General features: G+C 44.7%; 1 protein-coding gene across 1 annotated transcript; it reads right to left on the reverse strand.

Moving 5' to 3' along the window:
* Positions 1–531: 531 nt before the first annotated feature.
* On the reverse strand, positions 532–218996 carry stac (SH3 and cysteine rich domain). The gene is made up of 11 exons (XM_078540102.1): positions 218601–218996; positions 140590–140863; positions 137369–137469; positions 124393–124474; positions 124162–124277; positions 119159–119243; positions 118692–118759; positions 54012–54106; positions 40666–40717; positions 22545–22682; positions 532–2459 (listed from the first exon to the last, which is right to left on the reverse strand). Exons 1-11 carry the CDS (start codon positions 218796–218798, stop codon positions 2361–2363), a joined length of 1308 nt encoding a protein of 435 aa, XP_078396228.1. The 5' UTR covers positions 218799–218996; the 3' UTR covers positions 532–2360.
* Between the last annotated feature and the right edge of the window lie 69362 nt (positions 218997–288358).

A 288358-nucleotide genomic window follows, 5' to 3' on the forward strand; every position in this document is an offset into this window, starting at 1 on the left:
AATCACTATGAACTTGGAATGACATTTAACTTAACTGTATTCCACCAGATTATGAACACTAACGTCAGCAATAATGTTAATGAGAATAGCAATGTGGACTGGGAAACGCTTCAAAGAAAAGTCATTCTGGTTTATTCAACATGTAAAATTGGGTCTTTAGTTCGAAGTATTTTATTCCATTTGTTGTTTTCTTATTGGGTTTTTTTGTGGGGGTATCAAAATGACTATTTTCTTTCACTTTTGCTTCCATAAATTTTCCATAAACCATTAAGTGTAATCATGTGAGCTCTCTCATTGCTACAGAACCAGGGCTGCCAATTCATTACCCTCAAATCATTTACAGTTTTTATCCAGTTATTGTTTAACAAGGCTTAGATTAGAATCTTCAAACTGCAACTGTGGAAAAAAAATTAGAATCTCTTTCTTTGGACTAGCACAGAACAATCACAAAGCATAATTATAATATGACTGTTGAATAATAAACATTTTTTCTTTTATTGATTGATATAGTATTTGATTTTGCATTTTTTTTTATTAACCCATAAACATGGGGATATTTGTAGCGAAATGACTGCCTCCATGGGTTGGCCAGTTCCACTGATTTTCAGATCATACATTGTGAATGGTGAAACACACAGTAAATTATACAAATAAAGCTACTAAACAGTCAGGAGTTGTCTTATTACATTCATTCTACAAAAATAATCACAAAACACATCTTCAAATAAAAATATAAACACTTGAATTCTGCATAACTTGTTCTCTTTTTTTAAAATTCTTTTATTTTTTCTCACATTTTAATGAAATGAATGAATTCAATTAATTTTAGCAGTTTTCTAACTTTAAGCCTTTTAATTTTTTTGCACATAATTCCTATCCTCCATTTTGTAAATGTTAGTTTCAAATATGTGACCTTTCATTGGCTGCAAGCAAGCTTTAAAGACAGGTTTCACAGCCAATAATACGTCTCTAAATCATAAGATTGACATGGCTTTGTAAAACATATGACTCGTTTGACCCCTGATGAAAAAAGGCATCATATCAGGACCAGGATCTGCCAAACAATTTTATTTAATAGTGTCTCCCAAAGCCCAGAAGCTCATAGTTGTGCTTTTCTAACACTTTTGGTTAGAATGAGGCTGCTTCTTTTTAAATACATCTTTTTTATATCTGTCCTTTGATTTGGCTTTATTTAACTCAATAGGGCAGTTGGGCAGCCTGTTCCTTGACCTCTACCAGTGCCACTCTGAAGTTGACTACTAGGAGGTATATGAAGACAGTTCAGGGGATCACACCGATTGTTTCAGACTCCTTATGAGAAAGTGCCTGACCTTTACAGTCCACAGTCAGCAACATGGCTGAAATCAGATACTCATCATGTGAGAGAAAATTATTTTTGGTTTGTAGATTTTATAATAATTTGTAGGCAATCGGCATCTTTATTTACACCAACCCAGACATAAATTTTAGATGTAATAAAAACTTAAAGCATTGTGTGCATTTATGTCTAATTGATGATAAACTACGTTCAGCTAACCATACCAAAATGCCCTGCAGCATCAGATCCAATAACAAAGAAACACACATCTTATATCTTGTGGTGCCTTATTTGTTATAAAAGTGGCCACCAGTTTTCTTCTGGGTTATGCTGCTATTAGTCACTGAGACATCAATTTAGATAAGAATGTCTTCAAAAACTGCAAGCCACTACAAATGATAATTGATTTGTTTTCTCCTTTCTCATAAATTTTTTTTGGTCAACTAAAATTGACAATAATTACGTTGCTGGACTTGAATATTCTGAAGCACATCCCACGTAAATGTGTACCAGGCAGATGTGTGATCCTGTGAGGTGTTCAGACACCAGGAAGGCCAATAATTTTGGGGTTAAACCACAACTAACTTTAGCCAAGAAACTTTATGCTGGTAACATGATAACATAACCAGCAAATGTGATGCAGAGACAGCTGTCCTTTGAAAACACACAGCACAGCACATACTTCATGAAAACATACGCAGTTTAAAAAAAAAATCCCTGTACTCGATTAGCTACTTTCTATTTGGATGCCAATAATGGGTAGATGACCAATTTAAACTGTCCTTGCCATTGTCAGATTTTATAGGGATAGGATATCGCCAAACCCTATACACAACTGCAGATTTCACTGTCTCCCATCTGGGAGAGGAATGCTAAGATCTGGATTTTATGAAGCAATTATGAACTCCTTCATTGATTCTTTTGGTAGTCTGACTGTCCACAAAGGACCACAAGACAGTTCACCTTTGCTGATAACGTGAGACAAGGATGGCAAGTACCACAAAAAGTAACATCACCTTCACTACACAGACCCGATGTAACATCAGATATTGACAAGGATATCAAGTGGCACAAAACCCTTCTTCTTCCCACTGCGCACTTTAATGAAACCATTAATTTCTTCACCCTTGTCCACACAGATCTGCAAATAGAGGGAAGCGTTAAATAGCGAGCCCCAGGAGATTCGTGTGGCAAAATTAAAACCCGCAGCAACACTCTAGAAGCTAATTTTCATGAGCTGTGACAATGGAAGCGTGTATGTGATGGATAGTTTTAATGAAAATCAAGTCTGTCTGTCTTATTTCCGATTTGGACATGCAACAACACCAAAGCCTAATCGCATGGTCTCAAGAAACTATGAGTAATTTTGCCTGTCGGCAACCTGGTGGAGTGGAGAGACTGTCCTTTATACAACCTGCCTGATTTTTGTTCCATTGATTCACTTCTCCAGGTTAACATCCAGGCCATGAAGTGAAAAATTATCTGCTCCAGTCTGCCCCTAACCCACCCCCACCCCAGGAACCATTGAAGGTGAGAGTACTATTTAAACATTTGTGCATATAGCATGATGATATTAAGGTTTTCAGTAGATAAACCAGCATTCAATGTTGCCTTGGCACAAGTAACAGAAAATAAACTGATGCATTTCTGTCATGCAAATATTACGGAAAATGGTGCAGGGGCAGGCATGGTGGCAGCAGCAAAATAGGTAGGTTTCTATCTATTTCCCACCTCAGTTCCTTCTTAGCTTGTTATGATATACTCCTTAAACCATGAGGATTCACACGGCGGTATTGTGAACCAGGATATTAAGCCTACATCTAAGGCTAGCCACAAGCTAAAAAAAAGTAGGGCTGGCTATCTCTCAAATACCTAAGCAGAAGTGAGTTTCTCCAAAGAGAAACAGGCAGATGTTTATCCTTGGAATCTTTTCCCAACCGTCACACAGCTTGCAATTTCATAGGATTATTCAGGATACTAGCTGTGCAATTTATAGAATGTTCCATACAGGTTCTGTTCAAAACACTCTAAACCTGTAAGGAAACAACCCTCTTGTTTCTGATATTTGGAAAGTGCATGTATTTGGAGGACCTTATCTCTAGTGTTTCTGTAATCTCCTGCATCCAGTTGGACATGACGGACTGTGAGGTGCTGATGCAACAGGAAAACCAGGAGGAGATTATGGTGTGAAAATTTAGCATGCCTATTAGTTGGTAATTAAACAGAGCTAGTCATGGGTTAATATGTTGCTGATAACATAGATGAGGTCAAAATGACACAAAGATAGCCTTTGGGCGGAATTTTCCGTACCCTCTGGAGTTGGGCGTGTTTGGGGACGTGAGTGGATAATCTGGCGAGAAGGCCAAAAACCAGTTTCACAACGTTGTGAAACCAGTTTGCAAACGTCTGCTCTGCCCATCAATGGCGGGCAGCGTTTCCCACTGTCAGACGTCAGGAACCTCATTGTAATACATCTGCATATCATTATAAGGCCAGCCCGCCGGAATCATCCCCCCACGCTGGATCATCCGGGCACATTGGTGTGATTGCACGTTGGCGTGTTTCACAACAGCATACATAAGATGTGCACTTAGTGGGCTGCACTTTGAGGCGAACTTGGAGGTGAGTGCCCAGTAACATTGTGCAGCACTTGTGAGGGTCGCCTGTTGGACTTTAAAGTTGAGGCGAGTTGAGGGATAGCAAGGGCTGCACTGCAGTTGAGCTGACTTGGGTGGGGGAGGGGTTGCGGGGTTGCCTTGTGGTTGATATTAGTGTACAAGCACGTGCATGAGGGGGGTTGAGGAAAGAGGCCACGCATCAGGGAAACCTTGTATAAAGTGACCATTCCTCCGCAGCTGCGGCAGTTCACATAAAGTTCACAAACATTGATGTGCTTGGAGTCAGGCCTCCAATTTATCTGTCCACTCAAGCAACACGGAGGTATCAAAGTGCCACCAAATGCTCCAGAGCTTTTCATCCCTTGAACACAGACTGCAAACTAATGAACGTTTTAGTGGACTGCAGAACAGTTGGATGACTGCGCACGTTGTACACTCTCCTTGCTAAAGCTGGCCATGGGGCAGTCACTGATGGAGGGGCTCTCAGCCCCTTGTAATGTCAGCATCCTGGTTTGGACCAGTCTCCCCCATGGTTCAAGCTAACAGTGCAGCCTCACAGTGCGGGTTAGGGGACTGTGCGCCTGAGCTGAGAGCACAGCATGTAGTCCAGTGGGCGAAGCTGCTGACAATCAGTCAAGTGGAATGGGGCAGAGGAAGGTGGCGTTTTGGGCAGCCATGCAGAGCACTAAACTCTGGCCATCCAAGTGATGGCCAGCACTCTCCGGGATGCCTTAAGGGGTCTTCAGACTTAACCAGGAGAGGTTCTTAGTACACCCATACTGATCTACGCATCTGTCCCTTTATCCTGCAGGAGGAGTTCATTAGGAGCATGAAGCCTGGTGAACTTGTTGTATGCTACATGGTACAGATAGTGGAGACGAAGGAGAAGAGAGCAACGGAGGTGCCTGGCTGCGCAAAGGAGGAGCAGCACCCTCAGGAAGAAAGGGCGGCTGAGGCTCCTGCACACACTGTTGAGAGACCACAGAGAGCCGTCGCTGGTCAGCACTTAGCAAGACCCAGCGTCTATAGACGTCGCCTTTCATTCCTGTAGAAGATCGAGAACCAGTGTTGCCAAAGGCTGCACATGTCTAGGAACTGGTCGGTCACATCTGCCAGCTGCTGCAGGATTTGGCGCCATGGGGACATGGAGGGCATTCACTGACAGTGGCTGTGAAAGTGACTGCGGCGCTTAACTTCTTATGCCAGTGGCTCCTTTCAGAGCAGTTGGATTTGCCCAGATCTCAGGTTTCCCACAGGTGCAGGGTGCTATCGACCCTACTCACACGGCGCTCAGATCTCCATCGCAACAAGTGGTTAACTATGTCAACTGCAAGGGCTTCCATTCGCTGAATGTGCAGCTGGTGTGCGACCATAACCACAAACACATCCTGCAGGTCTGTGCACAGTTTCCAGGGAGTGTCCACGACTCCTACATTCTCAGTTGGTCACAGATCCCTGACGTCTTCCAGGATCCAGAGGCTGCAGGGATGGCACCTTTGGGACAAGGGTAGGACGTGGCTGGTGACACCTGTGTGGCGGCCTCAGACTGCAGCAGAGCAAAGATACAATGAGGCTCATGCTCACCTTGGTGGAGCAAAACCATCGGGATGCTGAAAATGAGGTTCCAGTGCTTGGACCAGTCTGGTGGAACCTTGCAATATAGTCCACAGAGGGTGTCTTGCACTGTTGTTATTTGTTGTGGACTTTATAACCTGGTGCTGCAATAGGGAGAGGAGCTGGCTGAGGAGGAGATGGAGGTCTCCTCCGTTGAGGAGGACATCGATGGGGATGAGGGTGAGGAGGTCCTCAAAGGTGAAGCTGAAGGCAATGAGGCCATCGCACTGGCCAGACAAAGCAGGCATACTCGTGAGTCCTTCACAGCTGCTAGATTTATGGAGGATGATGACGACATGCAGTGAGGAGACACCGTAGATCCTCACATTGCATCTGTGAACCTTTGACTCCAGTCTGACTGATGGCAGTGCAGGTGACCTCTGTGATAATGCTCCTGTCATAGAGATGCAGCAGAGGCCTTAATAGTTGCTCGATTGCAGGAGGATGATGACGACGTGCAGTGAGGACACTTCATAGTTCTTCACATAGCCTCTGAGAATGTCTGACTCCTATCTGGCTGAGGGCAGCTCGCTTGCACTCTGTGATCAGGGTCATATCATGGAGATGCAGCCGTTAAACTTTAGAAGTATCTGACCTTTGTCAGACTTCAGCACCTGAGCCCTTCAGGAGCACAGCATCACTGGTCACAGATGCTGAAGGGATGGGGGCCAGCTCCACCTTAAAGGTATTGAGAGCACACAGAGAGAATGACGGAACTCTGTGAAGCCTGCCCACAACATTCTGGCAACAATGACAAGCACCATCGAGCTGCAGGCATCAGTAATGTGTTCAGGGAGTGTGAGGCCCGACCTCACTTTGGTCTGAAGGCTGCACAAAGCACAGGGAAGAGGCCCTGAACTGTGACACCTGCCTTTATCTTGTGCAAGGACCAAGGTTTCACATCTGAGTGACACAAACACTGGTCATCAGAACAAGGAGCCATTGGCAAGGAGAAATTCTTGGGAGTTTATTTACAATAGTGAACATTATGTAGAAGTAATTAACAACCGTGCCCAGGCTGTGCAATTACATCTTCTTAACCTTCCTAACCCTGCTGATTCATCCTGGTGCTCCCTCGAAATCCACAGCGGAGGTGGAGGAAGCCTGCTGTCTGCTTGTCTGTGATGTCCTTTATGGTGCCCTCTGGAGGGCCAAGACCTGGGCCTGTGTTCAGGGTTCTGTTGTGTGGCAGTGGCACCCTCCTCGGCCTGTGGAACTGGAGCTGCTGGGGTCACCGTAAGAGGGGATTTGGATGGACCAGATACTCCCGGAGTCACCTGGATGGATGGCGCCAGGGTGTATATCTGTTTGTCCTCCTCCCTATGGATGCCTGAGGGCCCCTATCTCACACCTTGAGGAGGAGGGGTAGCTGGAGTGAGATTGAGCTGCCCTGCACTCCTCTTGCATTGATACTATTGGAGGCCAACTATGGCATCAGCGATGGTGTTCATCCCGCACAGCAGTGCAGAAGCAATGTCCTGGACCAAGATCTCCATGGTGGACACCATCCTACCAGTATTGACCATGGTGTGTTGGCATGCTGGTACTATCACCTCACGCTGAAGATGGATGGACTCCTCCATCATGCCTTGCAATCTGAGCAGTGCAGCAGATATCCCTTCCAGATGTTCCTGAGCTTGCCTTTGCTGATCCAGCAACTGAGGTAAGACCAAGTCCAGGGGCTCACCACCTGACTCGGACTCAGCAGATTTCTGGCCTCCAGCAGTCCTCCAAGTGCCAGGGACCTGGGGAGTCCCTGCTGCTGTGGATCAGACAGTGCGATGTGCTCACCAGGTTGTGATCCCAAAGTTACTGCAAAGCTGGGTCCCACCGAGGTGTGTGTCTCTGCGTTGATTGAGGGTTTGGGTGAGCGCTGTGATGGGTCCTCAATGAAGATGCCTCAGATTCCTATTCAGAGGATTCTTTGGGGCTTGAGTCAAGGCGCTGGGCCCTGGACCCCCTTGGCTGTTTCCCAGATGTGCCTGCGAAAGCAAGGGGAGATAATTAGTGCATGGCAGTGGCCTGTGAAAGAGGACACATCACTCACGGCATGGTTGTCTGATGGATGTTGCATTGCTGGATCCTCACTTCTTAGAGCACCGCCGACCTCACCGTCAGCACAGGAACGGTCCAGATCCTCGCCAGCCAGCTGGATGTCTCTGTTTTCAAAATCCGTGGGGACCTTGATTTCAGGCATTCCTCCACCACCCCGTGACATCTCCCTTTTATTGTGTGCCAGCTTGTCCTGAATGAATACAGATGGAGAGAGTGTAAGCAAGACACCTGCCGGCTAGATGATAAATATGCCTGGCGTGAGTGGGTTGTGAGTGATCCCACGGACGGGGTGAGGACAATGAAGGTGTGTGTGAGAGACTGAATGGTGATGTCCCTTGAACTGGCAGTGAGTAAGGGCCCTGTGGATTTGTGGTGGGTTTGTGAGTTGAGAGCGATGAGACGAGGGACTTACCCTGGCAGAATGGAGGAGATCATTCATCCTCTTCGGCACTGGGTGGCTGTTCTCTTTTGCAGGGCATTAGTGCTGACCAGCGCTGCTACCGCTTCTCATGCTGGACCAAAACTGTTCACAGTATTCCAGGTGTGGTCTAACTAGTGCCTTGTATAATTTTAACAAGACTTCCCTACTTTTTACTCCATTCCCTTTGAAATAAAGGCCAAATTCCATTTGCCTTCCCAATTACCTGCTGAACTTGTATGCTAGCTTTTTGGGATTCATCCACAAGGACACCCAAATCCCTCTGTGCTGCAGCTTTCTCCATTTAAATAATATTCAGCTGCTCTATTCTTCCTGCCAAAGTGCATAACCTCACACTTTCCCACATTATGGCCAAGAATTACTGGTCAGCGAATGTGTGGGGGGGTGCCCGCTCGCCGATGCAGGATGACGCCGGGTGGAACTCCCGATGTCACCGTGCCTCATTTCAATTTTCAGGTCGGTGGGGGCTCGGCCGAATCAGCTGTGTGCCCGCCGACCTGTCAATGGCCTATTGAGGCCATTGACATACTTTGTCAATAATTTAATTACTTATTACTTAATTACTTATTAAGGTGGTAAGTGGACCTTAAGGTTGGCAGGCAGGCCGGGAGCCCTTGCAGGCATTGGAATAAGCATGAAACCTCATCCACAGGCGGGATGGGGTTTCATGCAGGTTTAAAAAAATTTAATTAAAGTGTATTTAAAACTGATGGACGTGTCCCAAATCATGTGACAGTGTCACATGAGGGGACATGTCAGGGAAATTTTTTTTTTCTGTTTTTAAGATTTTTGAATTTGGAGCCAACCTCCCTGAGGCAGCACTTAACCTCAGGGAGATGAGTGCACTCTTTTGTGCGCACTCTCGGCTCAGGGAATCCCCCCTCTGCCCGCACAGGGAGCGCATAGCGCTTCCTTGTGGACATCACGGTGGGAGGGCCTGAATTGGCCCGCCCACATAAAATGGCGAAGCGCCCCTGATTGGGGGTGCCTGCTCCTGAACTTCCCTGCAATGGAGGGAAAATTTTGCCCTATATTCCATCTGCCAATTTTTTGCCCACTCACTTAACTTGTCTATAGCTCCCTGTAGATTCTTTGTGTCATTCTTACCACTTGCCTTCCCAACTATTTTTGTGTCACCCGCAAAATTGGTGATAGTACATTCTTAATATTTGTAAATAATTGTGGCCCCAGCACTGATCCCTGTGGCATTCCACTAGTTATAGGCTGTCATCCTGAAAATGCCTCCCTTATCCCAACTCTGTCTTCTATTAGTTAACCAATCCCCTATCCATGCTAATATACTACCCACAACACCATGGGCTCTTATCTTATTAAGTAGCCTTATATGCGGTACTTTATCAAATACCTTTTGGAAATCCAAACTTATTACATCTACTGGTTTCCCCTTTATCTATCCTGCTTGTTACCTTCTCAAAGAATTCTAATAAATTTGACAGACATGATTTCCCCTTCATAAAGCCATGCTGACTCTGCTTGATTATATTATACATTTCTAAATGCTCTGCTATTACATCCTTTATAATGGACTCTAACATTTTTCCAATGACGGATGTTAAGCTAACTGGCCTGTAGCTACCTGTTTTTTGTCTCCCTTCCCAATTGAATAAGGGTATTACGTAGGCAGTTTTCCAATCCTCTGGGGCTTTTCCAGAACCTAAGGATTCTTGGAAGATTACTACCACTTCATCCACTATCTGTGTAGCTACTTCCTTTAATATCCTAGGATGCAACCCATCAGGGGACTTAATCGGCTTTTAGCCCCATTAGTTTCCCTGGTACTTTTTCTCTAGTGATATTTATTGAGTTTATTTCCTCCCCCACCTTTTGCCCCTTGATTATTTAGTATTTTTGGAATGCTATTAGTATCTTCTACCGTGAAGACTGATGCAAAGTATTTATTCAACTCCTCTGCCAATTCCTGGTTCCCCATTATTATTTCCCCAGCCTCATTCTCTAAGGGGCCTATGTTCACTTTGGCCTCTCTCTTCCTTTTTATATATTTAAAGAAGCTCTTACTGTCTGTTTTTACATTACTTGCTAGTTTACCCTCAAAGTTTATTTTCTCCCTCTATTATTATTTTGGTCATCTTTTGTTGGTTTTAAAACTTTCTCAATCCTCTGGCTTACCACTAATCTCTTCCTCTTTGTATGTTTTTTCTTTCAATTTGACCAAAGCAATCAAGTAAATCAAAGCAATCCGACAGAGTTTTATTTTTACAATCACTGAGAGCTTCAGCCAGTTTTTTTCATAGCTTAAAGAGCAAATCAATTACAAAACTTCAGATCATGAAAGTTAAATATACCTTATCTGCCCGTCATAAGCATTTATGCCTGCTCCATCAATTTGTGGCTTCCACACTGCAGGTTAAGGCCCTTGCAACAGCTAAAATGGGGTCTGTTTGAACTCAGTACTAAGTTCAAATGGTTCTGCTGTGTTTGGGTTTACCTCAGGTGTAAATAATGGCCCATGCTAGCTCCCCATGCCCACAAAAATTGGATTTGTCAGAAATGTGGGCAGTACTTCCACATCTGGGTCCCGCCTGCCACTTTAAAGGTCCCCAAATCTTTCCGACTCCAAAGAAATCAGCTCCTTTGTTTCCATTTTCACAAAAAAGAGGGACAAGGAACATTGTAGTTAAGGAGAAATACGAAATATTGAATGGGATAAACATAGTTAGGGTAGAAATATTAACATGTTTAACATCTATGAAAGTGAATAAACCACCAGGCCAGGGTGAAATGTATTCCAGGCAGCTGCCAGAAACAAGGGAAGAAATAGCAGTGTCTCTGACCATTAGCTTCCAATCCTCTCTGGCTGAAGGCGTTAGGACAGAAACTGGAAGACATTTAACATTGTACCACTATTTAAAAAGATAAGACTGGGTAGGCAAACTAAATACAAGCCAACCAGCCTAACCAAGGTGATGGGCAAATAATAAGAAAAAATTCCAAGGACAACAAAATTGTCATTCAGAAAGAGAGAGATTAATTAAGGAGTCAGCATGAATTTGTTGAGGGAAGGTTGTGTCTGACTAGATTGAATTTTTTGAGGAGGAAACAAGGAGCAATGAGATTTGATATAGTCTAAATGGATTTTGACAAGGACCCAGGTGGCAGATTGTTCAGAAAAGTAAAAGCTCATGGAATCCAAGGGAAAGTGGCAAGTTGAATCCAAAATTGATTCAGTAGTAGGAAGCAAAGGATAATGGTCGATGGGTGTTTTTTTGATTGGAAGACTGCTTCTAGTAGGGTTCCATAGGGCTAGGTCTGGGCCCCTTGCTGTTTGTGGTATGCATATAGCTCTGCATAGGTCTTTTACAGTGGACACAAACACAATGGGTCAAATAACCTCCTTCTGTGCTGTAAATTATTTCTGTGTTTCTATGACATAAATGTTGCTGGCCTTCCAGTGGCAAGGGACTTATCCTTGGCCTGTGAATTTGATAATTCCTTGTCCTAGAGTCGTATTTACCTGCTTCTGTTCCCTTTCTGCTTGCCACAGAAATATAAGCTTCGCTCGCTACCGTTCACATAAGTTGGGATAATTTCAGCCATAGTAGAACTGGCATTAAACATATTATACTGCGTAACTCACTGCTACAGATGGGATCTTTGAGCCATTACATGTTCATGGGGAACACTGTCCTTGCAAGTTGGGAAATCATGGGTACAGCGTCCTCAAAAATTACTGTTATCACATCCATAACTTCCTGATATGCACAGGAGGCATGTGAGTATCAAGTAAGAAAAATTAGCCCTAATATTATAGACCTACAATAGTATGCACCTATGTGCAGAATCAGCCCTCAAATTCCTCAGTGAGAGAACTACATTTTCTGAAATATTTAAAACATTTCTTCAAATCAATTATACTGAACCAATGACTTCTTGGGTTGAAATTTCTGCCCTTTTGTCCCAAACGAATCCGCTATTAGTAAATGTGGAATTTGAAAGCACTGGCCTTTAATGATGAGAAAGTGATCCATTAATTACATGAACACAACATGAACTTTTAAGTGAGGCTTCAATTACCATTGTTTTAATTTCCAATTATATGGAGCCTTGCCCACCGGAAGCACATATTATGAAATTGCTCCAAAAGTTTTCTGGACGAAAGCATTGCAGTTCACTCTTAATTTTGCAATATGCTGCCTTGGTGGGTGAGGCTCCATGCTGGGAGCATAGGTTTGGGCAATCACTCCTTAGTGATAATCTATGTCAATCATTATATACTTGAACCTTGGCAGTAACAGCAGTGTGAAGTCTGGTGAACTTATTGATGAAAAGGGTGTTGACTGCAATATGGATTCATTGGAACCAGCAATAGTGTCCTATGGTTGAAGGAGGGTATAAGGCAAATGTAATGTTCAAGTTTTTAATGGTATAAAATTAAGAGGTTTAAAAATAACAAAGAACTGCATGTCCAAGCTTAAAGGGCTCTGGATTGAGTAGGGGATTGGGAAAAAAACAATAACAGCTTGCATTTACATAGTGCCTTTCATGTAGTGAAATGTCCGAAGGCACTTCATGGAGTTGACAGTTTATTGATCTATATTTCTTTTGTTGAAAGGAGTTGGGGAGCCTTATATCTAATAGACTATACTATATTATTATGCTACATTTATTTTTCAGTCTTACAGATGGAAAATGGACACTTGAGGGTCCAATATAGCAGGTTACAAGCATGTGTTCATTCTGTGCCAGAAGTCTGCACCTACCATAATGGTAAAGGCACCTCCATAGACCATAGACCATTTACACTTGAAAGGGATTTGAGGCCTCAATTATGAAAATCATAGAATTATCAAAATATCTGCACAGAAGACAGTCATTTGGGCCATTGTGTTTGTGCTGGCTGGGAAAGAGCTATCCAGTCTAACCTCACTTTCCAGCTCTTAGTCCTTAGTCCTGTAGGATATGACACTTCAAGTACATATCTAATTACTTTTTAAATGCAGCGAGGGTTTCTGCCTCTACCACCATTTCAAACAGTGAGTTCCAGACACCCACTATCTTCTGGATGAAAAAATTACTCCTACTCTCTCCTTTATCCCTTTTACTAATGTTTCAATATATGCCCCTGGTTACTGACCTCTTTGCTAAGGGAAATAGGTTCTTCCTAACCACTATATCTAGGCCTCTCTTAATTTTATACACCTCCATTAAATCTTACCTCAGCCTACTCTGTTCCAAAGAAAGCATCTCCAGCTGGTCCAAGGTTTACTCACTGCTAAGCTTCTCTAGTCCTGGTAACATCCTTGTAAATCTCCTCTGTACCTTCTCAAGCATGGTCACATCCTTCTTGTAATGCAATGACCAGAAATGTACACAGTACTCTAGCTGTGGCCTAACTAGTTTTTAAATAGTTAGAGAATACCCTTGCTGCTCTTATTTTCTATACCTCAGCAATAAAAGGAAGAATCCCTCATGCCTTCTTGTTCAGCTTATTTACTTGTCCTGCTACCTTAAGCAATCTGTGGACATGAATTCCAAGGTCCCTCTATTCCTCTATACTTCTCAGTATCCTATTATTTATTGTGCATTCCTTTGCCTTGTTTGTCCTCCCTGAATGCATTAGTTCACACTTCTTCTGACTGAATTCTATTTGCCACTTTTTTTCTGATTACCTGACCAGTCCATTGAAATCACAATATCTTTACAGTGCAGATGGAAGCCATTTGGCCCATCGAGTCCGCACTGGCTCTCTGAAGAGCATTCCACCTACTCCCACTCCCCTGCCTTATCCCCATAACCTTGCACATTCTCTCTTTTCAGATAGCCATCTAATTCCCTTTTGAATACCTTGATTGAACCTGCTTCCACCGCCCTTTCAGGAAGTTTGTTTTGGACTCCAACCACCCTGTGGGTGAAAAATTTTTCAGCCACTCTGTGTCCTCCAGATCTGGCACCAGGGAGACAACATACTATCTTGCAATCAAATCTGTGGCTACAAACATTTACAGATTTCCTCCTCACTGTCAATCACAAGGCAAACTTTTGTATCATATGCAAACTTCTTAATTGTGCCTCCTGCGTTTAGATCTCAATCATTGATATAAACCACCAAAAACAAGGGACCAAGTGTTGAGCTCTTAGAAACTGCACTGAAAACAGCCCATCAGTCACAAAAACATGTGTTGCCTTTGCTTCTTGCCAATGAGCTAATTTTGGATCCAACTTGCCATGTTCCCTTGGATCCATTGAGTGTTTACTTTTCTGACCAGTTCGGGACTTTGTCAAAAGCCTTGAGAAAATTATGTAGACTACACCATGTGTTACCCTCATCGACTCGCTTTCTTACCTCCTCAAAAGATGCAATCAAGTTAGTCAGTCATGACCTTTCCTTAACAAATCCATGATGACTACCCTTGAATAATCTGTGCCTTTCTAAATAATAATTAATGCTGTCCCTCAAAATGTTTTTCCAATAATTTGCCTACCACCATGGTTAGGCTGATAGGCCTGTAATTACTTGATCTATTTGTTCCTCTCTTTTTAAATAACTGTACAATGTTAACAGTCCTCTGGCACCATGTTTGTAGCCAGACAGAATTGAAAAATGATGGTCAGAACCTCTGTTATGTCCTCCTTGCTTCTCTTAACAATCTGGGCTACATTTCATTTGAGCCTGGTGACATATCCATTTCCAAGAATGCTAAATCTCTTAATATTTCTCCTCTCATGATGTTTATCCTATCTCTCCTCCTTAACTAAAATGTCTGCATCATTTTCCTCTTTTGTGGAAACAGATGCAATTCATTTGCCTGTGACTTCCACCTCCAAACACAAGTGATCTTTTTGGTCTCTTATTGGTCCTATTCTTTCTTTAGTTATTCTCTTGCTTTTTATATGCTTATGAAACAATTTTAGGGTTTCCTTGATGTTACCTGCTGATATTTTTTCATGCTTTCCCTTTGCTTTCCTAATTTATTTTTTTAATTTCACCCCTGCACTTTCTATACTCCTCTAGGCTTTCTGCAATATTGAGCTCATGGTATCTGACAGAATCTTCCCTTAATTGCCACGTCCTACTTTGTATGCACCTTGACATCCAGAGGGCTATAGATTTGGGAGTTCCATTCTTTCTCTTTGTGGGAATGTATTCCTTCTGAACCCCCATTATTGCCTACTTGAACTCTCCCACTCTAATTCTGATTACCTTTAAGTAGTTGTTTCCTGTTCACTTTTGCTAAATCATACCTTAGATTAATAAAATTGTTTTTTCCTCAATTAAGAACTCCCCCTGGTTCTTCTGTGTCCCTTCCTGTAACTTCGCTAAATCAACTGAATTATGATCATTACCTTCAAAATTCTCTCCCACTGATATCCATTCCACCTGTTCAGTCTTATTCCACGTACAAACCATCCAGCTGGTACAGGTCCCTCTTCCCTCGGAACTGGTCCTACTGCCTTAGGAATCTAGAGCCTTCCCTCCTGCGCCACCTCTCCAGCCATGCATTCATCCACATTAAGTTCCTATTTCTGTGCTGACCAGCATGTGGCACGGGGAGTAATCTGGAGATTACTACTGCTGAGGTCCTGCTTAATAATTTCTCTCCAGCACCTTAAAATCTGCTTGCAGCACCTCATCCCTATAACCTGTGTTGTTGGCACCAATATAATGTGGAGCTGCTCACCCTCCACCTTGGGATGTTCTGCAGCCACTCAGTGTCCTCCAAATCTGATACCAGGGAGACAACATATTATCCTGCAATCAAATCTGTGGCTGCAGAAGTGCCTGCCTGTTCCCCTAACTGTTGAATTCCCTATCGCTACTGCTGTTCTGACTTTCCACCTACCCTCCTGAATTATGATCACTACCGCCAAAGTGCTCTCCTTTTGATGCCCCTTCCACCTGTCTAGCCTAATTTCTTAAGACTAAGGGTGGAATTGTCCGTGCCCACTGGCGTCGGGCATGTTCGATGGTGTGAGCGGACAATATGACGAGAAGGCCAAAAGTCGGTTTCACAACATTGTGAAACCAGTTTGTGATCGTCCGCTCAGCCCGTCAATGGCGGGCCGCATTTCCCACCATTGGACGTTGGGAACCTCATTGTAATACATCAGCATATCATTGTAAAGCTAGCCCTCCAGACTCATTCCCCCTGCCCCGCTGTATCATCCGCCCATCACTCCGACATGTTTCACAGCAGCATACAAAAGGCGTGCACTTGGCGAGCTGCACTTTGAGGGGAACTCGGAGGTGAGTGCACAGTAACGTTGTGGAGCACTCACGAGGGATGCCTGTTGGACTTCAAGGTGGGGGTGCATGGGGGGGTTGCAAAGGCTGCCCTGTGGTTGAAGGTAGCACACAAGCATGCGTGGGGTAGAGGGGTGGTGGGTGAGGGAAGCGGGCATGCATTAGGGACACCTTGTATAAAGTGACCATTCCTCTGCAGTTGAGACAGTTCAGGTGCAGCCACATTGATATGATTGGAGGCAGGCCTTTAGCTTATCTGCCCATTCAAGCATCGCAGGGGCATGAAAGTACTACCAAATGCTCCAGAGCTTTTCACCCCTCGGGCACAGTCTGCAAACTAATGAGCATTTTAGTGGACTGCAAAACAGTTGGACGACTGGGCAAGTTGTACAATCTCCTTGCTAAAGCTGGCCATGGAGCAGTCACTGGTGGAGGCGCTCACAGCCCCTTGCAATCTCATCATCCCAGTTTGGACCAGTCTCCCCATGGTTCAAGCTAACAGTGCAGCCTTACAGTGCGGGTTAGGAGAATGCCTGTGCCTGAGCTGACAGCACAGCATTCAGTCCAGTGGGCAAAGTTGCTGCTAATCAGTCAGGTGGAGTGGGGCAGAGGTGGGTTGGATTTCAGGCAGCCATGCAGTGCACTAAATTCTGGCCATCTAAATGGTGGCCAGCACACTGCAGGGTGCGTTAAGGGCCTTCAGACTTAACCAAGAGATGTTCTTAGTGCACCTAAGCTAACCCATGCGTCTCTCTCTCTCTTTCATCCTGCAGGAGGAGTACATCAGGACCATGGAGCCTGGTGAATTATGTCTTGTGGTGTACAGAGAGAGAAGATGACGGAGAAGAGAGCAGGTGCCTGGCTGCGCAGAGAGAGGAGCAGCACCCTGTAGAAGAAGGGGCAGCTGGGGCCATCCACACAGGCCGCTGAAGAGCCACAGTGAGCTGTTTGCTGGTTGGCGCCTAGCTAGACCTGGGGTCTATAGATGCCGATTTTCATTCCTGCAGATGACCGAGAACCAGTGTCACCGAAGACTGTGCGTGTCTAGGGAACTGGTCGGTAACATCTGCCAGCTACTGCAGGATTTAGCGCCACGACACATGAAGGGCATCCACTGCCAGTGGCCGTGAAAGTGACAGCGGTGCTCAATTTCTACGCCAGTGGCTCCTTTCAGGGCTCCGCAGGTGACCTCTGTGGGATATCACAAGCCTCCAACCACAAATGAATCCATGAGGTCATGGATGCCATCTTCGTGAGGACACACAACTTTGTGCATTTTGCCCGGGACCAGGAGAGCCAGGATGCAAGGGTGATTGGGTTTGCCCAGATCTCAGGTTTCCCACAGGTATAGGGTGCGATCGACTGCATTCACATGGCGCTCAGATCTCCATCGCAACACGAGGTCAACTATGTCAACCACAAGGGCTTCCACTGGCTGAATGTGCAGCTGGTGTGTGACCACCACAAATGCATCCTGCAGGTCTGCGCACAGTTTCCATGAAGTGTGCACTACTCCTACATTCTCAGTCGGTTACAGATCCCCGACGTCTTTCAGGGTCCACAGAGGCTGCAGGGATGGCTCCTCGGGGACAAAGGCTACACACAGAGGACATGGCTGATGACACACGTCTGGCAGCCTCAGACTACAGCAGAGCGAAGGTATAATGAGGCTCATGCTGCAACTGGTGGAGCAGACCATCGAGATGCTGTAAATGAGGTTCCGGTGCCTGGACCAGTCTGGTGGAGCCCTGCAACATAGTCCACAGAGGGTGTCAGGCATCGTCATCGCCTACTGCACCCTTTACAACCTGGCACTGCAACAGGGAGAGGAGCTGGCTGAGGAGGAGATGGAGGAGCTGGAGGTCTCCTCCGATGAGGAGGATGTCGACGGTGATGAGGCTGAGGAGGTCCTCGAAGGCGACGATGACAGGGATGAGGCCCTCACAATAGCCAGACGAGGAAGGCATGCTCGGGAGGCCCTCATAGTGCTCGATTTGCGGAGGATGATGACTACATGCATTGAGAAGATACCATAAGATCCTCACATTGCATTTTGATTCCAGTCTGGCTTATGGCAGCACACATACCCTCTGTGATAATGCTCCTGTCATGGAGACACATTGGAGGCCCTAATAATTGCTCGATTGCAGGAGGATGATGGCAACATGCAGTGAGGACACTCCATAGATCTTCACAGAACCTCTGTGAATGTCTGACTCCTGTCTGGCTGAGGGCAGCTCGGTTGCGCTCTGTGATCAGGGGTATATCATAGAGAGGCAGCCATGAAACTTTAAAAAACATCTGATCCTTTTCCACCTTCAGCACCTGACCCCTTCAGGAGCACAGCGTCGCTGATCGTTGATGCTGAAGAGATGGGCTGAGGACACAAACAGAATGACGGAACTCTGTGATGCCTGCCCACGACATTCTGGCAACAATGACAGGCACCGTCAAGGTGCAGGCATCAGTAATGTGTCCAGGGAGTTGAGGCCGGACCATCACTTTGGTCTGAAGGCTCCACAGGGCACAGGGAAGAGGCAGTAGACTGAGACACCTGCCTTTATCTTGTGCAGAAAGGTTTCACAACTGAGAGACATGAACACTGCTCATCAGATCAAGAAGCCATAGGCAGGGAGACATTCTTTGGAATTTATTGACAAAAGTGAACATAATGTTCAAGTGATTAACACCCATCACCAGACTGTGCAACTATATCTTCTTAACCTGCCTAACCCTGCCACTACATCTTGGTGCTCCCCAAACATCCACAGCAGAGGTGGAGATAGCCTCCTGTCTGTGATGATATTGATGGGTGTCCCCTGGAGGGCTGAGACCTTGAGGGCCCTGGCCTACATTCGGAGACCTGCTGTGTAGCAGTGGCACCCTCCTTGGCCTGTGGAGCTGGAGCTGTTGAGGTCACAGGAAGAGGGGATTCGGCTGGGCCGGTCACTCCCAGAGTCACCTGGATGGATGGTCCTGGAGTTGTGCCTGTTGATCCTCCTCCCTATGGGTGCCCAAGGGCCCTTGACTGTTTCTTTGAGGAGAAAGGGTAGCTGGAGTGAGATTGAGTTGCCCCGCACTCCTCTTGTATACACACTGTTGGAGGCCAACATTGGCGTCAGCGATGGAGTTCAGCCCGTGCAGCAGTGCAGGAGCGACATCCTGGACCAATGTCTCCATGGCACCATCATCCTACCAGTGTTGACCTCGGTGCATTTGCATGCCGGCGCTATCACCTCTGCCTGAAGGCGGACAGACTCCTCCACTCTGCCTTGCAATCTGAGGAATGCAGCGGACATCCCTTCCTGATGTTCCCTAGCTTGCCTTTGCAGCTCCAGCAACTGTGACATGACCGAGTCCAGAGGCTTGCATTTTAATGGGACTCAGCAAGTTTCTGGCCTCCATGCAGTCCTCAGGGTGCCAGACACCTGGGAAGTCCCTGCCACCACCTGCTGTGGATCAGACAGTGTGGTGTGCTCACCAGACTGTGATCCCGAGGCTACTCTAAAGCTAGGTCCCACTGAGGTGTGTGTCTCTGCACTGGTGGAGGGTGTGGGTGAAGCTGTGATGGGACCTCAGGGAGGGTACCTCCAGATTCCTCTTCAGAGATTTCTTCGGGGCTTGAGTAGAGGCTCTGGGTCATGGACACCGTCGCCTGTTTGACAGATGTGTCTGCGAAAGCAAGGGGAGATAATTAATGCATGGCAGTGGCCTGTGAAACAGGACACATCAGTCACAGCATGGTTGGATGTTGCACTGCTGGATCCTCACTTGGGAGAGCACTGTCGACCTCACTGTCAGAACAGGAATGGTCCAGATCCTCACCGGCCAGCTGAATGGCTCTGCTTTCAAAGTCTGCGAGGACCTTGATTTTGGGCATTCCTCCACTGGCAAATGACCTCTCTCTCTTCCTGTGTGCCAGCTTGTCCTGCATAAATAGAGATGGAGAGAGTGTAAGCAGGTCACCTGCCAGGCCAGATGACAAGTATGCCTGGCATGTGTGGGCGGTGAGTGGTCCCATGGACTGGATGAGGACAATGAAGGTGTGTGTGAGAGAGTGAATGGTCCCTTGAACTTGCATTGAGTGAGGGCCCTGTGGATGTGTGATTGGTTTGTGAATTGAGAGTGATGAGAAGAGTGAAAAAGAGGAGATCATTCATCCTCTTGTGGCACGGGGTGGCTGTCCTCTTTTGCAGGGCGTTGGTGCTGACCACCACTGCCACCCCCCTCCCAAGCTGGATTGGTGATGTTGCTGCCCATTCTGCAGCCAGAGCAGGGGTAGAGGACATCGCAGTGAGCCTCCACTGCGTCCAAAAGGCTTTTGAGAGACGTGTCACTGCACCTGGGGGCTGCAGGCTTTTTGCTTTTCAGGGCCATGTCTTCCGTGCAGCAGTCATGGGCTGGAAGCACTGAGTGGCGTGTGCATGGCTGCACTTTAAATGCAGCACCCAGCGTGGTTAAGTGGCGAGATGATGGCGTAGAGGGCAAATGAGTGTCCACCTGCCATGGAAACAGCGTGATTCCCAGGAATGCTTAATTAATGTGGCGGGTTTGGAATGATACGGCATGAAAATCTGCCATTGTGGCTGGTGGGTAAATGTTGTTTTACCCGCCTGCTACCGCACTTAATGCAAATCAGGGACGATTCCGCCCAAGTCCAGATTGGTGCCCTATCTTGTTGGGCTTGCTACGTACTGTCTAAAATCGTTCTCCTGAATGCATTTTAACAATTCTATGCCCTCCATACATTTTACACTGATTCTTTCCAAGCCTATATTAGGATAGGTGAAATCTTCTATTACTGTCCTGTTGTTTTTGCGCTTCTCAGAGATTATCCCACATATTTGCTCTTCTATTTTCCTCTGTCTTATGGGGGCCTAAAATTCACTTCCAGCAATTGATGATCTTCCCAGCAATTCATCCCTCTTCTCAGGTGTAACTGTGTTTTTAAAGCAACATTGTTATCCTCCTCCTTATTTATCCTGCTCTCTGTCCCATTTGAAAAACATGCAACCAGGGCCTGAATTTTACATCCCTCTGGTGGCAGGGTGGCAGGCTGTGTTAGGGAGCAGGGGGAGGTTTGTGAAATTGGGCATGATACTAGTGGCGCCAGGAACTGGTGCCTACCTATCCCTGCCTTTACCTGCTGCAGTTTTCCAGGGGTGGGGAAGCCTTTGGATGGCCCACTTGGAAATGGGCCAATTGAAGTCCTTAAGCCAATTAATAGCCACTTAAGGGCCTCCTCCCACCACCACCGGGATTTTATCCTCAGCAGAAGGCCAGCATCAAGTGTCCAACCAACCCTCACTTGTCCAGCCCAGCCTCATGTTCAAGCCTCGTTCCTTTGTAGCTTGCTTCCCCGGCAACTCGCTGTAGTCTCAGCAGTGGCCACTACTCCTGGTGGCGCTGCTGGGACAAACAGTTTTCAAGTATTTCGCAGGCACGACTTCCCCCAATGGGGTGGAGGACCTGTCTCAAGCCAACTAAGCGCTAAGTGGCTGTGGGGTGAACCTGCCAAGGAGGGGCAGACTCGCCCCCCCACCCCCAACTTTTACACTAGGGTGTCTGGGCCCCACCCCTAGTCTAAAATTCAGTCCCAGAAATGTTGAGCTGCCATTCTCACCATTACTTAAGCCATGTTTCAGTAATATCTACATCATTATACCTCCAAGGGTCTATTTGTACCCTCAGTTTAGCTGTCTTATTCATTCGACTCATTGTTTTGAAGTATACACCATGAAGCACTGCCAAACTCCCCCTATTTTTTAGCCATTGTTTTCTCTGCCTTTCACACTGGCTTACTAATTTTCTGCTCTCTATTTTCAAATTTACTTCTTTCCCTTCTGAATCTATGCTCAGGTTTCCATCCCCCTGCCAAGCTACTTAAATCCTTCCTAATAGCTCTAGCAAACTTTCCTGTCACCATTTTGGCCCCTGAATGTTCCTTGACATGCAGAAGGCCCTAGATTTGGGAGTAATTTTATCTTTGTGGAATTATAATTGTTCTGAACTCTCATTATCTTCTCCTTGAACACTTCCCATTGCTTTGACTCTGATTTACCTTCAAGGAGCTGTTTTCAGTCTACCTTCCCTAAAATGCACACCAGCTTAATAAAATTGGCCTTTCACCAATTGAGAACTCTTACTCCTGGTTTATCTTTTTCCTTATCCATACTTTATTAACTAATTCAAACTAAGGGATAATTTGGAGATGTTATTATGTGAACTTTATTTTTCATAATTAATATAAAATTAAAAGAGATTTTAGATGGTAATGACCTGATTTTCTTTCACATTTATCTGTCCTTCTTCTTTAGAGCCTGTGAATGGTTTGGTGCATCTGAAGACCTTCTCACCCACCATCACTTTCTGAACAAACGATGCAGGAAAATATCCAACTCGGTCAGCAATTTTACCCTGGGAAATGGAAAAGAAAAATAAACATTAAAGAGGATTAACTTCAACCAAGTCCACTGTTACACAAGGATCAGGATTGTAATGTTACAGCCCTATCTTTGATCCAGTATGATATCTAGCCAGGCTCCTCACTGGCACTACCATGTCATTACATTACCTCAGGCGGACTGGAGGAGGAGGGGCACACCAAATGGCTTGTGGTCTGTTCATTTTTGTTTCTCATTCAATGCAAATGGATGGGATTAAAAGCTTTCATTGTTGGCTCTAAGGGTGAAATGAGCCCAGTTAGTTTTAACCAACTCATAAAGGGCGTTGTCCACAGCACAGAGTGGTCTCTATCACTTAAAGATACTAAACTGATGGACTGACTTAGAGATGTAATAGATTGGCTGCTCTGGGAATGGAAATATTGTGCAGTAGGTTCTGTTCAGAGGTTGTGATTCAAGTATATTGTTGTGTAGACTAGGGGAGTTTAACTATATGGCCCCAAAATTTCAACACTCCATCTGATTGTCCAACGGGAGAATAGATCAGGTTTGGAGGTCAGTGCACTTGTTTTGCTAGACTCTTGATTTTCCACCAATTAAAATTAATTGGGAGCTTCTGAATCAGGCATGATGGCCTCTGCACTTGGTCTTCCAAACATGCCAGTGCACTTGGTTGCTATTTAAGGGGCTAGGCATCAACCTCATAGTCTAAGTATGAAACTGAACTTGCAGAGACTGAACGGTCAAGAGATATGATGATAACACTGCAGCACCATTTCTCTAACTGCTAATCCCTGAACATACAGCTCCTTGCTGGGTTTACAGGATCATAAAATTAGAGTCTGATTTTGCAGACCTGTGCGAAGAACACGCTCTTTGCTTTTCTGCAAACAGAAAAATGAAGCTTCCATTATAACAATGTTCGAATTCATTTCAGTGACGACATTCACGAGCCAACTGCATTTAAAATCTTTTATCCAAATACCATAACAATTTGAAATGTACTTTGTAATTAGCAGAAATCGTGCAAGTAATCATCCATGATTTCTGTCTTTTCTAACTTCACTGGGACGCCGCCATGTTTATAAGGTAGTGAATATAATTTATGTAATGTCTAATTTGCACTTCACTAATAGAAATGTACTAAATCTGAAGTCTTAGCAGGGGGGTTTCGGTTTCTCTAGTTTTTAACATGATTCAAAATGTGATTACTTAAATGTTAATTAATTTTTTAAAAGTATGGGCCATATTTTCTATTTTAAAAACGGCGGGCCAGGTCCGGATGTGGAAGTTCCATCCCCTTTTCCAACAATTCCAATTTTTGTAGACAGGGGGAAGGGAGGGTGGCACGATTCACACAAGGAGGAAACCCAAACTCTGCAGGGTTATTTGAACTTAATGCTGAATTCAAACAGATCACATTTTGGCTATTGCAAGGGCCACAATCCACAGTGTGGGAATCACAAATTTATGGAGTAGACATAAACACTCTCCAAGGGTGGATAAGGTCTGTATAACTGTCATGTTTGTTGTTTCTACAGGATGTCCATTGGAAATTCTGCAAAAGAGGGCATCTAAGCATCCTGCTGGGTCATATATTCGTCAAAAACTTTGTTCCAAATTTATTTCAGTAGAGTGATTCATATTAATTTGGTTTGGAAAATCATAATAAATATTTTGGAGTAGAATTTCCACAGGGTACTGTGATCTCTCACCATCATTTTGGCAGAAATTTGGAGAAACAGAGCAAACAGCCACTGATGCCATTTCACTGGGGTTTCCTTTGATCTTTCACAAATGAATGGCAAACAGCTGAAAGAACCCAATGGAAATTACTGCTGATGTTATATGTAGCATTACAAACTGAACAAGCACCTACAAGGATTACATAAGGCAAACTTTCTGGTCCTGCTACCAAAGCTAAAGGCCCATTGATATAAGAGTAAATTCTGAAGTTACCAATATCAATGGCACAGAGTTGTACTAGCACTGGAAAATTCTGCTTCAAATCATAGTCTTATCTATGTCTTTGTGATGCAGAAGATGGGGGTTGGATATATCACAGTGACTGCTGAACAATGGGCAGAAATTTCCCCCTGTTGGGAGGGGTTACATGGGGGCGGAAGGGGGCCAGCGCAAACCTGATTGGGGCCGTGCCGCCATTTTACATGGGCGGGCCAGTTAAGCTGAGCGCTCCCTGTGCAGGCTGGGGAGGGGGAGGATTCCCTGAGTCGAGAGGTGCCTCAGGGAGATTAGTTTAAGTTTAAAAATTTAAGTAAAGAAAAGGAAATATTTTAAGACATGTCCCCTCATGTGACTGTGTCACATGAACTGGGACATGTTCATGAATTTTGATAAAAAATTTTATTTAATTAATGAAACCTTCATGAATCCCCATCCAGCCCGTGGATGAGGTTCCATGAAAAATGTGAAGGCTGCCTGGGCTCTTTGCCTGCCCCCCAGCCTTAAGGTTGGATGGGTAGCCCTGTTAATTGTTTTAATGACTATTTAAATGGGCTTAATAGGCCGTTGACAGTTTGGCGGGCGTGCAGCCGACTCGGCTGCGTGCCCACCGAACGGAAAGTCTAAATGACGCGCGGCGACATCCGGACGCCCACCTGACGTCATTTTATGCGTTGGCGAGTGGGCCCCTTGCTGACCCAAAAATTCTTCCCAATGTATGAGGACATGATGGCCTAGCTGGCCTGTTGATAACACACCCATCACTTCATATTTGATTCAAAAATCTATGGATTATAGTATGCAAAATGCATGAAATTAACCAAAATGCCTATGGGTAGCATTGTGGTTATAATTCCTAATCCCACCATATGAATTTGAGAAATTTAAAAAAATCAATATATCTGGGAGTAACAAGATGGTATAAAAGTGACAATGAAGCAAATTGTTGTAAAAACTTGTTCACTAATGTCCTTTGGGGAAAGAAAGCTGCTGGTCTTACTGGGTCTGGCCTATGTGTGACTCCAATTCCACACAAACGTAGTTGGACCCTTAACTACCCTTCAAAGTGGCTGAGCAAAACATCCATTCGTATCAAACTGCTAGAAAGGAACAAAAGAATAAAGCTGCACAGATCATTTGAATCAGGAAATGACAAAGGTCTGCAAAGTCCGTCTCATTAGCACCTGCAAATTGATACCAAAGTTGGAAGAGCTGCCGCACTGATTAGTCAAGTTATAGCCTGACATAAAATCATACCTCACGGCATCATACTTATTCATCAATATCCCAGACTCCTCCTAGTGACATTTGTGGCAGAAAAGGCCCATCAAAGGTAGGGCACAGTAACATTGGAACAGGAGTAGGCCATTGAACCCTTCAAGCCTGCTCCACCATTCAATGAGATGATGACTGATTTGCATTCAAGTTCCAACCCCTGCCAAGGATGCTGGTAATGGGGGATTCAGCGATGGTAATGCCATTGAATGTCAAGGGAAGATGTTTAAGTTCCTTCTTGTTGGAGATGGTCTTGCCTGGTACTTGTGTGGCATGAATATTATTTGTCACTTATCAGCCCAAGCCTAAAGGTCTTGCTGCATTTGGACATGGACTGCTTCATTACCTGAGGAATTGCGAATGGTGCTGAACATTGTGCAATCACCAGCGAACATCCCCTCTTTTGAACCTATGATGGAGGGATGGTCATTGATGAAGCAGCTGAAGATGCTTCAGCCTAGGACATTACCCTGAGGTTTTGTACTCATTTCCCATGTTAATACCTTTCTCTCTTGCCTTATCCCTACTCTTTGGTTTACCACATCTTTCCAAATTTGATCCCTGTCCCCCACTATTCAGTTTAAAACCCTCTCTTCTTCCCTAGTTATGTGGCTCGCTAGAACACCAGCCCCAGCACGGTTCAGGTGTGGGCCATCCTAACGGTACAAATTCCACTTTCCCCAGTACTGGTGTCAGTGCCCCACAAACCAGAATCCACTTCTCCCACACCAGTCTTTGAGCCACGCATTCATTTCTCTAATCTTATTTGCCCTATGCCAATTTGCATGTGGGTCAGGTAATAAACCAGAAATTATTACCTTTGAGGTTCTGCTTCTTAATTTGGTGCCTAGCTCATCATACTGACTATGCAGAACCTCCTTCCTCATCCTACTTATGTCATTGATACCTACATGGACCATAACAACTGGATCCTCCCCCTCTCACTGTAAGTTCCTTTCACCTCTGAGCAAATGTCCCGAACCCTGGCACCGGGCAGGCAACACAGCTGTTTGGACTCTTGCTCTTTGTTGCAGAGAACAATGTCAATCCCTCTCACTACGCTATCCCCCACTGCCACTACATTCCCTTTTGCTCCCCCTACTTGAATGGCTTCCTGTACCACAGTGCTATGGTCAGTCAGCTCATCCACCCCATGGCCCCCAAACTCATCCAAACAAGCTGAAAGAACCTTAAACCTGTTGGACAATTGCAGAGGCTGACACTCCTGCCCTCTGGGTCCCCTTACCTGTGTCAGCTGCAGTCATGCCCTTCTATCCCTGACCACTTTCCAAATCAGAAGAACCCATCCTAATAGTTGTGACCACCTCCTGGTGCAAAGCGTCCAGCTCAATGACTCTGAGCGGAAGCTCCTCAAGACGAAGATACATACTACAGACATGTTTGCCCTGGATCACACTGGTATCCAGGAGCTCCCACATGCAGTAGCTATGACACATCACCTGTCCTGCTAACCTTGTGTGTTTAATTAATTACTTAATTATTTTATTCAATTATTTATTTTCTATTATATATTTTATCAATTTTACCACAAATTCCTGTACTATTTTAGGAATAGAATAGACCTCACCAGATGCTTACAAAATACTCACCAAACAGCTAGCTTCTTCCCCTGTGTTAGAGCAAAAACCAATTCCTACAGAGTGAGAAAGTTAGAAAAAGCAAAGGAGCACCTCGCTCCCCTCCTCACTGAGCACCTTCAACTCATCAAACTCCCAGTACTCCATTGAGGTCGCTCTCCAGTCTGCTGTATCGATGTTCGTGCCGCGTTATGAGAAACATTGTACCTTCCCTCAGATGGAGTTTGTGGTCGTCACATGGGTGTCATCAGCCATGTCCTTTGTGGGTAGCCTCTGTCACCAAGGAGCCAACCCTGGATCTTGTGTGGTCCCTCGAAGATGTCTGTGATCTGTGATCTACTTGATGTAGGAGTCGTAGCAGATTCCTGGGTATTTTGCACAATCCTGCATGGTTTGTTTCTTGTGGTCGCAGACCAGCTATATGCTGAGTGAATGAAGCCCTTTCCTGTTCATGTATTGCAATGCCTGTTGCCAAGGAGCTCTTATAGCCATGAGTGCAGTCGCTGGCACCCTGCACCTGTGAGAATCATGTGATAGAAGCAAAGCCCAGTGCTCTGGCTGCTTGGCCAGCCTGATCTCTGATGAAGTGCATGTAATTGTGGGCTTTGGCAAAAAGGGTGTCCATTACCTCCTGTATGCACTTGTGAGTGGACACCTGAGCAATCCTGCAGAAGTCCCCAGTGGAGCCCTGCAATGAGCCACTCGCATAGAAGTTAAGGATGGTGGTGACTTTGACAACCACTAGCAATGGATGTCACCCCAGGCCACGTGGCGTCCACTCCTGGAGAACGTGGCAGATGTGAACCACCTGATCCCCGGACATGTGAAGGCATCGACAACACTGATTCTCGCTGACCTAGAGAAAAGACGTGTTTTCCGTACACCCTTGGTCTTTGAACCGCCTACATGCAGCGTTTCTGTGAGCCTCATCCTCTGGGTCTGGAGAGGGCCTTGCTGCCCTTGCTCATCAGGGTGATTCCTCAGTTTGGCGAGCCTGGCGCCACCGTAGCTCTCTTCTGTGCCTTTGTTCCTGCCTGCACGCAACGATGCAGCAACATGAAATGCACTTTCCATCTTCCTCAAGTTCTGCTCACTGTAGGATCAATGCAAAAAAACCATGAATGAGCTTCAGCCTCCAAAGGTCCTCTTTCTGTCGCTGACGGTTGACGGCACACACCCATGTGAGGATCCTCCACCGCACCATCGCTCTCTCAATACAACTCTGAGTGCTCTCTCTCCGGCTTTTAACTCTGCTGCCATGCACAAATTATCTCTCCCTTAGTTCACAGGGAGCTCTGCCAATCGAGCGACACCCTCAGTCAGCCAATCACTCAGCTGCATCCACATCCTCACCTCCAGCCAAGAGGACACCACCTTTATTGAAGAACTGGAAATAAGCAGTCTTGAAGACCCGTCACAGTGCTTACCCACACCCTCCACCAGCGCAGAGACACACACCTCGGTGGAACCTAGATCTAGAGCAGGCTCGGGTTCACAATCTGGTGGTCACTGCACGGACACGTATCCGCAGCAGCAGGAGGCAGGTTCAGCCGAGTTCCCCGGCACTTGGAGGGCTGCTGGGGAAGAGGTATCTGTGAGGTCCGAGTCAGATGATGAGCCTCTGGATTCGGCGTTGCAGCTCATCGTGGAGAGTCAGCAGAAGGTGGGGGAACATCACGCAGAGCTGTTGGAAGCCCTCAACAGAGTGGCACATGAGTCAGAAAACTGCGTCATTCTGCTCTCTAATGAAGTAATGCCCACATGTACATATGTGGAGGTCTCCATGGGAAGGATGGCACATGTCATGGAGACCTTGGTCCAGCAGAACGCGGAGATGTGCGCAGACCTGCACTCCATCATGGTAGTCATGGGTGAGCTCCTGTAGTGGCAACGTGAGATGGAAATGGAGCACCTCGATGTCCCTCCAGGTGGTCCTTCCCCTCAAGGAGTCAGGCCTGGGTTCTCGGGCACCCGAAGGGAGGAGGACCGGCAGTGGACACTGCCGGGGTCATCCACTCAGGAATCTTGGAGGCTGTTCTCTCTCTCCAAGTCCCCTTTGTCTCTGACCGCCTCAACCTCATCCTCCGTCACTGCAGAGGGAGCAGTTGGCCTGCAGGAGGACAGCCAAAGCAAGCCAGGGCGCCCAAGGCCTCTGCTCTCCAGAGGACCCACGCCAAAGTCATCAGAGGCAACACGGCCAACCATTGTATAGTCTGTCTCCAACCCTCCTGCGGATATCAGGGCAGCACCTAGAAGAAGTGTTGGGCCTAGAAAAGTTAAGAATTTCTGATCACAAGTGGTCGCACGGGTGAACACATTTTGTTACTTTATAATCTGAAAATATACTAACTTTCACTAAATAACATGTAGTGGTGTCTTTCAGCTTCATTTACAGGCTTCATGAGTCCTCCCCTTGCACCCCACCTCCCCACCAGCAGTTCAGCTGCATGCAGCCGGACCATGAGTGAATCTGGAGGGAGAAGTGTGTGTGTGTGGCCTTTCGAAGTCTTGTGCAAGCACTCTCCCACGCCTGCAGAGCCTTCCTCCATCACACTCATCTCAACGTTCCAGGCATTTTCAATGCTGCCTGCTGGGGTTCTCTTTCAGTTGTCCATCTGAGCTGACCTGCATCTCCACCCACCCACTGATCACACTCCCATACAACACCTGTGCCCATCCAGCATGAGGCTCCTCTCACTTTCAATTTCAGAAACATGGTTGTAGTAAGGTTTGTTTTCAGCTCCCCTGTCCTTTCCCCTCCCTCAGTCACCCATGTCCTTTCCCCACATCACTGTCAGCACCCCCTGGCATTACATTCTACCTCCCCACCATCACCTACCAAACAGAACACCTTTCTTTCCAGGATACCCAGGTGAACGTGCCCTATCTTCCTGAGAATCCCACCCACATCCACATTGACCTCCCCTACCACCTCCTTCCCACCCAGAGTCTGAGTCCTCACCAAGCAGCCTCACTGTCTCTTCTACCACTACCGTCATACCCTCACCCTTCCACGCTTCCAGCTCACTCATACTCTGTATTCCCTCCTACCACTCCGACCCTCAGTTCGCTCCCCTGGAGGCAGTCATTGATCCAAAGGCCCCTCCCTTGCATGTTCACTTGCAAACCCCCTCTTACTTCCTCCTCCACCTTCCTCCCCCTTACACCTGCCTCCCCAGTTGCCACATTCTCCCTGTTACGCCCTCCACCCTGCCATTTTAACTGTCAAGATGTGTTCTGGACCGGTGTGTTTTCCCGCTGACATGGGCGGTAAATTCTTTGACGTGGGGGGATGATTCCAGCGAGCAGGCGGCTGTGGGAAACGCGGCCCACCATTGATGGGCAGAGCGGACGATTGCAAACTGGTTTCACGATGGTGTGAAACTGATTTTTGGCCTTCCTGCCATGTTGTCTGCTCATACCCGCCATGACGCCAACGGAGCTGGAAAATTCTGGCCGTAGTCTCCATTGGCCAGGCCTGGCCTTAGAAATGTAAATTGGCTTTGTACAATTCCCTTTGATTTGACCACTGCAGTCACAAGGATCATTAGCATCTCTTTAATAATGAGGTTTCCGCTTCTCTGAATGCCAGAATGTTCCTTTTGTTTGAGTCATGGCCAGCTATGGCTTTGTCCAGTTTTAAAGCCTTTGTCCGGTTTTTTCTAAATCACAGAATCTCACAGTGCAGAAGAAGCCCTTCGGCCCATTGAGTCTGCACTGACACGTGAGAAACACCTGACCTACCTACCTAATCCCATTTACCAGCACTTGGCCCATAGCCTTGAATGTTATGACGTGCCAAGTGCTCATCCAGGTACTTTTTAAAGGATGTGAGGCAACCCGTCTCCAGCATCCTCCCAGGCAGCGCATTCCAGACCATCACCACCTTCTGGGTAAAAAAGTTTTTCCTCACATCCCCCCTAAATCTCCTGCCCCTCACCTTGAGCTTATGCCCCCTTGTGACTGATCCTTCAACTAAGGGGAACAGCTGCTCCCTATCCACCCTGTCCATGCCCCTCATAATCTTGTACACCTCGATCAGGTCACCCCTCAGTCTTCTCTGCTCCAACAAAAACAACCCAAGTCTATCCAACCTCTCTTCATAACTTAAATGTTTCATCCCAGGCAACATCCTGGTGAATCTCCTCCGCACCCCCTCCAGTGCAACCAAATCCTTCTTATAATGTGGCGACCAAAGATTTTGTAAATTAGCCATGATGATATATATATATATTTATAAAAATGTAGAATGAGGTCTTAGCCCCCAGACATCCCTCGCTGCCCCAGGGGAAAAAAAAAAGAATTAATTTCATTTTTTTTTTTATAAGTGGCCTTAAGAAGGAAGAATAGGAAGTAAAGAAGTGTACATTCATTCTCTCATTCACACTGTCAGACACACAGCTAACATGGGCAATGGCAGCTCCCTGTTGCATTTCCTCTTTTTGAGGTTTAAACCGGGGACAGTGCAGCAGCAAGGACATTGTCTGGTCCTGGCATTCGGAAGGTTTAGGTAACTTGGGAGGATTTGAAATTCATCTGTATGGGGAAGTCTATTTGCGGCTAGAGTTCTGAATTCCCACTGTTGGAGATCAGTCGTATACAGAGCCCTTGGTTTCAGAGCTCTGCCTGTCCAACTCCTGGTTAAGTATCCACAAAAGGGTCTGATGGTTTCGCAGGGTGGTTTAGCACTCAGGGGGTCAGTGATAGCCAAGTTGCTCTGGGCGATCCACAGGGGAATGCTGGGCATCTCACTCTGTAGGTGCCAGGCCTGTAGATCATAGGGCTGAGCTGCTCTTGTCCAGCTTACATCTTCACTTGGGTAATCTGTGGGTTCAGCTGTTCTAACCCAGGGACTACGGTTAGGCTAATGTCAGGAGATTGGGGTGTTTTAAAGGGATTTTGGCCTCTTTAGGGTATTTCAGTTCAGGGTCCAGCGCTAGCACAACTGGAAAGCTCCACATTCTGTTGCTAGATGTCATGGGTCGGCATGGTAACAGGTGGGCAGTGAGCTCCTGAGCTTGAGCCAGACTTTCTGGACCTGGATGATAGGAAGATGGCCTGCTGGCAGGGCGTCTCCTGCATCCCTACCAGATGGGGCTACAGTGCTGTAGCCTGGTGTGTTGTTATGGATCATTTTAACTGCAGAGGCAACCTTGTCCGGTCAACTTGCAATTCTACATTAAGGTGGGTGAGCATGGGGTCCAGTCTGGTCGGGTTCCCTTAGGGGGTCATTTGCATGGTAGGTTCTGTGTCTTTTGGGACACTACTGCCCTCTGTTAGATGGTCAGCTCTCGCTGTACCTCCTGGTGGTTTTTCAACTAAGTGAGGCATCACCCTTATTTTTCCTGGGCCAATTTGGGAACTGTTCTGGTCCACATTTAAATTCGCCATGAAGCTACCAGCCAGGCCAATCAATGGCTTCCTAGCTGGGGCCTTTGGCTTTGGAATGGGCACTCTCCAAACTTGTTCCAAGTCCCCTGGAACACTTCTGCCCTCAAGTGAAGGTGCAGCTCCAGCTACCTTCCCTTGTGGCTTCTCAACTGGGGGAAGCATCTCACTCTCGCTCTGCTCATTGGTTTGGGAATTCCCTTTTGTCCCTATTTAGTATCAAAAAGAAGGTTTTGGCCAGCTATATTTCAGGCAATTCCTTAACCTTTTCCTTTCCTAGTTTAAATGCTTGCCTTCCTCCAGTGCCTTCGACCACATGGGGCATATCCCTCACTATTTCTTTCCTTGCTTTGGGACTTTTCTGGTCCCTATTTAATTCTTGGATACTTGGTGAATCTAATTCAGATTCTAGAGGCCATAACAGACTCGAAACGTTAACTCTGTCTTTCTCTCCACAGATGCTGTCAGACCTGCTGAGTTTTTCCAGCAATTTTTGTTTTTGTTTCAGATTTCCAGCATCCGCAGTTTTTTGCTTTTATCTTCGACAATTTTTGAATTCCTCCAGCAGTACTAGCTCACGCAATCCCTCAAGTGCGTGGGATTTTAGGGATCTTATCTATCAGTCGAATGTGATTTGCTTCAGTCATTCAAACTCGATATAGGTTTGGGTTGGCTTCCTAAGAGCATTGTGGAATTGCTGGCAATCTGCCTCCGGAACTAGCTCATAAGGCAGAATTTTTCGTCGGCGAGTTGGGGGCGGGGTCCACTCGTCGACGTGAAAATGATGTGGGATGATGTTGGGCGGAACCCCCCACGTCATCCCACCCCATTTAAATATTCAGGAAGGCGGGGGGACAGCGCGATCAGCTGTCCGCCCGCTGACCTGTCAATGGCCAATTGAGGCCATTGACAGGATCATTAAGGCAATTAAAGGCCCTGCCCGTCCAACCTTAAGGCTGGTGGGCAGGCCAAGAGCCCCAGCGGGCTTCTGAAAAAACATGAAACCTCATCCACCGGTGGGATGAGGTTTCCTGTCTGTTTTAAAAATATTTAATAAAGTTTCTGTGATATTTATTAACCTGTCCCATCTCGTGTGACATTGTCACATGAGGGGGACATGTTAATAATTTTCTGATTTATCTATTTTTAAAGTTTGAAACACTGTCAGTGATCTCCCTGAGGCAGCACTTAGCCCCAGGGAGCTGTGCGCTCTTTCATGCGCATGTGCGAAAGCGTGCAGACTGACAGTTGGGGAATCTCCCCACCCCCCCCACCCCCCCGCCCATAGGAAGCGCATAGCGCTTCCCGTCGGGCGGCCCGCCCACTTAAAATTGCAGCAGGGCCCCTTTCGGTGGCGGCAATCGGCTGTCCATCTGCCGCCGAGCCTGTGGGGCCCGCCAGCCCCCGCCCGCCCATCAAGGGCAAACTTCTGCCCATTGGCACTTAGGGTGGCAGCCTTGGTCTGCTCATAATTCAGGGACACATCAGGAGGCAATATAGAGTAGACCTCTTGGGCTCTCCCTCACAGCTGCCTTTGAATTAAAGATGCCCAGATATCTGAGGGCCATTTTAGCTGTCCTGCTATTTTCTCAGAAGTGGCAAAAAAAATGACTCCACATCACTCTCTTCGAATTTGGGAAGGAATCTAGCATATTTGAGGGCCTCGGAGTGCTTCCAAGTTAGGGAGATAAGGGTTGCCACTGAGTAGAGAGAGATTCCCCTTCACAGCTTTCAACTGTCGGGTCTCTCTATCCTGTTGAGCTCCTAGCCCCATTTCCAAATTTTGGAGCTGGAATTCTTCGGTCTCCCTTTCTCTCTCCTGTTCCCTTGCTCACTCTCGCTTTCCCTTTCACTTTTTTTCTTTCCTGAAATTCTAGCTGCAATTTCAGCTTTTCCAGCTCGAAATTGGCTATGGGAGGAGATTCGGAGTAATGACTGAGCTCTATTTCTAACTGCTCTACCGGTAATGTGAGATCCAAATGTTCCACTGACAACTGGATCAGCTCACTTCTTTTCAATTTTCTGTGCAATTTTAACCGTAATTCCCTAGCTATAGATTTTTGTTGCTCTCTGCTAAAGGCCACCAAAGTTTCACCCTTTAAATTCCCATGCTGAACAAACATCTGAGCATTAAAGGTTGCCATTTTGTTAGTGTTATGGGAAACGGAATTTACTGTGGTAAATTAGTTGCACTTTAAAATTCATTTCAGCCAACAAGTTTTCCTCTTAACTTCCAATTGGCTTTTATATCAGATTTGGGCATCTCCTAACTTGAACTCTGGTCAAATTCAAATTGCGTTACCCCAGACGAGCCCTCAATTTCTGTTGTGGACAGGGGGAGGATTAATTTAAGCATCCCTGATTTCTCCTCTCACCACTCGTCCGTAAACAGAGAAGTGTTTTGATTTAAATTTCCTCCTTTAAATGGCGGTGTATTTTTTCAGCCCCTCAGTTTTTGTGTGATCCAATTTCTATTAACAACTCCATAGCAAACTCGAGATAGGGTAAACTCAGAGGGATAGTTTATTCACACACACTCAATCACATGAGCATGGGTTACAATGTAGCCTCCGTTTTCACTGATACAATAAATAAAGTGGGAAATAGAGAAAGCAAGGGGTTTATGGGGCAAAGACCACAAAATAAAGAATTATTGTTTCACATGAGCCCAGAGTCCAGAATCAAAAGTGCATTGTTGTATTCTTTCACAGGGGTCTGCAGGCTGAAACTCATGTGGGATAATCCAATTTTCCAGTAGAAATGACTTCCACAATGAGATCAGCACGCAGAGATGAACTAGTCTTCTGGGTACTGGTAGAAAAGTTCAGAAGTTCCAGTACAAACAGTGTAGATGGAGCCAGGCATTTAAACCTGGATGGAGCTCTGGTTCAAGAGCTGCTGCTTTCTAGATAGAAGCTGGCAGTCTGAGCTTTGTAGCTCCACAAGGCAATATTACTGGTTCCAGCAGCTTGGGTAGGGATGGGGTGTCATATGACTCCCATCTCTCCACTTTGGCTTGGGCAAAGGATATATATTCCTTCATGTGGATTCCTGAGATTGGTAATGTTTCAACCATTAATTTCAAAAGCGGTTTCAGGGCCCTTTGTCCTATCAGATTGGTAGTCTCCATTGGCCGGGCCTGGCCATAGAAGTATAGAAATATAGAAACCATAGAAATTGGCCTTTGTACAATTCCATTGGATTTGATCTCTGCAGTCACAGGGGTCATTAGTGTCTCTTTAGAGATAATGAGGTGTCTGCATCTCTGAATGCCAGAATGCTCCTTTTAGATATATGATAAAAATATTGAGAGAGGTCTTAGCCTCCTCCTGACAGTTCCCTAAAGGATATTAGTAAATAATTTGTGTTTTTATTACACTCTCACCATTTCATGATCACTATTTCTTATTCTAGATTTTTAATCCATATTTATTTACTCAATTAACTGAATTCAAATTCCCTGTCTGCCCTGTGGGATTTGAACTCAGATCATTCAATCCAGGCCTCTGGATTACTAATCCAGTAACATAACCACTGTACTACCACACTCAAACATAAGCAGAAAGGCCAAGGCTGAAGAGCTTGCAGAGCATGTCCTAAAGAAAGCCTCAACAGCCTAAACACAACGTACTCTCAGACTTTGATCACTACACCAGTTGCACACGTTGAGTTTAAGAAGAATTGTAAGCAGGCTAAGGCTCCAATAGATTCAATCTGCAGAAACACCCAATTTATGCATGACATAAATATATTCACCAGAGGAATGTCTAGATTAAGTGTTTGTGCAACAACAACTTCCTCTCTAAATCTCCTCCTGAACCAGACCATCTGTCGTCTTATTTTTAGGAAATGTGCAGCATGAAGCAGCTATCAACCCTGGCTTGCTAGAAAAGTTTTGCAGTGAATCTCCTGCTGCTTCTGCTACTGTGAAGCCTGACTAATACCTAATACGTAAATCTCCCAGCAGGGAGAAGCTGGGGCTGGCACCTTGGTAGGAAAGTATGCCACCATTAACTGGAATGGAGGGCGTGAAGAGAGTGTCAGCATTAATTAAAAGTGAGAAGGGGAATGCCAGCCTGAATTGGGCAAGAAAACAATGCCAGTTTGAACAGCATGTGAAAGCATCATTTCACCCTGGGTTGGAGAGGAGCAGAGTGCCAGGTTGGATTGTGGTTGGGGTTGGAGGTAGAGAGGCAGAAGACTGATAGCATGAATTGATGGGTTGGGGAGGGAGGGAGTATTGGTGTGAACAGGACAGGTGAGGGTAGATGGAGCACCTCATACCTCGATAAACTGCCTCCATGAGCTGGGGTGAGAAGAAGTGAAATGTTGGAGAATGGCTGTTGAGTTAGCTTTTGGAGAATGGGTTTGTCTATTAAAAAAACAAATAACATTTTAATGTTCCTCTTTTAGATTAAAGATCTATCCACTGTTGTTCTTAAAGTGTTTCAAACTAAACAAAATGCAACATGGTGAAAGCAAAAATTATAAATTTTCCAGGTAAGACTACCCCCAGAGTCCTCTAGAAAAGCTTCACTAATTTCCATGTTTGTAGGCTTGGGGAGATGGGAAGATCACATTTGAAATGATTGTACACGGTTTTAGTTTGCATGCGTCAGTTCTGACTTGAATGACCTGATAGTCAACATGATGGGGTTTAAATCCTCTATTTGTTACCGAGCAATTGATTTGCAGAATAAAATTAATTTAAGCTTTTCCCCTCCAGTGATAGCTTATTTACTACTGCTGGGAGAAAAGGGTTTTAAACTTGAAAGAAAAATTATTCATTTCCAAATGACAAAGAGAATGGTTTTCAATACAATACTGCCCTTGGGATCAAGACAAAATTTAACCACTAAAGGTGCGATGCTCATTTCATTGCAGGACCCTAAAATATTTGAAAGTGAACCAACTAAAGACTCAAAAATCAGACATGCCTATGATACACCGAGAAAGTAAACGTACATTCAACATTTGTATTTTGCTATAGAATGAGAATAGAAAGACTATTTCCTCTGATTGAGGAGTCAGTGTCAAGGAACGTCAATTTAAAAGTGTCACTGAGAATGAGGAGAGCATCAAATGCTTTGTCACAGGGAAATGTTGAAGCAGAGACATCTGCATCTTCTGAGGGATGAGTAGAAGCAGGACACAGATAACGCACATGGGGAGAGAGTGGTACAGCGGGGTTACTTTTGGACTGTTCTAGCAAGGAGCTGGCATAGCCCAAGTTGGGGTGAATGGCTTGCTATGCTCTAAAATTCGATTGTACTAAGTAAAAGGAAGATTGATGCATAAGGTGCTCAAAACCAATTTTTTTCTGGCATTCTGCACATGGCCCTTACAACAGATGGATTCATTAATTCAAACCTCCAATTTTGTTCAGTAACTGCTCTAATACTGCTTTCCATGCTACAGGCCATCATTCTGATGAATGCATTAAAATGGTCTAACAGTGATCTATAGGTTTTTTCTTATTGTATGTTCAAAGGAATGAGGGACCACGATCATGTTGCCTGTGTTGTGAAATTTGCTTCTCTGCAAAAAAAGTTCATTCCAGTTTAACTTCAGTTAAACAGTTCCTTCCTAACAAGGCTGGTTTTTCACCCTTCACTACAATGGTGGGCAATTTCGTACCTGGTATGTAACTTGAACCAATACATTTCCCATTATGGGGATTTTCTCTCCTCCATAACTTTGTGATTCTATGTGTGATTTCTCCAGCATGCTGGCTCAACTTTTGTTGGTGTAGCGATTCAGGAATCACACTGACTGATGTACTGATTTCGACATCCATGTTTACCGGAGCTCCATTCAATGTTACTTGTTCTACGATGCCCCGCGAATTTCCACTGGATCTCCTTGTGCTTTGGATCGTAAAGGTCTCTCCTTGTGCTTCGGATCATATAGGTCTCAACTGACCCCTCATCGACCTGATGCTGTTCAACAACTGTATGCAGCGACTGCCATTTCCTCCAGCTAACCTTTTCTCGGTTTACATTCTTTCGACATGCTTTAGCAAGATGACCCTTCTTCTTGCAGCCATAGCAGTCTCTGTTTAGAAATGGATAATTCTGTGTCCAATGTTGGCCTAAGCACCAGTAACTGAACCTTTCAGTACCTCTACTACTACTAACCACTGTCACTAGGGCCTTCAGCTTACTCAGCTTCATCTTATTTACTTCAGCAGACTTCTCTCGAGTCCCGTTCTGCCGCGTCAATGGACAATGCTGTTTGGCAAGCTATGTCGAAAGTTAACTTTGGCAATGTCAGCAACTTATTGCAAATGCATTCACTTTTTAAACTGTACACAAATCTGTCCCACAATGCTCTATCTTGAAATTTTCCAAAATTACAATAAATGAACAGCTTTCTCAAAGCCACAATAAAGTCTCCAATGTCCTCACTGGGCAACTTATTACTGATTCCAAATCAGTAGCTTTCTGCAATCTCCAATGGCTTGGGATTATAGTGCTGCTTAAACTGTCAGTGGCGTGTCTTTTGGCTTAGCAGGGGTGAGCAAATTGTGGAGCGTTTCATATATTCTGGGCCAGCTTCCATCAGAAATATCATCCTATTCCTTTTCCCCACTGCCAGATTATCAGGAGCATCGAAGATATTATTAGCAGTGAAATACATCTCAAGCTGCTCCACATATACAGCAAAAGACTCTCTGTCACGACTTAACTCTCCCAGTTGCCCAGTAATACCTATTGATGTAGCAATCTTCGAAGGTCTGCCCACCCATGTGTACAAACAGCCTTTTCACTGAGGCCTGATTTTTAAAACTATTTCTCAGTAAAAATAAAACTCTCAGTTCCTCTACTGGTTGCTGGAAACTTCTCCAACTGAAATTTGTTCAGCTAGAAAATCCAAAATCCTATTCTCATCACCAGACTGTGATATCTTTGCAGGACAGAAAAGAGTGTGCAGCACATGGAGTTCAAAGTACCCAACTGAAAACTAGTTTATTCTTGTTTGGCTATATATACACAACATATATAGACAAATGGCCGCAAGAGGGTGCTATTACAATCTCAAAAACGAACTATCCCAGAAACTATTTTGGAGTGATGCGATTTTGATACATATCAAAGATAATCTTTAGTAGGGAGCATGGGTAACATGAGTCAGAGAACATCTGCCATAGTGTTATAGCCCCACCTTTGGCCTGCATGCACTGTTGGTGCATATTACCTATTGGGAACATGTGATTGTCCTTAATGTTTCCAGACTTTTTCCCTTTCCTAACTACAGACAGATATAGGGAACAATCCTCTACATGATATGTGTAGCAGAAATATAAATGCAACACGCAGAACGTATTCAAAATTTAGTTACACATAACACACAGGGAAGTTTTCTCCTTGACCTTTGACCAGTGATGTCTGACATTACACAACCATGTTCAGGCATGTTTATTTGGATTCAGATATGCTTATAGACCTAACCTCGCAAAGCACAGTCCTGGCCCTGATGCTGGGAATGCGCAGTTGGCAAGTCAGCCTTTATGTATCAGTAACCTTTCAATATTTTTATGCATTATTATTGTGCTTTAGATTTTCTGGGTACTGATGGGTAGAAGTTGTCATAGGGTTAGGGATGGGGGTGGGGGGTGGTGGGGGTGGGAAATAAGTTCCTAATCTCCAGCTGTGGATGCCATTTTCTTGGGATGTCCTCCAGACTTCCAAAGTTATGGTGGGAGATTTACCCCCAGATGTTTATTCATTAGAATTTTTTCTGATTACAACCTCCAAGATAAAAAAATCTTACCTTCCACCATTCCTCATTAGAATCATCTAGCAGAAAAACTCTGTCTCCAGCCCTGTGATTTTAAGCAAAGAGAAAATGTTAGTCTTTAACTGAACTGAAGATTAAAACTTCCTCAAATGATAACGATGAAAGAATCCTGTTAATATATTGCATAGTATTCCCCACAGCAGCACATATCAAGACTCTGCACTCCTTCCCCTCCTCCGCACTCCTTCTCTGTTTCTCTGTCAAAGTAGGATCTTTCAAATTACATACTTGACCACTCAGAATAATGTCAAACAGTATAGGGTTCTCCTGTTCTCCTAGTCAGTAGTTTACCCTTGACCAACACCAACAAAAGTAAATTACTGGGTCATTTATTCAACCGCTGTTTGTGGAATCTTGCTGTGCACAAATTGACTGCTGGGCTTGTCTACAAAATACCAGTGACAGCACTTCAAAAGTGAGCCATTGGTTCTAAACTACTTTGGGAATTTGATAAGATGCTAGATAAATGCATTTTTTACGTGGAGACAAAATGTGAACAGCAAGAAATCTATTTTGCATTTCAGAAAATATTGACCGATTCTGATGACTCACTGATTAAATACACTGTGTCGTGTGAAATTGGTTAAAGAGAACAGAAAGATCCCAGACTTAATCTTGGATAGAAGTTGAGCTGACTTAGCTTAGCCACTGGTGAGACAGCTATAAATAGACTCAGGCCGGGATTTTCCGTGCCCACCAGCGTTGGTAATGTTCGGTGGTGTGAGCGGACAATATGGTGCAATCGGTTTCACGGCGGCATGAAACCAGTTTGCGATCGTCCACTCGGTCCGCCATCGGACGTCAGGAACCTCATTGTAATACATCAGCATATCATTATTGGGCCTGCCACCGGAATCGTTCCTCCCACCCGCTGGATCATCTGCCCACGTCGGCAGGAAAACACGCCGATGTAGAACACGTCATGACAAGTGTGACGTGCAGAAGACAGGACTTACCCGTCAGGGCCTTGCTCACATTACGGACATCCGAGGAGCAGAAGATGCTGGAGCCCGACAGCAGCAACACACTGGAGGAATGTCCATGGCATGGCTGGGTGGATTCTCATGGACATGGTTGTGTTGTGAAGCAGCACATGGAAGTTGGAAAGTCACTGTTAATGCTCACAACGGATGATGATCGAGGGTGTGGGGGAAGAAAGTCTGGGATCGACTGGGAGAGGAAGAAGTGTTGGGGTGAGGTTGGGGGAGTGGAGAGAATGGGGGTAGGAGGGGGTAACAGGGGAGAAGGCGGCAACTGGGGTGTGGAAGAGGGGGAAGATGTCCAGGGGGAGGAAGGGGTGCGGAGAGGGGAGGGTGTCCTGGGTGGCAGGCAGAAGGGGTGGAGAGAGGGGAGGGAGTAAGGGTGGAGGAGGAAATAAGAGTGGAGGAAAGATTCAGGAAAAGGTTAGGAGTAAGGCTGGAGGGAGGGGTCGAGAGGGGGAGGGTCTAAGGGTTTTGGAAGAGGCAAGGGTGTAGGAAGAAGTCAGGAAGGGGGGGGGTGCAACTAAGCCGGGGGAGTCTGGGTGGGGTGGGAGGACTGGGGAGAGGCGGGAGTGGGGGTGGGGGGGGGCAGAAGGGGTAGGAGGGCCAGGGGGTGGGGGAATGTGCAGATGAACATCCACGGGAGGGGTCGGATAGGTCCATGTCTGCTGTCTAGGGAGTGAACTGAGGGTGGGCGTGGTATGGAGGCAGGGTGAGAATGACCGAGGGCAGAGTGAAGCGGTAGGGTGGGAGGGTGAGGGTTCAACAGTTGCGGTAGAAGGGACGGTGAGGGTGGTTGGTGGGAACTTGGAGGCAGACACCCTGGGAGTGGGAAGGGGGAGGTCAGGGAAGTGAATGTCGATGGGGGGTGGGATTTTCAGGAAGGAAGGGAATGTGCATGTTCAACTGAATATCCCTAAGGAACAAAGGGTTGTGGCTGGTAGGTCACGGAGGAGAGGTGGAACCTCTAGAGATTATCACGCTGGTGATGGCGGAAAGGAAATGTGTGGGAGGAGAAAAGACCATGCTTGCTAAACTGAAATTGAAACGAGAGTCATGGTGGGCGAGATCAGGTGCTGCATGGGAGTGTGATCAGTGGGTGGGCGGAGATGCAGGTCAGCTCAGATGGACAACTGAAAGAGAACCCCAGCAGGCAGCATTGAAAATGCTCAGGACATTGAGATGAGTGTGAAACGTGAAGGATTCGTGTACGTGTGGGAATGCTTTTGAAAGCTCCGAAAGGACCTGCCACACACACACTTCTTCCTCCAGAATCACTCGTGGGCCGGCTGCTCCCTCTGCGGTGACTGAGGATGAGGTTGAGGGGCTCACAGGCAAAGGGGACTCGGAGGGAGAGGACAGCCTGTGAGATTTCTCAGTGGATGACCCAGAAGTGTCTAGTGTTGCTCCTTCTCCCTTGGGTGCCCAAGGGCTCCCCTGACTCCTTAAGGGGAAGGAGCACTTGGAGGGACATCCAGGTGCCCCGTTTTCCTCTTGTGTTGCCAATGCAGGAACTCACCCATGGCTACCATGATGGAGTCTGCGTGCCCTGCATTCTGCTGGACCAGGGTGTCCATGACATCTGCCATCCTCCCCATGGAGACATCCATGCACGTACATGTGGGCACCACTTAATCAGGGAGCAGGCGGATGCACTCCTCCGACTCGTGTGCCACTCTGTTGAGGGCTTCCAACAGCTCTGCGTGATGTTCCCCCGCCTTCTGCTGACTCTCCAGGATGAGTTGGAAGGTCAAATCTAGCAGTACATCATCTTACTCGGACCTTACATATGCCTCCTCCCCGTGTCAGGGAGCTTGCACAAACCTGCCTCCTCCTGCTGTGGACACATGTCTGTGCAGTGACCAGCAGATTGTGAACTCGAGCCTGCTCTAGATCTAGATTCCACTGAGATGTGTATCTCTGCGCTGGTGGAGGGTGTGGGTAAGCACTGTGATGGGTCTTCCAGGCTGCTTATTTCCAGCTCTTCACTGGAGGAGGTCTCCTCTTGGCTGCAGATGAGAACGTGGATGGAGCTGAGGGACTGGCTGGCTGAGGGTGTCGGTCCCTTGGCAGAGCTCCCTGTGAACCAAAGTAGAGATAATTAGTGCATGTCAGCAGAGTCAAAAGCAGGAGAGGGAGCAGTCAGTTGCGTTGAGGGAGGGATGATGTGGGGCGGGATCCTCGGGTGGGTGTTCACCGCTGACTTCACCATCACCATAGGCAGGGCCACACCCTCCCAGTTAGCACGATGGCACGCTCCTCAATGCGATTGAGGGGCCTAATGTGGGCCACTCCACTCCCGGTCTAGGACCTCCCCATGCTGATGTGAGCCCGCTTCTCCTGCATGAAAACAGCTGGAGACAGTGTGAGTTGGACACATGGCACTGTGTGGAATGTTTGTGTGTTGAGCGAAGCCATGGACAAGAATGAGGATGCGAGCTTGAGAGGGTATGAGCCTGATGGAGATGTGAGGGTGTGTGAGAGAGTTAGTGGTGTTGTCCCATGTGACATCCCTGTGGTTATGTGATGGATTTGAGAGTGTTCGAGTGGAGAGTGATGAGAAGAGTGAGTTACCCTGGTGGAACGGATGAGACCATTCATCCTTTTTTGGCGCTGGGTGACTGTCCGCCTTTGCAGGGCATTGGCACTGACCACCGCTGCCACCGCCTGCCATGCTGGATTGGTGACCTTGCTGCTGCCCGTTTTTGGCCAGAGCGGAAGTAGAGGGCATCGCGGCGGACCTCCATGGCATTCCAGCGGTGCATCATTAAACCTGGGGGGCTGCAGTCTTTTTGTCTTTCATGGACATCTTCTCTGCAGTAGCTGTGGGCTGAAAGCACTGAGAAATGTGCACGCGGCTGGACTTTAAACATGGTGTCCAGTGTGATGAAGTAGCGCGGTGATGGTGTGGTGGGCGAATGAGAGCCCACCCCCCATGGAAATGGCATGTTTCCAGAATGCATAAGTAGCGTGAGGGGTTTGGTGTGAAAATCACCATCGCAGCCAGTGGGCAAAATGTCGTTTTACCTGCCCGCTACCATAGTTAGTGCAAATCTGGGATAATTCCACCCTCAGTGCCCCTAATCTAAGGATGGATACAACCAGCAGATGTGCCTATTTATTTCCCTAACTATCAAACCTCCTGCATTTATACACTTGTTATGCCCACCCTTGGGCATTCAAGTCTCCCACAGTGCCATGGATTTGTTTTTGAATAAACTACTCCGAGGTGTCATCACCTTCACTCGTCTTCAACACTGAGTGCAGCCTTGTGAATGCCACACTTCAGGGGATTCCTTTTTCTCCTGGTCTGTCTGATAGTCACTCATTCCCTCTTTTCCTGAACTCACTGCAGCTGAGGGACGACAGCTCCTGAAATTTGCCATCCATGAAACTCAGCTTCCCAAAATGTTATTTTTTGAATTAAATATATTGAATTTGCATTTGAATGAATCAATATTAACTCCTTCCACTGTCTCCCAGGAGCATATTTCATTGATTGGCCACTGACATACTCTTTCCATTGAGTAATTTTGAATTTATCATTCCCTCTCCTTGACGCACAGCCTGTGCTTTCTGGTTCCATTGTACTGGTCAAGGTAAAACAGCTCATTGCTGTCTACATTATCTAGTTCCTTTAGAATACTGACAACAGTAATCACATCACTTCTCAATCATCTCTTTTCCAGTGGAAACATGCCCAATTTATAAAAATGTAAGTAACTTATTTCTTCCTTTAAGTGCAGCCAGTGGGTGAGGCTCCTTACTGGTAGTAAACAGATTTGAAAAATTAGTCCTGGTGGCTGGTTATGTTCAGCATCTCATGTATATTGAAGTATTGAAGTAGTTACTGCTCTCTATGAGCCCATCCTAAACCAAACCAGTGAAGTAAACAGTAGTGCTGCATATCTGTCTGTTACTTTCTGCTGACCAATGGAACTTTCACAGACACTTGTAAAGTTTCCATTATAAATCACACTTGGGAAAACAAGCCAGTTACATCATAGAATTGGATATAGCGACAATACATCTTACAATGTAACCTCGCAACCTCCTCAAGCACTGTCTCTGGAAAGCGAGCTGTGCTAGTTTGAAATAGTGCCAAGGGAATCTTTGACAGTCAGAGTTAGAGCTGCTGACGCTTTGGAAAGAGGGGTGATGAAATGCAAAGGATCCAGTCTTGTTTATACTTTGGAAAGAGGGAAGGTGAAATTGAAAGAGATAGACCTCATTTAGATCAAACTGGCGAGCTGCAGGTGCTACCAGAAATTTCAGTGTGGCTCGGCAGATGCAGGCTTGCTAATGTTGAGATAAAAGCAAAATACTGCAGATGCTGGAAATCTGAAATAAAAACAGAAAATGCTGGAAAAACTCAGCAGGTCTGGCAGCATCTGTGGAGGGAGAAACAGTTAACGTTTTGAGTCCATATGACTCTTCTTCTGAGCTAGAGAGGTAGAAAAGTGATGGATTTTACACTGTTTAAGAGGGGGTGGAGCAGGTGGAGCAAAACAGAAGGTCAGAGATAGGTGGGAGCTCAGGAGAGATTTGACAATGATATCATGGAGACAAGACAAGGGGAATTTTAATGGTAGTATTAAAGACTAAAGAAGGTGCTGAAAGTGGCATAAAGATAAGACAGCAGAATGTTTTAATAGCAGGACAAGGGTCAGCACTCTGTGAAAGCAAAATGCAAGAACGAGTGATATGGCTCTGTTTTGGGGGGGAATTGGGCAATAATGGATTTAAAAAAGGGTCAAGATGGAGGACGGAGCATATGGCCTGTAGCTGTTGAACTAGTTTTTGATTCCAGATTTATTAATTGAATCAACTGCCCTGGTGGGATTTGAACCCGTGCCCCCAGGGCATTAGCCTGGGCCACTGGATTATTAGTTCAGTGGTGTTACCACCACACCTCCACCTTCCCTCTGCCATAGCATTAAAAGGTGCCCTAATCAATGTCAGAAGTGATTCTCAAATTTCCAACATGTACTCCAGATGGGTGAAATGGAAGTAGAAATTGCCTTTAGATATTAGCCTGAAATCTTGTAAGCCTGTGGCTCCCATAACCTAGCTGAAATTAACCTCTCTCAGTCAATGTTCCCCATTTGCACTGGTTCTGGTTCTTCTCATTTAGTGATCAGGTCCCTTAATGTTGAATTTTTTGCCAACCTGAACTGAATTTAACCAACTAAAATTAATTAAAAAAAAACATTTGCATTTATTTAGCATCCTGCACAATCTCAGGAAGTTCCATAGTGCTCAGAATCAATGAAATAGTTTAGATGTATAGTTATTACTGTAATGCTGGGAAGTCAACAGTAAAATTGTGCACAGCAAGGTCCCACAAACCACAATGAATGGGATCAATGAACAGGCAATCAATTGAGCGATAAATGGTGGTTAGGACATTGGCACAACTGCCCTGCTCTTCTTCAGATAGTCTTGGGACCTTTTATATCCGTCTGAACAGATAGGCATGGTGGTGGTGTGGCCTCTATCACCAAATCACATTTCAGTCTTACCTTCTCCTCCTTTAACCATATACTTCATACATTACAAAAACAGAATTACCTGGAAAAACTCAGCAGGTCTGGCAGCATCGGTGGAGAAGAAATCAGTTGACGTTTCGAGTCCTCACGACCCTTCGGCAGAACTGAAGTATAGTTAGGACAGAGGTGAAATATAAGCTGGTCTAAGGTGGGGGGCGGGGGGAGAGAGAAGTTGAGGGTGGGGTGGTCGTGGGGAGTTGACGTTTCGAGTCCTCACGACCCTCCCCCGCCCCCCACCTTAGACCAGCTTATATTTCACCTCTCTTCTAACTATACTTCAGTTCTGCCGAAGGGTCGTGAGGACTCGAAACGTCAACTGATTTCTTCTCCACCGATGCTGCCAGACCTGCTGAGTTTTTCCAGGTAATTCTGTTTTTGTTTTGGATTTCCAGCATCCGCAGTAGCTTTTAGCTTTTTGTTTTTACTTCATACATTAGTTCATGGCTCATCTGGAAGGTGGCCCCTTCAATACTACATTGATGTGCAGATGATATGACAGATTTAAGTTTTGGTGTGGGGCTTGAATGAGGAATGAAACAGCGCTGTCACTGAGCCAAAGCTGTATTCACACACATTATGTTACCCAGTTTGTTGTAAATAAGGTAGGAAGAAGTTTACAGGAGCAATAATCACCTCTCCTAACCCACAACACTTATGTTTAAAAACTATATAACTAGAGATTGCACCAAGCAACAAGTGATGATACCTCAGCAGGTGAAATAATTCACTCCTGATGAGGAAGAGTGATCATATTGTTTGGGAGTGATGGCTTCGAAGGTGTGTGGCCCTCACAGATGGCAGGACAGAGCTCATGTTATGTGCAGTACTGCAATTGTCTGACTAGATGCTATCAGTAGGGGGCCCCACATATTGCTTCTTGGGAACAATTTAGGCACATGCCGGGCTGGATTTTCCTAGTCCTACACAGATACATTTGGAGGCAGGGTCAGAAGCAAAATTAGAGAATCTTGCATCAGGGTTGCTCCCCGATGCAATCCCACCTCCAAGCGATCTTGCCAGAGGTGGGGTCTGACTGGCACTGGCTGCCTGCCCAGCAGCTGTGGGCTGCTGATTACGCTCAATTAAATGCCCACAGCTGCTAAATTGGTGATGCTGCCGAGATCTTCCCAATGGCAGGCGGGCCCTCGCAGGGGCAGAAGCCCATCTACTTTGGCGGCGGCAACCTGATGGAACAATAATGGCCTTAAAGCTGTGGTCAAATTTATTTTTCACACTTTTATAATAATGTTTCTAAAGGGAACCCTACCTTGAGGTGCCCCAAGGTTGCTATATCTACATCGACAGTGCCCTCCTCTCCCAATGGTGCTGCTGGTCAGATATCACTGCAGGACCTCCAAGTGGGCCTGCAGGTTCCCTGGTCCGCCCACCATTCTTAATTGGGCAGATCCCCTGGAGGCAGCTTCTTAATTGGCTGCCTTTAGGAGGATTCCCAACATGGCCACTTACAGGTTCCTGACCTGGAATTGGACAGAATATGATGGTCCTGATGATCTTGGTAAAATCCACCCGATTGCGCCTGATTTTATGACCAGAAAAGGTGCAAAGCCAGTTTTGAAAAATTAGCTCTCAGTGAATTTATACAATAGGTTCATTATGTCCACAGTGAGCAAGCGCACATTACGGCCAGGATATTTAGGGCCTCAGAGAGTATGATGGGAGGCGGGGAGCTGAAAAATTGTGTGGGGTGGCAAGGGGTGGTGTGTGTGTCACCTTCATGTCTTTGCTGGCATGTTGGCAGCAGCGGGAAGGCGGCAGAAGGCCCTCCTGCCCAGAGGCTGAGTGAGGCCCTTAAGGGGCCTCTTCCCATGCTGCTGACATTTTACCGGTGGCAGGTTGGCCCTCCACCACGTAGGGAGACCACCATGGCCGCCTCCTTGCAGGCTTTGGTGGTGGCGGAAGGGTGATAGGTGGAGCCTCCTGATCAGACATCTGTGGCCCACAAAGGAACCCCCTGTGGTGAGGGCCAGCCCTGTGGTAACACTACCCCTGCCCTCAGCAACTCTCCCCATGCCTCTGCTTGACCCTTGACCCTACTCACCCGGGTTCCCATGGCGATGTCCAGGCCGCTTTTCCCAGTAATGCTGTGACTGAAAAGCTGCTGACTTTCTGATTGGCTGACATCTCTGAGGCGGGATATGGTCCCTTAAAGGACCTAGTTGGTTAATTGCCCGATGCGCACAAAACACTGTTGGGGCTCCCAGAACTGGGTGAGGCGGGACTACTCCCCCCACTTTCTGACTGGGGAACGGGGCCACTGCCACCTTGTAAAATCCCAGCCTAAAGTTCAGTACCCATATGCATCAACATATTTACTTCTAATGTACCATCTGGTCCTACAGAAAGCAAGAGGGACTCAATCAACTTGTAACTGAACAAAAACTGCACTAAAAACCATCACACTCATTTGGAACAAACACCAGCTTCAATTAACACCATGTAAAATGCTGGTGCTCAGGGTGAGTCACTGAGTATTGGTGAGGAAAGAGCATGAGTGCGGTGATTGATGAGAATTCATCTGGTACAAAGTTGGGGTGTAGCATAATGTATTTTCCCTTTTAGCACACCAGCTTTCACATGGAAAGTGGTGTAGTATAGATCCGTATTGAGAGTTATGTGTCTTTTAAATGAGAGTGTGAGGTAGTACAGATGAGTCCAACATCCACTAATGGATCACATTCGTGGCATACACAATTGGGCAAAGCTGGGAACATTAATGGCACATTAGTACCAGCATACCTATCAGCAACAGTTAACTAGCATTATACTGTCTGTGTCTCGCTATTTCAGGCTCTCCCACTCCCTATCAGTTTTTATCTATTTTATTATATGTCTTTTTCTACTTGTGTCTTGTTTGTCTGCATTTCTCCCCCTCATTTTCATCCTGTCTTTTTTCTGCCTCTTTGTTTTTGCTGTTTTCACCTTCACTGCTTGGGTAGTAACCCGACCTGCAGATTGGGCACTCGTTACAGATCTCACCCAATTCTAACTTCCAAATGGAAATTAGAGAGGTTCCATTCTTCCAAATGGAAACAGGCAGGCGACCACCAACGAAGGTGAAAATTCCCCCTGCCACAGCCAAAATAAGACTGCGCACGGGATGCCAAGATCAAGGATAGTCTTCACATGAACTGGAGTTATGGGGCACAAGATAATTAGACCAGGATGCGAAGACACCATTCAGTCCCTATTATAAAGTCACAATTTCTGCCCTTATTTTTAAATAGTACTTTGATTTTATGTTATTATTTATAGCTAGATAGAAAAATCTTGCAGCAACTTGGACGGCAGAGATACAAGGCAGAATCTTGTCCACTTAGCCCCTGCTGGAACAGCTGGACCATTTCAGGTCAGGAACCAGACTAACAGATTTGCGTGCTTTGTGATTGCTCCAGAAACATCCAATCTAATTATTATCTCACCTCTGGATTCCCCAACCAATCAGGGAGGGCAGGCGGGATGAAACGCCCAGTCAAAAGAAGCATTTCTAATTAAAGGGACCACAAAATGGGTAAGAAAAGCTCACAAGCAATAGGACTTTTTGAGCTGCATCAACCACTGGGATGGAGAGGAGATCTAGGAAGACTGTCCCCTGAGGGACTGCTCTAGGATTTGAAGGGCTCAGTGATATGATCGTTTCCAAGGATGGGAGGAAGAGGCCAAGTTCTTCAATCAAGAAGGATGGGAGTGGCCGAGGAAGTCAGCAGTGGAAGTGTGCTCCTTTCAACCTGGAGACAGGATCATTGGTCTTTGGAATTCCCTTCCTCAGAGAGCAGTGGAGACTGGATGATTGAATATATTCAAGGCTGAGTTGGACAGTTTTTAAAAATTCTTTCATGAGATGTGGGTGTCACTGGCAAAGCCAGCATTTGCTTACCATCCCTTATTGCCCTTGAACTGAGTGGCTTGCTAGGCCATTTCAGAAGGCACTTAAGAGTCAACCACATTACTCTCAATCTGGAGTCACATGTAGGCCAGACCAGGTAAGGATGGCAGATTTCCTTCCCTACAGGACATTAGTGTTTTTATGACAATCAACGATAGTTGTCATGGTCACCAATATTGAGACTAGCTTTCAATTCAGATTTTTATGATTATTAATTGAATTTTTAAAATTCCACCAGCTGCCATGATGGGATTTCAACCCATGGCCCCAGAGCAATAGCCTGGGCTACTGGATTACTAGCCCCAGTGACATTACCACAATGCCACCATCTCCTCCTGATGCACAAGGGAGTGGAGGGTTATAGGGGCAGGCAAGAAAGTGGAGTTAAGGCTACAGTTAGATCAACCATGATCTTATTGGATGGTGAAATGGGCTCGATGGGCCAAATGGCCTACTCCTATTTCTCATTTTCTTTTGAGCACAGGATTGTCGAGTTACGTCTAAGATTTAATTCTTTTGTAACTTGTGCTCCAGTCTATTTTAGTTTGGATTTGTAGATGTTACCTATAAAAATTCAGTTGTGCTTTTTATTTTATTTTTTATTCATTTTAAGGACAAGGGCAACAGATACATGGAACACCCCCACCTGGAAGTTCCCCTCCAAGCCACTCACCATCCTGACTTGGAAATATATCGCCATTCCTAACAGCACTGTGGGTATATCTGCATCACAGGGACTGCAGCAGTTCAAGAAGGCAGCTCACCACCACCTTCTCAAGGGTAATTAGGGATGGGCAGCCTAGCCAGCGACGTCCACATCCCGTGAACGAATAAAATAAAGTCCATCCTCATCTTGTTTTGCTCCCCATAACTTCTTTCATTCCTGGTTAAAAATAGACTGTCGTCTTGCTCTTGGGTATCTGTCAGCTTCACTTTATTACTGCATTCATGTTGCTTTTTTGCTGCAAAAACTCAACCCTAGCTTTTGAGGGGGTGACGGGGTGTGGGAGATGAGTTGGTCACCACAGTAATATATATGTAAGACAGCACTTGTTTCCTTGGCGACATGGAATGCCACTTAAGGAGACAGTGCTCCCACTTTACTGGAAGGCAAGTGCTACCTACTGCAGTGACAAAGACCAGCACTGTATTTTACAGCCGCAGGCAGTCCAAGCTGTCAGCCCCAACATAGACAGCCAGTGTAGTTTACCCACCCTACCATAGAAGATTCTCCAATATCCATTCTGGTGCTATGGCCTCAGTTTGATTTGTTAGCCTACCATAGCATGGTCAATATAACTCAATGTGGAGAATTGCAGATGTGAACCCAGAACCTACCACTTCAAGTAGCTGATATTCCAACCCACAGTGCTCCAAGTCCATTAACACTTTGGGCCAGAAGACCTGGTGTGCCTGCCAATGCAGATAGGATATGCTTACGTCACTACTAACTGTGTGCCAACTGTCTATAGGTTTCATCAAAGCATCATTTGTATGACCTTCTGATCATAATGTGCATGTAATAAACAACCCAGACTTTTATTGTAAGGAAGGGTTATGTAGAACAGGAAAATACATGAATTGGGTAGTTCTAGCCTTCCACTGGGTCACCAGAGTACCTGAGATTTGCCATCAAAAGGCCAATGTGCTGCTTCTCCTCAAAAACTGTCAAAGTTGGAAGTCTAATGCACTTGTACCACTATGCAGTCCTTATATGGTTTTACATTTAATTAAAAATAGTCTTTGATCAGTTCCTGTACCATGGAAAGTAAAGAGTGAAAGGGAAAGCTAAAAGTACTACAAATGTGAAATAAAAAGAAAGAGCTGGAAATTACGCAACAGATCGATCAGCATTTGAGAGAGAAAAGTCTCTCTTGATAGAAGCCCAGTTTGCTTGGGATATTAATTTGTCCTTTCTTAGTTTATGTACTCACTGATGTGGTGGGGCTGATTTTACAGGGGAGGGGCTCCATGGAAGGAAAATTATGGGGTACATGCCTGCAATTTCTCAAAACATGTTCCTGTGAGACGTGGCTCCCTTAAAGAAATTTGGGTCTGTAAAATCCACCCAGTCTTTCCTGTATTAATACCTATTGATAAAAGCAAATGTGGCTCAAATCTTTCAGCTTTGATTTTATGTGTGCCTGTATCTATATATGTAGAGCTGAGTCAAATGAATACCTCATTATTACACCATCTGGTTCACCAACACAACACAGACCTCACTGTCAGCTCATCCTGCTGAGTCTCACATAGAAAAAGCAAAGCAACATGGCAGTGTAATAAATACAGAGTGGAAAAGATGTAAAAGCTCTCCTGTTCCTTCGATCCCCCTCCATTCCTTTTTAAGGTCAATTTAAACTTCACTTATGCACCTCTCATTGCATGTTGCTTTTGCTTTGGCGAATCATAGAATCAGAAATTATAGCACAGAAGAGGGCCAATAAGCACATTGCGACTGTGCCACTGCTAGTCCTTCAGCTGCAGATTCCACTTTAATAACCCATTCTCCATGATAGACTAGTGGAAAGGAAATAAGGTTGTGAAGAATTTTAGCAGTTTAAAGAGCAAAGGTAATAACGTGTGTGGGATCAGTACATTCTGGACAATTATGACTATTTCTTAGACTTACACAAGAGACTGTCTTTAGAACGTGAATAGACAGGCAGCATCTATTCTGGAGAGTATGCTGAATAATTTTAAGCAACAGGTAAATTCTGTTGTTGAGTTCAGACAAAAGGCCTAGTTTGATTGTGTAAAGTTTCTGGCAACTGGATCAGATTGTACCAGATCATACACCTCTTGGACGGAAAATTACAAGAACATTTTACTAGACATGAAGTCAGGAAAGTGACAATAAAATAGCATTCCAGCAGTATTACTTACTGCATTTCCAGATCGTCATTCTCTTGTGGTATGAATCTGTACAAAGCAACATAATTGAAATGCTGCAAGGAATCTTTGTTTTCAGGTTCTTCCAGCTACAGATAAAAACCATGAGAAATGTAAGTAAGTTGGAAGAAAAAAGGTGACTTAAGCAATCATAGTCTCTCCTGTCTGATTTAGACCCCTTCATTTTGTCTCTATTTTCATATCCTTACTAATACATTATCCTACCCACTTTCCCATGATTTCTATACTTCACCCAATAGTTATCTTGCCCAAACAATAAATTGTAATTTCAATTCTCCAACCACTCATGGAAAAAGTGCTTATGTTCATAAATAGCACTCTTGCTGCTGAGCCTGAGTCACATGTATTATATTCCAGAAAGCAAGTTGGTAAAGAATTTAACTGCAACAAATCTTTATAAACTTTCACAAGCATTTACTTACACAGTTACAGATTATCAGCAAGCACCACCTAACCCAACAAGCATAGTTAAATAAATGTCCATTTAAGAGCACAAGTGAATTCCCAGTTAATGCCCACCACCTGTGTACAATTAAATATAATTAATATACAATTAGTAGATTCCTTTCTCTTCAAAATAAAAATTAGAGGTTATGGCCAGAATCTTGTGGAGACAACAAGGATCTCGGATGCCGATTGTAGAGCTGGTATAAGCCCCATGGCCCCTCTTTAGGGTAGGCCCACCACATCTCGCTCCACTTAGGCACTGACAGGTGAGCGGCAGGCCTTCCCTGAGACCAAAGACCCCAGGAGAGGGGAGGGGCAGAAGTCCTGCCCACCAAGAGCTGCTAGCCAACTGGAGGCCAGCAGCTCTATTAGACAGTAGCGCCACCAGGGAGGTGTGTTTGTTGCCAGTATGGTACCCACTCTAGTATTTTCGCTGGATCCCAGATCAGAGGTGAGTAATGGTGAGGGGCGGCGGGGGGATGGGGGAACGGCGGGGGAAGGGCCTCAAGGATGCAGTGTTGGCAGAAAGAGCAGGGCGTGACTCTCAGTGGGCCCCAGCGGGAGCCTGCAAGCAACTCCACACGGGTTTGCTTGTGCTCGCGCATAGTGGGTCAATACCATTGGCGGTGAGATGAGGCCCTTAAGTGGACATTCATTGCTCACTTAAAGGCCTCAATTATCCGTGAGGTGAGAAGGCTGTCCACAGGTCTACCTGCCATGGAATCGGGTGGAGGTGGGAAAGTAGTGGGATCCCCAGCCACCACCCTCCGACCTGATTAAATGCCCTCCACCACTAAACTTGCCATGGGGCAGGGTACAAGATTCCGTCCTATATGTACAAACAAAATTTCAAAAGAAATTAAACCAAAAGCATCCACATTCTGTACAAAGTATTACGTTGAGAGATGCTCCTTCTCTTGGAGGCTTAATGATCTTTTCATACACATATTTCTTTTTGTACAACGATCAGACAGTTGTTGACTTGTACCCTCTTATTCAATTTTTGAGAGTCCCTTTTTCTCCAGCATTTGTTTCAAGCTAGCAAGTTCAATCCATAACCTTATATCACTCACTTTTTGCACAGTGTGAACTATCCCATAATGAATGATTATCTACACAAAATTCAATGGGTGTATTATCTTCAGAACGCCAATTGTACAGAATCTCACTTAAAATATTTGACAAATAGAATCCCATATCCAACGCCTCCACAAGAACCAATGTTTCAGCAGCCAAAGTGCTCCCAACAATTCTTGGGATTTTCTGTCCATATTTCCCATTTTCACCCATAAGAAATATTGTGAAATCAACTGCTATAGAATATCCATTAGGAAACTTAGTATGAGAAGCATCACTAAAGATGATTAGAATACAAGCAGCATCATTGAGGCCATAGACCCATTTGTTTAGTTTCCATAATTTTCCTTCTGTATTTGCTGTGGATTTGGGTGGTTTCAGAAACATTTCTCTCTGAAAAGTATTGCACTGTGGAAATTTAGCTTTTTATGGTGATTGATCTACATGCCCATGAAAATGTGGCCAAAAGAAAGGAAAGGATCTCCAAATTCACTTTTCCAGCTGTGGAAATGTTCACTCTAACAACTGTGTCACTCAGTCATTGTTCCAAACCCAACTAGCCTCACTTTAGCCTTATAAGTTCCATCTCAAAGACATTTTCAGTACAAATCCACTGATGTGACAAACCTGGTCGCCCTGATGCCTGAGAATACATCCCAAACTCTCCAACTATCTACTTTCTATTGCTTTGCCTCCCTTATTCGTTTATTCTCAAGTTCATTAACAGTCACAACCACAAGGCTTCTGCTTCTAGTTCTGTTGTGAGTTTGATCTGTGGCCTTTATTCATTCTCTAATCTTTTCAAACTACAAAAGCTATGTGCACTTTTATGTCTGTCAGGAGTACAACTGCAAAATCTCCCTCGTGCACAACCCTGAGATCTCCCTTGTGCACTATCAGAGGCTCTTTCTCCAGCACAAGATCATTTCTGATGCAAGATTCACTTCTGGACCCATGGTCAATACTTGCACTGCACTTTATTTCCACTCTTTCATTCTTGTGTTGTCCAACAGGCCAATGTGATGCATCGAATTTGTGGGTGGTTAGACTTAGCATGCTTTCTGCTTTTGTGTGGTAGTTTGCTTATCAATTTCACCCACATTGCTGGCTAGCAGCAATGTAAACAAGAAAGCCAAATGTGTAAGTCGCTCCCTGTACACAGCCTCTCCATCGGTAAGACCTCCGCTGTGCCTCCTCATGGCGACACATGGAAACAAAAGCTTCAGAGGAACTCGGTGGAGGTTTGGCACCCAGGCATGCACGGTGCAGACCTACCGGCATGGCACTCTTGAACAAAATTCCCAGATTTGGGTTAATAGTTCCACTACCTTGTGGATACCTCCAGAGAGTTGAAGGCTAAGGGAATAAATCCTGCCAAAAAATCTGGAGTGGAACCCAAAGGCAGCTTGATGTCTACATATGCCACCTTTCTAGCAACTCCTGCAACCAAGCCGGTGCCAAATGTAGTGCTTTGCATTCCTTTGGACTCAGCTGGGGAGGTTGAGAGGGGAACCCTGACATATGGGCAACCTAGGGTCTCCATAAATTTTGTCCCTGGAGAGGACATTCCAGGTTCACTGCAGAGAGTTAACACAACACAGCAGTTACAAGTGATAAGTCCAACTTGGCTGGCATAGAGAATGGCCGATACAGGTTGTCTCTGACGGTAAGAGGAACCATCGTGTCCCACTGGTCAGCCACTGCCCACTTCAAGTTGGGCAGCCCCTGACTAGTAAGGTGTTGACCTGCCATGGTCCATCTGTTTCAATTAGTGCTTGGGAGTCTCTGCTCAACAAGTGGATGGAATCCATCGCACCAGGCAAACAAATGAAATAAAAAGAAAGAAGATGCTAACTCTTCGATTGGCAAACTAGATCATCAGGGCCTTGTGCATGGGATCATAGATGACTTGCAGCTGGTTGATAATGAATGCAAGACAGCTGTGATCAACATGGAACTTGATAGACTGAGCATCAACAAAACATCCCTACAAGAGAGCAGGCTCATTGAGAGCAGATCACTGAAAGAATAACATTACACGTTCATCTGGCAGGAGAAGAGTTCAGAAGAAACGCATGAGGAAGGTGTGGGGTTTGCTGTAAGGAGCTTGCTACCCTTGATGATAGCACCCCCAAATATGGTTCAGAACATGCTCTCTCCATCTGGCTCTCAATCCAAACAGGGCCAGTTAACCTCATGAATATTGATGGTCCAGCGCTGTGCTCCATAACAGAGGTGAAAGACCCAGTTCTATGAGGGGCTTGACACTGCTATCAGCAGAATCCCTAAGTCAGAACACCTTTACCTACTGAGGGACCTCAATGCAAGAGTGGATCATGAGCCATCGCTCTCTTGCCTCAGGCATCATGGCCTGGGAAAGATAGATGAGATCAGGTTGAGACTTTGCTGCTGCCTTGAGCTTTGTATAACTAACATCTCCTTTCAGAACAAACCATGCCACAAGGTGTGCTGGAGACATCCAAGATCAGAGCATCACCAGCTGGATCTGATCATCACCAGACCTGACTCTCTGAACAGCATTCTCAACACACACAGCTACCACAGCACTGACTATGATACAGATCTTTCCCTGGTATGCACTAGGGTGAGGATGCAACCCTAGAAGATTTTTCATTCAAAACAGGAATGCTGTCCTCATATCAACATCAGCCATACTGCCTGCCCAGAAAAAAACCAACAGTTTCTGATGATTAAACAGGTGCTCTCTGGCATTCCCACACAGGCTGCAGAAATGAAATGGAGCGTACTTTGAGACACCATCCACAATACTGCACTCTCAACATATGGGAAGCAAGAATGCTGACTGGTTTGAGCCTGACATCACTGTGACAGAACCTGTTAATGAAGCCAAGCAGTCCCCCCTCATTAATTACTAGAGAAATATGAGTGACAAGACTCTCAATGCACTAAGCCACTTGAAGTAAAGTCAAACAGACTGTCAGGCATTTCGCCAATGACTACTGTTTACTCTGGCAGATTATCCAGATGTCCTTTGGCATAAAGGATGTCAGAGGCATGCATGAAGACATCAAAAAGGCAACAGAGCCATCAGCAAAGAAAATGGGTCTATTTAAATCAAACGCAGAAGAGGTCATCACTGACAGCAACAACCAGTTGGAGGGAAGGGTGGAAAACAACCATGAGCTGTAGACTAGCAAGAACACTGTCATCGAGGAAGCTCTAGACACCATGGAAGCCTGCCTGTCATGGCAGAGCTGGATAACAAACCCACAATGGAGGAACTTAGTCATGCTATTGACCTGCTGGCTATTGGCAACGCTTTTGGTGCTGATGCCGTACCACCTGAACTCATCGAAGACCGGAAACCGGCACTCCTGCAGCATCTGCATGAATTTCTCTGTCTCTGCTGGAGCGAGAGAGCAGTGCGCCAGGATATGCATGATGCAAAGATTGTGACTTTGCACAAGAACAAGGGTCTGCATGCTCAGCACACTCCTCTACTGAGGTGAGATATGGTCAACATATGCTAGGTAGGAGAAAAGGCTGAACAGCTTCCACCTTCGCTGTGTCTGACTTATGCTCCACATCTCTTGGCAGGAGAAAGTGACCAACTCAGAGGGCCTGGAGGATTCTAAGTGTGAACTGACAATGCGCAGTAAGGAAACAGGACATCTGGCGCCTTAATGAACAGGGCACGCAACTGTATATTTTCCTAACAATCAGACTGAAGTATTGTGAAACAAATAGCACCAGGAGTGAGAAGGAAATGCAAATTACAGTGGGTGAATTCAGTATCCAATCAAATACAGAAAAAGAAATATACAAATGGAATGAAAGATTAAGAGAGAGGAATAGTAAAACATAAAAACTCCAACAACAATTAAAACATGAAAGAATAAGTCTCCACACTTCTAATAACTATTTCTCAGTGCCAGAGTTGTTTTCCATTAATACTCACCACATTTGATTTTCCATATGTTTGAGTTAACAAATGGAAAACTAGGGATAGCAGGTTTATGATTTCTCCAAAAGTGCTGTATTGAGATTGCCCAAATGGGGAACCAGCCCAAAGGCCTACATTCTTTGGACACAAGATCAATTTTCTGAATGCTTGTTTCGTTCGTAGATCCTAATGGAAGAGAAAAAGTTTGGAAGGTTACGGGGAATAGGCGGGGGAGCGAGGCTAGGTGAGAGCATGGATATGATGGACTGAATGGCCTCCTTCTGCATTGTAACCATTCTATGCCCTATCCATCAATACCAAATTCAATTCAGGCAATTACTGCTCCATCAGCCAATTCTCAATCATCAGCAATGTGATGGAAGTGGTTCTTGACAGTGTTTTCAAGTGACGCTTGCTCAGTGGTGGTCAGTTTGGGTTCTGCCAGGACTACTTGGCTCCAGACCTCATTACAGCCAGGGTCAAGCATGGAAAGAGCTGAATTTCAGAAGTGAGGTGAGAGTGACTGCCCTTGATATCAAAGCAACATTTGACTAAGTGTGGCATCAAAAAGTCCTCTAAAACATTAAGACCAATGGGAATTGGGGGTGGAAATTTCCACTGGTTGGAGTCATATCTAGCACAAAGGAAGATGGTTATGGTTGTTGCAGGCCAGAATATTGCTGCAGGAGGAAGAAATTCAACAGCATCCAGGACAAAGCAGCCCACTTGATCAGCACCCCATTCACAACCTTAAACATTCACTTCCTCACCAAGTGCACTGTGGCAGCATTGTGTACTACCATCTACAAGATGCACTGCAACAACTTGCCAATGTTTCTATGACAGCACTTTCCAAACTCACACCAAGGCAGCAGACACATGGGAACACCATCACCTGCAAGTTCCAATTCACACACCATCCTAACTTGTAATATATTGTTGTTGTTTGATATTTGTTGGGTCAAAATCCTGGTACTTTCTCCTTAACAGTACAGTAGGTGTACTACATGGACTGCAGTGGTTTAAGATGGCTCACCACCACCTTCTTGAGGGGAATTAGGGATGGGCAATAATTGCTGGCCTAGCCAGAGATGCCCACACCTATTAAACAAAAGGTACGAGATGAAGCCTTGGCAAAGTGGATCCATGAATAATGTTCCATTTGAAAACATTCCTGATCCACTGAAAAATCAGAGGGAGATAGGTGGAAAATTTGGCTCTATTTATTTACTTTCCAAGAACAAACAAAAACCACTTACTGTCTCTGAAAACGTCTCATAAAATTCTTCCAAAATTCCTTTTGAAAGGGAATGGGAGAGAACTGGACATCGCCCTCCACAGATCACGTTGCTCACAACTACAGAGGAGAATACACTGGCCGAGATGCAGAGACAGGGAACTCTCAGTTACCTGGTGACATGATTAAATAAAAGTCACCCACATGTCATATGGCACTCATTCATGTTGACTTGATTTCAACAGGGAGTAAAATGTACTCATCTTCGTAATGACAACTTGCAACATATTCTTACACAAAAGCAAAATACTGCAGATGCTAGAAGTCTAAAATTAAAAAAGGAAAATGCTGGACTCAGGTCAGGCAGCATCTTTGGAGAGAAAGAACAATATATTCTTACCCTGCTGGTGCTCATTCATGTCTGTTATCTTTAGAGTTTTCACATTGTAGCAGAAATCAGTGCACACTGTAGGCAATGAGTCCTCAGAGGAGCAGAATCCTTTTGAAGATGCACTGCCACAGGACTTATTCAGACCATGTACCAGCTCCGATACTTGCACTTTGGTGGGATCAGTTAGTTAGATAGTTGGGTTTTCTCCTGGTGATTCACACTTGACAAGTGAGAAAGGGGAGATGCTGGGGACAGGGGTGGAGAGTTCATGTCAGAGGGCACAATTTCTCCAAGCCCTGTTCAACTCAGCACAGTGATGTACTCAGAGGGTCACTGATGAAGAGGAGAATCATTGAATAGCAACAATGTAGACCAAAGTAGACCACCATGATTGTAGAGAGGTAGGAGAAATTGACCTCAAGCATGAGGGGTGTGATATCATAGGCCACTGCGGTTATGTCTACTTCCAGAGTAGCCAGCGCCATTGACTATCATAAGCTCCAATTAAACGAATTCAATCACACCTTTATCATCAATGTCCAGAATCTGGATGCCAACATGTCTTCCACCTTAAATAGGTTGACAGGTATCTTAGCTTTGGCTTGACAGGGCCACATTGATCCGCACCAAAGTGTTCTCAAGCACAATGCTAGCAGTGAAGTGCACCTGAGTCATGAGAAAGACGATGAAAGGAATCATGGAACTGCAGGCTTACTTCACTCAAAGTGTTTCCATTTCTCACCCACAGCCCCCTCCCAGTCAATAGCCCACATGCTGCATTATGTTCCAATGGCTGAGTCTGCCCCTATACTGCTGCAGGCGGAGCAGCCTTTGGCAGGGTCCTTAAGGGCTCCAAAACCCAGAGGGTATTGGCCACAAGCATCTCAGCAATAAGTGTAGGGATCTGTGCAAGCTGCCTCTACCTCTGCTGAAATCATTCGGACTGCAGCATGTGGAAGTCGCAGAAGAAACAAAAGTGAGACTTGTAATTCAACAAGGGTATGTACATGGGTGCCTGAGAACATAGTGTTTTGATAAGTTTTTGTTCTTTATTTAGCCAATATAAATGTTATTATTTTTCATCACTTTCCTGCTTTGTCCATTCTAGGCTGTTGGGTGCTAAGTGGCCTTCTCACTTGTTTGATGGTGAATGTGAAAACATGAATCATTGGGTCCAATGGGTGAATGTCAAATGATGGCTGGTTGGTTGCAGAGCTACTTTTTAGCAATGGCAGTGGAGCGGGGAGGGACAAGAGTGGCCGATACATTTTCCAGTGCCATTGGTGCACTGCTGCAACTTCAGTCAACTGTGAATTAATGAGAGCATCTATGGAAGCAATGTGAGCAGGTGAGGATGCATTGCCCTCATCACCCTCCTCTTCTTCTTCACCATCTCCTCAAATTGTCAGAGGACAATCTGAGTTCTTTGCCTTGTTCCTCCTGCAGGCCCAAGCGTCACTGCTGTGCAATGTTGTGCGCTCTGCACCGTACACCACAACCATTCTGTAGAGCGTAACATTCATTTTAGCACTGTTGGTCTTCAGTTGTCCAGTTTCTGATTGATGTCATGACGCACACTAGCCCTGGTGACCTAGCAGCCACCTCTCAGGTATGTTTTCAGGATTGAAGACATCAGGGAACTTGCACTGTTGCAGAATTAAAACATTGGGCAGCCGCCCAGGAAGATTGCGCACAAGCATATAAAGATTTTTCATGCACACTGATGGAGGGGGAGCCCTTTCCACTAACAAATAAGCTTGGTTGTTTTGGGGGGGTGCCAGGATTACCACTTTTCTTATTCATTCATGGGATGTGGGCTTCGCTGGCTGGGCCAGCATTTATTGCCCATCCCTAGTTGCCCTTGAGAAGGTGGTGGTGAGCTGCCTTGAATCGCTGCAGTCCAGGCAGTGTAGGTACACCTACAGTGCTGTTAGGAAGGGAGTTCCAGGATTTTGACCCATGTGTGCAGTCAATGGTAACCTGTGCCTGTGGGAAGCCAGCCAGGCCTGCAAAGCTAAATGCCTGCCCATTCTCAATGACATCATCACAGGCAGCATTGACCTAATTGGCGGACCTGAAAATCAACCCTATAAATTGTCCTGTACTGGAAAGCCAGTCGGTGAAGGAAAAAAATGGAGGCAATTTTTAGGTACCTTTACATTTATTTATAAAGTTATACATTACAAGCGTGTAATTCCTAACTCAAAAACTACAGTTTTGGTTTACGTCTATTTATAGAAAGTGAATGTCCACTTAATGCCCACCACTGCAAACAATTAAACACAATTAATATGCAATTAACCGATCCCCTTCTCTGCTACTTGTAGCTGCTCCAACTAGGAGATCTGCTGTCATGGTATGTCACGGTTGTCTTGTGCCATCCTCACACGTCCACTGTAACTCGTCCTGCAACCTGACGTCCGTCATCCAACTACGCCTAGGTTGCCCCTCTTTCTGCTGCCCTCCCCTTTGCCCTCTAGCAGAGATCTGTGCAGCTTTTGAGCTCTGATCAAATGGGTGAAACACTGACATTTTCTTTTCTGGATGTCACTTTTTACAGTTCCTTTTGCTCTTGCAATTTCAAGCACCTCTTCATTTGTCTTAAGGTCTGTATATGGAATTTTAAGCATACGTCTTAGCATCCACATTTCAAAGGCCTCTATTTTCTTCCACAGATCTTTATTTATTGTCCAGGACATCTACAGAACATCTAAAAGCCCTTGGAGAAACAAAAATAGAAGTGGTAACAGAAATTTGTGATCAAATATATATCAAAGGATATATTCCAAGTGACTTGAGACATTCATTATTTGTTAAGGTACCTATGACACCTAAAGCAATGGAGTGTAATCTGTTCAGAATTATAGGACAGGATTTTTACCTCATCGGGCCCACAGTGGGTAGGCCCGGGAGCGGTTGCGAAACCAACCATGATCGGGCCCCGACTGTGATTTCACGCTCGCTGGCTAATTAACGCTGTGAATCACGCGCTGCAATGCTAAGCGTTGCCAGGTGGGGGCAGGAGGAGGACGAGCGCGGAAGTTAGGGCATATGCGTGGGTGTGCACGCCGAAAAATGTGACTGTCACATGAGCAGGGGCATGTTATAAATGAGATTTAAACATTTTTATTGTATTTTTAATTCCTGTTGGAAACCTCATCCCCACAGGCGGATGAGGTTTCATAAAAAATCCAAGGCTGCCTGGCCAATTCGCCTTAAAAACTGCATTTAATTATGACTTTAATGGGCATTAATAGGTCTGTTAAGTGTCGGCGGGTGCGCTGCCGACTCACGTGCTGACTGAAATATTGCACGAGTGCGCAATAACATCGGGATGCTCGCCCGACATTATCGCACGTTATTTTATGCTCGAGATGGTCGGGTGCGCACCCACCCACTCGGCGAAAAATTTTGGCCACAGCCTTAATGAGTCTTTTCATTAAAAGCATCTTGAAAATCATAATAGAAAGAAATAATAACATTTGAAGCAGAAATTGGTGAAACACAGTCTGGATTTAGACCTGAAGTAAGGGAACAGGGGAAGCGATAGAGTCACTGGGCTGGTAATCCAGAGACCCAGGGTGATGTTCTTGGGAACCGGGTTCAAATCCCATCAAGGCAGATGTTGGAATTAAAGTCTAATAATTACCATGAAACCACTAATGATTGTTGTAAACACCCATGGTTCACTAATGTCCTTCAGGGAAGGAGATCTGTCGTCCTTACCTGGTCTGACTTACGTGCAACTCCAGATGACTCAGCAATGTGGTTGACTATTAAATGCCCTCTGAAATGACCTTGCCACTCAATTGTATGAAACTGGACAGATCATCCGGCATTGATCTAGGCACCGGAAACGACAATGGCAATCTCAGCCCTGTCAACCCTGCAAAGTCCTCCTTACTAACATCTGGGGGCTAGTGCCAAAATTGGGAAAGTTGTCTCACCAACTAGTCAAGCAACAGCCTGACACAGTCATCCTCACGGAATCATAACTTACAGATAATGTCCCAGACGCCACCATCACCATCCATGGGTATGTCCTGTCCCACCGGCAGGACGGACCCGACAGAGGTGGAGGCACAGTGGTATACAGTCAGGAGGCAGTTGCCTTGGGAGCCCACAACATCAACTCCAGTCCCCATGAAGTCCCATGGCATCAGGTCAAACATGGGCAAGGAAACCTCCTGATTACCACGTACCATCCTCCTTCAGCTGATGAATTAGTGTTGAGCACTACTTGGAGGAAGCACCGAGGGTGACAAGGGTGTAGAGTGTACTCTGGGTGGGGGACTTCAATGTCCATCACTAAGAGTGGCTCAGTAGCACCACTAATCACTGAGCTGGCCGAGTCCTAAATGACATAGCTGCTAGACTGGGTCTGTGGCAGGTGATGAGGGAATCAACAAGAGGAAAAAACATCCTTGACCTCATCCTCACCAACCTGCCTGCCACAGATGCATCTGTCCATGACAGTATTGGTAGGAGTGAACGCCACACAGTCATTGTGGAGATGAAGTCCCATCTTCACATTGAGGATCCCCTCCATCATGTTGTGTGGCACTACCACGGTGCTAAATGGGATATATTTTGAATGCATCTAGCAATTCAAGACTGGGCATCCATGAGGCGCTGTGGGCCATCGTCAGCAGCAGAATTGTACTCGAACACAAGCTGTAACCTCACAGCCCGGCATATCCCCCACTCTACCATTACCATCAAGCCAGGGAATAAACCCTGGCTCAATGAAGAGTGCAGGAGAGCATGCCAGGAGCAGCATCAGGCAGACCTAAAAATGAGGTGTCAACCTGGTGAAGCATAAGCAGCAAGTGATAGACAGAGCCAAGTGATCCCACAACCAAAAGATCAGATCTATGCTCTGCAGGCCTGCCACATCCAGTTGTGAATGGTGGTGGACAATTAAACAGCTCACTGGGGGAGGAGGCTCCACAAATATCCCCATCCTCAATGATGGAGGAGCCCAGCAAATCAGTGCAAAAGATAAGGCTGAAGTATTTGCTACAATCTTCAGCCAGAAGTGCCGAATGGATGATCTATCTCGGTCTCCTCTGGAGGTCTCCAGCATCACAATTGCCAATCTTCAGCAATTCGATTCATTCCACATGATATCAAGAAACGGCTGAAGGCACTGGATACTGCAAAGGCTATGGGCCCTGATAATATTCCAGCAATAGTACTGAAGACTTGTGCTCCAGAACTTGTCATGCCCTTGGCAAACTGTTTCTGTACAGCTACAACATTGGCATCCACCTGGCTATGTGGAAAATTGCCCAGGAATGTCCTGTACACAAAAAGCAGGACAAATACAACCCAGCCAATTACTGCTCCATCAGCCTACTCTCGATCATCAGTAGAGTAATGGAAGGGATAATCAACAGTGCTATTAAGTGGCACTTGCTTAGCAATAAACTTCTCACTGATGCCAAGTTTGCGTTTCGCCAAGGCCACTCAGCTCCTGACCTAATTATAGCCTTGGATCAAACATAGACAAAAGAGGTGAACTCCCGAGGTGAGGTGAGGTGAGAGTGACTGCCCTTGACATCAAAGCAGCATTTGACCGACTGTGCATCAAGGAGCCCTAGCAAAACTGGAGTTAATTGGAATCAGGGGGAAAACTCTTCGCTGGTTGGAATCATACCTAGCATAAAGGAAGATGGTCGTGGTTGTTGGAGGTCAATCATCTCAGCTCCAGGACATCACTGCAGGAGTTCCTCAGGGTAGTGTCCTTGGCCCAGCAATCTTCAGCTGCTTCATCAATGACCTTCCTTTCATCATAAGGTCAGAAGTGGGGATGTTCGCTGATGATTGCACACTGTTCAGCAACATTCGCGACTCCTCAGATACTGACGCAGTCCATGTCCAAATGCAGCAAGACCTGAGCAATATCCAGGCTTGGGCTGACAAGTGGCAATTAACATTCGTGCCACACAAGTATTTGCCAATGACCATCTCCAACAAGAGAGAATCCAACAATCACCCCTTGACATTCAATGGCATTACCATCACTGAATCCCCCACTACCAACATCCTGGGGGTTACCAGTGACCAGAAACTGAACTGGACTAGCCATATAAATACGGTGGCTACAAGAGCAGGTCAGAGGCTAGGAATCGTGTGACGAGTAACTCACCTCCTGACTCCCCAAAGCCTGTGTACCATCTACAAGGCACAAGTTAGGAGTGTGATGGAATAGTCCCCACTTACCTGGATGAGTGCAGCTCCAACAACACTCAAGAAGCTTGATACTGTCCAGGACAAAGCAGCCCACTTGATTGGCAATACATCCATAAACATTCACTCCCTCCATCACTGATGCACAGTGGCAGCTGTGTGTACCATCTACAAAATGCACTGCAGGAATTCACCAAGGCTCCTTCGACAGCACCTTCCAAACCCATGACCACTACCATCTAGAAGGACAAGGGCAGCAGGTGCATGGGAACATCACCACCTGGAAATTCCCCTCCAAGTCACTCACCATCCTGACTTGGAAATATTTTGATGTTCCTTCACTGTCAAAATCCTGGAACTCCCTCCCTAACAACACTGTGGGTGTACCTACACCACATGGACTGCAGTGGTTCAGGAAGGCAGCTCACCACCACCTTCTCAAGGGCAACTAGGGATGGGCAATAAATGCTGGCCCAGCCAGTGAAGCCCACATCTCGTGAATGAATAAAAAAATAGGGAATATTTAACCTAAGAACAATCTTCAATAAATATCAGGAAATAAAGAAGAAGGTTTACAAATGCTTCATAGATTATGAAAACGTGTTCAATCGCTTTTATCACCAAAAGCTAATAGAAGTATTGTTGATGTGAGACATTGGCAGAAAAGATTTGAGATTTATCCAAAACCTATATTGGTACCAAATTGCGAGCATCAGGCTAGAAGATGGACAATAAGATATGTTTCAAGTAAACAAGGCCATGTACTGACACCAAAATTATTTAATCTATACACAGAACAAATATTCAGAGAGACAGATGTACTCCCAAGGAATAAAAATTGGAGGCAAAAATATAATAAACTTGTTGTACATTGACGACACAGTGCTACTGGCAGAATAAGAGGCCCGACAAAATATTGAGGACCAAATAAAATCCAGCATCTGAGAATATGGATTGAGTATGAACAGCAAAAAGACAAAAAATGGTAGTTAGAAGGAATACATTAAATGAGAGTGAAGATTGAAGTGGATGGTGTCACACTGGAGCAAGTAGATAAGTTTGTCTATTTAGGACAAATGATAACAGAAGATGGTAGCTGTAATGCCAAAATCAGGAGAAGGATAGAGACAACCAGAAGTAATTTTGTGAAAATGACGAGTGTCTTAATAACAAGAAAACTCAAGCTTGGAACAAGGAAAAGTTTCATAAGATGAACATCCTATGCACTTTCCTGTGTGCGTCAGAAGACTAGGCTGGAATTTTCTGCTAATGTTGGTGGCTGGTGCGCTTGGCGACGTGAGTGGACATTATGGCAAGAAGATCTTTAAGAGGCATGCATCTGGCGAGCTGAACTTCGAGGGGAACTCAGAGCTGTGTGTGCACAACTTTGTGCAGTGCTCGTGAGGATCACCCGTAGGACATCAAGGAAGAGGCGTCGTGGTTTCATTGGAGGTCACAGGCAGGTCGCTTTTTCGCAGCTAGCTTTCAGTGCAGTGCCGGGGCAAGGGCTCCAGTCTCCAGTGAGGCTGGGGCCGGAGGGGTGGGGGGGACGAGCTAGAACAAAATGATGGAAGTGCACAAGCACATGCCAGCACAAGCTACAGACTTGGAAAAGCTTGTGAACATTCTTCTGCAGCTGAGACTGTTCAGCTGCAGCTCCATTGACATGCTTGGAGTCGGGCCTCTGAAGCATTTCTGCCCACTCAAGCAATGCAAAAGCATGAAAGTGCCACCAAATGCTCCAGAACCTTTCACCCTCAGGCACAGGCTGCAAATTAATGTGTGTTTTAGGGGTCAGCAGAACAATTGGCCGACTGGGCAAATTGTAGAAACCCCTTGTGAAAGCTGGCCATGGAGCAGTCACTGGTGGAGGCGTGGCTCAAGCTAACAGAGCAGCCTTGCAATGTGGGTTAGGAGAATGTCTGTGCCTGAGCTGAGAGCACAGCATGCAGTCCAATGGGCAAAGCTGCCGTCAATCGTTCAAGTGGAGTGGGGTAGAGGTGGGTGGAGTTTCAGGCAGCCATGAAGCGCAGTACACATTGGCCAGCCAAGCGGTGGCCAGCACTCTCCTGCATGTGTGAAGGGGCCTTGAGACGCAGCCGGGGCCTTAACTAAGAGAGGTCCTTAGGACATACATGCTAACCCACACGTCTTTCTCTCTCTGATCCTGCAGGAGAACATCAGGATCATGGAGCCTGGTAAACTAGAGGTATACTTCATGGTTTATAGGGAGCAGAGGAGGAGAAAAGAGTGTGATGGAGGCACCTGGCTCGCCAAAGGGAGGAGCACCACCCTCAAGATCAAGGTGTGGCAGGGCCCCCTGCGCATGCAGCTGAAGATCCATTGCTCGTAGGCACCTTGCTTGACCCAGGGTCTACAGACGGCGTTATCATTCCTGTAGATGACCGAGTACCAGTGTTGCTGAAGACTGCACATGTCTAGGGAACTGGTCAGTTACAAATGCCACCTGCTGCAGGATTTTGTGCCAGGGGCACTTGGAGGGCATCCACTGCCAGTGGCCATGAAGGTGACTGCAGTGCTCAATTTTTACGCCAGTGGCTCCTTCCAGGCCTCCACAGATGACCTGTGTAGGATCTCGTAAGCCTCGACACACAAGTGTGTCCGGGGAGGTCATGGATGGCATATTCCGAAGGCACAGGACTTATTACATTTTGATTGGGATCAGGCAAGCCTGGAAGCAAGAGCACTGGGATTTGCGGTGATCTCAGGTTTTCCACAGGTGCAGGGTACCATCGATTGCACAATGTGGCGCTTAGGTCTCCGTGGCAACAAGCAGTCCAGTATATCAACTGCAAGGGCTTCCACTTGCTGAATGTCCAGCTTGGTCTGTGACCCACCACAAACGCATTGTGCAGGTCTGCGCACGATTCCCAGGGAGTGTCCATGACTCCTACATTCTCAACAGGTCCCAGATTCTTGACATCTTCCAGGCTCCACAGAGGCTGCAGGGTTGGCTCCTCATGGACAAGGGCTACCCACAGAGGACGTGACTGGTGATACCTGGGCGGCGGCCTCAGACTGCAGCAGAGCGACGGTATAACGAGGCTCATGCCGCGACCTGGACTTTGGAGCAAATGATAGGCATCTTGCAAATGAGGTTCCAGTGTCTCAAAAGGTCTAGTGGAGCAAGGCGATACTCAGAGGGTGTCGTGCATCATTGTAGCTTGTTGCATTCTACACAACCTGGCGCTGCAACAGGGGGAGAACATGGCTGAGGAGGAGATGGAAATGCTGCACGTCTCCTCTGATGAGGCCATTGCACTGGCCGGATGAGGAAGGCGTGCTCAGGGAGGCCTTCATAGCCCAAGATTCATGGTGGATGATGACAAAATGCAGTGAGGTCAGTCCTGACATCTTCACCTGGTACCTGTGAACGTTTGACTCCTGTGTGGCTGATGGCAGCGCACATACTCTCAGTGCTCAGGCCCATGTCATGGAGATGCAGCAGAGGCCCTAACTAGATTCCAGGAGGATGATGTCGACATGCAGTGAGAACACTCCATAGATCTTCACTTTGCCTCTGTGAACATCTGACTCCTATGTGGCTGATGGCAGCTCCCTTGTGCTCTGTGATCAGGGTCATATCCTGGAGACACAGTCGTGAACGTTTATGTGCAGTCTTCAGCACCTGTCCTTCAGGAGCACAGTGTCATCGGTCACATGCTGAAGAGGTGGTGGCGAGCCCCACCTCAAAGATGCTTAGAGCACACAGAGAGAATAACGGAACTCTGTGAAACCTGCCCACGATATTCTGGCAGCAATGACAAGCACCATTGAGGTGCAGGCATCACTGATGTGTCCAGTGAGTGTGAGGCCGGATGATCACTTCCTTCATTCATGTCCCTTCATCTGCAGTCTGACCACCTCTCTAAACGTGCTATCCACGATGCTCTCAGACTCGCGGATGCTCCAGTGACCCCAGCCCCCGCTCCAGCTCTGAAACCCGAGCTTCCAGGAGCTGCAGCTGGACACACTTCCTGCACACATGGTGGTCCCGGGCACTGGAAATGTCCCCGGCTTCCCACATGGAGCACGAGGAGTACATCACGGCTTTGAGCTCTCCTGCCCTGACTTATCCCTTTAAATTAAACCTTTTAAGTCAATTACTCTTGGGCCCTTCTTTCCTGATCCTCTTTACTGTAGAATAAATGAACTATAATCCACAAAAAGACCGTAAACTATAAGCGATAAAAGTAAATACTTACCCGACCTTACCCACAACTTACCAGTGATTCCTCTCTCTTGCAGCCTTTACTGCTGCAGCAGGGCAAGACCACTCTCTGAAGATTTAAGAAGTTGGATAGCAAAGAAAAAATGCAAAGAGCACCTCTTCGCCTCTGCACCAAATTCCCACTGTGCACCAAATTGCCAATACCCACACTCACTCTGGCTGTGTCTCACTCAGGATGAGGTCTCTCCGCTGCTCGTGTGCAAGCACACATAACAAGGAGCCATAGACAAGGAGACATTCTTTGGAGTTTGTTTACAATAGTGAACACTGTGTACAAGTGATTAACACCTGTGCCCCAGCGATGCAACTACATTTTCTTAACCTACCTAACCCTGCCGCTACGTCTTGGTGCTCCCCCAACATCCACAGTCCAGAGCAGGGATAATTAACTGGGGGAAAGCCAACTTTGATGGGATGAGAATGCATCTGAGTCGAGTGAGCTGGAATCAAATATTGGTAGAAAAGATGGTGGCTGGACAATGGGCCACCTTCAAAGAAAAAGTATTGTAGGCAATGTCAAGGTATATTCCCTGGAAGGGGAAAGGTAGGACAAATAAATCCAGAGCTCCCTGGATGCCCCGAGAGATAGAGGTAAAGATGAAAAGGAAGAAGTGCATGTAGGGCAGATGTCAGGGAGAAAATACAATGGAGAATCAGGTTGAATATAAAACGACCAGAGGGGAAGTGAAGAAACTGATAAGGAAAGCAAAGAGAGAGCATGAAAAGAGACTGGCAGTGAACATAAAAGGGAATCCCAAGGTCTTCTATAAGCATGTAAATAATAAAAGGGTAGTAAAAGAAAGAGTAGGTCCGATTAGGGACAAAAAAGGGGACTTGCATGTGGAGACTGCCGAAATAGTGGAGGTGTTGAACAAGTACTTTGCATCTGTCTTTACAAAGGAAGCACTTGCTACCCAGGCCGAGGTGAGAGAGGAGGTAACTGGTACACTAGAACAGCTTATAGTCAAGAGGAAGGAGGTGTTGGAAAGGCTATCTTTACTTAAAGTAGGTACCACAACTAGATGAGATGCATCCAAGGGTACTGAGGGAAGTGAGAGTGGAAATTGCAAAGGCACTAGTCATAATCTTCTAGTCTTCTTTGGACACAGGGGAGGTGCCAGGGGACTGGAGAATTGTGAATGTTACACCCTTGTTCAAAAAGGGGTGCAAGGATAAAGCTGGCAACTACAGGCCAGTCAGTTTGACCTCAGTGGTAGGGAAACTTCTGAAAACTATAGTCCGGGATAAAATCAATAATCACTTAGACAAGTACAGGATAATTAAGGAAAGCCAGCATGGATTCATCAAGGGAAAATCATGCTTAACTAACTTGCTGGAGTTTTTTTGAGGAGGTAACAGAGAAGGTTGATAAAGGAAATGCTGTTGATGTGGTGTATATGGATTTTCAAAAGGCATTTGATACAATGCCGCATGACAGACTTGTGACCAAAATTCTAGGTCATGGAATAAAAGGGCAAGTAGGCACTCGGATAAGAAATTGACTGAGTGACAGGAAACAGAGAAAAGTGATAAATGGCTGTTTTTCAGATTGGAGGAAGGTTTGTAGTGGAGTTCCTCAGGGGTCAGTATTGGAAGCCTTGCTTTTCCTGATATCTATTAATGACCTAGGTTGTGGTGTGCACAGCATGACTTCAAAATTTGCAATGATACAAAGATTGGAAATATTGTCAACTGTGATGGGGATAGTCTTGAACTTCAAAAGGACTTAGACATGTTGATGGATTGGGCAGACAAGTGGCAGATGAAGTTCGATGCAGAAAAGTGAGAGGTGATTCGTTTTGGCAGGAAAGATATGGTAAGACAGTCTAAAATAAAGGGAGAGCATCTAAAGGAGGTGCAAGAGCAGAGGGACCTCGGTGTATAGGCACATAGGTCATTGAAAATGGCAGGGCATATTGAGAGAGCAGTTAATAAGGCTTATAGTATCTCAGGCTTTAATAGGGGCATTGAGTACAAGGGTAAGGAAGTCATATTGAACTTGTATAAGACATTAGTTAGGCCTCATCTGGAGTACTGCGTCCAGTTCTTGGTGCCATACATGAGGAAGGATGTGAAGGCATTGGAGAGAGCGCAGAGGAGATTCACAAGAACGACTCCTGGGATGAAGAACTGTGGCTATCAGGATAGATTGGAGAGGTTGGGACTGTTTTCCTTGGAGAAAAGAAGGCTGAAAGGAGACTTGATGGAGATATTCAAGATCCTGATGGGTATGGACAGGGTAAATAGTGAGAAACTGTTCCCACTCAAGCGAACATCAAGAGCTAGAGGGCACATATTCAAAACAATTGGCAAAAGGAGCAAATGTGATGTGAGGAAATTTTTTTCACCCAGAGGTGGATGGAGTCTGGAACAAACTTCCTGAAAAGATGGTGGAGGCAGGTTCAATTGAGGTATTCAAAAGGGACTTGGATTGCTATCTGAAAAAAGAGAATGTGTAAGGCAATGGGGATGAGGCAGGAAAGTGGGACTGGGTGGAATACTCTTTCAGAGACCTAGTGCAGACTCAATGGGCTGAATGGCCTCCATCTGCACTGTAAAGATATTGTGATACAGTGGAGATGGAGGCAGCTTGATGACTGCTATGCCCTGTCTGTGATGACCTTGGAGGGCATCCTCTGGAGAGCCGAGATCTGTAGGGTCCCGGCCTGCTTTGGGTATCCTGCTCTGGGCCAGATGCACCGTCCTTGGCCTGTGGAGCTGGAGATGATGGGGTCACAGGAAGAGGGGATTTGGATCGGCCGGACATTCCAGGTGTCACCTGGGTAGATGGCCCTGGGGTGTCGAGCTGCTGGTCCTCCTCCCTATGGGTGCCTGACAGCCTCTGCCTGACTCCTTGAGGAGAAGAGGGAGCTGGAGTGAGATCGAGCTGCCCTGCACCCCTGTCACATTCACACTTTTGGAGGCCAACTATGGCGTCAGATATGGAGTTCTGCCCGCGCATGAGTGCAGAACTGATGTCCTGGACCAAGGTCTCCATGCCGGCTGCTATCCTGCCAGTGTTGACCTCAGTACATCTGCATGCCAGTGCTATCACATCAGACTAAGGCATATGGATTCTTCCATCGTCCCTTGCAATCTGAGGAGTGCACCAGACATCCCTTTCTGATGTTTCCGTGATGGTTTTTGCAACTCCACCAACTGATTGAGGACTGAGGCCAGAGACTCATCATCTGACTTGGGCTCAGCAGATTCCTTGCCTCCAGTAGTCTTCCCAATGCTGGACACCTCGGATGTCCCTGCCTCCACATGATGTGAAACAGATTCTGTGCTGTGCTCACCAGATTGTGATCCTGAGGCTGTTCTGCATCTAGGTCCCACCGAGGTGTGTGTCGATGTGCTGGTGGAGGGTGTGGCTGAGCGCTGAGACAAGTCTTCAATGGTCCTGTCTTCAGGGTCCTCATCCGAAGTGCTCTCAGTGTTGGAGCTGGGGTCAAGGTTGCTTGAGGGAGATGTGGCAGATGTGTCTAGGAGAGAAAGTGGAGATTGTTAGTACGTGGCAGCTGCATTACATACAGAACAGTGGACTCAGAGTAGCGCTGACAGAGGGCTGAAATGGTCTAGGGTCCTCATGTGGATGTTGCCGCGGACCTCACTGTCGCCATAGGAACGGTCCACGTCCTCTCCGGCTAGTTCCAACGCGTGACTCTTGAACGGAGTGAGGACCTTGATGTCCAGCAATCCATTCCTGGTCTGGGAATTCTTCTGACGATTGTGCACAATCTTGTCCTGCATAAAGAAGATGGAGAGAGCAAGGCGCATGCCAGACCAAATGAGGACACTAGGCATGCGTGTGTGCTGAGTGGAGCCATGGACGGGATGAAGAGGCAGTTTCCAGAGATGAGATCAGATGGAGATGTGAGGGTGTGTGTGAAAGAGTGACAGGTGATGTCTCTTGAGCTGGCAGTGAGTGAGATGCCAGTGAATGTGTGATGGGCTTGAGTGTGGGTGAGTTGAGAGTGATGAGATGATTAACTTACCCTGGCGGCACGGATGAGATCATTCATCCTTTTCCTGCACTAGATGACCGACCTCTTTTTGCAGCATTGGCACTGACCACCTCTGCCACTGCCTCCGAAGCCGGAGTGGTGAGACTGATGGGCCTCCTGCAGCCAGAGAGGAGATAGAGGACATCGCGGCGAGCTTACACAGCATCCAAATCCCGGGGATGCGTCACTGAATCGGGTGGGTGGGGCTGCATTCTTCTTGTCTTTGGGGCCATATCTTCACTAGAACAGCCCTGGGCTGCAAGCACTGAGAACTGTGTATGCGGCTGCAGTTTAAACATGGTGTCCGGAGTGAGGAAGCGGCGAGGTTCCGGCGTGGTGCGCAAATCGGAGGCCGCTTGCCAGCGTGTTTCCCGCGACTGCATAATTTACGAGGCGGGAAGGAAACGACATGACACGAAAATCTGCCATTGTGGCCGGGAGGGGGGTAAAACATGGTTTTTCATGCCTGCTACTGCACTTAGTGCAATTCTGCGATGATTCTGCCCCTGAACAATAAATAGATTCCCTCATTGTCTTCAAGTAAAAGTTAGAGTTTCAAAACAAATTAAATCAAAAACATCCATACTCTATACAAAGCATTACATTGTGAGATATCTCTCCTCTAGGACCCCTAACAACTTCTTCATGCATGAATTTCTTTTTATGAAACCATCAGACAGTTGATGACTCGCATCCACCCATTTAATTTTAGAGATTTCCTTTCCCCCCAGCATTTATTTCAAGCCAGTAAGCTAAATCCCTAAATCTTTCTCACACTTTTTGTAGAGTGTACATTATCCCACAATGAACAATTAGCTATATAACATTCAATGGGTTCACTATCTTCAGTACATCCCTTGTACAGATTCGCACTTAAAACATTTGACAAATAGAGTCCCATATCCAGTACATCCACAAGAGCTGGCGTTTCACAAGTAAAGCACTGTGAACAACCCTTTCTATTTTCTTAGCTTCCCCAGCTACAGGACAACAATTCCCATTTTCACAGGTGAGAAATATTGGCCCAGATTTTTCTGTTTCCAGATTGTCGGAGATGGGATGTGTGATACAAGATGCACATCAGGACTCTGCAGAAGTCCTGGCACGCTGACTTCTGGCAGGAAATTCCCAAGCTCCCGGGACACTGGACGAATGTCTCCAATTCTGAGTTGGAGCCCGAGACTTTAGACAGTTCTGATTTACTTACCTGAATAGTTACCCATGAAATGTTAGACAGAAAAATCCTAGTCTAACTCCTGGCTAACTACAGAACTGAACCCCTAGTCACTCACACTAACCCCAACTCCCTCGACCACCAGACTACACATCCAACCTGACTTGACTACCCCTCCTGACCAGCCTAACCCCTAATCAACCCCACAATCAGGCTTAGCTACCCCACCATGCTAACCCCAATCTGACCTGAGTAGACCCCAGCCTGACTACCCCTCCTGATCCAACTATCCCGCGACCCACCTGCCACCTTATCTACCTGGAACCCTATTTAACTGCAATCCTACCCATCTGCCACCCTACCTACCTGGAACTCTTTAACTGCAATCCTACCCATCTGCCACCCTACCTACCTGGAACTCTATTTAACTGCAATCCTACCCACCTGCCACCCTACCTACCCGCTATCATGATAAAAGCTGATTGTGGTTGTGGGCTCCAGTATTAAATACTATACAATATTCTGTACTATATATGGGGTCACCAGACCTGGGAGGGTTGAAGGTGAGACAACACATGTTGGAGTCTGTCTTGATTAGAGTTCAGATACTGCAGATATGGGTTCACGTTAGGAAAATGTGTTCCCAATAAAGTTAGCTCAGTTACAATGTTGATGGCCTCTGTGCATCACTAAAAAAAGAAACAAGACACGGGACGGAATTGTCCCAGATTTGCACTAAGTGCGGTAGCGGGCGGGTAAAATGGCATTTTACCCATCGGCTGTGATGGAGGGTTTTTACGCCGTATCGTCCCAAACCAGCCTTATTATTTATGCACTCGGGGGAAACACGCCACCTCAATGGCAAACGGGCTCTCATTCGCCCGCCCGCCATCGCCTCGCTGCTGCATCATGCTGGGCACCACATTTAAAGTCCAGCCGCAAGCACACCTTTCAGTGCTTCCAGACCACAACTGCTCCACGGAAGACTGGATGGCCCTAAAAGGCAAAGTGATTGCACCCCCCACTTCACCGATATGTCTCTGGAACGCCTTTTGGATGCAGTAGAGACCTGCCAGGATGTCCTATACCCCCGCTCTGGCTGTAAGATGGGCAGCAGCGTCACCAACCAGGCTTGGAAGCCAGTGGCAACAGTGGTCAGCGCCAATGCCCTTCAAAAGAGTGCCGCAAGAGGATGAATGATCTCCTCCATTGCACCAGGGTAAGTCACTCTTCTCCTCACTCTCAACTCACACACTCACAAACCCATCACACATCCACAGGGCCCTCACTCACTGCCAGTTCAAGGGACATCACCATTCACTCTCTCACACACACCTTCATTGTCCTCATCCTGACAATGGGACCACTCACCATCGACACATGCCAGGCATACTTATCTGGCCTGGCAGGCATCCTGCTTACACTCTCTCCGTCTCTATTCATGCAGGACAAGCTGGCACACAACAACAGGGAGAGGTCACAGACTGGTGGAGGAATGCCTGAAATCAAGGTCTTCATGGACTTTGAAAACAGAGCCACCCAGCGAGGATCTGGGCTTGTCCTGTGCTGATGGTAAGGCCAGCGGTGCTCTACCAAGTGAGGGTCCAGCAGTGCAACATAAATCAGACAACCATGCTGTGAGTAATGTGTCCTGTTTCACAGGCCACTGCCACGCACTGATTATCTCCCCTTGCTTTCTCAGGCACATCTGGGAAACAGCCAAGAGATTCCATAACCCAGGGCCTCCAGTCAAGCCCTGAAGAAACCTCGGAAGAGGAATCTGAAGGCACCCTTCTTGAAGACCCATCACAGCGCTCGCCCACGCCTTCACTAGTGCAGAGACACTAGTGGGACCTAGCTTTAGAGTAACCTTGGGATCACAATCTGGTGAGCACATCACACTGTTTGATCAACAGCAGGCAGTGGCAGGGACTTCCGAGGTGTCTGGCACTCGGAGGACTGATGCAGGCCAGAAATTCACTAAGCCCAAGTCAGATGATGAGCCTTTGGACTTGGTCATGCCACAGTTGCTGGAGCTGCAAAGACAAGTTCGAGAACATCAGGTAGGGATATCCGCTGTGCTCCTCAGATTGCAAGGCACGATGGAGGAGTCGGTATGCCTTCAGGTTGAGGTGATAGCACCGGCATGTCAACACACCGAGGTCAACGTTGGTAGGATGGTGGCCGCCAATGTCGCTCCTGCGCTGCTACGTAGGCTCAACTCCATCACTGAGGTGATAAATGTGTACGCGAAAGGGGTGCAGGTCAGCCCAATCTCACTCTAGCTACCCCTTCTCCTCAAGGAGTCAGTTTGGGGCCCTCGGCCACCCATAGGGAGGAGGATCAGCAGGTGCACACTCTGGGGCCATCCACCCAGGTGACTCCGAGAGTGTCCGGCCCATTCGAATCTCCTCTTCCTGTGACCTCAGTAGCTACAGCTCCACAGGCCGAGGAGGCTGCCATCACCATACAGCAGGACCCTGAAAGGGGCCCTACAAATCTCGTTCCTCCAGAAGATGCCCGCCAAGGTCATTACAGACTGGGCATTGCAGTCAGCAGGCTGCCTCCGCCTCCGCTATGGATGCCTGGTGAGCACCAAGATGTAGCAGCAGGGTTAGGAAAGTTAAGAATTAACTCTTCTTTTGAGTCAAACAAATAAACTAAATTAACAAAATGAGGGACAAAATAAACATAGCCCCTAAATTAGGGAAACTGATGGGCTGCCTGGACCTGTTAATGGCTAACTTGGCCAGACCCAGGAGCAGTTTCACAAGCAGGTCCTCCTCCCTCCCGGCCCCCCTCCGCACCGGGTGAAGGAGCATTAACTCTTTTGGGAGCCAACCAATTAAACTAAATTAACAAAACGAGGGACAAAATAAACACAGCCCCTAAATTAGGGAACTGCAAAACAAAGACAAAGTTTAAAGGAAACTTACAAACATCAAATCAAAATGTGATTAAAGGGATCAATAAGGCACCCCAGTCCCTGCGGTGCCCACCAAGCACGGAAGCCTCGATGGTGCCGGCAGAAACCGCGCGCTCCCTCTCCAGGGACACCCGGCTGTGAACATAGCCGTGGAAGAGGGGCAGTCAGGTAGGTCGGACGACCCCATCGATCGCCCGCTGCCTGGACCTGTTAATGGCTAATTTTGCCAGGCCCAGGAGCAGGTTCACGAGGAGGTCCTCCTCCCTCCCGGCCCTCCTCTGCACCGGGTAAAGGAGAATTAGTTTTCATAGTCTGGGCAAGGGTGTTAATCACTTGAGCATATTGCTCAGTATTGTCAATACACTCCCAAGAATGTCTCCCTATGGCACCTTATTCTGATGAGCAGTATTCTTGTCACTCAGGTATGAAACCTTTTTGCACAAGATAAAGGCAGGTGTCTCAGTCCAGGGCCTCTTCCCGTGCTTCCAGCAGCCTCTGGACCAAAGTGATGGTCTGGCCTCACACTCTCTGGACACATTATTGATGCCTGCACCTTGGCAGTGCTTGTCATTGCTGCCAGAATGTAGTGGACAGGTGCCATAGAGCTTCTCGTTCTCTCTGTGTGCTCTCAGCAACTTTAAGGTGGGGCTGGCCCGCATCTCTTCAGCATCTGTGACCAGTGACGCTGTGCTCCTGAAGGGCTCAGGTGCTGAAGGTGGATAAAGGATCAGATGCTTTTAAAGTCTCATGGCTGCGTCTCTATGATATGATCCTGATCACAGAGCGCAAGCAAGCTGCCCTCGGCCAGACAGGAGTCAGATATTCTGAGTCTCTGTGAAGATCTATGGAGTGTCCCCACGGCATGTCGTCATCATCTTCCTGCAATCGAATGACTAACAGAGCCTCCACTGCGTCTCCATGACAGGAGCATTCTCACAGAGGGTACGCATGCTGCCATAAGTCAGACGGGAGTCAAACATTCACAGATGCAAAGGTAAAAGCAAAATACTGCGTTTGCTGGAAATCTGGAACAAAAACAGAAAATGCTGGAAAAACTCAGCAGGTCTAACAACATCTATGGAGAGAAAGACAGAGTCCGTATGGCTCTTCTTCAGAGCTAAAGAGAAGTAAAAATGTGATGAAATTTATACTGTTTAAGGGGGGGTGGAGCAGGTGAAGCTGGATAGAAGGCCAGCAATAGGTAGAGGCAAAGGAGATATTGACAAAGATGTCATGAACAAAAGGACAAAGGGGTACTGACTAAAGGAGATGCTGATGGTGCCATTAAGGTCAGAAAGCAGAGTGTGATAATAGCAGGACAAGGGTTGGCACTCTGGAAAGAACAACATGAACAAGTGACAGATGGCCCTAGTGGGAGTGGGGTGGGCGGAGGGGACGGTGGTGGGAATAAAGATCGAAAATAGGATAAAAGGTGGGGTGGAGAGTCCTGGATGGGAGTTGGTATCAATGAGTTGTTGGAGCTTGCGTACCTTTGCACCTAAAAGGAAGAGACAAAGTTCCTTGTTAAGGTGTCGGATGAGATGAACTGGGGACAAGACTGCTTTGAGGTAGGGTGAGTTGATGTTGCTGGACGGAGAGGTCGAGTGTGTTCATATGGTGGTGCATGGCACTGAGTGTGGATCTCAAGATGCAGCGAGACCAGCAGTCCGAGGAACACTGTATGTCCCGGAAATACGTGTAACCCTGGGTGAATTTGAAACATGAGGGATGGAATTTCAGTTGGAATCCACGTGGGGTAAGTCAGAGATGGAGACAGTCACTGAGGAAGGAAGTATGGCTGTGAAAGAGAGTTTTGGTAAACAGCTTGTCAAACACCAGGATAGAAATGGAAAGCAATGAAGGTGAACAGGGCAAAAGAGACAAACGGAAATTCTGTCGGAGAGGAGAGCAGTGCTTCTTCAAGGTAGGCATTCCTGGAAGAGAAGTGGCAGTGAATTAAACTAAGATAAATGCAAAATACTGTGGATACTGGAAATCTGTAACAAAAACAGAAAATGCTGGAAAAACTCAGCAACTCTCTGTCTCCAAGTCTCAGAGTTGCTGAGCGCTTCACTTGCACTTCCTTCAATTTGATCGACCGCATTCGCTGCTCTCAATGCGGTCTCCTCTACATCGGGGAGACCAAACGCAGACTGGGTGACTGCTTTGTGGAACACCTTCAGTCTGTCCGCAAGCATGACCCAGACCTTCCTGTCGCTTGCCGTTTCAACACTCCACCCTGCTCTCATGCCCACATGTCCATCCTTGGCCTGCTGCAATGTTCCAGTGAAGCCCAATGCAAACTGGAGGAACAGCACCTCATCTTCCGATTAGGCACTTAACAGCCTTCCGGACTTAACATTGAGTTCAACAACTTCAGACCATGAACTCTCTCCTCCATCCTCACCCCTTTTTATCCCCTTTTCTCAATATTCATTTTAATTTTTAAATTTTTATTTTTTGTCCACTTATTTTTATTTATTTTCATTTTTATTCTTTGCTTTATCCCCACCTTTTATCCTATTTTTGATTTTTATCCCCACCAACGTCCCCTCCCCCCACCCCACCTCCACTAGGGCCATCAGTCACTTGTTCATGTTGTTCTTTCCAGAGTGCTTACCCTTGTCCTGTTATTACCACATTCTGCTTTCTGACCTTAATGCCATCATCAGCACCTCCTTTAGTCAGTACCACTAACATTAACACCCCTTTGTCCTTCTGTTCATGACATCGTTGCCTCCACCAATTGCTGGTCTTCTATCCAGCTTCACCCCCCTTAAACAGTATAGATTTCATCACATTTTACTTCTCTTTAGCTCTGAAGAAGTCATACAGATTTGAAACGTTAACTCTGTCTTTCTCTCTACAGATGCTGTTAGACCTGCTGAGTTTTTGCAGCATTTCTTGTTTTTGACTCACAGATGCAATGTGAGGATCTATGGTGTCTCCTCACTGCATGTCGTCATCATCCTCCACAAATCTAGCAGCTATGAGGGCCTCCCGAGTGCGCCTACCTCATCTAGCCAGTGCAAGGTCCTTATCCCCATCATCATTGCCTCAGAGGACCCCCTCGCCCTCATCTCTGTCGGCGTCTTCACCATCGGAGGAGACATGCAGCTCTTCCATCTCTTCCTCAGCCAGCTCATCTCCCCATTGCAGCTCCAGGTTGTAAAGGGCACAGCAGACGACGACAATGCGTGACACCCTCTGCAGACTGTATTGCAGGGCTCCACCAGAGTGGCCCAGGCACCGGAACCTCATCTTCAGCATCTCGATGGTCTGCTCCACCAATTTGCAAGCTGCAGCATGAGCCTCATCCTCTGTGGGTAGTCTTTGCCCCGAGGAGCCATCCCTGCAGCCTGTGGACCCTGGAAGACTTTAGGGATCTGTGGCTGACTGAGGATATAGGCGTCATGCAAACTCCCTGGAAACTGTGCATAGACCTGCAGGATGCATTTCTGGTGGTTGCACAACAGCTGCACATTCAGTGAATGGAATCTCTTGCGGTTGATGTAATTTACCGCATTGCGATGGAGATCTGAGTGCCACATGAGTGCAGTTGATCGCACCCTGAACCTGTGGGAAACCTGAGGTCTGGGTGAATCCAATCGCTCTTCCATCTTGGCTGTCCTGGTCCCGGACAAAATGCACAAAGTTGTGTGCCCTCATGAAGATGGAATCCGTGACCTCATGGATGCATTTGTGTGTGGAGGCTTGTGATATCACACAGAGTCACCTGAGGATCCCTGAAAGGAGCCACTGATATAGAAATTGAGTGCCATGTGTGGGAGCCCTAGCCGTCCCTTCTTCCTGAGGTTGCTGCTCCTCCCTCTGCACAGCCAGGTGCCTCCATTGCTCTCTCCTCCATCGTCTTCGCTTTCTTTAGGCCATCAGGCATACAGCCAGTTCAGTAGGCTCCATGATCCTAATGTAGTCCTTCTGCAGGATGGAGGACAGAGACACGTGGTTAGCACGGATGTACTAAGAACCTGTCCTGGTTAAGTGTGAAGGCCTCCTAATGATTCCTGGAGAGTGCTGGCCACCACTTGGATGGCCAGAGAATAGTATGTTGCATGGCTCGCGCATGCACCTCAGTGCCTCCAGCTGCCGCTCAAGCTCCGAACCTCGGAGCTCAAGTAGTTGCAGCTGGTGGCACTTCCTGCACACGTGGTCAGTCAGAGTGCAAGGAGCGTCTAGGGCTTCCCACATGTTGCAGGCGGTACATAACACGGGACTGAGCTGCCCTGCCATGCCCCTAGTTGAAAAAGAAACCCTTAGTTTAAGTTAAATACAGTAAAAAAAGTTAAATTATTTAGGTCCTTTAAATAAAAACTAGAACACTTACCCTTCCTTAGTTTAATCTATTTTAAACTGGAAAAAAACCTAGAGAAAAACACTTACCCACTACTCACCTATCAGCTCTCACCTTTGTGCTGACGTCACTTTTTGAAGCTTCCCCGCACTCCTGCTGGTTCTGATCTCTCCGCCGCTCTCTCGCGCTGCCTTGTGATGTCACTCTTGTTATTTTCAACAAGAACTGACTGCTCTTCCCAGACTGCTTCACTGCACTGCTGACTGTAGGATACTCTTCCCACCTCTCAGATAACTTCTACAAAATGAAGTGGAATGGCACTGGGAACAATGTCACCAGAAAGCTTTGACTAGTCTGAAGAGAACACTGGCCTAGGCGCCAGTGTTAAAGTATTATGATATCAGTCAGCCAGTCAAGATCTAAATGGACACTTCAAAGACTGGCCTGGGAGCTGTTCTCTTACAAAATGAGGCACCAATGGCAAACGTTTCAAAGGTAATGACTGAAATACAGCAGCGGTATGCCCAAATAGAGAAAGAAATGCTAGCAATTGTGTTTGGCCTAGAACGCTTACACCAGTCTGTCTATGGCAAGGATGTGGAGATAGAATCTGATCATAAGTCTTTGGAAGTTATACTTTAAAAGCCCCGAAATTGTGCACCACCAAGGATTAAAAATTACTAATGCATCTGCAGAAGTATCAGGTCAGAGTTAAATACAAACCGGGAAAGGAGATGTGCATCGCAGACACTCTGTCACGTGCATACCTACCCATCACTGAGGAAGAGGATAAAGAAACGGAAGCACAGATTCACATACTGACAAAGAACTTACCCGTGGCTGTAACCAAAGCGGATGAGATCAGGGAAGTGACCAAGAACGATACCCTTAGAAAACTGCTGCAGATTGTGCAAAGTGGCTGGTCCACACATCGGAGTGGAGCCCCTTCTGCTGTACAAGGGTACTGGAACTTTCGTGAGGAACTTCATGTAGCAGCAGGAATATTTTTCAAAGGAGAAAAGATCATAATTTCGGCAATACTGAGGAAAGAAATGCTGCAGCGCATACATGAAAGTCACCTCAGCATAGAAACATGCAGGAGAAGAGCTCGAGATGTAGTGTATTGGCCTGGAATGGGAGCACAAATCAGGGAAATGGTGAATGCATGTGCAGTGTGTCAAAAGTACAGTAAGTCGCAACAAAGAACAATTTCAACCACACAGTGGGCAGAATTTTACGTTTGTCGGTTGGGTGGGCCCGACCGACTCAGTGGCGGGCAGGTGGCCGATTGCCGCTGGTGAAACGGGCCATGCCGCCATTTTCCGTGGGCGGGCCAATTAAGGCCTGCACCGTGGCTTTGCAATTCCCGTGGAGAATGGTAAAATAGTCGCTGGGGCGGGTGGCCTCAGACTGACGGTTCCAATGGGGAGCTGGAAGCCTGTATATAGAGTGGCCGGACGGCCTGCTTGAAGCAGTGCACCATGGCTACTCCGAGAGGTAGAAATGCTCCAAGGAGGACAGAGGAGGACGAGGTGGAGGAGGAGGGGGGCAGGCTGCAGGAGAGGCCAGCGGGGGGCCACTGTGCGCCCAGATTCTCGGATGTATGCCTTGCTGTCCTCCTGAAAGAGGTGGGCCAGCGACGTGATGTTCTGTATCCTGAGGATGGGAGGAGGAGTGCCCCCCATGTTACCAGCCAGGCGTGGGAGGAGGTGGGCGAGGCTGTAAGTGCCCATGATGACATCAGATGCACTGGCACACAGTGCCGAAAACGCTTCAATGATTTGCTGCGCTCCGGACGGGTGAGTACCATGTGTGTCTGGGCTATTCGAGGCAGAAAGCAGCCTTAGCCTTTGCCCCATCCCCCGCCCCCACCATATATGGCTGCCGTTACTGCATAGTACATCTGTCGCACACTGGGTGGGCAAATGGGTACTGACAATGTTTACATCAGCCTTAGTGGTTGAGGAGAAGAAAGGCTTTCCCCGCAGGATATGTTGGTTTCTGTGGCATTTGAGTATTTGGGGGCAAGCTGCAGGGGAGGCCGGTAGACACTCAGAACTCCAACACATGTCATATTGATGGTAATAACATGGTCCAAGGGGTGCCTCAAGGTCTTTTGGGCAAGTCCCATCTGCTGGCATCGGTGCCGCACCTATTTGATCCTCCTTTCCATGGGCGCTAGGACCCGTGTGCTATTCAAGGGGACTTCTGGGGACTCATCACTAGCACTGTGGACAGGAGCCGCTGGAAGCCTCAGATGACCCACTGTGGTTGGGGAGCGGAGTGTACGTACAGAGTACATGAGCGACCTGCCCCAATAAATCCCCTTATGTGTTTTGCAGGCAAAAAGTAATCACGTTGCCCGGAGCGCCTGAGGACTGGTGGTGGGCATGCCCTCCTCCAGCGCCTCACCCCATTCGAGGAGCAGGCCATGGAACTGGGCAGGAGGCAGGGGCGGCGAGGCTGGGGTCCAGTGGCCAGGTATTTGAGGTCCACAGTCCCATCCACTCTGTCTGCCCACCATCCAAACCACCGATGGTTGCAGCAATCGTTAATGCTGCAACACTGCTCATTCACTGACTGAGACACTCAGACGTCTGGGTCATACAGGAGGGACCCTCGTCCTCTTGAGGAATCGCGCCTCCATCACCTTCCAAAGTCACCTTATCCCATTTGTGACTACTACCACCATGGTCTCACATGCCATTGGATTGCTGCTGCACACCCAAAGACTTATTCCATTTTCGGGGGTTTGGGACCTCTAGCACCCTTTCAGCCAGTGCGCTCCACATTACTTTGTCCAGAAGGTCCTCAGCACCTCAGCTGTGATCCTCATGGCACTCAACTTAGATGAATGCCACCATGTTACTCATCCCTGCGCCAAGGGGAAATGTTGCCTTCTGGCCACCCGATCTATGCCCCTCCTTACAGAATGAAGGGCAATAATATGACCTCTCAATCTCCTGAGTTCAGCAGAAAATGACACAACAGTATGAAATGTTTCCTCAGCCGCGCAACTATCCAGGCAACAATGCATCCACATCAGATACTTCTGCACTCTCCCCACTCCTCTGGTTCTTCACAAGCCATGTGCCATTCATGAGGCCATCTAACCAGCTTGTTTGCATGTGCGTTTAAGATTGGGGCCCGTCTTGACTCATTTGGACCTCACCAATATTCTTCTTTTAAGGGTCTTTAAGGGTGAGCTACTTATGAGGGTGGGGGGGAAAGGGATGAAAGGTTGAATTGAATGTATGCTAACTGATGCACTGTCCTTGCTGTTAATTTCAGCATCGCCACCAGGGCGACCCATATGTCCTTAACGCAGCCCCCCCTCCACACCTGAGGGGCAACATGTGCAACTTGCAGCACATCATTTCAGTCAGCCAGGCACCAGCGCAGACACACACACCTCGGAGGGGAATTTACCGTCGGCTAGTGTCCTGGGTCACAGTGGAGAGGGCACATCATGATTGTTGGAGGAGATGGTAGGGGCAGAGAGTGCCGATGGCGCCAGCAGCCGGAGGCCTGCACGGGATGAGGCACATGCTGAGTCCGGCACTGATGACGTACCTCTGGAGTTGTCCCCATTGCAGCAGTTGCAGGACAGGCAGCAGGAAGTGCGTTTGCATCTGGCAGGGTTGCATGAGGGAATGGTTCAGTTGCTCTCTGCGATGGAGGAGTCCAGGCAGAGTGCACGTGAAGGCATGAACCTCAGGGCAGAGCTTCAGGATTCCTTCAATGAGAGATTGGCGACTCTCATAGAGAGGGGCTTCCACCAAATGGTTCAAAATATGATTGGGTTGCGCTCTGACCTGCAAGCCCTAATAGCGGTTCTGGTCACAGGTGGCGTTTTCCATTGTGGGAGATGTTGTGGACACCAAGCGCCCGCACTCGGTGCCCATGCATCTGCGGTGAGCAGGGAGGTAGATTTGGACCTCATGTCAGTGCAGCAGCTGCCTGTTGTCGCTGCGGGCTCCTCTCAGGGCACTCCGGATGAGGGCAGCAGCTCCTCCGCCCCTCTGCCAGTCAACATTGCTTCTGTTGAGGCTGCGACAACTGGGGAGGTGCCAGTTCTGGAACTGGCCACTCCCGCCCAGGCGGGGCCATCACAGGCTACACAGGCCAGAGGACGCCCGCCAAGGTCATCTAGGCCAATAGAACAGCAGAGTCAGCAGGCTGTCTCACAAGCCACTCCAAGCGATGGGGCAGCACCTAGACGTAGCACCCGGAAATGAAAACATAAGGCACCTTAGGCACTCCCTGGGTATGTCACTGGTGATTTTGTGTTGGCCTTAGAATAGGGATCCCTTTTTGTAACATTGTCGAATAATCATGTGGGCTTTAATTGTGGACAGAATAAAGTCCACCTTTGTAACCATGGCTGAGCGTCTTTTCATTGTGGTGCTTTTTTCATTTTCACATAATTATCATGAGTGTTAGAGTGGAAATTGATGTTTCTGTACTGAGGCCTTATTTGCAGCTGATCAGGTGGAAGATGTAGCACCTAAGTGCCACGTGTGGAAGTTCCATGCAATGCTGGTCCTGCTGATCCATGTGTGTGGAGCTGGCTGAAGGTTCTTTGGATTAAATTGTCTCAGGTGTCCCTGCCTCCTTGGTGTAAATGCAGGTCAGCGTTCTGCCCCTCATCATCGCCCTGTCCTTCCTCATCCTCTGAGCCACTGCTGGATTCATCATGTGCAGCCTCATCCAGGGCTTCAAGGTCTTCATCGTCAACTGCATCCCCCCTTTCCAGTGCAAGATTGTGCAGGGTGCAGCAGACTATCACTATCAGAGAAATGCGATCTGGGGGGTACTGGAGTGCGCCCCCTGAGCGGTCCAGGCAATAGAAGCGCATCTTGAGAAGACCGATGGCTCTCTCTACCACAGCCCTCGTGGTGCCCTGGCTCCTATTGTAGCGCTGCTCAGCGTCTGTTCTTGGATGGCGGAGAGGCGTCATGAGACACCTTTGCAGGGGATAGCCCTTGTCACCCAGCAGCCAAGCATCCAGCCGGGCTGGAGCACTGAAGAGCCCCGGCACCTGAGAGTGTCTGAGGATGCGGGCGTCGTGGGAGCTGCCTGGGTACCTTGCACAGACTTGTAGAATCAGCATCCTGTGACTATCTGCACGTTCAAGGAGTGGAAGCCCTTCCTGTTGACAAAGGCACCGGGATCACCTGCTGGCGTCTTGATGGCCACATGTGTCTATAGCACCCTGGACGTGGAGGAATCCAGCTATGGCTGCGAAGTCTCTAGTTCGCTGTACCTGACTTGCGTGGTCGCAGTGGAAGTGGATAAAGGTGGATACCCATCTGAACAGAGCGTCTGTAACCTGTTTGACACAAGTGTGGACAGCTGATTGGGAGACACCGCAAAGATCACCCGCTGAGCCTTGGAAGGAGCCAGCGGCATAGAAGTGGAGGGCAACTGTGAGCTTCAGAGCCACTGGCATGGGGTGTCCACCCACACAGTTAGGGGAGATCTCAGGGCCAATCATCTGACAGATATAGTTGACTGTCTCCCTTGAGAGTCGGAGCCTCCTTCGGCACTGCACCTCAGTCATATTGAGGTAGCTGCTTCGCCGCCTGTATACCCTCGCAACAGGATAGTAGCGTCGTCTGCAGTCTCTTGCACCTTGGATAACCTCTTGGCCCTGCGCCCCTTGTGCCTGTGCCTGGACACCCAAAGATGCCTCCCTTGGAGGCTGATTGTCCAGTCCTGGCCTCCTCCTGATTCTATCTCTCCCTTCCTCCTCAGGGGAGCTGCCTCCACTGGAGAGGTCAGAACCATAGCCCCAGGCTAAATGGAGGCCTCTGGAAAGCTGCAAGCACGAAAAAGAATGCTGTCTGCAGAATGCTTTCACTTTACACAAAAACCTCTTGGACATCGATGAGAACTACTAACAATCACACAGGTATGTTTTAAACATTTTCATCAATTATAACTTTGTGAAAAACATGAACAACCCCTCTGAGTCTACATATCCCGACATTGCAAAAAAAAGTTTTCTTAAATAATCTCCTGCCCGCCTGCCCATTGGGCCCGTGCGCCGACCCGAAGTTCACACGGGCCCCTCAAAATCGTACACAATTGGCAAGTTAAGGGGCTTAATGAGCCCTTCAATTAATGGCGGGTGAACTGATCGCACCCGCCCACCGAAATATCGTGATGGCGCGCGCTGACGTGCGGGCTACGCCACCTGCATGTCAGCCAGAAAATTCTGGCCAGTGTTCCAGAGAGGCCCTGGCAGAAAATTGGAGTGGACTTGTTCACATTTGACAACAGTGAGTACCTACTAGCAGTAGATTATTACTCAAAGTTTTTTGAGTCTGTGCTGCTGAGAAATGATAGTAAGAGAATCACTGTAATAAAACATTTAAAATCAATTTTTGCACCCCATGGCACACCTGAAGTGGTCATCTCAGATAATGGTCCACAATTCTCAGGCACTGGGTTCTGCAATTTTGCACAGGACTGGGAGTTTTGCCACACTATGTCAAGTCCCAAATATCCACCATCCAATGGAATGGTGGAACGTACCATGCAGGCCTTAAAAGACCTGTTGAAGAAGGCGAAGGCAAGGGAAGAGACCCCTACCTGCCTCTGCTGGATTTCAGGAATACTCCATTAGAGGGCCTTGGATCATCTCCAGTACAGCTCCTGATGGAGAGAAGAATGAGAACTAAGCTTCCTACTGCGTCCCAAGTGTTATTTCCACAGCCAGTGAGCTACAGCATGTAGGACCTGCTCAAACTGAGACATCAGAAGCAGAAACAGTACTTTGATCGAGGCGTCCAGCCTCTGCCTGACATGAACATGGGAGAGACAGTGAGGATTCAGCATGAAGGGATGTGGAACTGCTGGATCGGGATCTGCTGTTGTCGCAGGAATCACAGGAGAACCAAGTTCTTACATAGTGCAGACTCCAAATGGACAACAGTACAGGAGAAACCGGAAATTCTTATAGAAAACAAATGAAACGCAACCCTGCTTTGAACCAGAAAGTGTAGCTGAAGATCAAAAACCCAGAATGCACCAGTAAAGTAACAGATAACCAGACAAAGCCTGAGAGCCCTGAAAGCTATCCAAGGGCTGATGGTGACACTGAGCTGGAGAAGGACCCTTGTCCTTCAAAATCACCTGTCACTATTCAGAATATCCAGTGGAAGAATTGTGAAAAAAGACAGAGATGCAGAAATGAGTAAAAGACAAAACAGGCTGATCAAAACAGAGTGAGAAAGAATAGATAAGGGACTTTGTGTACTTGAGTTGTACAAAAGTTTCAATAAAATGAAAAGGAAGTGTCATGATAATAGCTGATTGTGGTTGTGGACTTCAGTATTAGATACTATATAGTACTCTATACTATATACGGGGTCACCTGAACTGGGGGGGTTGAAGGTCGGATAGCGCATGTTGGAGATTGTCTTGATAAGAGTTCAAACACTGCAGATATGTGCTCATGTTATGAAAATGTGTTATCAATAAAGTTAGCTCAGCTACAATGTCGACAGCCTGAGTGCATCATTAAAAAAAGAAACAAGAAGCAAGACACCTGCCACCTGCCCATTTACACAACTCAACCTATCCACTTGCCTTACTTACCACCTACCACCCTGCTGATTCATTCATTCATCCAGTTACCATTCACTAACAGTCACTGATTTACTAACATTCACGTTGCACATTTAAACTTACCTTAAGGCAGCTAGTGCCATAAAAAGGGGGCGTGTCTTCTGTGCTGATCCTCTTTGCTTCTCTCTGTGTGGATTCCTGCACTGAGTGATTTTACTGGATTAGACATCAGAAGTCGAACCCTTTTAAATGTAAACAGGCGAGTGCGCGGTTTTAAATGTAAACAGGTGAGTGCGCAGTTTTAAACGTAAACAGGTGAGTGCGCAGTTTTAAATGTAAACAGGTCAGTGCGCAGTTTTAAACGTAAACAGGTGAGTGCACAGTTTTAAACGTAAACAGGTGAGTGTGCGGTTTTAAATATAAACAGGTGAGTGCGCAGTTTTAAATGTAAACAGGTGAGTGCGCAGTTTTAAACGTAAACAGGTGAGTGTGCAGTTTTAAATGTAAACAGGTGAGTGCGCAGTTTTAAATGTAAACAGGTGAGTGCGCAGTTTTAAACGTAAACAGGTGAGTGCACAGTTTTAAATATAAACAGGTGAGTGTGCAGTTTTAAATATAAACAGGTGAGTGCGCAGTTTTAAATGTAAACAGGTGAGTGCGCAATTTTAAACGTAAACAGGTGAGTGCGCAGTTTTAAATGTAAACAGGTGAGTGCGCAGTTTTAAATGTAAACAGGTGAGTGCGCAATTTTAAATATAAACAGGTGAGTGCGCAGTTTTAAATGTAAACAGGTAAGTGCGCAGTTTTAAACGTAAACAGGTGAGTGCGCAGTTTTAAAGATAAACAGGTGGGTGTGCAGTTTTAAACGTCAACAGGTGAGTGCGCAGTTTTAAATGTAAACAGGTGAGTGTGCAGTTTTAAATGTAAACAGGTGAGTGTGCAGTTTTAAATGTAAACAGGTGAGTGCAGTTTTAAACGTCAACAGGTGAGTGTGCAGTTTTAAATGTAAACAGGTGAGTGCGCAGTTTTAAACGTCAACAGGGGAGTGTGCAGCTTTAAATATAAACAGGTGAGTGCGCAATTTTAAATGTAAACAGGTGAGTGTGCAGTTTTAAACGTGAACAGGTGAGTGTGCAGTTTTAAATGTAAACAGGTGAGTGCAGTTTTAAACGTCAACAGGTGAGTGCGCAGTTTTAAATGTAAACAGGTGAGTGCGCAGTTTTAAACGTCAACAGGTGAGTGCGCAGCTTTAAATATAAACAGGTGAGTGCGCAGTTTTAAATGTAAACAGGTGAGTGCGCAGTTTTAAACGTCAACAGGTGAGTGAGCAGCTTTAAATATAAACAGGTGAGTGCACAGTTTTAAATATAAACAGGTGAGTGCTCAGCTTTAAATATAAACAGGTGAGTGCGCAGTTTTAAATATAAACAGGTGAGTGCGCAGTTTTAAAGGTAAACAGGTGAGTGTGCAGTTTTAAATATAAACAGGTGAGTGCACAGCTTTAAACGTAAACAGGTGAGTGTGCAGTTTTAAATATAAACAGGTAAGTGCGCAGTTTTAAACGTAAACAGGTGAGTGCGCAGTTTTAAAGATAAACAGGTGAGTGCGCAGCTTTAAATATAAATAGGTGAGTGCGCAGTTTTAAACGTAAACAGGTGAGTGCTCAGCTTTAAACGTAAACAGGTGAGTGCACAGTTTTAAAGGTAAACCGGTGAGTGCGCAGTTTTAAATTTAAACAGGTGAGTGCACACCTTTAAAGGTAAACAGGTGAGTGCGCAGTTTTAAATATAAACAAGTCAGTGCACAGTTTTAAATATAAACAGGTGAGTGCGCAGTTTTAAATGTAAATAGGTGAGTGCGCAGTTTTAAAGGTAAACAGGCGAGTGCGCAGTTTTAAATGTAAACAGGCGAGTGCGCAGTTTTAAATATAAACAGGCGAGTGCGCAGTTTTAAATGTAAACAGGCGGGTGCGCAGTTTTAAACGTAAACAGGTGAGTGCGCAGTTTTAAACGTAAACAGGTGAGTGCGCAGTTTTAAAGATAAACAGGCGAGTGCGCAGTTTTAAACGTAAACAGGTGAGTGCGCAGCTTTAAACGTAAACAGGTGAGTGCGCAGTTTTAAACGTAAACAGGTGAGTGCGCAGTTTTAAACGTAAACAGGAGAGTGCGCAGTTTTAAACGTAAACAGGTGAGTGTGCAGTTTTAAACGTAAACAGGTGAGTGCGCAGTTTTAAACGTAAACAGGAGAGTGCGCAGTTTTAAATGTAAACAGGTGAGTGCGCAGTTTTAAATATAAACAGGTGAATACGCAGTTTTCTGACTGAGCATTGGATGCAGCAGTTCCGATGCTGAATGGGAGTTTTGGACCATTATGAAACCAACTGCACTAGAATATCCACCTGGAAGATTAGTATGTGAAGCATCACTAAAAATGACTTGTTTCAGGTCTTTTGGGTTACCTAAGGATGGGGACTTTCAGCAGATTTATTTTTGTAATGTTTAATTTGCTCTTAAACGTGCCCAACTTTAGAGCGTTTCATCAAAGTACATTAGTTAAATCCAACACATCAAAATTGTTCCTGATTTAGTCCAAGTGCCCAATTAGTTCAACTGGCCAACCAAGTTTTGTAATTGCTCTGTCTCTTCTTTAGATGCAACATCATGGGCTGAATTTTGCAGAAAGGCCCGATTCCCTGCTGCCTGGACCAGAAGTGGAGCAGCTTCTGCTTGATCGGGGGGAGCAGCTGCTGCTCGATCGGGGGGAGCAGCTTCTGCTCGATCGGGGGGAGCAGCTTCTGCTCGATCGGAGGGAGCCGCTCTGCTCGATCCGGGGGAGCTACTTCAACTTGGGCAGAGGGAGCAGCTTCCACTCAGGCTGGGGGCATGCCACCCAATTGGAAGTGCTGGCACCATATTTAAATGATTGTCAGCATTTTGATAATTCTATCCATCCACAAAGTCCCGAAGAAGAATGCAGCTCAAGGTAGATCCATGGTGGCCCGACGGTTCAGTGATGCCTCCCTGCATGTTCTCCTCCAGGCTGCTCGAGCAAGGAGGAAAGTCCTCTTCCCCTGGGATGGGGGTAAGTAAATGAGGTCAGTAGAAAGCACATGTCCACACAGTCACTGGCGATGGCCAGGCAGCAGTGTTGCCCTTTTATGAGAGGCTGTGGTCCATCAAAGTTAACTCCTGCACTGCTGCTGCCGAGTGGCCGTATGCAGGAAGCATTCCCACGACATCATCATGGACAGTCAGGCTGTTACCAGCATAGGCATTGTGTGTGTCTTGGGTGAGTGACTGACAATGGATATTTATGTGCTAGCAGGTGAAGGCTGAGCACAACACAAAGGAAAGGGCCATGGCGGGCGGTGGCATTGCTTGCCTGGCCATCCTGATGCTTCCTGATGGAGGAGGTGGCTCTGGAGTGCAGAGGCCAGCATGTGGGCTGATCCATAGTGGATGGTGAGACAGGAGTGGAGCCCCAAGAGGGTGAATGGCCTCATGGATGGGCACAAGAGAGCCTCTGTCGAACATGAGGCATAGTGCTCATGTATCCAATACTAATTGTAGTAGAAGGATCTGTTACCTAAAGGGTTTACATGGGACTGAGTACAGCATTGTCCACACAGTGATGTAAGAATGCACATGACCTAGCTAAAGGCAGTCTAGAGATAGGTAACAACATGTAATGACCTAATATGGGGTCCTCTCCATACCTTAATTCTTTACTGTAAATATGTACATAGTTCAGTAATGTTAATAAAGACTTCTTTGTAACTTCAACAGACTGCTTTATGGTATCGAAGCAGTACACAACACAGGTAGCAACAACAGAACACATCGTAGTGGCAGCGGAGGATGAAAATCCACATCCTCTCTAAAAGACTGAAGAACTCTCAAAAAAAGGATACCAGCAACGATTCTGCACTGAAACAACTTCACTCAAGAAGCAAGACACTGAGAAAACTCACCTGAGAAGCTCCGGAGACACAAGAGCCTGGGAGCAGTAAAAAGGCAGAAGTTAAGCTCAAGCAAAAATCTCCAACAGACTTCAACAAAGCAGAGCCCACGGCCTGCAGGGTGCAGTAAAATCCCTTTAAATTTCTAGGGAAGGCAGTCCTGCGAACCATTGAAAAAAAAAATCCAGTCAGGCAGAAACTCCGTTGTGCATATCGTTGCTAGCCTGAACTCCGGCTCGGTGCCCTTCCCACATGGTGCTCTGAGTCCAGGACATCACAAAGAAAAAATAAAATAAAGAGATCAAACACAGAGGAATTTGTTTTCTAAAAGCAAATCGGGTGCCTTGTGATTCTTCGGCCTCACAGCCAGAGAGAATTCTGCCCTCCTGACCCATCCCGCAGTTGCAACTAAAACGACCCCCAGCAGCAACCCAACCCGCAGCCATTTTGAGGCTCCTTTTTCCTCAGTGGACTGCCACCACCATTTTGAATTTTGTGCGGAAACTGCGAGGCATGTGAAAATCCCTGACTTTTATCGATACTGGCGATGCCATCGTGAAATCCCTTCACTCTTAAAGGAACACTCACACATTAAAATATTTTAAAGATGGAACACAATTCTTCACTACCCCTACCAATGAGCCTCACCTAAGGCCCTGACCAATATTACAACTGGAGTTATTGGACGAAAAGGTTCCTGACATATAGCACTGCTGCAGAATTAAATAAAAAGTTGGAGGCAGAACAAGTTAGCACATTACTTTATTCCACTGGGCTGATTGCAGAGGATATCATCACCAGGCAAGCCATAAATGAGTCATCTGCCACATTTGATGAAAGATGTTTTAACATCTTTCAACCTTTTCATCAACATGAGATCTAACAAGATCCTGGAATGCGGCAAATTTAAGGGTCCAGCAGCTTGGAGAGCTTGTCGATTCCTTTGTCAATGATCTTTACGCATGGCAAAAGGACGTGAATATGGTGACGATCTGAAATATAAACTCATCTGAGGTGCATGAATGGGTGGGTGTACCAGACACCTTGCTCTCCGACCTAATCCAAGCCAAAAATGACCTCGACAAGGTTGTCCAGCTAGTTAGGCTGTCCAAGCTGCGGGGCCAACAGAGGACCATTCTCAGAGGGAAAGGCACTTCATGGGGTAGAAGCCACACCTCGGTCCAGCACATGAAGCCAGAACGAGTGCAGTGACCGTCCGAGCCAGGTAGACCATCCCCCAACTGCCTGGCCAAACGACCCTGCCAGTGTTGTGGTGCGAAGCACACTCACAGGAAGGACCAGTGCCCTGCGAGTGCTGCCAAATGGTTCCACTGCCATAGACAGGGACAGTTCAGTAAGCTGTGCCAGTCACAACCTCAGCACTGCACAGGCAGCCCAAGAGCCATCCACAAAGTCGAGACCACTGACTCACAGTCATCACACAGCCTTTCTTCCTGGGCAATGTCAGATGGTGCGGCTCTTCCTTCTGGAATGCAGAAATTCCAGTGAAAGGCCACTAACCAACTTTAAGTTAGATTCCAGCACTGGAGTGACAGTCCTTTTGGACGAGGAATCATGGCTCTAAGACTGCTGGATCCGAACTCTACAGCACAGGAGGAGTCCAACTCCCAGTCATTGGTATAATTCAGGAGCTATTGAGGTACAGCAACAAACAGACTATGGAGCTGATGTACGTTGTGCGGAATCAGCCCTTTTCACTCCTCAGCAGAGATGCCTGCAAAGCTCTCAATCTCCTTCAAACATCCACGAGCCGGATGAGGTTTCCTAAAGCTAATACAAATTAAATAAAAGCTTTCTTTTGCCATTAAAAACATGTCCCATCTCATGTGACACAGTCACATGAGGGGACATTTCATTACATTTCTAATGCCATTATTATTTTAAAAAGCGCTTCAATCTCCATGAGGCAGCTCCGTGCCTCAGGGAGATTAAAGCGCTCTCTCATGTGCACACGCAAACTGTGCGCTAGACCCCACTCTCCCTCCTCTCCCCGCCCGCACAGGTAGCGCTCAGCACTACCGCTCGCGATCCATGCAGGGCGGGCCTTAATTGGCCCGCCCGCGTGAAATTGCTGTGCGGAGCCAATCGTGGGCGGTGGTCGGCTTCCCGACTGCCCCCACCCACTCCCGCTGAGCCCACATGCCGAATGTAAAACTCTGACCGTAGTCTTGATTGTTGATGTAGTCTTAGCTTTTTTCTCTCTGTCCCTTCTTGCCATTCTCTGGCCCTCATTTCTCATATTACTATTTTGCTCTCCTGTCTCAACTCTACACCTTGAATTGCTACCTTTACCCGAGCTTGATCCCTCAGCCCTCTTGTTTAGTTTAAAGCCCTCTCTACTTCTCTAGTTATGTGATTTGCGAGGACACTTGTCCCAGCAGGGTTCAGGTGTAAACTGTCCCAATGGTACAGCGCCCACTTTCCCCAGTACTGGTGCCAGTGCCCCACAAACCAGAACCCACTTCTCCCACACCAGTCTCTGAGCCACGCATTTGTCTCTCTAATCTTATTTGCCCGATGCCAATTTGCATGTGGCTCAGGTAATAATCCAGAGATTATTACCTTTGAGGTTCTGCTTCTTAATTTGGTACCTAGCTCTTCACACTGACTTTGCAGAGCCTCTTTCCTATTTCTACTTATGTCATTGGTACCTACATGGACCACGACAACTGGATCCTTCCCCTCCCATCGCAAGTTCCTCTCCAGCCCTGAGCAGATGTCCCGAACCCTGGCCCTGGGCAGGCAACATAGCCATCTGGACTCTCGCTCTTTGCTGCAGAGAGCAGTATCAATCCCCCTCACTATACTATCCCCTACTACCATTATATTCCTTTTTGCTCCCCCCACTTGAACGGCTCCCTGTACTGCAGTGCCATGGCCAGCCAGCTCATCCACCTTGCAGACTTTGCTTTCATCTACACAGGTTGTGAGCACCTCAAACCTGTTTGACAACTACAAAGCCTGAGGCTCCTCCCCGAATTGTCTGCTCGGTCCCATTACCTGCCTCACTGACAGTCACATCCCCCTGTCCCTCACTGCTGACCAAAACAGGTGACCCTCTTCTAAGAGGTGTGACTGTCTTCTGGAACAAAGTATCCAGGTATTTCTCCCCTTTCCTTATGTTGTGCAATGTCTGCATTTCGGCTTCCAGATCAATAATCTTGATCCAGAATTCCTCAAGCTGCTTACACTTCCTGACGTGTTTGACATGGATCACCTTGGCATCCAAAGGCTCCCACATCTCACAGCTGCAACATAACATCTGTCCCGCCATTCTAACTTACATTATTTAGTTAATTTACTTTAATTACTTTCTTCCTAAGTATGCTACAATTTACTGTGTTTATTGAATGCGAGTACCACTGACAACTAAGGGTTCTTAACTACAAATGTGTTTTAGATGTTTGTTTAAATAACTTTATTTTTTTAAATCTTTATTGTTTTATTTTAATTTTAAAGTTTTCAAATTTTGGTTTATTATTTTAGAGTTTTAGCTCTTTTTATTTATAGATCTACCTAATTCGCCTGTCCTAAGCTGGTTTCTCACACATTGTCCCTAAGACTGAGAACTTACCAATCATTCAACTTACTAGCTTCCTGTGATGTCACAGTTGCTTTTTTCTTTTTCCGGACTGCAGCCTCACAGCAGCTAAAACAGTGAAACAGTGCACTGCTCAGCTCCTGATTGTCTCCCGCAGCTCCGCTCTGCTCTAACCCCCAGCAAGGTACCCAAACTGAAGTCTCTCCCGCTCTCCAAGTCCTTTTCAAACTGAGGTCCCCGCCACTCTCCACGTCCTTTTCAAATTGAGGTCTCCACCGCTCTCCACCTCCTTTTCAAATTGAGGTCTCCGCCGCCCTCCACGTCCTTTTCAAATTGAGGTCTCCGCCGCTCTCTGCGTCCTTTTCAAACTGAAGTCCCCGCCGCTCTCCACGTCCTTTTTAAACTGAAGTCTCTCCCGGTCTCCACGTCCTTTTCAAACTCAAATTTTCAAATGTTACAAGGCAAGAGGGATTGTTGCCTTGTTCCAGGCTGCTGGACTTCAGCAGTACCTTGGTTCTCTCAAAGGATGTGACGGGAAGGACCACACTGCGTGAGGCTAATGCATTCCCCATGTTGCAGTCTATATCTTAATGGGTGCAGGTAAATGCTAAGCATAAAAAAGGAAATGGTAACGGGGCTATAGAAGACTAAGTTTATTGGGTTGTGTGGATCTGTCATTAAGGATCATCTGAAGTGCTCCTGTATTAGAGCATCGTGATCCTCCCTTGTGGGTGCCTCATTGCACATGGTTTAGAGTCACTCCACTTTGTAGAGCCATATTGTGCAGAAGACAGTACACCATCATAATAAGTGAGACTCTTGATGGGCATTCTGAATCTTGAGCTGATGGATCTAGGTATCTGAATCTCATTTTGAGAAGGCCCATGTTGTCCCACGGTAGGTTTTGTATCTCTTGCTTTGTCTTCAGTGGGCAACTCTTAAGACCCAGTATCCATCCTTGAAGGTGTGGGGTGGGTCTGAAAAGATCTGGCACCTGGGACTACCTTAGTCTGTAGGCGCCGTGGTTATTTCCCGAGAATCATAAGTGAAGGATTATTGGCGGTGGCCACAGGCCAGTTGTATGTTGAGTGAGTGGAAGCCCTTCCTGTTGATGAAGGCTGCTGCGTGGTCTGTGGGATCCTTGATGGCCAGATGCGTGCAGTCGATGACAACCTGCAGCTCAGGGAATCCAGAGATGGTCCTGACTGTAGGATCCTCTCAGTGGGGCTTTCTAGGTCAATAAAAAAGCACACGTATTGGCTGACCCTCTTAAAAATGGCATTAATGGCCCAGTGATGGGTGATGCAGTGATGGGCCACAGACTGGGAGATCCCACACATATCTCTAGACGATCACTGGAATGATCCTGAGATGTAGAAATTCATGCCATGGTGATCTTCAGTGCCACCGGCATTTGGTGGCCACCACTTCCCATAGGGCTCAGCTTATCCTCCATCATGGCACACAGCTTTGTGGCTGCTTCCCTGCAGAGGACAGTCTTCAGCGACAATGTTCTTCTGGCGTTCCAGGAAACCGAGCCTCTGATGATAGACCCTCTCTGGTGTGTAACCTCTTCTGCTCACAAGAAGCTGGTTGAGCACAGTCCTCAGCAGCCTCCTCCAGTGCTCCCTTCCCCCCGCCATGCTGAAGCTCCTTTTGCTGCTGGTCTATGACTGCAGCTTTCTCCCTCTTTGACGCTCCTCTTCACTGGAGGTGTTGTCTTGAAGCCTGTGTGAATGAGGCCTATGGCTGACAGCTGCACACATTGTCCAGAGCCTCTCACCCCACACCCTGCTCTATTCACACTACTGCCTCTTCCAGGATGGCACTCAAGTGGTATGTCCCTGTTTCAGACTGCCATTGTCAATGCCCACACTGTTCCACCCTCCCTGCCAAGCCACACTAGTATTCACAATGGCTGCCATCTGGAGCCAACACTGACCACTTGTTAATCCACTGCCTCCTTATACCTGGTGTGGCTTTGAAGTCCTGTTGTTTCCGTGTATGATTTGTCAAATTTGAAATCCCTGGTAAAATTGCAGCTAATTATATGTGTTTCTGCATGAGGTCCTGCCATCATGCCGGCTACCCTTCGGAATATCTGGTTGTAATGTAAAGGTGTCGCGTTTCCCTCCTCCACCCTTCCAGCCCCTCGCCATAGGGCTGGAAAAGTCCAGTCCCATCTTTCTGTGTTGACATAGCCCAATTAACTAGGGTGGGAGTAACGTGCTCTAAATAGGATTGCTGATTTAAATTTATCCTAGGCTGACTCTGCTTAATATCTGAACCAATATATTTAAAAACTTGACTCCCAATTTTAAACTGCACTCTAATCTTTTTAGTAACACCTTTCTCGAATTCCGTACTACCATCCCATAAGAAATCATGCATCATGGAGCTGCCTGAAAGTTTTCCTTTTGGATGACAATAAAACATTACAGAATCTGCGTTAAGTTGAACGCAACCTATTTTCAGCAAAACTGTTCTGGAAAACAAAGCAAAACAGAACCCTACAATCATTGCCACAGGCTTACTTCATGGATGCCCATAGTTTTCCTTTTACACCTGCTGCCTCTTTGTGTGGTTTCAGAAACACTACTCTTCTGAAAAGTATCGTCCTGCAGAAATGTGGCTTTGATGTCAAATTGACCTACATACTCTTGAATATGTGGTCAAAACATAAGCAGAATGAAAATATTTCTGTCTTTGTCTCATGCACTTGGTTTTGCAAGTGGCACCCGCCCTGATGTGATAGAGCAAGCCTCTAAAGCGCAAACAGCAACCTCTCTGCAAAACTAAGAACAAACTCTTTCCACAACTAGGTAAGAAAGCAGCTGAGTAATTATCAGCACATTTCCCTGAAATTGATTCTGCCCCCCACCACCACCCCCACAACAATCCCCACTATGTTCTTGCCTTGCTTTCACTGGCGAGTTTCAGGGAACCTGGGAAGCCCATGACCTGATGTTAAAGTGAAAGGTGTGTTGAAACATTGCTTTAATTGAGCAATGAACAGCAATTGACAACACACCTCTCCCCAGGGGAGTGTCGGGGAGCGGGGGGAGGTTGCGTTCATGCAGCCTAACTCACACGAATGAAATTGAATCTGGCTTCCTGGCCTGCTGTCAGTTTCACCTAAACCCATATGCTCCGGCAGATTAGAATTCGGCCCAATATATCAAAATTACTTGCCACATGTCACTTGACATGCCACTTCCAATATTTATTTCCTTGTCCAGGGAGAGTTAGAACCCAAATTTCTTTTTGTGTATATTTGTAACTGTGGATCCAGATGTGGTCACTATAATTTTGATCTTTAGTTGTAGAAGAGGGTTTCAACTGCATATGATGCATCCCGTCACCACATGACAGAAGGATTTTGATAGAATAGATCTTTTGCAAAAGGAGGTATGTGAAATGCTCCTATTATTTTGCAGGCCAACTGACCCTGTGACATGAGACAATGTTCTTTTCGAATCATATTTAATCCTCTTGCATGAGACATCCATCATGTCCTGACAGATTCTGCTTATTTATCACAAAACGCTGAAACCCTGGTAACAGTGGCTCTACTAAAGCTGAAATCATACTGAATTTCAAATAAATATTTATCATGTCAAGATACGCATTTACTGTAATTAATATTCTTTTGAAGACTTGAATTGAGAAATATGTAGTTACTGACGTAATCAAGACAGTTAAACAGATGTAATTACAGACCTACTCATGGTACTCTTTAATTCTGATGTTCTTTTAAGAATAAACAATTTTAAAGATGAAGAAAACCAATAAGTCATTATAAGTTACATTTGACATTACACAGAGGAACAATTAAGTTACAGGGTAGAGAGTGTCTTTTATTCACTCATGGGATATTGACATCGCTGAAAAGGCTGGCATTTATTGCCCATCCCAAATGATCTTGGGAAGTTGATGACGAGTTGCCATCTTGAAGAGCTGTAGTCTGTGTGCTGTGGGTACACCCACAGTGCTGTTAGGTAAGAGGTTCGAGGATTTTGTCTCAATGACCGTGAAGGAGCAACAAGTCAGGATGCTATATGACTTGGAGGGGTACTTGAAGGTGCTGATGTTCCCATGCACCTGCTCCCTTTGTTTTTTAAGGTAGTACAGGTCGTGGGTTTGGAAGCTGCTGTCGAAGAAGACATGGCAAGTTGCTGCAGATGGTAGACACTGCTGCTATGGTGCTCTGATGGTGGAGAGGGTGCTGCTACAGTGCTCTGATGGTGGAGAGGGTGCTGCTACAGTGCTCTGATGGTGGAGAGGGTGCTGCTACGGTGCTCTGATGGTGGAGAGGGTGCTGCTATGGTGCTCTGGTCATGGAGAGAGTGCTGCTACGGTGCTCTGATGGTGGAGAGGGTGCTGCTATGGTGCTCTGGTCATGGAGAGAGTGCTGCTACGGTGCTCTGATGGTGGAGAGGGTGCTGCTACGGTGCTCTGGTCATGGAGAGAGTGCTGCTATGGTGCTCTGGTCATGGAGAGAGTGCTGCTATGGTGCTCTGATGGTGGAGAGGGTGCTGCTACGGTGCTCTGATGGTGGAGAGGGTGCTGCTACGGTGCTCTGATGGTGGAGAGGGTGCTGCTACAGTGCTCTGATGGTGGAGAGGGTGCTGCTACAGTGCTCTGATGGTGGAGAGGGTGCTGCTACGGTGCTCTGATGGTGGAGAGGGTGCTGCTATGGTGCTCTGGTCATGGAGAGAGTGCTGCTACGGTGCTCTGGTCATGGAGAGAGTGCTGCTATGGTGCTCTGATGGTGGAGAGGGTGCTGCTACGGTGCTCTGATGGTGGAGAGGGTGCTGCTACGGTGCTCTGGTCATGGAGAGAGTGCTGCTATGGTGCTCTGGTCATGGAGAGAGTGCTGCTATGGTGCTCTGATGGTGGAGAGGGTGCTGCTACGGTGCTCTGATGGTGGAGAGGGTGCTGCTACGGTGCTCTGATGGTGGAGAGGGTGCTGCTACGGTGCTCTGATGGTGGAGAGGGTGCTGCTATAGTGCTCTGATGGTGGAGAGGGTGCTGCTACAGTGCTCTGATGGTGGAGAGGGTGCTGCTACGGTGCTCTGATGGTGGAGAGGGTGCTGCTATGGTGCTCTGATGGTGGAGAGGGTGCTGCTACGGTGCTCTGATGGTGGAGAGGGTGCTGCTACGGTGCTCTGATGGTGGAGAGGGTGCTGCTACGGTGCCTCTGATGGTGGAGAGGGTGCTGCTACGGTGCTCTGATGGTGGAGAGGGTGCTGCTACGGTGCTCTGGTCATGGAGAGAGTGCTGCTATGGTGCTCTGATGGTGGAGAGGGTGCTGCTACGGTGCTCTGGTCATGGAGAGAGTGCTGCTACGGTGCTCTGGTCATGGAGAGAGTGCTGCTATGGTGCTCTGGTCATGGAGAGAGTGCTGCTATGGTGCTCTGATGGTGGAGAGGGTGCTGCTACGGTGCTCTGATGGTGGAGAGGGTGCTGCTACGGTGCTCTGATGGTGGAGAGGGTGCTGCTATGGTGCTCTGGTCATGGAGAGAGTGCTGCTATGGTGCTCTGATGGTGGAGAGAGTGAATGTTTAAGGTGCCGATCAAGCCGGCTGCTTCGTACTGAGAGGATATGAATTTCTTGAGTGTTGTTGGAGCTGCATCCAGGCAAGTGGAGAGTATTCCATCGCACTCCTGACTTGTGCCTTGTGGATGGTGGACAGGCTTTGGGGAGTGGGAATGTGAGATACTCACTGCAGAATTCCCAGCCTCTGACCTGCTCTTGTAATTACAGTGTTTATCGAGATGGTCCAGTTAAATTTCTGGTCAATGGTAACCCCCAGGATGTTGATGGTGGGGGAATCACAGATTGTAATGATATTGAATATCAAGGCTTTTCTATTGTTGGAGATGGTCATTGCCTGGCACTTGTGTGGTGTGGATGTTACTTGCTGCTTATCAGCTGAAACATGAATGCTGTCCAGGTCTTGTTGAACATGGGCACGGACTGCTTAACATCTGAAGAGTTGCGAATGGAACTGAACACTCTGTAATCATCAAGAAACATCTCCACGGCTGGCCTTATTTTTTCTAAATTAATTTACGGGATGTGGGCATCACTTGCTAGGCCAGAATTTATTGCCCACCCATAATTGTTCTTAAACCGCTGCAGTCCATGTGGCGTAGGTACACCCACAGTGCTGTTAGGGAGGAAGTTCCAGGATTTTGACCCAGCGACAATGAAGGAACGGCGATATATTTCAAAGTCAGATGGTGAGTGGTTTGGAGGGAACTTCCAGGTGGTGGTGTTCCCAGGTATTTGCTGCCCTTGTCCTTCTAGATGGTAGCAGTCGTGGGTTTGGAAGGTGCTGCCTAAGGAGTCTTGGTGAGTTTCTGCACTGAATCCTGTAGATAGTACAGACTGTTGCCACTGTGTGTCGGTGGTGGAGGGAGTGAATGTTTGTGAATGGGGTGCCAATCAAGCGGGCTGATTTGTCCTGGATGGTGTTAAGCTTCTTGAGTGTTGTTACAGCTGCACACATCCAGGCAAGTGGAGACTATTCCAACACAATCCTGACTTGTGCCTTGTAGATGGTGGACAGGCTTTGGGGAGTCAGGGGGCAAATTACTCACTGCAGGATTCCTAGCCTCTGACCTGTTCTTGTAGCCACAGTATTTATCTGGCTAGTCCAGTTCAGTTTCTGGTCAATGATAATCCCCAGGATGTTGATAGTGGGGAATTCAGCGATGGTAATGCCATTGAATGTCAAGGCGTGATGGTTAGATTCTCTTGTTGGAGATGGTCATTGCCTGACACTTGTCTGGTGTGAATGTTACTTACCACTTGTCAGCCCAAGCCTGGATATTGTCCAGGTCTTGCTGCATTTGGACATGGACTGCTTCAGTATCTGAGGAGTCGTGAACATTGCTGAACATTGTGCAATCATCAGTGAACATCGTCACTTCTGACCTTGTGATGGAAGAAAGGTCATTGATGAAACAGCTGAAGATGGTTTGCTGACGACACTACCCTGAGAATCTCCTGCAGTGATGTCCTGGAATTAAGATGATTGACCTCCAACAACCACAATCATCTTCCTTTGTGCTAGACATGACTCTAACCAGCATTACAATCGCTGAATTCCCCACAATCAACATCCTGGGGGGGGTTATCATTGACCAGAAACTGAACTGGACTAGCCAGATAAATACTGTGGCTACAAGAACAGGTCAGAGGCTAGGAGCTCTGCAGCGAGTAACTCACCCCCTGACTCCCCAAAGCCTGTCCACCATCTACAAGGCACAAGTCAGGAGTGTGTTCGAATATTCTCCAATTGCCTGGATGAGTGCAGCTGCAACAACACTCAAGAAGCTCAACACCATCCAGGACAAAGCAGCCCGCTTGATTGGCACCCCATCCACAAACATTCACTAACTCCGATTCCCACTGACTCTAGTTTTGCTAGGGCTCCTTGATGCCACACTCAGTTAAATGCTGCCTTGATGTCAAGGACAGTCACTCTCACCTCACCTTGGAAGTTCAGCTCTTTTGTCCATGTTTGAACCAAAGCTGTAATGAGGTCAGAAGCTGAGTGACCCTGGCAGAACCCAAACTGAGTGTCAGTGAGCAGGTTATTGCTAAGCAAGTGCCACTTGATGGCACTGTTGACAACCCCTTCCATCACTTTAATGATGATCAAGAGTAGACTGATGCTGCGGTAACTGGCCGGGTTGGATTTGTCCTCTGCTTTTTGTGTACGGGGCATACGTGGGAAATGCTGCACATTGCCGGGTAGATGCCAGTGTTGTAGCTGTACTGGAACAGTTTGGCTAGGGGCGTGGCAAGTTCTGGAGCACCTGTCTTCAGTACTATTGCCGGAATATTGTCAGGGCCCATAGCCTTTTCAGTAACCAGTGCTTTCAGCCCTTTCTTGATATCCCATTGAGTGAATCAAATTGGCTGAAGACCGGCATCTTTGATGCTTCGGACCTCTGGAGGAGGCTGAGATGGATCATCCACTTGGCACTTCTAGCTGAAGATTGTTGCAAATGCTTCAGCCTTATCCTTTGCACTGATGTGCTGGGTTCCTACATCATTGAGGTTGGGGATATTTATGTAGCCTCCTCCTCCAGTGAGTTGTTTAATTGTCCACCATCATTCATGACTGGATGTGGCAGGAATGCAGAGCTGAGATCTGATCCACTGGTTGTGGAATTGCTTAGCTCTGTCTATCGCTTGCTGCTTGGCATTCAAGTAGTCCTGTGTTATAGCTTCACCAGGTTTTTAGGTATGCCTGATGCTGCTCCTGGCATGCCCTCCTGCACTCTTGGGTTGATCCCCTGGCTTGGTGGTAATGGTAGTCTGGGGGATATGCCAGGCCATGAGGTTACAGGTTGTGGTCGAGTACAATTCTGCTGCTGCTGATGGCCCACAGCGCCTCATGGATGCCCAGCCTTGAGTTGCTAGATCTGTTCGAAATCTATCCCATTTAGCACGGTGGTCGTACCACACAACACGATGGAGGATGTCCTCAATGTGAAGGCGGGACTTCTACTCCACAATGGCTGTGCGGTGGTCACTCCTACCAATACTATCATGGACAGATGCATCTGCAGCAGGCAGGTTGGTGAGGATGAGGTCAAGTTTTTCCCTCTTATTGGTTCCCTCACCACTTGCTGCAGACCCAGTCTAGCAGCTATGTCATTTAGGACTCGGCCAGCTCGGTCTGTGGTGGTACTACCAAGCCAATCTTGGTGATGGACACTGAAGTTCTCCACCCAGAGTATATCCTGCACCCTTGCCACCCTCAGTGCTTCCTCCAAGTGGTGTTCAACATGGAGGAGCACCAATTCATCAGCTGGGAGTGGGGTTAGGGGGTGGTACGTGGTAATCAGCAGAAGGTTTCCTTGCCCATCTTTGACCTGATGGAAGGTCATTGATGAAGCAATTGAAGGTAGTTGGGCCTAGGACACTGCCCTGAGGAATTCCTGCAATGATATTCTGGGGCTGAGGTCATTCTGACCTAACTGAATGGGCTGAGTGGCCTACTCCTGTTTCTATGGGCTGGATTTTAATGTGCAAATGGGCTGATGGCATGGGAAGAGGGAGGTTGGCATTGCTGATAGACACAAAATCTAGAAGGCATGTCTGTCAGTGGTGTTTTAAGAGACCACAGATCTAGCAGATGATTTCTGAGTTTCCTGACCATTTAGCATCAGCATGTATGGTGACAACCTGCAAGATGTGACTGCAACTCCAGGATTTAAAGCACACTCAAACATGCAAATTGAGGCAATTGGACATGGCAAGGAGAGATAAAGTAGTGATGCCATGGAAGGCAGAAGGTCAAAGCTACGCCAGCTACACCACCCTGAGACACTCTGCTGCTGGTAGCTGTAAGGACTCAGAGGGATATACTGTTCCCTAGCAACAGAAGGAAGAAGCTGGCTGGGTACACCAAGAGAACTTAATTAGAAGTGCACAAGAGGCAGGAAAGGAGAGCAAGAGCACATTCACCTATATCCTGATGTGTGTATCACCTAATCCCTTCACTCTGCCTTCTCAAGCATAGACCACCAGCACATCCCTCCTCACATCAACTTACCTTGCAGTTACACCCATCCTTCTCTCTCAATGAAAATCTTTACATCCCCATCTGTCCATTCACCACTCAAACTCACCGCCATCCTTGTGCAATATTCCACCTCTCCCTCATAGTCATCTTCAAGAAAGACTCTCCATCTGCCTGTTCCACACATACCATTATTTTCACTCAAAGGTCTCTTCTTTTGCTCTTTGAAGAAGAGAGCATGGATCAGAAGGGAGAGGCAGAGAATGGAAGGTGGCCTCCAGCCATCACACAAGTAACAGCTTTAGAGGAGGCAGTGCTGAAGATCAGAGGAGTCTGACTGTTAGGGTTGGGGCCTCCCAGCCATGAGGCAAGCAACACTCACTCATATTGACTTGATGTCAACAGTGTGTTAAATATGATCGCGTGCATATTGATAACGTCAAACATTCTTAGACAATACTCATTCCTGTCTTTTATCTTCCATAGGCCTTCTTGTATCTTGCAGAAGGTGATCTAGATCACCAATGGTGACTCCTCAGAACAGTAAACTCCATCTGTGGAGTCACAATCACAAAACTCATGCAGTTAATGCATCAGCTCACACTTCAGTGGGATCAGTAAAGGAAAGAGTTGGTTTTTCACAAAGCGACTCACACATCACAAGTGAGAAAGAGTGGTGACAAGGACAGCAGTGGAGAATCCATATCAGAGGCAGTAAGATTCTCCAAACTCTGTTCAGCTGAAAATAGATGCTGTACCCCAGGAACTGTTAATAAATAGGATATTTCTGGAGCAGCAGAATATGTGAGATGTACTGGCAGGCGTTCCAGCTGCACTGTACATCCTTGCAGAGAGATTGGAGGGGTCTTTAAGTTTGTATGATGCCACATGCATTAGTGAAGATGTCTTCTTCCAGAGTGGCCAACAGCATGGAGCATCAAACATTGCAATCACCCAAGTACACGTAAGCTTTCATCAATTGGTTCCACATTATGTATGCTACCTAAAATAGGATGACTAATAACCTAGCCTTGGTCATTCACTGGCCCATTGACCTACAGCAAAGCACATTTCTAGCGGATAGGCGTGGATCAGCCAGGAGAGGGGAGATGGCGAGGGGGGAGATGGTGAAAGGCGACATGGAAGTGGGACTCTGTTCAGGGCTTGCATTTCTCACCCTTGCTTCCAACCCTGTCCCAATGGCCAAAACTGCCCGAAGACAGGTGGGGCTCTCACAGGCTCCAAAACCCAGAAGTTGCTCAGCAGTTAGAGCAGGCATCTGAATGGCCACTGAAATACTGAAGCCACAAGGGTTGTACTACAGACAGGTGCTAGGAAAAGGAAGAGTAAAGATTAGTAGTTGCACAAAGGTATACATGTGGATCTCTTATACCATATTAGAATGTTAGCTTGTTTTATATTTGTGCCACATAAATATTACTGCTTTGCATCACTTTCTTGTCTTGCCCATTCTTGGTTGCTGGCTGGCATTTGGCCTTTTCACTTGTGTAATGATGAATGGGAAGACCAGAATTGATGCTATGCAATGGGAAGACGGGTGTCTTGGTTGATTTGTGTTAGTGGTGTTGGGAGTGGGAGTGGGAGTGAAGGTGGCATAAGTGGCTTTGCCAGTTGGACACACAAAAGTGAACCTCAATGGGGATGTGAGAATTTCCATGGGTAGAGAGGGAAGGGTGTACCTGCAAGCTAAATTGTCTTAAGTGTGTTGTGCTGTGTTGGGAAGGCAAAGTGGTTGGGGGGGTTAAAGTAATACACAAAGAAGAGTGGCTTAATTGCCACATGTGTGTAGCCTAATGCACTGAAGTGAAATACGGAAGTCAGCAGGTTGCAGCTGGCTTCCCGACACAATGGCAGTTTTCCTAGATTTCGCTCCTCCACTTATACCTAAAAATCATGCGCTTACCCATGTTAAAACTACCCACCCCACAATCCCCCCAACCGTTTTATATTTTTTATCCAAAACAAAAAGTTGAAGGAAGAAATGCACAACCAGTTTTAATCCAAGCAATCTTGAGAAGCTTTAATTAGATTAGATTGAAGGTGCACACCTGAATTGTTAGCAGGCCTGTCAGAGAACAAAGAAGTTGTTTGTAAGATTTCCTGCTTTTGTTTCAGATTACCAGCATCTGTGGCATTTTGTTCTTCGCTTGTGTTGAAGAGATGATCTATCAGCCTAGGCTGATATTCTGTAATCACCTATGTTTTCATTCTTCTAAACTTCAGAGGGATGATCTAATTGAAACATATAACATTTTTAGGACAGTTTGATAGGGGAAATGCTGAGAAGCTATGTCCCCTGGCTGGAACGTCTAGAACTAGAGGAAATAGTCTCAGGATAAGTGGTCAGCCATTTAGAACGGAGATGAGGAGAAGTTTCTTCACTCAGAAGGTTATGACTCTTTGGCATTCTTAATCCTGAGTGCTGCAGATGCTCAGTCATTGAGTATATCCAAGACTGAGATCAATACTGTTTTGTGCACTAAGGGAATCAAGGGATATGGTGAGAGTGGAAAAGTGGAGTTGATATAGAAGTTCAGCCATGATCTTATTGAATGATGGAGCAGACTCGAGGCTCTGTATGGCATACTCCTGCTCCTATTCCTTATGTTTTTATAGAAGTTTCTGGTCTTGCATTATTATTTCTTCCATAAGCAGGTAGGCACTGAAATCCCAAGCTCTTGACCTCCACCTGCCATTAACTTTCATACTAATCCTGCTTGAAATTTTGGAACATTTCATTTCGTTATCCACTGGCAGTTCAGTCACATGGGGATTCTTCAAAATTAGGGACAGAAGCTTTGCGAGGTCATTTTTGAAGCAAGTATTCAAGTGAAGGAAATGGCAGAGGCCCATCGAGAAGGGAGCACGGCATTGCAAGGAGGTAGAAAATAGCACACAATTGCAAGTCTACACTAACACAGCACTTCTCAGTGAATTCTTCATAGGATCTATGAGGCCTATAAATTCTTTGAGAATTAATATTTCATATGGTGTTACCTCCTCAAATGTTGCCTCCCTCGAGTTTTACTCCAATCTGCACTGTTCTTTCTGTTCCTGTATTAAAATAGCAAACAAGGGAACCCCATGGAAATCCCATGCTGCTTTTCACAACATCTTATTATGGAGGGTGGCAAAAATATCCAGTAATCTTAGAGGGTCCTTATGCTGTCAGAAACAAATCCAGTTCCAACTGCAAGGTGAGGGCAATTTAAAAAAAGCTTTTAAAAGTTCTTCTGTAACACAAGGAATGTTAATTGAAAGTTTGTTCAGGCTACAGGATCTAAAGTAAAGCACTTCCACCATTCTCAGCTTATATTCGCGACAGCTATCTCTCATTTTTATTTCTTCTGATTGCCTTGTGCAAACAAGGCATCAGATTCAGGAACTTCCATGCAACTGCCCCTCAGTATAACTGGTAATGAGGTAGCAGAATCATGGAGAAGCACAGCCATGTAAGGCTCAGTCCTCAAATCACAGCACAGTCATTATGGGATAGACATCCAATATAAATGAATTCTGCCCAGCAACCACCTCTAAAAGTGCCAGTATGCTTATTTAAGAGACAGAAATTTGTCCCATTTGGCAAGTACGAGGCCTTTGACTGTGGAAGTCAGAGTATCTACTGCACTTGTATGGCCATCTCCCGGATGTCAACTTGTGATGAGTCAGAAATAAACTGAATGATAAACAGGTCTCAAATGGAATGTGAATGAAATAATCGAGCAGGAATGTGATATAGACGCTTTGAGTATCATGTCTTTTTTTTCCTAAACTTCAGCAAACATATTTGGGGCAAAAAATCAAATCAAATTTAATAGTCAGAAAAAATTGGCTTTAATCTGCGAAACAACTTTGAAAGGAACAAAATCCTTACATAAACACCTACAAATATGTATACAAACTATGATGCTAAGAGGATTTTGCTGTCATCGGCAACTGAACTCTAAATATTCCCTTCAGCTGTCTCTATGTGAAGCAGGGACTGAACTCTCCATGTATGTCTCTCATTGATATGGGCAGTTGTACTCTCCATGTCAAACTGGAACTGCACCAAGACAGCAGTGTGTTAAGACTAGCTTTTCCAGGATTTATTGGGTTTATCACTAACTTGGTAATTCACCTTTTGAGGAAATTGTTGGGTTGCAAACTTAAATCAGAAGGCATCTCTGTAATGGGCGTGTCCTGGTTTCCAATATGAATTCTAAAAATGGGACACCGCCAAAACTTTAATCTGCCTTTTCTCTTTTCAGACGTCACGGGACCAAATTTGTCCAATCAGTATTTTCTGCTGTTGTTTGGTTTCTTGATAAGTATGGTCTGTTAGTGTTAGATGTTCTCTCAGGCAGAGTATCAAAGCATATTTTATTCATAAACACATTTGCAGACTAAGTCAATGGCAAAACTAATCTCGCTACAGCAGTAGAGTGTATCTCTGAACAGGCTTTTCATTTCAAACAAAACCACTTCTATTGTCTTGTCACATGGCCCCGAGGCACCCTGCGCTGTCACACGGCCCCGAGGCACCCTGCGCTGTCACACGGCCCCGAGGCACCCTGCGCAGTCACACGGCCCCGGGACACCCTGCGCTGTCACACGGCCCCGAGGCACCCTGCGCTGTCACACGGCCCCGAGGCACCCTGCGGAGTCACACGGCCCCGAGGCACCCTGCGCTGTCACACCGCCCCGAGGCACCCTGCGCTGTCACACGGCCCGAGGCACCCTGCGCTGTCACACAGCCCCGGGACACCCTGCGCTGTCACACGGCCCGAGGCACCCTGCGCTGTCACACGGCCCGAGGCACCCTGCGCTGTCACACGGCCCCGGGACACCCTGCGCTGTCACACGGCCCGAGGCACCCTGCACTGTCACACGGCCCCGAGGCACCCTGCGCTGCCACACGGCCCCGAGGCACCCTGCGCTGTCACACGGCCCTGAGGCACCCTGTGGTATATGTCAGTCTACTTCTTCATAGGCAGCCCTCAGATCGAGGATCACCTGCTTCCACTCTGGCTCAATGGGTCCAGAGATACTGATTAGTTCAATGTGCGATCCGCAGACTCTGCCACATGCGGGGCAGGTGGTGCTTGAAGGTTGGGGCAGATGAGGTGTTTGGCAGTTTGTGTGCTCTCTCTGACACCTTGACTTTGCCTCTGCGTGCACCCGATGTGATGATTTCGATGTGTTTGGTGCCTTCCAGAATAAACCTTCTCCAATTTGGTCAGTCACAAGCCAGGCACTCCCATTAGTCGGCAGAGATGTTTGATCTCTCCAAGGGTGCTTTCAGTACAGCCCCGAAGCATTTCCACTGTCCTCTGGGGGTCTCCTGCCCAGATTGAGTTCCGAATAGAACAGTTGCTTTCGGAGTCTGGTGTCAGGCTCAGCGGGGCTGGTTTTGAGTGACTGATACTAACATCATGATGAAAACGATCGAGAGATACAGGACCTAAACGAGTACGAACACAAAGCTTTTGCAGACTGGAAACTTCACCACGCCTCAAGAGAAAAGCAGCAGTCCTACACGCAGCTGAAGGCAATGGTACAGCATAAAACCTGAGACATAAATAACAAATGGCAGGTAGAAAGAGCACAGAGATCCAACAATTCACGGACACCAATGACACTGTGCAGTTTCTTCAGCACTGTAGACAGATGTATGCCAGTAGGGCTAAGCTGAAGGCTGAGTTAGATTGTAATGAGAGTTGTGTGTGGCATTTGTGCAAATGCTGTATGCATGCCTGTATCAGAACAGGTATTTTCTAGGGCAAATTTTTAAAAAGTGTGAAAATGTTCCATTTATCACTATGTCTTCCTTATATTTAGATGAATTACCCTCTGTAAATTGGAAAATACAACATTTCATACATGGTTTTCATTTTCCTGTTTAGGTAGTGATCTCGACGTCAGCCTCAATTCCAGGTTGCAAACCCACAAGTGGCCTTAGCAGGAAGTCAGTTGCAATCTACCCAGAGGTGCCAATTAGGAAGCCACCTCTGGAAGCCCCATCCAATTAAGAATGCGGGGCGGACCAGGGAAGTGAGAGGTCTAATCAGGTGGCCTGCAGCAATGTCTGGCTGGCAGCCCACTAGAAGAGGTGAACGCTGCTGCAGCAAGCAGGAGACTGTGGGTGGAGGCGCTCTCTGAAGCACTGCAAAAATTAATTCTCTCACACAGCTGTCAGACCATCATTGTGGAGGAGTCACCCTTCCAGGGTGGCTTGTGGCTGTAACTCTGGCCATCTCACTCCAATGGGTCTGTGCTGGGGTGACGGAGACGAGGTGTCAATGGAACCTTGGCCTGCTGTCAGGAGGCTGCCTCCACTTCAATTCTGGGCTTAATGGGGGGCCCATGCAGCATTGATAAGACCCCAATGTGCCATCACTTTGTCCCCAATTGGTCGATTAATGGGCAAAATTGTCTATCTACCGTTGTGAGGAGGGTAGCCTCTGCTGCATTGAACCCCACCAGTGGCAAGATTTACTTCAGGTCCTTCCTGCCTCCTAACCCACCTTTGCGGAATCAGGAAAATTCAACCCCTTATTTCTAGTTCTGTTATAGACCAGTTGATAGAGATTGATTGCTATGATTAATCAACAAATGCTCTTTTGCTGCATCCCTATAAGAACAGAAACTTAATACTATGTCATGTACAGCATCTGTACAATCTTCTTACCTGTCCCTTTAAGGCCATAAAGGTTTATTGCTGTAACATTTTAAGCTAAGTAGAAGCTACTTGCATTGGGACATCCTGAGGTCAATTCGAAAGTATTTTCTATTGTTGACTACGTTTCGCCAACCATTCCTCTCTTGAATATAGAAATTGGCACGTGTGACAGATATGTTTCAAAGAAATAACCAAGAGTCTTTTTTCTGCCATGTAGGGTAGGATTCAGCCATAAGGCCTTCCTATCCTCAAGCTAGATAAGGTTTTGTTACTTAAGAGCAAAATCAGTGCTTATATTGAAGTCAGCAATTACAATAGGAATGCTATTTACAATTTAAAGAATAAAACATCTCATATTTCAACAAAGGGATTAATGATGGATTACAACCTTTATGGTGCTTTAGCAGCCCCTCCTTCCTCCTCACACAGCTGCCCTTGTCCCCCTGCTCACTGCTGTCCTTGCCACTCTCCTCTACCTGCCCATCACTAAGTAACTTTATCCTGAAGCACTGATTTTTTATCTTTCCCGTGTCTGGCAAGGACAGGATGTGTGGGGGAACAGAGAATGAGGTTAAACTAAAGCTAGCGTGGCACTCACAGGAACCATGCTACACAAGTGTATCAGGCCATTTGAAAAAGTGAATTTCAGGAAAACAGGGAAGGACATCACTGAGATTTAGAAGTTGGGGTCCAATGATACCAGTGAGGCTTCAAAGCTATTGTCACTTGTGACGCGATGCCAGCCTCGCCAAGAAAATCCGGTATCAAAGGGAAACAGTCCTAGATGTGGGTTCAGAAGGTCAGTTGATTTACATTTTTTAGCTTTCCTTCTGGACGGTGGAAGGAAACTTTAGCCTCCCTCATCCCGGTTTTCACTCCACTTCTCCCCTCAATCCCTGTCAACTGCTCCTTAGGCCACACACCTGAATGCCAGGGATAATTCCTGCAGCTTCCCAACTGATGTTTCTTGCCACATTTATCTGTCTCCCACCTGCCATCCTCATGTTATTGATGGCAAGTGCTTAATCACACAAAGGGAGTAAAAATTCTGTGTTGTCCAATCTGTTAGCCACTAGCTAGATGTGGATAATGGAAAATTCAGGTACGGCTAATTGTATTTTTGATTGGAAAATCAAAAAGGAGTATTAGGCACCACCATCGTCCTCAATCCAATTAAATTCACACCATGGCAGAATTTACAACCAACAGCTTAGTAAGCCTGGCAGTGCCATACCCTTTAAAACACAGTGCATTATTCATTCTACCAGAAAAGTGCAACTGAATGTTATCAGATACATCCCTTTAAGACTGCATGGTCTAATTGCTGTGCCTTTCTGGAGTCAGTTAGATGCTAATTGCTCTTAGGCTGTCTCTCTCTCTTCAGTGCTAATTTTTAAAAAAACTGTGATTTGCATTCCTGGTTCCCAGCTTCACTCGCTGGAACGCATATCAGGAAATTAAGGGTGCATTCCCTCTGATTTTCGACCAGTTAATTTTAAGATGCAGAAGATCATTGGAGAGCAAACCATCTCATTCCTAATATGTTCTCCCAATGGTCAAGTTCCATCCTAGGAATGGCAGTTCATAAAATTCAAGAATTATAAATGCAAAGAAAGACTTAATATGTTGGGGCTGTTTTTATTCGGGTGCAGGAGGATTTGGAGGTGGCTTGAGAGAGATGCTTAAAATTACAGAGGGATGCGACAGGGTAGGTGCAAACAGAGTGTTTTCAATGACTGAGATGTCTAGAGAACGGACATGAAGGTATAAGATCAAATGCAAGAGATCTGCTATATGAACAGGAGAAACTTTCTTTTTACATCCTTATAAAGACTGTGAATTGCCGTAATTCCAAAGGATCATCATCTGCCGGAACAATTCACAACTCTTTTTGAAAACACTGAAAAACTGCAGCAATGACACGCAGTTATTGCAAAATCATTTTAATTGCTTCTAAATACTAAAATTTGGAATTTAAAAAGTTGGCACATTATAGGTGCAATTATTTCACAATTGTGTTGAAAATATCAAATATAATAAAATTTGTGACCTTGAATTTACTGAGGCTTTTGCCAGATTCCTGCCCTAACTCTGCCAGGAGTCTGAAGGAACCCACCTAAGAAAGGGAGCACCTGGAATACTGGGGTTAGCCTTTATAGGGGCAGAATCTCCATTTGCCCATGGAGGCATGGTCAGGGGCACGGATATCCTAAGAAGGAGCCTAGCTTGATACTGGAACCCAGTCACTGGGAGAGAATAGACACACCTGCCTCCAAATGAGTGTAGGTGAGTCCAATTGGGGTAGGGGAATTGTGCTCAGCGTGGGGAACTGTGAGCAAGAAATAATATTAGAAAATTGGATCAGCGCACTTAGGCAGACAGGGAACTGAATGGTGTTTCACAGTGGAGGGAAGGGATGGTTCATGGACTTGCAGGTCACTGGAGATGCACCTGAAATCGCAAGGATTCCTGCAAACCTAATTCATTTAGAGTGCCCTACTGCTAACTATCAAACACCAGTGCTGGAGGGCAGACAGGATTCCTGTGTAACTTCCAGGAATGCTGGGAAGTGATGGCATAGTGGTATTGTCACTAGACCTGTACTCCAGAGACCCAGGGTAAGGCTTTGGGGGACTGGGTTTGAATCCATCCACAGCAGATGGTGAAATTTGAATTCAATAAAAATCTGGAATTAAAAGTCTAATGATGACCATGAAATCATTGCTGATTATTGTAAAAAGCCATCTGGTTCACTAATGTCCTTTGGGGAACAAAATCTGCCATCCTTACCTGGTCTGGCCTACATGTGACTCCAGACCTACAGCAATGTGGTTGGCTCTTAAGTGCCCTCTGAACAAGAGCAATTAGGGATGGGCAATAAATGCTGGCCTAGCCAGTGATGCCCATATCCCATGAACGAATAAATAAAAACTAAAAACAATTTGGGGACCTATAACTTTGTACTGCAAACAAGATCATTTTAAATATTGGCAAATCAAGGAGAATGTACAAAAGTTACAGTGCCAGAAACTATGATTTTTGAAAATATAATCAGAGGTGAAATGATTCAGACAGTAGTATGCTAAATTTGGGTAAATTGTTAGTGGAAGGAAAGTTTTCTGGGGCAAATAAATTCCTCAATATTGAGGACCTCAGAGATCATGAATTAGCGGAGAAAACTTAACAGTGAGTTTTAATTTCAATGAAAGTGGAGGGAAGTTATTGGAGAAGAGCTTAGTAGGCAAAACAACTAAGATCTACAACAGTTATACACTTATATTCTGATGAATATTGATGGAGAAACTGAGTGGCATAACGATTTGTGATTGGAGCTGTTGCAACACAAATGGCTTCGAAGATGGCTTTATCAGAATTGGCCTCAGGTTCTTACCAGAAAACTGGAAGGCTTCCTTTCTTCCCTCATGATATTTTCAAGCCCATTCTCTAGAGAACCAAATACTACAAAAGAAAGAGAAACATCACTATTGCTGGCAGCCAATACTCACTCAGTTCTGATTTCATTTTCCACTCTGCATGTAACATGGCACTTCACATCTCATTAAATTGGAAAAGGATGGATTTCAATGCATTCATCATTTTCAATTCTCAAAAAGCAAACTGCAATACAATACAATAAATAGAATGTGAAAACCGGTGAATTGTCAACGATCATGTTCTTGTATCATTGAGGTCTTGTTCAATTACTGACATTAATCAAATGCTGCTTAAAATTTGTAGCGAAAGTTTGATAATAGAACCCAGGCACACTATGGAGAATAGAATGTTCAGATGCTAAACATTCAGGACCCGGAATGCTTCTCACAGACAGATGAAATATATATTTAGTTTCATGCTTACCACTATCACTATACTTCCTGCTCAAACTTGACAGTCCATGTGGAGGATCAGCACCTTCCTCTGGGACTTCAGCCAGGTCAGAAGCCTGAGATAAAATGAGGAAAACAGTAAGTACATGTGGTCACGAATGGAAATTAAAACCAGTCACGTTGATGAGGTTTCAATAACTTCAGCATAAAGTTAGTTTAAAAAAATCTGCTAAAACCTGAAACCGAAACAGAAAAAGCAGGAAATGCATCTATGAAGACTGTCAACAGTCAGAAAAAGGGAGTAGGTTATATTTATATTATATTAAACAAACAGCAAACAGGCACAAGGAAAGACCAATTGAATGATTTAATAGATCATTCAGTTAATCAATAGGCATCTTGTATATTTCCCTCAGGCCTCAATTCCTTGGCTATTTACATAATCTTTGTTTTGCTAACATCCTTGATTTCTTCAATGCTTCTATATATCTCAGTGCTGGCCCCAATTCCTCCACTTCGCGACCTTCATTCTAGGTTACAGCTTAATCTTGCTCCTCAGTTCTTTGCCCTTACACCTGTTGCACCCTCTACAACTCTTTCAGCAGCATGATGACCAGCTACGTAATTTACTGCTCGTAGTGCTGAACTTGGTGATGATAACATATAGCAGGAAACTTGGGTGTAAAAAGAAAATTGTGCCCGCTACAAGTCAGGTGTGCTGACCTCTACATCCAAATAGCTGGTGCAGGCTCTGATTGTAGGATGCTCTGATTGTAGGATGCTCTTCACCTCGAGTGCTGGAATGTTAATTTACCCCATAGTTTCTGGTATTTACTGACCAGTAAACTGAAGAGCTGCCAGGACATGTAAGGGGTTGGGGGGGGCTGCATATTGGAATCATTTCCTGCTACATTGTGTGGGCTGGGGCAGGGGTTCGCCTTATTTATTTTAGCTGCTTCACCAGACTACAATGGCCCAAGGACAAGGCAGAGATAAAGGTGCATCAGGTACCGAGAGCACAGCGAGAGCAGCGGCAGCCTGAGAGCCCGGCAGACACGGCAGCAGAAGCCTGAGAGCCCAGTGGGAGTGGCGTCAGCGGCGGCGGCCCGAGAACCCAATGGCGGCGGCTGTGGCCCAAGAGCCCGGCAGCGGCCCGAGAGCCCAGTGGCAGCGGCGGCGGTCCGAGAGCCTGGTGGCAGCGGCGGAGGCCAGAGAACTCGGTGAGAGTGGCGGCGGCCCGAGAAAATGGTGAGTACTGCAGCAGCCTGAAAGCATGGCAAGAGCAGAGGCCCGAGAGCCTGGTGAGAGTGGCAATGACCCAAGAACACTTTGAGAGCAGCGGCCAGAAAACATGGCGAGGATAAATTGCAAACTGGCATCACAGGACAAGGGCTGCAGGGTTTAGTATTAGAGAATACAGAATACAGGGTTTAGTATTAGAGAATACAGAAAACAGGGTTTAGTATTAGAGGATACAGAAAACAGGGTTTAGTATTAGAGGATACGGAAAACAGGGTTTAGTATTAGAGGATACAGAAAACAAGGTTTAGTATTAGAGGATACAGAAAACAGGGTTTAGTATTAGAGAATACAGAAAACAGGGTTTAGTATTAGAGGATACAGAATACAGGGTTTAGTATTAGAGGATGCAGAATACAGGGTTTAGTATTAGAGGATACAGAAAACAGGGTTTAGTAGTAGAGAACACAGAAAACAGGGTTTAGTATTAGAGAATACAGAAAACAGGGTTTAGTAATAGAGGATACAGAATACAGGGTTTAGTATTAGAGGATGCAGAATACAGGGTTTAGTATTAGAGGATACAGAAAACAGGGTTTAGTATTAGAGAATACAGAAAACGGGGTTTCGTATTAGAGGATACAGAAAACAGGGTTTAGTATTAGAGAATACAGAAAACAGGGTTTAGTATTAGAGGATACAGAATACAGGGTTTAGTATTAGAGGATGCAGAATACAGGGTTTAGTATTAGAGGATACAGAAAACAGGGTTTAGTATTAGAGAATACAGAAAACAGGGTTTCGTATTAGAGGATACAGAATACAGGGTTTAGTAATAGAGGATACAGAAAACAGGGTTTAGTATTCTGGTAAATTTTGAATTTAAATTAATCAACTGTAAGTAAGACTTGATCAATTCATGAATTATCAAATTGGCTTAAGTTTTTATATTAATCTTATTAGAATCAGTGTTCAATTAATTGGGTCTAGGGCTAAGTTTAAATTAAATAACAAGGGATAGTACCACTGAAGAGTTCTGAATTTTTCAGTAAATTAAAATCTGAGATGTATAGATAATAAGGGTTACGTAAAACCTTTAAGCTAACCACCCCATAAAATAAAGTGCTGTCTGCACAAGGGCAGCAGCTGATTAATGAGTAGCTGATACATTGCTCGTGAGTTTTTTTAAAATTTAAGCCTTATGTTTATGTCTGTTGTCAGTTATTAGTCAAATAAATAGACATGTTAGGTCAAATGGGTCCCCTTGAGTGCACATCCTGTTCGATATGGGAGCTCCATGCTGCTTCTTGTGTCCTTGACAACCACATGTCCAGGAAGTGTCATCAGCTAGAGCAGTTCGAGCTTTAGGTTTTGGAGCTTGCGCAGCACCTGACATCACTCCAGTTCAGTTTCTGGTCAATGGTAACCCCCAGGCAGTGGGGGATTCAGCGACGGTAATGCCATTGAATGTCATGGGGAGATGGTTAGCTTCTCCCTTGTTGGAGATGGCAATTGCCTGGCGCTTGTATGGTGCGAATGTTACTTGCAACTTATCAGCCCAAGCCTGAATGTTGTCCAGGTCTTGCTGCAAATGGACATGGACTGCTTCAGTATCTGAGGAGTTGCGAACAGTGAACATTGGTCAACCGTCAGCGGATATCTCCACTTCAGACCTTATGATGAAGGTAAGGTCATTGATGAAGCAGCTGAAGATGATTGGGCTGAGGACACTATCTTGAAGAACTCCTGTAGCAATGTCCTGGGGCTGATATGATTGGCTTCCAACAACCACAACCATCTTCCTTTGTAGAAGGTATGATTCCAACGAGTGGAGAGACTAACCCCCCTACCTCTGCCCGATTCTGATTGACTTCAATTTTGCCAGGACTTATGCCACACTCAGCCAAATGCTGCCTTAACGTCAATGGCAGTCGCTCTTACCTCTGCTCTTGAGTTCAGTTCTTTTGTCCCTGTTTGCAGCAAGGCTGTTACCAAGTTACATAGATGGATTGGAGAAGCTAAGGCTGCTCTCCTTAGAGGAGATTGAGAGGAGGTTTGATAAGAAATGTTCAAAATTATGAGGGGTCTAGACAGAGTAGATAATGAGAAACTGCTCCCCTTGCCGAAAGGGTTTAGAAGTAGAGGACACCAAATTAACATGAATGGCAAAAAAACAAAAGGCACCATGAGGCAAAACTTTTTAATGCAGTTATTTTTTTTATTTATTTGTTCATGGGATGTGGGTTTCATTGGCAAGGCCATCATTTATTGTCCATGCCTAATTGCCTTTGAGAAGGTGGTGATGAGCCACCTTCACGAACCGCTGCAGTGCAAGTGTCATAGGTCCACCCACAACGCTGTTAGGAAGGGACATCCAGGATTTTGATCCAGCCACAGTGAAGGAACTGTGATTTAGCTCCTGTAAGTGGTTAGGGTCTGGAATGTGGAGTCTGAGAATGTGGTGGAGGGAATGGGATAATTATCTAAAGAGAAAAAATTTACAGGGTTACAGGGAAAGGGTGGGGTAGAGGAAATAGCTAAGTTGCTCTGCAGAGAGCCGGAATGGACACAAGGGGCTGACTGGCCTCCTTCTGCGCTGTAACCACTCTTGATTCTATGACCATGTGTCAATTTCAACTACTGGGTGTCTTTCTGATTCCAATTCAGTATCTTTCAACTAATATACTATACATCATTGTTGAATTTAAACAATCGTATCTAAATTAGTGTGCTAGTATGTTGCTGTACCCACAGCTCTCCCTATTTTAGTGCTATAAGCAAGTATGAGTAGCTGACATTTAGCGTAGACATCAATGCTTCAATGAATAAAAATAGTGAAGCAGTCCACGTCCATATGCAGCAAGACCTGGACAACTTTCAGGCTTGTGCTGAAAGTGGCAAGTAACATTCACGTCACACAAGTGCCAGACAATGACCATCTCCAACAAGAGAGAATCCAACAATCAATGTTCAATGGCATTAGTATCACTGAATCCCCAACTACCAACATCCTGGTGGTTACCATTGACCAGAAACTGAACTGAACCAGCCATATAAATACTATGGCTAAAAGAGCAGGTCAAAGGCTAGGAATTCTGGAGCGAGTAACTCACTTCCTGACTCCCCAAAGCCTATCCACCATCTATAAGGCACAAGGCAGGAGTGTGATGGAATACTCCCCATTTGCCTAGATAAGTGCAGCTCCAACAAAAGCAAGATGCTCGACACCATCCAGGACAAAGCTGCCTGCTTGATTGGCAGCCCATCCACCACCTTTAACACTCATTCCCTCCACCACCGATGCATAATGGCAGCAGTGTGTGCCATCTACAAGATGCACTGCTGCAATTCACCAAGGCTCCTTCAGCAGCACCTTTCAAGCCCACAACGTCGACAACCTAGAAGGACAAGGGCAGCAGATGAATGGGAACACCATCACATGCAAGTTTCCCTCCAAACCACACATCATCCTGACCTGGAACTATAATTACTGTTCCTTCACTGTCGCCTGGTCAAAATCCTGGAACTCCCTTCCTAACAGCACTATGGATGTACCTACACCACATGGGCTGCAGTGGTTCAAGAAGGCAGCTCACCACCACCTTCTCAAGGGCAAGGGAAAATCGGCTGCCTTGTGTAACTCTGTCTGCTTGACCAACAACAGGGAAAATAAAAACAGGAGCAAGGATTTGTTCTTAGCTCAGCAATGCATCAGAGGAAGGACTGGGTCAACCAGAGTTATTGAAGTCACAGTTTAACAATGAACAGAACACAATTACCAAAAGGGTTATTTACAGAGTTACGCTGAGGCGAGTCAGATCCACTGCCAGACCCTGACTTCTTGGTTCTTTGAGCCAGGGAAGTTCCAAACCGGAGTGTTTCATACACTGGGTCTATTTTACTGCCGCAAGCTTTATCAGAAAATAAACAGAAAGAGACAAGTGAACTGAGGGAAACTAGCAGCAATGAGCCACACAAGTGAACAAGACATACATCTGCCCTCAATAAAGGAAGTTCAGTACTTACCAATAGGCATCACTTCTTTGATGCACCCATATTGTTCATGAATTAATAATGGGGAGCTATAGTAACGTCGAAACCCTTTTGGCTGTCAATAAGAGAACAAGCATATGAGCAGCGATAAGTAGAGGATGATAACATACAACATATGTTATACAATCATACAACAGAAGGAGGATGTTCAACCCATTATTTCATTTGGGACATCCTGAGATTATGAAAGGCACTGCATAAATGCAAATCCTTCTTTCTTCTTTCTTTCTTCCATGCCCTCAGTAAGTTTCAAAAGGAGAATCCATTTGCTAAAATGTCTGTCTTAATATTCAACAATTAATAAGAATTCATGGCAATTTTAATCAATAAAAGAGTGTCAGAAACCAGGGGATGTGCATTTAAATGACCAGGGAGCTATCAACACCAACATGGTTGACTCACCGCTGCCCTTTAAAGTGGCCTAGCATGTCACTCCAGTCTGTCAAACCCTTACAAATAATAAATATGCTGCAATGGTTCAAGAAAAAGGCCCACCACCACCTTCTCAGGGCAACTAGGAATGGGGCAGAAGTGACAGCCTTGCCAGCGAAGACAGCAGACTAAGAATGAATTTTTATAAACAGGTGACCAGTGGGTGCTCTTCTCATTATACTGGCCCTGAGGCCTGGCTAATTTAAGACCCGGGTCTCATCCTCACAATAGAGTGTTAGAACTATGTTGTCAAAGATGTCCTTTCAATCAAGATGCTAAAATGATATGTTTGCCTATAAGCTGGAACATAACTGTATCCATGGCACCTGTTGAAAAGCAAGAAGTTCCTTTAGTAGGACATTAAAGGAACTAAAAGCCAGTATTCACCTCTCAATAAACACCACAAAAAAGAGACCAACTGGTTATTGTTCTCACTGCAGTTTGTGGGATTTTGCTGAAGTAAATCTGCTGCTGTGTTTGTCTACATAACAACACTGACTGTGCTTTAAAAGTAGTCTGTTGATTGTGAAGCAGTTTGCCACGCCCTCTAGAATTGCAAGGTGTTTCTTTTTCTCCAGAATTGTACTGGAATCATATTTAATGCATTTAAGCTTATGGCGAACTACATACTTGCATTTGTTTTATCTAGGTTTTAGCTAATTGGAATGAACTCAAGTACATTAATAATCCAGGGATGAGGGAGACTTCTGTTACGAAGGATAGATTAGAGAAGCTTGGGATGGTCTCCTTAGTGAAGAGAAAGTCGAGAGAAGATTTGTTGGAGCGGTTCAAAATCATGAGGGTGTGGACAGGGTAGGCAGGGAGAAACTGTTCCCATTGGTGGAAGAGTTAACAACCAGAGAAGACTGATTTAAGGTGAATAACAAAAGAAGCAAAGGCATCTTGAGGAAAAGCTTTTTTTACACAGTGAGTGGTTGGGACCTGGAATGTGCTGCCTAAGAGTGTGGTGGAGATTTAATCGTGGTTTTCAAAAGTGTATGGGATCATTACCTGAAGAGAAAAAAATGTAGGGCTAGGAGGAAAAGGACTAGCTTTTAGGGACTAACTTAGATGATCATACAGAGAGCCAGCATGGACCCAATTGACCAAATGGCCTCCAGTGTCCTCAACTTTATTACAGCATAGCCGATGGTAAAGGCGGAGTTGTTCAAATCCCAGAGGGAAACTTGAAACAACTGTCGTAATCCATTTTTGCAATTTGTAATTTTGAGATGCAGACTTTGAATTCAGTAGGAATAAGACATTGGATCTCGTGGTTTTTATATAAAACTAAATTAAACATTTATTAATTTAACAACAAATTAAACACATACACATGACTACAAATTACTACTATAATAACTTGTTAACAAATCCCTAATTTAATCGCCTCCAGGTAAATTTCCACTAAGGCAACAGTAACCCATAGACTTCAAATAGACACCAGGAAAAGCACATTTAACCTTATGAATTCCAAATGAGGATCCTTTGCAAGTTGGTTGGGGGTGTACAGGCTGGTTAAGTCTTAAGTGCCTCTACCTTACACACACACAAACTCCTTTCTTTATATACCTAGCTTTCCAATTGAATGTAAATTTTCTATTGTATCACTAAGTCTTTTGAACTTCAGCTCTTCTAACAATAAAACACCTTTCATAGCACCAATTTTATTAGTAAGCTGAAAAAATAAACACATTGTTTGGCTTCTTCTAGCTAGGTGCAAGATTTTACCCGCAGTCTTGAGTGGTTTATTTAACAAATGCAAATGAACACTTTACCTTACTGTTCTTCTTACTGTGCACCCAATTAACGCCTCAAAATTACCATACATCAAAACACGCAGGCTAGCTGGTTTTAATCCAATTAAGACACACAGACACACACCTTGACACAGACCCCCCACTAGAATTCTATTTTAAAAAATAATTTCCAATAACATTATACACATTAATATCTCTTCATGACAACTTAAATAAGGGCAATTACAGTGGTATGAAGAAAGAGTTGTTTAAAGCAAGCTGGGAAAATAGACTAAGGGGAAGGTCAATGGATGAGCAGTGGCAGACACATAAGCAGGTATTTCAGAACGCTCAGCAAAAATTTATCCCGGTCAAAAAGAAGGACTCGAAGAGAAGGATGAACCACCCATGGTTAACAAAGGTGGTCAAGGAGAGTGTCCAATCAAAAACTAAGGCATACAAAGTGGCAAAAGCTAGTGGTAGGCTAAAGGATTGGGAATGTTTTAGAAACCAGTAGCGGATGACTAAAAAGCTAATAAAGAGGGAGAAAATTGATTATGAAAGTAAATTGGCAAGAAAGATAAGAAGCAAGAGCTTCTACGGGTATATAAAAAGAAAGAGAGTGGCTAAAGCGAGCGTGGGACCCTTGGAGGATGTGACTGGAGAATTGATTACGGGGAACAGGGAAATGGCAGATAAGTTAAACCAATATTTTGCATCAGTCTTCACAGTGGAGGACATTACAAACATCCCAAAGATATTAGATAAGCAAGGAGCTAATGGGAGGAAAGATCTTGTAACAGTATCTATCACGAGGGACAAAGTATCTGACAAACTAATGGGGCTAAAGGTAGATTAGTTGCCAGGGCCTGATGGCCTGTATCCAAGGGTTTTAAACGAAGTGGCTGCAGATATAGTGGAGGCATTGGTCAAAATATTCTAGAACTCAATGGATTCCGGGAGGGTCCGAGCGAGTTGGAAAACTGCTAATGTGATGCCCCTATTCAAGAAGGGAGGGAGACAAAAAGCAGGAAACTATAGGCCAGTCAGCCTAACGCCTGTCATTGGGAAAATGCTAGAGCTCGTTATTAAGGAAGAAATAGCAGGACATTTAGAAAAGCTTAATGCAATCAAACAGAGTCAAAACGGATTTGTGAAAGGGAAATCATGTTTGACAAATTTGCTAGAGTTCTTTGAGGATGTGACAAGCAGAGTTGATAAAGGGAAACCAGCAGATGTAGTGCATTTGGATTTCCAGAAGGCATTCGATAAGATGCCACATAAAAGGTTATTGCACAAAATAAGAACTCACGGTATTGGGGGGTAATGTATTAACATGGATTGAGGATTGGTTAACACACAGAAGACAGAGAGTCGTGATTAATGAGTATTTTTCAGGTTCGAAAGGTATAACTAGTGGAATGCCACAAGGATCAGTTCTAGGGCCTCAATTACTATCTATATTAATGACTTGGAGGAGGGGGCAGAGTGTAATGTATCCACATTTGCTGATGAAACAAAAATAGGTTGGAGGGCATGTTGTGATGAGGACATGAGGAATCTGCAAGGGGATATAGATAGGTTGAGTGAGTGGGCAAAAACTTGGCAGATGGAGTTTAATGTAGGAGAGTGTGACGTCATGTACTTTGGTAGGAAGGATCAAAAGGCAGATTATTATTTAAATGGAGCGAGACTCCAAAAAAGTGTAGCACAGAGGGATCTGGGTGTTCTTGTACATGAAACACAAAAAGTTAGCACGCAGATGCAGCAAATAATTAAGGCAAATGGAATTTTGGCCTGTATTGCTAGGGGGGGTTGGAGTTTAAAAATAGGAAAGTCTTATTACAACTGCACAGAGTGTTGGTGAGGCCGTACCCAGAGTACTGTGTACAGTTTTGGTTCCCGCATTTAAGAAAGGATATACTGGCATTGGAGGCAGTTCAAAAGAGATTCACTAGGTTGATTCCTGGGATGAAGGGGTTGGCTTATCAAGAACGACTAAACAGGTTAGGCCTTTATTCATCAGAGTTTGGAAGAATGAGGGGTGATCTTATCGAAACGTACAAGATTCTGAAGGGGCTTGACAGGGTAGATGTTGAGAAGATGTTTCCACTAGTGGGGGAATCTCAAACTAGGGGACATAGTTACAGAATAAGGGGACACTCATTTAAAACTGACATGCGAAGGAATTTTTTCTCTCAGAGGGTAGTGAATGTCTGGAATTTTCTACCCCAGATAGTTATGGAGGCTAGATCACTGAAAGTATTTAAAGAGGAGGTAGATAGATTTTTCAAATATCGGGGAATTGAGGGCTATGAGGAGTTGAGGCCTGGGGCAGATCAGCCATGATCTTATTGAATGGCCTACTCCTGCTCCTATTTCTTATATTCTTATGTTATGTTCTGTGCTGTAACCATTCTATTATTCTATAATGCAAATAGGCTACCAGTGATAATTTAATTGCAAAGAATATTAAAATAATTAGGGTGAAATATTCTATGGCATGTACAACCCTCCAGACAAGGTGACATTTGTGTTCCTGAATTTCTCACAGTAAAGATTGATTACACTAATTTTTCTAATTACACGTTCCAGGCCTGCCAGGAATACATAACACATGTGTGCGCACATAATTTCCTGTGTACACACAACTTTTTGATATGTGCCAAAGGTCAAATTCAGCCCCCAGCAGGGTGCGACCTTTGTATGCTCATCAACAAACTGGATAATTCATCTCTAAATTTTCTTACCTCGCTTGTAATATTACTTTTCCAATTGTATCAAAACAGCAACACCAATTAGGCTTGTGAGACAATTAATTTTCTGCTATCAAGATGGGCCAAATGGCCATCTTCTGTGCTGTAACCATTCTAGGGGTGTAATCCTCCCAGATTTGCACTGAGTGTGGAAGCAGGCAGGTAAAAAGGCGTTTTACCCGCCAGCCGCAGTGGCAGCTTTTCACACCTATTTGTCCTAAACTTGCCACATTAATTATGCATTAAACACGCCGTTTCCGTGGTGGGCGGACTCTCATTCACCCGCCACACCATCATCTCGCTAAACACTATGTTTAAAGTGCAGCCGTGTGCACACCTCTCAGTGCTTCCAGCCCACGGCTGCTGCTGGGAAGATATGGCCCTGAGATGCAAAAAGACTGCAGCCCTCAGGTTCAATGATACACCCCTTGAGCGCTTTTTGGACGCAGTGGAGGTTCGCCGTAATGTCATCTACACCCACTCTGGTTTCAGGATGAGCAGCAGCATCATTAATCCGGCTTGGGAGGCAGTGGCAGCCGTAGTCAGCACTGATACCCTACAAAAGAGGACAGACGTCCAGTGCCGCAATAGGATGAATGATCTCCTCTGTTCCACCAGGGTAAGTCACTCTTGTCATCACTCTCAACTCACACACTCACAAACCCATCACACGTCCACAATGCGCTCACTCACTGCCGGTTCAAGGGACATCACCATTCACTCTCACACACACCTTCATTGTCTTCATCACATCTATGGCACCACTCACCACCCATACATGCCAGGCATACTTATCATCTGGCTGGCAGGTGTCCTGCTTACACTCTCTCCATCTCTATTCATGCAGGGCAAGCTGGCACACAAGAAGAGGTCACAGACCAGTGGAGGAATGCCTGAAATCAAGGTCCTCACAGACTTTGAAAAGAGAGTCATCCAGCTGGCCGGCGAGGATCTGGACCATTCCTGTGCTGATAGTGAGGTCGGTGGTGCTCTACCAAGTGAGGATCCAGCCGTGCAACATCCATCAGACAACCTTGCTGTGAGTGATGTGCCCTGTTTCACAGGCTCCTGCTATGCACTAATTATATCTCCTTGCTTTCGCAGGCACATCTGGGAAACAGCTGAGGGAGTCTGTGACCCAGGGCCTCCAATCAAGCCCTGAAGAAGCCTCTGAAGAAGAATCTGAAGACACCCGCCTTGAAGTCCCATCACAGCTTCACCCAGACCCTCCACCGGTGCAGAGACACACCTTGGTGGGACCTAGCTTTAGAGTAGCCGCAGTATCACAGTCTGGTGAGCACATTGCACTGTCTGATCAACAGCAGTCGGTGGCAGGAACTTCCCAGGTTTCTGGTAACTTCTGGGGGCCAGAAATTTGCTGAGTCCAAGTCAGATGATGAGCCTATGGACTCGGTCACGTCACAGTTGCTGGAGCTGCAAAGGCAAGCTCGGGAACATCAGGAAGGATGTCCACTGCACTCCGAAAGCAGGCCAGAGCCTTCCATGTCTTCGCCCTCCAGAAGACGCACGCCAAGGACATCACATTCAGTAGGTTTCCTCCACCTCCGCTGTGGATGTCATGGGAGAACTAAGACATAAGCGGCAGGGTTAGGAAAGTTAAGATGTGTTGAACAGCCTGGGCGCGGGTGTTAATCACTTGTACATAATGTTCACTATTGTAAATAAACTCCCAAGAATGTCTCCTTGCCTATGGCTCCTTGTTCTGATGAGCAGTGTTCGTGTCACTCAGATGTGAAATCTTGGTTCCTGCACAAGATTAAGGCCGGTATAACAGTCCAGGGCCTCTTTCCCTGTGCTTTGTGCAGCCTTCAGACCAAAGTGATGATCCAGCCTCACACTCCCTGGACACCATTACTGATGTCTGCACCTCGATGATGCCTGTCATTGCTGCCAGAATGTCGTGGGCATGCATCGCAGAGTTCTGTCATTCATTCTGTGTGCTCTCAGCACCTTTAAGCCCCCATGTCTTTAGCATCTAGGACCAGTGACGCTGTACTCCTGAAGGGGTCAGGTGGTGAAGGCGGACAAAGGATCAGATGTTTATAAAGTTTATTGGTTGCATCTCTATGATATGACCCTGATCACAGAGCACAAACAAGCTGCCCTTGGCCAGACAGGATTCAGACATTCTCAGAGGCTATGAAAAGATCTGTGGTGTCTCCTCACTGCATGTCATCACCATCCTCCACAAATCTAACAGCTATAATGGCCTCCTGTGCAGGCCTGTCTCGTCTGGCCAGTGCGAGGGCCTCCACACCCTCATCACCATTGACGTCCTTCTCATTGGAGGAGATCTCCAGCTCCTGCATCACCTCCTCGGCCAACTCCTCTCCCCGTTGCAGCACCAGGTTGTAACGTGAGCAACAGATGACGATGGTACGTGACACTGTCTGCAGACTTTATTGCAGGGTTCCACCAGACCGGTCCAGGCACTGGATCATCATTTTAAGCATCCCGATGGTCTGCTCCGCCAAGGTGCGAGCTGCAGCATGAGCCTCATTATACCTTCGCTCTGATGCAGTCTGAGGCCGCCACACAGGCGTCATCAGCCATGTCCTCTGTGGGTAGCCTTTGTCCCCGAGGAGCTATCCATGCAGCCTCTGTGGACCCTGAAAGACGTCAGGGATCTGAGACTGACTGAGAATGTAGGGGTCATGCACACTCCCTGGAAATCATGCGCAGACCTGCAGGATGCATTTCCAGTGGTCGCCCAACAGGTGCACATTCAGCGAATGGAATCCCTTGCGGTCGACATAGTTCACTGTGTGTTCCAAGGAGATCTGAGCGCCACGTGAATGCAGCTGATGGCAGCCTGTACCTGCGGGAAGCCCGAGATCTGGGTGAATCCAATCGCTCTTGCATCCTGGCTCTCCTGGTCCTGGATGAAATGCACAAAGTTGTGTGCCCTCGCAAAGATATCATCCGTGACCTCATGGATGCATTTGTGGGTGGAGGCTTGTGATATCCACAGAGCTCACCTGTGGAATCCTGAAAGGAGCCACAGGTGTGGAAATTGAGCGCCGCAGTCACTTTCACAGCCACTGGCAGTCCCCTTGGTGCCAAATCCTGCAGCAGGTGGCAGATGTGCCTGACCAGTTTCCTAGACATGAGCAGTCTTTGGCAACACTGGTTCTAGGTCACCTGCAGAAATGAAATGCAGTGACTATAGACCCTGGGTGTTGCAAGGTGCCGACCAGTGATGGCTCACTGTGGCTCTTCGGCAGTGTATGCGGGAGCCCCAGCCGCCCCATCTTCTAGAGGTTGCTGCTCCTCCCTCTGCGCAACCAGTCGGCTCACTTGCTGTCTTCTCTGTCGTCTTCACTCTCTGTACGCCACAAGGCATCCAGCTAATTCACCAGGCTCCGTGATCCTGATGTACTCCTTCTGCTGGATGAAAGAGAGATGCATGGGTTAGCATGGTTGTACTAAGAACCTCTCTTGGATATGTCTGAAGGCCCCTTAATGCATCCCAGAGAGTGTTGGCCACCACTTGGATGGCCAGAGATTAGTGCGCTGCATGGCTGCCTGAAACCCCAACCACCTCTGCCCCACTCCACTTGACTGATTGGCGGCAGCTTTGCCCACTGGACTGCATGCTGTGCTCTCAGCTCAGGCACAGACATTCTCCTAACTCAGACTGCAAGGCTGCTCTGTTAGCTTGAACCATGGGGGAGACTGGACCAAACTGGGATGATGACTTTGCATGGGGCTGTGAGCGCCTCCACCAGTGACTGCTCCATGGCCAGCTTTAGCAAGGGGATTGTACAATGTGCCCAGTTGTCCAATTGTTCTGCAGTCCACTAAAATGCTCATTAGTTTGCAGTCTGTGCCCGAGGGGTGAAAAGCTCTGGGGCACTTGGTGGTACTTTGATGTCTCTGTGTTGCTTGAATGGGCAGATAAGCTAGAGGCCCAACTCCAATCATATCAATGTGGCTGCGCCTGAACTGTCTCAGCTGCAGAGAAATGGTCACTTTATACAGGGTGTCCCTAATTCATGAACACTTCCCTCGCCCACCCCCCACCCCACACGTGCTTGTGCGCTACCTTCAACCGCAGGGCAGCCTTTGCACCCCCCCCAAAGTCGCCTCAACTGCAGGGCAGCCTTTGCCCCCCCCCCACCCCGCTCAAAACACGTGCCCACTTTGAAGTCCAACACGCGAGTGCTCCACCTCCGAGTTCCTGTTAAAGTGCAGCCCGCCAAGTGCACGTCCTTTAAATGCATTGGTGTGTTGCGGGGTGGAGGGGGGGGCGGTGGAATGAGCCCCTCGGGCTAGCCTTATATGCTGATGTGTTACAATGAGGTTCCCGATGTCCGATGGTGGGAAACATGGCCCGCCATCGATGGGCTGAACAGACGATTGCAAACTGGTTTCATGACGTAATAAAACTGATTTTTGGCCTTCTTGCCACATTGTCCGCTCACATCACTGAACATGCCCGACGCTAGCGGGCACAGAAAATTAGGCCGTGGGATTTTATGTCCTCCCATCTGGTTTTTAGTAATTGTTTGAATTTTGCATTAGTCATGGAGAAAGATTTTTTCCCTTTTACAGAAATAAACACTCCTTACTGCAAACTGAGAGCATCAAACAAACCCACAGAAAGCAGTCAGTATGGTGGGTAAAAAATGCCTCCAAAATAACCTTCTGTGAGAGCCAACAGAGAGTAAAGATTTGCAACACATGAGCTTCTGACAAATTCAACCCTTGTTCCTTTGGTGAAAGGGCAATATTTCACATAGTTCAAAAAAAAGTTAGTATTTCAATTATCAGCAAAATCAATGCTAATCAGATATTATGCACAAAGGTCTTCAGTATACAGGTATTTAATTATATAATTATGTAGCAGTCCAACATTTAAAATGTTATAAATCTTAATTTCAAATTAGCTGAAAAAGATAAATAATTGAGTTTATGTTATCATCTTACATTGAGCAGTGTCCAGCTGTATTCTTACAGCAGCTGAAATATGCAACACAGAAATGACAGGCAAACACATTGTATTCTGTTAACAGGTCTTTATAATTTAAGTTCTGGCAGGCAGCATGGCCTGATGATGGCCGAGTATCATCAAGCACTGAAACATTTATGAAGTCATCTCTAGGTTTTGTATTTCAAACTGCTATGATGACTAACATTTTACTCTAGTACAATGCAGCCATATGGCATCTTCTTTCATTGACAGGACTGATTGCTCCCCAGCTGCCTTTCACTTACAAAACACAACTTTTGCTATTTTGATTAAAAATTTAATGGTCAGCTTTAAATGTCAATGCAACGAAACATAATGCTGGGTGCACAATGTTCAAGCAATCCAATCTTGCATCAGTGCGTTTAAAAGAATGACGTGCCTTCAGTTATATTGTTTTAACATTTTTGCTCATTTTTCCCTCAGTTCCCCTGAAGGTGCTGATTCCTTGCAGGAATGTGATTCTCGGGTCATCTTTTAGTCCATTCTCCAATTGGCCACTGTTAATATGTGATCATTGCCAATGAGGGATGGCAGATGGCTGGAGGCATTACAGCCGAGCCATACCCTGTCCTTAGCCGAATTATAGAATGGTTACACCACAGAGGGAGGCCATTCAGCCCATCATCTCTGTGCCAGTTCCCCATAGTCCTGTCATTTTTTTTTTCTTTTCAGATAACGATCCAATTCTCTTTTGAAAACCAAGATAGAATCTGCCTCCACCACACTCCCAACTGGTGCACTCCCGATTTCAACCGCACGCTGCATAAAAAAAGTTTTCCTCATGTTGTCATTGTTTCTTTTGCCAATCATCTTAAATCAATGTCTTCTGGTTCTCAATCCTTCTACCACTGGGAACACTTTCTCCCTATTTATTCTATCCATACTCATGATTTTGAACACCACAATCGAATCTTCTCTCAACCTTCTTTTCTCCAAGGAGAACAGCCCCAGATTCTCCAATCTATAAACGTAACTGAAGTTCCTCAACCCTGGAACCATTCTTGTAAATCTTTTCTGCACCATCACTAATGCCTTCACATCCTTCCTAAGTGTGGTGCCCAGAGCTGGATACAATATTCTGGTTGAGGTCAAACCACTGTTTTATGAAGTTTATAATCATTCCCTTGCTTTTGTACTATATGGCCCTACTATAAAGCTCAGGATACTGTATGCTTTATTAACTGCTCTCTCAACCTGCCCTGCCACCTTCAATGATTTCTGTACATATTCCCCAGGTTCTGCTCCTTACTCTTTACTTTATATTTTCTCTCCTCATTCTTCCTGCCAAAATGTACTGCTTCACACTTCTCTGCAATAAATTTCATCTGCCACTTGTTTACCCATTCCACCTTTGTCCTTCTGAAATTTGTTATCCTCAGAGTTCACAATACTTCCAAGATTTGTGTCATACACAAATTTTGAAATTGTGCCCTGTATACCCATATCTAGATCATTAATATATATGTAGAAAAGCAGGGGTCCTAACACCAACCTTTGAAGAACCCCATTATAAACCTTCCTCTAGTCCGAAAAACAACTGTTCGCGACTTATGTTTCCTGTCACTTAGTCAATTTCGTATCCATGCTGCTACTGCCCCCTTTATTCCAAGAGCTCTAACTTTGCTCACAAGCCTGTTGTGTGGCACTTTATCAAATACCTTTTGGAAGTCCATGTACACTCCATCAACTGCATTACCCAAATCTCTCCATGTTAGCTCATCAAAAAATCCAAGCAAGTTATTTAAACATGATTTTCCCTTAACAAATCTATGCTCAAATCCTATGGAATTCATTGGATAGAAAGTATGGGCAAGAACCTTGGTTGATACTCCTTTTCTTAACTTTGGATTGACAAGGTCAACTATGGTGCCTCTATTTTTGGCTCTGGTTGAGATCACTAACTTAGTACAGGTCATGGATAGAAACTGGGTCCTTCCTAACCTGTATCTGCCATAAGACCTGACTCATGTGAGACCTCAGTGCAGACCAGAGTCAGAACTGTGTTGTCACAGATATCATCTTTCAATCAAGGTATTAAATTGGCTTAGTGTTTGCCTATTCAGGCAGATGTAAAGGAATCTGTGGCACTTGTTGAAAAGCAGCAACGTCCATTAGTGTCCTGGCCAGTTTAGCTACTCACTGCCTTAACAGGGTATGGCATCTGGGATGAATTCTGCTATATTTTTAATGAAATTTTGCTTGATACTAATGTCACACCAAAGTTGCGCTTGACATAAAGAATATAAAAATGGGTCCCATTGTTAAACAAGTCACACAGTGTGCTACACCAAGGCTTCTGATAGAGGTTTTCAGGTAACATTTCTAAGTTTTTTAAAGTTGGTTTTATCCTGTTCATCTAAATTATGAGCATAGAGTGTCAACTTAAATTAAATGAATTGCCAAATAAGATTTAAGCCAAAACAGTTAAATTAATTCCTCTTGTCTTTATTGTTGTGCAGGGTAGGGTTTTTAGACCTGCAGTTATGCCAAATAGCCTCCAACTGCAGCTACTTTCAGTCTAAAACCAGTATAAACTCAAGCATTCACTAATTTAACCCTTAGGCCAAAGAGCCAGATATGTCTCTCAATTCTCTTTGTGTCAATCATATTCCATACTGCCAGGAAAAATTTACATGAGTACTTCCCACTGGACCTTTGCCCCAGCAACCTAAAACATTCCTCCCCCAGCCAGCAGCTTTTTCCCCATATTCTTTTAAACATACTGTTGTCACAACACATTAACCTTTTCAGGACCATATTAGTTTTCTATGCCAGGGTGAAAAATACAATTGGCTTTATGGAAAGAATGTTGTGAACTTAGCAACAGTCTACAGTTCTGTTACATTGCTTTTACATATTTACCATTAGCGGGTCCCATAAAATCATTGTTTTTTTAAAATGTTGTCATAGAAAAGCTGTGCGGATTTTAAAAGCTGCAAAGCACAATCAACCCTCAAGGATTAATCTTTGAGCCGGCAGTGTTTTGTCTGTTTCTATGATAACCATGCCAAACACACAGTACTTCTTACCAGTTTACCCATACATCGCTGCTGTTCAATGCCATCGATGCATTTGTGGTGGATACTCATCTTACAAGCCTTGCAGCGCAGCCCAAGTTTGGCATTGGTGCCTGTTAAGTGAATATGCATCACAAGTTAAATCAATATTTTCCATATATTCAGTTAGCAATTAAGTGATCTGAATGAACAGATAGTGCACTTAATGGCCAATATTAACCTTAAGCTATACTATTTCAGACCACTGCAAACAAATAGCAATTGAACTCTTTTAAAACTATGTCAGGTTTGATTTTCTTTAGCTGTTTAGTGATTTTTTTTTGTTCAGCAGTCTTTCAGTTTCCTTTAATGTTGCATTTTAACCCACAAGAGAATTATACAGAGATCACAATGCAGGAATAGTTTATTTGACCCATATAGTCCAGTGTTGTGTTTAGTTTCAATGTGAACAGCAGCCCCAATCATATGTGTCTGTCCTGTTTCCATTTCCCTTCATTCCTCTTTTCCTTCCGCCTCTTATCCTTAAATGTTAACATGATCCCTGCTTCAATCACCAACTCTGGTGGTGCATTCCACAGCCTCACAATCTTATGCATATACAAAATTTCTTGTGCTATCTGCCCTAAATCTCTTAGATTTAATCTCACATCCATGTTCCCAGGTTCTAGACCTCTCAATTATTGGAAACCTGTACCTTCTTTATAGCCTCTCTTAATTTTAAGCACCTCTGTGTAAGTATGGCTTAACCTGATTGCCCCAGCCATCTGCTACAGAGAGGCAAGTATATATTTTAAATGTGGTATGATTTTTCAGGGTTTTAAATCACTGATGGAGAGAAACAGAGTTAATGGGCAGAATTTTCTGCCTGCCATGTGGGTGGGCCCGACCCAATCTCTGGTGGGCGGGGAGCCGATCCCCGCCGGAGAAGCGGGCCCCGCCGCCATTTTACGTGGGCGGGCCAATTAAGGCCCACCCAACGTGATGTCCGCCGGGAAGCGCTATGCGCTTCCTGCGCGGGCGGGGGGATTCCTCAAAAGCGAGAGTGCGCTCTTTCGCGCATGCGCACGAAACAGCGCACATCTCCCTGAGGCTAGGTGCTGCCTCAGGAAGATCGCTGACAGTTCTAAAAACATGAAAAATAGAAAGAAAAAAAATCCTTAACATGTCCCCCTCATGTGCCAATGTCACATGAGATGGGACATGTTCATAATTTACACTAAAACTTTATTAAACTTTTGAAATCCCTACATGAAACCTCATCCTGCCGGTGGATGATGTTTCATGTTTTTTCTATTCCCCGCTGGGGCTCCTGACCTGCCCACCAACCTTAAGGTTGGACGGGCAGGTCCTTTAATTGTTTTGAAGATCCTGTCAATGGCCTCAATTGGCCATTGACAGGTTGGCAGGCCCGCAGCTGATTTTGCTGTGCCCCGCCTCCCTGAAGATTTAAATGGGGCGCGGTGACGTCGGGGGTTCCTCACGATGTCATCCCGCGTCGGCGAGTGGGCCCTCCCCCTTGCTCGCCAACAGCAGAATTCAGCCCAACGCTTCAGGTTGATGGCTTTCCATCAGAACTCGGTCCTGATGAAAGGTCATCGACTTGAAACGTTAACTCTGTTTCTCTCCACAGATGCCGCCTAACCTGCTGAGCATTTTCAGCATTTTTTGTTTTTATTTCAGATTTCCAGCATCCGCAGTGTTTTGCTTTTGTTTAAAACAGTAATGTTCACTGGAGATTCTGTTAACCAAATGGAACTACATTTTTCAGCAAAATAAGGATTAATATAATAATCATAAGGAGCAATACATTTCTGTCAACAGATGTCATCAGTACTACATTTTATAAATATGGAATGTTTTTAAAACATGCTTTACAAATTTACAGGGCTGAAAAAAATTAAACTACAGATATTTCTACCTCACTATTAGAATCAAGCATCAAAAGCCATCGTTCATTACTCACTGTATAAATGGGGTTCGGATTGCACACCAAGTCCTCAATACTTTTAAGAATTCAAAAACTAATCACCAGTATTTTTTGTGCAGCGTTTTTTGAACTGTTTAACATATTTAGGTGGAATCCTTCTGTTGGGTATTTTAACAACAGGTTAATAACCAACATAGATTAAGTGGATGGGCTAAATAATAGCAGATGGAATTCAGTGTGGGAAGATAAATTTGAGTATTTTCTAAATGGAGAGGAACCACCAACTGTACGGTGGCAAATAAATTTGAGAGACACACAGCACAGCTGGCAATAATCAAAAAGATTAATAATATGTTGACCCTTATCTCAAGAAGGCTTGGAATACAAAGAGGGAAAGGTTTTGCTGCAGTTGTTTTGCGGCTTGGTCAGACTGCACCTAGAGTTCTAGGCAACGCACTCAGGAAGGATATTTTGTCTTTGGATGGGATACAGTGCAGATTCACCAGAACGAGGGTTAGATCTGAGGATAAGTTACATAAACTTGGCAGATATTGCTCTGAGGAAAAATCTGGTCATGGTGTTTGAAATGATAAAATGATTTGATATGGTAGTCATAAAGAAACTATTTTCTCAGGTGGGGAAATCAAGTACAAGAGGATATAATCTTAATATCAGAGCCAGACCACTAAGGAGCAAAATCTGGAAGCACTTTTTATAAAAAGGACAGTTGAAATCTGGAACTGTCTCCCCCAAAAGGTTGTGGATGCTGGGACAATTGGAGCTTTCAAGACCGATGATCAATAAAATTCTTTTTATAAGATTATTAAGGGATATTGATCTAATACAGGTAAATGGAGTTAAGATATACATTAGCTATGCTTTCACCAGTATTCAGATGCTGAAACTGGAGCCACTGGAATTTTAACTCCTGGGTGCTGTGCACAATGCCTTCTTTTAGCTCAAAAGGAACAATACTGACCAAAACTTGCACAATTTTGAACCATTAGGTTGGTGTACCCAAGAATACAGAGAAGGGGCTAACTTATTAAAATGCTCCCCCAATGCTATTTACCTATTTAATATTCTTACAACATTGCTTTGGTATTTTCAGAATTTATATTATAAGTTTTATTCTTTCATTGCCTACAAAACAGCTTATATTCAGTGCAGTGGAACTCTGCAATGTATTATTTAAAAGGATGGATGATACCTGCTAATCACAATTATTTGCCAAAAATTCACCCTTATAATCACAAAGCATATCAACAGGCTTGCACACTTCATTGCATAAGAGGGAACTGCTTACCAACGATCATGTGGTTGCAGGTATCGCAGAAGGTTGGTTTCTTGAAAATGTATTCCAGGAAGGAATGTGTCCTGTTCTCAGGCTGCCTCTGGGTTTTGGTTGGGGTGGATGTTTGACTTTCTGAGACTGGGAGCTGTCCAGTGCTGGAACTGACGCCAGGCAGCAGCTCCACCTGCAGCTTTGTTTCACTGCTCGCCCGTTGGAAGAAGTTCTCTGCACTTTTACTCCTGAGACCTTTTGCTTTAAATGACAGTGAACGCTTTAGCTTCTGCAGCTGAAATTGAATGGAAATGGTGTTTAAGTATATGAGGGGCATGATGAAGATGCGGAAAAATGGACTCCTAGCTATGGATGCACTGAGTCCTTGAACTCTAGCTTTGCGTCTAATAGAGTACGTAATGTTACCTTAGTTACTTTTGAAACTGTATCCTTGGAAAATGCAGAGATCAGATTTCTGGCCTTTCATTGTTTGTGTCCAGTTAATAAGAGTGCTGTCAGGGACTTAGCATAGAGGCAGACAAATATTCTTTGTATGTGCATAAAATATTCTCAGCAATTTCTTCTCCTCCCCTACTGAAGGTAATTACTACCACTGCCTGTTACCCTCTGATGTCTTGCTAAAGACTTTTATTTATTGTACACCTAAGTACGGAGTGGCCATATGCTAATGGCGTCATTTCCAAGCCAGATTCTGTTGTTATCTGATGTCACAAGGCAGCAATGAGGAGCAGAACCCCAACCAAGGTTCCCCTCGACAAACCAAACTCACTAAGGTTATCTAGTACCACTTTATCTGGCTCAGTTGAGATTAGCTTCTTGCTTTTTTGGGTTTACATTCATATATTTTTCTCAAGGTTCAGTACCATGATCATCTGTAAGTAAGGTACCATTACCTAATTTACAGAATATAACGACTAAAAGGTATTAATCTTGCTGCATGCCACAAGCCTCTTTTCTTTCTGTTGCCTTTGATGGGGACCCTGAGCCTTCCTGGTGTTTTATATATCCACAAGCCATTATCATTTCCATCCCCCTTCCCCTTCCCATTTCCTGAGCCCTAGCCTTTCATCCTCAGTTCTCCATGAAACTTCAGCCATCAATCTGCTCAATCACACCCTCACCTCCATCTGTAATGTCCTTGTTCATACCAAAGCCCTTAATATCTCCCACTATCATTGTTCTGCCTGATTTGACCTCCACCTTTACTCCATCAAGTTCAAGTATGCAGACTTGAAAAATATATGGGCACAATTGGTTTAGGCATTCATTACCAGATCTGGCTGGACCACATCACAAACCATTGGGTCCTGTACACATTATTCCAAAATTAAATTGGAATGCAAAGATAATATACTTGAAATGATAAGTGGAAAATGTAATTGCGTATGACTTTTTTCCTCTCCTCTCCTTCCCCCTACCATTATTTTCTTAGCATCTCTCCCCTGCCCCCCACCCTCACCTCCAACAAGTTCAAGGAACTTAAGGACTTCGTTGTTTATAAAATCGAGATTAACTGTTCAGCTACCTCTGCCATATCCCTACCTTCCCTCTCCCACCAAGCCATGGTTCCCCTGTTCTAGCCCTGAATTTATATCTTTTTCCAGTTTCTCTCCAATTTCTTCTCATACCCTCTCTGAGAACAGGACGCCCATGAGACCCACTTCTTTCTCTCTTGACTCTATTTCCCCTAAACTACTATCCATCCTTCCTGGATTTCATACTTGCTGATATTGTAAACATTCCCTCTCTTCAGGGACTGTCCCCAAGCCTATCAAGTCTGCCATATTTAACAGCCTCCTCAAAACACCCATACTTAAACCATGGCCTTAAAAAGTGCCACCAAATCTCCAAAGTTTTTGAACATGTCACTTCCCAAATCCCTGCCCATCTTTCTCACAACTTCATGTCTGAACCTCTCCGATCAGGTTTCCACCCCTGTCTCTGCACAGGAACGAATTGAACCAAATTAACAAATAACATCCTCTATCACAGTAAACAAGATTCCTCATCCTTCTCTGCAGCCTTTGGCATGGTTGACAGAACCACCCCCCTGCAGCTCCTTCATCATCCAGCTGAGTTTGACTGCCCTCGCCTTGTTACACTCATACCTATTCAGTCGCAGCCAAATGGGTCATCTTTTACCCTTCATAAACTTGATCTTATTCAAAACTGTGCTGCCTTTAATCTAACTTGTGCCAAGTCCCACTCACCTATTAACCCTGTGCTTCCTGAGCTACATTGTCCCTCGGTCCACCAACACCTCAGTTTTAAAATTCTCTCCTCCTTTTCAAATCCCTCCATTACTTCACCTCTCCCTATGTTTGTAACTTCCTTCGGCTCTATAAATGCAGAAGAATTCTGCACTTCTCCAATTCTGGCCTCTTTTGTGTCCTTCCACCATTCCATTGCTCAGCCATTGGGGGCTGTGCCTTCAACCATTAAGATACTAAGCTCTAAAATTCTAATTATAAACCACCCAGTCTCTCCTCATGGTTCTCTTCCTTTTGCATGCTTCTTAATAAATGTACCTCCCTGACCAAACTTTTAGTCAGCTGTCCTAATATCTTCTTCTCTAGCTTAATGTCAATTTTCCATACCCTGTGGAAGATCATGGGGTGTCCCCCTAAATTAAAAGGGATTATACACATGCAAGCTGTTCATGTTGTTGCACCAGGGACTGAGATAACAGGGGGCATAGTTGGGGTGGCGTGGGAGGTGTGAGGAAGAGATCATTTGATTAGGCTTCTGGACAGGTGAACAGTGTGAAAATGGGCTGGGGTTTGGGAGAGAGGGGGAGGCTGGAGAAAGGGGTTCAGGAGAGAGACTGGAGGACAGGGAGATTGGTGCTCGGGGAGGGTGGTAGAGAAGGAGGATGGACAATGGGATGAGGTGAGCCCCACATTTCCTGCAGAGCTGTGAGTATAGTTTCAATATGTTGAGTGGGATCAGTGCGGTGTAAATTTCTGGAAGCACTGGGGTAGGGGTTCAAGGCATACTGGAGAGGAAGGTTCTGACAACACTGGGACACCTCCTGGATTCTGGGACACTAGGTGAGTGAATAGTAGATTTAAGAGCACTGATAACAGTTCTGACATTAGAGGATACCGGGAACTTGGGTTTAGGACTTTATGAACACGGGGTGAGATATGGGATCAGAAAGTGGAAGGAGAAAACTTGGGGAGAAAGTTTTGGATCATTACAAACAAAGCAGTACAGGGTTGCTGGAATCTGGAAAATTTGACATGACAGCAAGGTTTAGCTGCCTTGAGGGAATAGGGGGTTCAAGATGATACAACTCAAGCTGCAACTGATCCCTTTCAAACCATCAGGTTCCAACTCCTCACCATGTTTCCACCTATCATCTTCTTTCCCCAACCTCTCTATAGCTGCTTTTATGCTCTTCAGTACCTCCATCACATTGTCCATTGACAGCCATTTCTTCTCTTTACCTTAATGCATCCAAGCACAAATTATCCGCTTCTTAAAATTATGGATGAAAATATTAGGCTGTACGGTACACAGTTTTCTGACATACTCTCCCAGTGTGCAAAAGGGAATGCAGAAGTACAGATTTTAGCCTTTAATGCTGTATAAGTGAACCTGTTGTTAGACAATCTGGAATAAATATAAATTTCCATCAACCAATTTAAAAAACCTTAAGAATGCTCATATATGATTGTTTATACTGATCTTAAGTTTAGAGACAAAAAAATCTTTAAAGCCTAAACAAAAAAAAGGAAAAATATGATTTTAAATTCAATTTTAAGTTGTATCTATTTTCTATAAGCTATTATTTTCCTAACAAAAGGATCATGATTATAGGTGTTGCTTCTCAAATGTTGACTGTCTGAGCAATTCATAACAGATAACAGCATCCTGTCATCACTTCAACACAAAAACAGGAATACCTGGAAAAACTCAGCAGGTCTGGCAGCATCGGCGGAGAAGAGCAAAGTTGACGTTTCGAGTCCTCATGACCCTTTAACAGAACGATTGATAGATAGATAGATCAAAGCCTAGGCTTTTGAGACAGGTTAAGTTCTGGAAACAAGATCTCTAAAAAAAACATCAAAAGATATATCACCATCAAATGCATAAATTTAATCATATTATAATATCTAATTTTTGGATATTGGAAATTTCTGTTATGATGGAAAGGTGGCCAAAAGTTTTTCAAAAACATTGAGTGTGAATTTGATTGACGATTCATCAACAAATGACAATGAGGAAAATCTTCCAATAATATGTGAAGCTACATAGAGGTAGATGTTTGCCTCCAGTGTCTGGGTGATAATCTGACAGAGCTGAACAATTGTTCATTGCAAAATCTGCACAATCTTTATTCCATTGAAATTAATAGCATGAAAATGAGGTAGATTCTATAAAGTCAAACAAACTGCTCTGCCAGATTAGCATCATGTGGTGAAGGTGAAATTACCCAAGATTTTCAAATATTACATGTTGACATCCCAAGTATGAATCAAAATGTGACAACAAGTAGTGGGTATTTGGGTAGGAAGCGTGCAGCATGTTATAATTTTCATTTAACATGGTGTTGTGGCTATAACAGAGACCTGGCTCAATGAAGGGCAGGACAGGGTGTTAAATATTCCTGGATACAAGCTGCTCAGGAAGGATAGGAAAGGAAGGGGGAATGGGTGATGGTATTGATTAAGGACTGCACTGCTGGGGAGGGAGGATGTCTCAGAGACGTCAAGGACAGAATCTATTTGGCTAGAGCTAAGGAACAAAAAGGTGCAAATACATTGCTTGGTGTAGTCTATGGATCATCAACTATTGGAAAGGACATAGTGGAACAAATTTGCAAGGAAATTACAGAGAGGTGCAAGAATTATAGAGTAGTTATAAGGGGGACTTTAATTATCCAAATATAGACTGGGATAGCAGAATGTAAAGGGCAGAGAGGGGAAGGAGTTCCTAGCGTGAGTTCATGAAAATTTTCTACAGCAGTATGTTTCCAGTCCAACAAGAGGGGGGCGGCATTGCTAGACCTGATTCTGGGGAATGAGGTAGACCAACAGGATCAAATATTGGTAGGACATTTTTAGGGGACAGTGGTCATTGTATCATAAGGTTGAGGCTGGCTATGGAAAAGGACAAAGAACAATCCAGAGTAAGAAATACTAACTGGGGGGAAAGCCAAGTTCAATGAGGTGAGAATGGATTTGGGCCAAATAAATTGGAATCAAAGGTTGGCAGGAAATATGGTAGCTGAACATGGGATACGTTCAAAGAAGAGATGGTTCGGGCACAGTTAAGGTATATACCCTTGAAGGGGAAAGGTAGGGCAAACAAATTCAGCGCTCCCTGGAGACAAAAGAGATAGAGATTAAGATGGAAGAGAAAAACTGTGTTTATTACAGATGCGAGGTTGATATTACAATGGGGAACCAGGTCCAATATAGAAAGTTCAGAGCGGAAGTGAAAAAGCAAATAAGAGAAGCAAAGAGAGAGTATGAAAAGAGACCTACAGCTAGCACAAAGGAAAATCCAAAGTCTTCTTTTGGCAGATAAATAATAAGTGGTAAAAAGGAGGAGCAGGACTGATAAGGGACCAAAATGAGGAATTACACATAGGGCAGGATTTTCAGGTCGTCGGGCAGGCACGATGGGCGGGCCCGGGAGCAGCCGGGAAATGGGCCCGCGATCAGTCCCTGACCAGCATTTCACACTGGCTGGCCAATTAACAGCCAGCCAGCATGAAAGGCACACTGAAAGACTCAGTACTGCCGGGGTGGGGGTGGGAGGAGGGCGAGTGCTGGAGTCAGTGCTGGGGAGTGCGCAGTGAAAGCTCCCTGAAGGCAGAGAGCTGCCTCAGGGAGCTGAAGAATTTAGGCCAAAAATAACTATTATGAAATTCCAAAAAAAATTTCCACCCATAAAAATCACTCACCTAAACATTTTGATGATAAAAATTCTGCCCAAGCAATTTTATTTTTTTAAAATTAATATCAGAAACCTCATTCCGCCCTTGGATGAAGCTTCCTCAAAAATCCGAAGGCCGCCTGGTCGATTCGCCCGCCTTCCAGCTGTACGGTTGGACAGGCAGTGAAAGATTCAGGTCAATTACTACATTAATGGCCTTAATAGGCCTCTCAATTGTCGGCGGGTGAGCTGCCAACTCTCGCACGCGCCCGCAGACTGAAATATCAGGCGCTATTTTACACTCGATCGGGTCGGGCTCACACCCGCCCATGGGATGTAAAATTCTGCCCATAGAGGCAGAGGGCATAGCTGAGGTTTTAAAAGAATACTTTTCATCTGTCTTTACCAAGGAGGAAGATGCTACCCAGGCCACATGAAAGAGGAGGCAATTAATACACTAAAAGGGTTTAGAATTGAAAAGGTGGTGGTATTGGATAGGCTGTCTATACCTGAAGTGGATAAGGAACCAGGATTGGATGAAATGCATCCAAGGATACTGACGGAAGTAGGAGTGGAAATTGCAGAGGCACTGGCCATTATTTTCCAGTCTTCCTTAGACTCAGGGGTGGCTCCAGAGGACTAGAGAGTTGCAAACATTGCACCCTTGTTCAAAAAAGGGTGTAAAAATAAGCCCAGCAACCACAGGCCAGACAGTTTAACCTTGGTGGAGGGGAAGCTTCTAGAAACGATAATTCAGGAGAAAATTAATAGTCACATGGACAAACATGGGTTAATTAAGGAAATCCATCAGGGATTCATTAAGGGAAAATAGTGTTTAACTAACATGCTAGAGTTTTTTGAACAGTTAACAGAGAGGGTTGATGAGGGCAATGCTGTTGATCTGGTGTATATAGACTTCCAAAAATGAATTTAATACATTACCACACAACAGACTTGTGAGCAAGTTATAGATCATAGAATAAAAGGTACAATAGCAACACGGATACGAACTTGGCTGAGTGAAAGGAAATAGAGAGTAGTGGTTAATGGATATTTTTCAGGCTGGAGAGAAGTTTGTAGTGGTGTTCCCCAGGGGTTAGTGTTTGTACCCTGATATATATTAATAATGTAGGCCTTGGTGTACAGGGCACAATTGCAAAGTTTGCAGATGATACGAAACTTGGAAGCATTGTGAGCTGTGAGGAGGATAGTGTAGGACTTCAAAAGGACATCGAGAAGTTGGGGGAATTGGCGGACAAGTGGCAGGCGAAGTTTAACGTGGAGAAATGTGAAGTGATCCATTTTGTTAGGAAGAACATGCAGAGACAAAATAAAATTAAGGATACAAATCTAAGGGGGTGCAAGAGCAGAGGGACCTGGGTGTATTTACGCATAAGTCATTGAAGGTGGCAGGGCAGGTTGAGAGCGCAGTTAATGAAGCATACAATATCCTAGGCTTTATTAATAGGGGCATAGAGTCCAAGAGCAAGGAGATTATCTTGAACTTGTATAGGATACTGGTTCGGCTTCAACTAGAGTATTGCATCTAGTTCTAGGCACTGCATTTTAGGGGAGGTGCAAAAGCATTGGAGAGAGTGCAGCAAAGATTCACAAAAATGGTTCCAGGGATGAGGTTATAGAGACAGATTGGAGAAGTTGGGCAGTTTTCCTTGGAGAAGAGAAGACTGAGAGGAAATTTGATAGAGGTATTCATAATCATGAGGGGTTTGGACAGAGTTAGATAGGGAGAAAACGTTCCCACTCGTGAAAGGATCAAGAACAAGAGGGCAGAGATTTAAAGTAATTGGCAAAAGAAGCAAAAGCGACATGAGGAAAAACTTCTTCACGCTCCGAGTGGTTAAGGTCTGGAATCCACTGCCTGAGAATGTGCTGGAGGCATGTTCAATCAAGGCATTCTAAAGGGAATTAGATTGTTATCTGAAAAGGAAGAATGTGCAGGGTTACAGGGAGAAGGCAGGAAAATGGCACTAGGTGAAATATTCATTCAGAGAGCCAGTGCAGATGGGCCAAATGCCCTCCTCCTTTGCTGTAACAATTCCGTGATTCTGTGATATACCTACACACAGTTAAATTAGTTATATGCTACTAGCACTGGGCTCATTCATCCAACACGAGCATTTCATACAGAGACTCACTTTCATGGCCTGTCCAAATGTGATGTTTCCTTTTATAATACCAACAGATCTGCCACGGCATTACTCAAAGAGATTCAGAGGTTATATTGTTTGTAGGGAATGGGGTATTGGGCTGTGGAAATAGAGGTGGTGCACATCTCCACTGGAAGGGTTTGAAAAGTTGTTTGCAAGAGATCACCCCAGGAATAATCACAGTATATAGATCAGTTCCTGGAAGATAAATAAACAGTATTTTCCATAATCACTTCGGGTACAGAAACAAATTAATACCTTACCAACCATAGTTAAATACGTAAACAAATATCCGCATGGAATAAGAACAGCTGCTCTTTACATTTAAGAGGTAATTTTACAAATTGCACTCTCACTGCAGAGATTCACTAGCTAGAATCTCAAAGTGAGAATTCAAGAATGTGAACACTACCGCAGAAATTTTCCCTCATCGGGCGGGCGTGCGCCCGAATTGAACAGGAGTAAAATGCACGATGACATCGTGTGAGTGTCCCGACGTCATCGTGCACTCTCACGATATTTTGCTTGGCAGGCGTGTGCGAGAAGCAGCAGTCTGCCCGTTGACAATTAAGAGGCCTGTTAAGATCCTTAATCAATTAATTAAATTAAATTTTTCGCTGCCCGTCCAACCGTCTAGTTGGCAGGCGGGCAAATAGGCCAAGCGGCCACGGGCGGGATGAGGTTTTGACCAGTGATTAATAAAAAAAATTTTAAAACTCATTTTTAACATGTCCCTGCTCATGTGACAGAGTCACATGAGGGGATATGTTGTCCTTATTTTTCAATTTTTCATTTGTAATGTTAAAAATCTTCAGCTGCCTGAGGCAGTTCTGTGTCTCAGGGAGCTTTCACTGAGCACACCCCAGTGCCTGTTCACACTTTAGCGCTTGCACTTCTCCCGCCCCCACTCCAGCAGCGCTGAGGATCTGAGCGCGCCTTTCACGGCGGCTGGCCGTTAATTGGCCGGCCAGCGTGAAACCGCGGTCGAGGCCTGGTCGTGGGCGCTGGTCAGCTTCGCGGCCGCTCCTGCGCCTGCCCGACGAGGGAAAAATTCTGCCCCACATTTTCTCATGTTACTAGTTGTTTCTGTCTGTGCATTTTTTCATTTGAGGTACTTTTATACTCAGTGGTTTCCATTTCTGATTTGCTGGTGTTAGAGGAATATGAAAGTCAAGTTAATTAGGTGCAACATGAAACAAAAAGCTGTACCTCTCTAGTTTCTAGCAACAATTACTGTTTTATATATATTTGCTGCTGAGGATCAGTCTTGTCCCTTTAAGGCCACAGGTGAATAAGAACTTAATTGCTGTGAAGGCTGTAAGATAAGTTGGCTAGTTTTTTTAAAAATGTGATTGCTCAAGTTATTTTTAGACATAAGCATTGTGACTCGTTTTAACATGCTGTGTGTTAGTAGGAAAATTATTCTGCAGGTGAAATTTAATCCTACCCTTGGGAGTAGGCTAGGAGGTCGGGGTGGGGAGGCGGCATATAATCAGCATAGAAGGCATGGGTTGGACAGCCTGTCACCTTTCCAACTCCCTTCGATTAAGTCAGGGGCAAGGAAGGTCAGAGACAGCCTTCCTGCCCAGAGGCTAACTGAAGCTAGTAAGTGGCCAATTAAGGGTCTTATCCTGGTATTTTGTCAGCAGCAGGGGGCGCATGTCACATGGGGAGGCCACGAGGTATACCCTGGTGGCCTTCCCATTGGCTCGACAGGGTGCCCTCCTGATCAGCTGTAAGAAAATAGCTTGAAATAAATTTGCCTGTTATTAATGTGTGACATGACAGACAGGAAACATAGAAATCAATACCATTTTCGATGTACGACCTGCAGATGTCCCACGTTTCAGTAAATCTGAGGATATGCTCCAAGGATGGATGAGGGAGATATAGTTGACAAGATGGATACCTGGCAATATGCAAGAATTACTTTGTTTTTGGAGTAAGCAGAATTGCATAATTTGGTTGACGGATTGATTTAATTTTTGAATAAATGTGACTCAATGTTGACAGTTACTGATGATTTATTATGGCGATGCAGAAGTGTAGTGTCTCTGAAGATTACGAGCTTGGATTTTAATATGTAGACAGGCAAGCAGCAGGGAGGCCAAAGCACATTGGAAATATGTGTATCACATTTGTCAGTTGGTTTTTTAATGCAGCATCTAATTTCTGATTGAATTTTTAAAAATCTTTTTACAGGATGTGAGCATCACTGGCTAGGCGAGCATTTGTTGCTCAACCCTAACTGACGTCAGCAAAGTGATGACGACCTACATTACAATAAAGGACACTCTATATATATCATACGAACAAGGAGCAGGAGTAGGCCTTTTGGCCTCTTGAGCCTGCTGCACCATTTAATAAGATCATGGCTGATCTGATAGTAAACTGAAATATGCATTCCACCCACCCCAATAACTTATCACCGCCTTGCTTACCAAGAATCTATCCACCTCTGCCTTAAAAATATTCAGTCTCTGCTTCCACCACCTTTTCAGGAAGAGAGTTCCAAAGACTCACGACCCTCTACAAGAAAACATTTCGCCTCATCTCCGTTTTAAATGGGCGACCTCTTCTTTTTAAATAGTGACCCTGGTTCTAGATTCTCCCACAAGAGGAAACATCCAATCCACATCCACCCTGTCAAGTCTCCTCAGGATTTTATATGTTCAATCAAGTCACCTCTTACACTTCTAGACTCCAGCAGATACAAGCCTAGTCTGTCCAACCTTTCCTCATAAGACAACCCACCCATTCCAGGTATTAGTCTGGTAAACCTTCTCTGAACTGCTTCCAACGCATTTATATCCTTCCTTAAATATGGTGATCAACACTGTACACAGTGCTCCAAATGTGATCTCACTAACGCTCTGTATAACTGAAGCAAAACCTCCTTACTTTTGTATTCAATTCCCCTCACAATGAATGATAACATTCTATTAGATTTCCTAATTACCTGCTGTACCTGCATACTAGTCTTTTGCGATTCATGCACTAAGATACCCAGAGCCCTCTGCATCTCAGAGCTCTGCAATCTCTCACCACTCACCATTTAGATAATATGCATCTTTTATTCTTCTTGCTAAAATGGACAATTTAACATTTTCCCACATTATACTCCATTTGCCAGATCTTTGCCCACTCACTTAACCTATCTATATCTTTTTGTAGCCTCCTTATGTCCTCTTCACAAATTATTTTCCTATCTATCTTTGTGTCATCAGCAAATTTGGCAACCATCCCACCCATTCCTTCATCCAAGTCATTGATATAAATTGTAAACAGGTGAGGTCCCAGCACTAATCCATGTGGCACACCACTCGTTACATCTTGCCAAACAGAAAAAGACCCATTTATGCCTATTCTGTGCTTCCTGTTAGCCAGCCAATCTTCTATCCATGCAAATATGTTACCCCCCTATGCCATGAGCTTTTATTTTTTGCAATAACTTTATCACTTTATCAGATGCCTTCTGGTAACCTAAGTACATTACATACACTGGTTCCCCTTTATCCACAGCACATGTTACTTCCTCAAAGAACTGCAATAAGTTGGTTAAACATGATTTTCCTTTTGCAAAAGCATGTTGACTCTGCCTGATTACCTTGAACTTATCCAAGTGTCCTGCTATAGGTTCTCTAGTAAAAGCTTCTAACATTTTCCCTATGACAGATGTTAAGCTAACTGGCCTTTCTGTCTCCCTTTTTGAATAATGGAGTTACATTTGCTATCTTCCAATCTAATGGAACCTTTCCTGAATCTAGGGAGTTTCGGAAAATTAAAAACAATGCATCAACTATCTCACTAACCACTTCTTTTAAGACTCTAGGATGAAGTCCATCAGGACCCGGGCACTTGTCAGTCCGCAGCTCCAACAATTTATTCAGTGCCACTTCTCTGGTGATTGTAATTTTCCTGAGTTCCTCTCTCCCTTCCATTTCCTGATTTATAGCTGCTTCTGAGATGTAACTTGTATCCTCTATAGTGAAAACTGATGCAAAATACCTGTTCAATTCATCTGCCATTTCCTTGTTTTCCATTATCACATCTCCAGACTCACTTTCTATAGAACCAATGCTTACTTTGTTAACTCGTTTCTTTTTTTTAAAGTATTTATAGAAACTCTTACTATCTGTTTTTATATCTCTGGCTAGCTTTCTCTCGTACACCAATTTTTCCCTCCTTATTAATCTTCTAGTCATCCTTTGCTGTTCCTTACATTCTGTCCAATCTTCTGGCCTTCTACCTATCTTTGCACAATTATATACTTTTTCTTTAAGTTTGATACTCTCTTTAACCTTTCTAGTTAACCACGGATAGTGTGTTCATCCCTTGGACTTTCTCTTACTCATTGGCATGTATCTATTTTGTGTATTCTGAAATATCCCCATAAAGGTTTGCTACAGCATCTCTATTGACTTATCCTTTAACCTAATTTGCCAATTCACTTTAGTCAGCTCTGCTTTCATGCCCTCACAATTGCCCTTATTTAAGTTTAAAAACATAGTCTTAGACTCACTTCTTTCTCCCTCCAGCTGAACATAAAATTCAAGCACATTATGGTTGCTGCTATCTTCACTATGAGATCATTAATTAATCCCATCTCATTGCACAATACCAGTTCTAGTATAGCCTGCTCTCTGGTTCGCTACAGAACATGCTGGTCTAAGAAACTATACTGGAAACATTCTATGAACTCCTCATCTAGGCTACCTTTGCCCATCTGACTTTTCCAGTCTATATCTAGATTAAAATCTCCCATGATTATCGCCATGCCTTTCTGACAAGCTCCCTTTATGCTCCATTCTACCATGTGACTACTAGGGGGCCTGTACATGACTCCCACAAGTGACTTCTTGCCTTCACCATTTCTCATCTCTATCCAAACTGTTTCCACATCCTGATTTCCTGAATTTAGGTCATCTCTCTGTACTGTGCTAATATCATGATTAGTTAATAGTGCCACCTCCCCCCTACCTTTTCCTCACTTCCTGTCCTTCCTAAATGTCCTATACTCTTTAATATTCAGGTCCCAATCCATGTCCTCCTGCAGCCATGTCTCTGTAAAGGCTATCAAATGATACTTATTTATTTCTATGTGCGCCCTCAGTTCATCTGTTTTGTTTCGAATGCTTCATGCATTCAGATACACAGCCTTTAGTTTTATCCTTTTATTCTTGTTATAACCTCTAGCCTCATCTGTTGATTTACTGTTAGATTTGTACTCTCTGCCCCTTCCTGTCACAGTCTGTTTTTCATTTCCTGTAATAATATCTTTCTCTTTTGCCTTGTCTCTACCCTTTGATTTGCCACATCTTCCGAAACTTGTACCTTTGCCCCCGCTACTTAGTTTAAAACCCTCTCTACTTCCCTAGTTATGCGGCTCACCTAAACCTTGTCCCAGCACGGTTCAGATGTAGACTGTCTCAATGGTACAGGTCCCACTTTCCCCAGTACTGGCGCCAGTACCCCACGAACCGGAACCCATTTCTCCCACACCAGTCTTTGAACCACATTCATCTCCCTAAACTGATTTGTCCTGTGTCAATTTGCACGTGGCTCAGGTAATAATCGAGAGATTATGACCTTTGAGGTTCTGTTTCTTAATTTGGTGTCAAGCTCCTCATACTGACTATGGAGAACCTCCTTCTTTGTCCTGCCTATGTCATTGGTACCAACATGGATCATGAGGACTGGGTCCTCCCCCTCTCACTGCAAGTTCCTCTCCAGCCCTGAGCAGATGTCCCAAACTCTGGCACTGGGCAGGCAACACAGCCATCTGGACTCACGTTCTTTGCTGCAGAGAATGATGTCACTTCTTCTGACTATACTGTCCCCTACTACCACTACATTCCTTTTTGCTCCCCCTACGTGAATAGCTTCCGGTACCACGGTGCCATGATCAGTCAGCTCATCCACCCTGAAACCCCACTCTCATCCAAACAAGCTGAAAAAACCTCAAACCTATCGGACAATTGCAAGGACTGAGGCTCCTGCACTCCTGCCCTCTGGGTCCCCTTACCTGCCTCACTTGCCATCACACTTTCCTGTCCCTGACCACTGACCAAATCAGAAGACTCCAACCTAAGGGGTGTGACCACCTCCTGGAATAAAGCATCCAAGTAACTTTCCCCCTCCCTGATATGCTGCAGTTTCTGCAGCTCGGCCTCCAGCTCAACAATTTGGAGCTGAAGTTCCTGCAGCCACAAACACTTGCTGCAGATGTGTTTGCCCTGGATTACACCAGTATCCAGAAGCTCTAATGGAGAGAGATAGATGTATTTGAATGGAGTCACGATAGGTAATATCGGACACCTCTTTGGATCTGTTGTTGGGGCCTGCGAGGACCCAGAGGGTGATACTTGTTCCCAGCAATAGGAAGTAGCAGCTGACTGATGAGCCTAAGAAGTTGGTGGTTGCTAAATAGATCAGCAGAAATTAATACTGGTCAGAAAGCAAGGTGCACTTAGAGAACTCTTGCACTACTTGCCTGTTCCCCCTTGGCTGTCTGGCAGTCAGTCACACTCTCTCAGCTTGTAGACCCTTAAGCGGTGGGGTGACATCTAGAACCGCATGTAGCTCTCAGCCTCACAGATGCAACACAATGACTCCAGATTCTGTTCAAGCTCCAAAATTCAGAGCTTGAGCTCCTCCAGTCGACGATACTCCCTGTACGCGTGGTTGTCCAGGACATGAGGTGTACTGGAGTTCCCACATGGCAGAGGATATGCATTCCATGGGACTGAGGTACCCTGTCATACATCTATTTATTAGACTGAATGAAGAGAAATAAAGCTAAGACTTAAATAAGTATTCACAAGCTACTGAACAATCTGCTACTTCCCTTGTGCTGATGTAACTTAATTTTCTTTTCGTTCATGGGATGTGGGCGTTGCTGGCTAGGCCAGCAATTATTGTCCATCCCTAATTCCCTTGATAAGGTGGTGGTGAGCTGCCTTCTTGAACTGTTACAGTCCAGGTGCTGTAGGTACACCCGCAGTGCTGTTAGGAAGGGGGTTCCTGGATTTTGACCCAGCAACAGTGAAGAAACAGCGATATATTTCCAAGTTAGGATGGTGAGTGGTTTGGAGGGGAACTTGCATGTGGTGGTGTTCCCATGTATCTGTTGCCCTTGCCCTTCTGTATGGTAGTGGTCATGGATTTGGAAGGTGCTGTACATGGAGGCTTGGTGATTTCCTGCAGTGCATCTTGTAGATGGTGCACACTGCTGCCACTGTGTGTCGTTGGTGGAGGGAGTGAATGTTTGTGGATGGGGTACCAATCAAGTGGGCTGCTTTGTCCTGGATAGTGTCAAGCTTCTTGAGTGCTGTTGGAGCTGCACTCATCCAGGCAAGTGGAGAATATTCCATCACACTCCTGACTTGTGTCTTGTCAGGCCTGCTCTTGCAGCCACAGTATTTATATGACCAGTCCAGTTCAGTTTATGGTCAACGGTGACCCCCAGGATGTTGATAGTGGGGGATTCAGCAATGGTAATGCCATTGAATGTCAAGGGGCAATGGTTAGATTCTTTCTTGTTGGAGATGGGCATTGCCTGACACTTGTGTGGCATGAATGCTACTTGCCACTTGTCAGCCCAATCCTGGATATTGTCCAGGTCTTGCTGCATTTGGACATGGACTGCTTTAGCATCTGAGGAGTCGCAAATGGTGCTGAACATTGTGGAATCATCAGCAAACATCCTCACATCCATCCTTATGATGGGAGGAAGGTCATTGATGAAGCAGCTGAAGATGGTTGGGCCTGGGGCACTACCTTGAGGAACTCTTGCAGTGATGTCCTGAAACTGAGATGATCAACCTCCAACAACCACAAGCATCTTCCTTGGTGCTAGGTATGACTCCAACCAGCGGAGGGTTTTCTCCCCGATTCCCATTGATTCCAGTCTTGCTAGGGCTCCTTGATGTCACACTCAGTCAAATGCGGCCTTGATGTCAAGGGCAGTCACTCTCACCTCACCTCTGGAATTCAGCTCTTTTGTCCAGGTTTGAACCAAGGCTGTAATGAGGTCAGGAGCTGAGTGACCCTGACAGAACTCAAACTGACAAACGTCAGTGAGCAGGTTATTACTAACCTTAAAAGTACTGTTGATGACCGATTTCGTAAATTTACTGATGATTGAGAGTAGGCTGATGGGGTGGTAATTGGCAGGGTTGGATTTGTCCTGCTTTTTGTGAACAGGACCATACCTGGGGAATCGTGGGGGCAAAGGATCAAATTTGGGAAGAGGTGGTAAACCAAATAGTAGACAGAGGCAAGAGAGAAAAGTATTAATATGGGAAATGATAAACAGATGGTGACAAGGAGGAACAAAGAGTACAAATCTAAGAGTAAATCAGCAGATAAAGCTAGATGCTGCAAAAATAATAAAAGGACAAAACTAAAGGCTCCGCATCTAAACATATGTAGCATTTGAATCACAACAGATGAACTGATAGCATAAATAGGAATAAATAAGTAAGATCTGATAGCCATTACAGAGACATGGCTACAGGATGACATAGACTGGGACCTGAATATTGAAGGGTACATGACATTTAGGAAGGACAGGAAGTTAGGAAAAGGTGGAGGGGTGGCTCTGTTAATTAATAATGGTATTAGCACATTAGAGAGGGATGACCTAAGTTCAGGAAACCAGGATGTAGAAGCGGTTTGGTGAGATGAGAAATGATAAAGGCAAGAAATCACTTGTGCGAGTGGGTGTATAGGCCCACTAATTGTAACTACACGGTAGGACAGAATATAAAGAGGAGATAATGGGAGCTTGTCAGAAGGTACTGCAATAGTCATGGGGGATTTTAATCTACATATAGACTGGAAAAATCAGATGGGCAAAGGTAGAGTAGATGAGGAATTTGTAGAATGTTTTTGGTATAGTTTCTTAGAACAGCTCTGGAGCCAAACCGAGACCAGGATATACTAGACCTGGTATTGAGCAATGAGATAGGATTAATTGATAATCTCATAGAGAAGGCACCCCTAGGTAGCAGTGATCATAATATGATTGAATTTTTCATTAATTTTGAGAGAGAAACGAGTGCGTCCTAGACTAGCATTTTAAATTTATATAAGGGCAATTATGAGGGCATGAAAGTAGAGCTAGCGAAAGTGAACTGGCAAATGAGGTTAAGGGATAGGTCAATAGAGGTACAGTGGCAGGCATTTACAGGGATATTTCAGAATACACGTAATATATACATTCCAATGAGAAAGAAAAATTCCAAGGGGTTAACTAAAAAAGTTAAAGACAGTATCAAACTTCAAGAAAAAGCATATAATTATGCAAAGACAGGTGGCAGGTCAGAAGATTGGAAAGAATAGTAAGAATATTAAAAATAAGGAGGAAAAAATTAGATTACGAGAGAAAGCTAGCTACTAGTATAAAGGTGGACACTAAAAGTTTCTATAGATATTTAAATAAGAGTTGACAAAGTGAGCATTGGCCCAAAGAAAGTGCGTACGGGGAATTGATATTGGAAAGTAGGGAGATGGCGGATGAATTAAATAGGTATTTTGTTTCGGTCTTCGCCATAGAGGACAAGTGACATACTGGAAATAACTGTAAATCAGGAAATGGAAGGGAGTGAGAAACTCGGGAAAATTACAATCACCAGGGAAGTGGTACTGAGTCAATTGTTGGGCCTGCGGGCTGACAAATCCCCAGGTCCAGATGGACTTCACCCAAAGGTCTTGAAAGAAGTGGCTAGTGAGATAGTGATGCATTGGTTTTCATTTTCCAAAATTCCCTACATTCGAGGAAGGTTCCATGAGATTGGAAAATAGCAAATGTAGCTCCTTTATTCAAAAAGGGAGGGAGACAGAAAGCAGGAAACTATAGGCCAGTTAGCCTAACATCTGTCACAGGGAAAATGATAGAAGCTATTATTAAAGATGTTGTGGCAGGGCACTTAGAAAAATTCAAGGCAATCAGGCAGAGCCAACATGGTTTTGTGAAAGGGAAGTCATGTTTAACCAATTTATTGGAGTTCTTTGAAGGAATAACGTACTGTGGACAAAGGGGAACTGGCGGATGTACTGTACTCAGGTTTCCAGAAGGCATTTGATAAGGTGAAACATCAAAGGTTATTGCGGAAAATAAAAGCTCATGGTGTAGTGGGTAACACATTGGCATGGATAGAAGATTGACTGGCTAACAGGAAGCAAAGAGTTGGCCTAAATGGGCCTTTTTCTGGTTGGCAGGATGTGACGAGTGGTGTGCCACAGGGATCAATGCTAGGGGATTAACTTTTTATAATTTATATAAATGACTTGGCTGAAGGGACCGCAGGAATAGTTGCTAAATTTGCTGAAGACACAAAGATAGGTAGGAAAGTAAATTGTGAAGAGGACTTAAGGAGGATACAAAGGGACATAGATAGGTTAAACGAGTGGGCAAAGATCTGGCAAATGGAATTAAATGTGGGCAAATGTTAAATTGTTCATGTTGGCAGGAAGAATTAAAAAAAAGCATATTATCTAAATGGTGAGACATTGCAGAGCTCTGAGATTCAAAGGGATCTGGGTATTCTAGTGCATGAATTGCAAAAGGTTAGTATGCAGGCACAGCAAGTAATTAGGAAAGCTAAAAGAATGTTACAATTTATTGTGAGGGAAACTGATTTTAAAAGTAAGAAGGTTATGATTTAGCTATACAGGGCACTATTGAGACCATATCAGGGGTATAGTGTACAGTATTGGTCATCTTATTTAAGGCAGGGTGTAAATGCATTGGAAGCAGTTCAGAGAAGGTTAGACTAATACCAGGAATGGACAGGTTGTCTTATGAGGAAAGGTTGGACAGGTAAGGCTTGTATCCACTGGAATTTAGAAGAGCAAGAGGCAACTTGATTGAAACCTTTAAGATCCTGAGGGGTCTTGACAGGGTGGATGTGGAGAGGATGTTTCATGATTGAGGTTACAATCAGTTCAGCCATGATCTGATTGGATGGCAGAGCAGGCTCGAGGGGCTGAGTGGCTTACTCCTGCTCCTGATTCATAAGTTCATAATTTTCCACATTGCCGTGTAGATGCCAATGTAGTAGCTGTACTGGAACAGCTTGGCTAGGGAAGCTCTGGAGGACAATTCTTCAGTGCTATTGCCGAAATATTGTCAGGACCCATTGCCTTTGAACTATCCAGTGCCTTCAGTTGTTTCTTGGGGAAAAATTTTCCCCCCGTTGGTGGGGGAAGAATGGGAGCGGGCGCAAGTGGGCGGGCTCCTGATCGGCGGCCCCGGTCGCGGGCACGCCACCATTTTAAGTGGGTAGGCCAATTAAGGCCCACCCAGCGGGACGTCCGCCAGGAATTGCTATGCACTCCCTGTGCCGGCAGGGGAGGATTCCCTCAGCCGGGAGTGTGCTTTTTTGGGCATGCACGCGAAAGAGCGCACAGATCTCTCTGAGTCTAAGTGCTACCTCAGGGAGATCGGCTCCATTTTGAAACTTTTAATAAAGTAAACTTTTAACGCTTTTCTCTACCAAGTCCCCTCATGTGGCACTGTCACATGAGTTGGGACATGTCCATAACTTTTATTGCAACCTTTCATTAAAATTTAAAAACCTTCATGTAGCCTCATCCCGCCAGTGGATGAGGTTTCATGTTTTTTCACAAGCCCGCCTGGGCTCCCAGCCTGCCCGCCAACCTTAAGGTTGGACGGGCAGGTCCATTAATAAGCTGAACTGGTTTCTTAAAGGCCTTAATAGGCTGTTCACAGGTTGGCAGGTGCGCAGCCGAGTCGGCTTTGCGCCCGCCGACCTGAGAATGTGAGTGACGGGGATGACGTCGAGAGTGACATCACCTTGTGTCACTTTACACGTTGGCAACCCCTCAGGGCCCCCCGCACGCCGACGGAAAAATTCTGCCCTTGATATCACACGGAGTGAATCGACTTGGCTGCAGACTGGCATCTGTGATGCTGGGGACCTCCGGAGGAGGCTAAGATGGATCATCCACTTGGCACTTCTGGCTGAAGATTTTTGCAAATGCTTCAGCATTATCTTTTGCACTGATGTGCTGGACTCCTCCATCTTTGAGGATAGGGGTATTTGTGGAGCCTTCTCTTTCAGCGAGTTGTTTCATCATCCACCACTATTTACGACTGGATATGTCAGAACTGTAGACCTTAGATCTGCTCCGTTGATTGTCGAATCTCTTAGCCCTGTCTATCACTTGCTGCTTGGCATACAAGTAGTCCTGTATTATAGCTTCACCAGGTTGACGCCTCATTCTTAGGTATGCCTGGTGCTGCTCCTGGCATGCCCTCCTGCACTCTTCATTGAACCAGTGTTGATCCCCTGGCTTGGTGGCAATAGTAGAGTCGGGGACATACCGGGCCATGACGTTAGAGATTATGGTCTAGTACAATTCTGCTGTTGCTGATGGCCCACAGCGCTTCATGGATGCCCAGTTTTGAGTTGCTAGATCTGTTTGAAATCTATCCCATTTAGCATGGTGGTAGTGCCACACAATACCATGGAGGGTATCCTCAATGTGAAGATGGGAATTCGGCTCCACAATGACTGTGCGGTGGTCACTCCTGCCGATACTGTCATGGACAGATGCATCTGTGGTAGGCAGGTTGGTGAGGATGAGGGCAAGAATGTTTTTCCCTCTTGTTGGTTCCCTCACCACCTGCCACAGACCCAGTCTAGTAGGTATGTCCTTTAGGATTCGGCCAGCTTGTTCTACAGTGGTGCTACAGAGCCACTCTTGGTGATGGACATTGAAGTCCCCCACCCAGAATACATTCTGCACCCTTGCTACCCTCAGTGCTTCCTCCAAATGGTGTTCAACATGGAGGAGCACTGATTTATCAGCTGAGGGAGGGCGGTACGTGGTAAACAACAGGAGGTTTCCTTGCCCATATCTGACCTGATGCCATGAGACTTCATGGGGTCTGGAGTCGATGCTGAGGACTCCCAGGACAACTCCCTTCTAACTGTATACCACTGTGCCGCGACCTCTGCTGGGTCTGTCCTGCTGGTGGGGCAGGACATACCCAGGAATGGTGATGGTGGTGTCTGGGATATTGTCTGTCAGTTTTGATTCCGTGAGTACAGCTATGTCAGGCTGTGCTTGACTTGCCTGTGAGACAGCTCTCCCAATTTTGGCACTACTCCCTGGATGTTAGTAAGGAGGACCTTGCAGGGTCAGCAGGGCTGAATTTTTACTTAACTCTTATTATCTTATAGGCTTCAAGTTAATGAAAAATGTAGGAATCCTTCAAAGTTACTATCCCTCCCAGTTTAATTTGAAGCTTATTCTCCTGGACCTGGTTAATTAATTCAAACTGATCCTAATTATATGATAAATGATCTGATATAGAATGGTAAAATCAGTTAAAGGTTTCCCTGTAGGCTCACCACTGCACACCTACTTATGTAGTGATGTCAGCAAGCATTTTTTTTTTCCTCCCATTTAGTTCACAGGCTCAAGAGAGGTCAGCTTACGAGTCCCGGCCTCGCTCTTTATATACGAGGTCCAATCTAAGACACCGTAAGCGGCACCAACACTAATCTGATTGAGCAGGGACCCAAAGTGCAGATCCGACTTCTAAACCTCTAAAGTGTAGATGGCACCTCCAAAGTGTTGAAGAAGCATCCGAAGTATATAAAGTAACCACTCAGCACAACTACTGTGAACAAACCCTTTCCCACAAACAGGTAAGAAAGCAACTGTGAGTACTGAATATTTCTTGGCAATTTTTCCCAACATGGCTTCAGCCCCTCAATTGCTGTTTGTTTTCCAATGGTGAGTTTCAGGGAGCCCAGGAAGCCAGTGGACCCGAAGTAATTAAGTGATTTAGCATATATTAATTGCCAATGTGCCTCTCCTGATGCAGTCTAAGGAACTGGAGTGAAATGCAGTGTTTAGCAAATTGGAGCTGACTTCCCACCATGCGCTCCCAAACTCTCTCACTCCTGCAGATTAAAATCCAGGACATGATGGTCAATTGTCTACTGGGCTGGTGGGTGAGGAGAATAGATCTGGTTGAGGTTATGCTCAATGGTAGTGCTTGAATGATCAGGGAAGATGTTGAGTATGGAGGAGAACAAGGTTGTGTTTGAATTATGTATTCAATCTCTCCTTAAAGGACAAGCCCCTGATCTCAGGAACCAGTTCAGCGAACCTTCCTTGCACTCCCTGGAAGGCATGTTCTTCCTTGGGTACAGAGAGCAAAACTGTACACAGTACTCCAGCTGTGGCCTCACCAATGTCCTGTATTATTTTAATAAGACTTCTTTACTCTTATACTTTAATACCTTTATACAAAAGTTAACATGCCACTTGCCATCCTAATTGCTTGCTGTAACTGCATGTTAACAGGCCAAGATTCATGTGCAAGGGCTCTGAGGTGCCTCTGAATGCACTCATTTCCCAGTCTCTTGCCATTCAAAAATATTCGGCTTTTTGATTTGTTTACGATTATGAGGTTTTAAGACAAGATGAAGGTGGTCATGTGACCTGTCCTGAATTCTGCCCGACAACAAGCCTGGGTAGTTTGATTGTTAGAGATTAAAGGGGGCTCAGGTTGTTTTACTGAGAAAAATGTGTAAGGGTGGAGAAAATGTAACAGCCTATGTGCTAACAGTGGATAGACTGTGAGTCTCCCAAAGTCTCAGAAAGCTGTTGAGAATGTCAGGTTGTAAACAGTTGTGCTTTAAACTTTAAACATTTAGTTCCAAGAGTTGGGCTCTCAAGGGTAGCTAATCAGCACCTCTGCCGGGATACATGTTGCCATAGAGATGGTAAGGGTACAGGGGAAGCCAATGTGATGTCGAGTTACTGTCTTTCCCAAAATATCACTGAATATCACAGATAGGTTAGTCTGCCCTGGAGAGATTGAGAGAGAGAGCGAGAGGGAGGGAGAGTGTCGTATTCATTCATTCTGTTTGATTATGTAAATCTATTTACTTTTGATGCTCACTGTGCTTGATTGGTTAAGCCTGGATGTGGACTCAGGGAAAAGTAAACAAATTGTTAAGTGATCTGCAAACCAGAGCTGAAGCATGGAGTGTACATTTTGAAGCACTGTAAATAAAACCTGTTACACACTAGTGTCACCTCTACATAGGTAGTGCCATCTCTGCATAGATCAGAGATATAAAATATACAGCGAAGTGGCAACAAAGATGATTGAGAAAAGTTTAAATCAAATGACTCCTGCACTTTTACTTTATTTACCATGAGATCCATCCATGCCGTGGACCAATAGATTTTGGGCTTCAAGGCATACTTGTCATCCACAGGGATGGACTGTCCGGATGTACCAGTGATTACAAGAAGACGACACATGTACTTTGTCTTGGAGCAGAAGGCCAATGAATATTCGAGCAGTTCACAGATGTTTATGTTTTATACAGTGATAAATGCTCTCAAAAGTACTATGGGCCAGAGAGAAGTGTGATGATTGAATGATATACATTCCACCAGAGATACCAGGGAAATGGTGAGCCCATTAAACAAATCTTGGCAGTGCAGCAACAATTGGCTTCTACATGTAACTTTGGCACACTAACCAACAAACTAATTTGTGACCAATTAATTGAAAAGACTTCAGTTCCTCAAATTAGGGAACATTCCTCATGGACTGTCCATGAAAAGTGTCGAGAATGTCAGGTTGTAAACAATTGTGCTTCAAACTGTCGATTTAGTTTCAAAATAAAAGAGATTTGGTTCTCAAGGATAGCCATTCAGAATCTCTACCTTGGAAAAAGCCAGGACCTTGCAGTCCAAACTGAATCTGTCATGTTAGATTCAAAGAGGTTACACAGTAATGCACCCTCAGGTTCAGGGTTGCAGACACAACTTGCCCAACAGCACAAGGGTTATGGACAAAGAGACCTCAACAGTCTCATTAACACATGCCCCATCACAGTCAGATACCTTCAAAACTGTGCCTAAATTATGGAATTGCTCATTGATTCAAAACACCATGTCCAGCTGGAGCAAGAAGAGGACTTCACTGGTTCGACACATGGGGGAGTTTCTTCCTCAGAGTGAAGTACAGCACGTGTAAACCATCACAAACAGTATATCACCAAGTCATTTTACAGAATGCTCAGTTAAGATTGCGAGTATCTCAGCATTGCTTCACATCCATGTTGGTGCAAAAGTTTTTGAGCGACGAACTTTACCTTCTGTATTTTTCACAACTTGCTCTCTCTTCAAGTTAATGACAACTCAACCTTTCTGAACAATCACAGTTCCGGTCTGCCACAAAAATATCACCCTAGACAGATTCACTTTCAATGTAGCTAAGGGAAGAGGCCTTATGGTGGTAAACCTTTTCAATAGGCTTTGACTCAAACTTGAAGACTCCACCAGAGCACATATTAACATGATTGGTGATGCAGACTATGCACACCAGTAACTTTCCTTATTTACTGGGTTTGCAGAGATTAAGGGGCATTGTCATGCTCCTTGCATCAACATATCAATTCCACAAGGCAAAAATGGCAAACTGAGACTATGCATTTATCTTAATGTGGTCAATAAGGCTATCACTCCAGACAAGTATCCACTTTCTACAATCCAAGAATGATCAGCATTTTTTCATAACTCTACAGACTTCACGAAGCTTGACATGCGATGGAGCTATCTTCAGATACCACTAGTAGAGCAAAGCCAATATCTTACAGCTTTTGTTACTCATGGAAGTGTCTTTCAGTACCACAGAATGCCTTATGGATTAAGCTCATAGCACTAACCAGAAGATCATTTCTTCAGTGTTGTCACATGTTAAAGGGGTAGTCAACCTATTAGTGACGTGGTTGTCAGTGGAAGGGACAAAGCAGAAGAAATCACAAAGTGACAAGGTAAAGAAAAAAGCATACTTCAACAAGTGAACAGGCACAAGGGAGTCACAATTTGAAGTTGACAATTAAATTTGCATTAAAGGCCATATAGCAACCACAAACTTGAATCATCTCTATCTGGATCAAAGCAAATCAAGCAGTTGCTTGGTACTAATGCTTACCTGTTGGATGACAATGCTAAGTGGAATGTGAGAGGTTTGAAAAATGAGAAGGCGTATTCCATTCTGTGTTTTAAAGCATAAAGTGCTGACAAAGAAAATGTTTAGTTTACGGTGGTTTTAGTCTTTTGTTACAGTAAACATCTTAAAATATGAAATCTCGCCATGTCATTCTTTCATTTATCAACTGGACATTCAACATTTTTAAAAAAAGTTATCCATCTTTACAGAGATCGTAACAAATTGGGGCCTCTTTGGGGGATTTCGAATCCACAGCCTGAATCGAGGACACTGAGTTTCGCCGGAATTTAGACAAGCTAGATTTCACAGTGACTTTTGCTGTATTCATTGAAAAGTCAAAATGGGCATGTCTATTGCTGAAGCTTTCCTCGAAAGAGAGGACTTGTCCTTGAGTGCCTTGCAACAGTTAACACAGGTTAATTTAAAAGCAATGGTAGAAAAACTGGAAATAGAGTAAGTGCTAAAAAAGCAGCAAACAGTTGAAGTATTTGCTTAACTTGGGGAAGGGAAAGGTATTCCAGATAAAATGCATTTTGAGTTGGCTAGGATTCAGATGCAGATGAAGCAACCTTAATTAGAAAAAGAAATGAAAAAAAGTTGAACAAGAAAGGAAAGAAAAAGAAAGAGGAATGTGAAAACTTGAACCCTAATTCCAAAGAGAATAATTAGAAAGAGAGGAAAGGAATAGGGAAAGAGAGTTTCAAAGAATAAAAAGAAAATAAAAGCCTTGAATTGCAAAGAGAAAGAGAAGCCAGGAATTTGAACTGGATAGAGAGAGGTTTCGATTAGTGAACAGTGAGTAGCAGGCAGGCTTGACAATGGGGCAGATTTTCGTTTCTGGGTCACGTGCGCAAAGATGGAAGAATTCTGGGCTCCACAAACCGGACTTTTAAAAATGGCTGCCCAATCTTCCTATTTTGAGTCTGGGGGTCAGGCTAGAATTGGAGTTGAAGCAGGCGACAGCGGGAGTAGTGAGGGGTCAGAGGTGGGCCAGTGCGGGTTGGGCAACTCAGACACATAAAAAATGGAAATCAGAAAGGCCCATTTGAGAGGTAGGTCATTAATGGCAAAATGCCTGTGCCTCAGGGGAGACTTCATTGCCTTGTCAGGTGAGTGTCCAAGCTATAATTGTTGTCCAACTGTTAGCTGAAGCTGAAACAGACAGTCCATCATGGGTTTTCCTTATGGGAGAATTGTCAATGCTGCAGCCTTATCACAGTGTAGTCTACTGAAGTACTGAAAGCATGGAGTTGATGCTTGAGACACTGTCATGGAGATGACATCTTCTTGTCACCATATGCAAGAATGTAGTCAGTTGCCAAGACTCAGCGGGTGGATGAATGATGAACAGTGCCATGCTCATTATCCCATCCACTTGCCCTCTTACCACCCATCTATCAGGATGTACCCACACTGTTGACCCTTGACCCAGTCCCTCACAGCTGCACACTATCATGGCACAACAGTGTAACTAAGATGGAGGAAACCAATAGGGCTGTCAATGGTTGTGGAGCACAGCATGCTACCTTGGAGTTACAGCCACAAAATACATTGCATCAAGCATTTGTGTGGAGCCATTTTCTCCACTACACCTGACCTGTAATCATTGATGTTATGGTGAAAATGGTTAGTGCATGTATGGAAACAAAAGTGAATGAGAGCATTGTAATCTGAATGGTTCACCACCCTTTCCGCCTTACATTTTTATTCATGAGATGTCACACAGATGAGATGAAGGGGAGGTGGAGGGATGGGTCCAGCTGCCCCAATGCTATTCTGATCAGGACCTTCAAGTTTTGGTTGAAAAGGTCCAGAAGGGGAGACCAGTCCTCTACCCTGCTGGCTGCCATATTTCCCCTGCAGCAACTACAAAGGTCTGAATTCAAATTGCAGCTGAGAAGGTGAGCGCAGCAGGAGACCATTAGTGCTCATGGAATCAGTTCAGGAAACGATTCAATGATCTGCTGCATTCTAGCAAGGTGAGGAGCTTGGCTCATCCACACGGAGCTCCAAGGGAAGGATCATATCTGCATGCTTCAGCATTGAGGCTTATGTGTCTACACTGCTCTTGTAGGTGCGCACAGAGGACATGTGAATGAGCATTGTTATGCACAGTAGCAGTGGGGAACAATATCCCAATATCCCTCTGTTCACTGTACATCAGGCTAACATAAAATCTCTACTGACCTCTACCTCGCAGAGGCTGAGCATCAATTGGAAGACACTTCCTCCTACCTCCCCCTGGGCCATGACCCCACCAGTGAACATCAAGCCATTGTTTCCAGGACTGTTACTGACCTCATCTCCTCGGGAGATCTTCCCTCCACAGCTTCCAACCTCATAGTCTCCCAACCTCGGATGGCCCGCTTCTACCTCCTACCCAAAATCCACAAACAGGACTGCCCCGGCAGACCGATCATGACAGCCTGTTCCTGCCCCACAGAACACATTTCTTGCTATTTTGACTCCATTCTCTCTCCCCTTGTCCAGTCTCTTTCCACCTACATCCGCAATTCCTCTCACGCCCTACATCATATCAACAATTTCCAGTTCCCTGGCCCCAACCACCTCCTCTTCACCATGGATGTTCAATCCCTCTACACCTCCATCCCTCACCGGGATGGTCTGAGGGCTCTCCGCTTCTTCCCGAACAATCCCCATCCACCACCACTCTCCTCCGTCTGGCTGAATTTGTTCTCTCACTGAACAATTTCTCCTTAAACTCAAAGAACAAAGAACAAAGAAAAGTACAGCACAGGAACAGGCCCTTCGGCCTTCCAAGCCTGCGCCGATCATATCGCCTGTTAAACTAAAACATTTTGCACTTCCGGGGTCCGTATCCCTCTATTTCCATCCTATTCATGTATTTGTCAAGCTACCTCTTAAACACCATTATTGTACCTGCTTCCACCGCCTCCCCTGGCAGTGAATCCCAGACACTCATGACCCTCTGCATAAAAAACTTGCCCCGCACATCTCCTCTAAAGTTTTCTCCTCTCACCTTAAATCTATGTGCCCTAGTAATTGACACTTCCACCCTGGGAAAAAGCTTCTGACTATCTACTCTGTCCATGCCACTCATAATTTTGTAAACTTCTATCAAGTCGCCCCTTAATCTCTGTCGCTCTAGTGAGAACAATCCGAGTTTCTCCAACCTCTCCTCATAGCTAATAACTTCCAGACCAGGCAGCATCCTGGTAAACCTCCTCTGCACTCTCTCCAACGCCTCCATATCCTTCTGATAATGTGGCGACCAGAATTGCACGCAATATTCTAAGTGTGGCCTAACCAAGGTTCTATACAGCTGCAGCATGACTTCCCAGCTTTTATACTCAATACCTTTGCTGATAAAGGCAAGCATGCCATATGCCTACCTGACTACCCTATCCACCTGCATTGCCACTTTCAGTGACCTGTGGACCTGTACACCCAAATCCCTCTGCCCGTCGATGCACTTAAGGGTTCTGCCATTTACTGTATAATTCCTACCTGTATTAGACCTTCCAAAATGCATTACCTCGCATTTGTCCGGATTAAACTCCATCTGCCATTTCTCCGCCCAAGTCTCCAACCGATCTATATCCCGTTGTATCCTTTGACAATCCTCTTCACTATCTGCAACTCCTCCAACCTTAGTGTTGTCTGCAAACTTACTAATTAGCCCAGTTTCATTTTCCTCCAAATCATTTACGTATACTACAAACAGCAAAAGTCCCAGCACTGATCCCTGCGGAACTCCACTAGTCACAGCTCTCCATTCAGAAAAGCACCCTTCCACTGCTACCCTCTGTCTTCTATGACCAAGCCAATTCTGTATCCATCTTGCCAGCTCACCTCTGATCCCGTGCGACTTTACCTTCTGTACCAGTCTGCCATGAGGGACCTTGTCAAAGGCCTTACTGAAATCCATGTATATGACATCCACTGCCCTTTCATCGTTGATCATCTTTGTCACTTCCTCGAAAAACTCGATCAAGTTAGTGAGACACAACCTCCCCTTCACAAAACCATGCTGCCTCTCACTAATACGCCCATTTGCTTCAAATGGTAGTAAATCCTGTCACGAAGAATCTTCCCCAATAATTTCCCTACCACTGACGTAAGGCTCACCGGCCTGTAATTTCCTGGATTATCTCTGCTATCCTTCTTAAACAATGGAACAACATTGGCCATTCTCCAGTCCTCTGGGATCTCACCCGTAGCCAGTGAGGATACAAAGATTTCTGTCAAGGCCCCAGAAATCTCCTCCCTTGCCTCCCTCAGTACTCTGGGGTAGATCCCATCTGGCCCTGGGGACTTATCCACCTTAATATTCTTCAAGACGCCTAACACCTCTTTTTTGATCTCAACATGATCCAGGCTATCTACACACTCTTCCCTAGACAAATCGACCGCTAAGTCCTTCTCTTTGGTGAATACTGATGAGAAGTACTCATTTAATGTCTCTCGTCTCACTGCCTCCACATAAAAGGTGTGGCTATGGGTACCTGAATGGGCCCCAGTTATGCCTGTCTCTTTATGGGGTATGTGGAACATTCCTTGTTCCAGTCCTACTCCGGCCCCCTCCCACAACTCTTTCTCCGGTACATCAATGACTGCTTCGGTGCCGCTTCATGCTCTCATCTGGATTTGGAAAAATTTATTAATTTTGCTTCCAATTTTCACCCCTCCATCATTTTCACGTTGTCCATCACTGACACTTCCCTTCCCTTCCTTGACCTCTCAGTCTCAATTTCTGGTGATAGACTGTCCACCAATATTCATTACAAACCGACCGACTCCCACAGCTACCTTGACTACAGCTCCTCACACCCCGCTTCCTGTAAGGACTCCATCCCATTCTCTCAGTTCCTTCACCTCCGTCGCATCTGTTCTGATGATGCCACTTTCAAAAACAGTTCCTCTGACATGTCCTCCTTCTTCCTTAACCGAGGTTTTCCACCCACGGTAGTTGACAGGGCCCTCAACCGTGTCCGGCCCATCTCCCGCGCATCCGCCCTCACACCTTCCTCTCCCTCCCAGAACCATGATAGAGTTCCCCTTGTCCTCACTTATCACCCTACCAGCCTCCGCATTCAAAGGATCATCCTCTGCCATTTCCGCCAACTCCAGCATGATGCCACTACCAAACACATCTTCCCTTCACCCCCCCGGCGGCATTCTGCAGGGATCGTTCCCTCCAGGACACCCTGATCCACTCCACCATCACCCCCTACACCTCAACCCGCTCCCACAGCACCTTCCCATGCAACCGCAGAAGGTGCCTCACCTGCCCCTTTACTTCCCCTCTCCTCACCGTCCAAGGGCCCAAACACTCCTTTCAAGTGAAGCTGCATTTCACTTGCACTTCCCTCAATTTAATCTACTGCATTCGCTGCTTCAATGCAGTTTCCTCCACATTGGAGAGACCAAACGCAGACTGGGTGACCGCTTTGCGGAACACCTTCGGTCTGTCCACAAGCATGACCCAGACCTCCCTGTCGCTTGCCATTTCAACACTCCACCCTGCTCTCATGCCCACATGTCTGTCCTTGGCCTGCCTCATTGTTCCAGTGAAGCTCAACGCAAACTGGAGGAACAGCACCTCATCTTCCGACTAGGTACTTTACAGCCTTCCGGTCTGAATATTGATTCAACAACTTTAGATCATGAACTCTCTCCTCTATCCCCACCCTATTTCCGATCCCCCTTTTTCCAATAATTTATATAGATTTTTCTTTTCCCACCTATTTCCATTATTTTTAAATGTAGTTCCATCCATTGTTTTATCTCTACCTTTTAGCCTATTTCGATCCCTTCCCCCAACCCCACCCCCACTAGGGCTATCTGTACCTTGCTCGTCCTGCTTTCTACCCTTAATGTCACCTATTAGCACATTTCTTAGCTAATATCACCACCGTCAACACCTCTTTGTCCTTTTGTCTATGACATCTTTTGGCAATCTCCACCTATCACTGGCCCTCTATCCAGCTCTACCTGTCCCACCCCTCCCCCTTAAACCAACTTATATTTCACGTCTTTTCTATTTTTCCTTAGTTCTGATGAAGAGTCATACGGACTCAAAATGTTAACTGTGCTCCTCTCCGCAGATGCTGTCAGACCTGCTGAGTTTTCCCAGATATTTTTGTTTTTGTTTTAGATTTCCAGCATCCGCAGTATTTTGCTTTTAACATAAAATCATGCCGTCAATGCAGACCAAAAAGGGAAAAGAATGCAATGGAGAAACTTGGACTCGGTGGGTCAGCCTGGCTGAGTCACATCCTTCCCTTGGAGTATATATCCATGGAGACTGATTGATCGATCTGTTGGGAATGATGAATTGCCCATAGCAGGTGATGAAGGCAGTGCTGAAATCACCTTGGAGCATGGTGCTAATGCTGGAAGTCATGATGTCGAACTGAGCACAATGGGATGTTAGCATGAGAGGGAGTGCAAGGATGGGGTTGCATCATAAGGGAAGCATGAGCATGATGCATATGCATCACAGAATGCTTTCACACCTATAAGGGCTATACCTAACTAACTCCTTTAGTGTCTTATACAGATCCCAGCTCTGCCCCCTCACCCGCCCCCTCACCCCGGCCAGATCATCCCTTGTGTTATGATCCCGTTCGGGACCGATAACTTGTTGTTTAAAGTAGACAAATTTTGAACTCTCAGGTATTTACTAAGAGAATAAAGCCACGGGATTCCACGGGCTTAAACAAACAAAAATAAACTTTATGATACAAAGTCAGAAAACTAAACTATTTACATTATCTATCTTATACTTTAACATTTTGAATTAACGAGGTAAATATGAATTAACAGGCAAACTGTGGTCAGACACACCTCACTTCACAATAAATGGCAGATGAGACCAAGACACATCCATAGATTTCTCATCAATCCACCCAGACGTCTGTGTCAATGTGAGTTACACAATCTCGTTAAAACTCTGTCTCCCTCATGAGGGATTACAAGTCTTCACTTTCAAAAATCTAGCCTCTAAATTCCATTAAAAGTTGCTACAACTTAGACTGCCTCGATGATTGCTCACCTCCTGATGGTTTAATCTCTCCTCCTGAGACTGCATTCCACTGGCTTTTCGAGGCTGCACTCCAGCACCGACACAGGCACAACTCCAGCTCCTTAGCCACGCCGAGCAGATCACCGCTGCTCCAAAGGATTACCTTTGCCCCAGTGGCCCACAGCATGGAGTCAATGACCTCCCGCCACCTTTTCAGCTCCCCAGGGCTTCTCTGAGCCCTACCTGTAAGGAGCCAGCACACAGCATATCTTTCATTGCCTGGAGCCTCTTTCTGTGTTCTTCTCCTGGTGGTTTCTCTCCCCGATGGTCCCTCTCTCTGGGTCCCCCCTTTCTGTCACAGGACTTCCCCTTTTTTATGGTACCCTATCAGATCCCGTGATTGCTGTTTTCAGACAGGCAGGCTGAAGTACACGGAACACTGCTGAGCATGTGCGTCCTGTCCTGTTCCACACATGCGCTGGAACTCCCAGAGCATATCAAGACTCATAGTCCTTGGCTTCCACCTGGAAATCACCCCAGGGGCAGGTAAGTTTGCATTTCATAACACTCAGACATCAAGAGCAGAAAGCGATGTCCGAGGAGGCAGCGTCACATCAGACTAGCCCACAGACTGCCAGATACAAGCACTTCGGAGGGATGTAGTGCGTGTGTAGAGTCAGTGGCACAGGGTGAAAGTCACCACACCAGAGTGCAGGAGCAGATGTCAGAGTCAGAGACGTATAGTCTCTCTCAGAGGAGGGAGGAAAGTCACGATGATGCTGCAGTGGGCAGGAATGTGGAGTCTCAGAAGTCATGTTTTGGGTTACAGTATTTAGATAATCAGATGTGTGGACACCTGGCGGAGTTCCCTGAGACAGTAGGAGCGCTTGGTCTGTGTGGAGCTCATGATGACAATAGATTCCTCCATTCACTGTCCCAGGGGCTCAACCACATGAGCTCTGACCATGACAAATTGGACAATCTCATGGAGAGGTACATACAGCAACACTCTGAGTGGATGAAAGAGCAGCATCCCAGCCAGGAAAGGGTACAAGCCTCCCTCAGTAACCTGAATCAGTCAACTCAGAGTATGAGAGTTGACATCCATGGAATACATGAGGAGCTGTATCCCCTTAACAGGACAGTCGCACTGTTGGCACAGTGGTTGCTGGAATGGATGACTGCTGCACACCAGCAGACAGCCCCATCAACCCCAACTGAAGGCTAATTCAGGGCTGTGCAGGTCACTTAAGAAGGGTAAAGATACCGAGAGCTCCTCAGCACCCCCATCTTCCTCCACCTTCCCAGCCCCTCCACTAGAACCCTCATCTGTTGCACATGTGCCGTGACTAGGGTTACACATGCAGAGGCTGCAGTCTGAAGAAGGTCCTCAATGGGTGCCCACACGATGAGGCATGCCACCACGCTCCTGATTGCCATTCAGATAGACAAGTGAGCAGCCTGCCTCCGCATCCTCTGAGGCAACATGAGGGGTGTACTTCATAGGAATTTGCGTGAATGAAGGGAGGCTTCTCTCCTAGAGCATTAATGGGCTCACTGTTCATTACACTTTTCAAATTGTATGTAGCACATTCGAGCATTTCTTTCATATATTTACTTGTACATGACTCGGTATGTGCTTGTACACTAGAGAGCTCAAAAAGAATGGTAAAATTATGAAGGCGGCTCTTACCAGTAATAATGAGGGTGACATGCTGAGGTCCATCTCAACGTACTGCCAAAAGGATCAAGATTATGCCCAGATTTGTGATGCTTTGGAGGGCTTCTTCCTTCTCTGCTTTATCAAATAAAATTTCAGAGATTAAAAGCTCAAGCACTGAGATGCTCCTTGTATCTTTCATTGTCCATCCAAATTTGACTTTAAGGGAGTCTCAATGATCAGCAGGTGCATCTCTAGCATGAGTGCTGGGTGCAAGGTATTCATCTGCACTGCAGTGTTAGACGCTGGCTTAAGTGTGGGCATTGCAGCTTGAGAGGCCACATCTCATGCAGCTAATATCGGTTTTCTGCTGTGCCCACTACTTTGGCTGGATTTGCATTCCAGGTGTCACAGGATGTGCTTTGTGCAGGAAGCAGAGGTATATGGAAGCCAGGGGTGTTGCATGTGGTGCCCATGTCAGAAACTGGATAACTGGCCAGAATGGATGTTGTGCAAGTTCTCTTAAAAGAGCCGTTGTTGCACAGTGCACGAGATGTCTTATCTGCATCTATGTTACAACGTACAATCCTATCAGCATGTATAGAGTTTGAATTCTAACATTGTGTCACTCTCAGCATTGTGGGCATGGTGTGATTATGGACAATATGACAGCATGGGCCCTTATTTACAGTCATTGGCGTCCATGTAAGGGGGTCAGGTTGTGAAGGACTTATTATCATGTGTGTTTGCAATATGGTGAGGCCCCTGGTTATGATGACAGGGTTTCAGCAATATGAATGTGACTGAGTCAAACTCATAGATATTTATTCTCTCCCTTGTGGGAGATGGCAATCTCTTGTGGAGTCTTAGGTGGAAGGATGTTACCAAGGACTGTTGATGGCAATTGTGATAGCGGAGGACCTTATGAGAACTGATTTTACACAAAGACCCATCTGGTGATGATCCTCTCCTGCACAGAGTCAGCCCTGCCAACATGGTCATGCCTCCCAACTGCTCTACCATTGGCAACCTCCTCCTCCGCTTCGGAATCTTCCAAATGGACAGGGTTTCCTCCTCATCATCATCTTCGCAGCATCATCGTCATTGATATATATGCCCCTTCACTTCACAATGTTGTGCAGCATGCAGCGCACCACAACTATTCTTGATAACCTTGCTGGGGCATGCTGCAGAGCTCCACCCAAGCGACCAGAGGCACCTGAAGCACATCTTTAAAATGCCAATTACCTGGTGACAACATGGCTGCTGTTGTAGTTGCGCTCTGCCTGTGTATCCCCAAAGGGGGCCATTATCCAAGTTTTTAAGGGATAGCCCTTGTTCCCCAGAAGCCAACCACAGATCTGCATTGGTGGCTGAAATAGCTCAGAGAGTTGATAACTCATTAGTATGAAGGAGTCTTGGCATCTGCCAGGGAACCTTGCACATAAATGAAGGAAGATCTTGTTGTGGTTATAAACCACCTGGACATTGAGTGGAAGGACGTCCGGTTGACAAAGGTGTCCGCCTGCTGAGTTGGGGCCTTTATGGCAACATGGGTGCAATCAATAACCTGAGGGAATTGTGCCAATGTGGCAAGGGCAGTGGCTCTCTGTGGCTGAGAAGTCAAATCTATAGGGACATCAATGTGCTCCCCCATACAAACAAACAGGTCATTAGTTACAGCCTTAATGTAGCTGTGAGGTGCTGACTGGGATATACCAGACAGGTCTCCTGATGATCTCTGGAAAGATCCTGAGGCATAGAAGTTGAGAGCCACAGGCATGGGGGTCGATGGATTGTGGCTTGAGTTGTTGCACCATGCAACATATGCCTGTCACCACCTCATGGCTTATCCTCCGTCACCTTGGGCACTGATTCTCCATTAAACTGAGGTGTAATGACCAAGGTCTGTACACCCTTCACACAGGGTAGTACCTAGTTATCCTGCCTCTCCTCCGCCTCCCCCTGGTGCACATGCAGCAGCTTCTACCTCCTGAATTTCTGCCCTCCCTCTAGCCTCTGCCTGCTCAGGTGACTGACTCTAACAGCTTCTATGTGCAAGGGTGCTTTGCCCATCTTCTGTGTTCCTTCACACAGAGTCCTATGCACCCATCCCCCTTCTTCCTGGCACCTGGGTTAATAGCGGATAAAATAATAGCCCTGCGACACCAGGAGCCCCACTCTCCTACTCCCTTCAGTTAAGCTAAGACTGTTGGAATTTGTTTTGTGCTCCTCAGGGACTGTGAATAAAATTTTTAAGCAAATTCAACAGGGGTACCCCACCTCTCCAAAAGAGTTTCCTGGCTATCCAAAGAATTACACCAAGTTCAGACCTGCTCTTACCAGGTCTAGTATGTACACTTTAGGTTCCACATTCCTAATGTACCAAATCTGACTAGAGTGGAGGCAGCTGATCACTTAAGTTGCCAGCTGCCTCTAAAACGCATACACGCAGAACGTCCCAATGCCCACCTCGGCAAAAATGGGAAGTGCTGTGTTCGGTGGCGGGCCTTAAGATTTTCAGACAGTTCTGCTTTTCTCGCTACAATGACGAGGCTCTCCATCGTAGTAAAAACCTGGGCCCTGATTTTGATTTGGCAAGGACTATTCACCTAGTGCCTAAATTCAGTGAAGAAGGAGTTGAAATGTATTTTTGTCTCATTTGAAAAAATTGCTACAAGTCACAATGACCAAAAGAAATTTAGGTGATTTTATTAGTGTTTTGATAGGGAAAGCGTTGGAGCTTTATCTAACCCTTTTAGGTAAACAATCTGCAGATTATGATACACTTAAGACTGCTGTACTTTATGTGCGTAAGTTAGTCCCATAAGTTTAAAGGCAAAAATTTAGAAATCTGAAGAGACAGAATCAGGCTTCTGTGGTATTTGCTAGAGTAAAAGTAATAGTGTTTGATCAATGGCATGCGGCGAAGAAGTTTGATCAAGATTTTGAAAACGTTAAGAGAGGTGTTGTTAATGGGTACATTTAAAAACAATATTCCTTTACGAATCAGGTCCAACCTTGAAGACCGTAACATTTCTAAAATAAGGGAAGTTGCAGTTTTGGTTGATGGTTACGAACTATCCCACAGATACATAGGGGCAGCAAATCTTTGTTTGCAAAACCACAAAGAAACTGGAGAGATAAATGATTTGATGATGAACAGAACACTAATTATAATGAGGGCATAGCAGGGAAAGAGACATTGATGATTCAAGGGGACCAACTTGTTATTTTTGCCATAAAACAGGGTATGTAAAAGCTGAAAGCTAAGATGGTAGCTTTTATGGGGTGTCTAGCGTTTCTTCAGAAAATGCTGTACCAGTGAATGAACCAATGCCTTCTAATATATTTATAGTGGCTATAAATTGAAACAAAAAGATTATGGAGGTTTTATATGTGAGGGTGAAGTAATTCCATTTTTGTCTAATAAAAGAGCCAAAGGATCATTATTCTTAGGGATATGGGGTCAGCTCAAAGCTGGATGTTACCAACAGACATGAATTTCTCTCCAGAGAGTTTGCTAAATAAAAGTACTGTACATTGATACAGAGTATTGATGGCAATTGTTTACCTGTTCCATTGTGTAGAGTGAATTTAAATTGTGCTTTAGTCAGTGGGTCTGTTATTGTTGGAGTGGTGTCGAAATTGCCTATTAATAATGTTGAGCTTATCTTGTGAAACAATTTAGCTGGACTCCATGTCCTGCCTCCAGATGTTTCCACAAAATTCATTGCAGTGGGCAAAGATAACCATGTATCAACCAGATCAATGAACTATGAAAAACATATAGTTGTCTCTGAATCTATTGCAAAAGTCAATGGCTTGCCTCAAGGGTTACCTAAAGAATCAAAAGCTCAAACTTCAGAAATTGAAAACATACTGAAGCCTCTGATGGACATCAAAGAGTTAAAACAGCTGGAAATGAATTGGATTTGCCTCAATTAAGCAAGCCACAGGCGTCAAAAGAGAATACAGCAGCAGAATTCCAGGCTAATGGATAAAGACAGAGAGAGAGAGTAAATGCTTTAAACCAAAATGACTTGGCTCCAACTGATGGCTGTTACTGTGGAATTACGAGGACCCATTAAAGTTTTCACGTGTAAAATGAAGCTTCAAAATGAAGCTGCGGCTCTTGCTCAGAATGAACTGGAGAAAGTTCATGCTAAATGGGACGAGAAACAGAACGAATGTAAAAGGAATCAAGAACTGATTAAAGCAGAATATAAGGAGTCTTATCAAAACATTAACACAACCTCAACTAAGTTCTTAGAGCAGCTAAAGAGGATTTTACTCAGCAAATAAACAAACTGCTTGTACAAAAGGAGGAGAACGATAATCCTGCTTTGAAACAGGAGAAAGATGACTCACACGGTTGGCTAGCTGAGACATTATTTTTCAAATCTGGATATTAAAGAACCTATAGACCTGAAAGAGAATGAAGATCAGAAGATAAAATCTGAACAGGGTGAACCAAAGACGGAATTAAAAAGTTAACACTCTGATGACAATATAAAATTTGGTTTTAAAGACGAACCAAAGGAACTACTGAGTCCAGAGGGTAAAAAGCATTAAAACAGAGAATTTCTTCTGGGTCTACAATTTACACCTGTTAGTATTCAAAAGCCAGAGGCACTATCAGAAATCAGCAGTGCTGTTCTTGACAAGGTTAACCAAACCAGACCAAGGGTAAAATTGTCTAACCAAATACATGGAAGTGTTATGAACATTAATTGTCATGAGAAAGGAGATTTTCTTCAATGCATCTTAGAATGTGAAGCTATTAACAGCGGAAGCAATTCTCAGTCATATGGAAGGAAGAACTTTAACAGTTGCAGTAAAGAGGATTTTAAACCTCAACTGTTACATGCATTTGGGTTAATACAGGTTAAACATTATGATGCTGCCAAGATAGACTGTTTATTGGAAAATGTGACACCACTGGAAGAATATTTCTTGTACTGTATGTAGTATGTTAGGTCTTAAGGTGTATAAAATGTTTGGAGTTGTTATATTTTGGACAGTGTTTATGAAAACTCATCACTAAGATAATAACTTTTCATTCTTTATAGGGAGATGTTACAATTGTGAGGTTTATAAGATTGTTATGTTTTGGGACTGTGTTGTTAATTTAAGGTAAAATGAAGGGGATCGTGTGACCTGCCTTAGCATGCCTGACAGCAAGCCAGGGTAGTTTAATTGTTAGAAATCAAAGGGGGCCCAGATTGTTTTACTGGAAAGAAGGTGCAAGTTGTTGATGCTTGGAGACAATGGCAGCAGGCTGCATGTTAACAGTAGATAGCCTGTGAGTCTCCAAAGTCACAGAAAAGTGTTAAGAATGTTGGTTTTTAAACACTTGTGCTTTAAACTATCCCTTTACTTCCAAGATAAGAGACAGTGGGTCTCAAGGACAGCTAATCAGCATCTCTACCTGGATACGAGGCCCATATGATTCACATTTGCCCTGATGGGCTTTGAGATGGGAAGGGTACAGAGAAAGCCATTATGATATCAGGTTCCAGGCTTTCCTAAAATATCATAGAATATCACAGATAGGGTAGTCTGCCAGGATCCAGGAGCGAGAGCAGGTTGAGGCCCAAAGTCTCTATGGTTCACTATGCCAGAATGCGGGTGTAAGCTTGTGCTCCGACAGAAAACAAATTCATGAAGAGTAAAAAGCTGGAAAATTTGCCGAGTTTCCACTAGAGGGAGAATTTCCACTAAGACTCTCATATTGAAGGACAATTCTGAGTTTAGAAGTTACCAGGCTGGGAAAGGAAAAGCACAGAATTAAACCCTTGGGAGCTAAGAATCAATTTTGACTTATATTGGGAGAACTGAATGTATACTTCAAGAATGGTGTAACATACACCTGTGAAGTGTGCCTTTTCAGGTGTACTAAAAATGAGGGTATTCTGTTCTGTGATCTAAAGTATAAGTTGCCTACAAAGTTAGCGCTTTTAGCCTTTTGTCACTGTAAACCTCTTAAAATCTTTCATGTTATCCTTTCAACTATTAACAGGAAGTTCAAATTTCTTTTAAAAGTTATCGGTCTCAATGGAGATTGTGCCAATTTTTCTTAAGTGCATAACTTCGCACTTTACCACATTGCATTTCATCTGTCGTATTCTTGTTCACTCACCAAACCTGTCAAATAATTCTGTGCCTCCTTTGTATCCTCCTCACCGCTTACTTTCCAACCTAACTGTATTGTCAGCAAATTTGGATATGTTACACAGTTCCCCTCATCTAAGTCATTAAAATAGATGGTAAATAGTTGAGGTCCAAGTACCGATCCGTGCACTACATCACTAGTTACAGCTTGCTAACTCTAAATGTCCAGTTTATTCCTACTTTTGCCAATGCAATCTACTTCCTGTCTCTTTATCCTATTCCAACTAAACTGCTGATCATTCCATTTTGCTCCTTGATCCCATTGTTAGTTGGGATGATAGCTCCCTATCCTCTGGTATTATTCACCACCGAATAGAGATGAGGCTATTTTAGATATAATATTGTGTAACAAAAAAAGGGCTATTTAATAATCTTATTGTAAAAGAACCTTTAGGGATGAGTGACCATAACAGGATAGAATTTTACATGCTGTTTGAAAGTGAGCTAGTTCAACCTGAAGCCAGGATATTAAATTCGAACAAAGGAAATTATGATGGTATGAGAGGCAAATTGGCTGAAATGAATTGAGAAAATAAATTAAAAGGAATGACCGTACGTATGTAACCGATCGTCTTTAAAGAATTATTACATTGTTTACAGCAATTATACATTCCTTTAAGGCACAAACCCCAAAAATAAAAGACAGTCCACCATGGCTAACAAGGGAAGTTAGGGATTGTATAAGATTAAAAGAAAGGTCTATAAAGTTGCCAGAAATAGTAGTAAATCTGAGGATTGGGAGGATTTTAGAATAGAAGGACCATGAAACTGATAAAGAAAGGGAGAATAGAATATGAATGTAAACTAGCAAAAAACATAAAAGTGGACTGTAAAAGATTCTTATGTAAAAAGGAAACATTTGGTTAAGATAAATGTGGGTACATTACAAGCAGAGTCAGGAGAATTTATACTGGGGAATAGAGAAATGGCAGAAAACTGAATGATTACTTTGTGTCTGTCTTTACTAAGGATAGACACAAGAAATCTCCCAGAATTAGAGATCCAAGGGACTAGGGAGAATGAGGAATTGAAGGAAATTAGTATTAGTAAGCAGATTGTATTAGAGAAATTAGTGGGACTGAAGGTTGATAAATCCCCAGGACCTGATGATCTACATTGCAGAGTGTTGAAAGAGGTAGCTATGGAGATAGTGGATGCGTTGGTGATCATCTTCCAAAATCTATAGATTCTGGAATGGTTCCTACAGATTGGACGGTAGCAAATGTAACCCCACTATTTAAGAAGGGAGGGAGAGAGAGAAAACGGGGAATTACAGATTTGTTAGCCTTACATCAGTAATAGGGAAAATGCTAGAATCTATTATAAAGGGTGTGATAAATGGACACTTGGATATTAGAGATCTGATTAGGCATAGTGAACATGGATTTATGAATGGTAAATCATGTTTGACAAACCTGTTGGAGTTTTTTGAGGATGTTACTAACAGGATTGATAAAGGGGAGTCAGTGGAAATAGTATACTTGGTTTTTCAGAAGGCTTTTGATAAAGTCCCCCGCAGGAGGTTAGTTAGCAAAATTAAAACACTTGGGATAGGAGGTAATATACTGGCATGGATTAAGGGTTGGCTAACAGGCAGAAAACAGAGTAGAAATAAACAAGTCTTTCTCGTATTGGCAGGCTGTGACTCATGGGGTAGCGCAGAGATCAGTACTTGGGCCCCAGCTGTTCACAATATATATCAATGATTTGGATGTGGGGACCAAATGTGACATTTCCAAGTTTGCGGATAACACAAAGCTAGGTGGGAATGTGTGTTGTGAGGAAGATGTAAGGGGGTTTCAAGAGGATTTGGACAGACTTAGTGAGTGGCCATGAACATGGCAGATGGAATATAATGTGAAAAAATGAGAGTTTATCTGTTTGGTAGAAGGAACAGACGCGCAGGGTATTTCCTAAATGGTAAGAGATTAGGAAGTGCAGATGTACAAAGGGACCTGGGTGTCCTTGTCAATAAGTTACTGAAAGCTAACATGCAGGTGCAGCAGACAATTAGGAAGGCTAAGGGAATGTTAGCCTTTATCACAAGAGGGTTTGTGTACAGGAGTAGTGAAGTCTTGCTTCAATTGTATAGAACCTTGGTTAGACCGCACCTGGAGTACTGTATACAGTTTTGGTCCCCTTACCTTAGGAAGGATATTAGAGGGGGTGCAACGAAGGTTCACCAAACTTGTTCCCGGGATGGCAGGACTGTCCTGTGAAGAGAGATTGGGAAAACTGGGCCTGTATCTTCTAGAGTTTCAAAGAATAAGAGGTGATCTCATTGAAATATACAAAATATTTAAAGGGATAGGCAGGGTAGCTGCAGGTAAGATGTATCCCCTTGTTGGGGAGTCTAGAACCAGGGGACACAATTTCAAAATAAGGGGGAAAACACTTAGGACCGAGATGAGGAGAAATATTTTTACTCAGAGGATTGTGAATCTTTGGAATTCTCTACCCCAGAGGGCTGCGGAAGCTCAGTCATTGAGTATGTTTAAAGTGGTGATTGGCAGATTTCTAAATAGCAATGGGATATGGGGATAGTGAGGAAAAAGGCAATGAAGTGGATGATCAGCCATGATCATACTGAATTGAGGAGCAGGCTCGATGGGCTGAATGGCCTACTCCTGTTCCTATGTTCCTTTCAAATTTGCTGTAGGGAGGACCATTTTTAATAATTGTTACTTTAGTTACATGCAATTATCTAGGAATAAAATTAATTCAATATGTAAAGCACTAGTATCATCCTATGTAGATATTGTCATTAGGTGCATTCATACTTGACAAGTGAAGTGTGCCATATTACCTTAGGTCAAAGTAAGTATATTTTATGGTTTTACTATAGAAGAGATGTTGAAGGGAACCCATTGTTACATTTTATGACTGGATTACAGGGCATATGTGAGGTCTCTTGTAGCTTGATTGTCAAAGTTAATGCTGTGGAATTAGACTCTGGTAAATGTTTTGACTCTTATCATGCTGTATTCCTCTCAAAAGCCTATTATGTGAACTAAAATGTTTTTAGGTCTCAAACTACAGTTCTATATCTTAAATTGTTTTAGCTTTTTAACTTAAAATGCCTCAAAGAGAAACAGTCACTTTCCTTCAAAGTATACAACAAATTTATGCATTACTGTGGTTTTTATGTTCAGGTAATGTAATCAGTGTTGTAGTTATGTAGCTTTTGTGACTTTTATTCCTTATGAACATGTAATGTATTATGCTGTATCTTGTATTTGTATTTTGCTATCTCAACTTTAACACACCTATCATCTCTATGCACTGATTTTATATGTACTGTAGTAATTTTGGAATTGGCGTATTAGTTTAAGATTGTGTACCTCTTGGACTTTTAGTTATTTTTTAAGTAACTTGCTTCTGGCACCAGCAATCACTAGGAAGTTACATATAGGTTTGAACTTTCCAGAACACCCAAGATGTATCAGTTAGGTCTTTTGGGACGATGAGCCCGAGCATCAATCAAGAGGATGTGTGGTGTCACTTCCTAATATCACAAATAAATAGACAACTTCCAAATCCACGACCACTGCCATCTAGATGGACATGGACTGAAGATAATTAGGAATATCACCAGCTGGAATTTCCCCTCCAAGTCACTCACCATCCTGACTTGGAAATATATCACTGTTTCTTCACTATTGCTGGGTCAAAATCCTGGAACTCCCTCCCTAACAGCACTGTGGATGTACCTACACCACATGGACTGCAGCGGTTCAAGAAGGCAGCTCACCACCACCTTCTCAAGGACATCGAGGGATGGGCAATAAATGCTGGCCCAGCCAGTGAAGCCCACATCTTGTAAATGAATTTAAAAAAAACACACAAATTATCTTGTTGTCCCTTGTTATCTTAGTGGAAAGCTATACACTTAATAAAATAACAGGGAAAAGCTATAAAGAGATGTTCCCACAATGACTGGCATCTTAGGGAACCAGTCAGGAGTTAATGGGAAGTGACATCAATAAGGTGACCATCATTCTAAAGAGACCAGTCAGACATTGATCATGCACCACTTAACCAATCAGGAACTGATCATGTGCTTCTTGGGCCAATCAAAACTAAGGGATACTATTGACCATGCATAGAGGTAGTGGCTAGCAAGCATTAATAAACAGCAATTTTCAATAGCTAGGCATGCAACATGAAGTAAGAAGAAAGAAGAGACAGCACCACAGTCAAGCAGAAGTCATGAGCTGGTTTTGCAGAGTAAACTGACCGATCTACTGTCTTTGCTAAGTATTGCATTTTGCACTTAATGCAATTAACTTAATAAATTCTGTGAAAATTGTGACAACGTACTTACACCCAGAGTGGTCTGCAGCTAGTCTGAACTCAGGTTTCTTTTAGATAACTCTCCCAACTTATTCTAGCAATTGTAATCGACTTTGAATCTTACAACTGAGGTTAGAATGAACCCCAGATCTTACATTGCTACCATCATCATTCCTCTTCTCAAAGAACCCACCATGCGCCCCTTTGCCCTTGAAAATTACTGCCCCTTCTCCAACATCCCTTCCCTCTTCATAGTACTTGAAGGTGTTGTTGCCTCCCAAATTGGTACCCATCTTTCCTGAAAATCCATGATCGAACTTCACAACGGGTTCATACCCCTGACGCAGCTTTGAAACAGTCCAAATCAAAGTCAAAAATCATACTCTCCATGCACTATCACTCTGTGCCCTTTTTGACCTGTCTGGAGCCTTTGACATGATTAACCACCCCATCCTCCTCCAATGCCACCATTGTCTAGTTTGTTTCACTCAGCTATCTAATCACAACCAAAGAATCTCTTGCTATGATTTCTCTTCCCATCATTGCACTGTTATCTCTAGTATTTGATTCATGGTCCCCTCCTTTTCCTCATATACATGCTGCCCCTTGGTAACACTGTCCAAAGATATGGCATCAGGTTACACCTATAGGCTGACAATACCCAGCTCTACTTCAACATCACCATTCAATCCTCTCTGTTTTATCAGGCTGTTTGTTAGAGATCCAGTACTGATGAGCTGAATCTTGATTAAATATTGGTTTGATTATAACTTTGCTGAAGACGACTCAGATGAGGATTTCAATGGGTCAGGTTACAGAAGGCAGCTGATGATAATCAAATACTTCTTGCACTGGAAAGCCAGCCAGAAAGCCCACACTCAATGTCAAGGGGCTTTCCAGAGTCCAGACCCAACCTTGAAGCCCATCCCTTCAAACATGGATCATGTGGTCACCTCCATCAGCACACCTGTGGAACCACCATGATGAAGTATATGATGTCTAATGTCTCAGCTTCTGCTGTAACCCAAGCAGCTTCCACCAAAAGTCAGTGTGTTGCAGTAGAAGCCAAGACTGTTATCATGCAATCTCAGCTTGCTGCCATCATGGCTCTAGATATTGGTGTTCATAGGGACTTCCAGATATCACAGCACTTGAGCAATCTTTCTTCCTACAGATCAGTATGATTGCTGAGGGGTGTCCCACAGAGGGGCAGTGGCACCATGGAGCATGACCCTTCCTTCCTTTCTCAGGGTGACAGCATACATGCTCCCACCCTTATCACTCAGCCAGTGCCTTTGCTGTTGCATGCCAGCCAGCCGGCCCAGATCAAGATAGTGTAGTCTAAAATTGCACCTTCTAGGCCCAGAGCTGCTCGACGTTGGCCTCAAGGGCTGTCCGCAGTCTTCCCCCAGCCATGGTGTAGCCAATGGGAAAGCAACTTACAAAAGCACTAGGAAAAGCAAAAGCACACAGAAGATACACCAAAGGAATGTACAAGGGTGATTAGTTTATTTTTGTGTGCATTATATCATGATTTAATTTATAAATTTGCATTAAAATGCATATTTTATATTGGCTTTTATTTTGTGCATTTTGGGAAAAGGACAATGTGATGGTCAATGTAAAGGAAAGGTAAGGAATGAGGAACTATTGGGTGAATGGGCAGTTGTGGTTGAGGTTACTGGTATCGCTCACTAATTATTTCATCCTATAGAGCCCAGGATGAAATGGGCTTTACATTGCAGCCTCCCTTCCTGTTCCTCCATCACTTCTTACTCGATAGGTGGTGGCAATGGCTATGCCCTCATAATGGCAAGGTTCTGCAACGTACAACCACAAATCTTGAGACCACTCAGCTGAGTACTTCAGGGTTCTTCCAGAACGATCCAGTCCGTAGAACATAGTTTGAACATGCTGATGGTCTGCTCTGTAATATTCCTTGTAGCAGCTAGGCACTTATTGTATGTCTGCTGGGCACATGTGTGTGGATTCTAGATCACAATCTTCAATTATGCCATGGATGGATAACATCTGCCACCCCAGCAGTCACGCTTTAATTTACCACAGTGGATCAAATACAGCTCACACAGAGTGCTGCCACAGAATGAAGGAACGTAGGACATAAGAACATAGGAACAGGAGAAGGCCATTCAGCCCATCAAGCCTGCTCCGCCATTCAATATGATCATGGCTGATCGAACACTTCAATACCTTTCCCCATAACCCTTTACATTATTGTTAATCAGAAATCTTTTCCCTTAAGCATATTCAATGACTGAGCTTCCATGGCCCTCTGGGGTAGAGAATTCCAAAGATTCACAACCCTATGAGTAAAGAAATTTCTCCTCATCTCAGTCCTATATTCCCCCTTATTTTTAAATTATGTCCTCTGGTTCTAGACCCCCCAACCAGGGGAAACAGTTTACCAGCTGCTACTCTGTCTATACTTTGAAGTATTTTGTAGGTTTCAATGAGATCACCTCTCATTCTTCGAAAGTCTAGAGGATACAGGCCCAGTTTCTCCAATCTCTCTTCACAGGACAGTCCCGCCATCCCCGGAACAAGACTGGTGAACCTTTGTTGCTCTCCCTCAACGGCAGTAATATCCTTTCTGATATAAGGGGACCAAAACTGTACACAGTACTCCAGGTGCGGTCTAACCAAGCTTCTATACAATTGAAGCAAGACTTCACTACTCCTGTACTCAAACCCTTTTGTGATAAAGGTTAACATTCCAATAGGCTTCCGAATTGCCTGCTGCACCTGCACGTTAGCTTTCAGTGACTTATAAACAAGGACACCCAGGTCCCTTTGTACATCTACACTTCCTAATCTCTTACCATTTAGGAAATACTCTGCACATCTGTTCCTTCTACCAAAGTGGATAACCTCACATTTTTCCACATTATATTCCATCTGCCACGTTCTTGCCCACTCACTAAGCCTGTCCAAATCCGCCTGTAGTTGCTTTACATCTTCCTCACAACACACATTCTCGCCTAGCTTTGTATCAATCACAAACTTGGAAATATTACATTTGGTCCCCACATCCAAATCATTGAAATATATTGCGAACAGCTGGGGCCCAAGTACTGATCCTTGCGGTACCCCACTAGTCACAGCCTGCCGTGAGAATGACCCGTTCAAAGAGAGAAACTCTTTGTTTCCTGTGTGTTAGCCAATCCTTAATCCATGCCAGTATACTGCCTCCTATCCCACGTGTTGTTATTTTGCTTATCAATCTCCTGTGGGGGACTTTATCAAAAGCTTTCTGAAAATCCAAGTGTACTATGTCCATCCACACTCATTTATCAATTTTGTTAGTAACATCCTCAAAAATCTCTAACAAGTTTGTCAAACATAATTTCCCATTCGCAAATCCATGCTGACTATGCCCAATCAGACCATGATTATTCAAGTATCCATTTATCTTTATAATAGATTCTAGCATTTTCCCTACTACTGATGTAAGACTAACAGGTCTGTAGTTCCCTGTTTTCTCTCTCCCTCCCTTCTTAAATAGTGGGGTGACATTTGCTACCTTCCAATCTTCAGGAACCATTCCAGAAACTATAGAGTTTTGGAAAATGACCACCAACGCATCCACTATCTCTATAGCAACATCTTTCAACACTCTGGGGTGCAGAATACCAGGTCCCGGGGACTTATCAACTTTCAGCCCCATTAATTTCTCCAACACAACCTTCTTGCTTATACTAATTTTCTTCAACTCTTCATTCTCCCTAATCCCTTGGATCTCTAAATCTGGGTGATTTCCTGTAATTTCCTCAGTGAAAACAGACACAAAGTAATCATTTAGCTTCTCTGCCATTTCTCTATTCACCATTATGGATTCTCCTGACTCTGCCTGTATTGGACCTACCTTTGTCTTAGCCAAACACTTCTTTTTACATATCTATAGAAGCTTTTACAGTCCATTTTTATGTTTTTTTCAAGATTGCATTCATATTCTATTCTCCCTTTCCTTACCAGTTTTTTTGTCTTCGTAGCTGTATTTTTAAAAACATCCCAATCCTCATATCTACTACTGCTTCTGGTAACTTTGTAAGCCTTTTCTTCTAATCTTATACAATCTTTAACTTCCTTTGTCAGCCACGGTTGACTGACTTATTTCGGGTTTTGCACTTTGAAGAAATGTATAGGTGCTGTAAGCTATGTAATAGTTCTTTGAAGACTATCCATTGCCATGTACAGTCATACCTTTTAATGTATTTTCCCAATCCATCTCAGCCAATTTGTCCCTCATGCCTTCATAATTTCCTTTATTCAGCTTTAACACCCTTGCTTCAGAGTGAACTACCTCACTTTCAAACATAATGTAAAATTCTATTATATTATGGTCACTCATCCCTAAAGGTTCTTTTACAACAAGATTATTAATTAGCTCTTTTTCAATACATAATACTAGATCTAAAAGGATTCATGACTAAAGGCTAGGATAGCAGACATTGACCTGTATGATGTGCTGCCTGTGGTCACACACCAGCTGCACATTAAGAATGCAAACTCTTTTGGTTCAGGAAAATGGCAGAATTGATATGAGATGCATACAATGCAATGTGTGTGCAGTCAATGGTATCCTGAAGCATGGCTGAGAGCCCAGATATCCATTAGAGTGGTGAATCAGCTGTTCCCCAGCAAAAACATTGATTGATTGACAGCTGCAGCTCTCTGAACTATTTTGTCAATATCACGATGTTTATTTACACAGGGTAAAGAGGTTTCAAGTGCTTGCAGCTTCTGCCATTGATATTTTGGAGGGTCTTGATGATTGACATTTTCATTGGACTGTAATAAAAGCAATTTTTATGAATGAATGACTTTTTAAAGTATTTTTTGACACATCCTATTGTCACTATAGGGTTTGTTGGTTCTCTACACACTGTATAAAGGGTGAACGGGTATGCAAATGCCATAGCTTGGGATGGAAAGTAAGAGGAGTCATGGGGGTTGGTGGGGAGCATAGCTTGGCATGGAGGGAATGAGGAATCGTGGGGCATGGTGGTTGGGGTGAGTGGATGTAAGAAGCGAGGGCCTTACTATTTTAATATAACTGGAATGAAGTCCCAATGCATCATGTCAGGCCTCTTAAACAGCCCACTGTGGAACCTGGCAGCCCCTGTGACTGCCTCTGAACTCTTCCAAGGGGTGGCGGGCCCAACTCCTGTTAGCACCTGCACCTCAGAATGAAAATCCGATCTTTATAGCACTTTCTCCTAAGCTGGACATGCTGAGTTGGGAAATTTTCTGACTCCCCCTACCTACCTCGAAGATGAAAATCCAGCCCATGGAATTCAATCCTTATGTCTTTAACTACAGTGACTTTCTTTCAAGTTCACACATACCATGTGCTATTTTATAGTCACATTCATGCCCTATGTTTACTTTCTATAACTGGTGATAAATTGCCACATTTGTTGTCCCCTTTGGATATTTAAGGTCCTCCACCAAACTCTGTTCATGATGCTTCAAGTTACCAGCACTTGTAGAGACCTGTTGGACAATTGAATTTTTCTCAAAGTTAGACTGTATCATTATCTACAAATATTGTGCACAGTACCACTGGGTTAACAAACATTTCAATGTTTATGTTGGCTACGTGGCTTGTTAACTGCTTGAAAGGTGCTAAAGAATCATTATTGCAAGTGCATCTTGATCTTTTGCTCTTATTTCACACAAATCATATTCCATGGAAATAACATTTCAAAACTTCGCATTCCTGTGATTGTAATTTATGACTCATTAATATAGTGAAAAACTGACACTTCCTACACTTTTGTCCAGGATTCCTAAGAACTCACGGAGCAGAATCTTGCCCTTGTCTGGCGGGGGCGGGCGGGAAAGCGACTGCTGCCCGCGATCAAGGCCGGAAGGCAATTTCACGCTGGTGGGCCAATTAAGGCCTGCCCAGCATGAAACGGGAGCGGCAGTTCTCAGCTCTGCCTGTGTGGATGGGAGGGGAGGAGGGCAAGTGAAGCGACCGCAAACTTTGCGCATGCGTGCGAGTGTGCGCTTCATAATCTCCCTGAGGCACAGAGCTGCTTCAGGGAGATGAAGCAATTTCAAACAAAGAAGAAATGAATAATGTAATAAAACATGTTCCCTCATGTGACTCTGTCACACAAGAAGGGACATGTTATTAATTAAATTTTAGTCTAGTCTTTAGTTCTAGTCTTCAGCCAATTCGATTCACTCCACATGATATCAAGAAACGGCTGAGGGCACTGGATACTGTAAAGGCTATGGGCCCTGACAATATTCCAGCAATAGTACTGAAGACTTGTGTTCCAGAACTTGCTGTGCCCCTAGCCAAGCTGTTCCAGCACAGCTACAACACTGGCATCTAGCCAGCCATGTGGAAAATTGCCTAGGTATGTCCTGTACACAAAAAGCAGGACAAATCCAACCCGGCCAGTTACCAGCCCGTCAATCTACTCCCCATTATCAGTAAAGTAATGGAAGGGGTCATCAACGGTGCTATCAAGTGGCATTTGCTTAGCAATAACCTGCTCATTAATGCCCTGCTTGGGTTCTGCTGGGCTACTCAGCTGCTGACCTCATTACAGCCTTGGTTCAAACATGGACAAAAGAACTGAATTCCTGAGGTGAGGTGAAGTGAGAGAGACTGCCCTTGACATCAAGGCAGCTTTTGACCAAGTGTGACATCAAGGAGCCCTAGCAAAACTGGAGTCAGGAATCAGGGGAAAAACTCTCCGCTGGTTGTAGTCATACCTAGCACAAAGAAAGATGCTTGTGGCTGTTGGACATCAGTTATCTCAGCTCCAGGACATCACTGCAGGAGTTCCTCAGGGTAGTGTCCTTGGCCCAACCATCTTCAGCTGCTACATCAGTGACCTTCCTTCCGTCGTAAGGTCAGGAGTGGGGATGTTCGTTGATGATTGCACAATGTTCAGCACCATTCGCAGCTCCTCAGATACTGATGCAGTCCATGTCCTAATGCAGCAAGACCTGGACAATATTCAGGCTTGGGCTGTCAAGTGCCAAGTAACATTCGCGCCACACAAGTGTCAGGCAAAGACCATCTCCAACAAGAGAGAATCTGACCATCGCCCCATGATGTTGAATGGCATTGCCATCACTGATCCCCCAACATCAACATTCTGGGGATCACCATTGACCAGAAACTGAACTGGACTAGCTGTATAAATATTGTGGCTATAAGAGTAGGTCAGAGGCTAGGAATCCTGTGACGAGTAACTCACCTCCTGACTCCACAAAGCCTGTCCACTAGCTACAAGATACAAGTCAGGAGTGTGATGGAATACTCCCCACTTGCCTGGATGAGTGCAGCTCCAACAACACTCAAAAAGCTTGACACCATCCAGGACAAAGCAGCCCGCTTTATTGGCACCACATACACAAACATTCATTCCTTCCACCACTGATGTACAGTAGCAGTAGTGTGTACCATCTACAAGATGCACTGCAGGAATTCACCAAGGCTCCTTAGGCAGTACCTTCCAAACCCATGATCACCATCTAGAAGGACAAGGGCAGCAGATAGATGGGAACACCACCGCCTGGAAGTTCCCCTCCAAGTCACTCACTATCCTGACTTGGAAATATATCTCTGTTCCTTCACTGTCGCTGGGTCAAAATCCTGGAACTCCCTTCCTAACAGCACTGTGGGTGTACCTACACCACATGGACTACAGAGGTTCAAGGCGGCTGCTCACCACCACCTTCTCAAGGGCATCTAGGGATGGGTAATAAATGCTGGTCTAGGCAGCGGAGCCCCCGTCCCGTGAATAAAAAAAAATTATGTTATTTTTATTTGCTTCAGGAAACCTAATCTCACCCATGGATGAGGTTTCCTGAAAAGCGCAAAGGCCATTTGGCCTTTTCACCTGCCTTACGGTTGGCAGGGCAATGAAAGATGTCAGTCAATTGTCTTTTTAATGGTCTTAACAGGCCTTTTAATTGTCTGTGGATGCGCTGCCAATGCCCGCCGACCAAAATATTGCGTGACTACGCGTTGACGTCAGAACGCTCACCCGACGTCAATGTGTGTCATTTTACGCTCGAGCAGGTTGGGTGTGCGCCCGCCTGCTGAGCTAAAAATTTTGCCCACAATCTCTGGGATGACTTTTTTCTTCGATAGCAGCCTTATTCTTTCCACCACCAGTATCAGGATTCTTCCCTTGTGCTGACATTGTCCTACTTTTGCTACAAATAAATCAAAGCTCAATCCTGATACACTACTGCATGCTAAATTTAATTTCCATCCCTTTGCGGTTGTGCCAATTATATAGCATAATGATAAACCACAGTTTATTTAAGTTACTGACCTCACCTTACCTGTGCCATCCAGAAAGATTAGCACAGCTCCAAACTTGTTACTGGGTGAACAACTGGGATACATAAAAGGAGAACCCCATTTCCCAGATAGATTGAGTCCTGGCGGCTTTACCTCTGCCAAAGAAAAGGTTGTTCCCAAGAATGGGAAAATGTTAGCAGTTATAGGTTTATTTTTTTTTAAAAAGGAGAAATCCTTGTTCTTAATTCTAATTTGGAAGTTTCTAATTGCCATTACAGGGGCATAGCCTTCTGAAACATTTAGATCCTGAGAATGTGGCTTTTTGGCAGTAAAAGATGAGAAAAAGACATCTTCTGCTGATTCTCCTCATTATCCCCTGTATTTGACATTAGCAAGATAAGTCATGACCTTTCCCAGGCAAAACAAAACTTTTTTCACTGCTTTTCACTTATAGAATAAAACACAACCCTTGCTAAAGTTAGCACTGTTCATTTCATCAGTCATAATTAATTCTTCTTTTGTCTGGATATGTGACAAGGCCCACTGTTTAAAGTAGTCCACGTAAAAAAATGAAGTGTTACCATCAGTCCACCTTTAAGAGAACAATTAAGAAATCCGTTTTTTGCTTCATGCAGATTCTAACCTTGTCAAGTGAGAATTAGTTGTCAAGACACAAACATACTCTGTATTGCTTTTCATATTCATTCATGGATGTGGATGTCACTGGCAAGGCCAGAATTTATTACCCATCCCTAATTGTCCTTGAGAGGATAGTGGTGAACAACTTTCCTGAATACAAGTGAGTGGTGTTCTAAGCCATTTCGGAGGGCAATTTCAGAGTCAGTCAAATTGCTGTGGGTCGGGAGTCACATATAGCCGGGCTGGGTAAGAACGGCAGATTTCCTAAATTGACATTAATGAACAAGATGGGTTTTTACAATGTCATGCAATTCCATGCTCATCACTAATACTAAGTCCATATTTCTTTAAATAACTGAATTGAAATTCTCCAGCTGCCACATGGAGATTCGAACTTATACCTCCAGATCATTAAGATAATAGCAAAATACTGCAGATGCTGGAAATTTGAAATAAAAACAGAAAATGCTGGAATAACTCAGCAGGTTTAACAGCATACTCATGTGGACTCAAAAAGTTAACTCTGTTTTCCTCTCCACAGATGATCATAGAGGCATAGAGTCATAAAGGTCGACAGCACAGAAAAAGGCCCTTCAGCCCATCGAGTCTGCGCCAGTCAAACAAGTGCCTAACTATTCTAATCCCATTTTCCGGCACTAGGCCCATAGCCTTGTATGCCATGGCATCGCAAGTGCACATCCAAATACTTCTTAAATGTTATGAGGGTTTCTAGTTCTACCACCCTTTCAGGCAGTGGCGTCCAGATTCCCACCACCCTCTGGGTGAAAAAATTCTTCCTCACATCCCCTCTAAACCTCTTGCCCCTTACCTTAAATCTATGCCCCCTGGTTATTGATCCCTCCACCAAGGGGAAAAGTTCCTTCCTGTCTACCCTATCTATGCCCCTCATAATTTTATACACCTCAATCATGTCCTCCCTCAATCTCCTCTGCTCCAAGGAAAATAACCCCAGTCGATCCAATCTCTCCTCATGACTAAAACTCTCCAGCCCAGGCAACATCCTGGTAAATCTCCTCTGCACTCTCTCTGCTGCAATCACATCCATCCTATAATGCGGATTCCAGAATTGCATGCAATACTCTAGCTGTGGCCTAACCAGCGTTTTATACAGTTCCAGCATAACCTCCCTGCTCTTATATTCTATGCCTCAGCTAATAAAGGCAAGTATTCCATATGCCTTCTTAACCACCTTATCTACTTGTCCCACTACCTTAAGGGACCGGTGGACATGCACACCAAGGTCCCTCTGATCCTCGGTGCTTCCCAGGGTCCTACCATTCATCGTGTAATTCTGTGCCTTGTTTGTCCTGCCCAAGTGCATCATCTCACGCTTATCCGCATTAAATTCCATTTGCCACTGATCAGCCCATCTATATCCTCCTGTATTCTAAGGCTATCCTCCTCACTACTTACCACCCCACCAATTTTCGTGTCATCCGCAAACTTACAGATCAACCCTCCTACATTCAAGTCTAAATCGTTTATATATACCACAAACAGCAAGGGACCCAACACCGATGCCTGTGGAACCCCACTGGACACAGGCATCCAGTCACAAAAACACCCCTCGATCATCTACTCTGCTGTTAGACCTGCTGAGTTTTTCCAGCATTTTCTGTTTTTGTCTCCAGACCATTAGTCCAGCCCTCTAGATTATGAGGCCAGTAACATAACCACTATACTCAGTATGACATGAAGTTTGACCATCTCTTCCAGAAAGCCTCACTGCATGCAGGTTTAACCCTAACTCTGGATTCAATTTACATTTACACAGCAGCGATAGTGTAAGGTTAAGCTGCTTTACACTGACATAATTGTGGTGTAAACATCAAGTACTTGAAAAATTGGGTCTGTTTTCATTGGAACAGAGATTACAGGGGTAATAAAAACAGAAAATGCCGGAGATACTAAGCAGGTGAGGCAACATCTGTGGAGAGGGAAACAGTTGACGTTTCAGGTCGCTGACCTTTTATCAGAACTTCAGATGGCAGAGTAATTTGATAGAGATATTTAACATTATGAATGGATTGGGTAAAGTAGATAGGAATAAACTGTTTTAGTGATTGAAGTGATCAGGAATGACAGGACATGAAAAAGGACTAAATGCAAGAGATTTAGGACAGAGAAAGAGAGATGGGCCCATAACTTCCGATCTCCAGGGCATCATAACTAGGAGGTACCCCAAAGATGCACTGGGAGACCCAACCAGAAGTCCCCGCAAAAAATTGCATGGCAATTGTCCTGGAAGTTCAAAGTTCCACTGGGCAATTACCCTGCACTGGAAACCATCTGATAATCCAATTTAAATCGGATACTTTGGATGGTTCCAATTGTTTTACCAGAATAATTACGCAGGAAAAGTTAGAAGAAATAAAGCCACATCTAACTCCTGGGTAACTATTGTACTCACACCCCCCAACTACACCCCTACAGGACCGACGACTCCTCCCTACTCCCCCACCCCCTGACTGCCACCACGGGACCCTCAGACTACCGCCCAACCCCTGACTAACCTCCCGACCAGCTCCCCCACCTCCGAGACTAACCACCCGACCCTTTGCTGCCCTCCCGACAACCCCCAACTACTCCCTCACCCCAACCCGACTACCCTCCTGGCCCCCCGACTACCCCCTCCACCCACCGAATACCCTCCCACGCACCTGAATACCTTCCCGACACCGCCCCCCCCACCCCACACCAACACCCCACCTCGACCACCCTCGCTCAGTCCGCAAGCATGATCCCGACCTTCTGGTCGCTTGCTATTTTAATTCACCATCTTGCTCACATTTCTCTCCTTGGCCTGCTACAACGTTCCAGTGAAGTCCAGCGCAAACTGGAGGAACAGCACCTCACCTTCCGATTAGGCACTTTACAGCCTTCTGGACTCAACATTGAGTTCAACAACTTCAGACCACGAACTCTCTCCTCCATTTTGAATTTTCCCCACCCTGACCCCCCCATTCTCATGTTTTTGCTTTCAGACAACGCCGACCTGTTAGTTGCTATTAACACATTCTACTATTCCCTGCTCTCTAAATTATCTCTGATCTTCTATTTTGCTCCACCTGCAACGCAACCCCCCCGTCATTTTTTCAACAGCATAAAACCCATCACATTTCTACCTCTCTCCAGTTCCGAAAAAGAGTCATGAGGGCTCAAAACACTGGCTCAGTTTTTCTCTCTCCACAGATGCTGCCAGACCTGCTGAGTTTTTCCAGCATTTCATGTTTTTATTTCAGATTTTATTTCAGATTTCCAGTATGCACAATATTTTGCTTTTATATTATTGTTAAAAGCTGCAGACTGGGTTACAAGGATAAGGAGGAGTGATAATCACAATGAACCACTGTCACAATCATATAGGATGACATTGTGACTTTGATAAGGGCCATTTCAGCATTGGGGCAGAAATCTAATTGGAGAGGTTCAAACATGGAGTTGCCAGGAACAGTGGAGAAATGGAGGGTGGAAATTGGGTGCTAGTTTTCAAAGACAGAGGGCATTCAAGTATGGTTTTTTGAAGAGAGGGATGATGGAAGATTTGAAAGGAAGGGGAACATTTTAACTATCTTCTTGTTTCTGTTATTACTATTTCTGTTGATTCTAGGAATAGTTGAACAGTGGTTGGAAATACTCAACCCAGGTTGAGTAAACAGACTCGGAGTAGCTACTACATGTGATAAGGTGAGCGGCTGAAATTATTAGCAGCAAACGTTACCATTAATTTTGGGTGCTGCATGATCATGCTATTTCAATCCTGCAATGCTAATGCAGCCTTCTCCACAGAAATACTGGGCACAGTGGCCCAACTCTTCTGAGGAGCGGCAACCTCCATCGGATTGCCTCTCTCATTCCGACTTTTCTGCACCACACCGGAGCTCCACATTTTTGACTGGGATTTTTGATCGGGATTTCTGATCGTGGCTTCTTCAGAAATGTGGAACGCATCTCCCATCCAACTGCTTCCTCGTAGCGTCGGATCGTTGGGGGAAGATAAGCCGTGCCCCCCTTTTTTATAGCACCAGCTGCCATATTCTGGTAAGTGTTCAGTAACACACTGAAAAACTGGGACATTTAAACAGCTTTTCAGTGTGTTAATGTATGGGTGGGCAGGGTGGCAGTTGGGGTCAGGTTGGGTCAGGGGGCGGATTCGACTGGTGAGTTCAGGTCAAGGGGAGGGTGGGTGCTGGGTGGTGGGAGCTAGACAGGCCGGGTGGGGGGGTTGTTGAGGGGTCGGGGTGGGTCAGTTTGAGTGATTGGGGGGGGGCGGTGGGGGGTGTGGTTCAGTTGTATAGTTCACCAGGAGTTAGACTAGGATTTTTCTGTTTAACATTTCTTGGGTAACTATTCAGATAAATAAGTCACAACCGTCCAAAGCCTCTGACTGTAGCTCAGTGTTGGAGATGTTTCTCGGAGAGGGGAATTACCCATCTGAAATTCAAACTTCCTGAGAAATTCCTACGGAGTCAGTGCATTGAGGCCTTGGAGGGGTCTCAACACATATTTTGGGGAATATGTCCAAGACTGTAAGATCTGGGCCAATATTTCCTGCAAGACAGCTCTCAAGGGATGTTAGTTGCCAACTGCAGAATAGACACTGCCTCAAAATTCCCCCTGCACTGATATTTTGTGACTGATGTTTTTTTTAAAACCTTTGCAATGCCCAATGAAAATGTCTCATGGGAACAGGTTTCCTTCCTGATCTACAAATCTCCATAGCACACCCAGCAACAACCATCAGATCTACACGCAACTGCAATTATATTCATTTTATGTTGCCTAAGCAACTAACAAGCCAAAGTTGCTAACCCAGCTGTGTATTGAACAAGCCTAACTTTTACTGCAGTAGCTGAGCGTCGTGAATTACACTAGATTCACTGTCTTCATACAGTGGAGATTTGGTTGTATTTCTGAATGACATTTTAAACAAGCAAGACAAACAGTTTAAAGTTATGCAAAGGAGAGCCACCCCTCTCAGAAAGACTGCTGCCAAGAAGGAGATTACAGAGTCGTGTAAACCTGGGATCTAGGACACTTAGAACCTGGGAAGAACTTAGGGAAAAAAGTCTTAAAATTTGAGGAGGGTATGATCACTTCATGGACTAGCAGGTGAAAAGTTGCGAGTTAAAAGCCATGGCAAGTTCAACAAACATGCTAATTTATGTACTAAAACCAGAAAACAAATTGCCATGGAAGCTGCTGAATTGATGTAAATCGCAACTAGATAACCATTGTCTTTCAGGGAAGGGAACCTACCACATCCAGTTGGTCTAGCTTACATCCAAAAGTATCACACAGTATGATTGACTCTGAATATCCTTAGGCAACCAGAAATGGGCAATAAACATTGACTTGTCAATGTCTCCTACCTTCCACCAACAGGTTTTTAAAATTCAGAAGACACCAGCAAAAAGCAGAAATGTATACCTGCCTTAAACTAGCTTACAGAGACATATACAAGTCTAAGTTCTCCTGGAGAAGCTGGAAAATTAATGTGACTGTAAGCCAGAACTTTCCGATATTTTTTATGCTGAAACCCTGCCCCCACCCCCCCGCCATTTTGGAGATTCCTGTCCCAGGTGTGACCACCCACCACTCCCCTCCATTTCAAACTATTTTTGCACAGTTGGGAATCCAGGATATTTCAACATTTTTGTCACCGAGGTTGTTTTAATTCTGCTCTCTTACAATTGGACTTCATCCGAACACTCATTGGTGTCGCATTAGAACTAACAGACGGGAAATCCACGGGTCTGGTTGCAATTCAGTGGCAAATGTGCGGAGGAAACCTTATTGAAGCGTGTAAATAGGGTAACAACAATCGTCTGCTGAAGTAACACTAGCAAAGCATCGGCGGATCGAAGGAATTTTCCTGCCTGACAACCTAAACAAGCTCATTGAAAGGAAACTTGCCGCCTCTGCTCTCTCTGGGTACAATGTACAGAGCAAACAATCGTCTGCAGCACAACTGAAATGCGTCTGGGCCAGTTTGTTTGCTTGTGCATGTAATACATCTGTGGGCTACTTTGGAGGAGGTAATCTAGGTTTTTTGTGCAAATATCAAGGACCCATGTGTGTAGGGTTGAAACATTTGCTTATTTCGCAATTTATGATGCCAAGGCAGCAGCGACACAAAATCTAGAAAGGTGCAGAGCACTGGGCAGTAAAATTAAATTTGAAGCCAAGACAATCCTCTTTTTTCCCCCCAAAAAAGTCATTTATCTAATCCCCCTCGATGTCAGAGGTCCCAAGGGCACATGAGGACTTCAATGATAGAACAAAAAAGGTTTTCTGTAAAGCTGCAGAACTCAGATAAAGCAGTAGAGTCAAGGGTGGGAGCCACCATCTTGACGCTTTTATTTATTTCTCTCATTGGGTATCTTAGGTTTCATGAGCATTTTCTAAAATAAAGTTATGTTGCACAGAGATTAGAACGCAGACACCTTTTTTGAAGTTGAAAGAAACTCACTTAAATAGAGGGGTGTTGAAAAATATATTTTAATCTGGAAATATTTCCGGGGACATTGCAGTTTTGAAGAGCAGAGTTGGGAATCAGCTGAGAGAATGGAGAAAAGATCTACAGCCGCCAATGGAGAATATATATAGATATTGAAGAAACGACCTGTTCATGAGTTGCAGCCAACATCCTCCTGATACCCAAGTTCTACACTTCATCCTGCCAGTTGCAGGATCTCTGCTTTAAGTGACATGTACAAAAGGTAACTCTTCAGGGAACCTTCCTTCTCATTTCAGTCATAGTTGCAATACAGTGGAAAGACTCTGTGTTAGCCAATTCATATTTAGAAAATAATAATGGTGATACCAAGAAGGTTAGGTGCTACAAGTAATTTTGCAGATCCCTTCTGGTGGCAAGCATAGGTTGGAGAACTGGGGTTGTAGCCCAGTCTCCAATACGTGGTCCTGTTTAGCAATACTTCACATTGGTACCAAAGCTTTGCAGATTTAACCCATACCTTAGAATTTTCCTATTACTTGTTTGCCTTCATTTGAAAGCAATCATGGCAGGAAGGACTACTTAATGGAGTGTGTGTATTGTGGGTTCACACCCATGCTTTTTTATTTAGCATTTCCTCAGCAGCAGGAACAGATGTGCATTTTATTTCATTTTGTGTAGTTTTGGTTTCCCATTCCACTTTGGAGCAGATTAATCAAATTTCCTACCCTGCTGGAAGCCTGGTGTCTGGTGGTCTCCAGAACTTGGGAAGTTTGAACTTCCTGTTATTAGAAAATAGGAATTGCAAGATGTAGAAAGACCCAGTTGGTAGGGTTTGCATTCTCTCATCGATCTCTATTAGTTAGTTAGCTGACAGCAGACCCAGGCATGAGACAAGAAAAATCCTCTGGTGGAGAGCTTTGGGAACCATAGATCCAAAGTCACCTATTTCTCCCTCACATGCTACCTTTACCATGCCTAAATTTACTCATATACTGCATACCAAAATATATTATGTTAGGGCTGCTTCTGTCATAGAAAGCTGTAAAAGCAAAAGCAAAAATAATCACTATTAAATTGGTTCAACAGTAAGAGCATCATCTTATATGGATCATCTTATACACGAGTATATATATTTTAAATTTGTTTTGAATATGGAAAAGCCACACCTATTGTCAATGCCCGAATTGTAATTGCTCTGAAGACGACTCGAAATGTTAAAACTCTGTTTCTCTGTCCACAGATGCTGTCAGACTGCTGAGTTTTTCCAGCATTTTCTGTTTTTATTCCTGAATTGTAGTTGAAGTGTTGGACTGATAGATGTAGGCCAGGTCAGACAAGGACAGCTGGTTCCCTTTCCTTCCAGATATTACTGAATCAGTTGGGTTTTTAAGCAAAAGAACAGCTTTTGTGGCCACTTGCTTTGGTGCCAGGCCACAAATTGCCAGATTCATTGAATTCCAGTGCATAACTTGCCTTGGAAATATCTGAACTTCAATTCTCTGGGTCATTAGTCCAGCACTATAAGTAATATATTATCATACGCTGTCAAGTGTAAGATATCATGCACAATAAAGGCAAATGTTACAATTCCACAGACCTAAATTAAAAAGAATAGCACAGAAATAAAGAGCCATACAAAACAGCAGATTGATATGCACTGATTAGTAAATGATGATTGTAAAGTCAAATGAATGCAGAATGCATTTATCATGGCCCATGCAACCTTGTTTCCACTCAGAGATGTTATTCTTAAAGCTAAAATAGCATATAGCTATCGAGCACAAATTACCATAGATTGTGCAAATAATGCTAAAATGGCATGGCTTCTTGAAGGGTGATATTTTACATTAGTCTAGATGGGTGGAAAGCCATCTCACTGACAAATTTGAAGGCTGAATCAGGTCAGCTGTCAATCACTAAATATGTGCAATTTTTTCTTTTTTTGAGCAACATATAATTACATTCCATGAATAACATACAACTGAACAGCCATGGCTCAGTTGGTAGTAATCTCACCTCTTGAGTCACAAGGCTGTGCGTTCACAGTCCCACTCCAGCACTTGAGCGCAAAAATCAAGGCTGACACTCAGTGCAGTATTGGAAGAGTGTTGCACTGTCCAGGGTGACCTCTTCCTGATGCGATGTTAAATCATCTGCCCACTCAGGATGACGTAAAATATCCCATGCCACTATTATCCCTCAATCAACATTCCCAAAACGGATTATTTGGTCATTATCACATTGTTACATCACAACAGTGACCATGCTTCAAAAGCACCATCAACAGTTCTATCAAGCAGTATTTGCTTAGCAAATAACCTGCTCATTGATGCTTTGTCTGGGTTCCGCCAGGGCCATTCAGCTCCTGACCTCATTACAGCCTTAGTTCCAATATAGACAAAAGAGTTGAACTCCCGAGGTGAGGTGAGACCGACTGCCCTAGACATCAAGGTCACACTTGACCGAGTGTGGTATCAAGGAGCCCTAGCAAAACTTCAGTCAATGGGAATTGGGGGAAAACTCTCCGCTGGTTGGAGTTATACCTAGCATAAAGGAAGATGCTTGTGGTTGTTGGACGTCAGTCATCTCAGCTCCAGGACATCACTGCAGGAGTTCCTTAGGATAGTGTCCTTGGCCTAACCATCTTCAGCTGCTTTATCCATGACTTTCCTTCCATCATAAGATCAGAAGTGGGGATGTTCGCTGATGATTGCACAATGTTCAGCACCATTCATGACTCCTCAGATACTGGGCAGTCCCTGTCCAAATGCAGCAAGACCTGGACAATATCCAGGCTTGGGCTGACAAGTGGCAAGTAACATTCGCACCACACAAGTGCCAGGCAACGACCATCTCCAACAAGAGAAAATCTAACCACCACCCCTTGACATTTAATGGTATCACCATCACTGAATCCTCCACTATCAACATTCTGGAGGTTACCATTGACCAGAAATGGAACTGGACTAGCCATATAAATACTGTGGCTACAAGAACAGGTCAGTGGCTTGGAATCCTGCAATGAGTAACTCACCTCTTGACTCCCCAAAGCCTGTCTACCATCTATAAGACAGAAGTCAGGAGTGTGATGGAATACTCCCCACTTGCCTGGATGAGTGCAGCTCCCACAACACTCAAGAAGCTTGACACCGTCTAAGACAAAGCAGCCCACTTGATTGGCACCACATCCACAAACATTCACTCCCTCCACCACCGACACACAGCAGCAGCAGTGTGCACCATCTACAAGATGCACTGCAGGAATTCACCAAGGCTCCTTAGACAGCACGTTCCAAACCCACGACTACTACCATCTAGAAGGACAAGGGCAGCAGATAGGTGGGGACACCACCACCTGGAAGTTCGCTTCCAAGTCACTCACCATCCTGACTTGGAAATATATCACCGTTCCATCACTGTTGCCTGGGTCAAAATCCTGGAACTCCCTCCCTAACAGCACTGTGGGTGTTCCTACACCACATGGACCACAGCAGTTCAAGAAGGCAGCTCACCACCACTTTCTCAAGGGCAACTAGGGATGGGCAATAAATGCTGGTCTAGCCAGCGAAGCCCACATTCTGTGAATGAATAAAAAAAAAATCTGTAAAGCGCTTTAAGATGTCCAGTGGCCATGAAAGGCACTTTAAAATGCATTTTTTCCTTTAATAGCAATACAATACTGCAATGAGCAAGTAAACCTAAATATTCACAAGTGTCAGTTTTGCTCTCTTCACACACAGAAACTGCAAAGATTTGTAGCAAGGCCTTTAAGAGAGCACCTCTCTTTGCAGGCCTCATCACTCATGCTTACATCATCTACCATCTCGGAAACAAACATCTTAGATTTATCAGATTTGAGGAGGAGGAGGAAAGAACATTCTCTACTGGGCAATTAGGGCTGAAAGAAGGTAGCGCCCAATATGGAATCACAGGTGCAGAGTGGAGGCACAGGTTACTGACTGACATTCAAGAATTGTTTCCAAACACACTACTTAGGGCTTCAGCTTTCCAATAGAAGAAACCATAACATCAGAATCATGCTGAGAGGCCATTGGAAACTATGTATGTAGTGCTGCAAACAATAGATGATCAATTATCTTCTGTACCATGAATGATAAAGCACAGAAGGCCATTCAGCCCACTGTGTCTATGGCAGTTCTTTGAAAGAACTACCCAGTAAGTCTAACTCCTCTGCCCTATCTCTATGATCCTGCATTTTTCTCCCCTTCAAGTATCCATCCAAAATTCCTCTTTGAAAGTTATTATTGAATCTGCTTCTAGCACCCTTTCAGGCACACTTCAGATTAAATTTGTTTAGAAAAAAATTCTTCCCATTACACCTCTGGTTCTTTTGCCAACAACCTGAAATCTGTGTCCTCAATCAACCCTTCTAACCCTATTAACAGTTTTGCCTGATTTACTCTTTTAAACACTTCTATTAAATCTCCTCTTAACCTTCTCTGCTGTCAGAAGAACCCTAAGTGAAGACCTGCATGCCAAGTGCCATTGTGTTAAATGTCCTCTGCGCCCTCTCCAAAACCTCAACATCCTTCCTAAAAAACTCTGGTGCCAGTCTTGGGCATGATAATCCAGCTGAGGCCTAACCAGTGATTTCTAACGATTTAGCATAATGTGCTTGCTTTTATACTCTATTCCTCTATTAATAAAGCCATAGATCCCATAGAGTCTTCACAACCTGTCTTGCCAACCTCAAAGATTTGTGTTCATTTGCCTCCTGATTGCTCTGTTCCTGCACCCCTTTTAAAATTTAGCTTATATTGCCTCTCCTCATTTCCACCAAAATGTATCAATTCACACTTAGGTGTTAAATGACATCTGCCAAGTATCTGTCCATTTCATCAGTCTGTCCATGTCCTCCTGTGATCTGTTACTGTCCTCCTCATTGTTTACTACATTTCCAAGTTCTGTATCAACTGTAAACTTTGAAATAATGTCCCATATACCCAGGTCCAGGTCATTAATATATAATCAAAAGATAACCATTCCAAATACCAATCCCTTAGGAGCACTGAATACTTCCCTCCAGTCTGGAAAATAACCATTCACCACTACGCTTTATTTTCTGTTGCTCAGCCAATTTTGTATCCATTCAGCCACTGTCCCTTTAATTCCACGAGCTATATTTTGCTATCAAGTCTATATATGTGGCACTCTGTCAAATGACTTATTGAAAAAAAAAATCAACTGCATTACCTTCTTCAATCCCAATCTTTGCTTCATCAAAAAACTCTATCGTTTGTCAAACAGGATTAGCCTTTAACAAATCTGTGCTGACTTTCATTTTCAGTTGGTATATTTCCAAATGCCAATTAATCTTGCTGCAGATTATTGTCTCAAAGTTTCCATGCCATCAATGTTAGACCAATTGGCCTGTGGTTTCTGTGTTTGGAGTGCAATCTTTGCAACCGTACAGCACTCCCACACTACCCACATAGCCAAGGGGCATTGGAAGAGTACAGCCAGAGCCTCTGTAATTTCAACCTTTCCTTCCCTCAGTAACCGAGGATGTATCCCATCTGGACTGGTTAACTTTTCTACTTTCAAGGACTGCCAACTTTCTCTTTCTTTATTTTTATCTGGGCCGAATGGCCTACTTCTGCTCCTACATCTCATGGACTTATCCAATATTACTGCTGCCTCCTCTTTTATTGCTACATTGGCAGCATCGTCATCTTTAGTGAAGACGGATAGATACAAAGTATTACTTTAACGCCTCAGCCATGCTGTTAATTGTACTTTTACACGAGTACATAAGATTAAATTTTTAGCTAAGAAGTAGGGGTTCAAATTTTACACAAGTCATATCAGAGGGGTTGAAATCCCTCTCTCCCACCGTCTCGCTATCACAGAGTTGCCAGGTTGGAGTCTGTCCCTACCAACCCTGTCCCCAAAAGTAACACAAAAGGAGCCAAAAAGTATTTTAATTTAAAATGTGAAATTTAGGTCTTCTGTCACAGTACAAAATTGTTTCTCTTCAGAAAGATGACACACTAAGCAGGGCTGTCTTTGAAATTGGCAATGCCTGATTTTTTTGCTTGTTTCAGGGCAAAGTTTCAGATAGATCACGAGAACCTGAAAGTCCATTCTGGCAATTTTCAGTGACTTACTTTGCAACTTCATTTTCCAACTGCAGCCACACGCTAGGCTTTCCTCTGTTTGCACATTTATGCTTAAGCATCTGCCTAAGCTGTGTAGAGAGCTTCTTCCAATTTCTGACATATCTTGAACTTCGATATCTTGAACTCTCTAGCTGCTGCACGATTATTTTTCTGCTCTGCAATCTCAACAAGTTAAGTTTGAACTGGGCTATGAATCTGCCATTCCTTCTCGATGCCATATTGTCATATTAAAAGGCCGGGATTGGCAAGAATGCAGCATGCGCCAATGAGGTGGTAATCTTGAAAGCAAATGTTGATGTGCACAGACACAAGGAGCTAAACAGCCACCTTCGAAGGTGTGTTATTCTATGAATGAGTAGGTTTGCACCAGGGTGAGTTGGATTTCGGTGGTGAGCAGCTGCCAAGCCGAAAGAGTTTGGTTTCTATTGTCGAAAGTCGGGGATCGACTTTTACACAAGATCGGCCATTACTTGAGTATATACAGTATATAAATTGGGGATGATTGAATTCAGGTGGTGGGCATTAATTGGGGACGTAACTGTGCTCTTACATATAGGAGTAGGCTAGAAGTGTAATTGTTGGATAGCAGTACACAGTATTCTGTCTGCATCACTGCAAATAAAAGCTTATAAGTGTATAGAAACTAGGGTTTGTCCTTGGCTTGCTGCATTGTTCCAGTGAAGCCCAACGCAAACTGGAGGAACAGCACCTCATCTTCCGACTAGGCACTTTACAGCCTTCCGGGCTGAATATTGAATTCAACAACTTTAGATCTTAAACTCCCCCTCCCCCCATCCCCACCCCGTTTCTCCACCCCCCCCCCTTTTTTTTCAATAATTTATATAGATTCTTCTTTCCCCACCTATTTCCATTATTTTTAAATCTAAAACTAAAACCTTGTTAGTCTTTTCCACCCCACCCCCACTAGAGCTGTACTTTGAGTGTCCTGTCTTCCATTCTTAATTAGCACTTTTCTTAGACAAATATCACCACCTTCAACACCTCTTTGATCCTTTTGTCTGTGACATCTTTTGATTATCTGCTCCTATCACTGCTTGCTTATCTCCACAATCACCACACCCTCAACTTCTCTCTCCACCCGCCCCCCCCACCTTAAACCAGCTTATATTTCACCCCTCTCCTAACTATGCTTCAGTTCTGCCGAAGGGCTGTGAAGGCTCGAAACGTTAACTGATTTCTTCTCCACCGATGCTGCCAGACCTGCTGAGTTTTTCCAGGTAATTCTGTTTTTGTTTTGGATTTCCAGCATCCGCAGTAGCTTTTAGCTTTTTGTTGTTATCCAGTATTCTATCCTTCACCACCAGGTTATGAGTTCTGACACATATCCTCTGCCTCCATCAAGCAACCTCCTTCTTAGTCCCTAATCAGCCAGACGCTTCTTTTGAATACTTTTTGCACAAATCTAAAGTGGAACCGTGCAAGTATTGTAAAAAAGTGATGTTATTAAATTGCAAATGGTGGGAATAAAAAGCATCTGTAAAAAGGAATTATGATAGTTTTTTATGTTGAGTTTGAAAGTGATTTAGTTAAGTCCAAAACTAAGGTCTTAAATCTAAACAAAGCAAACCACGTCAGTATGAGGGATGAGTTGGCTAAAGGTTGGGGGGAGGTGATGGCATAATGGTATTGTTGCTGGACTAGTAATCCACAGACCCAGGGTAATACTCTGGGGACTTGGGTTCAAATCCCGCCATGGCAGATTCAAGAATTGAATTCAATAAAAATCTGGAATTAAAAGTCTAATGATGGAACCATTGACGATTGTGTAAAAACCCATGGTTCACTAATGTCCTTTAGTGCCATCCTTACCTGGTCTGGCCTACACATGACTCCAGACCCACAGTAATGTGGTTGACTCTTAAATGCCCTCTGAAATGGCCAAACAAGATACTCAGTTGTAACAAACCACTACAACATCACAAAAAAGGATTGAAGCCAGACAGACCACCCAACATCAACCGAAACAATAGCAACTCAGCCCTGTCAACCCTGCAAAGTCCCCCTTACTAACATCTGGGAGCTAGTGCCGAAATTGGGAAAGCTGTCTCACAAACTAGTCAAGCAACAGCCTGACACAGTCATACTCATGGAATCATACCTTACAGATAATGTCCCAGATGCCACCATCACCATCCCTGGGTATGTCCTGGCCCAGCAGAGGTGCCAGCACAGTGGTATACAGTTGGGAGGGAGTTGCCCTGGGAGTCCTCAATATCAACTCTGGAGCCCATGAAGTCTCATGGTACCAGGTCAAACATGGGCAAGGAAACCTCCTACTGATTACCAGGTACCACCCTCCCTCAGCTGATGAATCAGTACTCCTCCATGTTGAGCACCACTTGGAGAAAGCATTGAGGGTGGCAGCAAGGGCACAGAATGTACTCTGAAGTCCCCAACTCAATGTCCATCACCAAGAGTGGCTCGGTAGCCTGGGTACGTGGCAGGTGGTGAGAGAACTAACAAGAGGGAAAAACATACTTGACCTCATGCTCATCCTCATCAACCTGCCTGCCACAGATGCATCTGTGCATGACAGTGTCAGTAGGAGTGACCACCGCACAGTCCTCGTGGAGACAAATTCCCATCTTCACATTGAGGATCCCCTCCATTGTGTTGTGTGGCACTACCACCATGCTAAATGAGATAGATTTCGAACACATCTAGCAATTCAAGACTGGGCATCCATGAGGAGCTGTGGGCCATCAGCATCAGCAGAATTGTACTCGAACACAATCTGTAACCTCATGGCCCGGCATATCCCCGTTGTACCATTTCCATCAAGCCAGGGGATCAACCCTGGTTCAATGAAGAGTGCAGGAGGGCATGCCAGGAGCAACACTAGGCACACCTAAAAATGAGGTGTCAACCTGGTGAAGCTATAACACGGGACTACTTGCATGCCAAATAGCATAAGCAGCAAGTGATAGACAGGACTAAGCGATCCCACAACCAACGGATCAGATCTAAGCTCTACAGTCCTGCCATATTCAGTTGTGAAAGGTGGTGGACAATTAAACAGCTCACTGAAGGAGGCGGCTCCACAAATATCCCCATCCTCAATGATGGGGGAGCCCAGCACAGCAGTGCAAAAGATAAGCATTAGCTACAATCTATAGCCAGAAGTGCCGAGTGCATGATCCATCTCGGCCTCCTCTGGAGGTCCCCAGCAACACAGATGCCAGCCATCAGCCAATTCAATTCACTCCATGTGATATCAAGAAACAGTTGAATGCACTGGATACGCAAAGGCTATGGGCCCAGACAGTATTCCAGCAATAGTTCTGAAGACTTGTGCTCCAGTACTTGCTGTGCCCCTAGCCAAACTGTTCCAGTGCAGCTACAACACTGGCATTCACCAGGCTATGTGGAAAATTGCCCAGGATATGTCCTGTACGCAAAAAACAGGATGAGTCCCAACCGGCCAATTATCGCCCCATCAGTCTACTCTGCATCATCAGTAAAGTAATGGAAGGGGTCATGAACAGTGCTGTCAAGCGGCATTTGCTTAGCAATACCCTGCTCACTGACATCCAGTCACTAATGCCCTGTTTGGGTTCTGCCGAGCCACTCAGCTGCTGACCTCATTACAGCCTTGGTTCAAACATGGACAAAAGAACTGAACTCCTGAGGTGAGGTGAGGTGAAAGAGACTGCCCTTGACATCAAGGCAGCTTTTGACCAAGTGTGGCATCAAGGAGCCCTAGCAAAACTGGAGTTGGGAATCAGGGGAAAAACTCTCCACTGGTGGGAGTTATACCTAGCACAAAGGAAGACGGTTGTGGTTGTTGGACGTCAGTCATCTCAGCTCCAGGACATCACTGCAGGAGTTCCTCAGTGTAGTGTCCTTGGCCCACCCATCTCCAGCTGTTTCATCAATGACCTTCCCTCCATCGTAAAGTGGGAAGTGGAGATGTTTGCTGATGATTGCACAATGTTCAGTGACTCCTCAGATACTGAAGCAATCCATGTTCAAATGCAGCAAGAAGTGGACAATATCCAGGCTTGGGCTGGCAAGTGGCAAGTAACATTCATGTCACAAAAGTGCCAGGCAATGACCATCTCCAACAAGAGAGGATCCAACCATTGCCCCTTGATGTGCAATGGCATTACCATCACTGAATCCCCCACTATCAACATCCTGGAGGTTACCATTGACCAGAAATTGAACTGGACTAGCCATATAAATACTGTGGCTACAAGAGCAGGTCAGAGGCTAGAAGTCCTGCAACAAGTAACTCACCTCCTGACTCCCCAAAGCCTGTCCACCATCTACAAGGCACAAGTCAGGAGTGTAATGGAATACTCCCCACTTGCCTGGATAAGTGCAGCTCCCACATAACTCAGGGGGCTTGACACTGTCCAAGACAAAGCAGCCCGCTTGATTGGCACCACATCCACAAACATTCACTCCCTCCACCACCGACGCACAGTAGCAGCAGTGTGTACCATCCACAAGATGCACTGCAGGAATTCACCAAGGCTCCTTCAACAGCACCTTCCAAACCCACAACCACTACCATCTAGAAGGACAAGGGCAGCAAATAGATGGAAACACCACCACCTGGAAGTTCCCTTCCAAGTTACTCACCATCCTGATTTGGAAATATATCACCGTTCCTTCACTGTCACTGAGGCAAAATCCTGGAATTCCCTTCCTAACAGCACTGTGGGTGTACCTACACCACACAGTCTGCAGCAGTTCAAGAAGGTAGCTCACCATCACCTTCTCAAGGGCAGCTAGTGATGGGCAATAAATGCTGGCCCAGCCAGTGAAGCCCACATCCCGTGAATGAACATAAAAAAAATTAGCAAATTACATTAAAAGATACGATGGTGGACAAGTAACGACTAGCATTTGAAGAGTTAACACATAATTTGTGACAAATATACATTCCTTTAATTCCAAAAACCCTGCAGAAAAAGCAGCAGGAGTTACAGATTGTATTAGGAGAGGCTTAACGTTGCCAAAAAGTGTGGTAAGCTTGAATAGGAGGATTTTAAATTTCAGCAAAGGAGGACCAAGGGAAAGCAATAAGAAAAGACAATAGAGTAGAAGACATAAAAACAGATTTTAAACATTCTATAGTAAAAGGAAACATGAGTCCATTTGAGGCAGAAACCAGTGAAATTATAATGGAAAATTAGAAAATGGCTGAGACATTAAACAAATACTTTGCACCTTTCTTCACAGTGGAAGACAGAAAAAACATTCCTGAAATAATGGAGGACCAGGGATCTAACAATAATGAGAAACTTAAAGAAATCAGTGTAAGTAAAAACACAGTACTGTATAAATTGGTGGGACTAAGTGGCGACAAATCCCCTAGAACTAACAACCTGCATTCTAGATTAAGGAGGTAACTACAGAGTTAGTGGATGTAGTGGTTTTAATCTTCCAGAATTCCTCAGAATCTAGAACAGTTCCTAAGGATTGGACGGTAGTAAACATAACTCTGCTATTTAAGGAGGAAAGAGGGGGGAAAACTAGGAACTACATAAGAAATAAGAGCAGGAGTAGGCCATTCAGCCTATTGCGCCTGCTCCACCATTCAATAAGATTATGGCTGATCTGATTGTGGTCTTAACACCACTTTGCTGCCTGTCCCCCCCCCCCCCCCCCCCACGCCTCCCCCCCCCCCCCCCCCCCCCCCATAATCCCCATAATCCTTGGCTCCCTTGTCAAATCAAAAATCTGTCAAACACAGCCTTCAATATATTCAATAACCCAGCCTCCACTACACATCGTGGAAGAGAATTCCAAACACCAATGGCTGTCTGAGAGAAGAAATTCCTCTGGGAGACTCCTTACTTTGAAACTGTGCCACCTAGTTCTAGATTCCTCCATGAGAGGAAACATCCTCTCAGCATCTACCCTGTAAAGTCTCCTCAGAAGCTTGTGTGTTTCAATAAGGTCACCTCTCATTCTTCTAAACTCCAATGAGTTTGGCCCAACCACTCAACCATTCCTCATCAGAAAAACTTTCATCCCAGGAATCAGCCTAATGAACCTTCTCTGAACTGCTTCCAATGCAAGTAGGTTCCTCCTTAGGTACAGTAAATAAAACTGTACACAGTATTTCAGGTGTTGTCTCACCAATGTTCTTTACAGTTGTAGCAAGACTTCCCTACTTTTATATTCTAGCCCCCTTGTAATAAAGGCCAACATTCCATTTGCCTTTCTAATTACTTTCTATATCTGCATACTGACTTTTTGTGATTCATGTACAAGGACATCCAGATCCCTCTGTTCTGCAGCAGTCTGCAGTCTCTCTCCATTTAAATTATATTCTGAATTCTATTCTTCCTGCCAAACCTCATATCGGCCAACCTCACATCTTCCCACATTGATCTGCCAAATGTTTGCCCACTCACTTAACCTATCTATATTCCTTTGCAGATTTTTTATATCCTCCTCACAACTTGCTTTCCAACCCATCTTCTTATTGTCAGCAAATTTGGCTACAATACAGTCGGTCCCTTCATCCAGGTCATTAATATAGATCATAAATAGTTGAGGCCTCAGCACTGATCCCTGTGGCACTCCACTAGTTACAGCTTACCATCCTGAAAATGACCCATTTATCCTGACTCTCTATTTCTTGTTAATTAGTCAGTCCTCTATCCATGCTAACATATCACCCCCAACACCATAAGCTGTTATCTTGTGTAGAAACCTTGGTGTTTCACCTTATTGAATGCCTCTGGGAAATCCAAATACACTACATCTACTGGTTCCCCTTTTTCGACCTTGCTTGTCACATCCTCAAATAACTCTAATAAATTTGTCAAACACGATTTCCCTTTCACAAAGCCATGTTGACTCTGCCTGATTATATGATAACTATAGGCTAGTTAGCTGATCAGCAGTAGGCAAAATGCTTCAAGAATGTGGTAACAGGGCACACAGAACATCAGAGTATGACTAAGCAGAGTCAACACAAATTTATGAAAGTGATATAGTGTTTGATGAAACTGTTAAGAGCTTTTTGAGGGTGATATTAGTAAAATAGATAAGGGGAAATCATTGGATACAGCATCTTTAGACAACAAAAAACATTCATTAAGGTGGCACACAAGGTTATTACGCAAAATTAGTACCAATGGGACTGGGGGTAATATATTAGCATGGATTGAGGACTAGTTAATGGACAGAAAACAGGTTAGGAATAAACAGTAAATTTAGGGTTGGGAGGCTCTAACTAGTTAGGTACTGCAAGGATCAGTGCTTGAGCCTCAGCTGTTTACAATCTCTAATAATGACTTAGGTGAGGAGACTGAGTGCAACATCTCTAAGTTTGCTAATGATACAAAGTTAGATGGGTAAGTAAGCATCAAGGAGGATGCAACGAGGCTGAAGAGGGAAATAGACAGATGGGTGAGTGGGCAAGAACATGGCAAATGAAATACAATGTGGTGAATAGCTAAGTTATCCATTTTGGTAGAAAAAATAAAAGTGTAGAATATTTTTTGAGTGGTGAAAGGCTGTGAAATGTGTGCATTCAGAGGGACCTGGATGTCCTTGCATGTTAATCATAGAAAGTTAACAAGAAGGTACAGCAAGCAATTACGTGGCAAATTGTATGTTGACTTCTGTCAAAAGGGGCTCGGAGTACAAGAGCAAAGAAATGTTTCTATTATCATAATGAACATCGCTGAGGCCACACCTGGAGTACTGTGTGCTGGTCTCCTTACCCAAGGAAGAACATACTTGCCCTTGAGGTAGCGCAACAAAGAGACTGATTCCTGGGATGAGGGGATTGTTTTATGAGGAGAGATTGAGTAGACTAGACCTATATTCTCTGAAGTTTAGAAGAATGAGAGGTGATCTAATTTAAACATATCAAACTCTTAAGGGACTTGACAGGGCAGATGCAGAGAAAATCTTCCCTCTGACTGGGGAATCTAGAACACAGGGTCACAGATTCAGAATAAGTAGGGGGTTGACCATTTATGACTGAGGAGGAGAAATTTCTTTACTCAAAGGGTTGTGGATCTTTGGAATTCTCTATCCCAGAGAGCTGCGGATGCTCAGTCATCAAGTATGTTCAAGACAAGAAGTTGAGAGATATTTGGACACTAGGAGGAGTAAAGGATATGGGGATTGTGCAGGAAGGTGGACTTGATGTAAAAGATCAGTTAAGATTTTGTTGAATGGTGGACCAGGCTTGAAGGGGCAACTCCAGCTCTCATTTCTGAAAAGACAATGAAAGCATCTTGACAATACGGGGGTAATTTTCAACTGCACCCCCTGGGTGGTAAATTGGCAGAGCGCAAGCCCAGTCATTGTAGAACCTCCCATTGCATCAATTTACATGAAATGAAAATCAAAGCAGGTTCTAAAATGGGCAGACAATTGAATCATGGGAATGCTGCGTTACCCCCATACAGTATATATCTTCACTTTTCAGTTCTTGCTCCAGTCTTCAGTTCTGATGAATGGTTGTATGTTGAAAATATTACATTGTCTTATCATTTTACAGATGCTATCTGATCTCCTGTGTATTTCCAGAAATTTCTATCAAGAAAGCTGCATGTTGCTGGATAAACTACTTAGTGCACACTACGTATACTAATTGGGAAGTAATTATTTATCTGCTACAGACTTCTTTTTGCATACTTTCAAATGTCATGCAAGATTTTCTGACATGCCAACTATTTCACGGTTACCTTTTGGTTGCTATCATTGAATAGATGATTAAAATACTGCAGACTGTGTAACATGTTATATAGAAAGTTAATTTGAAACCTTAGTTGTAAACATGGTCAAGTTGCAGTGGGCCAAATGGTCTACTCTGCTCCAATGTCTTATAATAGAAAGAACTGCTGCAATGAATTAATTGATAGAAAGGATCAGATTGTGCAGTTTAGCAATGTCTTGTAGTCAGACACTGATATGTCCTGTCAAACAGTCCCATTAGGCAAAGTGAGTGTTTTGAATACAAGGACAGACATCTCTAAACGCTTGCTTCAAAATGCAAGAACAAAAAATCTCAAGGTTTAATTTTAAAATCGAATCCAAAAAGGTAAAACTGTTTTGTTTTCTCTTCAGGCTAGACTTTCCACTCCTTGATTATGAGTGGGTAGTAACCTTGAACCAGAAAATAATTGTTTGTCACCAATTATCATATAAAATACTGACTTTAAAAGTTGTATCTCCCCAGGTACAAACTGAAACCATTTTATGGAGCTAGAAACAGTTTACCAGCTGTTAGTAAGATACATTTACAAGCTTTTTAAATAATGATTTACGAGTGACCTGCTGAATTCCTTTTTAGAACTTGGTCTCAATGTTATGTTTGCTGTGCATTTTAATATCAGCTGTAAGACAATCAGCCCAATGCTTAACCTATTTAACACCTAAAGTTAATTTTTAAGAGCAAGATATTTCCATGTGTTCCAAGAATGTTCCAAGTTTGTCAAAAAAACTCCCAAAAGCAATGATAACAATTTGTATTAATATAGCACCTTTAATGCAATAAAACATCTCAAGGCACTTCTCAGGGGTCTTATAAGGCAAAATTTGACACTGAGCCACATAAGGAGGTATTAGAGTAGAAGACCAAAAGGGCAAATGGCCAAAAGTTTGATCAAATGATTCGATTTTAAGGAGTGTCTGGAGAGAGAGAGAAAAAAAAATAGGTAGCGTATTGGAGAGGTTTAAGGGGGGATTCCAAAACTTAGGGCCTTGACAGTTGAAGGCAGGGCCACCAAGGAAGCAATTGAAATTGGGTATGCTCAAGAGGCCAGAATTAGAGGAGCACAGATATCTTGGAAGGTTGTGGGGGTTGGAGGAGATGACAGCAATAGGGAAGGGCAAGATCATGGAGTAAATGTAGGTCAGCGAACACAGGAATGATGGGTGAACAGGACTTGGTGCGAGTAAGGATGCAGACAGCAAAGTTTTGGATGACCTCAAGTTTACTGAGAATAGAATGTGGGAGGATGGCCAGAAGTGCAATAGTATAGTCTAGAGACAACAAAGATGCGGAGGAGAGCTTCAGTAGCAGATGAACTCAGGCAGGTGTACAGTTGGACAATGTTACGGAGGTGAATATGTCTTAGTTATGGTGCGGATATATGGTTGGAAGTTTATCTCGAGGTCAAATACAACACCAATATCGCAAACAGTGGTTCAGCCTCAGGCAGTTGCCAGGGAGATGGATAGAGTCAGAGGCTCGGGAATGGAATTTGTAGTGGGAACCAAAGGCAATGACTTTGGTCTTCCTAATATTTAATTGGAGGAAATTTCTGCTCATCTGGTACTGGATGTCAGACAACCAATCTAATTTAAAGATAGTGGTGGAGTCAAGAGAGATGGTGATGAGGTTGAGCTGGATGTCGTGAGTGCACATGTGAAAAGTGACACTTTTCTTGAATGATTACCAAGGAGCAACATGTAGATGAGAAATAGAGTGCAAAGATAGATCATGGGGGAATGCCACAGGAAGCAATGCAGAAACTGGAAGAGACAACATTGCAAGCTTCAGATACGTGGCTACAATTATATGGATAAGAATGGAACCAGACAAATGCAGTCCCACCAAGCTGGGTCGTGGTGGAGAGGAGTTGGAGAAGGGTGGTGTGGTCAACCTTGTCAAAGGCTGTAGAAAGGTCTGAGAAGGATGAGGAAGGATAGTTTACTTGTGTCACAGCCACAAAGGTGTAATTTGTGATTTTAATAAGAGCTGTTTCAGAGCTGTGGCAAGACGGAAACCTGATTGGAGGGATTCAAAAATAGAGTTTGGGTGAGATAGGCACGAATTTGCAAGGCAACAACATATTCAAGGGCTTTGGAGAGGAAAGGGAGTTTGGAAATGCAGCAGCAATTTGCGAGGAGAGTATGGGCAAGGGTTTTTTTGAGGAGAGGGGTGTGATTGCAGATTCAAAGGAGAGCAAGACTGTACTTGGAAGAGAAAGAGAAATATTAACAAAATCAATTAACATGGTAACCATGAAGGGAACTTAGATGGTCAGCTGTTTAGCAGTAATTGGATCGAGGGAGCAAGAGGTCATGGACAAGCTGAGCTCAGAGAGGTCATGAGGGGAAATGTGACAGTAACTAGTGGATAATGTGAGTTCAGGGCTAGGGCAGGAGAGAACTTTGGAGGAAGTTTGGCCCGGTGGGTTAGGGATAGGAGAGAAGTAGCAGAGGCCGCTAACTGGATGGTGCCGATCTTAGTGACAAAAGTAATGAATCCCTTGCACTTGTTTTTGGAGGTGAGGGTGGTGAAGGAGATGGAGAGATGGTTTTAAGAAGTCTGTTTACAGTAGAGAAAAACAGCTTGGGTTTATCTCACTATTCTAGGATCATCCTGGAAACCAAAGCCCTTTTGGCTGATGAAAGCAGGACCTCACAGTGACCAGTCTCTCTCTCGTATACAAATATATTACAGATACAATTTTTAAAAAAGCTCATAACCCAACTCCAGTTTTTTTTTAAACAGTTGATCTGCTTCCCAATTACAATGTTGATGCAGGTTTTACCACTTTGTCAGATGGGCCATGCATCAGATTCTGGGATTGAATTTCAGAATGGTTAGATTTATGTTACCTGTGGAATCCTCGTTCTTTTTTTTAAAAAAAAGAAAGACATTAGCTCGGAATTTTGTTATGCTGGAAGCAACTGCTGATGGGCCAACAATTTGAAGAAGTTCTAAAACAGAATAAACGCATTGGCGGATGTTCCACCTTCAATGTTTCTTTGAATTCAACTGGTCACGTTCCTGGGAAACTTTAGGCAACATTTGAAAAAGCAGCAGCCAGTTATTTCCATGTGGTTTGAGGAAGAAGCACCATTCTAATCATTCGGCTTTAGAATAACAAAAATTCCAAAAAAAAAACCCAGTGAGATGACTGGAGATTCCAACATAGTTCCTCAATTTCTCAGGAGCGGGGGATCATTTCTCCACAGCCCCCCCCACCAGCGGGAGGAGGGGGGGGGAGTCTCTCCCCGCAGCCCCTCACTTGGGGCGGCGCAGTCTCCCCATGCGGGCCCTCGCTGGGGGGGGGGGGGGTGGGGTGGGTATTCTCTCCGGTTCTCCCCTCTGCCTGTCATCCCATTGGATTCGGGACTTTGCTGAAGCATCTCCCAGACATAAGATAATCTCTGCTGTAAACAGGTACCAGGGGCAGTTCAAGGCGACTCAGCCCCACGCACTGAGTCACCCCCTAGGCAATGCAGTTACCCCACTGCCCCCCACCCCCATTACTTCCCCCATCTACCTTGGACTCCCGCTGGCTCAGGGTTGAAACCGGTGACACGGGTGTCTCTCCGCCGACCCGCTCGTTTTCTTTCTCCATCTCATCGGTGGCGGGGTTGGTCCCGGTCCCGGTCCCGGTCTCAGTCCCGATCCCGGTCCCGGTCCCGGTCTCGGTCCCGGTCCCGCTCTCCTCCTCCGCCGCCAGTTCTCGGTTCGGCATCTTTCACTTTCCTCAGCGTCCCGCTCGGGGGGGGATTACCGATTACCGACAGCGGGCTCCGTCCCAGAGCCGGGGAGGCAGCGGCCAGTGCGGGAGAGCCGCCGTCCCCCGGCTCCACAGCACCTGCCGCGCGTCCCGGGCGCTCGCAGCCGCTTGGGATGACAGGAGCTGCCGTGACCGATCAGTCCCCGGCTCGGTCCCGGTTTCACTGCTCGCTCCTTCCTCTTTAATTATTCCCGATTATCCGCGTCGATGGCCACAAGTCCCATCGCTTTTCCAACTCTCTGGAGTTTTTGGTGGGTTTTACCCTCCGGCTCCTCACGTACTTCCGGCTGCGTGATCGATAAAACAGCCGAGGAGAGGCGTCAATACAGAGAGTGGAGCCCGGGGAAACGGAGAGGGAGAGAGAGAGAGAGTGAAAGGGAGGGAGGGAGAGAGAGATGGGGGGCAAGGAGGAGGAGATATGGGCTATTGCTGATGAAACTTTGTTGTCTGTTCGAGCTCCTGACACCCGTTCGGCGACAAACAACTGAAGCCAACCAGTCCCACACCTGTAGCTGCGGATGGTTAGACTCCGAGTAAAGTGACAGAATCTTGGGCTCGTTGCTATTTCTCTGCAGCCCAATATCCTGTAAATGTTGCTCTGACACTTGTCCCCCTCCCGCCCGCTGTTAGAACTGGTTTAACTTCATGGTTTGCTCATGTGCAAAAATACGAGGCTTTTCCCAAGGTATCTATATTCCTTGCCCTCTTCGAGGTAATTGATCTTTTTGCTCAGACTAGGCAAAGCTCCAAAATAAAAAGGAGACAATTAAAACAGCAGGTTTGAAATAAAAACCGAAAATGCTAGAGTGAAGATGCTAGAGAGACACTTTAGGCCTGTCAGCAGCTTTACAACAAACTAACATTTGGGATGTTGGACTGTGCCTCAGGACCTTAATGTAACCATTTCCATTCCTGCGTTCTTACACTCAAAGGATTAATCACTTTTACAGACATTTATGGACCTGATGTGTAGCCTCTGTTTTGAGTATAACAGTATTATGTAATTATGGAACGAGTCCTTCGAAAATGGGATTTTTTTTAAAATTTGGGGTTTACTGAAATTTCAGATTATCTCGAGGCTTGGCTCTCGTGGGAAACAAGGCAGAATAGTGTCTGCCCTTAACCATATTGTTTAACTCAGGCAAGATTATGAGCTAGAAACCGCTGGTCACGTCATTACAATCGCACATTAATTTCACTCACAATTACTCATTTTTAAAAATCCAGCAATTTGCAAAGTAAAAAAGTTACGGCAGGAGTTCCGATCCCCTGCAATTGCTGGACAACTTATATCACTTCATATTAAGCCTTAAATACCAAAACTACATTCTCGCGTGAGGCTCTCCAGGGAACTTGATGGCGATCGTGAAATTGCTGATTTACGATACTAGTAGGTTTATCTCTGCCGCAGCCATTTAGGGTTGGGAATTAATATCGTAAGAGAACCCTGCAAATGACATGAACTATGGCCCTGAAATTAGGACTAAAACTTGGAGGCCCATAAAGTAATCAATGAAGATGCGAAGTCTCACTCTAGCTGGTAAAGAATTGTTCTTAAAAAAAATGTTTTTGCCAGTCTTGCCGTCCACAGCTCTGTTGGTATTGGAAGAAAGCTGTTTCAATATCCAAAACTGGTCCCTCACTTAAATGCAGCTTTATGTGGATTTCTTTCAGAAAATAACAGTTTGGGATACAGTGTGTGAATACTAAGATGCTAGAGTGAAGATGCTAGAGAGACACTTTAGGCCTGTCAGCAGCTTTACAACAAACTAACATTTGGGATGTTGGACTGTGCCTCGGGACCTTAATGTAACCATTTCCATTCCCTGCGTTCTGAAACAGGCCTTACATTCAAAGGGTTAATCTCTTTTACAGATATTTATGCACCTGATGTGTATCCTCTGTTTTGGGTAAAGCAGAGTATTATGGAAGGAGTATTAAGTGCGGCATGCTTGGAAGGAAAAGGCGACTTTGGACGATGGTTCCCAAAGCTTCCAGCACTGGGGGTTTCTCATGTCGCTTCTGGGTCTGTTATAGATTGATTGTTATGATGCATCAATAACTCTTTGGCATTATATGATGCAACTATCAGGATAGTCGAAGGTGAACTAGATGGACCTTGGTCTCTTTTGTGCAGCAATTTTACGTTCGCATGAAAGCAATGTTTTATTGTTCCTCATGGTATTGGACACTGGTTCTGATTCTGTACTTCCTGGGTCACATCTACCCTGCCATTTACTCATTAACTTTTTAAGAACCAGTATGTCAATTCCCAAACACAACTGAGTTACAATGCACTCTTCTGCTTGTTCTTCCTACATTTTTTCTTTCTTATCCAGTATCTCCCTTTCCCTCTCATAATCCGTTCTATTTCTTTCCTTCTCCATTTCTATGTCTGTCTATATTTCGTTTGACTCTAACTCACCCTAGCTCCTTCTTTGTTGTTCTCTCTGTTTCTTTTACTATCCTCTTATTTCATTGGTTAAGGAGATAAACCCTTGGGCAAAACGTTCATGAGGTCCCAGATGCAATATTGACATTGTTGTTCTGTTATTGGATTGATGTTTACAGTGCAAATATAGTACAGTGTCAGTAGTGGGCATGAAAATCCAATTGTAATGCTGCTTGCTGCCAAACCTGCCATTTTAAACAATTTCTGACCAATAAATTAGCCACATGCTAGAATGTGAGTACTGACAACTTACATTTTGACTTGCACATTGGTGAATTCAGTTTTAGAAGAAGAAAATTGGGAATAAATAACCTGTGTCAGTGAACTCAGTAGAAGTATTAGTTGTGGTTCAATTGGGAGCATTCTTACCTCTGAACCACAAGGTTCTGGGTTCATGCCCCAATGCAAGGCTTGTGTACATTAAAATCAATGCTGATGCTCCAGTGCATACAGAGAGAGTACTACACTATTGGAGGTGCTGTCTTTTGGATGAGATGTTAAGTGAGTTCCCATCTGCCTGTTCAAGTGGATGTAAAAGATCCCATTACTCTGTTTCAAATAAGAGCAGGGGTGTTATCCCCTGCGTCCTGGTCAACACCTATCCCTTAACCAACATCACAAAACAGATTATATGGTCATTATCACATTGTTAAGCACATTTGTAAATGTTGGCGGAATACAGATGTTAGTCTGTGACACCAATGCAAATGAAGCAGAAGCTATCAGATTGTCATAAAAACTGAGCTACTTCACTAATATTATTTAGGGAGGAAAATACTGCCCTTACTTGGCCTGACCTATATGTGACCCCAGTCCAACACCAACATTGTTGATAAAAGCAAAATACTGTGGATGCTGAAAATCTGAAATAAAAACCAACATTGTTGACTCTTAAGCACCTTCTGCAAATTAGGTTACAATCATTTTTTTTAAATAGTGGTTAAATTACTTGAATGTGTTAAAAATAAAATTACGCAATTTACTTAAGGCTCGAAGTCTTTTCAGGATTTTGATAGATGATATCGCATGAAAACATAGTGCAGGCTGTGTTTACTCAGCTTTATTGAAACTGCTACAATGAATAATAAGAATTTTGAGTGGACCACCTGGCTGCGACCTAGGCATCAAATTAGGATATAACAATGGTATATCCAGCCCAAGTAGCCCTAGAAAGCTCCTCACCAACATCTGGGGACTGGTACCAAAGTCAGGAGAGCTGTCTCACATACTAGTGAATAAATAGCCTGATATAGTCATACTCAGAGAAACATATCTATCACCCATGTCCCAGAGTTGGCATCAAGAGTATAAGTGGCCATGGGAGTGGGTCGAGGCCATGAGTTGCCTGAATTGGCATGGATGGGGTATGGGGCGCAAGTGTAAGGGTGACCTAACCTTTTAAAATGCTCCTGAATCCAGACTATGGTTCATGACTCCTGGGGGGCCATGAACCATGAGTCATGAAAAACTTGGCCTGACTCCACAAAAATTGTGGGGGGGTGGTGCGCTAGCGGATGCATACCCCAGAATAGAGCCAGCCAGGTCAGAAGTGCAGGGTGCAGGCTCGACACTCCACCCTTATCCCACACCACCGAAAATAGGGCCACTGGGAATGGGAGTGGGAATCCAAAAATTGGGTCCCGTCTGCAATTTTCAAACTGCCGCCTGCCCCCCACACCACATCTCCTCCTTTCTGACAAGGTGGGAGGCATGAAAATCCGGGCCCAAGTGCAAACAAAAATGAAGATTTGCAGCTATATGGGCAGAATTTACTAATTGGTGTTTTCAGTCATTGAGCTTCATCCACCTGGAGGACAGATTGGCAATTTGGGCATGGAGGTCAGTGTGTTCTGAAGAATCTTTTGATCTATGATGAGATTTATAAAATTCACATTCTTGAGCTTTTTAACAAAATATTGCATATGAAATCATTTGGAATGTTTTACCACAAGGAACAATATGGCAGATTGTGGCCTCCAATTTCTTTCTACAGCTAGTGATAAAGAGAATCACCCAAAATTCCTGGTGCGATGCTTGCATATTCCTGATCTGCATGCACTTGGAAAATTACCCCTATGGTATCATTTAAATGGAATTGGATATGGGAAAAAGACAAGGACGTGGGATTAAAGTAGGTTACTCCAGTTCAACAGATAGCATGCCCTGCTACTGCATCGTGATATGAATCTACAAACTAGACATGGTTCTATTTGTCTTTACTTCTGAGAACTGACCTAGACTGATAGGATTTAAAACCTTTGCTCATTGGCTGTAAGTATAAAGTGGAAGATAGGTTAAACAGTAGTTCCAGGGATCCAAACATAACCTGTCTTGTGAACAGAGATGACATTTGTCATCTGCCATCTCGTTTTCTCTTTCTCAAGACCAATTTTTAGTGAACTGGGCAAGTGTTAACAATTAGATAAAAGCAATAAACCTTCAACACCTCTTTGTCCTTTTGTCTATGACATCTTTTGGTTATCTCCACCTATCACTGGCCCTCTATCCAGCTCTCCTTGTCCCACCCTCCCTTAAACCAGCTTATATTTCACCTCTTTTCTATTTTTCCTTAGTTCTGTTGAAGAGTCATGCGGACTCGAAACGTTAACTGTGCTCCTCTCCGCAGATGCTGCCAGACCTGCTGAGTTTTTCCAGGTATTTTTGTTTAAGTGTTAACAATTGTTTTGGTAAGGAACAGTTGAGCTGAGCATGGATTTCACTGGCACTATTGTCTCAATCACAAAAATAACAATGAATGATATTATTAAAGGAGCCTTGGCCCTGGATTTCCTGACTGCTGGGGTGGCATAGGATCATTAGTGGAGTGAGACCTCACTGTGCATTTGATTGTGACCCTGACTCTGGCTCACCTCTGTTAAGTGTTTGTCCAATTTATGATGTGCAGCTGGCAACCTAACCTTCCACTCCGACCCCACCCCTCCCCGTCATCAGGTGGGGGGCATGAGGCCACTTCAGCGTAAGAGGACTCCTACAGTCCAAACAATTGTTTTTTTGAAAAACCCGAGCTCCCTATTATGGTGGTTTCTCTAAGAAGCCATTCTGCATCATCCCATCAACTCTCTTTCTATGCACGGAAGGAGGCGTGCCCACCCCACTGCAATGAGAAATTATGACTGGAGGAAAAGGGTAGAGTTGGAGCAACCCAGGGTTGGCCCAGGGTTTCTTAGTGTGTGTATTGAGTGGCTTGCTAGGTCGCTTCATGTAATGTGGACTGATATCACATTTGGACCAAAATTGGCTAGGATGGAAGGTCCTAAACCATGCTACTGAATCAGTTGTGTTTTTATGTCAGTTTTCATTGTTTTTTTTTCTGGTGCCAGCTTATAATTGATCAGATTTTTTGGATTCAATTTCATAACTGGCATGGTGAGATTTTGAATTCACAAGCTAGGTAGTCAAATCCATAACCACTACACTACCATACTCTTTTACTTGCGTCTATGTAATTGTGGGTTTTAACCCATTGGTTTTAAATGGGTTAATGCCTGTGATAACATGGTAGACCAAGGAATGCCAAACAAATGGGTTACACACTGGTCCAGTAATAGCAAACATCATTTCCAATTTTAAGTAAGGCTCCGTTCTAATATTGTATTTATAATTCTTGGACACTAGGATTTATGAGTAAAGTCCAATATAAATGATTAATGATGCTTTCATGTGCAAGCATATGCTGTAGTTTTCATCTGTTTTCTGATAGTCCTTATCAGCTTTAAACTGCTGCAGAAAATAGGGTGTCCGCCTGGACTCCTAGGTATCATTTCTTCTTTCCACAAGAACATGCAGTTTCATCAGTTACAATGGACCATCATCGGAGACTTTCAAGACCACTGGCGGGGTAAAGCAAGGCTGCACCAACTCTCTTTGGTGTATTTTTCTCCATGTTGCTATTGTATACTTTCACCGACACAAACGATGTTGTGTATCTGCATGTCAGGGCTGAGAACAAGCTGTTCAATTTGGCAAGACTATGCGCCAGGACCAAAGTGCATAATGTCCTAGTTCATGAGTTGCTGATTTCTGGGTACGCTGTGCTGGCATCCCATACTGAAGTTCACTTGCAACACCTTGTAGATCAGTTTTCCAAGGCCTGCAAGGAACTTAGACTGACAGTCAGCGTCAGGAAGACCAAAATTATTGGCCAGAACATGGAGATTCCACCTTTCATCAACACTGTAAAGGTCATTGACAACTTTGCATATCTTGGATCAACAATTATCAGCAACCTGACCATTGATGCTGATATCAGCATCAGGATTGGCAAGGCTGTAACTGTCATGTCAAAGCTGAGAAGTTGAGTGTGGACCAACAGCAAACCAACCGAAAATAAAAAACTCCATGTATACTAGGCTTATGTTCTCAGCATTCTCCTTTACAGTAGTGAGGCATGGACAACTTATCAAGCCAAGAAAGGTGCTGAACAGCTTCCCCCTCCGCCGCCTCAGATGAAAATTGAGTATCTCCTGGCAAGACAGAGTGCCAAATATGGAAGTACACCAATGTGCAGGGTTCCCCAGCATGTTTGCTATCTTGGGTCAGTGCCGACTCCTGGGTCCTGTGAGCTGAATGCATGATGACTGCATCCCCAAAGACATGCTCTATTTTGAACTTGCTATTGGCACGAGACCAATATATCACCCATATCTCCGAGACTTCAAGTTGACTGGGATCAGTCAATACATGGGAAGTCCTTGCTGCTGACCGGAATGCCAGGAGACAAGCAGTCAGGAAGGGCATGGAAAAAGCAAAGAACAAAAGAAATGACCAGATGGCAGAAAAAAGAACCAGTTGGAAGGAAAAAAAAATCAGTCGACCTTGGGCCAATGCTATTCATCCGTGCCAGCTGCAGAAGGGATTGCCACTCTCAAATTGGCCTTGACCACCACATCAAACGATGTTCAAAACAGAAGTGACATACACCCTGGGCACACTCCATTGTCTCCCAAGATGGATGGATGCCAACTTATCAGCTTGAACATGCATTTCTCTCCTGATGTCATGCCCATTTAAAGACTTGATGAAATTGTTCAATTGAATATTACCTTTACCAAGCTGTTTTAATAATCTTCGGTCAAGATTCAATGTATCTGTGATTTAAATAAAGCTTGAAATGAATTTATCATGTTTGGAGTGCTGCATTAGAGTGCTTCAGTTGGAGTTTGGTGAGAGAGGGACTGTTAAAGGTTAATTTCTATCTAAAGTCTAATCTTTCTTTAGCAACTAACTAAAAGTTGTTCTTTGGGTTGGGAGTAGGTGAAATTTAGTCCAGCTTTAAAACAGGGGCTATACAGGTGCTGCTTGCAGCTGCAGCTAGTAAATTAGTTAACTCGCTTAAAAAGGTTTTCAGAAGCTAGATTCAGACAGCATAAAAGCAAGCCATCGACAGTGTTGCTTTTGTCTGCAGCGGACTGCTGCTTTGGGCTGCATTAGAGTGCTTCAGTTGGAGTTTGGTGAAAGAGGGAGTTTGCTGAAGAGGAAAGGAGGTGATCCTTTCATTTTCTACCTTTTATCAATAAGAAGAGTGGCGGCCTTGGTAAGTAGGACCTGGTAAGTATTTCTTCTGTCCTTAATATTCTCTAAACTAGAGTAAGTAAAAGTAAAGAAAGTAATTTAAGGGTAAATCATTGCAGAGCAGCTTGGCCAAGTGGAATGCTTATCCTGTGCAATGTGGGAAGTCAGGGACACTTCTAGTGTCCAGGGTGACCGTGTTTGCAGGAAGTGTGTACAGCTGCAGCTACGCAAAATCCGTGTGTTGGAGCTGGAGCTGCACCTGGATTCACTGTGGGGCATCGGCAAGGATGAAATCTTCATGGATAGCATGTACAGTGAGGTGGTCACACCACAGGTAAAGAGTTCACAAGCAGAAAGGGTATGGGTGACCGCCAAACAGGTTGTGCAGGAGTCCCCTGGGTCCATCTACCTCTCCAACAGATTTTCCATTTTGGTTACTGCTGGGGGAGATGGTTTCTCAGGGGAATGCAGCAAGAGCCAACTCTGTGACACCACAAGTGGCGCAGCTGCACTGAGGAGGTGGTGGGGGACAACGGGTTGGGAAGAGAGAGTCAGCAATAATGATAGGGGATTCTATCGTTAGGGGAACATATAGACATTTCTACGGCCGCAGGCATGACACCAGGATGATATGTTGCCTTCCTGGTGTCAGGGTCAAGGATGTCACTGAGCAGCTGCAGGACATTCTGAAGGGGAAGGGTGAATAGGCAGAGGTCATGGTCCATATCGGTACCAATTACATTGGTTAAAAGAGGGATGAATCCTGAAAGCAGAATAAAGGGAGCTAGGAAATAAATTAAAAAGATGACCTCAAAGGTAGTAATCTCAGGATTACTCCCAGTGCCACATGCTAGCAAGATCAGGAATAGGAGAATAGACCAGATGAATGCATGGCTGGAGAGATGGTGTAGGAGGGAAGAATTTAGATTCCTAAGGCATTGGGATCGATTCTGGGGAAGATGAGACATGTTCAAACTGGACGAGTTGCACCCCGGCAGGACAGGAACCATTATCCTCACAGGGGTATTCGCTAATACTGTGGGAGAGGGTTTAAACTAAATTGGCAGGGTGATGGGAGTCTGAGCAGGGAGATACAAGAGAGGGGAAACAAAGACAGGAATGAAAGACAGAAAAGTAGAAAGCAAAAGAGGAAGGCAGAGGAAACAAGGACTAGCAGCAAATAGGGTCATAGTACAAAAAAAATGTAAAAATGTTAAAAAAACAAGTCTAAAGGCACTGTATCTGAATGCATGGAGCATTTGCAATAAGGCATATGAATTAACAGCGCAAATAGATATAAACGGGTACGACATGATTGTGATTACGGAGACATGACTCCAGGTTGACCAAGGCTGGGAACTGAATATCCAAGGATACTCAATATTTAGGATGGACAGGCAAAAAGGAAAAGAATGTGTCATGGCATTATTAATTAAGATTGAAATCAGTACATAGAGAGGATATTGGCTCAGAAAATCTAGATGTAGAATCAGACTGGGTGGAAAACATTAGTGGGAGTTGTCTATAGGCCTCTAAATAGTAGTGATAAGGTAGGGGCAACATTAAACAGGAAATTAGAGATGCATGTAACAAGGGTGCAACAGTAATCATGGGTGACTTTAATCTATATATAGACTGGGCAAACCAAATTAGCAATAATACTGTGGTGGATGAATTCCTGGAGTGTGTACGAGATAGTTTTTTAGACCAGTATGTCCAGGAACCGACTAGGGAACAAGTTATCCTAGATTTGGTGTTGTGCAATGGGAAGGGTTTAATTAATAACCTTGTGTGGGGTCCTTTAGGGAACAGTGACCATACATGATAGGATTCTTCATTAAGATGGAAAATGAAGTAATCTGATCTGAAACTAGGGTCCTAAATCTTAACAAAGGAAAGTATGAAGCTATGAGGCGTGAGTTGGCTAGAATAGATTGGGGAACTTCATTAAAAGGCATGACCATTAAAAGGTGGATGGACAATGGCTAATATTTAAGAAATTAATGTATGCATTGCAACAGTTACAGTTACAGCCACAACATAGATGGCATCAAGCATTTGTGTGGAGCCATTTTCTCCACTACACCTGACCAGTGATCATTGATGTTATGGTGAAAATGGTTGATGCATGTAAGAACACATAAGTGAATGAGAGCATTGTAACCTGAATGGCTCACCATCCTTGTCACCATACATTTTTATTCATGGGGTGTCATACAGAGGAGACGACGGGGAGGCAAAGGGATGGGTCCAGCTGCCCCACACTTTCTGATCAGGACCTTCAAGTTTTGGTTGAAAAGGTCCGGGAGAGGAGGCCAGTCCTCTACCCTGCTGGCCGCTGGCAGCTACCACGAAGGCCTGGATTCAAATTGCAGCTGTGTTGAGCACAGCAGGAGACTATCACCACTCATGGATTCAGTTCAGAAAACGATTCAACGATCTGCTGCTTTCTGGCAAGGTGAGGAGCTCGGCTCAGTCACACTGAGCTCCAAGGGAAGGGTCATATCTGCACGCTGCAGATAAGGTGCAAGACTGACACATACCCCTGCTTCAGCAATGAGGCTTGTATGTGTATGCTGCTACATGTGCACAGAACACATATGAATGAACACAGCTATGTACAGACACAGTGAAGTGCAATATTCCTCTGTGCACTATATATATCAGGCTAACATGAAATCATATTGCCATTGTGGAGCCAAAGGGCAAAGAACACCACAGAGATGGCCTGGACTAGGGGTGGGTCAGCCTGGCTGAGATCGATCAGTTCCATGGATCAGATGGCAATGGAGATTGCCAGGATGCCTAAGCAGCCATCTGTTGGTGATGGTGAATCACCATTAGCAGGTGCCGAAGATGGTGTTGAAATCACCTTGGAACACGGTGGTAATAATGGAGGTCGTGCTGTCACTTCACTGAGCACAATGGGATGTTGGCATGAAAGAGAGTACAACGACGGGGGTTGCATCATATGGGCAGTGCAAGCATGGTCATGGCAATGGCGGGTATAGCAGTGTGTTTTCACAATAAGAATGGCTAAACTCCTTTTGTGTCTCATACAATCCCAGCTCTGCTCCCTCACCCACACCACCCCCCCAAACCCCTCCCTGGGATCAAAAGGAGGGAGACATGTCCGAGGAGGCAGCGTTATAGCTGACTAGCCCACACTCCGCCAGCTCAGATACAAGTCCTTCGGAGGGATGTAGTGCGTGTGTAGAGTCAGCAGCATAGGGTGAAAGTCACCACACCAGAGTGCAGGAGAAGATGTCAGAGTCAGAGACATTTGTGCACAGTCTCCCTCAGAGGAGGGAGGAAAGTCACGATGATGCTGCAGTGGGCAGGAATGTGGAATCTCAGGAGTCACCTTTTGGATCACGGTATTTAGATAATCAGCAGCAGATGTGTGGACACTGGTGGAGTTCCTGGGGAAGTGGAATCTCTTGCACTGCGAATGGAGGAGTCTATTGCTGTTATGAGTTCCAGATTATTCCATGGCCTCAACTGCATGAGCGCTGATCATGAGATATTGGCCCCTCTCGTGGAAAAACATATGCAGCAACACTCGGAGTGGATGCAAGAGCAGAGTATGAGCGCTGACATCCACGGACTACATGAGGAGCTGTGTACCCTTAACAGGACGGTCGCACTGTTGGCCCAGCAGTTTCTGGAATGGATGACTGCTGCACCCCAGCAGCCAGCTCCAACAACCCCACCTGCAGGCCATTTTAGGGCAATGCAGGGCACCCCAGAACAAAAAAAACCAGCAAAATCTGGGAAACAAGAACACTGGTCTGAACTGTTTTTTTCCTTTTGGGTGAGGAGGGTGAAGGTACCAAGAGCTCCTTAGCAACCTAAACTTCCTCCATCTCCCCTACCCCTCCATTAGAGCCCTCACCTGCTACACATGTGCTAGTGACCATGGCTGCCCATGCAGAGACGCAGAGGCCGCAGTCTGAAGAAGGTCCCCAATAGGGACGAGGCAGGCCACCACTTTCCTCATTGATGTTTAGACAAAGAAATGAGCAGGCTGCCTCCACCTCCTCCGAGGCAACACGGGGAGCACTTCTTGGGAGTGTGTGAGAGTGAAGGACACTGTCTCACCTAGAGCACTAATGGGCTCACTGTGGTTACACTTTTCGCATTATACATAGCACATTTGAGCACTTCTTTAATCTATTTACTTACACTTGTACATGACTCAGTGTGTGTTTGTGCACTGGAGAGCTCAAAATGAATGAAAAGGGCGGCATGCTGAGGTCCATCTCAAAGTGCCTTCAAGAGGATCAGTGTTGTTAGCTGATTTGTGATGCTTTATACGGTTTCTTCCTTCTCTGCTGTATCACATAAGATTCTAGAGTTCAGAAGTTCAAGCACTGAGATGCTCCTTGTTTCTTTCATTGTCCATCCAAGCTTGACTTTAATGGAGTTTCACTGATCAGACTCCATGGGGAGCTGCTGGAAAGCAGATGCATCTCATGCATGAGTGCTGGATGTAAGGCATTCACCTGAACTGCAGTGTTACACGCTGGTCTAGGTGCAGGCATTTCAGCTTGAGAGGCCACGTATTGTGCAGCTAATATTGGTCTTCAGCTGTGCCCACTACTTTGGCTGGATTTGCATTCCAGGTGCCACAAGGTATGCTTTGTACGGGAAGCAGAGGTATATGGAAGCCAAGAGTGTTGCATGTGGTGCCCACATCAGGAATTGTACCACTGGCCGGAATGGATGGTGTCCAAGATCTTTCAGAGAGCCGTTGTTGCACGCCTATGGGCTCCTTATGCAAGATGCTAACCAGCAGAATAGAGAAAGGAGATAGAGGATCAGCCATGATCATCTTGAATGGTGGAGCCAGGCTCGAAGGGCTGAATGACCTACTCCTGCTCCTATTTTCCAAGTTTCTATGTTTCTATGAGTCAAACTCATGGATGTTTATTCTCTCCTTGTGGGGGATGGGCAGTCCCTTGAGTAATTTTGAAGTCAATGTACAGAGTACTTTAAGTATGTCACTTGGGACTGGATGATGGCAATTGGGATATGGGAGGACCTTATGAGAATCTACTTTGCAGAAGGACCAGTGTGGTGATAATCCCCTCCTGCACAGAGCCAGCCTGTCTATGTGGCCATGCCTCCCAGCTGCTCTGCCATTGGCGACCTCCTCATCCTCATTCATTTCAGAATCTTCCGAATGGAAAAGGCCTTCATCCTGCTCTTCATCTTCCTCCTCCTCAGAGTGGCATCGTCATCATCGAATTGTAGGCCCCTCTGCTCCACAATGCTGTGCAGCATGCAGCACACCACCATTATTCTTGATACCCTTGCTGGGGCATTCTGCAGTGCTCTACCTGAGTGGTCGAGGCACCTGAAGCACGTTTTTAAAATGCCAGTTGCCTGCTTGATGGTACTCCTGGTGATGACATGGCTGCTTTTGTAGGTGCGTTCTGCTTCAGCTAGTGTATTCCTGAAGGTGGTCATTGTCCAAGTTCTTAACAGGTAGCCCTTGTCCCCTAGAAGCCAACAACAGATCCACGTTTGTGGCTGAAACAACTGAGGGAGTTGGGAACTCCTTAGTATGAAGAGGCCACGGCAGCTGACAGGGAACCTTGCACTCACATGAAGGAAGACCTTGTGGTGGTCGCAAACTGCCTGTATGTTGAGTGGAAGGACGCCCGGTTGACAAAGGTGTCCGCCTGCTGAGTTGGGGCCTTTGTGGCAACATGGGTGCAATCAATAACACCCTGCACCTGAGGGAAGCCTGCTAATTTGGCAAAGGCAATGGCTCTCTGTGTCTGAGACATCAAATCTATAGGGACATCAATGTGCTCCCCCATTCAAACAAACAGGACATTGGTTACAACCTTAATGCAGCTGCTGACTGGTATATACTGAACAGGCCTCCTGATGATCCCTGGAGAGAACTTAAGGCACAAAAGTTGAGAGTGACCGTTGCCTTCACAGCCATTGGCAGGGCATGGGGGGGTCAATGGATTGTGGCTCAAGTTGCTGCTGAATCATTCAGCATATTTTTGTCATCACCTCATGGCTTAACCTCAGTCACCTTCAGCACTGATTCTCTGTCATACTGAGGTAGGATGCCCTAGGTCCATACACCCTTCCCATAGCATCTCCTCCTCCTCCCTCCTGGTGCACATGCAGCAGCCTCTTCCTCCTGACCTTATGCCCTCCCTCTGGCCCCCAGCTGCTCACAGTGACTGGCTTCCGTGCCCATCTTCTATGTTCCTTCACAAGGAGCACTATGCACCCTTCCCTAGCACAAAGCTCTTCCTGGCAACTGGGTGCACAAGTCAATAGGGGCAAAAGTAATTGCCCTGTGACACCAGGAGCCCCACTCTCCTATTCCCTTGGGTTAAGGGAAGACAGCTGGAATTTGTTTTGTGCCTCTTCTGCTTCTGCAAATACATTTTTGAGGCAAATTCTACAGGAGTACCCTACCTCACCAAGTTTAGATCTGCTCTTACCAAGTTTACTTTGCACGCTTCATGATCCACACCCCTGGGCTACCAAAATTCAACTAGAGTGGAGGAAGCTTCTGATTTAAATGGCCAGCTACCTCTGTAAACATGCATGACAGAGAGGCTCTTCATCATTGGGAAAAATCTGGGCCACAGTCTAGCCCATTGAGCTATCCCGTTTCCTTGATATCTGTTGGTGTCAGGAAATGTACTGTTTGAAACTGATTCATCTAACATTCACACATACTTCTAATGCCCAAGGCAAAGATTTATAGAAATAGAAATGAATTGGCCTCTGAATATTCAGTCTAGCTTCTCTATCTAGTAATGTGTGTTGCTAGATAAAATAGAACAAATAAAATAATGGCTAGGGGAATTGCAAAGCACCTTGTAGCAATTCTCCTGTACTAACATTGAACTCCTAGAGAGAAGTTTAATCCAGGCGGGAATGGAAATGACACCTGAAAACCCTCTGTGGTATTCAAGTGCTGATCCTGCTGCAATGTGGTATTTAGCATTCATGTTGAAAAATTCAGCTCATGTTCCATTTCACTGTTTGTTTGATTAAACTACTCATCATATGCCTTTTTAAAAAAATCTTGTGTCAGAAACAATTATTACAATAAGAACTTGCGTTTTTATAGTATTTATTACATTGAAAAATGTCCCCAGGCACCTTATAGGGTAGTGGATAGTGAGTAGGCACTAAGCAGTAGGGAGATAGGGAAAGAGAGTTGGGAAGGGGTAAAAATGCAACCCAAAGGAAGGAACATAAGAAATAAGAGCAGGATTAGACCATTTGGCTCCTCAAACCTTCTCAACCATTCAATAAGATCATGGCTGATCATCAACTCTACTTTCCTGCATGCCCAACCCGCCTCCATAACCCTTAGCTCCCTTGTCAGTCGAAAATCTGTCTACCTCAGCCCTGAATACTTTCAATGACTTAGCCCACATTGTTCTCTGAGGAAGAAAATTCCAAATATTAATTACTCCGAGAGAAGAAATTCCTCTTCATCTCTGGCGTAAATGGGAAACATCTTATTTTGGAACTGTGCCCCTTATTTCCAGATTCCCCTATGAGGGGAAACATTCTCTCAGCATCTACCCTGCTAGGTTCCCTCAGAGTCATATGTTTCAATAAGATCACACCTCATTCTTCTAACTCCACGAGTACAGACCTGACCTACTCAATCTTTCTTCATATGATAACCCCTTCAGCCCAGGAATCATCCTTGTGAACCTTCTCAGAACTGCCTCCATTGCATTTATATCCCTCCTTAAATAAGGAAAGCCAAACAGTACGCAGTATTCCAACTGCAGCCTGACCAATGCCTGTACAGTTGTAGCAAGACTTCCCTACTTTCATACTCCATCCCCCTTGTAATTAACTTCTTCATTCTGCTGATTTTCTCCGTCGACTGCTCTGAAATCATATCATACATCGTCGGGAAAATGGTCCAATCTCTCTATCAACGTGGAGTACCAACCACTATACGATCACGGCCATGTCATGGGATCTCTTACATACAACTGAGAGAACAGTCAGGGCCTCAGTTTGAGGTCTCATCTCCTCCAACACTGTTGAACTCCCTAGGGCTACATTGGGTGTCACCCCAAGATTCTGGAGTGGGATTTGAACCCAAAGCCTTCTGACTGAAAGGTGAGAATGCTATCATTGAGATGAACATTCTATTTGTCTTTCTAATTACTTGTTGTACCTGCATGCTAACTTTCATGTACAAGGATACACAGGTCCCTCTGTACTGCAGCATTCTACAATCTCTCTTCATTTAGATAATTTTCTGTTTTCCTAATCTTCCTGCCAAAGTGCACAACCTCACATTTTCCCATATTACACTCCATCTGCCAAACGTTTGCTGACTCACTTAACCTATCTACTTTCCTTTGCTGATCTTTATACCCTCCTCGCAACTTGTTTTCCTACTCATTCTTGTTTCATCAGAAAATTTGGCTACAAAACAGTTGGCCCCTTCATCCAAGACATTAACATAGATTGTAAATATTTGAGGCTGCAGCACTGATCCCTGCAGCACTTCACTAGTTACAGTTTGCCAACCTGAATTGACCCATTTATCCCATGTGTTTCCTGTTAGTTAACCAATCCTCTAATCCATGTTCACACTTCACCCCTAACACCATGGTCAAGAATTTATGGCCCCTCCCGCCTGGCGGGATATTACGGTCCCATCGAGCTGAATGGAGATTTAAGTGGCTTGCTGCGTCCGCCAGGGGGAGGCACACTGCGGTGGAACCATAAAATCCTGGCCTGAGCTCTTATCTTGTGTAGTAACCTTTTAGTGGCACCTTATTGAAATCCTTTTGGAAATCCAAATACAATACAACTAATGATTCTCAAAGAGCTATAATAAATTTGTCCCTTTCATAAAACCATGTTTACTCTAGTGAATTGTATTATGATTTTCTAAATGTCCTGATACTACTTTAATAATTTATTCCAGCATTTTGCCAATAACAGACGTTAGGCTAACTGGCCTATAGTTTCCTGTTTTTGTCTCCTCCTTTCTTGAACGGAGGTGTTACATTTGCGATTTCCCAAACTACTGGGACCTTTCCAGAATCTAGGGAATTTTGGAAGATTAAACCAATGCATCCACTATCTCTGCAGCCACTCCTAGGGTGCAGGCCTCAGGTCCAGGGGACTTGTCAGCTATTTTTCTCTAGTAATGGTGATTGTTTTAAGTTCATCCCTCCCTTTTGCATCTTGATTTTATTCTATTATTATTGGGATGCTTTTTGTGTCTTCTACCATGAAGACAGATAAAAAATACCTGTTCAAAATCTCTGCCAATTTCCTCCTTCCTATTATTAATTTCTCAATCTTACCCTCTAAGGGACCACTGCTCACTTCAGCTACTCTCTTCCTTTTTATAAACTTGTAGAAGCTCTTACTGTTTTCTATGGCCAGGAAGAGAGGTAACAGGGAAGGGGAAGATGGCTGAAAGAACATAAGTGACACAGAGAGAAGAGAGAACTGGATGGTGCCTGATGGACATATGGCCAGAAAAGGCATTTTGACTCTGTTCCTACTTTTCCTAGATATTGTGCCTTCTGTATTTTAGATTTGTGTCATGCTGGCCCCAAGAATACAATGAATTGCTGAATTTACCCTATGCTTTCACAGGACCTCCCTCACATTTTTGAAAAGTAATAAAGCATCATATCAGACCATGCTGCAGACTTTAACAAGAGAATTTATTGAAATATGGTAAAATGATACAAACCAGTTTGTCAAATCAAAAACAGCAAATGTTACAAACCAATGCTCAGTTATAATTTGTAGTTAATCTTAGTCTACATAATGTTCTTTTCTTCTTCTAGTCTTTCCAATTAACCCAAGCTAAACCGATCTAACCTTTCATTGAACGTGTCAGTTGAGCCAATGTAGCTGAAGTCAATCATTTGAATAACTTAGCATATCTAAATTCCTCTCAACTAGTTGCTGGGAGTTGGACCTAAACAACTATTAGCCAGATTCAAAATTAACCGCATAGTTGAACAGGTCATACATAATAGGTTAGATTTTCATCTTTAGCAGGACATTAAGGATTGCCTAAACGGAGTGTTGAGAGAAAAATCCATCAGATTTTCTTAAGGGAATGCAATCCTTTCCAGCAGATTTTCTTACCTAAACACCATTAGGCAATGCAAAATGTTCAGATGAGAACATGAAAACCTACACTCCATGTGTTCATTTGAATGTTTATGAGCTGCACCTTCAAGCCTAGGAGATGACCAGTAAAACTTTGCAGCATTCATACTGAGTAAAGTTTGATACATAACTCTTACTGCAACTAATTATAATCTTCTTTGTTTGGATTTTCCTCTTATTACGCCTGGATGTAAATGATCACTAGCACAGACAGTAGAAATGGGTAGGGAGGATCAAACTTGTTTGATAGAGTTGTCCAATTTTCCATATTTAAATTAATCAATGGGCTGGAACTTCAGAGCTGCAGGGCGTTGTATCTGGGGTAACTCCAAAGATGTGCTGGGAACCACAATCCCTGCTGCCGGAAGTTCCCAGGTAAATGCACTGGGAACCATTCAAAAATGGCGATTTAAATCACAAACTTTGGATGCTTCTGACATTGCCCCCTCCCATACCCCGACTGGCCGACACCCCCTCCGTCCCCTGACTGGCCGACACCCCCTCCGTCCCCTGACTGGCTGACCACTGCCCCCTCTGCCGGGTGCCCGACCACGCCCCCTCCCGCAAGTCCCCGACTACCACCATCCCCCAACTGACCAACACAACTCAACCCCCCGATTGGCCGACAAACCACCTCCTTCCCAATGTCTGACCTCCCCGCCCCGAGTGTCCCTTCCCGAGTGCCCGACCACCACCACCCCCCTGAATCCCCAACCACCTCCACCCACCGGCTGGCCGGAACCAACCCCACCCCAACTCCTGAGCAGCACTGTGGGTAGAGGCTGCAAACATGTGCATCCATCCATTAACATCCAAGGGGCATTGCAGAGAAACAGGTGTAATGTGATGTAATTATTTGTTAAACTAAATATTGCCATTTGTTCTACTGAATGATCATGGTCTTTCTTTTAGCTTTCCAAGAACTATTGGATCTTACTGTGAATAGGAAAATTGTGGAATATAAAATGTCTCTTTTTTTAAAAACTAGGATAGTTTTGAATTCAGCCTCACATCTCTGGCTGCATTAACTGTGACCTTTACTGTACTATATCTACAAATCAACATTTTTCAGTATTTCAAATTGTTTAAATCACTTTTTTTAAAATCAGCAAAAATTTACAGTTTCCTCAGTTCTTTATTAAACATCAAATTAGGGGGGGGAAATTGGGCCCTAACAGATCCAAGTAAATTTGGAAAAATAGTATTTCCAAATGAATTATTTAAGAACAGAACCAAACTTAAATCAGGGATTGAAAAATAATTTGCCCACCCCACCCCAGCCCACCCACTCTGACTGGCCGATTTCCCTCCCCCACCAAAAGTACTTGCATTCAAACAAATGAAAGGTGGAACATTGAGGCACTTAACCACTGGATACACACAAAACACATGAGGAAAAAGCTGGGGCTTGTACATTCAAGTGTAAGTCAATTTTAACTAACCTAATAAGTCAAACTGCCAAACAACCTATCTAGCACTGAAAATTTACTTTCACAAGTTTGGAGTTTTGTTCCGTTAGATATTAATTATTGTTAGAAATTTAAAAATCCAAACTATCTTTAAAATTTTTTTTTGTATTTTTCAAAACCATGAGGTGTCTGGACAGAGTAGATAGAAGCTGTTCCCATTGGTGGAAGGATCGAGATCAAGAGGACACAGATTTAAGGTAATTGGCAAAAGAAGCAATGGCGACATGAGGAAAAGCTTTTTCACGCAGTGAGTGGTTAGAATCTAGAACGCACTGCCTGAGAACGTGGTGGAGGCAGGTTCAATTGAGACATTGAAGAGGGAATTGGATTGTTATCTGAAAAGGAAGAATGTGCAAAGCAACAGGGAGAAGGTGGGCAAGTGGTACTAGGTAAATTGCCCCAATGGAGAGCTGGCTCAGACACAACAGGCTGAATGGCCTCCTTCTGTGCTGTAACAATTCTGTGATTCTGTAATTATTTTATCTCCTTTCTAATTCCATTCTTTTTTCCTCTCCCTTTATTTCACTTTCTGTGCAAGATTTGACATTCCTGTTTAGACTCTTGGCTCTTCAAACTGGTGAAGCAGTCACACTATTGCTTACCCTGTTCAGACAGATCCCAGATTCCCCTGTATATGGCGCAGTTTTGTTTGGCTCTCTAGTAACTGCAAGTTCCAATGCAAAAGCACATACAAATTCTGTTCAAGTTTGCTGATGATACAAAATTAAGTGAGAATGTAAGGTTTGAGGACGTGGGAACATAGGACCTAGGAGCAAGCCATTTGGCCCTTCGAGCCTGCTCCGCCAATCAATAAGATCATGTCTGATCTGATTGTGGTCTCAATTCCATTTTCTTGTCTGCCCTCCATAACCCTTGACTCCCTTGCCTATCAAAAATCTGTCCAACTCTGCCTTGAATAAATTTTCAAAGAGGCTACAAAGAGATGTAGACAAGCTAAGGAAGTAGCAACACAATTATAGATGGAATATAATGTGCGGACGTGTAAGGTGATTCAAGTCATTAGTACAAATAGAAAAGCAGAATACTTTTTGAAAGGCTTGAAACTTTTAATTGCTGATGTTCAGAGGGACTTGGGTGTACTTGTACAAGGAACACAGAAAGTTAACATGCAAGTTCAGCAAACAATTAGGAATGCAAATGACATGTTAATCTTTATTGCAAGGGAATTGGAGTACACAAATAAGGAAGTTCTGTTCTAATTGTATAGCGCTTTGGTGAGACTACATCTGGAGTCCTTTGCACAGTTATGTTCTCTATATCTGAGGATATGCTTGCATTGGAGGTGGTAAAATGAAGGTTCATTAGTTTGGCATCTGGAATGAGAGGGTTGTCTTAGAGGCCGAGTAAAATGGGCCTATACGCTCTGGAGCTTAGAAGAATGAGGTGATCTTATTGAAACATATACGATTCTGAAAGGGCTTGATAGGGTTGACACTGAAATGTTGTTTCCCCTGGCGAGGGAATCTAGAACATAGGAGCACAGCCTCAGGATAAGGGGTTGATCAGGACTGAGATGAGGAGAAAGTTCTTCACGCAGAGGGTTGTGAATCTTTGGAATTTAGTGCCCCAGAGGATTGTGGATGCTCCATCGTTGAGTAAATTTAAGGCTGAGAAAGATAGATTTTTGGTCTCTCAGGGAATTAATGCATATGGGAGTGGCAGGAAAGTGGAATTTGGAGTGATTGTTCCAGCATTCAAAACTGTCTTGAGGGACCAAATGGCTTATGCCTGCTCCCATTTCTTATGTCCATCTGTTCTTAGACTACTGGCTTGACATCCAATACTGGATTATAGAAATATCCTCCAATTAAATATTGAGGAGACCAAAGCCATCATCTATGATCCCCGCTTCAAAGTCCGTTCCCTAGCCACTGGCTTCATCATTCTTCCTTGCAACTTTCTGGGGTTAAACCATGCTGCCGCAACCTTGGTATCATATGTGACCCTGGGATAAGCTACTGACCACATATCCATGCCATCACTCAGACCACCTACTTCCACCTCCATAACATCACCTACCTCAACTCATCTACTGCAAAAACTGCCATTCTTGCCTTGGTTATCTCTAACCTTGACTATACCAATGCACATCTTGTTAGATAATTCCCAAGCCTGATTGTGAAGAAGACACTGAGACTAGGAGGCTTTGGTAGAGACTGTTTATTGCTTACCACAGAGCTTATTTTTCCATTCAAACACCCTCCCCCAGTTCTGGTTGATACTTCTTTATATACACATTGGAGTATAATTAACTAACTATATTCCATTATAATACAAGGCGTCCCTCTTGATACGAACAAGGAGCAGGAGTAGGCCATTTGGGCCTCCCAAGCCTGCTCCGCCATTCAACAAGATCATTGCTGATCTGATAGTAACCTCAAATATGCATTCCGCCTACCCCCAATAATCTATCACGCACTTGCTTACCAAGAATCTATCTACCTCTGCCTTAAAAATATTCAAAGACTCTGCTTCCACCACCTTTTCAGGAAGAGAGTTCCAAAGACTCATGACCCTCTGAGAGAAAATTATTTGCCTCATCTCCATCTTAAATAGGTGACCTCTTATTTTTAAACAGTGACCCCTAGTTCTAGATTCTCTCACAAGAGGAAACATCCTCTCTACATCCACCCTGTCAAGTCCCCTCAGGATCTTATGTGTTTCAATCAAGTCGCCTCTTACTCTTCTAAACTCCAGCGGATACAAGCCTAGCCTATCCAACCTTCCTTCATTAGACAACCCACCCATTCCAGGTATTAGTCTGGTAAACCTCTTAACTGCTTCCAACGCATTTACATCCTTCTTTAAATAAGGTGACCAATAATGTGTACAATACTCCAAATTTGGTTTCACTAGTGTTCTGTGTAACTGAAACATAACCGCCCCACTTTTGTATTCAATTCCCCTCGCAATAAATGATAACATTCTATTAGCTTTCCTAATTACTTGCTGTACCTGCATACTAGTCTTTTGCGATTCATGCACTAAGACACCCATATCCCTCTGCATCTCAGAGCTCTGCAATCTCTCACCATTTACATAATATGCCTCTCTTTTATTATTCCCGCCAAAATGGACAATTTCACATTTTCCCACATTATACTCCATTTGCTAGATCTTTGCCCACACACTTAATCTATCTATATCTTTTTGTAGCCTCCTTATGTCCTTTTCACAAATTACTTTCCTACATACTTGTGTCATCAGCAAATTTGGCAACCATTCCATCCATCCCTTCATCCAAGTCATTTATATAAACTGTAAACAGTTGAGGTCCCAGCACTGACTCCTGTGGCACACCAACCTGATAAAAAATACATGGATGTCTATTCTCTGCTTCCTGTTAGCCACCCAATTTTCTAACCATGCCAATATGTTACCCCCTATACCCTATCCTCTTCGAGGACATCCAACAATTTCTTTGGACAAGCAGTTCTTTTTGTGAAACAAATCGACAATTGGTGACTTTCATCAACCCATTTTATTTTGGAAATTTCCTTCCTTTCCAACATCTCTTTTTATACTCGTGAGATCAATCCTGAACCTCTTCTCCGTTCCACTCTGTTGAATGGACATTGTCCCAGAGCGAACGGTTATCTGTATAGCATCCTATAGGCACATTTTTCTCAGTTGCCCCTTAAATAGGAGTTCCTTTAAAATATTCAATAAATACATAGCCATATCTGTTGCTTCTTCCAGCTATGTGTTTTTAACTACTCTTTATTTTCTTTGATTCCCATGCTAATGGATAACATTTATCGTTTCTTCCCGCTAAAATTATAATGAATCCTGCTGTACTTAAATAACCATCGGGAAGATTAGCACGTGAGGCATCACTAAAAATGACTAATTTCATCCCTTCTGGGTCACCCAGGTCTGGAAATCTGAGTGTACATTCTTCTAAACTTAACTTCTTCAATGTCTTGTTTGCTTTTAGCACTTCCCCCAAAAGTAGCATATTTCAGCATGGTGCTCAATACAAATACACCATAGCGTGCATCCAAAACAAAAACAGAAAATGCTGGAAAAACTCAGCAGGTCTAACAGCACCTGTGGAGAGAAAAAAAAAGTTAACATTTTGAGTCTGTATGACTCTTCTTCCAGAACTGAAGAAGAGTCATTTGGACGCGAAACATTAACTGTTTTTTTTCTCTCCACAGATGTTGTCAGACCTGCTGAGCTTTTCTAGCATTTTCTGTTTTTGTTTCAGATTTCCAGCATCCGCAGTATTTTGCTTTCATCTTAGCATACATCCAGTCTAGTTTTTGTGCATAACCAGTTTAATTGCCCAATTAACCTTCTTAATCGATTTGCTTCTTCCTTGGTTATAGAGTCTTCCTTTTCTGAGGATCTTGCCCTATTAACACTTTCTATGTAAGACTGTTGAGTCAGGGTTATTCCCAACTTGGTCTGCCTAATGTCCATTCCATATACTTAAAAGCTCCAGAAGCCCGACTTTGAATTTTGAATTTCTTTACCATTTTATTTATCACAAATATCGTAGATTCCAACCACCCCCCACCCCACAAGAAATCATCTACGTGCATTAAGAAATAGCCTGCTAGTTTTCCTTCATAGTTCCAAATAAACATTGCTGGATCTGTTTTTAGCTGCAGAGAACCAGCTTTTAGAATGACAGACCTAACTGAAAAATGCCATACCCTAGATGCATCATTTAGCCCATAAACACACTTGTTCAGTCTCCATACTTTCCCCTCTACATCTCCAGCTCTTTTGGAGGCTTTAAGAATACTTCTCTTTGAAATTGTTCCCCTTGCAAAAATGCTGCTTTGATGTCAATGTATTTACATTCCCATGAGTATGTCGCGAAAAGTGCTAGGAAAATCCTCAAATTTACTTTTCCTGCTGTTTGGGAGTCTGTTCTAATGTCCTGGTCACCCAGTTGCTCATCAAATCCCCAAGCTACAAGTCTAACCTTAGCTTTATACATACCATCGGCAAGTGCTTTCTCTGTACATAAGCATCTATGGGATGATGCTGGGTGTCTTTTGCCTGTGTAAATGCCGAATCCACTCCAACTGTCAAATTCTTTTTGTTTTGCTTCCTTTACCGATTTACCATCTAACTTCTTAGTAGCCAATAGAGCTTCTCTATCTTATGGCCTTCTACTTCTTGTGTCCCTCCTCACCTGTTCTTTAGTCCTTGCTCTTGTTAAACTATGTCCCCTACTAGATCTCCTGTCCCTATCTGGACTGCTATTACTTGACCTGTCCTCCTGTGACGAGACTTCATTTCACAAGTTCTTGATCTTTTCCTTGGACTGTGATCACCATTAGGCCCATTGTCTGAACTTATACTACGTTTCCTGGGTTTCCACATTTTTACTTCCTTCTGCCAGCCCATAGATCTGATATCCTGCCCCTTGTCTTGTACATTCAACCAGTTTTTGTATTTCCCTGTGGCCTTTCCTACTATGGTGGCTCCCTTCCACTAACTAGCCCCTTCTGGTATATATGCCATCGTAGTTCCAACTTTTGGTAGTTGATTTTTGTGATAAATGGCTCTATCCTGATCTTCACAATCACTTGGTCCACTCTGTTATCCCGTTATCAGACACAATCTGTTGTTTGTACAGGTCCGGCATATACGTGTGCGAAGTGCATGCTGCATCTTCAGTTTCCATTATCTGTTCATGTTCCATAAGCGTAATCAGTGCCAATAAGCCATGTGAAATGTACTGTAACAGTTTGGTTACCATGTTGCAAGATTATCGTTTTGCCTATAACTTATCCTGTGCCTCTCCATTCTTTCTGCCCTTCTCTTTTATAATACACCATGTCCCCAGGCTTAAAATTAATTCCTGACAGCCTGATTCGATACTTCAAAGCTCTCCTGACTTTTTTCGAAATCTCCGCTTTAATAAATGCATAGCATTCAACACGGAACTAATGGTGCTCCCCTCCAAAGCAGGGGAATGGTCCCACATTACTGAAGGCACCTTCGGATTCCTGCCATAAACTAATTGATTGGGGCTGTAGCCTCCAACCATTTGAAGCGTGTTTTTTGCATGTTCTGCCCATGCTAGAGAAGTTGTCAATTTACAATTCGGTTGGTCAGCTAACATTTTTTGGAGCAATTCGTCAATTACAGCGTGATTTCTCTCATATATCCCATTGCTAAAAGGACTTTCTGCTGCTGTATACATTGCCACAATATTCAAATTTTCACACATACTCCTAAATTCATTATTGACCAATTCTCCTCCATTGTCTGTTAAGAATTTAGCTGGTGCTCCCAGCTCCATCCCTATCCATTCTTCCATTATCTTATGGAGAATTACTTTTTTGTCTTTACTATAAATTACCGTTGTCAGACTAAATATAGCTACTAGGTCTACAAAATGTAGAAGAAAAATATTTTGTTCTTTATCCCATACTTTGAGGTCCTCTGCTATGGTTTCATTAAAGTCTCTCGTTAATGGAAGATTTACTATTGGTCGCGATGGTGTTCCCCTGTAATTTTTACAAATATCACATTTTTCACTAATATCCTCCACAAGTATAGTGTATTCCTCATTCAGTATCTCTGCATCCTTTAACAGAATCTTCAACCTATGAATGTGCTTCTTCTCCCAGCTGCCATTAATATTTCTTTATCATTCTGTCTAGAGATGATAGACCTTAAAGGAATCCAATAATGTCCTGACTGTGTAAATTTCAAATCTACAGATCTCCCAGGGTCAATCGCTTTATCATGCTCCATGTTCAACTTCATTTGGGCCTTTTCCATTGAAGGCTTAACAGTAAAGGTATTTCACTCAATACAACATCAGTGCTGATAAAGTGATTTACCCCTTCTATTTTACATTGAATTACTATTCTTTTTTGTGATTTCAATATGTTACCAAGTATAACTATCATATTCTTTGACTTTACTTCAGTCTTCCTTGCTTAAAGAATCCATGTATCAGTTTAGCCAGTCCACTCCAAGTACCGATGACATGCACCCACTATCTAGAACTGCACAATTGAACGAAGCTGTGATTAGGATACTCATTACCTGGTGACCAATACGATCCCTTTTGATTGGTCAATATCGTCCTTCTCATTTTCCATACCTTCCATATCTTGTGTTGTCTCAAAAATCCTATTCTTTATTTTTGGGCAATTCAGCTGGAAACTGTATTCCTCTCCGCAGACGCTGCCAGACCTGTTGAGTATTTCCAGCTATTTTTGTTTTTGTTTCAGATTTCCAGCATCCGCAGTATTTTGCTTTTATGTTAAAGAAGGTTTGGACGTTCTCTTGAAACTCATGGATAAAATGTATATGAAAGATAACTTATTAAAAACCTATGCGACTTGGCCGGACTTTGATAAATTTAGAGTTGCATCTGAAGCACCTGTTGACCACCCCTTGGTTATTCCTGGAGTTCATCCTTCTTTCATAATTTCCCAACTCCCGTCACCTGTTATAGTGCCCAAAAGGGCCTCTGTCCTCTCTTATGACCGATGAAGTTGGTAATGCTCAGTTATTTAAAATTCACAGAGGGAAACCTTAAACAACTGTCATAACCTGTAATTTTTAAGTGTTATGTTTGAGATGCGACTCTAAATTCAGGGATCAGACCATCAATTCTCGAGATTTTACATTAATCTACATGAAATATTTTATTAATTTACACAGGTTAAAAAATATATATATATATATAAATACATGGCTACAAATGACTACTATCATAACTTTTAACAAATTCCCAATCTAATTTCCATTAAGGCAACAGCAACCCATAGACTTAACCAAACACCAGGCAAAGCATTTTCACCTTACAAATTAAAAATGAGGCTCTTTTCACTTTGGTTGCTGTGGAGCCAGTTGGAGGCTTACAGCTGCTTTTTGATCTCACATTGCCTCTGCTCTGCACACCCAAAAACTGCTGAAGTTATACCTATCACCCCCATTGAATATTAATTCTCATTATATCAACAATCTCTGAACTAAACCTCTCTAACAATAAAACCCCTTTCATAGTACCAGCTTTATTAGTAATATAAACATATGGCTTGGCAGCTGCTAGACAGTCGTCAAGTTTTTACCCCACTTCTTGAATGCTGTCCTCAAAAAATGCAAATACACGTTATCTCTTTTCCATAGCAAAACTAGTACACATCAAAGCACCCAGGGCTAGCTGGCTTTAATCCAGTTAAGACACACACTCAGACCAAAACTCTATTTTAAAAGAAAAATATTTTCCAAAATATTATATACATTAATAGCTTCATGACACCTCGTATCTTTTGTTTGTAATTCTTCTTTCATGCAGATGTTTGGGCCCTACATTCAAACACTCCCGAGATGCTGCTAGCATTGTATCTTCCATTTTTGGTGTCACTGCCAAAGAGCCCATTTGCACTATAAAAGTGGCCAGAAATGAATGCTTTCCCAGAATTTTTTTAAGGCTTTGGACATTTTATCTAAAAGCATTTCTCTCTCTTTGAATCAAATTCCAGTTAAAACCAAGAGCCTATCCATATTTTATATCCTATCCTAGCACAGTCCAATATTTTAAAGGCAAATACTGATTTAGGAATTTTCAAGTGGAGTTGTTGCAATCTCATATAGAGTCGGTTAAGCTCCATGATGTACTCTTCTAAGAGAGAACCATCCATTTTTCTAAATTTATCAAAGTCCGGCCAAGCCTCATATCCTTTTAATAAGTCATCTTTCATATACATTTTATCCATGAGTTTCAAGAGAACGTCCAAACCTTCTTTAATATAAAAGCAAAATACTGCAGATGCTGGAAATCTGAAACAAAAATAGCTGGAAAAACTCAGCAGGTCTGACAGCATCTGCGGAGAGGAACACAGTTAACGTTTCGAGTCCGTATGACTCTTCCTCATTGTCCAGTTCCTGAGTGTCTAGTTCCCAGAATTGTGCAGCTGATCTTGCTCCTGGCAGGAGTCAGAGCCGTCCCTCTCTTTCTTTTCAGTAACGACGTACCTCGTGTCCATACATTGACTGTATTTTTCCATTGATCATAAGGTTCAGTTTCACAAAACAGTGGTGAAAAATCATATCCTGCCATCTTACACCTGGTTTCTGTCATCTTTCTTCAAAGAGTCTCCAACTGCAGTCTTCTCTCAAAAAAAATAACTCCAATGGTAACCTTCTGCATGGAAGTAAATCTTAGTCCCTAACCTTCACTTGCAGACAACCATCCTTTGCTACCAATGTCAGAGAATTCCCAAGCCTGGTTGTGAAGAAGACACTGAGACTAGGATGTTTTGGTAGAGGCTGTTTATTGCTCACCACAGAGTTTACTTCTCCACTTGAACACCCTCCCCCAGTTCTGGCTGATACTTTATATAAACATTGGAGTATAATTAAATAATCAATACCCAACACCTTATTACCCCAAAATACTGGATATTTAACATCCATCAACAGAACCTATTAGATACTAACGCACCTGACCGGCTTTCCATCTTTCCCCCCTCCATAAATGTAAACTCATCCAAAACCCTGCTTCCCTCGTCCTAACTCTATTCCATTCAGCACCCTGCGCTCGCTGGACTATATTGGTTCCCAGTTAAGCAACGGTTCTATTTTAAAATTCTCATCCTTACTTTCAAATCCATCCATGGCCATCTCCCTCCCCAACTCTTAATCTGTCCCAGTCCTACAACCCTCCAAGATACTTGTGCTCCTGCAATTTTGATCTCGTGCATATTCCCAATTTTAACTGTTCTACCATTGGCAGCCAAGCCTTTAGTTTCCAAGGCCTGAAGCTCCGGAACTCCCTTCCTAAACTTTGCTGCCTTTCTACTTCTTTTCTCCCCTAAGACATTCCTTTACCTACTTCTTTGACAAAACGTTTGGTCACCTCCCCTGGTTTGATGTCAACTTTTGTTTGATAATACTGTTGCGAAGCACCTTGGGATGTTTTATTAGATGGTACATAGATACAATCTTTCCTCCTCTCCATCCCACCCACCCACTCATTTCTACTGTTCCTTACTTTAATACAAGTTCATTTTGTTGTTTTCCTAACGTACCTGTCTATCATTGCTATTTGCCTGTCTTTGAATATTATTTAACTTTTTTGTTTTCCTTTTACTGTTTTTAAGTAATTATAATGAGTTGTTAATCAATATTTACCAACCTCTTAGCTTCTTTCTCTCGCTATCTCGCTTAATTCAATCCTAATTACTACAGTTATCATTCTACATAGCGCAAACCATGACTATCTTAGCCTAAAAGCAAAATACTGTGGATGCTAGAAATCTGAAATAAAAACGGAAAGTGCTGGAAATACTCACCGACCCAATCAAGGGTAAAATAGTGCAAGAAGACATCGGGCGAACGTTCTAACATCATCCCGCAATCTTCAAGTCGGTGGGCATGCACGGGAGTCACAGCCGGGCCCGCCATCAATTAAGAGGCCACTTAAGGCCATTAAAAACCCAATTGAAGCCGATTTTGCATTGCCTGTGTGATTTCGTGCTCATCGCATGGGCAAAACGGGCAGACGGGCAGCCCACTTTTTGCAAAAACCTCATCCAAGGGCGGGATAAGAAGGTTCAGCAGCATTGCCATTGTGAGTAGTGAGGAGTTTAGGAGATAGTTTGTTGTGGCTGCTTATTTGAACTTGACAGCTTCATCTTTGTTCTGAATTTCATTCTTAGCATTTCTAGGCTTCATTTCAGGACTCATTGGTGTTACCAAGGGCCCTGGAGGATTTTGACCATGTGAACCCTTCCAGGTATCAGACAGCCTTCAATAGCCCCGGTAATGGGGATTGTACTTTCTGCTGGAGGCACCTCCTCTGAGGAGGAAGAGAGGGGCAGAAGGGAGAGGAGGCCAGGTGTCCCAATGCAGCTTCCAGGGGAGCGGCCTATGGGAGGAGAGGCGCAGGCACAAGGGGTGCAGGACCAGGAGGTAGTCCAAGGTGGAAAGAGCCGCAGAAAACACCACTATCCTGCTGCCAGAGTTTACAGGCGGCAATGCAGCTACCTCAATATGTCCAAAGTGCAATGCCAAAGGACAGATCTTCATCTGTCAGATGATTGGGCCTGAGATCAGCTCTGACTGTGTGGGTGGACACTCTATGCCAGTAGCTCTGAAGGTCATAGTGGCCGTCAACTTCTATGCCTCGAGCTCTTTCCAGGGGTCAGTGGAGGATCTGTATGGAGTCTCCCAATCAGCTGTCCACAGTCGCGTCAAGCTGGTGACAGAAGCTCTGTTCAGGCAGGTCATGACATTTATTCATTTCCATACAGATGAGGCCAGCCAGGCTGATTGAGCCAGAAGGTTTGCAGCGATTACTGGGTTCCCCCACATCCAGGGTGCAATCGATTGCACACATGTGGCCATCAAGGCGCCAGCAGGTGAGCCCGGTGTCTTCATCAATAGGAAGGGCTTCCACTCCATGAACGTGCAGATAGTGTGTGACCACAGGATGCTGATTCTACAAGTCTGTGCAAGGTACCCAGGCAGCTCCCATGACGCTTACATCCTCAGACACTCCCAGGCACTGAGGCTCTTCAGTGCTCCAGCCCAGCTGGATGGATGTCTGCTGGGTGACAAGAGCTATCTGTTGAAAAGGTGGCTTATGATGCCTCGCTGCCACGCAAGAACAGAGGCAGAGCAATGTTATAAAGGGGTCATGCCTCCACAAGGGTGGTGATAGAGAGGACCATAGGTCTTCTGATGATGCACTTCCGATGCCTGGACCGTTCAGCGGGAGCACTAAAATACCCCCTAAAGCGGGTGTCACTGATAGTGGTTGCATGGTTTGCTTTCCACAATCTGGCACTGGCAAGGTGGGACCCACTGGAGGAAGAGAATTTTGAGGCAGCTCCACAGGCCACAGGCAATGAATCCAGTGGTGAGTCAGAAGAAGAGCATGGTGAGGAGACCGCTGAGGGCATGGAGGGAGACCTCTGTATACTTCAGGGCATCAGGGATGCTTTGATCCAACACTCCTTCAGCTAGGCTGCCAAAGATCTGCTCCCACCTCATGGCAGGGCTACTGCCTCCATCCCAGTTGTCTGAAATGACCCTTTCATTTGACCCCAAAGTCCACTCAGTGCCTGTGCAATAAAGTTTAGAGCCACTCACATCCAAGATCACATACTGGTGTACCCAGCACTGAAAAAGCACAAAGGTGAAGCATACTCAGATCATTAGGACAAAAACAAAATTGATCTCATTTTGACAATCCAAAAAATTAACATCACCTTTTCTGACTTACTTTCAGGACCAGAAAACATAAACAAAACATTGCACATCAGAAGATCACCCATGAGTAGTCCCTCTTGTGTTCAGGGTGCCTTAAACGTATGTTTGCGAGTGCTACATCTTGATGCCCTCCAACCCCCCCACCCTCATTGGCAGTGGCATTGGAGACAGCCTGCTGACTCTGCTGTCTTTTTGGCCTTGATGACCTTGGCGGTCGTTCTCTGGCCAGTGGAGCCTGTGCTGGCCCCACTTGGGAGGGAGTGGCTAGTGCCATTGTTGGCATCTCCCCAGTCACCGCAGCCTCATCAGATGTCACGGTCACTGGCAGAGGGGCAGAGGAGCTGCTGCCATCATCTAGAGTGCCCTGAGAGGAGCCTGCAGAAACAGCAAGCACAGATTCCTCCACAACAGAGACCATGGCATGCAGACCCTCATGGAGCTCTGCTGGATCCTCCAACATCTCCCGCTGGATACCCTGCATCTGCCGCCTAATGGACGACTCCCGAGGCTCATCATCAGCCTTTGACTGAGCATTGTCCTTGCCTCCAGTCCTCCCTGGCATCTTGGGTACTCTCTGTCTCCGCCTGCACCTCAAGTGAGTGTGAAGTGCCCTCACTGCAGTACTCCAACATTCTAGCCGATGATCTAACACCTACCAAGGTGCTGGTGTTTGCGCTGGTGCGTAATTCAGGGAACGGGTGTGACGCAGATGCAGCTGAAACCTGGCGGTCCTCTAGCATCAGGGGTGGCTCTTCGGGGTCCTGCAATGGAGTGCGTGCTGGTGAATCTAAGGGAGAACAACAACATGTTGATTAGTTTAAGTCATCACACTGTCACTGTGCATGCCAGGTGCCCTGGTGAGACAATGGAGATCTGCCTCTTGGTGCCATTGTCTTTCAATGGTCAAAGGGGAATCTAGTTTTGAGGCTCCCATCAATGATGAGTCTACACAAGAATGTTTGCACCATCCAACACTCTCACCTCTGTGTACTGCACTCTTACCTTCGTCTGACACCTCAGTCTCTCCGCGGCCAGTTGACTGAAGTGCATGGCGCCTCTCCAGCTCCAAGGTGTCCTGCTCGAATCTGGATAGGATTAGGAGGTTTGGGGAGCCTCCGCCTGTCCGCGACCTTTCAATGTTGTAATGGATCCTCTTCTCCTGAAAGGACAGAGGAGCAATGATTGGTCCACTCTCTAACTGCAGCGCTATTGCAGCCTGGCCAACCCCACCTGAGGAACACCTTGCAGGGCACATCAGAGTTGTGGGCCTCGAGCTGCAAGGCACTCAGTGTAAGCAACCAGGGCTCACCCCCTTGGCCAGCCCCGGCGTCATTGACAGTTGACAATCAGACTCTAACACCCCTGAGCTCCATGGGGGTCTGCCAGACCTTAATTTTCAACACATTGATCCATGCCAACATGGTATTGACTCTTGCCAAGCACAGCAGGTCATTAAAACTTTTGCAGCACTGCACCCATGCCCGCCCCGCAACGTCGTGGCTGCTGACCTGTCATCCAGCTCCTCCCAAGCTCTTTTTGGCAAGTGTGATGGCCTCCTCCTTCCATCTCTGGGGACATGGGTGTCCCTCCTGGCAGCCACCTCCTCCAGGAGGACCGCAAAGCACTCATTTGAAAACCAGGGGGCCGAGTGCCCACCCGACCTGCCCTCCCACCTGGCGTCTCCAGCTGTACTTGATGCCATAACTTCAGTGTTCACAACGCAGAAGATAAGTTCTTCCCTGGCAGCCTTCAAGGTGCTGCCTGTACCATTTTTAAACCGGCCACCAGGTCACCCTTGGACCCAGTGGCCGACAGGCCCCTGCCTCCGCCCACCCCTCCCTTTGCGACCTTTGGGAGGACGCGTTTCAGGCTGGGCAAGCCTTAGTTTGCCAGCCAGCAAGAAATTGCGATTGTGGGCTGACCACAGGTGGCGGCCTGTTTCTCAACCAGCTGTGGGCCTACATATCGTGCCCATCTGCCAAGGGTAAAATTCAGGCCCCTAACTCTGCTTCCCTCTCCACAGATGCTGCCAGGCCTCATGAGCATTTCTAACATTTTCTGTTTTTGTTTATGACTATCTTGTTCCCACAGGCAATTTAAATGGATGAGTCAACTTGATGATGCTTAGAGAAACATTTCTTCTATGGGGTATCTTCATGGTGCAGCAGATCCTGTAGTCAAGTTTTGACTGCAGCCTGTAGCCGACGAGATTATTTTGATCTCATTTGCTGTTGCTCGCAGGCAGTATAAGACTCCATAGAGGAGAGCAAAGCTGCCAGGACTTCTCGCACCTGATTTTCCTGCAAGGCGGGGATCGTAGTGGTAGAAACAATTTTGTAACTTTTGCAGCTTTACAATTTATTCTGTAAATTACCTGTGGATATTTGTTACATGGGAGAAATGCTGTGCTGTGTGAAGCCATTTTCCCTTCCCTACTCATGCAGAATCCTGATATCCAGGTGCAAAGATTTACCAGAAATAGAAACAAATGACTTCAGTGATACTTTTATTCCATATTAAAGTTGTGTTTTGTGCTGCAAAACTAAAATAAACAAGAAATGGCTTGGAGCACAGTGTGGTATAAGTGGACTGACAGAAAATAAAATCAAGTGCTTGTTGCTGATATGAATATTATCCTCAAGACTCTGGTGAAGTTTTCCAGTCCTCCCTGCAGCTGGTTTAATGGTGGGCTAGGGGTGGTGGGGTGCAATGCAGCGGGTTTGCTGCCGGCGTAAAATGATGGTGGGATCTTCCACTCCCGCCCGCCATGGTAATTCCCACCATTAATCAGCATGAAACCGATTTGCATCCGTTAATGGGATGCAGGCGAAGACCCAACCCGAATCCCCTTTCCGCCACCCGATCGTCTGCGCCGCCAACAGGAAATCATGCCGGCCCAGAATACATCTGGACCAATGTGGTGTGTACACATTGGCACTTACCTGAAGGGGGCCTGGTGCAGCCTCCAGAATTCGGGATGAAGGCCTCCAGCGACCATGGACCCTGGAACATGCAGCAGTGGGTGGGGCGAGCATCTACCAGGTGGATTTTCCAGCTTCAGAGTGTTCCTGGAGGCCTATCTCCTATCATCAGGAGGTCCATCTCCTATCATCAGGAGGTCCATCTTCTATCTTCAGGAGGTCCGTCTTCTAGCTGCAACGTTGGGTCAGTTATGTCCCGATGCCTTTTAAATATGGTGCCCGGATATGACGGTGGGGCACAAGCCATTCAACGTGCACTGCCCCGCGATATGCCGCAAAATCCCCAATGCATATTTGCTGAGGCCGGGGTTGCACGATATGGCGTGAATTCTCAGCCACTCCCGTGGCAGGAAACACTCTGCACCCCTGCCCCAGCAATGGGACTTAGTCCCGGAATGGAAAATTCTACCCTTTGTCTTAAGGACGAAGACATTGAAAAAAGATGTGTTATTGAAACTGACAACTCTGATTAAATATGACCCCCGGCATTGCTAGTAAAGCTTTTGTTTATCTATAATTGTTACAAAGATATCACATGATAAATAGTCATTCTTGTGAGGATCCATCTTTGCCATAATCATTTTAATTACACATTAACCTCTGCCGCTGACCGGAAAGGCATCAGGAACGGATGTGCATTTGGTCATTCAGTCAATTGTTATTTATTGGATCTTGCTGTGTGTGAGTTGGCTGCCATGTTTACTCACATAACTACAATGACTGGAAGATGGAAAATTAGCCAATACTTTGGCAGTGACCTTCCTCAATTTAATTTATGAAAGAAAGATATGTTTATGAATAACAGTGATAGCATACTGTCAACAGTACATTTCTTTTACCTCTATCACTGAAAGTGGGCAGAGGTAATGTTTTTGCCCTTATTTGTTAGTCTTTTTGTTTGTTTGTCTGTAAACAAGATATCTCAAACACTAATGGACGGATTTCAACAAAATTTGGTACACATATAAGGTATGGTCTAAGGAAGAACTGATTCATTTTGATGAGGATGCCAATCCGGGTCCACGTCCTAGAAATTTTTAAAGGATCTGTTAACATTAGGAGATTGGCTTTTTTTTTATAGAATGTTGCGAGTTGTTTGATTTAGACTGTTGTTGATTGTTTTAGAATGTTGTGAATTGTTTCAGCTGCCATGGTCACAGCTGTCAAAGTATGAGCAGGGTTTTCAGAGCAGGTTGCTGAATGTGGATTGGCCTGAAATGTACAGTTGACAGAAGTATGCTATCATTGTCATTCATAAACATATCTTTCTTTCATAAATTAAATGAATGCTTAATTAATTTTGTACTCATCAAACTGAGGAAGGTCACTGTCAAGGGGATGGCTGATTTTCCATTATCCAGTCACTGTAGTTGTGTGGCAGCCAATTTACACACAGCAAGATCCAATAAATGACAAATGACTGAATGATCAACTAATAGTTGTAATTTCCTTAGAGCTTCCCTAACTTCAATTAGAGAGAAGGAGAAAACACAATGGAAATAGAGATACTGGACTGCTGCTGCAGAGGGTGCATTTCTTCTGAGGAGCGGCAATCATCGTCAGATAGTCACTCTGCTTGAAAATTCCACAAATCAACGCTGCTGCACATTTCTTCTGGAACTTTCTGAGCCAGGCTTTTCCAGAAATACAGAGCGCATTGTCCCTCAGAAAGCTTTGTCGACGTGCTGTAGAGTCGGGGGAAAACAGGACCCACCCCTTTTAAATGGCACCATCTGCTGAATGGTAAGTTTAATTGTCCAGTTTGAATGTTAGGGCTGAATTTTACATCCCGCGGGCAGGCGCAAAATCGCGCAAGAAAACATTGGGCAAGCGTCACGACCTCATTATGCACTCATGATATTTCGCTAGGCGGGCTCATGCAAAAGTCGGAAGCACGCCCACTGACAATTAAGAGGGCAATTAAGCCCAATTGTCTCTGATTTTTCATGGCCCGTCCAACCGTACAGTTTGGCGAAAGGGTGAATTGACCAGGCAGCCTTTGCATTTTCCATCAAGCCTCATCTAAAGGCGGGATGAAATTTCCGTTACGAAATAAAATAAAAATATCTGTGGACCGTATTTTTATCAGTTATATTTTTAGGTGATTGATTGTGATGCATGGGCATTTTTTTTCAGCTTTTAAAATCTTTATTTTAGCATTTTCAGGTCTGCAGCTCCCTAAGGCCCTTTCCCACCCCTGCCCTGGCAGTGCTGAGCTTTTAAGCGTGTGTTTCACGCTGGCTGGCCGTTAGTTGGCCAGCCAGTGTGAAATCACGGTTGGGGCCAATCGCGGTCGGCGGTCTGTTTCCTGACCGCTCCCGGGCCCGCCAATCGCGCGCGCCCGCCAAAGGTAAAATTCAGATCTAGGTGAATGGGTGAGTTGATGGAACCTTTTTAACTTCCTGTATAATGGGTGGCATCGCAGAAGGGCACAGAGAATTCGACTTAAATAAAGAGGTGTCTCATGAGTGTAATGGCTGCTGACAGCTCACAGCTGGGAATCTTGCGCTGCATTTACTCCATGCTGACACTGAGTGTAGAAAGCAGTAAAATCCCCACCCGCCTCCAGCACTGACATTTTCATGAACTGTAAATTAAACAAGAATGTATTTTTAAAAAAACACTTAAAAGATAGTTTGCTGTTAGAAGAAGTAACATAGTGAGGTCCGAATGTCTGGGCCCATCACTCCTAAACCGTCATGTCATTATTAAGTTTAATTGAAATCAATGGCCAGAAAATGGGAGAATCGGGACTCTGGAATCTTGATCTTGATCTACAAGACCAGCAAGTGCATCGGAAGTGCAATTTCTAAAGACTCATTGCACAGAAGGAAGTCAATTTGTCCATTTTTTGTACAGGCTCTTTGCTACTCTTGCTGACCTGTGCTCTCCCCTTATCCTCACCTTCCTCTGTTTCAAATATTAGTCCAATTGACCGTAAAAGAAGTAGCTATCCTTGCCTCAATCCCCTCTCTTTAAAAGCATTCCATGCTCAACCAACCCTCTGCATAAATAAATATGCTTTTTTATTATTTCATAGGATGTGGGTGTGTTGGCTAGGCTAGCATTTATTGCTCACCCCTAATTGCTCCTGAGAAGGTGGTGAGCTGCCTTCTTGAACCGCTGCCGTCCATGTGGTGTAGTTGTTTTAATTAATTCATGGGACGTGAGCATTGCTGGCAAGGCCAACAATTATTGCCCATCCCTAGTTGCCCTTGAGAAGGCGGTGGTGAGCTGCCTTCTTGAACTGCTGCAGTCCCTGTGGTGTAGGTACACCCACACTAATGTTAGGAATGGAGTTCCAGGATTTTGACCCAGCGACAGTGAAGGAACAGCGATGTATTTCCAAGTCAGGAAGGTGAGTGACTTGGAGAGGAACTTGCAGGTGGTGGTAAAAGCAAAATATTTCGGATGCTGGAAATCTGAAATAAAAACAGAAAATGCTGGAAAATCTCAGCAGGTTTCACAGCATCTGCGGAGAAAGAAACAGAGTTAATGTTTTGGCTCCGTATGGCTCTTCTTCAGAGCAGGTGGAGGTGTTCCCATGCATCTGATGTGCTTGCCCTTCTAGGTAGTAGAAGTTGTGGGTTTGGAAGGTGCTGTTGAAAAAGCCTTGATGAGTTGCTGCCGTGTATCTTGTAGATAGTACACATTGCTGCCACTGAAATTTGAAGGTGGTGGACGGGGTGTCAATCAAGCAGGTTACTTTGTCCTGGATGGTGTCAAGCTTCTTGAGTGTTGTTGGCACGTGGAGAGAATTCCATCACACTCCTGATTTGTGCCTTGAAGATGGCAGACAAGTTTTGGGGAGTCAGGAGGTGAGTTACTCGCTACAGAATTCCCAGCCCCTGACCCTTTCTTTTAGCCACAGTATTCATATGGTCCAGTTCATTTTCTGGTCAATGGTAACCCCCAGGGTGTTGATAGTGGGGGATTCAACGATGGTAATGTCATTGAATGTCAAGGGGCGATGGTTAGATTCTCACTTTTTGGACCTGCTCATTGCCTGGCACTTGTGTGGCATGAATGTTACTTGCCACTTATCAGCCCAATCCTGGATATTGTCCAGGTCTTGCTGCACATGGACACAGATTGCTTCAGTACCTGAGGAGTCACAAATGGTGGCGAACATTGTGCAATCATCAGCAATCATCCCCACCTCTGACCTTAAAATGGAGGGAAGGTCATTGATAAAGCAACTGAAGATGTTTGAGCCTAGGACACTACCCTGAGGAACTCCAGGAACAATGTCCCAGGACTGAGATGATTGACCTCCAACAACCACAAGCATCTTCCTTTGTGCTAGGTATGACTCCAACCAGCAGAGAGTTTTTCCCCGATTCCCATTGACTCCAGTTTTGCTAGGGCCCCTTATGCCACACTTGGTCAAATGCTGCCTTGATGTCAAGGCTAGTCATTCTCACCTCATCTTTTGAGTTCAGCTCTTTTGTGCATGTTTGGATTGAGGCTATTAGAAGGTCAGGAGCTGAGTGGCCCTGGTGGAATCCAAACTGAGCATCAATAAGCAGGTTATTGCTGAGTAAATGCCGCTTGACAGCACTGTTGATGACCCATTCTATCACTTTTCTGATGATCAAGCATAGACTGATGGGGTGGTAATTGGCTGGGTTGGATTTGTCCTGCTTTTTGTGGACAGGGCATACCTGGGCAATTTTTCACATTGCTAAGTAAATGCCAGTGTTGTAGCTGTACTGGAACAGCTTGGCTAGGGGCACAGATAGCTTAGAACACAAGTCTTCAGTACTATTGCTAAATGTTGTCGGGGCCCATAGCTTTTGTATTATCCAGTGCCTTCATCCATTTCTTGATATTATTTGGAGGGAATCAAACTGACTGATGACTGACATCTGTGTTGCTGGGGACCTCAGGAGGAGGCCGAGATGGATCACCCACTCAGCACTTCTAGCTAAAGATGGTTGCAAATGTTTCAGCCTTGTCCTTTGCACTGCTGTGCTGGACTCCCCAGCATATCCACGAGGATATGGATATTTGTGGAGTCTCCACAATAGTCCACCATTATTCATGACTGGATGTGGCATGACTGCAGAGCTTAGATCTGATCTGTTGGTTGTGGAATTTTGAGGTCTCCCAGGGCAACTTCTACCTGACTCTATACCACTGTTTCACCATCTCTGTTGTATCTGTCTTGCCAGTGGGACAGGGTATAGCCAGGAATGATGATGGTAGTGTCTGGGAAATTGTCTGTATGGTATGATTCCATGATTATGACTAGGTCAGGCTGTAGCTTGACTAGTCTGTGGGACAGCTCTCCCAATTTTGGCACAAGCTCCCAGATATTAGTAAGGAGTAATTTGTAAGGTTGACAGGTCTGGGTGTGCCGTTGTCTTTTCTGGTGCCTAGGTTGATGCCAGGAGGTCCATCTGGTTACATTCTTTATTAACTTTTTTTGGAGCAGTTTGATACAACTGAGTGGCTTGCTAGGCCATTGCAGAGGGCAGCTAAGAGTCAACCACATTGCTGTGGGTCTGGAGTCACATGTAGGCCAGACCAGGTAAGGTGAAAGGCAAAAAAAAACCCAGATGGGTTTTTACGACAATTGACAATGGTTTGAAAGTCACCATTACTGAGACTACCCTTATAATTCCAGATTTGTGAATTGAGTTCTATTTCCACCTACTATGGTAGATTTGGAGCCATATCCCTACAGCTTTAGCTTAGCCCTCTGGTTCAGTGACATTATCACTATGCCTTTACCCCTCCTAATATCGTCTAACTTCTCCTCATTCTCAGTGGCAATCCTAAATTGATGAGACCTCAACACTGATTGCCCAATCAGAAGGAAAAAGCTTTTCTTTATTCATCTATCAAAACTCTTCAATATTTTAATAACAATTTTTATTAAAACCTGGCCGTCTCTACTCGACTGCAAATGATCCCCATATTTAGAGGCTCTTATAAGTTTTAATATTTCTGACAATGTTGGTTCTTCAGTTTTTTTTAAAAATTGGAGGTTGCTTTGAAGAACAGTATTATGCGAATGAGATTGAAAGCTGCACACATTGCATGCATGTCTATCATCTTCAGTAACAAAAGCTGTCCTTTTCACACATTCAGCGTGTGAGTGTTTATTAACCGAAAAATACTGGCAGGCAAATTTGTGCCCTGGTCTGTAAGAGTGCTTGTTTCTTTGGGCACTCTACAAAATAGTCCCCTCACACTGCACTTTTATCTGCCATAAAACAGCTCCTTTGTATTCTTTTTCTGACTTAACAGCTTTCTGTTTATTCTTGTGAGCTCCACCTTATCTAGCATTGCAGGGCTCAGATGAAAGAGCATGTTGGAAATGTCTCATTAACATATCTGGACTTCTTGCAGTCAATCAGACACATCAATATGCAGATGAATGCTGGGCATTGCCTAAAGCATAGTCTGTCTGTTAGGGCTTCTCAGCATCGCCTGTCACCTACCGTCCCCAGGACTGGTTACCCACTAGCCTGCTGTGGTTGTTGCTGCCTGAAGGCTGTCTCCCTGGGAAAGTAACAGGAATCTGGCAAAACTTTGTTCAACTTGAACACAAATCAGGAATTCAAGCGCAGTAGTCAGAATTCCAGATTCACCATTTTCTGTATGAGTCGTGAATGGGAAGCATTGACCTGCCTGAATTTTCACAGAGTTGGAACAGCCCTGGAGCCACTTCAAAACAGCAGGCGGTACCCAATTCCAGGATTCCCAACCCCGTTCCCAATTTTTGTTGGCATAAGATGAAAGTGAGGGTAACAAGTCTGCACACTGCATTCCCAACCTAGCTGGCTCCATTGCTGGGGTAGGCGTCTCCTAGACCCCTGCAATTTCCATGAAGTTAGGCCAATTTCTGCATGACTCATGATTCACAGATCTCAGAGGAGTCATGAACAATAGTCTGGATTTGGGAATCTTTTGAAAGGTAAGTTTAAAAGGTCTTCCTTATGTCCCTCCAAGCCAACTCAATGCCAACCCATGCCATCAATCCCCATGCCCTATTATAGTCCCAATGCCAACTCATGTCCCCTCATCCACCCTCATGGCCTCGTATGGCCCTCATGCCAACTCAGTGCCAACCACTACCCCTATGGGCCCTTATAGCCCCCTGCATGTGACTGTAGATCCACAAGAATGTGGTTGACTCTTAAATGGTCTAGCAAGCCACTCAGTTGTATCAAACTGCTATGAAGCCTACAAAAAAGGAATAACACTGGATGGATCACCCGGATCAATGGAAACACCAAACCCAGCCCTGTCGACCCTACAAAATCCTCCTTACTAACATCTGTGAGCTTGGACCAAAAGTGGAAGAGCTGTCAAGCCAAAGTCTGACATGGTCATACTCATAGAATCATACTTTACAGACGATGTCCCAGACACCACCACCACAATCTCTTGGTACCAGTCAGGATGAAGTTGCCCTGGGAGCTCTCAACACCGACTTTGGACCCCATGAAATCTTATGGCATCAGGTTAAACATGGGCAAGGAAACCTTCTGCTGATTAGCACAGACCCACCCCGTCTCCTGCCACCTCAGCTGATGAATCAGTACTCCTCCATGTTGAACACAATTTGGAGGAAGCACTGAGGGTGGCAAGGGCACAGAATGTGCTTTGGGTCAGGGATGTCAATGTCCATCACCAGGAGTGGTCCAGTAACACCACTAGCGACCGAGCTGGCTGAGTCCTAAAGGACATAGCTGCTAGACTAGGTCTGCAGCAGGTGGTGACCTGCTGCAGACCTAGTCTAGCAGCTATGTCCTTTAGGACTCAGAGGGAACCATCAAGATGGAAAAGCATACCTGATCTCATCCTCACCAATCTACCTGTCGCAGATGCATCTGTCCATGACAGTATTGGCAGGAGTGACCTTGTGGAGACGAAGTCCCGCCTTTATATTGAGGATACATTCCATCATTTTGTGTAGCACTATCACCGTGCTAAATGAGATAGATTTCAAATGGATATAGCAACTCAAAACTGGGCATCCATGAGGCACTGTGGGCCATTAGCAGCAGTAGAATTGTATAAAACCACAATCTGTAACTTCATGGCCTGGCATATCCTCCACTCTACCATTGCACTCAAACCAGGGGATCAATCCTGGTTCAATGAAGAGTGCAGGAGGACATGCCAGGAGCAGCACTAGGCATACCCAAAAATGAGGTGTCAACCTGGTGAAGCTACAACACAGGACTACTTGCATGCCCAACAGCAGAAGCAGTATGCAAAAGACAGACCTAAACGATCCCACAACCAACTGATCAGATCTAAGCTCTGCAGCCCTGCCACATCCAGTCATGAATGGTGGTGGACAATTAAATAACTCAGTAGAGGAGGAGACTGTACAAATATCTCAATCCTTAATGATGGAGGAACCCAGCTTACCAATGCAAAAGGTAAGGCTGAAGCATTTGCAACAATCTTCAGCCAGAAGTGCCGAGTGGATGATCCATCTCAGCCTCCTCATGAGGCCCTCAGCATCACAGATGCCAGTCTTCAGCCAATTCAATTTACCCCAAGTAATATCAAGAAATGACTGATGGCACTGGATACTACAAAGGCTAAGGGCCTGACAACATTCCAGCAATAGTACTGAAGACTTGCTCCCCAGGACTAGCTGCACCCTTAGCCAAGCTGTTCCAGTGCAGCTGTAAAACTGGCATCTACCCGGCAATATGGAAAATTGCCCAGGTGTGTCCTGTTCACAAAAAGCAGGACAAATCCAACCTGGTCAATTACCACCCCATCAGCCTACTCTCAATCATCAGTAAAGTGATGGAAAGTGTCGTCGAGCGTGTTATCAAGCAGCACTTACTCAGAAACAATCTGCTCACTGACACTTAGTCTGGGTTCTGCCAGGGCCACTCAGCTCCTGGCCTCTTTATAGCCTTAGTTCAAACATGAACAGAAGAATAGAACTCAAGAGGTGAGGTGAGAGTGACTGCCCTTGACATCAAGGTAGTGTTTGACTGAATGTGGCATCAAGGAGCCCTAGCAATACTGGAGTTAATGGTAATTAGGGGAAAACCTCATCACTGATTGGAGTTATGCCTAGCACAAAGGAAGATGGTTGTGGTTGTTGGAGGTCAATCATCTAAGTCCCAGGACATCACTTCAGGAGTTCCTCTTGGTAGTGTCCTCAGCCCAACCATCTTCAGCTGCTTCATCAATGACCTTCCTTCCATCATAAGGTCAGAAGTGGGGATGTTCGATGATGATAGCTCAATGTTCTGCACCATTCGCGACTCCTCAGATACTGAAGCAGTCCATGTCCAAATGCAACAAGACCTGGACAACATTTCAGGCTTGGACTGAGAAGTGGCAAATACATTCGCACCACAGAAGTGCCAGGCAATGATCATCTCTAACAAGAGATAATCTAACCATCGCCCCATGATGTTCAATGGCATTATGATCGCTGAATGCCCCACATCCTGGGGGTTACCATTGACCAGAAACTGAACTGGACCAGCCATATAAATACTGTGGTTACAAGAGCAGATCAGAGGCTGGGAATTCTGCAGTGAGTAACTCACCTCCCGACTCTCCAATGTCTGTGCACCATCTACAATGCACAAGTTAGGAGTGTAATGGAATACTCTTCACTTGCCCGGATGAATGCAGCTCCCACAACACTCAAGAAGCTCGACATCATCCCGGCCAAAGCAGCCGGCTTGATTGGCACCCCATCCACCACCTCCAATGTCCACTCCCTCCAATGTGCACAGTGGCAGCAGTGTGTGCTACCTATAAGATGCATTACAGCAACTCATAACAGCACCTTCCAAATCCGTGATCTCAACTGCCTAGAAGGGCATCAGATGCATGGGAACACCACCACCTGCAAGTTTCCCTCCAAGCCACAAACCATCCTCACTTGGAAATATATTGCCATTCCTTCATTGTCGCTGGGTCAAATTCTTGGTAGGCATCTCCTCCCTAACAGCACTGTGAGTGTACCTACACAACATAGACTGCAGCAGTTCAAGGCGGCAGTTTACCACCACCTCCTCAAGGGCAATTAGGGATGGGTAATAAAAACGCTGCCTAGCCAGCGTACCCACGTCCCACAAAAGAATTTTTAAAATCCGCTGACACTTTCAGCAACTTGCTGTGCAAAAACATTGAAAAGCCTAAAATGTGCAAGGGCAAGTTTAGCTAATAGCAGATACCATTAGGTGACCTGTTGTAGCAAATTATGGCCAATTATTTTTACCTTCACAGATGTTCATTTGGCTACATAGCACACAGTGTCAATGGTTGGGGCCTTGTACATTTTAATTTGGGAAATAATACTGGGGTCCCATCCACATCATAGGACCCCAATTAGCCCACCTGGGCTCCCACCTGGTTCTGGTGGGAGTTTTGGCCGCCTATTTGAAGACTTGCTTTCAAATGGCAGCAGGCAAGCTTTGAGCAGGAATTGCCAGTTTTAACAATTCTGGTTGTGTTACCAATGTGTTCCCTTCAAAAATGGTGCAGGAGCACTGCTAAAGTCACCCTATAGGGGATACAGTGAGAATGGGAGCTAAAGACAAAGCTACAGAAACAGCGATGACAACCAAAGCATGGGAGAAGCAAAGAAAGCAGGAGAATGAAAAAGGGGCAGATAAACAAGGACAGAGAGCGTGTGAGAAATAATGTAGAAATAATAAGGAAGAATGAAATGTACAGGTTTCTCATTGTTTTGTCAGTAGTCTCGTAGTAGATCAATAATATTATGGACTGGATTCTCCTCTACGATCCTGTCTAAAATTGGGCAGAATAGTGGTGGGTAGTGATGGAAAATTCATACAGTGAGGCCTAATATGGCCTCACAACTTAACCTGTGTTTCACTAGGTGTGCAGACACAGCTGCTGGCTACCCCTTCCCTATCTGCTGATTGCAAATGGTGGTGGTGGTGGCCAGGGCTCAGGTCACTGGTGGATGTCCCGTGAGCTCTCCCATTTTACTGCAGATTCCTGCCAGCCATGGGGAAGATGATGGCAAATTCTGGAAAGCCATGGAAATTAATCTGAGATTTCCACCGTGGAGGGAGAGGGCCTTGCAGTAGCCACCTCCTTCTCTAGTCAGCAATTACCCCAATTTCTGCCAAGACCTGCATGATGGCTGATGTGCCAATCTTATGCCCTTTTAACTGCCCAGCCATCTCTTCTGGTTCTGCACTGCCAGCCAAGCAGCAACGCCACTAGGATTTTGCATCTAGGCAGCAGTGGATATTGATTTAGGTTACAGGAGTATCAGAGGGGAAAATGGAAGTCCAGTCCCACTGAGACACTGCTACTGGAAAGCAAATCATAGCCAGAAAGCATTCAATTGGTATATTTTGAAGATGTTTTTATGAAGGAATGACAAAAACACTAAGTGAGTCCTCCCTTTGGTTTTCACATAAGTCTATGATCGTGGGAAATAGATGACTGCAAGAGGAAATGGTGAAACAACTAGCTTGGATAACTAGAAAGGAAAATAGTATTCAAATTTAATTGTGAAATGTACCAAACCTTAATGGCTTTACATACTAAAATTCCAAGGAGAGTCAGAGAGGAAATAGCAGAGCATCTGACCACATTACTTTAAACATTATCCATGGATATGGAAGTTGTGCCAGAAGACTGGAGAATTGCTCTTAAATGGAGAAAGGGAAAACGGGGTAATGATAGACTAGTCAATCTAAAGTTAGTAGTGGGCAAGCTTTTTGAGGGCATAATATAAAATTATTACTCATCAAGACAAATATTATTAAGGATTTGTCAAAGGCAAGTTATGTCTGAAATTTAATAGAGTTATTTAAATAAATAATGGAATGCAGTGGATGTTGGTGCAACCTTTCAAAATGTGTGATAAATTAATGGCCATCCAGTGTGAAAGGTGCGCTGAGAAGCTCAGCACTACGGGGTGGGGGCATGAGGTGTGTGAATGCAAAAGTCTGTGCAGGTGCGGGCGGGCGCACTGAAAGCTCCCTGAAGGCAAGGGAGCTGCCCCAGGGAGCTAAAGAATTTTAAAATCAAAAATAAAGCTTTTAAAAAATGGAAAAAATGTCCCCACATAGGACTCACTCACATGAACATAAGCATAATAAAAATGATGCCAAAACATTTTTATTTTAAAAAAAATTAATGTCGGAAACCTCATCCCGCCTGTGGATGAGGTTTCGTACAAAAGCCAATTTGCCCCAGGCATCAAAAAGTGGCAGTTAATTGAAACTTTTATTGCCTTAATAGGCCTCTTAATTGTCGGCGGGCGCACTGCCCACTCTCGCGCGCCCCTGCCGACTGAAATATGGCACGAGTGCACGATAATTTCGGGATGCTCGCCCGACGTCATCGCGTGCTATTTTACGCTTGATTGGGACGTAAAATTCTGCCCAATGTTAAAGTGCAGAGAATGGTTACGTGTGAAGAGGATCAGGCAAATAAATTTCAGAATAAATTTAGTACAGAAACATGTGAAATGATGCATTTTGGGAAATAAGCACCAGAATTTTAAAAGAGTGGAAAAGCAGAGAGATTTTGGGAATTTGGATACACAAACCTGGAAAAGTGAATGGATAAACTGATGCATTTGAAAATTCTACTTCCTAGAAGTACAAAAGCAAACTAGACTAGACTAGTCATCGACTAGACTGTGGACATACTGACTCTCCCACCCCTGTGCTCTCTGCTCCTCTCACCTGCCTTCCCCCTCATGCAAGCCCTCCCTTCATCAACAACGCCACCTCACCTCCCACAGGCCCAGTAATAACCTGAAAGCACATGTCTATTATGAAGTAGTCATCAATAAGGCAAATCAGAAAGTACTTTTTTTCACAGAAGCAGTAGTGGGAATCTCAAATTCTCTCCTCCATTAGTCGGTGAATGCTGGCGATCAATTGAAATTTTCAAATCTGTGTTTGACAGACCTTCTTGTTGGGTAAGAATAAAGAACATGGGTGAATTTCAGGCGAATGGAACTGATGTACAGATCAGCCTTGATTTAATTGAACAGTGGAATAGGCTCAAGAGGCTGAATGGTTTACTCTTATTTGTATGTTCCTATTCTTTGCCTTTACTAACTCAATGAAGTTCTTATACTTCTTCCGCTGACCCCTGATCAGACTGACTCCTTTCCTTTTCCCACACCTGTTGGGATTCTTGCTTGTATTCTTTGTTCCACATCCTACCACCCCCAGTTCGGTTTATGCACTGCCTCTTAGTTAATACTGGTATTTTACTTCCTTCCTTGGCCCAGAGCACTGTTCCCATGTAATTTCTCTCCTCTTGCCACCCTGCGCAAATACCATTTCCAGCTTTTTTGCCCTTTGCCACTTCCCAACCATTTTCCCTTGCCTCCATTGTCATCAATTTACTTCTCCCTTTATTGAAACCAAATTCTTCTTTCTCTCTCCCTTTCATTTCTCCCATTCCTTCACTGTCAGCCATTCATGTCTCTATCCATTTCCCCCTCCCTGTGTACTCTGATCCCTTCTTATCTAATTTTCCTTTGGCCTTTAGGTAGTAATTATCCAAGAATTTTCCACCTTAACAGGAACAGTTCTCAGGAAGCGTTTGATCAATTCATATTCTCAGCAAGGGCTTCATGATTTTTTAAAAATTTCAAATGCTGCACAGCAGTATACCAGGCTGGAGGGAACTTAAATCGATTCAGATTCACCCTCTGCTTTCTTAATTCATTCTGAAATGAATCTGTGAGTGTGCAGAAGAAGGATGTGACTACTGCAGACTTCAATTATTATTGATCACAGCAAGTTAGTTTTAAATTACAAAGAAGAAAACCAATATGAAACATAATCTGTTTGCACAGAGAAAATATCTTGGGTTGAGAATTCCTTGTTCGATAGCTCTGTATTTATCACAAGATCTCTGTCTTTCAAACTAGTTGAAATAAAACAATCATCTTGTCATGCTTGATGTTGATTTGAGGTTATTTTTACCCCTGACGTTGGATCTGTTTGAAAGTGCGTCTGCTGTTTTGACTGCATAATCACATTCATTCTAATTAAAGTCACTGTGTGTATTACTCCACATGGAGAAATACCACCATTGAATTGGAAATTCTCCTACTTTGCATATTTGATTAATAATTTCAGCTAAATATAATTTCTACCTGAGCCTAATCAAGTTCAGTGAAGCCTGAATATTTTTTATAGTATAAATATTGGTTAAAGTTAGTGCTTTGTCATGAGACGTTTGCTTTCAAATCTGGGGATAGTCCTTAGTGAAATCAGGAAGACTGGTGCTGGCTGTAAGACAAATTAAATACCAGAAAAGTGCAGTCCTGCACTGCAACTGTGAGGTGAATTTTATTATATTGTACTGCTGATGCTAAACTTTGCATGAGCATATATTGGCGACCACATTCTAGAAGATTGAAGGACAGAAAATCACAATGGGCCACAAATTAGATATCCAAACCTAAATTCCTGATGTGTGTTCCTGTCACACAAAGCCCGGTTAAATTTAACTCAATGGGCTGAATTTTCCCTCCGTTGTGGGGGTTGTGCGGGGGCAGACGGGAAACCTGATCGGCGCCCCTGACCGGGTGTGTGCCGCCATTTTATGTGGGTGGGCCAATTAAGGCCCACCCAGTGTGACACGTGCCTGGAAGCGCTGAGCGCTACCTTTGCGGGCGGGAGGGGATTCCCTGAGTTGGGGCCTCAGGGATATTAGTTTAACTTCTGGAAAATTTAATAAAGTTGAAAAAAAATTTTAAGGACATGTTCCCTCATGTGAAACTGGCACATGAGCTGGGACATGTCCATTAATTTTTTGAAAATTTTTTATTAAATTAATAAACCCTTCATGAAACCTCATCCTGCCCGTCAATGAAGTTTCATGAGAGATGTGAAGGCCGCCTGGGCTCTTCGCCTGCCTACCAACCTCAACGTTGGACGGGCAGCATTCTTAACAGCCTTAATTACTTTGTTAATGGCCTTAATAGGCCTTTGACAGTTTGGCGGGCTTGCAGTCGACTCGGCTGCGTGCCTGCTGAACTGGCAATCTCAATGATACGCGGTGGCTTTGGGACGCCCGCCCAACATCGCTGTGCGTCATTTTACGCATCGGCAAGCGTCCGCCCCCCCCCCCACCCCCCCCCCCACCCCCCCCCCCCCCACCCCGTGTCGGCAAGTGGGCCCCGCCCCCCCACTCGCCAATGGGAAAATTCTGCCTAATGGCCCTGATGGGAATTCAGGAGAAGTTCAACAAATCTACAAATTTGCTGGTGAAATTACGGGGGCTATAGCCTCTGAAACTGGGTGTGGGGATTGTGATACCGAATTAACCTGCACCCATTGATTGGAATGCAGACTGCACACCATCTTCGTTTTGCGGTTTTACATAATTGCAGCGTCCAACCAGCACTAACCGTGCTGCTGATTTGCTGCAGGCCTGAGTGGCTGGCACCGGTTAAAACTAGTTCTGCACGTATTAAAGTGGAGGTGTGTAATGGCTGGAGCAGTTGCTGAGAGTCCTTTGGTGAGTTGAATCTGACTTCAAAAACATTGATTAATAGCACAATGTGGGAGAGAGCGCACTTCAAATATTTTTTTTATTCCTTTATGGGATGTAGGTGTTGCTAACAAGGCTAGCATTTATTGCCCATCCATAATCACTACAACTGAGTAGCTTGCTAGACCATTTCAGAGGGCAGTTAAGAGTTAACCACTTTGCGGTGGGTCTGGAGCCACATGTAGGCCAGATCAGGTAATGATGGCAGATTTTCTTCCCTAAAGGGATTAGTGAACCAGATGCCTTTTTTTAAACAAAAATTGACGATTGTTTCATAGTCACTAAGACTTGCTTTCAATTCCCGGTTTTTATTAAGCAATTAAACTTGTTAATTAATTGAATTTAAATTCCATCAGCTGCCATGGTGCAATTTGAACCTCTGTCCCCAGCATCTAAGTTTGAGCCTTTGGATTACTCGTCCAGTGACATTAGCACTGCACCATCACCTAAACTTGATGCTAAACTTAAAACTGTGGTGGAGAAAGTGCAAAGGAGAAGCGATGTCCTCGTATCTGCAGGAGACCAGGAGGCCCTCTTGCCACACACTCAGGCAGTGGGGTATATTTCTATGCAGGTCAATATCAGGAGTCAAGTCCTGAGGACCTGAAGATGCAGTACCCCAAGAAATTCAATGACCTCACATGAATGATCAAGTGACTGCTTCTTAAAGTGCCACATCCTGCCAACTGCATCACTAGCCTCAGACATTATTGAATTCACCAGACCCCTTTTACTCAGCTGCCAACAATCTCTGTCAGTCATATCTGACATTTGTATGCTTCACCTCACACACTAAGCCACTGCTGCAAGCCTCACATCCACATCTCACGGCTGGCACACACTCTCAGCTCCTCAACCATGACAGCCACATCAACCAAACAGATTGCATGACAGTCATCGATGCACTTCACTCTCAGCAGACAAGGCAGAGCACAACAGGAGGCAACAAGAGCTAACCAGAGGTGTACAGGCATGCCCTACCCCCATGGAAGAGACAGTTCTGGCTATTATTGAGATGACTGTTGCTGAGACTGTGGTGTTGAAACATTTGAGATGACGGTATCGTGATACCTAATCCTCCTTCCTCAAATTCCATTTTCCCCTCATCTCACACTCTTTCCCAATTTACAAGATGCAGATGATGTAAGCATATACCTCTTACTTCCCTGCACCACAACTTCCCCTTGTGCCTTTCCCTTTTCAAGAGTGCAACCTGACCAGGGGGAAGATCAAGAAGACGGTAATGCTTAACATGAACCATCACTCGATTCATACTTGCAACTACAAGTTCAGATACAGAGACTGTGCATAATTTAGAGAATAGTATTGAGGTGAAATCTGCACATGATGAGACACTGGGCACAAGTGCCCTGCAGGCAGGATAGGGGCAAGAATAGCACAGGTTCCAGATTGTACCTGAGGATGAGGCTGCACACAGGTTCTGTTGCAAAGGATTTAGTTGTTATGATCCCTGTAGAGACTGATAATGTTAAAAAAAATTGCACTTCCAGTTAATAGCTGAAAGAATGGCAAAGAATGATATAATGTTTTAAAACTTTTACTGTATCAAATGACCAAAAAAAAACACTATTGACTAAGCACTATTTTCTTTTTGTAGGGAACTTACACTTTAAACTACAGGAAGAAATATTTACTTTTAATACTTATCACACATCACACTTTCCATGGAATTACAGTCTGTATAGCAGCTCCTATAGCTCCCAGCTTTTAATGAGTTAACATTTCTCAATTTTTCCAAGTAATACCTCTCTGAATGACAACTTCCAGATGCTTCCTTTAGTTTTCAGAGAGTTTCCTAGATCCATTATTAGCAATAAAACCTGTCCCGATGATCCTATCTCTCTCCATGCCAGGTCAAATCTCCCAAAATCCTTAGATGGCTGTGGGCTGTGTCCCTTCAATGGAGACCATCTCCCTCCGCATTGGGCTGTGGTGGTTCACAAAGCCAAGAAGATTCTTCTCTTTGCTGACTATACAAAACTGCTGTCCATCTGTAACACTCTGTACCACGGAGAAGCCTGCGATTCTAGTGAAACTATGTGCTTGCTCCTCCTGCTTGTCTCTGGCAAGATAGAGTAAAATAATTGTATTACAGTTAAGCACTTTGGTGGTGCAGCCATTAGAAGGAGGTTGATAGGAATGCATAACAAAATACTTGGTGCATTGAGAACCCTGTCAGGAAGCCTGCGACCAATGTCAAAAAACATGGAGAAGTCCAGCACTAACTTGGCACAGGGCTTTGCGCAGAACTTGGAATCCATCCCTTCAGCAAGGAAGTAGTGGCCAACTCTATAAGAGCACTTGTGGACCCAACCATGATGTGGCGAGCTGTCAGCTGGTATTTCAGGTTTCATTACAGCGCAACCAGCTTGTGCAGGGGAAGCTTGAAACAAGCCATGCAAGCTCAGACTGTCGCCTTCATGATTGTGGATTACAGTATTCAAAAGGGACTTTCAGGGTGTCACTGCTGTCCAGAAACCTGTCCTCTAACCAGTTACTGGGATTGCTGAGCTGCCACCCCAGGGGAGCGTCGGTCGCTCCATGGAGCACAACCTGCTGTTCTCACTTAAGAAGATAGCATTCATCCTCCTGTCCCTGCCACTATCCAAGTATCCTTGCTGCTGCCTGTTAGCCAGAAAGCTCACATTGTTGCCCAGGCCGAGTTAGGGCAGTCTGCAGCAGGGTTTTCAAGGTTCAGAACTGCTTAAGATCATCATCCAGGGCTATCTATTGTTCCCCCACAGAAAGCCAGCAGTATTGGTGAATGGGGAGTTGGGGTTTTGGTTACTGATATTGCACTCGAATGGGTTCTTTATGGACAGCCCCACCAGAAAGGGTCTGTCTATGTTTTTTTTAAAATTCATTCATGGGGTGTGGGCATCGCTGGCTCAGCCAGCATTTATTGCCCGTCCCAAATTGCCCTTGTTCAGAGGGCATTTAAGAGTCAACCACATTGGTGTGGGTCTGGAGTCACGTGTAGGCCAGACCAGGTAAGGACAGCAGATTTCCTTCCCTAATGGACATTAGTGAACCGGGTGTTTTTTTATGACAATCAGAAATGGTTTCATGGTCATCATTAGACTTTTAATTCCAGATTTTTATTGGATTCAAATTCCACCATCTGCTGTTGTGGGATTTGAACCTGGGACCCCAGAGCATTGCCCTGGGTCTCTGGATTACCAGTACAGTGACAATACCATTATGCCTCCTCTCTCCAGACCATGGTATGCTCTGCTGTGTATTTCCTCCAGGCATTGGAAACCCCAGTGCACTAATGTTCTGTTCTATTAGATTTCATATGGCAATGTGTGAATGACTAGAGTCACCAGCCATGTTGTCAGTAGATCACCCAAAAAACACCCTTTGGTTTACCATGCTGGCTCAAATGCAGCTGGCACAGTGGACTGCTGCCAGGATACTGGGTATTGATCTGCATGATTCTCTGGGTATGGTCACACATCAGCTGGGCATTGAGAGTGTGGAATTACTTTTGGTTCTGTAATAGGGCAGAGTTGGCATTCTCTGCCTGCAAAATAATGTTTGCACATTCAGTGGCACCCAGATGCTTCCCTTAGTTTTCAGAGAGTTTCCTAAATTCACTATTAGCAATAAAACCTGTCCCGATGGTCCTATCCTTTTCCATGCCTGGACAAATCTCCCAAAATCCTTAGATGGCTGCAGGCTGCGTCTCTTCGATGGAGACCATCTCCCTCCGCATTGGGCTGAGGTGGTTCACAAAGCCAAGAAGGCTCTTCTCTCTGCTGACTACACAAAACTGCTGTCCATCTGTAACACTCTGGAGAAGCCTGCAATTCTAGAGAAACGGTGTGCTTGCTCCTCCTGCTTGTCTCTGGCAAGGGAGAATAAAATGTAGTTGGCTTTCTGAATAGAGCCTCAGTGACGTCCCTTATGCAATAGTGGATGGTAAACTGCGAGTACCTCCAGCTTCAGCCTGGAAGCAGTCAGACCGATAAAAGTTGAATACCATGGCTACTGGTTATACGATCCTTGTTATGCTTTGACGTTGCAGTTGTGGCTGCAGCAAGTGACAGGTTTCAGTGGGAAAGTGCTTATTGAAGTGCAGATGTCTGACACATTGCGCTGGATTTAATGGCCTTGGCGATCTTGCTGTGGCCATTCCCAGGCACCTCAGTGTTATTAAAAGACATCGGGCACCCACCTGCTTGGCGTCACAGTTCCCAGGGTCTAAACAACAGATGTCCTGCCTCCGAGAGTTCCTGACCAATCAGAAGCTGGCAGCTCTCCAGTATCACTGTGCCACTGTGGGTGTTGGCCATTGCTGGTACTGCAGTAGGCCCCTGGACCAGAAACAGCCATAACCCTGGGATACAGTTAAGTCAGGATGCCTTGATGGGGCCAGTCAGGTAGGTCCCAGTGAGAAGGGGGACATGGGGTTAGTTTAAAAGTCAGGGGGCATCCTGCTGTGGCATGCCCTTGCCACCTGCAGATTGCTCCATTGGGCACAGGGTTCCCAAGCAGGAGCAGCCTCCATGGGCTGCAGGCAGACCCATCAGGGCATACCTGGCAGTTTGTCCACATGGCGTGACTACCCCAAGCCCCCACCATTGGTACAATATCAGTGGTGGCAGGCTGAGGCCCTTAAGTGACCCTTAATTGGCCATCCTCAAACCTTTTTGGGAAGAGTCAGGAAGATGATGGGCTATCCACCCCATGCCTTCCAAGCCCTTTATATGGCCCTCCGACCTCCCAGACTGCTCCCAGGGTTGGGGTGGGTGGCATTAACTTCTGCCCATTGTTCCTTGCTGAGGTTCAGGCCAAAATATTCCTTGCTGCATTATAGCTCAAAGGGTTTTATATGGGTACTATGGTACGAGGGCCTTAGACAGGGACCTTTTTCTACTAAGCTTTTGCAGCAGCTGCCCCAAGCTTTAGTGTGTCCCTCAGTACATAGTCCTGGACCTTGGAGTGTGCTGTTCTCTAACACTCAGTCATGGGCTGGGTGTGGTCACGGCATGTGGGCAAGTTGCCAGGTACTCCCTGAACATGATGAGTAGATATGGCCTCCCACTGAGAGTCCTTTCCACCCCCCCTCCTCCTCTTGCTCCCCTCATTCCTGCAGCTTTTCCTGCTCTTCACATCCTCTGCTCATTCTCCAAGTCCTGCCATATTCCAAGGGAAATGCCTACTTTTGCATTCATGTCCCAGAGCAACTGGCTTGTGAAGAAACTTTGAAGTCAGTAAAAAGTCCTTGAGGAGATGCCATACCACTCTTTGTAGACTTTTGCAACTTGGAACAACTATTGAAAGCTTTCGCCTTGTTACCCTGGTGAGTTCTATATAGTTTAGGAAACCTGTGTGCTAGCTGTTGAAGTTGGATTCCTGGGTTAAATTCAAAATTAATTGCTTATTTAAATATTGCTGCACAAGGGTTTCTTGCTTGTCTGCAAACCTGCCCGTTAAACCTGGAAGTGGGAGGAATTATGTTCGTTTCCAATCCAACGCCAATTTTTGGGGCCTTAACCCTCAGTCCACAACTGACCATGCTCCCTCCGGCTTTTAAAATCCTGCCCAATAGCGAATAACAACAACAATTTATTATAATAACCAGTCTGATTTAAGTTACCTTCTAAACTTAGGCACTGGGTGCATATCAATGAAATATTTAGCACTATAAAATTCTTGTTTGTTGTTTTTGTCTATTTGAGTGGTTGTATGACTGGTAGATGAGTTGGCTGCTATAAAATCATGACCTCATTGGCTGATGTTGCCTATCTGTCCATCAAAAATTGTCCATCAGCTCTTGTTGAATTGGAATTTTTAAGTCTAGATTTTTACCAGTCGAGACAGAACACTTGGCCTCAGGCAAAACTTCACCATTATTGACCTCAGTGTAGAGACAAAAAATACTGTAATTGAAGATGAGCTCTGGAAGATCATATCTAGGGCACCCATTGCAATTTCATTTCTTTTTGAAATATGTTTTGCTAAACATCAACATCAGGAAAGTAAGTTAATACATGATACTGATGTTCTGGTTAAGGCTGTACTTTACAAAACAATCATGCTCTGATTTTTCTATTCATTACAGAGAAGTTGAAACAGATGGGGCTAGTGTGTAATAGACCCACTGGAATCCTTCAGATTCACTATGAGAATTCTGCTCAGTATTACCTCTTAACCTCTCTATACTCCTTTAAGATAGCCCTTAAATCCCAACCTCTTTGACCAAGCTTGTGGTCACTGTTCTAATATCATCCATGTGTCTTGGTGTCAAATTCTGTTTGATAATTGCCTCTGCGAAACACAAGTTATTGCTGTTGTTATATCTGCTATTCTTATTCAAATAGCAGCAGTCACTGACAATGACAATACTTTGGTAGCCTAAACATGTTAGTGATTTGCTGTGCAGCAGAGTAACTTCATAATAAGATGTATGAGAAACCACTAAATGAAAAGAAGATATCACCATCTCAATACCTAACATTATAGTTTCAATTTGGGGTACACGAAAGGAAAAGAATTATGAGACTTTTCAGATACAAAAATACCATCAAATACAACCTGAGTGTATCAAAAAGTTTAAGTGAGGGAGAGAAATCATTTTTAAATGCAAAATTACATAGGTGAAGCTAATAAATAAGCTTTTCTGATCACAGAAAAATGGATTATTTTTACATTAATTCTGTGTGTACTTTTTTGGGTGAATGTTTCCATTGTAAAGTGATGCTAATGGTGGAGAATATTATATCCTCAGTTTTTGCACCTAACATCAGCACAAAGCAATATCATATCAGTTTTAGCACAGCTGACTGCAAATTGGAATTCCTCTATCCTAACCCAAAATGTGTGCTTCCAGATCCTTCCGATGTCTCTAAGTGACATTGTAAACTGAGTTCCTATTTGCTGTGGACTTGGGTCTCTTAGGAACTGAGCTGATGTTGTCCAAGGGCACTGTTTTTTCTCAATATTAGTTGCTCAGATCTTTAAGTCAAACGCTGTGAATGAAAAGTATCTATATGAGAAAGAAAAGTAGAAATTACAGTACAGAAGGAGGACATTCTGCCAACACACCCCCGCCAGTGTTCATTCTCCAACTTGAGCTATCGATGCTGCCTTTTTCTTGTGTATCAGTATACATATAAGGGTAAATTTAGCAATTCCACACTCCCAATAGTGAGCTCAATGAGAGTGAAGATGGCAGAGACTCTTTGACCATATTCCCCTCGAGTGAGGCTCAGCATTCAGAGTGCGTGACATTTGAATTTATCCTATGCATTGATGGAGGGAGGGATTAAAAGGAATCTGCTAGAAACTTGTGCAACAGATAGTGTAGTTTCAAGATTTATTATAATCAATTTCAGAAAGCTTGCTTCTTCATGTCTCTGTAATGTGGCAGATGCCATTCACAAATCTGTGACCCAGAAGTGACCTACACAATACAATAGAACTTTGCAATCTTCTGTCAGATGCTTATCATCCTTTGTTTCCCTTAACCTAATTGTCTTAGCGTTTGACATCTATTCAAGTGATGGAATATGACTGTTCTACCCAAGTGTCATTCTAGTCCAATTTATGGAATACAGACACTGAGCAGGCTGCATATTCTGTTTTGCTTCAGGCTGCCCTATGGCGTGAAATTAAATTGTTAACAGCAGACTGTTTTATCGGCCATGCCTTGTAATAGATGATGGATTTATATTAAATCTTGCAGGGCTTTCGGGCAAAAATAGCTCAATTTCAAGGAGACTGCTTCTCCTGAAGTAATTCAGTCACACTGTCGCCAATCACCACTTTAGGTCACTCTGTAATACGAGATTTCAATTATTTTCTAATAGTACTGTTAATCAGTTGCTTAATTTTGCAGCAGTCACCAAAAACTTCTTTGATGGCTCGAGCTCCATAAGTTATTGCTTGTTCTGCTTTCCTCTCAAACTTTGTCACTTCCCACCTGTGCTGAGCATCAGTGTTTTAAGTTGACAGTTAACACTTCAACCCATGTGCCAGCTTGTTAATGTTCCTCAAGAAATATGAACTTTTTCATTGAATTGGAAGCTGTATCAACCAATTGAACTGTTTGGAAGGCAGGGCTGGGAACTGTCAGAGCCAATTAGAGGGTGGGACTGAAGACTGCCAGAAACAATCAGATGTTACTTTCTTCCAACATTGGCTGCAATCAAACTTCAGGCTGAAAGTTTCAAGGTGAGCTGATGTTTACATAGCCACAGTTCCATAAATGTTCATTTACTGCCTGTCCTCAAATAACATATAAATAAGCAGCCAAAATGATGCTTGTAATTTTTTTTAAAGGATTTTTAAACAATCTATTATTGAAGACGTTCTCTGCTGTGAGTCCATTTTGCTGTCTATAGTTGAGCATTTCTGTCACTTCACTTGAAGAACTGCCAGAGTTTGAAAATAAAATAAGAAGTATGGTTGGACTGTTGAGTTTTGCTGAATTCAAAAATGTCTCAGAGAAGGTGGAATATCTACTACTGTGGATCTTTGGCTCATTTTTTGAGGAGATGCTGGATGTGTTCTTGAACTTAGAAAAATACTTTTGGGTTTGTTCACCCAGTTGTGGTGGAGCTTATTTCATTGCCAATTGCGAAAGTTTGCATCATCTGTACAAGAGCAGTCAACGTTGACAGGGAAATAAGAAGTGATGTGAGTAACCAATAATGCTTGCAGACATTCACCTCCCCCTGAGAACATGAATTCAGCTTCTTGTGTCTATGTCTGCATTTTCTTTTTAAATGATTGCAGTGCTTAATGATTTTCATTTACATGTAAATTTTTTGAAAGAATAACATAGACAAGAAACATATTTGGTGATAATAGGAGTGTAATACTTAATGTATTTGTATGACATTCCCTTGTGGCTCTTTTAAGGAAGAATGAACTTATTTATCTTAAATGTGTTTAATTGAATATAATAACATATGTTCATGTAGGTATAATCAGCACAAAGCTATTTCCCAATTTTCAACCATACTGGCACAGCAAAAGGGAGTTAGTCTGGTTCAGGTCAGATAGGAGATGACTGTTTAAAAGTGGTACAGTAGTCCTATGTTCTCTTCCTAAAGTGAGCCTTAACAGTAGACCTCTCAGAGGTCGATTTCTAGTCTTTGTTTTCTTGAACAGTTTTTTATTCCTGGATTTTTGCTGCAATACTTTTTTTTTACTTTTTCAATTAGCATTGGGGTCGATTTTCATCCTCTTCACTAGGTGGGAAAGGGGTGTAGGCAGGCGATCAAAGTGGCAGCACAACACAAACCGTCCCATGGGTGCCAATGTGTAGGCCTCCCCCATTTTGATGGTTGGCTTTGAAATGTGTGGCCTAGGAGCTCGTTAGCTCATGTTTTTCCAGTCCTATGACACCAACTGTACTTTGTTATGACGGGTCCCCAGGCGAGCTCCCTCAATTTGTTAACTTCCCGAACGGGACACCAATTTTGTTATGTGCTCGGGTGAGCAAAATGAGCTGCCCCCCCTTCTTTACTCAACCCTGTAGTGATTGAAGGTATAGACTCTCCTGCTGTCTATCAGAGGTCACATGATGTTCTTGGAAGCTCTGACCAATAAGCCCTAAGCACGGGTAACCCAGGATGTGGGACTTCCTGACAAGAGTCCTGATCGAGCATGTTGCATCTGAAAAACTCTCTGTAATTAAGCTTATCTGTTTCTTGTTGAAAGCTGCCTGGTCCATCAAGTCATTACATTTGGCGACAAGGGTAAAATAGCTCCAATGCTGCACCTCACCTGGTTATTGCGAGTATATAGAATCTTAAGAAAAAAGAAAAGATTACTCACCAGTCATGCCACTCTTTGGCAGAATCAATCTTTAAGATGCAACTATGGAAGATTGGAGCCAGTATGTAGAGCGTCTTGTTTTTATTTCGTAGCGAACGAATTTACCACAAAGGAAAAGCAGAAAGCAATCCTTTTGAGTGTATGTGGTAGCAAGACATACAATCTCATACGCAGCCTGACAGCCCTGAATGCCCCCCAATTCCAAGCCCTTTAATGAATTAGTGGACCTCGTGAAAACGCATTTCCAGCCGCAGCCATCTGTAATAATGCAACGGTTTAAGATTAATTCTAGAGCTAGGGCCCCAGGAGAGTCCATCGTAACCTATGTAGTGAAGCTGAAGCAGTTGACAGAACACTGCGACTTCAGAGATGCACTCAATGATATGCTGCTGGACCGATTAGTTTGTGGAGTTCAGGATGACGCCATTCAGCGGTGTTTACTCGCTGACGTCGACACCGACTTGAAGTGTGCCCTGGAAATCTCCCTCGCCATGGAAAGTGCTGTGAGAGACTCTCAGGCTTTGCAACATGTACAACATGGCGCCGTTCTTCATGTGGGGCGTGAACCCACCGCCGGGTGTGGCATGAAAGCCAGAGACACAGCAGCGAAGCAAGAGGCAATGTCTGCTGTTAGAAACATGAATAGGCCGAGTAGAAACACTTCAGCAGTGACTCCAAGGTTAATTTGTTATAGATGTGGGGGTGACCACGGACCAAACACCTGCAGATTCAAGGAGGCAGAATGCCATTACTGCTATAAGAAAGGTCACATAGTAAGGCAATGCAGGGCGGAGTCAAAACAGCCTATAAAGCAGCAAACCAACATGACTGAATTGAAAAATACAGCAGAACCTGAAGCTGCCGATACCGACATCTATTCCCTGTACAATGTCACCGCTGTAAAAACCCAACCTATCACTGTCACAATCCAAGTTAATGAGAAGCCACTAATAATGGAGGTAGATAAGGGAGCCTCAACCACAGTGGTGGGAGAGCACACAGTTAAATGCCTAAATGAAGGTGCCCAGCCACGGAACCTGGAGCAGACAACTGCTAAATTGAAGACATACACTGGAGAATCTATTCAGGTAAAAGGCATCGCCACAGTACCAGTGTCTTATAGGCAACAGACAGCCCAGCTTCCAGCGATAATAGTGACAGGAGAAGGACCTAGTCTTCTGGGCCGAGACTGGTTATAGAAGATCAAGCTTGACTGGTCTGAAATATTTCACCTGAAAACAGGAGGAGTTTCTGAACTGCTAAGGAAATACGACAGTGTATTTCAGGGTGAATTGGGGAAGTTAAAAGGCTTACAAGTAAAAATATATGTGGATCCTCAGGTGATGCCACATTTCCTTAAGGCCAGACCTGTCCTTATGTGTTGAAGGAGAAGGAAGATGCAGAACTGTGCTGGTTAGAAAAGCTGGGCATCATCCAATCTGTCCGTTCTTGGAATGGGCAGCACCCATAGTTCCAGTGGTTAAGCCTGACCAAACCATATGCATTTGTGGGGACTATAAATTGACTGTGAATAAGGCAGCCAAACTAGATAAGTACCCCATTCCAAGGATAGATGACTTATATGCAAAGCTGGCTGGAGGAAAATCCTACACGAAATTGGATATGAGCCATGTTTACTAACAATTAGAGCTGGATAGATCGTCTAGAGGATACATGACTATCAACACACACAAGGGTCTTTATCAGTATACGCACATACCCTTTGGAGTATCGCCTGTATGTGCAATCTTCCAAAGGACAATAGAGCCTCATGTAAACTGGCATATGATTAAAGAAAGAAAAATGCACATTCCAAGCGCCAGAATTTACTTACCTGGGTCACAGGGTGTGTGCCATGGGTTTACATCCAATAAAAGAGAAAGCTAGGGCAATCAAAGAGGCACACTCTCCGTCCAATGTAATCAAAATATCCTGGGTATGATCAACTACTATAGCCACTTGTTGCCAACGTTATCAACCGTGTTGGCATCATTACACTTGTTGTTAAAAAAGAATCACTGTTGGTTGTGGAATTCACAACAGGAAGAAGCCTTTATGAAAGTAAAGAAATTGTTGCATTCGTTGAGTTTATTGGTACATTACGATCCATCGAAAGAATTGGTATTAACATGTGATGCTTCTCCTTATGGTGTAGGAGCTGTGTTATCACATAGAATGGAAGATGGATCAGAAAGGCCCATTGGTAATGTCTCCAGAACCCTCTCCACAGCTGAGAAGGATTATTCCCAGCTAGAAAAGGAAAGTTTATGGGTAATATTCGGAGTGAAGAAATTCCACCAGCATCTGCTTGGATGACATTTCACCATTGTGTTGGACCAGAAACTATTAATGGGTTTATTCAGTGAGGATAAGGCCATTCCGCCAATAGCATCATCAAGAATACAATGATAAAAGTAAAATACTGCAGATGCTGGAAATCTGAAACAAAAACAGAAAATGCTGGAAAAACTCAGCAGGTCTAATAGCATCTGTGGAGGGAGAAACAGAGTTAATGTTTCGAGTTCATATGACTCTTCAGAGCCATGAAGAATACAACGTTGGGCTTTGACATTATCTGTGTATGAGTATACTTTTATGTACTGTCTTGGCTTATATATTGCAGTCGTCCCCTGTTATCAGATAGCATTGTACATGCTCCAGTGCCACAAGAAGTTGTACTTGCATGAATTTCTTGGATTTTTCGCCTGTGTGTGTGAAGCAAATTAGAAATTGGGTGTACAGAGATTCAATTTTGTCGAAAGTCAGAGACCTTGTTTTGCAAGGTTGGTCAAATTCACCTGTATCTGAAGAGATGAAACCATTCCATGTCCGAAAAACAGAGTTTTGAAATTAAATTTTGTTGTGGGGATCAAGAGTTGTTGTCCTTTCACAAGGTAGAGAACCACTCTTGACAGAGCTTCACAGTGCGCATCCAGGCACATCAAAGAGGAAAATGCTTGTACGAAGCTATGTCTGGTGGCCAAGCATTGACAGTGACATTGCAAGCATGGTCAAGCACTGTATCCATTGTCAGCAACAACAGAAGTTGCCTGTTTCAGTTACACTGCATCAATGGGAGTGGCCTGGTTGACCCTGGGTTAGACTACATATTGATTATGTAGGACCATTCTCAGGGACCATGTTTTTGTTGATCACAGATACACTTACTAAATGGATGGGTGTATACGAAGTCAGATCACCAACATCGAGCGCAACTATCAAAAAGCTGCGTCACTGTTTTAGTATGCATGGCCTACTGGAAATCGTTGTTTCTGATAATGGTACAGTCTTTACCAGTGCAGATTTTCAGAGATTCATGAATTTAAATGGAATCAGATGTATTAAAACAGCCCCAAGCTGCCCCTCATTAAGTAGTTTAGCTGAAAGAGCTGTGCAAACTTTCAAATCTGGAATGAAGAGGTTATCAGAAGGTGCTCTAGAAACTTGACTTTTCCTTCTCAGTTATCGTACAGCGCCCCATTTGACTATGGGTTCAGCACCGTCTGAATTTTTGATGAAACACTGCCTATGTACAAGGTTAAGTCCAGTGTTTCCAAAAGAGGAAGATAGAGAGGAATTGGAGTAATCAAAAATTAAATCACAATACTCATTACAAAGCTCGCACATTCACTATAGGAGACACAGTATTTGTGTGGAATTTTGGAAGTGGACCTTGTTGGGTTCCTGGAACCATTGTCTCAGAGATTGGTCCCTTATCCTTCCAGGTTGAAGTGGAAGATAGAATTGTTTGAAAACACGTGGACCACATTCGTGATAGAGAGACATTCCAACATCCAACTATTCCGCCTGTGATTAACGTCGAACCATCAATCCCTGAGGTGACAAATTGACCTAGAATAGACATGCCCGATGTCTCTGTAGAGTTGCCAAACCCTGACCTGCCACTTTCTAATGGTGTGTCTTGTGCTGCAGCTCCTGATCATGTCGATCCTGTGGAGGAACCTCAAATGGTAGAGCTATGCCACTCTAACCGAATAAGGAAAGCACCTCAGAGACTTAATCTTTAATCACCTGAAGTTATATATATGTATATGTTGTATATATGTATATGCATATACTGATAGCCCCCTCTTGTTTTAGGCAGGGGTCCTGCACAGTCCACTAACACATTGCTGAATGGTTCCCAAAAAGCCAGCATGGGACAGGTACAGGTTTTTTTGCAGGCTGGGGCTTTTGCACAACCTGGCAAGTGTGGCAGGTCCTGCAAAACTATACTATATCCCTGTGGAGGTGGGGCCAGTACAAATACAGGCTGATGCAGGCTTGGGTTTTGCATATACCGACATGTCCAGCCATCAGAATATCATGAGCTAGCCATAATATTTCCCTACAGTACCTCAGTGGCACCACTACCTGGTGGATTACTGTACACTCCTCATTTTCAGGTCTGTTAGGGGGTCTCCATTTTCACATCAGTGCCTAACTTTTTAATGTAGTAGCACTTAGGCACTGCTTCTGCCCCTGCTAGTACTAGGGGATGCTAGTACCTTTAATCCCACCAGGTCATTGCAGAGGAACAGGTCGACCCTGTCCACAGGCAAATTGGGATGACTCCCCAGATCACTGGTCCTGACACAAGGTTGCACTCCAGATGCACCTGGTATAAACGGATGGGCATATACCCTCCTTCAATCCCCTTTACCAACACCTTGGCACTTACTGCACTCTCTGGTGGAAAGATCATGCCTTTTCCCAGCAGTAGAATTTGGTTGTCCCTGTATCCCTCAGGATCACTACAGGCTTACTCGCCTCACCCTGGGGAAATGTGGCCACCCTTCCTTCGGATTCAAAATTCCTGCAACTCTCAGGGATTTGTTTAACCTTATCCACACCCTCAGGAGTGCATCTACAGGAATTTGTATCCCCAGTCAGAGCCATAGCCTGGCCTGCTATGCTCTCTGACTGACTCCCATTCTTTGTGCCCTGATGTATGTGCTCTGATAAATCCCGCTGGTTTTTCCCGTAACCTCCAGCAATTTGCCCGGAGGTGCCCTACATTTCAGCAATTAAAACACACAGGTTTCTTGGCCTCACTTTTCATCTCAGCACCACCTTTCTGACCTGAGGAGGGTCCCCAGCATTTCCCTCTCTCCCATGAGTGTTCAGTTTCCTATCACTCTCTCCACCTCTATCCTTTCCAGTTGGTTGGGCGTAATTAGGGGTGTCTCTTCTGGGACAAGAGTTTGAGTGTCAGCTCATAATCATCAGCCATCATGTTCTGATGAAGAGTCATACGGACTCGAAACATTAACTGTGTTCCTCTCCGCAGATGCTGTCAGACCTGCTGAGTTTTTCCAGCTATTTTTGTTTTTGTTTCAGATTTCCAGCATCCACAGTATTTTGCTTTATATTATAATCATCAACCAGTTTGGCTGCCTGCCTGGACCCTTGTACCCTCTGTCCCTCTAGGTGTGTTCTTATTGGGACGGGTATGGAGTTTTTAAACTCCTCAAGGAGAATTATTTCACTGAGGTTTTCATATGTGGCTTCTGTTTTAAGTGCCTGCACACACTGGTCAAAAGCAAGTTGCTTAAGCTTTTCAAATTCCAGGTACGTCTGGTCAGACCGTTTCCTGGGGGTATGGAATTTAGTGCCTCCGGCACTAACTGGTATGCACTTAAAATAGCCTTTTTTGCCACCTCATAGTCAGTGGCACTTTCTTCAGGCAAGAGGGAGTAAACTTCGTGAGCATTTCCTGAAAGCTTACCCTGCAGTAGTAGGGTTCAATGTTGGAATGGCCACTTTAACTGCTGTGCTAACCGCCCGAAAGAGATAAAGAAGGCTTCCACCTTTGCTTCATCAAAGTTAGGGTTTAAATGAGCAAACTGGATTGCCTCAGCCCTTAAGCCTGTGGTAGTCGTGTCTTCAAGAGACACAGTAGGATTCCTGCCTCTCAGCTCAAGGGAGTTTAAACTCCCTTTCCCTCTCTCTCTCTTCTCTCTGTGCCCTTTCCAGTCTTTCCTCTTTCGCTCTTTGAGTTTCCTTTTCTCTTTCCTGAAATTCTAATTTCTGCTGCTCCAGTTTTAATCTCTCTATCGCTACTCTATCCATTTCATCATCCTCAATTTCCACCTATAGCCCGCTGGCCACCCCTTTGAAAATTTTGGGTTTTCTGGCTTTTGGGCGAATTTCTAATCTTAAGTGCCTTGCTAGCTCTTTTAACTCTTCAAGAGAAATAGCTGTTAAATTTTCATAACTAACGTCCCTTCCATCTGTAAAAACACTGGCATCAAATGTAGACATTTTTACACTTTAGCAGGGCAGGCTCAAGAAAACCTTTTAACGTTTAAAAAAAAATTGGTTTCAAAGGAACAATTTACTTTCCCCACTCTAATTCTTTTGTTTCATCTGTGGGAACTATTCCAGCACCAAGCCCGCAATTTGTTACGAGCGGTCCCCGACCAAGTTCCCCCAATTTGTTCACTTCCCAAATGGGACCCCAATTTTGTTATGTTCCCGGGTGAGGAGGAACGAGCTGGCTCCCCTTCCTTATTCAATCCCCTTGCTTTGTCGCAACAAGGTTAATTGTGGATACCTTTTCCCAGTCCAAATATAGATATATACTTTTTGAAGGAGCCAATTTAACCAGGCTTTCTTGAGTCACAGAAAGAGTAAATATATAAGTTATTAAAAAATTGAGACAAATAATAAAAATGCAGCACACATACACACACATCAGAAATGAAAAGTTAAGAGTCCAAATAAAAGTTAATAAGATATACCGCCGGAATTTTTTTGCTTGTCAGGCAGGCATGTGCCTGACCCAAACGAACGTAAAATGATGTGCGATGACGTCGGGCAAGCATCCCAACGCCATTGCACACTCGTGCGATATTTCGGTCGGGCGCGTGTGGGAGTCGGAGCCACGCCTGCCATTAATTAAGTGGCCTATTAAGGCCCTTAAGAACCCAGTTGACTCGACTTTTTCACTGCCTGTCCAACCGTTTGGTTGGCGGGCAGGCAAAAAGGCCAAGCGGCCTTTGCATTTTTGGCAAAATCACATCAACGGGCAGGATGAGGTTTTGACCAGTGATTTAAAAAAAATTAAAACTTTTAATACTTATATTTAAAATGACAGAGTCACATGAGGGGACATGTTTTCATTATTTTTAGCATATTTGTTTTTATTGTTAAAAGTCTTCAGCTCCCTGAGGCAGCTCTATGCCTCAGGAAGCTTTTACTGCACACAGCCCGCGCACGCACACACTTCTGCCCTCGTGCTCCTCCCACCTCCACCCCAGCAGCACTGAGCGCTGCAGCACATGTGTCACGGTGCTAATTGGCCAGCTGGCATGAAATCCATGTCGGGGCCTGATAGCGGGCGGCAGTTAGCTTTACGCCTACTCCTGGGCCCGGCCACTGCACCAGCCCAACCAGGGCAAAATTCTGCCCAATGAATCAGTCTTTGGCTTGTCTTTGAGGCATAGATGTGAAACATTGCGGCTGTTAAATTGGGTGATTTCGGTAGAGCTGACTTTGGTAGTTTCACAGTGGGTTTGGAGACACTTGGTTCTGCAGGATAGCTGAAGAAGCTGACCCATTTTCTTTTTGACTGTGGCTTCTGTTACCTTGTCTCCATCAACAGAGAGAGAGAGAGACTTCGCCTGTTGGTCTTCTTCTTGCTGTCACACGCACGGCACACTAGTACTGCGCTGCAGCTAGCTCTTAACCCATTTTTCCCTGTTCATTCCTGTAAGGTAAAAAAAAAACATGTCTTGCACCCAGAGTCTGTTTCCTTTGACCTCCAACCATTTTACACATTCTGAGATATGGATCAACGGGAGGTGGATTTTAGAATACTGCTGAGCCATGGTAATCAGCCCTTTGTCTCTGCAACCACAGGAGATTAAAGTTCAGTCTTTTGCATCTTTCCTATCTCCCTTTTAAGTGTCTCTGCTTGAAGAAGGCCATGACACCTTTTCAGGAGTGACATTCCAGATTCTGTCAGTACAGGTCTGTCAGTATAATCCACGTAGGAATTTTTCCAGAAAGTGGTCACTTCACCTTATCAGCCATCTTTTGCTCAGTGTTCTTGCTTGTATTTCTTTAAAAACACAGGTTTTCCTTAAAAAGTTCAATATGCCCGTAAGCAATTCGTGGCTGTAATCGGCTTTTCATGACAAATTTGGAGTAAGTTTCAAGTGCCAGTGGGTTACTGGCATCACAATCATCTGCGTTTTGCTACTTGGCTGCTTAATCAGTGATTAGTGTTTCTTAAAGAGATCGCTGCATGCCACTCAAAAACGGTTTCAATAAAGGTTCTTGGGGAACAGTTGAAATATTAATGCTCCTTTGGCCCTACAAAACTTTACCTCCTCCACCCCCACCAACCTTGACATAAAATGGTGTTGTGGTGTTGCCTTCCTCCCTTTTAACTAACTTGTACCCATCTGGTCTCCACATAGGAGCTACCAGATTTCACCACCTTTGATCCATGCATTGCTTGCCGATGGAATGCTAATGAGGCCCAACCATGAAAACAGGCTTCAGACTCCCATCCATCAAAAGCAGTGAATTGAAAATTTACCCTAGTATGCGGAAATTCCAAAGGAATTTTGTGCCTTTGTGGAGCTTGGAGGAGAAAGTTTAGGATGAAAAGGACGAATGTGAGGCTGATTCAATTGGACTAGAAGTGGACTGCTTTCATACACCAGCTATATATGCAGATCAGAGCACACATCGTGGAAATGTCTGAAGCAAACTGACATTGCATGCTCTGCTTTACCAGAGAGATAGTGATAGGTTTGTGTCATTTGCTAGAAGCTGATCTGCAGACAGTGGTTTTTCCAGTGGCAATCAGCACAGTCCAGCTGTTTTCACAGAATCATTAAGGCACAGAATGAGGCCATTTGGCCCATCATGTCTGCCCTGGCTCTCTGAATGAGCAACTCACTTAGTTCCATGCTCTTGCCTTCCCCCCATAACCCTGCAGATTCTTCCTTTTCAGATAACAGTCTAATTCCCTTGGGAATGCTTCAATTGAACCTGCCTCCACCACGCTCTCAGGCAGTGCATTCCAGACCTTAGCCACTCGCTGCGTGACAAAGTTTCTCCTCATATCACTATTGCGTCTTTTACTAATTACTTTAAAACTATGCCCTCTCATTCTTGATCCTTTCATGAGTGTGCACAGTTTCTCCCTATCTACTCTGTCCGGACCCCTCATGATCTTGAATACCTTTATCAAATCTTCTCTAAGCCTTCTTTTCTCCAAGGAAAACAGTCCTAACTTCTCCAACCTACCTTCATAGCTGAAATTCATCAAGCCAGGAGCCATTCCCATGAATCTCTTCTGCACCCTTTCAAATGCCTTCACATGTCTTTCCTAAAGTGCAGTTCTGAGAACTG

Source organism: Cetorhinus maximus, chromosome 4, assembly GCF_964194155.1.
Source record: "Cetorhinus maximus chromosome 4, sCetMax3.hap1.1, whole genome shotgun sequence".
Classification (NCBI taxonomy): Eukaryota; Metazoa; Chordata; class Chondrichthyes; order Lamniformes; family Cetorhinidae; genus Cetorhinus; species Cetorhinus maximus.

What these genes read in the sequence shown, in the direction of transcription:
- stac (XM_078540102.1), bottom strand. Translation starts at nt 218,798, where the DNA reads ATGCCGAACCGAGAACTGGCGGCGGAGGAGGAGAGCGGGACCGGGACC. An exon ending in CTGCAACCACATGATCGTTG is followed by an intron (nt 137,470 to 140,589) that starts GTAAGCAGTTCC and finishes TTCACTTAACAG; the next exon opens with GCACCAATGCCAAACTTGGG. An exon ending in TAAATGTGAAAGAAAATCAG is followed by an intron (nt 2,460 to 22,544) that starts GTCATTACCATC and finishes CTCTATTTGCAG; the next exon opens with ATCTGTGTGGACAAGGGTGA.